This window comes from Rhamphochromis sp. 'chilingali' (genome assembly GCF_963969265.1).
Source record: "Rhamphochromis sp. 'chilingali' genome assembly, chromosome: 21".
In the NCBI taxonomy this organism is placed as follows: Eukaryota; Metazoa; Chordata; class Actinopteri; order Cichliformes; family Cichlidae; genus Rhamphochromis; species Rhamphochromis sp. 'chilingali'.
Window position 1 is genome coordinate 15,473,264 of NC_137949.1, and position 202,863 is coordinate 15,676,126.

The following is a 202,863-nucleotide window of genomic DNA, read 5'->3' on the forward strand; positions in this document are numbered from 1 at the left end:
AGATTATTTTCATTTAACACTTTTGTCTCACAAATTTGCTATTTTTTATGGTAAGTTTGTCATGGTTTTTCCTCCTAAATTTAATACTTTTATTTTATATAAGCATGCAGAGGTGAGCTATTATTATTATTTTTATTATTATTATTGTTATTGTTGTTATTGTTGTTGTTATAGTGTAATTAATAAGCTAATCTTTTTTGGTCACTTGTTAAAAATTGCACTGCTGTCAGCACCAGCTTTTTAAGAGAAAATGTTTTATAATCCAGGATCAGAAAAGCAGGTGAGTAAACCAGTAAATACAGACCTTCAGAGTGTTGGTAGGAATCAAACTGGAATGTATGCTGGCGCCAGTGAAACTGACCGACGTAAATGAATATGTTATTTAGTGTCTTTCCACAAGTCTGAATGAAGACACTGAAGCAGAATGGAGTAAAATATAAATACTGACCAAATAAGGAAAAAAATGTGTTTTTGATTTAATCAAAACTAAACTTTAACACCTAAACTAAACATCTATCGTCACTCTCCACAATGATAGCTCAATATTTTGTGGGCTGTTTAACCATAAAAGCCTCCACACACATCAATGACAACAGCACTCACCAACAGCAACAGCCTCTCAGAGCAAGACTGCAAAACATGCTCATTAATGGCTTGATGAACATATCAAAGACCACGTGGTGTTGACCCATCCACCAGATCTCCCCAGATCACATCAAACAGATGGATTTTTCTATTTGGAGGAAATCAAGCTAGTACAACCATTCCTGTTTATCTCTGGATTTTTGAAATGAAAATCCAGAGGTTACAAATGACTTAATTAGTTGAGCCTGAAACAATGTAAGATAATCTACTAATATATAGAAACAATTATTTTAAAACAAGCAAAACTGTAAACTGTCAAAATGTTAAGTTATCATTAACATGTGTTATCCAGAAGTGAGCAAAGATCAAGAAAGGTCTCTGCATAGCAGAAAGAGCAGTGTCTGTGGTCTGCTAATGTGAGGGCCCATCTGCTTTCCATTTGAGTTGGATGTTATTACATACACATTTGTAAAGCTGCTGAATGAGGGCAGCACTGCTCTGTGATTTAATGTGTTTTATATGTAATGTGTGATCATTAGAGAACATCAGTTCTCCTCAGTTTTGTAAAAAAGCAGCCCTCTTTCTTTCTTTCTTTCTTTCTTTCTTTCTTTCTTTCTTTCTTTCTTTCTTTCTTTCTAACTGACAGTGACATTATTTTGCTCCTGCTTCAAACAGCTGTGAGTTTCATATTCAGTCAGATTACAGCAACTTAAAGACATACTTCCTGAGATTTTAGGCCACTATGCACTCACTTTTGGTTAAATTGTGGTTTAGGCCTTCCCTAACTTATTATGTGTTTGTATTCAGGCAAATGTCAGATAAGAAAACCATGAATTTTAATGTCATGTCACATACTTCAGCTAAGGAAAACCCCTTGAAAATATCAACTGATTTCAAACTGTAATAATGAAAAGTGAGCGTCCTCATGTTGCAGTTCATGTAACCCAATCTTTGTGACTATATAACCGTTCCACAGTGTGATAAGGTAATGCCCTCACAGCCTCAGTGGTTTAACAAAGCTTTCATTGAATCCTCCTCCATCTGCTTATAACAGGACTGCAGAGAAGTCTGTCAAGGACAGCTTACACAACATAGAGCTGCATCCTCTTTTACTGTAGCCACTTACAAAACACACACAGATACAACGTTCTTGTGTTTAGGCAGTAGGAAAACTGCACTTTGTAACTGAGCCATGTATTCCTTTTGGTGATTTTGAGCAAAGAAGGTTAGGATCAAATTTAGTTTTAGCAAATTTGTACCAGAATTCTACTGATTCATGTAAGATTGCACACTCTGAGAAAATAAAGTACATTATTGTATCTTTAGAGATGCATTTGGGCTGTACCCTCTAAGGTACTTCTCTTTTACCCTAGACAGGACTTTAAAGGACCTTGAAAAATCTGGATAAGATACTTTATCTAAATAAAAGTCTAAATGAACTAAAAGAATATGATTTAAAAAGCTGAATCTAAGACACTATGAAGTCAGTAAGTCAGTGAGCTCAGATATGAGTGGACGGTTCAGACTGATAAAGAATTAAACTTGTCAGTTGTATTAAATGTTTTTATGCATCTTAAATAAAGGTATAATTTTAAAATCCAAGACTAGAAGTTTTACAGAATTTTGGTTTACATTAGGCCAAACACAGACCAGATGTTGAAAGACCTTAAAATTATACACATGTACCCTTAAGTCCAGTAATTTGCTTTAGGGTGTACACAGGTGTGGATTTTACATGTACGATCAAAAATTCACTTCGACTGTAGCCCTTTTTCAAAGTGTTAGATTTAAATTACACTAAACCAGACTGCTGTAAACCTGGGGGAGCACATTAAAGAAAGGGCTCCTGTCATGTAGCTGAGCTGCCACTTTGCAAGGCATGGCAAGAGCATGTAACACACAAGTCATCTCACCCTGACCCCACATCACGGTTCACAGCTCCTGTTCCTGCTGATTTTCCGGCTCAAATGGGTGTCACTATGCCACAAGCAGCCTCAGCAGCAGCAGCACTCTCAGCAGCTTCCCTTATTGTAATTCCACTTTAAGGCAGAGGGATGCATGAACCTCACGGCCTTGTATTCAAAGAAATATCACAGAGTAAAGGGCAGCTGGATCAGTTTTGTATGACACAAAGAAAATGATGCATTTTAGACATGAGGAAAAAACACAATTTGTAAACATTCAGTCACATTGTCTTGTTTAAAGAGCTTTGCAAGACCAGCATGTACCGGCATGAATGTACAGTATATGCGATAATGTGTATACTGAGCTGATACATGTTTTCCTCCGGAACAATCAGACTCAATCAATATGGCCTACCGTGATTTATTAGGACAGATTTTTTTTTTACTGTAGAATATTGGATGGTAATGGAACAACTGCAGTAAACAGGATTGATCAGTATAGTGGAAACCACATTGTATAGATCAGCTCTGGAATTGATTTACATTTAAACTGTTGGACTCGTGCTCACAGTTGTATTGGAAAGAGAAATGTCCTGTAGGACTTCTGTAGTATCACTCTCATGAATCTTTCAAGTCTCTGCAAACAGGTGTAATCAGAATAAACCTCAAACTAAGTAAAACTCTGTGCTCATCTTGTCTTTGAGTTGCAGCACATTTCCACACTTCCCCGAGCTGGCTTCTGGCTATACCACCACTATCGCCAAGCTCTGCTTGTAGACCATCTGACCATTGGGGGGGATAACTGCTGCTTTGCTTTGCTATATCCATGCATCTATCTATCTAATTTGAATTTGAATTTGAATATTCTGGAGCATATCCCAGCTGTCAGTTAATGAGGCAATTCAAGGATATCAAAGATATATTTTAAGAATTTCCCATAAGTGCAATGGGCATTGAACACTTCTTCAGCTACCGTGCAGCTCACAGTTTGGGTTCAGGAGACAGACACTCTTTCTTCTTTTAAGATTAGGCTCCAGTCTTTCCTTTTTGATAAAGCTTAATTAGGATTGGATTTGTTTACCCTGAACCAGCTCTAATTTATGCTGCTTAGGGTTCAAGTTGCTGGCATACTTCCCATGATGCACTGAAGATTTCTCGAGCTCTCCCCATCTTTTCTTTCTTTAAGTTTGTGTTTGTGTTTTGTCCTGTTTGTTGTTTGTGGCCTCTCTCTCTTTCTCCTCACACCCCAACCAGTCGTGGCATGTGACTTCCTCCTTTGTGAGCTTGGTTCTGTTAAAGAGGAAGGGAGATCTTAATATTATAGAGTCACATTATAAGGCCTCTTGAGATGGCCACTTTTGTGAACTGTTGCTATATAAATAAAAGTAAATGGAAATGACACAGTTCGTGGCCTCAGTTGGTCCTTTGCATGTTGAGAAATTAGTGAGAAAAAGCAACACTGTGAGGGCCAGATGGAAACTTAATTTCAGGCACGCTGTACTTCCCTTCTGTCTGCACACACACACACACACACACACACACACACACACACACACACACACACACACACACACACACACACACACACTTTATTTATGCACCTGCTCCACACTTTTCACTAAAATTCTCTTTGCAGGGAAAATCAAAAAGACATAGTTTTACTGAACCCCTGCAACACTGGCCGACCTACTGAAGCGCCACAGAGCTCTCCACCCACTGTACTTGCTCACTTCTTCCTACGCACTGAAACTTTGATTTCGTGGTGTTAAATGATTGAAGGAGAAGGGTTGGGAACTAACAGCATGATTAAATGTTGCTATGACCAACAGCAGGCTCCCCTGAAAAGGCTGGAGGACTGTGTGGGGGCACCTGTTTGCTGGTTACAGACTGTCACCATGAGGAAGCACCGCTAAGTGGATGTGACTGCTCTGATTGCACTCCATGGGAAAGCGAGAAGAAATAGCCTACCTCTGATCATCAACGCGTCATATAATGTTTCAGCGGACGCCCCTCCCCCTGTCTCGTTTTTTCCCCTCACTCAACCTCTCCTTTGACTCACAGAGGCGGCTCACCACTGGCGCACGGACCGTGGAGGATACGGGCAGAAGATGGCTGACTTAGCCGGGCACCGCAAGCCCTCGGCGGCATCACCAGCGTCACACGGGCCGCTGAAAAGCTGCAAGACACCCGCCGTCTGGCGACTGTAAACAGCTGCCTCTCTCAACCCCTCCTCTCCCCTCCTCACCGCAAATATTGACAGAAGTATCACAGAGAAAACATGGCAGAGATGGAAAAAGAGGGCAGACCTCCGGAAAATAAAAGAAGCCGAAAACCAGCTCACCCAGTGAAAAGGGAAATAAATGAAGAGATGAAGGTAAAGGGGGATCTGTGCCCAGCTGCATGTGATTACGCGTGGAGTGGCTGTGAGGAGCGTGCATGTGTGTTGAAGCACTAGCCAGGCAGTGAAAGAAAATACGATGCACTGAAGTGCAATTGGCTGCGTGATAGTGAAACTTTAATTTATGATGTTTTGATTTATCCAAGTTCTATTGTCACATCCACGCTGAACGCCAGGCTCTAAGCGCAGCCTGCCAATACCGCCTTGCACAATGGATGCGGCACCCATTCACAGCTACTCCTCTACTATTAAGTTTTGAGTCAGTGGAGGAATACTGTCGCTTCAATTCATGGCATAATCTATCCGTTTGTGTGCCCTGCCTTTCATGGCTCACCCAGAGTTAATGGAAAATCCAGTGCGTCAGTGAAGGCGTCAACAGAGCTTCTACTATTACTATTAATACTGCTACACTACAGCGCAGGGGAGAGCGGCCAATGTGCATAATTAGTGTAAATCAATGGGGGAACACTGGTTTCCCCGCGATGCTTTTGTGGGTTTGTCTCTGACTGGAGATGTTTTTGTATGCCTGCGTTTGTGTGTGTGCTTTTGCTAGTGTGTTGACCAGCTGCCCAGAGGCGTGTGATCCAGATGTGCGTCTGTGAGCTTTACGCACCCGACAAGAGCACATTGTCTCCCGGGATCGACCTGCACGATTCTCCCCCGTCGACATTCAAACACACGTTGTTTCTATTCCTGTGTTTTCTATTTTTTTCTTCGCTCGGTACACATTGTGATATTTGAGCCGCGAGCTCCGTGTGGTTCATTATGGAGCAAAAAAAAAGAAAAGAAAAGAAAGTGCTCGTGGCGTCTGTGTGTGTGACAGAGGCAGGCTGCGTGTCCGCTTTGTCTACATCTCCTCATTGTTTGTACACATCTGGCCGGAGACGCAGAAGCACTCGGTGTTTTCACGGTTATGGGATGAATGTGCAGGTGATCACACCGAGAATAACTGCGGCAATTGTAAAATTTTTTTCTTAGGTTGTCAGAGGAGATGCGAGGGTGCTGGCGTTGAGCGAGTCCTGAAACAACCCTGGAATAAAAATAAATAAATAAAAAAGAGCTTTTTTGTATGTAGACCCCTCCAAAATACCCCCGCGTTCACGTGTCACTGCTTCACTTATTTATTTGTTATTATTTTTAACTGTACAAAGAGGGTAATGTGCACTTTACTGATAACAAAGCAGCTGTCAAAGATGCATAAGAATGGAGCAGTAAACTGTAATAATTTTGCACAACTTCAAACCAGTGCAATCTACTATTATTGCCAGCATTTGCTTGAACAGATGCATGCCTTCACTTTTAATTCTCAGAGTCCTTGTTTGTCAGATAAAATTCATTGTAAGCCTAGAGGAAGGAGAGTCCACGCTGTAACAGAATTTTAATTGAATGCACATTTTTTTGTGATGAAATGAGACCCATTTTCTCAGGAAGAATAAAGTTAACCCATCTTTCTCACTCTCTCTCTCTCTCTCTCTCTCTCTCTCTCTCTTCTCTCTCTCTCTCTTTCTTTCTCTCTGTCTGGTCCTGATGGCAGAAGGGAGGGATGCAGGGTTGTGGTGGTGGTGGTGGAGGTGGGTGGGTGGGTGGGGTGTGTGTCAGGCAGGGTTTTCTCCATGGAGAAATTTCCCTAGTTCTAGTACTAAAGGTGTTCTCAGAGGAGCTTTTAAAATGTGCCCAATGTTTCCCAGCTGCCTTTTAGGCAGAAGGAGGTGTCTTCCTGTCAAATTCTGTAGCACAAGTCTAGGTTTGATTTTTGTCAGTTCTGTCATTATTTCAGACGTCAGCTATCAGGCTAAAAATCTATTCGCAAAAGACACAAATTAAAAAAAAAAAATCACACTGAATGTCTCATCTGATAATTTATCACTTTGACCAAGTAATTATATGATGCCAGTCATCAGTCAGAAATGATGTTTTATTTGCAGGTCTGTGTTTTGCTGTTAGATGACAGATTTTGTGACACGGGTCATCATTCAGGATTCAGCAGAATTGACATCTCTTGTATGTTTTGGAGAGGTGTCATGCCCGTTAAACATCTCATTTGAATGGCAGCAGCTTAATTTGTCATCACTTTTATTTTTTAAATTTTGAATATGTGAGCAAATAAAGCTGTCAGCAGCTTGTGGATTTTAAGATATGACAATAAATGCGTACGGCAGTGCAGTGGATACACTGTAGAGCTGTGCCGATGGTGTGGAGGGAAAAGTGATGCCGCCTCGTGACAACTCCAATATCTCCATCAATACCAGGGGAAGCTACTAAAGGGAGTAGCAGATGTGGTTAAGGTGTCAAAACACCTTTAAAAGGCTAAACAAGTTCGATTGCAGCTCCTTACACAACCTTGGATTTCAACTCTCATTACATCACACAAGCTGTTGTCTATACACAATTAATTTAAGACACTGATCCAGTGGTAGAAAGTTCCACCTGCGTGCAGCCTTCACTTTAAATACCATGATTAATAAGTGTAATTTGGCATATGCAAAACCTGGATTCAGCTTTCTGATGCTCCCTGCAGAGCTGCAGTTAATTAATATTATGCTGCAGAGTTGCATGATGGTTGCCTCCTTCAGAACACCAAGTCCTGAGTTTAAAAGTATTGATTTTCTGCAGAAAACTTTTAGGTTCTTCTGTTCAGAACAAAAACAGACCTGATTTGTTCCCGTCTCCTCTTAAGATTCCCTCATCTTCAATAATACAAACCAAAGCTGGAGGAAAACACAGAAGGAGAGAGTGAGGCACACAATGTGCCCTTTTGAGGGATCATACTCCTCTGAAAAACTAAACAGTCTGACAGTGTTTCCTTCATCTGGCTGCTTAATGTGCGCCATGGTAAAATAAGCCTCGGTGAGTAATCTAGGAGAAGGAGGAGTGGGCTTGGAGGGGATATGAAACGCTGGAGAGTGGGGTAAGAAACAGGGGAGAAAGGAATGTATACAGCACTGGGCTGGCTGAGCTGTAAAAACTGTAACCCGAGCGTCTCCGCTGTATCACATATCAAGGAAAGTAAAGGGAAATGAAAGCAGAGGAGAGGGAGCATGGGAGTGGAAAAGTGGAGAGGAAGGAGGAGGCAAAGAGGAAACTTGGCGCGTGGATTCAGGAATTTTATCATGGTGTATTGTGTCCTGCTCTGGTTTCCACCCGCAAGGTATCCAGTTTCCACCATCATCATTACCACAAGCCCTACTGGCCATGTTTGGGTCTTACTGGAGGGGAAACAAGGGGGAAGACAGGCAGAAGCAGGGTCAGCTGCTGAACTTGTGACAGAGAAGTGTCAGCTTGTGAGGCGAAAGTATCAGGAGTAGGTCATCAATAAGCTGCTAATTATCCTGCAGATTTAAGTGAAAGCTTGTAAGAGTCCCTGTGAAAAGGGTATTTTACTGCAGATGGTTTCCAATTATTGACTGTATCGATCTGGGGTAGGCAATTAATTTTCCCAAGGGGCCACATGAGAAACAATAGGCCACACCAGTAGGCTTCTAGAGAACTAAAATTAATATTGAGCAGAACTAAGTTCCGCTTATTGGTGGCCTTTGGAAAATGAATTGCCCACCTCTGGTATAGATAAATACACTTAAACATCATAAACATACTGTGTGACCCATAACCTGTAGAGCACAAAGAGGACATCAGAAATGGCAAGGATTTACAAAAACATTTGGAACTGCAACTCAGACAGTGAAGCCATAAAAATCCATGACTATAGACTGTATATAAAAGATAGAAATAGCCGCCGTGTCACCAGTTTGTCACCATGTTATTCTTTAGTAACTATATTTGAACGAGAGGGTCGACTATTTGCTAATGCTGGCAAGCTTGGCGAGCAAGGTACCACCCGTATGCAATGCACACTTGCTAATAAGCACTACAATTTAACTTACTAAAAGCAGTTGCACTGACTCATTAGAGTGCCCATTGATACGTTTAATTGCACCTCTCTCAAATTAGCCTAGCATTTACCTGTTGGTCTTATCATCTGCATCAATTAAATTTTTAAACTGGGATTAAATGTTTGCTGTCCGTGAGTCCTCTTGGGTCTAAGTCAGCGGTTCCCAGCCTTTTTTGTACCACGGACCATTTTATGTCCAACAATATTTTCACGGACCGGCCTTTAGGGTGTCGCGGATAAATAAAACCAGTACCGGTACCAAACAGAAGAAGATTTATCCATAACACATGGGAAAAGACCCAAGGAAACCGAGTTAACGATAAAAACAATGAAAAATAACAATATAAACTGAGAAAAACCCTGAAAACCATAAATTTCGCACCCAAGCCTCAACTCTCACGGCCCGGTACCAACGACTCACGGACCAGAACTGGTCTATGGCCCGGGGGTTAGGGACCGCTGGTCTAAGTGACATAAAAGAGTAAGCATGAGGGTTGGTGCACGTGTCTGCATGACTTCTCAGACTCATCCGTGGAGAATTTACATTACAATGCACCAGCTAAGCATGAGCCCTAGGCAGTCCAGCGGTCCGTGTCTTGTCAGGAATTGAGTATAATCTAAGCCTCAATAAAATAAAATATTCAAGTCTAAGGGTGAGTCAACCTCAAGTGGGCATTTGAGGAACTTGAATTTTTCACACGTTTTTTTTGGCTTCATTTTTTAAGCCCTCTATGTTGCAACTTGACGGGCATATAAGAAATAACCTTTAAAAACGCTCAAATCCACATCTACAGGGTCACAGTGACCCTGTAGATGCTTCAACACCTCTTTGATGGATTGTCAACTGCATATGATAAGCTTCATAAATACAGTCCTGAAGTATTAGATTGCACTGGATGAAGGTGTCTGCAGTAATGTAGTGGCCTCTCAGTGTTAGAGATGGCAAACAGTAGCGTCTGCTCTGACAGCTCAGTAGAGGTGCTGTCGCTGTAAGTCACTGCGTTTACAAACAGTCTATGTTTATGTACTATTGTGCCTATTTGTGAGTTTTCATAATTTATCTTTAATGTTTCCTTAATACACTATATGGCTTTGTCTTTGTTTTATCACTCTCATGCTTCCTGCTCTCATCTGTGCTCAGAGGGTTTTGCATCTTCAGTTTTCTTTAATTGTCTATAAATGCCATCTACCTGCCTGTGACTGTAGGTGAAAATTGTCCTATATTTGCATAACCCGACTTCACTGCTCACATTAATTAACACGCACAGTACCTTTGAAATAAAATAAATGTAGACCATAAATAAACCATTTTAGGAGAAAAGTAAAGGCGAAGAGCTTGAATTAGAGAGGCAGTCAGCAAACACAAGCAATACTTACTTCTTAGAGTACTTAGTACTTGGAGTACTTAGTTCTCCACCCATCACATGTTAGCAGAGAAGGATAAAAAAAGCAAGCGTGCTTCATAGGTGTTGTATTTATACTGTATATACAAAGACATTTAGTGTTATAATCCCCCCAATGAATCATGGAAGGCTGGCTGTATCCGTTTAAATCTATGTTTTTGTTACATTTCTCATTTCTTTGTTTACTTGAAAGCGACAGAGCTCATAGATTAACAGAAAAATACCTGTAAATGAGCCAGCTTTAGACTTATGGGGTAATTTTCATTTACTGCCCTTGGTCTGTTCCTACAAGAGCAACAAGAATATCAGTGATCATTCCAAACTGGATTTATCAGGTTTTCCAGTGACTTAGCTTCTAGAGGTTGCAAGTAGCCTAGAATGGCTGTTTCTGGATTATAAGGAGATAAAGTCCATAATAGTGGAGATACATTTTACATACATACATCATTTTTTCCGCAGCATTGCAGGCATTTTAAATCAGGATAATGATAAATGCTTAAATCTGAAAGCCTGCAAGTCAACAAACCGATTCAGTAAGTCAGCTTTAGCGTCTGTTCCTGTCCACAGTGGGCTGACATTAGCCACTCGTGTACTGGTCGTAGCAGACCAACTCAACTTTTTTTGGTATGAATTCAAGCCTCACTGTAAAAGAAGGGTTATTCTATTTCTTCTTTTGTTTTTAAATACAGCGTATAATTATCTTTGGTCATTTCATGGCTTTTTGAAACCGCAGTTCTAGAGCCAGCAGTCAGTCCCTGCTGTCGTTCTTTCTCTTTACTGCTTCACTGACAAAAGAGCACATGGGTAACAGCAAGTAAAGTTGTAGCTTTCACTTCACCTCTTCACCATTGCATGGAGAAACCAACACAGTGATGAATGTTCTGTCTTACCATCAGTCAGCATGAAAAAAAAACATATTTCAAGGTCGATGTCGTGTGAAGGTCCCGAGACTCTGAGACATCCACAGGGCTTGTTAAGTCGGGCTGAAAGGGTGTGCTGAGGAAATTTAAAGGTACTTTTTGTCATTTCCATCACCAAATTTTGAGGAAAACTTTAACTACCAGAAGGTTAAAGGGAATAGATAATGCTACTTTCAGCTGCTCCATCATTCACGGAGGGTCGCCACAGTGGGTCACTCCACATCTTTGATTCGGCATAGTTGTTTTAATGCCACACGCCCTTAGTGAAGGCAAGACCAAACAGGGTTTGTGTCTCCTCCCGGGATCAAACCAGATGTGTTTTTCTTATTATGTGAATTTTCTCACTGCATCTTCTGCTTGTACAAATCGATATTACTTGAAAGTACCTGCTGGTCCTTGTTCAGCTTCGATTGATAGGTCTTCCGCACAATGTAAAAATAAAGTAATAGTGGTTGTTTTAGTATTGCTATAGTTTATTTAAACATTGGAATTTTAACAATAAGTTCCTTTAAACAGATAATCCACCTTATTCTTTTGCGTTTTCCCACTCAGTCAGAGGTAGTGTTCTAACTGATCAGAGGTAGTCTTCTAACTGGCTTTTACCTTCAGTTCTGCATTCATTATGTCGGGTTGCTGTGTTTGCTCTGTGGAGCTAGCCCAGTTTCACAGCACTGTTGCAGAACCTCCTGCTGCTTTCGTGTTTGATGATCCCATTGGAAAGATGCACGAAGTCCAGAAAACTTGTTCTTGACCAGGCTTTCCAGGGAGGCACCGTCCCCTCTGAATAACTCAAAACATGAGGCAAAACACATGCAGTTAGTCATTTTTTCCAGTGAAGAGCTTCTTTAAAATGAATCCATTGTTTTACTTCACCAGTGAGTAGTTTATAGTAATATCCCTCAGCAGGTTGTCTGCAAGGCATTATAAGTTATAAGGTTTTTTTAAAGGCTGTAAAAGAGAATCCACCTTAGAGAAACACCAATTTCCTCTGATTATGAGCAAAGACTTCAGCAATTGGTAACATCACAGGCATTCACAAAAGCTTTGGGAAAAAGATTTTGCAGGGACTTTAGGCTGAAGGTAGAATCGCCTTTATTTCTCTGTCTGCACTGCAAAAACTGGAGACCATCATGGTTCTTAGAGCCTCCTTTAAAAGTTCATTTTTTTACCTTTATCGTTTTACAGCATTGGCAACCACCATCAAAACCAAGTCCAAATGCTGGGTAAAGATAAGCCGTGTAAACAACATCTGTTGATGCAAAACTAGAGAAAATGAACTGACAGGGAAGTCCAAGATTTATGCAAGGGAGGGAGTAATGTGCAAGTTTGACTCCTCAGAATGAGATATGAACTTTCTTGAGATCAGCCAAAATCAGGAAATCAGCAGGAAACACACTTTGACCTCAGTTTTGTCCAAGGCTCTCGGAAGCCTTTGTGCTTATTACAGCAGATAAACAGAGATTTTGTCCATTATGAACCAGATAAAAAGGCTATACATCCAGTGTAACATACAGATACCTGCAGCTGCCCTTCTGCCTCTTGCTCTCCGGCACATGCGGAGCCAAAGTTGGTGCCGCTGCTTTGATGAGCCGCCAACAGGGATTAGGTTCCCCTCTTAATAACGCTCCCCCTTTCTCGAAGTAGTGGGGTGACTTAGAGGACAGGATGGTAGGAAGGAAAGGGAGACACAGAGAGATGCTGTGTTTTTGTCTTGGTGATGTGGTTATTTTACAGCTACATCCGTTTACTCAGGAGTACATTCAGCTTGGGTTATGCTCCATCTCGTTTGTTCAAAAGGAGGATTTTCTCCTGGGTGATTTTGTTCCTCCCGAGGTTTCATCCTTGCAGTTGGGCTAATTGCTGCACTTGTGCCTGCCAATTTGTGCGCTTCGAGTCTGTCAGCACTCTTCCTCTTTTCAGGTTATTGTTATGTAAGTTGCCCATAAATCTTCCTCTCCATTAAGGTTTTATTAATTATTCCCATAATTTTAAAGAGGCCATAGTGGGCTGGTTTACAGCTTTTTAATTTTATTTTTAGAATTTTACTGGAATATTATAGACTTCTTAATGTTCAAAAAAACAGACATTATTTTAAAAATAATACTCTGTCGTAGGCATGTTGTAGCACAGCTTTGAGTTTGTGTAGCTAATTTTTAAAAATTGTAATATTTAAAAAAAATATCACCCTTTTAAATTCTGTAAAGGTTTATTAAGACTTCACACTAGTAGGAGAATAGCTACTTTGACAGGTGGCTTGTATTTTATTTGTATTTTCTGTGTCTTAAAATTAACATTAGATTATTTTTATACGTATCTGAGGCATGCATCCATACATAGAATAGGTACATCTTGCTAGCCATGGTTGCTAGTGTTTGTCCCAAGTCACTCAGGACTGCTCAGCAACCCCCTGACAAACACCAGTTGCTTTAGAGAAATGTGTATTCCCCTATTAGTATGCAAGTGGTTGCTGGGAGTCACTAGGTGAAACTGGTCACTAAGAAGTATACGTTGGTATATGGTGTATATGTGTGTATAGGTGTATGGTCCTAAACTGAAACTGAAATCCTTGCGATTGCTTTGGTTGCTAGTAGGGCTGGGTATCATCACTGATTTCTAGAATCGATTCAATTCCGATTCACAAGGTCCCGAATCGATTCGATCCACGATTCGATTTAATTCGATTTAATTCGATTCGATTCGATTTAAATCTGGGAAATTTTGACAGTCAGAAATATTATAATTCAGATCAGTACATTTACATATTTTTGTATCAATAAAAAGGAAGCTGACACACGCAAGACTTTATCACAGGTGTGAGCGTCACAGCAGATGCCTTTGTGTCAAAGTAGCTGAAGATAAAACACAGAAAAACATGAAGGTGATTTTCCTGGCCTGGGATTTTATAAAATATTCTGCAGTACATCAAAAACGAAAGAAAACCATTAATCAACATATGAACATTACCTCTGAAGTTACAGCGGTTTTATTAGAGACACAGCGTTTTGCATTTTGAATAATTTTAAAAAGTTTAAATTTGTTCAGTATTGAACAGCAGAAATGAGGTTTTCTTTTCGGAAGAATGTAAAAGGGAAAAAAACAGCGGCTGACAGCGCTGTAAGCAACAGTAGACTTGTGCGTAACAAGCAAGCGAATAATGAAGAAAGGGAAACTGTTCTTGAAGTACAGAGAGAGAGAGAGAGAGCTGTGCATCGCGGTGGAAGCAAAACAGTAAAAGTCAGAGTGAATACATGACGATGTTTATGTGAAGCGTTTGGATCTTCTTTTGCTGCTGGTTCGGTCAATATTGTTTGGAGAGAGATCAAACTAACAGCTTTAGAATCGGCTCATAAAGGGCGTGAACACAAAGCGTGGACCCGCCGACAGATCAGAATCAGCGAGCTGTCGGCTTTCAGCCCCGACCGTGAGAAAGGCGACATCTAACTGATTCTGATCCGCAGGTCGCGCTGTGTGTTTAAGTCTATGTGCAGAATCCGTGTACCTGCTCTCATTTACTGTTTTAACTGTTTGGTGGTTCTTGAAATTTTGTGAGATGTCACCAGAGATTCTGGCATTTCGGGCAAAATAAATTTATATTAAAAAAATCGATTCAGGATTTTAATGAATCGATTTTACGTTATCCAAGCCAGAATCGATTTTAATCGATGAATCGATTATAAAAACCCACCCCTAGTTGCTAGCAGATTACATGGAAGACAGATTTTTCTGCAAATATCTTCCAACTACTCACTAAGTGATAGTGAAACCGAAACGTATCACATGAAAATGCTTGCTTAAAGGAGCTGCTCCTTTTAAAATGTCTGTTGCAGCAGTAAGGTGAATATTCTGTGTTTCAGGATTGCGCCATACTCTTTCAGATTTCTTTCATCCAAACATGTGACCAATTTCACCTAGCTACAGCCAGCAACTTCTCACCAGCTGGTTGGGGAATACAAATTAAGAAATTAATAAAACATGTTTAGTTAAAACTTCAGGAGGCGAAATTGTGACTATTTAACGGATGTGGAATGTGTTCACAGCGTGTCTTAGTGGGTGACAACAAGGTTATGTATTTAGCTGTCAGCACCTAACTTTAGCTCTGCTCAGGACGCAGTACTAAATCTGACTCCCAGGAACCTTCAGGCAGAAAAAGCACTGCTGTCACTCATCATTGTTCAAGCATTAGCGTCGTTACATCTGCACACATGAGCTGTCCTCATTAACAGCCTTCACTGCTTTAACCACCATTTTTAAAAAGCTCTGTGGCAAAAAAAAAAAAAAAAAAAAAAAAATGCAGGCTGCGATTATGAATGTTTGGATTAGACTTTAATTACTGTAAATAATCACTGCAAATCCTTTCATTGTTGATGGTGATGCTGTCTAACCTTGACGCACACAGAGCTCCAGATGTGCGCTCACATGTGCTTGCATGCTAGGCCTGCAGGTATGGCATGCACATGGATGTTGTGCTTTGACTTCACCTGTTATTGATTTAAACTGTGCCCTGCACCTTTGTGCCACGCACTACCCACTGACCACCCCACCACAGCGGTATTTAATAACAGACAGATCGATAAATACTGTCATTCTTCATTAATAAAGCCATCCCTACATTTTGGCTTCTTTTAACTGCCACACAGGTCTTCTTGCACAGCACTGCAGAAAAACTATAGGCTCTGTGTGAACACAGCCAAACTGAGGTAAAACTGAGCCAAGAGTGGTGCTACTACTCTGTGGTACAAATACAACACATTATGAATTTCTCCATAAAATGCTTAGAAATGGCCCAAATGTGCTGATGAAGCAGGAGAAAATCTGCCTCTGTCACTCCTGTGTGTGCCACAGTGTCTCAAATATGCATGCTACAGTGAATGTTGTGTGTGTGAGAGCTCATTCCCACTTGTTTTTTCCCATGATATAATACATATAACACCACTGTAAGCAGTATTCAAACTGCAGTTATCATTGGTGATTGAGTTTGTATTAAGTAATTAAGCCGATGCATCTACCTGTTTTCTGCAGCTCCATGCACACCAGGCCACACTGTGTCAGAAGCCATCAAAGCAGACTCTTTCTTTTCTTTTCAAGAGCTGTACAGGGTATTTTATTGTGAAAGTACACCACCCTACCTCCACCGAGATCCTCCAGATTCATTTTCTTTCCCAAATTAAATTCTACCCTTGGATACGGTCACTTTATCACCCACAAAAAAACACAAATTGATGCTGCAGAGCTGCCTCCATGCTACTCTCTCCGGATAAATCTGGACTTGCCTAACTTTCTCTGTCTGATTACTTTGGTGTGAAACAACACAGGTCAGCATAGGCTGGTCAACACGAACCAATGAGCTGCAATGAGCTGATACCTCATCTTTCTACACCACCACAGGCTGTTGGAAGTCAGATGTTATTCAAGTGCATTTTTATTCCACGTGAGCCTTTCATGTACAGCTTTGTATCGAGTCTGAATGTGTTTTCCAGATCTGTGTGCGCCAAATCTTCCATATCAAAGCATTTCTTTTCTTGGTTTTGCACAGGTGGTTTAAAAAGCAACATAGTGACCTTAAAAAGGTCATTAAAATGAACTCAAGACAGACAAGTTTTATTACAAGTCACATGAACTTCAATAGTAGATGCCAACACTGCAGTATTGTTTGGCCTGTTGATATGATGCTTTTAAACCACAGCTGCATAAATGCAAAAGATTCAAGGCAGCACGATGATGCTAATTGGTAGCTGAGCTCCTGATCATGGAGGAGGACAAATAAACAAACTCACAAGACATTTCATGCATTATACTAAGATATATAATGTAGAAAAGACAGTTATTCATTTTAATATGAATGTATACGTGGACAAAAACAGAGCTCAGGCTGTGACCCATACACCGCACAGTTAGTAGCCTAATTTTCCCATAAACTACATTCCCATCCAACAAACATCTAAACAAATGAACTAAAATAATGATTGCAACACTCCTTAGTTTAGACTTAAACTTTATCATTAATATTCTCATTACTCGAGAAGAAAACAAAGTACTGATTATTAAATCCTTAGCAGTGACCCTTATGACCTTTCCAAATCTAAAGGTGACCTTTCGCCATCACGCCCCTCAGCTTTTTGAACCACCTGCCTGAGGAGATAAAGCTCCATGACTTCCTTTATATCACTTATCAAAAAATTTTTTAAAGCTTTGTTTGACTTGTCTTTTATCAGCTCTTATTTTTAAATTATTTGAGCATTTTTCTGCTATAATTACTGTATTGCTTTTATTCTTTTAATGGTATTTATTAATTATTCTGGCATTATTCCACTTTTGCTTATCTGTCAGCCTCCCTATTTACACGTGCTTCTTAAATAATATTGTTATTATTAAAAGTAGAGTTACCTCATAAGAAAGTAATGTTAAGTTAAATGCACTAATCGCACTAGCTGCTGCATTTTTTTTCATCCATGTTGGTAACAATTGTGCATAATGTGAATTAAGGCTGGCTGTGAATGTCAGATGTGCTGGGTGGCACTGATTCACCCTGACATGATCGCCCTTGCTGTGTCGTATCGATAGGAGCTGTTTGTAATTGACATTTAACTGCTTGTTGTAGTGATTAATGAGTGACGCCTGCTGCCATGATGAAATCATATACAGAAAAATTGCAACTGACCATTAAATAATGAACCAGCACCTCTGATTGAGCATGTGGCAGTGCACCTCACAGTACTTTAAACTTTGAACTTAAAGTTTTTATTGTTATGAGAACATATGAATGCATTACCCTCACTATTTGGAAATAATCCCTTCAAAGTGCCAGCGTTCCCTCTATGCTGATAGTTTAGTGACCTGTGACTAATATCTTATCGCCAAGTCCAAAGAATTATGGCGGCTTTATTCTCGGTCACTGCTGAAGTCTGTTTCTAAAGGAAGAACATTTTCATCCATGTTTAGAGTCAATTGAAAGCTGAACCATTTACAATAGTTTACGGTTCAGTGATCAGACGCTTCTGGGACCGTTCCAGCTGAGAGGTGCATGGTGATAATGGGCTGTATGCATTAGCGGGGTTATGATTTTGTTTTGAGTATAGTGCTTATTGACTGTGTTGTGAGAGGATGTTATGGAGGAAATACTTTTTAATGTTTCACCTGCATTGAGTTTTATATATTCATATTCACACTCTCCCTGAATTACATCACAATTTGCTATGTCTGCGGTGACTGTTAGAACTTTATTGCTATGCTCAAATCAAGTTGGGTGACACTATGTCACAAGATGCAACTTATATCATTTACTGGACTGGACATTAACTGTGAAGTGTTATTTTCTGCTGTATTAATTGACTTAGTTTGTGTTTGTCCAGCACTTGGGAATGCACAGAGAATCTCCTTTGTCTATGTTGTTTGTTGTTGTTCTTTGTCTATTGTTTCAGTCTTGGATTAGCCAAAGTTTCGAATACTGAAGTCAGTGCATTTTAAAGGAATCCATTTGCTCGTTTAACACAGCGTTTAACACAATAGTGCCCTGCAGACTGTTCACAAAGCTGAGGGATCTGGGACTTAACAGCCGTCTGTGTGCATGGGTGTTGGACTTCCTCACTGGCAGAACTCAGGTGGTGAGGGTGGGCAGGTGCTTCTCCAACAGCATCACCATCAACACAGGAGCACCTCAGGGATGTGTCCTCTCGCCACTGCTCTACTCCCTCTACACTTCAGACTGTGTGGCCACCCATGGCTCCAACACCATTGTGAAGTTTGCTGACGACACAGTGGTGTTGGGTGCCATCTCCAACAATGATGAGATGGCCTACATGGATGAAGTGAAGAATCTGGCATCGTGGTGCCAGGACAACCACCTCAAGCTGAACGTCGGCAAGACCAAGGAGCTGGTGGTGGACTTCAGAAGGGGTCAGCACAGAGACTACAAGCCCATTATCATCAATGGAGCTCCAGTGGAGAGGGTGCAGTCCTTCAAGTATCTTGGTGTCCACATCTCCTCAGACCTGACATGGGCTGCCCACATTCAGGTCCAGACCAAAAAGGCTAGGCAGCGCCTGTATCACCTACGACAACTGAGGAAGTTCAGGGTCTCTCCAAAGATCCTCAGGATTTTCTATACAGGCGCTGTGGAGAGCATCCTCACACAGAACATGACATCGTGGTTTGGGAACAGCTGTGTGAAGGACCAAAAAGCTCTCCAGAGAGTGATCCGTACAGCAGAACGCTGCTGCAGGACTGCTCTCCCCCCGCTTCAGGACACCTACACCAGGAGATGCCGGACTAGAGCAGCGCAGATACTGAAGGACCCGTCCCATCCTGGCAACAAACTGTTCCAACTTCTGCAATCTGGTAGAAGGTTCCGCATCTTCCGGGCAAGGACAGAGAGACTCAAGAGGAGCTTCTATCCCCAAGCCATCCGTGCCCTAAACACACACACCCGCCCTCTCACATCATCTATAATTGACTGAGACAGGACTCTTCCAGACACTAAACCAAGGCACAATGTACATTTCAATTCCTTTAATTTTAAATATGTTTATATTGTCTATCCTGTAAAATAGTCAGATGACTATTCATATTAATGTACAGAATTCACCTGCTTGCTGCTACTACTGCACATTCACCCAGTGTATATACCACATATATATATATATATATATATATATATATATATATATATATATATATATAATGTTTTTCCTCTACACCCCCCCCCCCCCCCCCCCCCCCCCCCAAATTTTTTTGCACATGTCGAGGAGCGTGTCAGGCTACATTTCACTGTGTGTTATACTTGTATAACTATGCATGTGACAAATAAAGAACCTTGACCTTGACCTTGCTCCAGTCTGCTTTATGTACCTGATTCGTCCTTTTCTCTGATATTGGTTTAAAATTAACTCCTTGCTATGGTCATGAGGGCTTATAAACACTAGGTTCTTTCTAGGGAAAGTGAGCTTTCAGCAGCTGGAGTTAAAATGGCTTGTTTCAGATAAAGCATTTACTAACTGGATGCCTAAAAGGTCAGCATAAGACGAGTCCATAATTAAACACATAAGAGGTGGAAATGAACATAATGGTTCTCCTTTAGCATGTAAAACAGGACTTAAAAGCTAGCCTGAAATGACAAACTCTAGCCTTTGGATTTGTAGGAAGCCCCCTGGCACTGCAACCAGCCTAGAAACATTTTTATGTATAATGTTAATAAAAACAAACCTTGTGATTTTCTGTTTTTATTGTGGAGGGGATTACTCAGAATAAATATACTGCAGGCATATATTAAGTTAGGCAAATGAACAGAATTTTTCCTAATATGTTCCTAATAGGAATTGAAAGCTGGATCACTCCTACTAGTTGCATTTCCAGATTGGGAGGTCAGAATACCTCCATCAAACTTGACTTAAAAAAAATCCAAAGTGGGTGCTTTGAGCACCAACTGTTTGAAAGATGAGTGATTTTTTTGTTTTTGTTTTAGACCTTCTTGTTCATTGAAGACTCTCTGTGAAAATGTTACTACAGCACATCAGTACTCTGTAATGTGTTGTTATCAGCTGGTATTTCTAACAATGATAACCTGGCAGCTTGGATATAACGTCATTGCCACCTCTGTTTTCAAAGTAAATGGATCACAGATTTATATTAAAACAAGCCAGTATTGATCTTCTCATCTATCTCTTGACAGGAAAGAGGATGTTAAATGTGTCCTTTATCAGTCTTTATACTCTCATGCTAAGGACCAAAACAGTGTTCAAGGGCTATAAACTATCCATCCAGTCAATTTTGAGATATGGAGCCAGCTGTCATGGGTGAGGCAGGATACACTGTGGACAGGTCGTTAGCTTGTCGCAGGGCTAATACACAGAAACTGACCATTCAGTCTCACATTCACACATCCGGTCAGTTTAGAACAACCAATTAATAATCCAATGCATGTCTTTGGGCCGTGGGAGGAAGCCAGATTACCCAGAGAGAGCCCACACAAGCATTGGGAGAACATGCAACATGCACAAAAAAAAGGCCTAAGCCTGGATTTGGACCAGGGACCTTCTTTTTACAATAAGAAGATCCACTCGGCCACTGGCTGCCAATTCTAAAAGGCGGCCTTTTCCCTAAACCAATCAAAGAGCAAGTAAAACTGTGTCTGATAACAAAAACAAGGTGAAAAAATTTAATGAAAAGGGTACTACAGAGGGCACAAACCCCAGCTTCCTGGGTTAAAGTGTTGTGACTTTAACATTCATGCCATGGATGAATGCACAGAGGTAGGCCTCTGCTGCCTCAGTCTGGGTGATAGGTTAAAACTTTCCATCTGGCTACTGTCACTCCAAAAACCAATGAGTAAGAGTGCATTTGCATTCATATGTTTCTGCAGAGCCAAAAAGAAGGAGACACAGTGTTTTGGTACTTTTTGATTTGCAAATTAATTTACCGGGTTGAAAAGGGTCGACTAAATCACCACTGCAGATATGTTTGTTGAACCCAATCAGCCTCGTAGTGCAGCACCAACAGTGATCCAGGTAAATAGGTTAAAATAAGAGACCAAGAAAGAGCAAGGGAGGTTAACATTTTGATGTGAGACTGGGTTGTTTGAGTGTAAGTGAGGTTCCTATCTCCAAGGAAGACTTATTTTTGGGTTTCTTAGCATTGAATGACATAACTGAGGGAATCAAGAGCCATTTAAGTGATGCGGGGAAGCTGTTTTAGCTGATCAGAAAATCTCAAAGACCAGCAACAGCATAAAAAAACATTAGTCTGTCCCTTATCTGCACTGTTACTGTGTCTTTACTGTACTGTACTGTTCCAGTTACTGTAAATTGATACATTTTCTATGCTGGTTACCATTCTGTGATAGGGTTCCCATTCTCTTTATTACACTCTGATAAGATCCTCCTCTTTTATTGTGCAGTGATAGGGGCTATTAGTTCAGCTGGCTGCACACTGCAGCGTTTGGACAGGAGTTTGCCCCAATTAGGTTGACCTGTACTTATGAAGAGGACATGCAGTGAAAACTCCACATTGTGGTTTTCTCTTGACACAGAGTTAAAATTTTGAGTGGGATCACAATGTCTCTCCTTAATTAGCTGAAGAAATGTGGACAAATCTAAAGAGCGAGTCAAGGTCTCAAGAGAGGCGCAAAAAAATGCAACAAAATACCAGATTGCTGCATTAGCATTTGTAACAAATGACCTCAAACCTCATTTATCTTCTTCTTGTTCCAGCTTGGGTAACATTAATATTTCATGTGAAAATTTACTTTTTTTAAAAAAAGAAAAAAAAGAAGTTTCTGACCTTTAACTTGCTATTATTTGACTTTTACTATATCGCTGCTCATTAGTATTGTATCACCGTGTATAATTAAAGCGGGCTGACAATTATTTTTTAAGCCCGACTGTCCCTATATAAAGAGCTTTGTTCCTTCTCTTTGTGTTGCAGAGTTTTGCAGAGAACACCATGAATGAGCTGCTGGGCTGGTACGGTTATGACAAGGTGGAGCTGAGAGACTCTGACAGCCTGGAAATAGGGGAGACACCACAGCACATCTCTGTCCTCAAAGGTATACAGCTTTAGTGGAAAATATGATCAGATCATGTTTCATGATCTGATCATACAGGCATGTTGTTTCTGTGTTAACAGGCAAGCCTTATTATGGAGCCATCAGCAGATTTCTGTACTTACTTTTGTCCTTACTGGATTTTGGTGCCATATAAATAAAACTGAATTGAATTCAACTGAAATCTAGTCAATATAACCAATATAGCCTGAATATAAATGATGGGTGTAATCTCTGGTTTCTGTGATCCCTTTCTAAATACCTAACTTTACTTTATTTCCTGATTTTCTGGAGAGGTCCAGTTCAGTGAGCAAACAGCTGGTGAGCAAATCACCTTACACTCAAAGTGTCTTTGCCCCTAATTCAATTCAATTTAATTCAATTCAATTCAATTCAATTCAATTCAATTCACTGCCAAATTACAACAACAGTCGCCTCAAGGTGTTTTATATTTTAAGGTAGAGACTCTACAGTAATCCAGAGAAAACCCCCAACAATCCGCTCACTCTCTACGAGCAAGCATATGGCAACAGTGGGGAGGAAAAACTCCCTTTCTATAGGAAGACACCTCTAGCAGAACCAGGCTCAGGGAGGCGTGGCCATCTGCCACAACCAATTGGGGATGAGGGGAGGGAGACAGGACAAAATACTCTTCCCTGTGGAAGAGAGCCAGAGATTAATAATAAGTAATGATTCGAATTCTGTATAAGTGAGTGAAATAGTTGAGTGAAGAAGAAACACACAGTGCATTATGGGAAGTCTCCATTAACCTAGGGCTATAGCAGCATAACTAAAAGACGATTCACCCGTGATTTGATCCAGCATTAATTATATGCTTTATAAAAAAGGAAAGTTTTAAGCCTATATAGAGTTTTACAAGGCTGTAAACAGGTTTATTTTAGCTTTCAAATCATACTTTTAAGGATTTCATCCTATTGGAACTGAGTCGCCTTTGGAGCCAGCCTCAATTGGCCACTAGAGGAACTGCAGTTTTTGGCACTTCCACTTTGGCTGCTTTTTAATGGGTTGTCATATTTACAAGATGTTTAAACTCTTTTAATGTCTTCTGAATATCTACTTGCCAAATCTTTTGTGCAGCATAATCTTTTAATCTGCTACATGTGCTCAGAGCTGAATAACTTTGTAAACTTTTAACTGCTGTTTGGTGCTGTGCAGGTTGTGCACTTTAGGTTTAATGCAGCTTGTTCAACCTGCTGCAGCCTGAAAAGAGAAATCACACTAAAACAAACATTAAAGTTGTACATTTACAACCAAAACAATGAGCTGAGTGATGCTACGTCAGTTGATTTCAGAGAGGTCTGGATTTAACTTAAAATCCAGTCATTTTTGAGTATTTTTGCTTCTACATTGGTGGAAAATATTGAGTCATAATTTAGGTGAATCCTGGGCATTTACACTCAGAGTATTTGCAGCAAATGCTGCTCATTAGTTGGTCAGTAAATGCTTTATTTTACTTAACTTTTCCCATCTAGAAAACTCGTTGCCAAAAATCCCAGCTTCAACAGAGAACAGTGAAGGCTCTCCGGATCGAGCCAACAGCTTTCATTCGTTGCCAGCCTCCAGGAACGGACTCACAGAGACCTCCACCACGCCGTCCACCTCCACGCCCAGCACCAAGGAGCATGGCAACCTGCCCATCATGGTCCCCATGATCCCTCCGCCACTGATCAAGCCCCCTGCAGGTACAGAGCACTAATGCCATTTTGGAGAGATTAATGCAGCAGATTAATTGATAAAGTAGTTTAGACTTGCATGTAAGTATGCATGCATGCATGTCCTTGATTTTTCAAGAGCAGTAAAACGTGATGCCTTCTAGAAATAGGAAAAAACAGTTTAAAAGTTGGCACACCAGCCACATCACAGCTTGTGTAGAAAGTTACAACTGTTTTCTGCTTTTATGTTATGAGGAAGGTTACTTATTAAATTTGCAAAAAGATCAAGGTCATTTTCAACCCATCGCTGATTGCTAATATATTCACTCAAATGCCTGAAAGCAAGCAAACACACACACACACACACACACACACACACACACACACACACACACACACACACACACACACACACACACACACACACACACACACACACACACACACACACACAGAGAACAGTTGTGTCTCCAGTCTGAAAGAAGAAATGTCATAGACTTAAACCACACCTGCTTTCCAGACAGACCGGGTTGCAATGAAGATACCTAAATGCTGATTCTCCAGCACTTAGCATGGAAACTCAGGATTTATGCAGTTATGAAGGTTTCGGTTTGTGCAATGGTCTGAAAGCCTTCGTATCAGAGCAGAGGCAGGCGACTAATGAGCTAGCTACCTGCTGTACACCTTGTTTTTCTCCACCTGCCCAAGTGTCAATATTACCCCATCAAGTCTCTGAGGAAATGTCCACGTTACTCGGCCAGACAGAGGGCTTCATTATCCCTTGCGTCTGCTGTGGACAGGAGGCTGGTACGCCCCGGCGAAGGGAGCAAGCCTCCTTGGCATCGCCCAAGAGGAGTCCCCGCTGGCCCTGCCTAGGCGGGGAAACAGATGGTGCGGTCCCACTTAAAGCCCACCAGCACCAACTAACTACCCGGCCAACACCTCCCTCAACTCCCCCACCCTCCACCTCCACACATACACTGAATTATTCATGTGCCCCCGCAAAATCCGACAAAGGACCTTTTGAGGTGCAGGTACGGCGAATGACGGTGGCATTTAGTACGGAGGCTGCATAATTACTGGCATGTTTTTTTTCCCTGCTCATGCAGATGTGAGTGTTTTCAGATGAGCTTGTAGGATGTGCCAGGATGTGGGAAGGCGAAAACAACTCCACCTCAAGATGTCTCTTTGTGTGAAAATGTTGAGATACTGTGAAAGATGTTGTGATTTCATATTGGCCTTCGATCCTGATCATTATGCTGCGGTGCATGCATTTTTTCGAGCAACGTACAAACCCTGATCCACCCACTCAGTCAGCTTAGAATTAAGATATTTTGTCTTTTTTCTCTAATCGCTGCAGTGGGCAGCTATTCAGATAGACACAAAAAGGCAGAGAGAGTATAGGAATGAGAGCAGAGGGGAAGCTAAGCCATAAAATATGCATGTTGGGTCTGCTATGCTGTCTTTAGTGCCCCAGGGAGTTATTCCTTTAATTGTGAGTTAGTCTTTACTTAAAATCTGATGGCCCTGTAGATCCATTAAGCTCCACAAGAGGTGAAAAGCCTGGCCAGCGTGCGATAGGGAGGTGAACAGAGGTGAAAGACTAATGGGCCTGCGTTTTTTCGCCCTCACACCCGCGTATAGTCATAATGTGATAATTGAGAGATACTGGAGGGAATCTCGGAGGATCTCTCTCATTTCAGCAGCAGCGGCACTAAAAGCCCGCAGCTCATCATCAGCAGTCACAGTTTACCGCAGAAGAGGCATTTCGCTGTCACTGAGGGTCTGTTAAAATAATTTGTTGACCACACAGCAACGCGGCAGCTGCATGCAATACAATTACATTCACGGTTAAACAAGGGAATACATTTGTTGTTGTCATAAACATGATTTCGAGAATTAAAAGGGGAATGTGAGGGGGTCAGCTGCAGCTGTACTGTTTCATTTTCCTTATTTTCTGTCATATATACTGTAACAATGCTTGGTGCTCATATTAAACACGCCAAACAGCATATATCCTGGAGTCCTATGAGCCAAAAGCTCAGGCTTCAGAATATTCTTAACCCTCCTTTTTGTTCTCTATGCTTGCATCTAAATGATGTCATAGAGATGTGATTTTTCTAATATGATTGACTGATTATGATTGATTTCTAATGATAACTGTGAATGCAGTAGCTCTACTCACCAGCAGTTCAAGTCATCAGTTTGCGAGAGGCAGCCAATCAGTAGAAAGTTAGCCTTAATGGGAAAGGAGCTAAATCAGCTTCAGCCAGAGAATGAACTAATGTGCTGCTCCGAGGCTCTGTATGAGATAAACGAGAACTATTTTGAACTATGAATTATGCAAAGCTACTCTACTAGAGTCCAAGAATAACAATACCTAGAAATTACCATAACGGGTCCCCTTTACCAGACAGATGAGCCCTGGATACCTTTTAAAAATCCTTTTTTAAAAATCTTTTTTATCCCAGAATAAGCAGAAGTCAAGATCACTATATCTCACTGTAAACTGTGGTAGGCCGTTAAATGTGGCCTAAATCCACACACTTAAAATAATACTTTATTTTTATTTATGAGTCAGTCCCAGAACAGAAATTTTCATTATGTGCTAATATAATGTAAAAATGCTGCATACTACTGTAATTATCACTATGTAGCACCTTAATTCTGCCTGTTATTTTTTATCCCCATGTGGCCTACATGTCCCTGCCTCTACTATTTGTTTTTTAGCCCCAATGGGGCTCAAACAAAACATCCTGAAACAGTCTACACTGCAAATAATAACAAAGTCAGAAAGTGAATTTCACTTGTAGCACTCAGGACAACTTACACAACTGCTATTTCAACATGAAAACTACCACTAACTAGATAAAAGGCAAATTCAATTCAGTCTCATTTATATGGCACCAAACCAGAAAAATGATCACCTCAGTGTGCTTTTTATTGTATGCTAAAGACCCTACAATATTAAAAAGGAAACCCCAACAATCAGATGACCACTTATGAGCAAGAACTTGTAACTAACGTCAGGCTCAGCTGGGGGAAGTCATCTGCCACAAACCGGTTGGGGGTGAGGAGAAAGTGAAGTGTCAAACACATGCCTGATCAAACTTCTCTACAAAGGTCAGATCTGCAGTTTATTATTTCAGCTTGTTGAATTGCAGTTATGCATCATATCTGCTGTCTGTGCAGTTAGAAAGCCTCGTCTCTAAATGAATTCTTACATGCAGTTTGTTTGCAATTGATATTGCAGTTGCTGTGATGGACGGATAGAGAAGATCCAGCCACACTCATATATGAAAAGATAAGCTCTAATCTGACCATGATTCACTGCATCGCTCACAGTTAGATCATGCGGCCTGTGGTGCAGTAAAGCATTATACAAAGCTGATTTATTTTTACATGTTTATTGACTCTTATAAAAGTCTGCTGCTGATCTCAGTAAATGGAAATGGATGTCCCCTTCCCAGTGTGGATACAAGAGGGCGACACACTGCAGACAGTGCTCTGCAGGAAATGCAGAAAAAAAGTAACATCAAACAGATTGTTTTCTTCTACTAATCTACTGTGGTGTCATTTTCATTCATTCGTCCTTTAAACTGACAGTATTTTTGTGCTGTTGCATACTAGGAATATAGCGCATATTAATGTCATTTAAAAAAAAAAAATATTACAATGTTATTGTAAACACTGTGGTTATATTTTTAAGGGCTGAACTCCATTAGTTAAAGTGTATAAATGTTACAATGAGAGCAGTAATAAATTCTAAGTATTCCATAAGGCTTCAGAGTATGTAGGATTTTTCTGGCTCCTGAATTATTTTTCTGAGGGGGGAGAAAAAATATCCCACACACCATCCAAATGTGAACGGTGAAAGGGTTCAAAGAAGCCAAACTAGTCTTTGTTACCAGGCTGTAAGCATGTTTATTTCTCTTGTAAGGTTCAAGATTGACTCACTTCTGTGAGACATTAGAGGAACTGCACTTCCATGTTGGCTTTGTTTCTTGCGTGTCCGCTTGGAGAGAGTGTAGTCGGCAACACGCATAACCCAGAAGTGGTACCTTGAATAGCGCTTTTCTACTATAAGTGAGCACTCAAAGCAAACCTTATGCATCGAGTGACACACATTCACTTTTTTCCTGTACATAAGACCAACAACCTTCTGAATGGTACCGTACTGTACAAAGTCCCAGAAGTTCCGATTTCTTCCTGTCTAGATTTCAAATGCTACACATTTCAAAATGAAGACATATCAGTGTAGATACAGCCCAAAGTGTGCCTGTTTATTTAGCAGTTAACAGACATCCTATAGCTCCAGTCTTTGCTGAAACACCATAACCTTAATCTTGTTGTGAACCTGTAATGTGAATATATGTTTATCACAGCGACTGTCCTTGTGGGCTAAATTTGTATATGTATTCAGTTTTTCCCCTCATGTTTTTTAATTTTGTTCTTTTTCTTCCTTTCCTCTGCCCTAAAAGTGCTCTCGTCATGAATAATTTGGGAATTACAAAAATAAAAATAAAGTGTGGTTTCACATTAGGTTTTACTGTTTATATGGAGACGGTGGAAATCAGGCTTGTGTAACACGGAAAACTTTTAACTCATGTGTTCCATTTGTGTGAAACACGCCTCACCAAACTTACACCTTTGATGGCACAAACTATCAAGAGGACGCTACACCTCACAGAGACTCCTGCGTCATCTTCAGCAGCAGCAGAATACATGCTTTTGTCCCTTCAAGTTCTCTAATACCCACAGAGCACAGCCATAAACAAGCATTTTCCCATATCCCAGGCTCATCCGTTGTGGCTACATTTATCCATGGCAGGGCTTCATTATAAATCCTGCAGTGGTTTTGTGGCTTGAGTCTTGAAAAGTTTTATCCAGTTGAGCAGCTGGGCTTCATCAGTGGAATTAATGCCTTTATGGTTTGTGTGTTTAATACGTGTAGTTGCATACTTTGTCCCTGCTGTGCACTTTTTACCTTCCATACAGGATAGGTTGTAATCAGTATCAGGCTCACTTTGATTACAGAATTTGAGAATTGTACCACAAGGTTATTTTATTGGACATCGTATTAGAATATAGTAAAAGCCCTTGGTGTAAAGAGCACATCATAATGCTCATTTCATTACCTCTCCTTTTCTCTGTAGACGAGGATGCGTCCAATGTGCAGATCATGTGCGCCTGGTGCCAGAAGGTCGGCATCAAGCGCTATTCTCTGAGCATGGGGAGTGAGCTGAAGAGCTTCTGCAGTGAGAAATGCTTCGCTGCCTGCCGCAGAGCCTATTTTAAGAGAAACAAGGTAACATCCCTTCCTTGTCAACAGCTTGACTCTTTAATATGATGTATTTTAGACACTTTTCAGAGACTTTGTGTTACAAATCTACTGGTGAGACCCAGAGAAGAAAGTGAAATCCCCTCCCCCCAACAAATATCGCGATAGGTCTGCAATTGTTAGTATGATAGGAATGGTTACTGGGTATAGTGTGAATTGGTTTAATAGTGGTCATCATCTCAGAATGTGTACATGTTCCACTCTGAACAATACTGATGCTTGGTCAGGGTACCAACCCCCCCCCCCTTTAGCCTCATTTTCTCACAGTATCATTTCTCCTTAAAGTGAACTAAAATTTGAAGAAAATGTGTATTTCCTGGCCAAGTGGTTGCTAGAGGTTGCTAGCAGTCACCATGAAATCTTAGACTTACCCCTATTCCTGCAGGCTTAGAGTGACATCCTTAATAACTGTTAGTCGTTAGGAAAAACAGTGTTTTTCACAGCCATTTGGCAAGTGGTTGCTGGAGGTTGTTGGTGGTCACAAAGAGATTTACTGTGCTGCACTGAAAACCTCTTCAGTAGTTTTTGCAGGTTGCATGGTAAAAGATGCCAACTTGTTTGCAAGCACTAAACTACTTGCAAGCATTAATGAAACTGCAAACTTCTTCAAAGTAAAAGTTACCCTTTTAAATTAAAACATTTTACTTTGATAGAAAATCTTCTCCATTTCAGTTTTGGTGCAGCAGTTTTTGTTACTAATTTCCCCCAGCGACTGCCAGCAACATTTTGCCAACAGGCTGAGGAATAAACACTTTTCCCTAGCAACTGGAGGTTGCCAGAAGTTTACCAACCAGTCTCCTGGCCTGTATGACTTGCAACCTAACATCTTGATTCTATTCACACATTATGTATCTGTTTTACTGTTAGAAGCAGAGTATCAGCAATTAATATGGTTCCCAAAAACTAGAATATCACCCATCAAGCCTTTCATCTTATTAACACACCATATTCTGCCGTATGTGAAAAGCTTCATCTTATCAACCTAAATTGTGACTTGGTGCAACAAAAGGTTAAATCTTGTTTAAAAATGGCACATTTTTGGCTACAAACCACATTAGCAATTATCAAAGTTGTTATTGTGTTGCCATCCCTCCCCCTCCAGTTACTGTAGTTAAATACTCTCCTTTCTCTCTTGTACCAAAGCTTGGATTTATAAGGAATTATACCGTGAGTATGATGTTTTACTCTCCTGCTTGTCTGTCCTAAAATCATTCAAACATAATCACTCTTCAAGCACTGCACTGAAGCAGGAACCATAGGGGAGCACTTAGACTACGTCTCTTCATTTCAGTTAGTGAGATTCAATTTTTTTTTTTTATGACACTTTTTCCCCAAAGCATGACAATCAAATTGAGCCTTGCATCTACTGTACTGTTGTATGTTTTTAATTTTTTACCTTTGACACTTCAGCTCATTTGCTTTCATAGCGAGTTTGTAGTTTTCATTGTACTGAATGTTGATTCTGTTGATGTCAAGGAGTCTGACGTGGTGAATCCTCGCAGGGGAATATGTGACAGTTACAAAAAGCTATGAGTCTTTATATCAGATCAAAACGCTTCTTTTGAACTGGTTTTATTTTGATGTCTGAGCTCCAGAGGAGGTCAGAAAAAAAGCACGTACAGGTATGTGTCACGCGGTATGCAGCAAAGTAGGCGAGGCAGCTTCATATCAATCAGAGCTCAATCAGAGAGGCTGTAAACAGGACATCAAATACAAGATTCATCGCTGTGAGGGAAGCCCCCTGCTATGAATCAGTGGGAGGGGGCCTTGTGTGAAATTATCCAGAAATGAAAGGCAGTTTATGTAAAGTGTACATATACATCAAAGAAACAGAGTTAATAGAAAATATAGTTTGCACACGCCCCATATAATACATTTTGGAGGCCTCGGTAGGTTTTGTAATTCCGGAATATCTCCTCTGTCAGACTGCTCAAAAGAAAATGTCCAAAATACAAATTTAAATCTTACTTTACACTTTGGAGGTTTATGCAAATTAGTGCATGTTTAATGAGATTAGACCACATTTGCAAATGTAACCTTCAAGTGACCAAGTGGAGTCATTTATGATCCCGGTTGTATAGTTATATGTGCTGTTGTGAAACGATTCCTGACGTGACTTTGTCAGTCTATTGTCAGCTCACTGGTGTGGCAAAGATACCGGAAAGTCGTGTGAGGTCATTTATAGCCCAGGAAATACATGCACTAAAAAAAAACTATTGTAATACTCCACTTCTGATCACTACACTGTAATCTTTTGCAGTGAACTCTGGATAACAGACTGTGAGTAGAAATATCTACAGCTGCAGGAGGAGCAGTAGATCTCCCTTGAGGTAGATAATTAATAACCAAAGCGATGTTAAAAACTGCTTAATTTTATAAAGCCTTTGCATAAAAAAGGCTGAAAATCAAAATCATTGCATTAGAACATTTTAGAGCATGAGTCATGGATAAAGTAAACAAAGGCGTGAATGAAATATAATGAGACTGTAAAATCACTCACTAATACACACTCACTGGCTACTTTGTTAGGTTGAATTGATCGTTATTGCAAATCTCTAATCAACCAATCACATGCAAGTAATTCAGTTCATTTAGGTAAGCAGACATAATCAAGACGACCTTCTGAAGTTCAGGCTAAGCATCAGAATGGGGAAGAAAGGTGATTTAAGTTACTTTAAATGTGTTAAAGCCAGGTGGGCTGGTATGATCATTTCTCATATTGGTGACTTACTGGGATTTTCCCACATGAGCATCTCTATTGTTTACAGAGGATGGACCGACGGTTTTCTGATTAATGGAGTAATGAGAAGGGAAAGGTCTCAATTCAATTCTGTTAAAACCTTTAACTCTAGTATGTTTACAAAATTAAACAATTTGGACTTCATCCAAAATGTCGATATATGTTCTGGAAAAGTACACACATCAGGTAAATGTTGGCTGTTTACGTTTCCAATATACAATATACAAGACTAATGAGCTCTGCATTACATTCTGACCTTATCAATGACATTTTTGAACAAAGCGGAGCTGAAATGTATTGTGATGTGTGTTGAGAACAAATACAAAGAAGCAGCAGTAGTCTTTCCACTTCTCTGCCAGCTCTCCCCATTAACCTGCTCCAGACTTCTGACAGAAATTTTCAAAGCATGTCGTACGAGTGCGGTGACAGCTCCTCGTGCAAGTAATAGTTTTAGAAAAGTTCAGACTTTAAAACTCAAAGTGAGGGGAGGGATAATATTAGTCTTGGAAAAAATCTTTTACATTACGAGTTCTCACAGTCAGCCTGTTGTTCTGCTGATGCTTCAACATGCCCTTGATTATAATAACAATACTATTATACACTAATATTGTACATTTCTACCCCTCAGCTGCAAAATGATTCATCAGTGCAATCAGTCGGCTGCTTCTTCAAAAACACTTCATGAACTCGACCGCTTGATGCGATAACATTTAATTAAGTATTCCACTTTAGCCTAACAAAGCACACAAGCCTCTTCTGATATTTGGCCTGTTAAAAATTAAAGGCATGTTTTGTATGGAAGTCAATTTCTGCCAAATGAATAACAAAAGAGGCAATATCTCAACGTCCAACTTTAAGCTTAAAGTTTAAGTTCTGCATGACTTTTAAACCCAGACTCTGCGTTATTTATTGGTTTATTTTATATGATGTAACTCATATAATCAGGAACATTTAAAGCTCCCAATAATATGAAAAAACAAAATAAAAACCCCAAACAAAACAAATTTCCAAGATATTTCTCAAGAAATACCTCTGAAAGACCACAGCTTGGCCTCCTAGTTTACTACTTACAGTCCTACTTACAAGGCTATGAACTGATATTAAAGTAAAGGACAAACCAACATAAAGTGCTTTAGTAAGGTGCTGCAGCATTAAATGCTTGCAGAACAGCATCAATGCACATTGGCAATTATTATGCAAGTTTTGGGAACTCTACTACTGGAGTGCCAACCCAATATCTTTCACAGGTATTCATTTAGATTGAGATCTTGTCTCTTTAAACTGTCCATTGAATCCTCGTGCTCTAAAGATGGGTGGCTTTGTAAGTTTGTAAGTGATGACTCAAATTGGGATAAAAATATATCATCGTAGGACAAAAGCAATGACTCAACACTACTTTATGACCTTTTCCTTTAACACGTACTCACCACCAACGCATGGAGAGTCAGTTCACTAGCGATGCCTTTTAAGGATGCTCAAATATCATTACAGACTGCATCTAAAGAGTGCTCCTCAATTTTTTATGGTAGCCAGTTCCATAGACACCAATGCTAGTGGTTCTAACTTTGGGGTGAGCGTTTCTGTGATGGAGATCCAAGTGTGGCACTAGGTCCAATAATATTCAGCTTTTTTGTTCAGTGGAAATGTATTGTATGTTGGAGGTTATAAGTGGACCCATCCAAAACAAAATCCACTACAAGATTAAGTTGTTTCCATGAGTACTTGAGTACTAATTAGCAAAACTGAAAGTACGTGCGATGCCTGGTTAGCCAGCCTGTTTCTATAGTTTTCCAGGTAGATAAACAATAAATGTGTAGCTGTCGTCTTTTGTTTGGCAGTTAAGTAGCCAAATCTAGAAAATAAATCTTGCAGATGTCATAGTAAAATCCAACCTAATGTAGCACGCATTATTACTTTATAAATGCTGATTTATGGATATTTTTAAATCTTAAGCTGTGCATGTCACAGTTAAGGGTTTTTGCTGAGCACTTTTCTCTTATCTTTGCAGCAGCAGAGAAAAAAATATACAAACATAGTCAGTTATGTCATGTGTAGTTTAGTGCACATCATGCGTAGTTTATGGTAATATGTTCATTTATATACATACAGCGTGTTCTCAGCCAGTCAGACATGTTGGGAAAAGGCCTGCTCTACCACAGCAGCTCAGATTCTATATTTTGTCTGGCTCTTGCACATTCATGCAGGTCATTTGTGTAAATGATACCCATGTGTTTCTTTTCTCATGCACCCACAAGGTTGGCCACAACAACACAGCCTCCAGGCTTTTTTTTCCTGCTTAAAAAAAATGTCATGGCTTGAAAAAAAAGAGTATCTTATGTCTACGTGTGCTTTGGCTGGAGGAGCGGAGACATGGGGGAAGGAGAGGGGGGATGCAGGGGGTGGGCAGCGGCTCTGGCATTATGTTGCATGAAATATCTTCAGCTGCCTCATCCATGAAACCCAATCCCCTCCTAGGGTGACTATGGCTGCTGCTTTCTCACATCTCTACATAACTCCACATTCTGTAGTGCCTATTTGAGTGTGGCGAAAGATGATTGATAGTTTAACTCGGGCTAATCACTTATGTGCCTGTTTACTGTGCGCCTTAAGCTCCTGGATTAGTTTGTATGGAAGGTACAGCTTCCTCCCCGCTCGCAGCACTCAATTATTCTGTCTGTCACCTCACACTGTCTGCTCACTTTCATTCTCTTTTTGACCATTCGCTATTGATTCAGAGGCACCACTTGGCTCTTTTTCTTGTTTGGTAATTCGCTGCAACCTAGTCCCTTCCCCGTGCGCACATTATGGCGGTTTGCGTGGTGTACGCTGCACAAACCAAATCTGAGTGGAAAGATGCCAACCAACGGAAAAGTTCACCGAGTTTTCAGCTCCAATCTTGGACAGTTTGGAGGATTAAACTAGAATTAAGGGTGGAGTTTCAGCTGGAGGTAAAAGCTGCTTAACTGTCACACTTTTACACGCAGCTGTATGTTTTCCTACTTTATCTGACACCCACACATACGCCGATAAACAAGCTTTCTCATTGGACACAGTGCCAAGATTAAGTTAGGCAATTAGCAGTGATGGATTACGCTCCGTGAGTGTGAAAAAAGGTGGAATGAGAGCAGGCTCTGCTTTGCATGTACGCGAAACACATTGTCTACAAATCATTTAGGGCTGGATTTTGAATGCAGGAAGCTGTAACAAATGCTTTGCTGTGGCATCAACTGTGATGAAATGTTGCTTGTTGCTGTTGCAATAGCTCCAACAATCTTTTTTTTTTCTTCCATCCTCAGCTGGCTTTGAGTTTCTCAGCTTGAGCTCCTCAAAACACAGTTGGGCTTTAGTTTGTAATTTTGCATCTACTTCTTATCTTTTAATTTTGCATTTGTACAAAATAAAGAAATATTGCTCGCATGCTTGAAAGAAAGCAGGATTTTTGCTTATATGCAGGTTTATTTAAAAAGTTTAACCTATTTTAAAGCAATGAAATCATTTGATTAAACCTTAAACTGCAATATTTGCAATTTCTGTGACATTATTGTACATTTTTGAGATAATTACACCAAATTTCTAAAATAGCTGGAATTATTTGATGGATTTGCTTTTACTGTACTTATTTCTTTTGTTTTCTCTATCTCAAAGCATCAAAGTAAAATCATCAGTGTTAGGTTTCCACTTTACTGTAATCATATTACACTTTACTGTTTGACTAATGTCATACATTACTAAGTTAAATTCAGTAAATTTCATTACACTTACTAATCACACTTATAGTTCTTGTTCTTGATTGCCATTAGAAAAAAATAACATCAAATGTGCACACATCCTGTCAAGAGCTGAATTTTCAAAGGTAACAAAAGCAAGTGACTCCATTTCTGCCCATTAATGTTATTGCAGTAGAATCACTGTGGTCACAGGCCACAGCATGTTTCTGTTACGTGCTGGTTTTCTTCATCTCGGCATTTGGCTTTGTGTTGATACCCAAACACTGAGACAAAGATCTTGTGCATTTCCTTGTTAGAATTGTTAGATTTGTGCCAGTGTGTGGGACTGTAGCATAAGGTTTGTATTGTTAGCTGGCAGTTATGTGACAGTGTGACTCAGGCTACCCTGCTGAGTATTGCAAAAGTAATGTAGTGAGTGCTGTAATGAATTACTTTAATCAGAGAGAAACAAGAAGCGAGTTACGGCCCAACGCTGGCAGTCAAGTTTTAGGCATGATGAGGACATTTTTTATGCGAAATTCTTGGAAAACACTTTGCTACCTGTGAAGTAATCATTCTTAGTGTTTGCAAAGGTTGTAGGGTATTAGGGTAAATGCCTAAGATCGGATATTAATTGTGTATGTCTTTTTTAAGCCATCATATGCACAATACTCCATCTAATTATCAAAATCTGCCAAACCTACAGGTTTAAGTCATGAGATATATAAAACATTTATGCAAAGCAGTTATAAAAATTTGTGAATCTGTAAGAGACAGAATGCAGGAAGTCCAGTGCTTCCCAGCACTGTTTTGTTACTGAACTACTGTACTTAATAGGTCAATTTTTTGGTTTGTGTGAGGTATTTTAGTACAAATAGTCTACGTGTTTTGTTCTTGACAGTGCTTTGCGCATTCTTTCCTTTTTGTTTCTTCTGTCTAGTGCAGTTTACTGTGATGCATGAACATATTTCCCCCTCAATATACATATGAATGTTCTCTCTTCTTTAAAAAGTAGAATTTTCCTTCCAGGCTAGAAGTCAGCATCTAAAGAGTGTTCACTTTGGTACAGAACAGCAGTCAGGCATGCTTCCACAAATAATAATCTGGTAAATAGACACTGAAAACAAGACATTGTGGAAATTAGAAGATGAGGATCAGTGTTATCCATCCATTTTCTTAACTGTTAGGGCTGTGGGAGAGCTGCAGTCTATTCCAGTGTACGCCCTGGGTAGGTGACCATTCCCTCTTACAACCATTCACTCTAGAACGATCGGTTAACCCAACAAGCATGTCTTTGGACTGTGGGAGCCCCATGCAAACACCAGGAAAACATGCAAACCGGCATGTTGCTCAGTGATCATTGCACCACCATGCTGCTGGAGTGGACCATTATTCTGGCAAAATACTATATCTAAACACTTTCACCCCTCTGGTTTGCAGAAAATGAACTTTTCACTTTGGTGTCACTGACATATTCAGGTTTGAAGGTGAATTATAGCCTTTTTCAGCTTATCTATATCGCTTTTTTGAACTTATGAACTGCTTTGCGAGTTTTATCTTTAGACGTGAGAACTACAAAACTATGCATGCTACACATGCTGCACATGTCTCAACTTCTAGCAAAAAGATCCTCAGCAGAACCAAATGCAGAACATTAGGAGTATGTGGTGTATATTTTAAGGATTTATGGAAACGTGACAAAAATGCACTGCAGGTAGTTTGAAGAGCTTTCTAAATTGAGACAATTAGAAAAATAACAAATTTCTGCCAAACAAATTGAACAGGAAAAGGTTTATGAGGTTTATGGCACAGAAAACCAGAACAGCACCACAAGCAGAGAAAAGTGCATGAAAAATAAATAATCAAATAAAGAAAAAACAATGAGTGAAAGCAGTCGATTACAAGGAGCATAACCTGACACAGGTGGGGAAAAAAAGAAGGAGAAAAAGGGAAAAACGGGACGTTGGGTACTGGAGATATGCAAAGAAAGGTAATTACCAAAATAAAACCGGAGTGGATGTAAGGGAGGAAGGATAGGATAGAGGAAGGCAAAGAGACGGAAGAGCTGGAGACACATGAACATAGAAATATCAAAAAGAATAGCAGTAAAATTAAACAGGGACCAAACTCAACTGATGCGTACACTGAAGACCACGACAGCATGACACATTGCATTGAAATGTATGTTACATTATCTTTGCGTTTCTGCTGGTTTGGTTGTTTTTATGAAGGCTTCAAGCATAGGAGTGTGCAGGGTGATGGTCTGTAGAACCTGTTACTGTGTGAGATTGCTTGTGAGGAATAGATCAACTAAAACTTATATTAGAAATATAAATATAAAATACAAGTTAACTTCTTTGGGTTTGCAGTGAATATTTCTTCAAGCAAAATTGAAATCATGCAGTCTTTCTTGTATATATAATTTCATTTTTTCTTTATAAGTCTTTATGAAGAAAACAGCAAAACTGCATGCACGTGAGCCACATAATTCGTAAAAGCATGAAGCGGCTAGGGAGGAAGCCTCCAGTTTGTGTCACACGGGTCGTTTCTGTTGCAGTGCGAGGCTTTTTGTTCACACCATGAAATGCCCCCCCTGGAGACCCCAGACCTCCATCAGTGTCTTTCCCTGGGAGCTCCCTCCAGGCGCGAGGGGGCAGAGTGCCGCTTCATGTCAGCCCAGAAATGTCACATCACCTCAAACACGCACACGTCTGCTTCCACACAGCCCCGTGGTTGCCTCCCCGCTCCGGCAATTTGCTTTTGCATCTCCACCGCCTGCCGAGGAGGGCACGCGCCCAGGAGAGACGCGTAGGGGGGGCGAGGGTGTGTGAGCATGCACGTGTGTGTATGTAACTGCTCCTTCTGCGTGTACGAATGCAGCTCCTTGTGGAAATTTTGAGTGCGCGATGAAGTGTGTAAAGTGTCTAGCAGTTACGAAGCCTTGAGGCCTGCCTGACACAGCTGCAGGGCACAAAGAGGAAGGTGATTATCTCATAGCTGCCAGCTATTCAGCTCAAATAAAGACAAAAGTAACTCCGACTAACTAGGAGACTAAAAGTGAAGCCACGTACATGAACTTAGAATGTGTTGGTGTCATTTCTAAAACTTGCACTCAACTCACATGAAAAGTGCAATAAAATGTACTTTGTGTTTTATTTGCAGGTACAGTGGCGATGTGCAATTTAGCATTGCACAGCTCACAGCAGATATATTAAGATGAGCATTTGCTGCATTAAAAAATAGAGATTTAGTAGAAGGAAACTGGCCTGCAACATTATATATGCAAAAGTTACATTTAGAGCCACATAAATGTTCAAGAGAGGAACATTGATGCATATGTTGCTGTAAAGAAAGTGACTGGAGGGTTTTTCTTGTTGTTGTTTTTTTAACCACTTCCCACTTGCACACCCTTGTAAAAATTTAAGTGTAAAGATCAGAGCCTCATGCATGCATAAATCTCCAGTGATGCTTTGCAAACAAAATCGAATGGTTTGTCTTTCCAAGGTGCAGAGAGTAGAGGCAAACTTGTCTTTTGATTTGGGGGGGGGGGGGGGGGGGGGGTGCGCCCGTTCACTTCCTTGCCTGACATTTGCATAGTGCCAGGATTGCACCTTCATTTCAGGATTTGGGATGAGCTCTAGTGCGCGCGGCTGTGTTTGTGTTTGGATTTGGAAAAGCCTGCCTACGAGCGCCTTTCTTTGCACACACACCTGGACGTGTATGCATGCCCAGATGGAGGCTTGCGTGGTGGCAGCTGGTGTGACGTCCCGTCAGGACGGTGGAGCCGGCAGAGAGGAAATCAACGTGCGATGTCCTGCACTAACTAACTAACTATCAATCTATTTATTCGTCTATCTATCTGTCTGTCCATCTAGCCATCTATCCATGTCTATCTGTCTGTCTAGCTATCTATCTCAGTCCCATCCCCTTTATCTGTGTGGCTCCCTGTGTGTGCCTCACGCCTCGTTCGCAGTGCCAACACCTCATTAGTACAATATGCAAATGAACTGGCGCTGGGCCAGAGGGTCAGAGCACAAACTGGAGGCAGAATAATAGCACAATGGTGCATCCTTTTGTGTATCAGAGAGAGAGAGAAAGAGTGTGTGTGTGTGTGTGTGTGTGTGTGTGTGTGTGTGTGTGTGTGTGTGTGTGTGTGTGTGTGTGTGTGTGTGTGTGTGTGTGTGTGTGTGTGTCCAAATGCCTGCCTAAAATTATGTGATTGTTTATGTGTGGTTACCTGACTTTGAGTCAGTGCGATGTGTCCGTACCCAAACTCTGGAGCCATATGTAGGTCAGCCTACACCTCACAGCTTCTAAATAACCATGACCTCATAAACCCTGTCATGAAAGGTTGGAGAAAACAAAATCAAAGTAAAAATACCCCCCCAAAAAATGTGCCTGTTATTTTGTAAATTCTCACAAAACAAGGTTTTCTGTCAAATCTGTACACTGTGTCGTTTCTGGTACAAACAACAGCATGCTTCGTGACTCAAGACAGCAGTATCTTTGCACCAGGCTTGGAATGGGAAACCCTACCTGGAGGTGATGAAAGCAGATGGGAGTGGAGGCAAACTCAATCAGTCTCTGGACTAAAAATGTAAAATATACGCCAGAGTTGCCCTTTGGTATCATCGAGAGATGAAGAGAGCTGGAGGCCAAATTACCCATGACAAATCAAAGGTTGCAGGGAGCAATTTAAAGGGAACATAATATGAAAGAGCGCTACTCAAACCAGCGGTTCTTCTGTCAGTGCACGGGCTCAATTTGAAATGTCAGCTTCGGGGCTGCAAACGGCATGATGTACATGTCTAATCGAGGTTAAATCTCAATTTCTGATAACAGTGTCTCAGCACCCCTTGGCTGTAAAATATGAACTAATTTGATCACACTGGGGTCTACATTATATAAAAGTGCATTTCATTTAATGAAACACAATGGAGCCATTGGGCACCGTGCCAGACAAAGCTTCTCCAATAACCTCTTTGTAACAGAATTGCTCACACCTGGCACAGCAGCACTGACTGCCTCAGTTTTCACACTGCACATAATGAATGACTCACAGGGTGCAGGAGAAGGTGGCTCCTTTTCCAGCTGGCGCAAACATGTAAAGGAAGTTTGTATTTTAAAAGCATTGCCATGGAAAGTAAAAGCACAATAGCTATTCGGGCAAATTAATCACATTATCGTTATTTGAGGTTGTATAACTAATAGATAGGTTACTGTAAATCCTACAGTTTAAGCCCCAGTATCTTTCTAATCAGCTTTAGCATATTTGGAGTCTGCAGCATGTTCAGATGCATTTAACCTGAGCTAATCTGATTCATGAAGAATGTGTGCCCATAAATATGGAGTAATTTGTGTATGCACTGAATGTTTAATGCACAAATCCCAGATTCATCATATTTTATTTACGTTTATAGCATCCTCAGCTCACACACGCTCACACACAAATGAATAGCTTAAGAAAATAAGCTAAACCGCCATCATTCCCGAGGGAAAACATTAGAGGTTTGCCTTTTCTGGCGTCACATCTTTCCCCCACCGTATCCTTCAAGGTAAACGTGTTTCCTTATATAGCAAAATGTAGCCGTGACAGTATTAAAATTACACATGGAGGTTATGCTCCTGATTCTGATGGTAAGAACAGACTTGGCAGGGACACCAGTTTTTCTAAATGTTTTTTATGCCTGTTGGGAACATCTCTTTGGTTTTGTTGTCCGGTTAGAGCGTTAGCTCGTTTTTGTCGAGGTATGTTTCCGCCTATTGAAACCCGAAGATCAACAAATTATATATTTTTTATGAACTCCTGTGTGAGTCTCTGTGTCATTTTCTTCCATTCTGAGATGATTACACTTAGCTAGATTAGGAATGCTGACACCATGAGTGAAGTGAGTAGGTGGATCGTCTGCTCGGTGAAAACAAAAATAAAACTTGTAAAGTTATTTTCCATCTTTCTCGTTAGACAATTTGCAAGATGGAGGTTATGCAGATCTTTTCGCAGTTTGACACTACTTATGTTATAATTAAATCAACAATGGTAGGACTAATAAATGCTAAGTTTAGCAAACATAAATACACACAAATCACATTTTCTCAGGTCAAGTTAGTTTCATTCAGTAAAACATCTTTTTGCCTTCTTTGTTGAGTTCTGTTAACTTTTTCTGGCTTAAGGTTTATAAAAAACTAACGAGCTTGCTTTCCGCCATTAAGATTATCAGCAGAAGAGGAAAGATTGATTTCAGCCACTTGCGGGAAAAAAAGCAAAAACATATGTTCATTGAAATGCATGAACTGATATCATTAGCTAGCATAATGGCTGTGTGGGTGTGAGCAGATTGTACTTGCACGACATCTCCCTCGCTCTTTGGTTTAGTTAGCTCGTGGCACCTGTTAAGGTGGACCACCCTCCACCTTCCAGTACAGTTACGCCAACCTCATGTTATGTCATTCAGTCATTACAGCAAGCAGAGTGGAGGGAGCTCTTTGAGGTTGTCTTTGTTATCATTCCAAGCCAAATATATCAGAAACTTTAGCAAACGGCCACACCGAAATTTAACTCCCTAATGACTCAAATTATTGACACTTATTGTTCTTGCTGCCTTGGAGCAAATGTGACCACGTAGTTTTCCTTGGAGTAATAAAGTATTCTGATTCTAATAGCTGGTTTTGATTTTAAGCTAAAACACTGTATATGTGCCCTAAAACCAGTGACCACAACAAGGTCACAGACCACACCTTTACTATATTAAAGTCTGGACATTACAGCTAAATTTAAAAATGTTGGATAGAAGAGTAAACCTGGGAGGAGGCAAAGGATTATTCCAGGAAAATCCAAGTAGCTGACCTGCAAGGTGAAAACAATATCAGCCTCAGTGCTGCAGTTGGCAGTATATTCAAAGGGACAAGCTATTAAGCAAGTAATGGAAGCAAGTTATTCATGTAGAAAAAGTATTGGCTGAAATGTCTTTCAGACATTTTTGGTGTTGTTGTTTTTTTTTCTTAAATTAAAAATTGGGTTAAAATGAGGTGAAATGTATGGAAGCCCGTTTCCACCACTTAGGGACAAAAAAAGGATCCATAACTCGAAATTTTGAGAAAAGTAACTCGAAATTTTGAGTTAGCACTGCCAATCAGTAATCTACGTGAATGACCTCATTTCCTTGTTACCCAGAAGCTGAAGCCCTCAGCTACAAATGCTACAGCTAAGCTACCAGTATTACATCCAGTCATGAATGCACAGATTGCTGAGTATTTTCAGCGTGGCTTCAAAAATGATGAAATCCTTGTGTTATTAGCTGAATCACATGGCGTTACTATCAGCCAACATACTCGCGAAAGAGCCAATTTGTTGCGATCCTGTTTTTAGTGCGCGTTACTCTGCGCCATATGCTTCCGGGTAACAAGAAAGTGACCTCATTCTCGTAGATTACTGATTGGCAGAGCTAACTCGAAATTTCGAGTTAATAACTCGAAATTTCAAGAAAATAACTTGAAATTTTGAGTTATGGATACATTTTTTTTGTTTTGTTGCTTTTTTAGTGGCGGAAACGGGCTTCCATAGAAATGAGACAACGCTTCAACCTTCAACAAGTCTCTGAATCTCCTGAATCATCCTTCAAGGTAGGATCAAAAGATTCTGAGAACTGAGCTCCATAAAATTTTAAAAGCTTGCCTGTTTTAAATTTGACTGATTTCCCATTCAAGGTCATCTTCTCGGGTATGTCCTGGCAGTTTTCAGCATGAGTGCTATTTCAGCATTTCTCAGTGTAAGTCCAATTTGGGCCCCTTGCAGGCTGAACAGTGTGAACATGAACTTGGGAATTTCATTTGGAAGATCATTGACAGAGCTGAAGAGTGCATAGTTTCAGATTCTAAAGGCAGAGCGTCAGGTGAGGAGCAAGACTGACGGCATGCACCCTGAATTCAAGTCCCCGGATTGAGACATCAACATGGGGTTTAGCTGTAATGTCCTGAGGTCTCAGGAAGACCAGGGAGTGAGTCCTTTTTGGCCACATGAGCACAATCCTTGCTCTCCACCTGGACATGTCACTATGATATTTGTTCACTGAAAATCAAGTTGAAGGATTACACACCAACTGGAACGGTACAGGTGTGAGGGGACACAATGGGAATAGCACTCACTGAGAGATCTAAACATAAAAGCTGAGGTGCACAAGAAGATGTTGTTGGAGGGGGGATCACCCAAAATTCAAATCAGATAAACCTTTTGATTTTCATTGACCTGTTCTCAGAACTTTTTGATCACACCTTGTATCTTAGATTGATGGGTGTTAAATAGGCACAATTGTTTGCAGCATTTTAACTGCCTAAACTAAATGTCTTGCACACGCGAACTGCACATACACACCTGCACACTCACTCGCTGTTTTGTTTCAGAGGATCCTTAACCCCTCACCCCTCGCCCGCCCATTGGTTTGATCACAAACCAATGGCTTTTCACCCATTTTACAGTCACCATTTCTGTTCATCTTTCTCATTGTTTTTTTTTCCCATTTCTGTTTCCTTGTTGCCTCTGTTCACGTGTTTATTTTGTCCATTCGTAAAAAGAAGCCATTATTTCTCCCCCCCAGGCAAGAGACGACGATGGCCTCGGTGGGAAATTACCCCTGCACAGCTTTGCTCAGGACACGCCCAGGCTTGTCTTCAAGACAAACAGCGATGTGCTTGTAAGGACCATACCCATTTAATGCCAGACAAGAGTTAAGCTTAATGGCTTCTGCACAAATATGTTTTGATGTTGTTCTTTGTTTAAAAATATGTAATTTTCAAGTCATGTCTGAAATGTGCCTGGGCTGGTTTGTGTTTGAGAATTACTGTAAAAGTAAAGCAGGCTCTTCCTCAAACCTCTCCAAACAAGATGCTGCACAAGATGCTTCACTTAAACGTTTCCATTTGTTATGTTCTGAACTTTTTTCATGCTTTACCATTTATTTTGCCCATTTTCATTTTTCATGTAGTGAGCTGTGTCAGTCTTTTTAGGAGCTGTCAGACACATGCAGTCTCACAGTTAAAGCAGGTGTATAATATTGCAATAATAGCAGTGAAGCTAAGTTGGCTTTACTGAATAATATTTATTGGAAATGTTGATATATCTGTACATTTTACAAGTACATGCCCATATCCTGCTCTGCCATAAAAGTGCCATTTCAGTCCATTGTTAGGTAATTGCCAGGCAATGTGATGGTGCCAAATATATCTTAGAGGAAGGATCATGGTCAGCAAGAACACTTAAGTTAGTTGTGACATTTAAACAATGCACAGCTAATGCTATAGAGACTCATGGGACCAGGCAACAGTTTTCCAGTCTTTTGTTGTGCCGTTGTGCTGAACCCATATGAATTGTAACTTCAGTTTCCTATTCTTGACTGACAGAAGTGGCATCAGGTGTGGTCTTCTGCTGCTGTAGCTCATCTGCTTCCTAGTTGGATGTCTTGTGCATTCAGAAATGCTATTCCTCATCCTTACCTAGATTGTAAACAGTGGTTTTTTGAGTTACTGTCACTTTCTTATCAGTTCAGGGCAACCATTCTTCCCTGACCTGGCTGGATCAGGTGACCCTGAATCCTCCCTTAGTTATGCTGCAGTAGTAGTTATGCTTCCCATGATGCACTGAGTGTTTCTTATTCACTCACAATCTGTTTATACACCTCTTTGCATTTAAACATGACTTGTTATCAATGTTCCCTCTAATTTTTCACGTGTCTGAGCGAACACACAAACTCCCTGAGAGGCCCCTTGGACCACTGTGAGCAACAGCAGACGTGTGCACTGTGGTCACGCCAGCATTGAATCCATCCACGGTTTATTAAAATAATCAAATTACAGCATTTACATTTATGTTGGACTACTTTTAATTAACTTCTTTAGCCCCACTTACAATGAAAATTTTAAAAAATCTTGCTCATGACCTGTGTAGTATTTTAACACTATTGGAAGTTAAAATAAGAGAGTCCTGTAACTCTCTTTCTCTGCAAAATACAGTATATAATGACCAATGTTGGGCAATTAATTCTTCAAAAAAAGTATGTTATGCAAAGTAGTTATGCAAACAACAAAGTTTTTTGCAGCTATTTACGTAAAAATGCAGCCAAGGCGTTTTTTAAAATAAACATTTCAAACTATTTACAGAACAATCAGCTGTTCTGCATCAAATCTGATGCCACACAAATGATTTGTGCCACTCCAAAAAATAATTTCTGTCCACTATGAGATAAAGGAGAACAACAGCCTGATACCTGCAGGCCTGACAACAGGAGATGTAACACCTGTAACATTCAGCAGTCATCTCATTGTTCTGACACACACAACAAAACTACTGACTACACTACACACTAACTACACAAGATTTGCGCTAAAAGTCTCAAATCTCTCATATCTCAAAACACCTCCGTCACTCCTGAAACTTCCTCCCTTCCTAAACAACTAAATGCGATGTTACCATATCATTTTTAATTGGTCGACATGGTACATTTTTCCACCAATAGGAAAGGGTGGGGTTTTTTGGTTTTGTTTTTGCTCACAGGCTTTCGAGTGTTTTCCTTATAAAATGCCGCTTTTACCGTTCCTTCCCACAGTAAATATAAACAACGACAGTATTCAGGAAGAAAACCAAACATTGCACATATTTTTATCATAACTCTGGTTTTATGTGGCCTATCAACACAATTTAAAAACTGGTATAAAGTCCACACTTTTTCTGTCAATTGTTCCGTCTGTCCTTCATTACCGTGGCTTCACTCCACATCAGCCACGCCGCTTTGCTTGCTAAAACACCGGTGTCGGCACATAAGGACGCTGTCATAGCCTGTCAACGACATTGATTAGCTGCGTGTATACGAATGTGAATCACATCATTGGCTGGACTATGGGATAAGGTGGCATCGTTCTAATCCCATACGGAAGCAGCCAGTCACTTACTGACTAACACTGCAAAACAGAATTGTTAAAGTATTAATTTTAATTTCAATTCAGGTTAGATTTTTTTTTTTTTGTGCGCAACGCAGATTTTCTGTGCACAGAGACCGTGCCAGCAGTGCGCAATTGCGCACGCGCGCAGCTTAGAGGGAACATTGCTTGTCATTAGTCTTTGTCCCTCTTCAGCAGTGCATTTTTGTCCCCTCTTCCTCCCCTCACCTCCCAACCACAACAGCTGGCTGCCCCTTCCTGAGCCTGTATCTGCCGGAGGTTTCGTCCTGTTAAAAGGGAGTTTTTCCTTCCCACTGTCACCAAGTGCTCGCTCAAAGGGCATCATTTGATTGTTAGAGTTTGCTTTCTGTTATTGTAGGGTCTTTACCTTACAATACAAAGTGCCTTGAGACGACTACTGTTGTGATTTGGCGAAATAGCAGTAAAATTGAATTGAACTGATGTCTGACATCAACTTTGTTGATGACGCCCATACAATATATTTTTCTCTTTTTCGGACCATTCTCTGTAAACCCAAGAGATTGTTGCGCGGGAAAATCATAGTAGATCAGCTGTTTCTGAAATACACAAGTGTACCTAACAAAGTGGCTGGTGAGCATATGTTGCAATATTCAAGTTTTGTGGATATAAATGAGATGTTATTATCAAAAAAAAAAAGTAAACAAAAACTGTATGTTGTCTTCTAAAATCTTCTAAAAAATTCTGCTAAATATAAATAAAAACTATTTGTAAACTTAGTGGGCTTTCAAATTTATCACAGCTTCTGTCACAGCTTCTATATATATCTATATGTCTGTTGATAACAGTAATGTTATGTTTCTAGGCAGCTAGAGTGTACCGAGTTTGAACCTATGTGTAGAACACTGGGAGCTCCAGCTTCTTCCACAATTGAAAAGTGTGTTAGGTTAATGCCCAGGACATTGTTGCAAAGGAGATTCTTTAATCTCGAGAATTTCACGTGTTTGTAATGCGAAACAGGTGTACTCATTCATAATATTTTATTGGACAATCTTCCAGTCTCCCATTCCAGACACGTGGAATCATTTTTTAACTTTTGTATGTTCAGGTTTTGTTTCCTAACGAATTTATTTTATGTTGACCAACTAAAGGCTATAACATTTACTTTAATACAACATGCTTTTGCCTACACGACATCAGCTACTCAGTACCAAAGTCTTTGCATAGTTTATAATCAACTAAAACCAAAGGATCCAGTTACATCAGAGCAAAGTGTCCATCTGCAAGATTCAGTCTAGCGCTGATCATACAGGACTTGGTCTTCAAGACACCAAATTTTCTCTTTAAACTCTTGTTTTATAGAAGCGCCAACTGTTTATGTATCTACCAGATACAATGCTGTCTGACAGACTGTCTGGAAAATGCAATATTAAATATTACTGCATCTCCACTCTCCCTCTCTGTGACAGCTGGCTTTTCCCTCCATCCCTCAGTCATTCAAAACAACCATAAGAACTTCTGACTTCAGACATGGCCAGACGTATACCTCTGAAATTGGCTTTTTGATAGGCTGATCAGCACTACTTACGCTTGCTTACCTGACGAAGAAGCTATCCTGAGTAGCTTGTTAGTTAGGCTTGAAAATGGAGGTAACAGGCAAAATAAAAGTAACTTCTCCTCACTGAGAAGCAGTCTGATGCCAGTTCTTCAGATTAGGAAGATGTTGATGTTTAGCTGTTAGATTTCGAGATGTATGCAGGGTCACCTTAAATATTTCCACTGATTAGCATTCAGTGACTACAGTACATATGACTGGTGTATAAGTGTGTAATTTTCTCATGACTGAGAGGCATTCACACACTCACCATGTCGCTTACTTGGATCTCACTGTCCATAGCTGACAAGGGAAGGACTTTGAAGACATGTTTGACAAAAAAGGAGATGAATGAATCTGTGCTTGTCCAGATCCAAATGAATTTATGTATTTAAGGGTGTGGAAATGTATCCCCTGTCGGTAAACGCCTCAAAGTTAAACCTTTCCCCTGAAGAGACTCTAGTGAACTGTTCACCAACAGCTTTTTCTCCAGTTTGTTGTCTCAGTTTGCTATGTGCAGGCTCTAGCCTCAAATTCATCACACAGATATTACAGCAGTATTGATTTTTCCCAAACCCTGCAAAAAAAAAAAAAGAAGCATATAACTGTGCTTTCTATGGAAAAGCACCGAGTAGATATCTCATCTCATAGATCTCCCGTCTGCTGCATTGACATTCAAACACAATCCGCCAGGTCTGCCTCGTCTCTCTTGCAGCTGAAGTTATTTTACTCGCCGTGCGTGCGTGAGCGTGCGCTGTGAAATATAGCACAATTGAGCTTCACCTGGCCAAGTGAGAATGGCCTTTGTGTGTCACATCTATAATGACTGATGGGATGGCTGGCTGTGAAAAGAGCCACCTCACAGAGAGTGCGGTTCTCCTGCGTCTTGGCTTTTAGCTGCAGTTTAAAACTTTTCATCCATTCAGGTTTTGATGGAGAAGTCAGGTACACTATGTAGTCAGTATAAAACACTGGGAGAGGATCTGTACCAGATATGTTTCCTCTTTTGTAAGCCAAGTAATTATAATCATTGCAACAATGAATGAGGCAACTGGAAACTGATAGTTTGGTTAATCATAGTAATAAGTCCACATGTTGCAGATGGTCTTTAAAGCCTTGCCAAAGTTTAATTTTCTTGTGTAAACATCAGTGTAAGCTTTACACTGTTTTCTTCTTCCAGTGGACCAGGTGCTTTAAGATGGCAGTCTGTTGCAACATGATCTAGTTTTTGGACTAAATCCACAGTACAGCCAGCTCAGTGTTTCTGTCCGCCTCTTCTCAGAATCTCTGATGAACCCAAGCCGTCACGGGTGGATACTTTGCTGCAGATTGTTTGGAGTGTAAAATAACAAAAAAACCAAGCCTTGCTTCAAGCACCTGGTTCATTTTCATGTGTTTAATCTTTGTGTTTTGCACTTTGTGATTGTGGAAGCAATGTGAGAAGTGTCAAAAGAATCGCATATCGACCTTAACAGGGCGGGATACCCAAGCCTGTCCCTTGATGCACTTTTCTTGCTTAAACCTCCTCATTTTCAGCGAACCTCTTCATCATACATATAAAACCACTTCAGGCACCACAACCTCTTATGAAACCTTACAATCTCTGCACCGTCTGAAACTCTCCAGCCTCTTAACCCGCTGCCACCTCCTCCTTCGCCTTCCTCTTCATCTCCTAAATCCTACGTATCCTTAGAAATCTGAAGCCCCTGCCTTATATGGAGAATCCAAACTGCCAAAATCAATAATAATTTTTTTAAAGCCCTGGCAAAATGAAAAATTTCACAAATTATCTTTAAAAAATGTGACGTAAGTGGATATTTTTTTATTTAATTTGCCTCTGTATGTGTTTTTCTTTGTATTTATTCCTTTCGTTTTAAATTTTATACATATTTCTGTTTGATGAAAGGAAAACAAAGTCAAAACAAAACCGAAACATATACAGCAATAGAAAAATGTTAAAGAGTAAATGTTAATAGAGATTAATAAGTAAATAAGTCAATAAATAACATGGTAAACTAAACGAGGAAGCAAGTAAATATGAAGATTCTTACGTTAAAGATGATAATTCAATTATAAATATGTCACAGTTTATAAATTTGTGGATTTCTACATTTATTTCTAATATTTTGGTGCATTGCATAATTGCAATATATTTCTATATTTTTAATATTTCGGCAGTTTTTGTCCTCCACAGAATTAACCTTTTCTATTGGGTCATTCTCTTTGAATGCAGCAAACTAAATGCTGTTTATTTATTGCTCTAACCTCTGAGAATGTCTCAAATCCCCTCACAAATCACCTCACCTTATGTGTTCATTTTTTTCTTATGCACTAAAACATGTCGCTGACTAATGTGGGAATTCCTAAAATTCCTAAAATTCCCTAGCGAGAAAGAGAAAGAGAAAGAAAAACAAACCTCCAGGTTCATTATGACATCTATAAAGAGAAACTTCACAATTATAATTTACAACTGAGGAGTGCAAGGAGGTCCTACTTCTCTGACATCATCACTAAAAACAGCCATAGTGCTCGGGTCTTATTTTCTACAGTTGACAGGCTAACAAACCCTCCTGTGTCAGTGGCAGCTGAACTTCATTCGACCATGGCCTGCAATGACTTTGCCAAATTCTTCACTGAAAAAATCCAAAAAATTAGACAAGCAATTGGTACATCAACAGCAGATCCAGGATATGTACTGTGTCCACCAAAAAACTGTTTAAACACCATGAAACAGTTTCAACCTATTAACAGCAAAGACCTGGAGGACATCTTAGGTCAACTGAACTCCTCCTCCTGCTGTTTAGATGTCCTGCCAACAAGTTTTTTCAAAAAGGTCTCAAAGAGTTTAGAGTCAGACCTGTTACAGATCGTCAACTTTTCTTTATTATCAGGTGTGTTTCCAGAATCACTAAAAACTGCTGTAATCAAACCTATACTGAAAAAGGACAATCTTGACAAGACACAAATGAACAACTACAGGCCGATCTCAAATCTCCCGTTTTTAAGTAAGATCATTGAAAAAGCAGTTTCTCAACAGCTCAGTTACTTCTTAAAACAGAATAATTGCTACGATGCCTTCCAGTCAGGTTTTAGACAGAACCACAGCACTGAAACTGCTCTGACCAAAGTGTTTAATGACATATGTCTGAATACAGACAGTGGAAAAATGTCAGTCCTAGTTTTACTGGATCTCAGTGCAGCATTTGATACAGTTGACCACAACATATTACTCAAATGACTGGAGAACTGGACAGGTCTTTCAGGAACTGTACTAAACTGGTTCAAAACATACGTAGAAAACAGGAAATACTTTGTATCAATAGGTAACTTCACATCTGAGCAGACAAGTATCACATGTGGAGTTCCCCAAGGTTCCATCTTGGGACCCCTTCTGTTTAACATCTACATGCTCCCACTGGCACAGATTATAAACAACAACAAAATAAACTATCACAGCTATGCAGATGACACACAAATATATATCACAATGTCACCAGGAGACCGAGGCCCTGTACAGGCTCTTGGTAAATGCATTGAGGAAATCAATGACTGGTTGTGCCACAATTTTCTCCAGCTAAACAAAAACAAAACTGAGGTAATAGTCTTTGGCGCCAAAGAAAAACGATTACAGGTCACCAGAGAACTTCAATCTATACATCTAAAAACCACAAACCAGGCGAGAAATTTGGGTGTAGTGATGGATGCAGACCTAAACTTAGAAAAACACATTAAGACAATAACAAAGTCAGCTTACTATCACCTCAAGAATATATCAAGGATAAAAGATCTGATGTCTCAACAGGACCTGGAAAAACTAGTCCATGCATTCATCTTTAGTAGGCTTGATTACTGTAACAGCATCTTTACAGGTCTACCTAAAAAATCAGTCAGACAACTACAGCTCATTCAGAACTCTGCTGCTCGAGTCCTCACTAAGACCAAAAAAGTGGACCACATCAGTCCAGCTCTGAGGTCCTTACACTGGCTGCCTGTCCGTCAGAGGATAGACTTTAAAGTTCTGATGCTGGCCTATAAAGCTCTGAATGGTTTAGGACCAAAATACATCAATGACCTCCTGACCCAGTATGAACCTTCCAGATCCCTCAGGTCATCTGGATCCGGTCTTTTATCAGTTCCCAGAGTCAGAACCAGACACGGAGAAGCTGCATTCAGCTTTTATGCTCCTTATATCTGGAACAAACTCCCAGAAAGCCTCAGATCAGCTGAAACACTCAGTTTATTTAAATCCAGGTTGAAGACTCACCTGTTCTCAGCTGCATTTGAATAAAGCACCAAATCCACACTTTAAGCTTAAATTTCAAAACTTACATTTAACTACTGATTTTATCTACTGTTCTGATTTTATCTGTTTTGATTTTATATACTGTTGTTTGTTTGTTTGTTAATTAGTTAGTTAGTTTATTTGCTTGTTTTAATCAATTTTAAATCATGCTTTTTATTTGTTCTTGTTTCTAATGTCTCTGTAAAGCACTTTGAATCACCTTGTTGTTGAATTGTGCTATACAAATAAACTTGCCTTGCCTTGCCTTGCCTAGACTCTGGATTGGGTCAGAGAGTCAGAGGAGGGAGAACATGTCGACCACTGGGGTGCTTGTTTAGAAGCCGGATAATTGTTGTAATGCAAACGGTTAAACTACACCGCCGATGCTGGTTCGTTGGCCACGATGGAAATAAATGACCATAATTACATTCAACTGCAAACATCTGTGTGCAGGAGCCGGGAGAGAGCGAGAAAGAGAAAGCACAACTCCATTAGCGTAATGCGCAGTGAAATTTCACTCACGGTGCAGAAAGTCGTTAAGTGCTCTCCATCTGTCTTTCTGAGTCGAGGAAATTTTCAGCACATTTATTATTTAAAATATCCTGGGCATACCATTATCAAACTCAACTTGTGAGAGCACCTTTTTGACTTTTACTCAGTCGTTAAAGCATGTAGATTTCAAGGGACTGACATCCGAGCGCTTCCAGCGCCGTGTAGTTCAGTCTCTGATCTGTTTTTGCTGCTCTCCGGCTGCTTCTCTCAAACTCGGTTCAGTTTTTAAGTTAGAGTGACACTCTCTAATGACTGTCAAATGCAGACTTTTGCCCTTTTCGTGAATGCCTCTGCTTCAACCAGTTCACCTCTGATGTAAAGCACATAATCGAGGCAAGCAACCTGATGTTTTACACATGTTGCAGTTGAAGGACAGCACACTGTGTTTTCTTTTTGAAATCCTGGCCAGTGCTGCAGTGCATCTGCCCAAAAGCCCATGTGAGTCCACTGTCTTTCAGCTGCTGCCAGACACTTTCCTGCCAAATAATCCAATGTTGCTATGCAGCTTGCAAAAGGAGTTTATCCACCTTCCGGTTGCATCCCTCGACTTATTAACATTCAGCAGGGGGGCTTAAGGGTCTGTGTGATGGATGGATGTCGTTGAAGGGTCTGACAACTGATTAATGCCTTAATTATCTCCAGCGAGGACCTGCCACTCCTCCCAGAGCTGACAGAGTGAGCTGTGTGTGGCCTGACGAGTAACTCCGTGTTCAGGGCTCGCCCACTGCTATCTGCTCTACCAGGGTCACATTCATTTTCCTCCCCTCAAAAAATCTGCACGTTTTGCACTAAAAAAGGTGTATAACGTTGATGAAACAGTGCAGCAGTGCGTTTTGGGATCTTTGCCATTGCGGTGACTAAGAAAGACAACTTTTCAATTGAGCCTCCACATGTTTGGATCCAGCCCAGGTTTGCATTCTGCATACAGAAGCAATCTCTGAAGTCGAGTCCATTTTTTGAATGTAAAATGTTACTGTTGACTTACAAGGCTTTATGCAACCAATCCACCTACTATATCAAGGAACTATTAACCCCTTTATAGCCATGTTGCCATGTTACATCAGCTCTGCTTTAATAGGTAGAAATCTCAAGTAGAGCCATTTTGGCATCTGATGCTGCTTTGTGTGAGTAAGAAAGGAGTCAAGAGAAAAGAACAAAGAGGGGAAACAAACAATACAACATAAAACACCTGACAGGAACTGGTGGCAGAAATCACAGATCAGTTACATGCAGCTCTGGAGGTACAGCAGAAGGGTCCAGGGAGAGAGGAGGATGCAAAATTATGCAGTATATAAATATAAAAAAGGCATATGAATGCATGGGTCCCAAAAGAAATACACACTTTTCACGTGTAGCCGGCTTTACTTGATTAACTGATTTTAACTGCAATCTTACTAATATTGCAGTCACTTTAAGTAAATAGTTTTCAGCAAACAACTGTGGCTTTTAGCCAAAAACCTCAGAGCTCGACTGAGAAAAATAATGTTAGAAAATGTGAACGTTTTGCACCAAGCTTCAGCCATCACCTGCAACCTATAAAGATATTTAAAGTAAAACATTTCACCACCCAAAGAACAGCACAAAATTCTGTTATTCACCCATTTACCCATTACACCAATATACAGTGGTCCTTCTACCGTTTAACCTAATTTGACTTGTTGACCCACAATTCAATACCAGTGTGAGGGAAATCGTCTTTTTGTGTTGTGCTTCAGGCGCTGGTCTTTATAGCCAACAGAAGGTGTAAATGGGCATTTCTTGTTAAGACAGAAGGTTAAAGGCAAAGTCACTTCAGCAGCTGAACGCCATTATGCGAGCATAAGATAGAACACATAAATATGTCGAAAGCAGAACTTCAATGTTAAATGTTTCTTTTTTTTCAGCAGATCTGTAAAAGTATTTACAATCTACATCAGCTTCCTTAAAAATAATCTTTCTCTAATGAGCTTCTCTACAGATGGTGTGGAGACTAAGCGTCTTCCCCACATTTTTCAGAGAATATTTTGTAGTGGATCATCAAAAACAGATCAGGAGTCCTTTGTATGCAGGCTGACAGGTGCTTATATATGTGTGTTCCTTTTTGCAGGTGTGTGACTGGTGCAAACATATTCGCCATACTAAGGAGTACCTGGACTTTGGTGCTGGTGAGCGGAGGCTGCAGTTCTGCAGTGCCAAATGCCTGAACCAATATAAGATGGACATTTTCTATAAAGAGACCCAGGCTGCCCTTCCTGGAGCACTGTGTAACCCAGGACACGGAGCTGGAGGGGAGGGTAAGCCGGAGTGCAGTTCAGGAGTGCAGCTGCTCACTCCTGAATCCTGGGGAACGCCGCTAACGGACCTTCGACGTAAAGCTCCCTCACCTGGAGGGCCTTCCGCCACCTCAGTTTTGGCCCCTTCCACATCTTCAGCTGCCTCACCCTCAGACACTGCAGCTGTCTGCTCCCCATCCTCCTCCTCTTCAGTCAAAATCCCCACACCCAGACCCCATGAGAGCCCCTCACTTCCCCCACCACCTGTTCCTGCTCTTCACCCACCAGTCGGGGTCCCCTCTGGCAGCCCTCCCATGGTGATGACACCCCGGGGACCCATGCCCCTGCCTCTGTTCATGGAGCATCAAATGATGCAGCACATCCGCCCCCCATTTCTTCGCACCTCTGCCCACCCAGGAGGACCCAACAGCCCGCTGTCAAACCCAATCATTCCTGGTATTGGTCCACCACCACCTCCTAGGACCCTTGGTCCTGCATCAAGCCCCATGCACAGGCCTCTGCTATCTCCACATGTCCACCCTTCATCTAATCCCAACCCTGGCATGATTCCCCCACACCCTGGAATCCCCATGCCGGGCCTACCGCCTTTTCCCCCAGTCAACATGATGCCCAATGGACACATCCCCCTGCCCCCAATGATGAACTTTGGCATGCCGTCCTTGGCTCCATTGGTACCTCCCCCAACTCTCTTGGTCCCTTATCCTGTCATTGTACCCCTCCCGGTCCCAATTCCTATTCCAATCCCTATCCCCTTCAACCCCAAATCCTCCAGGGACCGACCTGAGAGTACTGGTTCTGTCCGAAGTGCTCCAGAGTCCTCAGAAGCTTCAGCTTCTAGGCCCCACTCTCCAGGCTCCTCTGGAGGTGATAGAGGGAGCCAGAAGATAGAGCCAGCTGGAGGGCGTGTCTCTCCTGTGCGGTCAGAGAGAGGAAGGACAGTGGAATTGACCGTGAAGGCAGAGGACAACTCAGGCAACCTTTGTCTCAGCAGTGGCCCTGGATTGATGGATGGGGTTATTGATCTAACAGTGGGCCAAAGATCATGCCAGCAGCAGGTAATTCACAGGATTCTACCTGGTGTCCAGGTCAAAGTAGAGCCAGAGGCAGATTCAAGATCTCCACCAGCTGCTGAGCTGGGCAGGGAAGGGAAGAGCCATCGTGATGAAGGGGAAGGGGCTCTGCTCTCACAGGAACTCCTCAGTGCTGCGGAGCCAGAAGGGGCCACACACCCTAACACACTGGAATCATCAGCCCTACCTTCCAGTGCTCCCAGCAAAGCTTCAGTGAGCCAGAAGAGTCCCCACTATTCTAACCGTACAACACCACCCTCACCAAGTACAGTACGGACCCAGCCCCCATCTTTACCCCAGCACCAGACTAGCCCTGCTGCCCCATGTAATGTGATAGTCAATGGTACAGGATGGCATCCACTTCTCACGCCTGCGTTCGAATCTGACCGAAGGGGAGAGGCAGGAGAAGGAGAGGCAGAGAAGCACCCAGCTAACGGTGAGCTTGAGCGTGAGGCGCTGAAAGAGAACAATTGTTCCGTAGGTGAATGGGAGCCAGGGAAGCGGGTCTCAGCACAAGATGAGATGGGTAACACGGTGGAGGGTAAGCCAGATCCTGACTCCAACTTGGAGGAGGGTGAGCATGCCTACGCCCTACCGCTGCTGTCGACCGGAGGCTGTGTTGTCATACAGCCTGTGCCAAAGCCCGCCGCCGACAAGACAGCCATCCTCTCCTGCTCCATCAGCGCACCGCTATCAGCCGCTGGGAGTCCTGAGCTCGAGCCGCCGCTGAAGAGGAGGTGTCTGCGAATTCGCAATCAAAACAAATGAGGTGAGTGTTTTCCCACAACCGACTTGAAATATAAATTCAAACATATTTATTCAGTGACATTTCATAATTCACAGTCGGGGGTTTATCAAATTAAGAGTTGGTTTTAAAAGTCTCTTACTCCCGAGGGTGCATCTTTAAACTATTCAAAATGACTCCCTTCAGTTGAAAATGTTCTTTAACAAGCTGTTTCATATTTATAATCTTCACATCTGGAAATCTCTGGCAACCGGATTATTTTGTATTTTGTCATTTTGAAAAGACATAATAGGGTTGATCACTTAATCAGAATTTCAACAATGTGATGCTTGATTCAAGGGCAGACTCGGTGTGCCCTCGTGCAGTCACAGTGGAAAGGGTCAAACAAGCATTAGTTGAATTATTACCTCCAAAATAATGCCAGAGTGCAGGTTCCCTGGCATTAAATCCACTGTGACAGACGGACTGCAGGTGATGTATGAGATTGTCACCCGGAGGGGCACTCGCAGGGACTGGCACTGAAAAGACTCTAAAAGGGTTAGTGAAGCAGGAGGGAACCTGACACAAAGCCCATTTGTGAAAAGATGAAATGAACCAGCACACCTACAAGGTGGTGTTAGTACAAGCAGGCTGTGCACAAGGAGGGCCTTGTCCTCTTAATATACAGCCAAACCATTCTGAAATAAAACCTTAAGACTCAGCAACATCACATAAACAAATACATTTATCCTAGATGTTAGGAGCATTTGGAGTCATGTGATTAGCCAACACTCATTTACCAAACATACATTTCCACATGAGCTTGCGCCTTGATGTCATTTTACAAGAGGAATACCCGTCTTTGCTTTACTGTGACTGGCAGTATATGAGCTTCGGAGTTTGAATGAGGAGCCTTTTATGCCATTAATGCCAAATTTAATGATGCAATCCTCGAGTTATTAATTAAATGAAATTGTATTCAAGAGCAATTGAAGACCAATTCAGGTTGTGGTAACATGAGGCGAGTGCTCTGAATAAGATTAATTGGTAACGACAAAAGATGGAAATCAAGCCCCCTGCACACTCAGCGCTGCTAAACGCCAACCAGCAGCTGAAATAAACAGAAGTGATGCGCTGCAATCTGCAAGTACTGATACAGTAGCAAAAATATGGAGGATCAACAGTGCCTCCCTCGCTTGCTTTCTGGTAAATGGTTGCGCAAAATAATAACCAACAAAAAAATCATTTAAGTTTTTTTTTTTTTGTTTGTTTTTTTTTTTTTTTTAAAGTTAGAAATTGATTTGTATTTAATCCCCGAGCAAAACATGACTTAGTACTTGGTGGAAAAACTCTTGTTGCTAAGTACAGTAGTAAGATGTTTATTGTAGTAGCTGATCACCAAGTTTGCACGTGTCTCAGTAAGGATTTTGTCTCACTCCCCAATTAAGGAAACTCTAAATCCTTTAGGTTTCTTGACTGCTGCTTGGCAACTTAAAGCTTCAGCCCCCTCCATAGATTTTCTGTAGGATAGTGGTCTGGAGACTGGAGACAAGTTCTCTTTCCTTTGCTGGAAGAACCATGACCCATCTTTAGTGTTCTGGATGAAGGAAGGGAGTTTTTGTCCAATATTTTATGGTACATGGCCCCATCCAGTGTGTTGGGGACCCTGTACCCTTAACAGAAAAAATAGCCCCAAAGTCCCAAACACAGCAGGCACATTTAATGCCTAAGAGATCGATTTTAGTTTCATCCGACCACAACACTTTCTCCCAAGCCTTGTCTAAATCACTCATTTAAGTTCTGAAGAAAAAATGCAATCAGGTAAATCCATTATGCCTACATTTATTTTAATACTCCTTTTTTTTTGTTTTTAAAAAGAATAACAAAGTACCACAAAATCTATTTATTTTACTCAATATTTATTTTCCCATTTGGTTTATTATTTATATTACTTTGATTTTGATTATTTTGTCCGTTTAATTTATTGATTCTTTTTTGGGGGAATTTAATTTCACTTATTTTTAAAGTTCCATATTTATTTCTGCATTATTTTCCCTTAGAATTTATTCTCCTCTTGTTTCTCCCAACCTAAATAAATGACTCCGTAATTAAACAGAGAAATTCCAGCAAATAAAAAATAGAAGCTAATTAAATTCTAAATATTAATTCATATATTTCTCGAATTGATTTATGCCTACAATAGTTTTTTTTATATTATTTTAGTGCACCTGATTGCATATTATTTTTAATAAAGTCATGTATTTATTTTTTATATATATTTATTATTTATCTAGAGGGTTTTGGTCCTCCATAGTGTGCAAAATGTGGAATACCATATCTCACCTTGCCTGCAACATCACAAGGCATTCATTATGAAATATTTAACACATTATGTAAAATTTATTCCAATAGAGACGCAGAAGCTGAATGTTTTATTCTTTATTTGCCCAAAAGTGTCCTCAAGCTGATTCTGATTGCTGGGAGAATAAACCACAAATTAGGAAGTGCTGTTAAAAATCTGCATGTTCCTTAATTTGGCCCTCAGTGGTTTTAACACCAAAACTGTCTTTGCTCTGAGCATCCTCCACTCTCCCACTTACCTTCAAATTAAAATACCTTGAATTCATGCATCAGCTTTGCCCGAAAACAGCTCTGACTCCGTCTAATTCTCCTCCCACTCTGCTTCACAGATGGATGCTCTGAGGACCGCAGTGCCATCAACGACACTCACTTGTCCACCCCCCACCTCCAAATCACACGCACACACACACACACTGTCCTCATCCTTACCCATCGTCCAGTCTACCAGCACCACAAATCGCCTTTGATGACCGATGAGTCCAAACAAACATGATGATGTGTATCATAGCCAAGTGGACTACTGTTGTCTGTGCGACAGACACTCTGATGGCCACCAGGACCGTTTGATCCCTGAACTGAAGTCAGTATATTCCTGCAACAGGAGGAATTTACCCCACTGCTCCTCTCCTCATTTAGAGACTCTCAGCCACACTGCCCCTTTAGACTTCAACCCACCCTCCCCTATCGAACAAGTACTCTCTGTATTGTCTTTTTACTATGGAACGCACTGTAGTGTCCGATATTCAAATCTGCTGCTTGAAAATTACTGAAGGAGCCCCTAAAACTGAAACGCTTCAATCCAACTTTGTGCCACACCACAGGTATAAAATCTCTGCTCCTGTAAGTCTTATTTTTATCACTTGTCACTGAGCTGTAGAGGCATTAAAAATCAACTTGGCATTTGCTTGTTCACCAGAAATGTTTGCACATAGATGCCACACCGGTTGCTTCAGTTCATGGAATGATGAGTCAAAGCAGGCGCCATATTGCTGAGGAGGAGCCAGACTTTTTAATGCACGTATGTCTATGGAAGCAGTAGATACACAATTAAATACCAGGATGATTTAATGAAATTTCAAACTGATTTTCAAGCTATTTGATTTGTCATTTCCCCAGATTTTCTGTTGATAGTTCCAAAGTATCAGATATTAAGATTACAAATCTGCAGCTGCTTTTCTGTGATGTTCTGACTCTGAAATGTAAAAACTGATGGGATTATATCATTTTCAAGAGTTTACTGTCACCTTGAAATATGAGCTGGAGACGAGTCATTTGGCTCAAGTGCTGCTGTTCGTGAATGCCTTTTATCTTTTGGGAAGGCACACACACACAAAAAGTCATTCTGAATGCTCTGAATGCTTCTGGAATGACAATTCATGCACACTGTAAGTCAGTTTAAAAGAGAGTTGCACAAAGCAGCACAAAAGTTTTCACGTTACACAGGAATGGCTAAGAACACATAGTGAGTTCCCCCGAGCATGATGGTGTCTGCAGAGATGCATCTCTCAAGCCCAGATTTGGTATCTGTGTGTTAATGCACGTGCTTGTTCACAGCCAGCAAAAATGTCCTTTCCAACCTTGTCACAAAGTTCTGGGTGAATCCAATGGGATTAAGAAATCTGGGAAATCTTTTTTTTTTTTTTTATGGATGGGGGCATAAAACCACCTTCACATATGTTGAGAAATATTCTGGAGATAACCTTCACCAGCAAGTAAGTGTGTGGGTGGAATCGTGCATCTCTGCCATTTTCCGTTGGCATCTGTCTGTTTGCTCTCCACTGAATTCAGTTTTAGTGTTACACAAGGATAAGATGGAGCTGTCCTGATAATCATTCCTATTATTGACATTTTCTCTACCCTCTGGAATGCTGCCCGTGTGCGTAAACAGTAATCTTTGCTAGTAAGAGTAATAACAGAGAGCATTTCAAGGCTTACTTGCACCACCAAAAGAACTGAGATGGCATGGCAATGTGGAAGCATCCTCCAGCCTGCAGTGGGTACTCGCTTCCGCAGGCTAGTACTTAATCTTTTCTATAATACATTACCAGTGATGTTTCTGTCATGGGTTAGTTTGAGACTGACTGCACTGAATTTTGAGGGGGGTGCAGGGGGAAGCCAGCTCTTTCATAAATTATTCTTGTGGGACTGAAGGGAAAACTGCTGAAGTAACACAACAGAAACATTTGAACAGTAAACACACAGAGGACAAATTCTTTATGGCAATATTTTGTCCACTAACTCTGCCAAGTTGGTTCTTTTTTTGCCAATTCTTTTTTGTTTTAAGAAAGTATTTTCAGCATTTGTAGATCCTACCGGGAAGATTGAGTAAATGCAACACAACTATCACCCATCCAGTTTGATCTGATCCAGTTACACATCGGCTGTGAGCTGGGATGCCATCAGACAAAGCCAGCATTTAGTTTACACTCCTATGGAGGAGGTGCACTGTACCAGTGTGAGACAAGGTATTATCACATGCCAAAGGCCTCTGGTGTGTTGAAACAAAACATGTCACCTAGTTTTTAGTGGAAATGGGATTTTAAACTGAAGATTTGACTGGATAATTTATAGCTGCCAAAATAACAAGCACTTATTTTGAAAAAAGAAAAGAAAAGAAGACCCAAGAGAAGAGAAGTGGATGTCAAAAGCATCATTACTATTATACTCTTTTCGGTTTAGACCTGTGATATGTCACAGTAAGCGTGACATAGAATCTGTCTTAAAATGACAAAGTGATCTTCAATTATCGTTTGTCTTGCACCCTGATTTTCTTTAAACTATTAGTATAAAAGTAAAAAATTATTTTCTACACTGTAAAGACCAGACCGAGCTTTTCCTTACGCCCGTATTCACAAGCATACATACTCATGTGGCACAATGCACATAGTAAATTTAACTTTGTGTTTGTGTGTGTGGGGCAGGTGCAAGCAGAGAGCCCAGCTGAGATTACAGAGTGTTGACTCAGAATAAGCAGTGTGCAACTCTATCTGTCGCCTCTTAGTCAGGCATTTAGGCTTAGCTCGCCTCTTGCCAAGGCCCAGCTTTGGTGTCACTTTAAGCTTTTCCTCGTCTCTGCTTCAATTCTCTGCAAGCGGAGCCAGTCTTATGAAGCTCTTGTCTGCCTTTTGCTGTATTGCACTTAAAGAGACAGACTAAAATACGCATCTAGTGCTGTTATTTTTGGTGTGAGCTGCTGTAGTTTTGAATATAGTGATATAATGGAATTAAATCACATTGAGCTGCAGGAAATATAAAGGAATGCAGTTCCCGGATTGGCCACTTGAGGCTTTTTCCAAAAACAAAGAAGTTCAGTTAGCTTCCTTTGTCAAAATACATTAAAAAGAGCATACAACCATGTTTTACAGCCTGGCACAAAAACAGTTTTTGGAGTTTCCCCTTTCATAAGAACAACACTTGGTTTAGGTGTTGGTGTCTTTTACAACATTTTTAATTATATTTTCAGACAATTAATATGCCATCTATCAGCCCACTCAAGAGGTTTGTGCTTTAATTTTGGTGAATGAATTATAATATTTTATTAGTCTGTTACTTAAAGCTCATTAGCAGGCATGTATGTGTGGTGCTTGCTAACCAAACTCACAAGTGTTAGCACCCTTTCATCCAGATATAGTCACTTATGGCTCCAGCATGGAAACCAACGTTGCGCAAATGGCCCAAACAGCCCAAGCACAAATGGTCAGTGGGTGACGGCACAGTGGCTTAGTCCATCTTAAATACACAGTCTGTGAGTGACATTTGCATGTGTGTTTAAAGTGCTAAAACAGATTTGAAAAACTCAACAGTAATGCCCATTTCCAAAATCATGATCCATTTACTCTTCCTACAGAACTACACCCGTGACTGTGCAGAAGAAACCTTTCATTTTCCCATGACAAGAGCAGACATTATTTGGAAAATAGTACATTAGAGGTTTCTGAATTAAGTGGGCCCTGCTCTGCCGAGTTTTTCAAATCCTAACCCTAACCTGTTGCACACAAATATTTAAGAGACGTTTAGTTCCATTATACCGAAGAGACGAGAAGGCAAAAATCTTTACAGCCAATACACAAGATAGGAATGGAGTGAAAGCATGGCAGGCCACAGGGAAGATGTGCAAATGTGATTTTAGGGTGACTTATTCCTTTAAGTAGAGCTACTTCTTTCTGTAATACTTTCCCAAAAAATACAGTTTACATCAGAAGAATATAAATTGAAACTGATTTAATTTCTTCCCCAGAGAATAACTCTGTTTGTTTTATTGACCTTTCCCTGACCTTTCTTGTGGCGCCTTCAGGAAAATTTAACAAATTTATTCCTAGGATGGAAAACCCCAGATATCTTAACCAGTACTTTCATACTGATTTAAAATGTTGAGAGGGCTTGATTTGATGAGGAACTTACTGCAATCCGTTGTTATGTCTGTTTTCACTCCTGCTTACATAGAGACGCTTACATACAGAGACTACAGCAACATGCCCAATTGTGTCTGTTTCTAATCTGCACCATGCTGTGTTGGCGTCACAAGCGGTATACTATCTGTGCCTGAGACAGACACCGAACATGCGAAAGCCTGACTCTCGTGGGGAAAACCTGGACCACCGAGTCAGTCTTTGTGATGGCAACCCGACTCGTGACAAATATCCAGCATTCCTTTTTTGGCGATGGACTACAGGCCTGGTCAGCAGCCTTAATTATGCAATGACAACCAACTCCAAAACTGCTAAAAACAAGTGGTCCACAGGCAAAATAAAACATGATTCAACTTCATGTTACTTTTCAGAAACAACGGAGAAGTTGCCTTAACTCTTGCTTGTATAATCTCTCCAGTTAAGACAATGATGCTCGCTTGTAAAGAAGACTCTCCCTTCTTTGTACAAAATGAAATATACCAGAAACAACAACTTTGTTATCTTGCTAGTGTCAATGTATAGATGATCAGCTTTTTCTGTAGCTTGTATGGACCGTCACATTTTTGCTAAGAAGAGAACCCCCTCACCCCACCCCTTCCAGACTTTCTCGTTCCTAATCATCCAAACTGTTTTAACTCGTGGTGGACTGTCAATCTTTTTTGTGTACATTTTATAGTATTATTTATTGTTGACAAGTTTTGCATTTGCAAATAAAAAAGTAAAGGTGGTTTGACCTGAGCATTTGATTCCAATGTAAATGCTTGGTGAACAGTGACATGCTTTTTCTTTTCTTTTTTTTAATCATTAAAAAGGAGGACACAGTGATATGAGGAGGCCTTTTTATTATGTAGTAACATGTACATAACATGTGGCCAAAATTGTTTTTGGAGAATGGTCATTTTTTTGTGTTGTAACAGTATTTGTTTTATTCAGTGAATTGCCCATGAAGACAAATAAATAAGAGGCACACACAACTCTGTTTCACATGTGTTATATTTGTTCTTACACACATACAATGAACAAAAAAGTGACTCAACTAAAATGAGACAAATAAACAAATTACTAATAATGCTTATCATAAATTAAATAACAAAAACTGTGGCAAGAATTGACATTTCTAAAACAAAATTAATAAAATGAATCCGGAAATTAACAATGAACACATTAAAAAGCTACAGAAATAATTAGAAGGATGTATAAATGAATGAAAAAATTTACAAATAAATAAGGAAAGATGTAAATAAATTCATGCAAAGTCAAATGAATATTAATTCCTCCTGAGGTCTATGTGCAATGGTATAAAATAGTTAATCCCTACATTATTTTGAATAGCATTTTGGTGCATTCACAGGCATATACATTTATTGATTTTGGTAGTTTGTGTACTCTGTAGAACATTAACACTCAGAGAACTCACAACTGTGTTAATTCTTCATGACATGGATTCAACAAGGTGCTGAAAACTTGCACAGAGATTTTTGGTCCATGTCAGCTTGATAGCATCACACAGCTTTTGCAAATTTGCCAGCTGCACATCCTTGATAGTCATCGTGGAGATTGTCCGAGTACAGTGAAGCCATTGCCATGTCCAATAAACCAGTTTGAGATTATTTAAGCTTTGTGACATGGTGTGATGTCCCGCTGGAAGCAGCCATCAGGAGATGGGTGCACTGTGGTCATAAAGGGATGAACACGGTCAGCAGCAATGCTCGTGTAAGCTGTGATATTCGAACGATGCGCAGTTGATACTAAGGGACCCCAAATCTGGCAATCACACCAACTTGAACAACTTATATATATAGCAGGACAAATCAATGTTTTCATGTTGTTTACACCAAATTCTGACCCTACAATCCAAATGTTGCATCAGAAATTAAGAATCATCAAACCAGATTTTTCCAATCTTCTATTGTTCAATTTTGGTGAACCTGTGTAATCTGTAGCCTCAGTTTCCTGTTTTTCTTTGTTGACAGCTGTGGCACCTGGTGTGGTCTTCTGCTGCTGTAGCTCATCAGCATCCAGTTTTGACAAGCGGACATTCAAAAGTTCTCTCCTGTTTGGTTGTATCGAGTTGTGGTTGCCTTCCTATCAGCCTGCAGCAGAAACAGTAAGCGACAGTTCTCACAGAGACCTGCCACTCACTGGATATTTTGTCTTTTTTTGATTACTCTCTATAAAGGATATGTGGGATCAGTATTAGTAGACTAACGGTTTCTGAAATACACAGACCAGTACGTCTGGCACAAGCGACCATGCCACATTCAAAGTCACTTAAATCACCTTTCTTTCCCATTCTGATCCTCAGTTTGAACTTCAGCAGGTCGTGTTGACAAAGTTTACGTATCTAAAAGCACTGGGTGGTTGTCACATGATTGGCTGATTAGATATTCACTTTGATGAGTTGCAACTTGTTTTTGTGTATATATATATATATATATATATATATATATATATATATATATATATATATATATATATATATATTTTAATAGCCAATATTAAACCATAAAATCTGCATGAGTGGAACATTAATTAGCAGAAAATCCACTATACAGTGGGGCAAAAAAGTATTTAGTCAGCCACCGATTGTGCAAGTTCCCCCACCTAAAATGATGACAGAGGTCAGTAATTTGCACCAGAGGTACACTTCAACTGTGAGAGACAGAATGTGAAAAAAAAATCCATGAATCCACATGGTAGGATTTGTAAAGAATTTATTCGTAAATCAGGGTGGAAAATAAGTATTTGGTCAATAACAAAAATACAACTCAATACTTTGTAACATAACCTTTGTTGGCAATAACAGAGGTCAAACGTTTACTATAGGTCTTTACCAGGTTTGCACACACAGTAGCTGGTATTTTGGCCCATTCCTCCATGCAGATCTTCTCGAGAGCAGTGATGTTTTGGGGCTGTCGCCGAGCAACACGGACTTTCAACTCCCGCCACAGATTTTCTATGGGGTTGAGGTCTGGAGACTGGCTAGGCCACTCCAGGACTTTCAAATGCTTCTTACGGAGCCACTCCTTTGTTGCCCGGGCGGTGTGTTTTGGATCATTGTCATGTTGGAAGACCCAGCCTCGTTTCATCTTCAAAGTTCTCACTGATGGAAGGAGGTTTTGGCTCAAAATCTCACGATACATGGCCCCATTCATTCTGTCCTTAACACGGATCAGTCGTCCTGTCCCCTTGGCAGAAAAACAGCCCCATAGCATGATGTTTCCACCCCCATGCTTCACAGTAGGTATGGTGTTCTTGGGATGCAACTCAGTATTCTTCTTCCTCCAAACACGACGAGTTGAGTTTATACCAAAAAGTTCTACTTTGGTTTCATCTGACCACATGACATTCTCCCAATCCTCTGCTGTATCATCCATGTGCTCTCTGGCAAACTTCAGACGGGCCTGGACATGCACTGGCTTCAGCAGCGGAACACGTCTGGCACCGCGGGATTTGATTCCCTGCCGTTGTAGTGTGTTACTGACGGTGACCTTTGTTACTTTGGTCCCAGCTCTCTGCAGGTCATTCACCAGGTCCCCCCGTGTGGTTCTGGGATCTTTGCTCACCGTTCTCATGATCATTTTGACCCCACGGGATGAGATCTTGCGTGGAGCCCCAGATCGAGGGAGATTATCAGTGGTCTTGTATGTCTTCCATTTTCTGATGATTGCTCCCACAGTTGATTTTTTCACACCAAGCTGCTTGCCTATTGTAGATTCACTCTTCCCAGTCTGGTGCAGGTCTACAATACTTTTCCTGGTGTCCTTCGAAAGCTCTTTGGTCTTGGCCATGGCGGAGTTTGGAGTCTGACTGTTTGAGGCTGTGGACAGGTGTCTTTTATACAGATGATGAGTTCAAACAGGTGCCATTCATACAGGTAACGAGTGGGGGACAGAAAAGCTTCTTACAGAAGACGTTACAGGTCTGTGAGAGCCAGAGATTTTCCTTGTTTGAGGTGACCAAATACTTATTTTCCACCCTAATTTACAAATAAATTCTTTACAAATCCTACCATGTGGATTCATGGATTTTTTTTTCACATTCTGTCTCTCACAGTTGAAGTGTACCTCTGGTGCAAATTACTGACCTCTGTCATCATTTTAAGTGGGGGAACTTGCACAATCGGTGGCTGACTAAATACTTTTTTGCCCCACTGTATGACTTTTCTTATAGAATGTCCCAAACCACATCTGAAACATATGAATTTAGCTATTATTCATAAACATAGCAACATGAACTGAGTTGCAGGTGAATTTTAAAGATTTCATATTTTTCATTGAAAGCTTTTTTTAATCAATACAACCTGAAGATAAACATTGGTGGGGAAAAAAGGTTTAAAACCCAAAAGAAATGAATGTTGTGCAAATTTAATGACGAATTCGTCTTCTTTGTTTTTATGGCCTTCAATTATACATAAAGAAAGATTAGTATTACTTTGAGTAATTGTTATTGCTCTTTATGGACATGATGTAGGCTCTGTCTCTCTCTCTTCTTTTTGCCCCCATTAAAAAACAGGAATGTCATAGGTCATACCAGTCAGATATATTTATACTGACAGTCATGCTAAACTGTTTTGAATAATTAATGCAAAAGCAATAAAGAGTTTAACCACATTTTAGAACACTGAATCATTCATAAATAGCTAGGCCTTGGTTATAGTATTTCAATATTCATGAGCAGTATATGGTTGATTTTAAAAAAGGAGAGTGCAACAAGAATTAGTTCAGTAAAGAGAACTTACAGGCAATTATCTAACAGATGATGCTTTAGTAATGATAATTATGACATCTATTCATAAAAGATAAAGTGTTGCTTCCTAAACTCTGCACATGTGATATTATATGTTAAAGAAATATACAGATTTTCTAAATACTCCAACTGTTTTTAAGTGGTTTCTTTATGTCTTTTAAATCAGTCTGGCTTCCTGATGCTCGCTGATGCGCGTGTGAATTGTAGATTCAGTGGTCTCTAGCGCCATCTTATGGTTTCTGTAAGTAATGACTGACTCACTAGGCCCGGAGGTACAATAAAATTGAATAAAATAAATAGAAAAATAAAAAGTTTGATTTTCCCATAGAAGTAAAAGTAAGCAAGCAGTGACAAGAATTTTAAAATGTATCATAATATTAACAATTGTAGTTTTTCTGTTTTTTGCTTAGTGATTGGGCATTGTTTATCATCCCCTGGACAAAATAACATGAACACCCCATATAAAATGATATTTTTGTTATAGACAATACATTGTTATACCTATATTATTCTCATCACTTATGTAATGGTTACAGCTAAAATATTATTTATATAACTGTCTATATTCATTTAATAACTGGGGGCACAGATAAAGTGTGTCGTCCCCAAAATTTTGCTTTTGGGTGAAATTTTAAGCACCCATTTTGTTTTTTTCTACATTTCATGGTGGAAATATCTTAATTTATGGTAATGAAGACACAAATCTTAGCCACCCGGTGACTTTAATATCTAATCATAATCAGAGAAACTTCAAGAATCCCAGAGGGAAGTTAAGTTGTCATAGCAGCAAATATACAACAAACAACAAGCACTCGTATAAAATGAGTGTAGAAACAGAGTTATGATATCAATATAATATAAATATTATGTCACTGTGTAGGAGTTTTGGGATACTGAATTGTATATTTAAGATGTTCTCTGTTTGATTCTTTGTTCATTATTTACAGAAATGTTGAGCCTTTAATTCATAGTTCTAGTTTATGTTAGTTTATTTTGTATCTTTAGTGTTTTCTATCTCATCCTCCTCTGTCTTTTCTCCCCGATGTCGTGTTTATTCATGTTCCTGTTTTACTTTGTTAGCCTTTGTAGTCATCTTCTGTGTTTTGTGTGTCATTTTTGCTGTCTCATTGTCCTTGATTCTTATCATCTGTGTCTTGTTACCCTCCTGTGTGCTGTTCCTTGATTACCCTTTCATATATAAATAGTGGTATCTTCCACTCCGTCTTCCTCTCAGGGTCTGTTCAGCCTCCCAGTGTGTTCCCTCCCTGCTTTGGATTCAGTTTGCCTTTTGCCTGTGGATTTTTGTGTTCTGACTTTGAATCAGCCAAAATAAAGGCTTGCTTTTTTTATTTTTCCTTCTGTCTTTGAGTCTGCATTTTGGTCCTAGTTCTGCAATTTTTATGACATCTGTCCTATTCTGTGTTTGCTTGGCTGCATATGGCGGAGTTTGTGTAACAAGTAAACAGCTATGCTGATACTAGGCCACTTTTGTGTCTTTGACTTTGAGAAGTAAACTCTTTAAGTGTGATTAAAGCACCTGTTCACATCAATGACTAAGTGAACTGTTTCTTTAAAACAAGTGACCTGTGTTGTGTGATCATTTGTATGTACTGTGTACTTCTTATCCAGTTGGAAATTGCATTGTCACTGAAGTCTACACCCACTTCAGTGGAAAGGGGAATATTTTTGTCATAGTCCAAATAATGCAATTGAGGATAATTTGAGAGTCATAACTCCACTCCAAGTTATCTTATGTGTGTAATAATAAATATACTAACCGCTGTCCCGTATCAATAGACCTTCATGCTTTAGTAGACTTTTTTGACCTGTGACAACAAGAAATAAATGTGTGTAAATAAAAAAATAAAAACATATAGCTGCTTCATTCTCGGGCAGCACACTGCCAATAACACAACACAAACCAATAGTGCCTAGTTCCTAGGAATTTAAAGCTCTTTATTAAGATGATGCAGCTGCAAAACAAAGAGGTAATCCTAGCAACCACAGGTAAAGTCTGGCCATCCCACACAGCTGATAACAAAGCTCATTTGATAGCTTTTTCCATATGTACACATTCATGTAACAACTACACATATATGTAGTGAAATTAGCCTCAGGATGTTTGCAGATGAGCATCATATGACATGTTACGTGATCTGTGCATTTAAGGGAATTTATGTATGCATTAAAAATTCTTGATTTGCCTTTTGAAAGCAAAGATGATTAGATATGTGAAGCTAAATGTGAAAATGTGTGCTTAAATTATCACTTTTCATTCCAGTTTTGATATGCATTTTTGTAAAATCTGTGTTCAAATTGCTTTGGATTTGTGTGTGGTTTTGTGTGAAATTTACTGAGAATCTTCTCAGAGATGAGTACAGCCAGCTTGAATGCAGCTTACGTCTGATTGCTGCTTTGGGAATATTTCAGTTTAGTGTGCATCATGTCTCTCACATCCTATCATCAAAATAACAGTAAGTGGTAATTCTTATTCAATTTATAACATTACTTGAAATATCCTTAAATAGTCTCCACCTTTACACATAAACACCACCTATATCAACTAAAAACTGCCCATGTGTTTATGACTGTCATATTCAGGTGAGTGTGAGCCTCTTAAAATGTGGTCAAAATAACTGAGATCTATGTTTAGTACAAGTGAAACGGCATGGAGTTATGATTCAATAACATTTACAAAGAAGCACAAGGGTCTCAGGATGGCACATCTTAGCCTAGTGCTTTACTGTGAGTGATGAGACAAGCTTATTAAAACAAGAAGTAGATCATTTTGAGCCTGTATCGTCGCTGTTATTTTGGACTGCATTTCCCAGACATCCCCTGTCAAACAGACAATAAATCTGCTGGTATGAGTGCTGTTTCCAAGAAACATTCCTGTTTCTGCAGGTGGCGCTTGTGTGTTTATCTGCTCGCCTGTCTGTGACACTCTCATGCAAACTGACTGTTCCAAATAAAGAAAATCTAAAAAGCATCACTTCCTGCTACTGTTACTGTATGGGAAATTGCACACATACACATGCAAGAGAGAGTGGAAAAAACTTTATTGTGACATTTAGTTTGAGCAAAGTGAAGGTACATCGATGGTTCGATTGCCTCTTTATTTCTTTAAATATAATAACGCAAACACTGAGACTTATTATAATAACTGATATTGAAAAACTGATCATCAAATTAATTCTGCTATAAATAATATATTCAAGTGCTTGTTAAAGTTAAACTCTAATTAGAAGTGCTATTGTAATTTTAAGACCTGGTAAGGAGTACGTTTTTTATGTCCCGTTGAATTTTAAGGGTATACTTTCTTTCTTTTTTTTTTTTTACCAATATTTATTATTTATCTGTGTTTTTATATTATATTATACAGCATCTTTATTTAAGTAAAGCTCTGCCAAATTGCATAAGCAGTGTGTGACTAAACTAAGTACACCCCATGATTCAATAGCTCGTAGAAGCATGTTTAGGTAGGGCTGCTCGATTATGGCAAAAATGATAATCACGATTATTTTCACTGAAATTGAGATCACGATTATTTGACGATATTTATTTAACCCTTTAAGACCTACCATAGAACCAAGTCCACCAGAGCTTATATTATTTTTTTTTTACATGTTGTAGTGCCATTTGTGGGAGCATTTCAAGTTGCTATACATCAATACAACTGTTATAGCCCATATTTTAATAATATGTAGGGGAGACCGGGGATAGTTGTAACGTGGGTCAGTTGTAACACTTCCAATTTCTCCAATCAGGGCTAAGTTTCAAATGATGTGACTCATCCTGTGCATGCCCAATTCAGTTCTGCTATCACATGTGAAAAATCAGCACATTTTGTCAAACACAGACAATTTAACATGAAAAAAAGTAATTTGTATGCCAAAAAGTAAGTTTTTCTACTTTATTTCAATTTGTAATAGTATTATCTGCTTTGCAGTTAAACTCATCAAACTTAGATTATGTTATTTGTATGTCTATGGGGATATATTCTGTGTAGGTCTTTAGTGCTAATGTTTTAGCCGTTGCCTGTAATGTTAGCTAGTTCATGGCTATAGGAGTTCTGGGTCAGTTGTAACAGCAACAGTCTGGGTTAGTTGTAACAATAATGCAGATGTTACAACTTACCACACTATTACTTTAACTTATATTAAACAAGTTGGGGCAACGGCATCAGCAGAGAGAGGTTCACTGGTCGCATTTGTATATGCGGTAATGCCATTGGCAACACAATTCCTCCACTGTTTGTGTTCCCACACATACATTATGCAGATCACTGTGTCAGAGATGGACCAGTAGGAAGTACTGGTAGTGGAAATAAGTCAGGATGGGTGCAAGAAACAGATTTCCTCATCTTTCTGAAGCACTCTGCAAACCACACCAAGGTAAGCCATGATAAAAAGTAATGGAATTGCGATGCTGGTGAACAACTACATTTTTTCAGCTTCATTGTTATGTTCAAAATTGGTGCAAGAGTTGTAGGTTATAATGCCCACTGAGCCAATGAGGCCAAACTCAAGGAAGACCAACCAAAATTAATGAAATATTCAGTTTCAGAAAATTCCATAATTTGTCTTTTTTGGGGGGTTGGAATATGTTCAAAAGCTAGATTTCTGCATTCTGTCACACACACACAGAGCTACATAAATGGATGTAAGTGCATTCATGTGTTGAATAAACAAAGATTACATGTTAATGTTTTGTTAGTACCCTTATTTCATTGTGTTACATTTCACCCCAGGATATGTTACAACTAACCCAGACTATGGGGTTAATTGTAACATTTCACTCTTCGTGTTTGAGACCATACCATGCAATGGGTAATTGTGCTGCAGAGAAAATAACTGCACTATTTAATAGCAGAGACATGTAAATACTTTGCATTACATTTTGAATCCACTACCTTAAAAGAGCTTCAATTTACAGACAGAAATGTCAAAAATGTTACAACTATCCCCGGTCTCCCCTATGCATTAAGTCCATAGTAATTACATAAATTGCAAAAAAGTGCAATAAACTACAAAAAAATTGAAAATCGCTTTTGTTTTGTTTACATATATTTCTACTTGGAGAAATTTAAGAGGTTTATCCCTCAAAACTTTAAATACAATAAAGTTGCAAAAAAATAGTTTCCCACCACAGGAAATTTATTTTGAGTGTCTTCATAGTTTTATTTTGGAGATACAGCAATTTTTATATACTGCAGGAAAAACAAAAAACAATCCTATGATGCAAATTTGCAAAGAAAACAGCATGTGCATCATTTCACTGTGGGAAGTGTTACGAACAGCTGATAGGAACGGCAAAGCGTGTTTCTGGAATATTATGTTTTTGTTCCTGCAAGCGCTTTTTATGCAATTTTTGCAAAGCTATATGTGGAACGAAACCGTGACCGAGGACAAGCTGATGGCATAAGATGTAAGTACAAATGTGCAATAACAAAGTAACAAATTATTGCGCTAGCTTACACGGTTCAGGTTCTACAGGGATTTAAAAATAGTTACGCAAAACGGAGCGTGCTGCTCTGACCGGCTTTAAAGGGTTAACAATAACTTTAAAAAAAATAATATAAAATAGTGTGCAACACCACTGAAGTTTTTTTTTTTTTTTTAACTCTCTTTTCTACGGAGCCCCTATGGAGCCCCCCAGGGGACATGGGAGAAAAAAAAATTAGGGAGGAAAAAAAAAAAATTAGGGAGAAAAAAAAAAAATTAAGACGGACTTTTGCGAGATCTCGCAAAAGTATTGCGAGAGCTCGCAAAAGTTTTAGCCGCATTCTTCGGAGGCCGCCAGCTCGAAGCCGACCGGGAGGTCGAGGCACGATGTGCCGGGAAAGCTGTGTTCCTCCCGCCTGTAGTAGGTCTCGATCTCCCATTAGCTTCGAGCTAGTGGCCGCCAGCTCGAGGCCGACCGGGAGGTCGAGGCACGATGTGCCGGGAAAGCGGTGTTCCTCCCGGCTGTAGTAGGTCTCGACCTCCCGTTAGCTTCGAGCTAGTGGGTGTCAGATCTCCAAAAACGTCGGAGCACTTTTGCAAATATGTGATGTCTTGTAAACCGAGCAGGTATCTGACGTTTACACAACTACATTCACGCCTCAAAATATCTTAAATGTGTATTTTGTGACCCAGAAAGAGCAATATTACAACTAAGTAGCTGCCGCCATTGTTGGAATTCTACTTTCGCGAGAAAGTTTTGCGAGCGCTCGCAATACTTTTGCGAGATCTCGCAATACTTTTGCGAGCGCTCGCAATACTTTTGCGAGATCTCGCAAAAGTCCGTCTTAATTTTTTTTTTCTCCCTAATTTTTTTTTTCTCCCATGTCCCCTGGGGGGCTCCGTACTTTTCAACCAACGGCAGTCACTCTCCAAATAACTTCTGCTTAGCTTTCCGAGCTTCCCTCGGGTCCTCTTAATCAGCGGTCTCCACCCTTTTTTGCGCCACGGACCGGTTTATGCCCGACAATATTTTCACAGACGGCCTTTAAGGTGTCGCGGATAAATGAGGGAGGGGCTAATAATCGGCTCAGTCATTTTTAATGATCGTTGAAAGCCCAGATCGTAATCGTGATTAAAATTCGATTAATTGAGCAGCCCTATGTTTAGGGTCAATCTCACATCATTGTGGAGAAATTTTGGTCACTCTTTACATTTTTGTTTCAGTTCACTGAGCTTTGTTTAGTCACAGCTCTCTTAAGGCTCCACTTCAGCATTTCAGTCAGGCTGTGGTCTGGACTTTGACTGGCCCATTGCAACACCTTCATTCTTTTTGTGGTCAGTCACTCTCTTCTAGATTTGCTCGTGTGCTTGGGATCATTGACACAGTTTAAGCTAAAATTTAGCTGTCAGGCCTCACATTTGACTCTATCCGGTTGTTCAGTGATGACGCGACGAATCCTACTTCCGGGTCTAAAGTAGTCTGCGTTTAATATGGCTTTTGTGTTGTTAACATGTTTAATGTTATGTATTTTCTTCTATTTGATCTCAAAAAGCTCCTAAAACAGTCAGTGATCACTGTTGACCTCCCTCGTCTTTTATTACCACTAATCATTTATTTAAGCTCAGTTTTTAAAACCTTAGGATGTAACTACAGCCCAGCCCATGCAGCAGTATATGAATGACTAACCTCGTATTGTGGATGGATTATCTCAGTTGTTCTCCTGGCTGAAGTTTGGTCCTTTTACAGCATCCTGCCATGCGATTACATTTGTTCCTGACCACCGAGAACACTCACGTTAACTTTTATCGAGTGGAAAAAAAGTTAGCTTGTTTATATTATGCTAACATAGCTGTGTCGCTAGCTGTCACGTAGCACATCATTATATACCAGCTAGCCCAACTTCAGTAACCCTACAAACGTCACTGCTGTTTAGTTTTCTGTCTTCATTTATGTTGGAAGTGATAACAGAGCTGTACGTTTTAATTTGTTTCCAAAACCCCGCAGTCAGGACATGCTATATTGTATTTAGATAGAAGCTAGCGAGCTAACTCCCTGCTAACTTCTAACTCCGTTAAATGTCATAAATTCCGTTTTCATGGATGCCTGGATGTTAAACTCAATTGTTACACCTGGTAGAGCAGAACGCTGATCATTTTATTAAAGATGAAAGACTTTAGACAGTTTTTCAACTCTCAGTAATGCCATAGTGATCGTTTGATATATGGACCTGCAGCGGAGTTTAGACCCAGACACGGCTAGTGACGTCAGACTGAACAACCGGATACAGAGGAGATCATGGTTGACTCATGGCAAAGTGCCCAGATTCTGTGGCTGCAAAACAAGCCCAAATCACAAGCTCTCCACCACCATGCTGACAGTTGGTATGAGGTGTTTGTGCATTATGGCCAAACATCTCCACTTTGGTCTTGTCTGTCCAAAGGACATTGTTCCAGAGGTCTTGTGATTTGTTCATGAGCAACTCTGCAAACAAGGTACATTTGTTCAGTGTTTTTCTAATCGTGTTGTGAACTTTAACATTTAACATGGTAACTGAGTCCTGCAGAGTCCAAGATGTAGCTCTTGGGTAATTTCTTTGAGATGTGCATGCTCTGACCTTGGGGTGAATTTGCTGGGACATCCACTCCTGGGAAGACTGTCTCTATCACTGTAGAATGATGGACTTTAAATTTCTGGGAAATAGCCAGATAACCGTGCCCAGAATGATGAGCAGCAGCAACTGCTTTTCTAAGATCTGTGCAGATGTTGTATCTCTTTGATATTGTGTTTGCACACACCTGAATGGTGCAGACAAGGAAACTGCTAAAACTTCTGCTTTTATAGAGGTACTCAAAATAATCAAGTGGATTTGATTATCGGCATCAGGCATCGAATTATTTTTAATTTTTTTTTGTTATGCCAACTAACCGTGTTCGGTGCTTTCCAGAAAACAATGTATTGGAGTGCATCACGAAGTATGACATATCTGCGCGGCATGTCAATCTTTCTGTCCTGGCAAAATTAAAGTAAACTGAGGACCTCTCCATCCAATTCATTTATGAGAAACCTGTATCCTGCCAAACTTGTTACATATCCTCCATCTTGAGTGTGGACTGTCACCTTCAGATAGAAGATATAAAGTCCTAAAATGCAGACTGGATTACTTTAAAAAGGAATTTGTCATCTTATCTTATTCACTCTTTGCAAAGACAGCTTCTGTGACAGCACTAGGAATTCCCCTAAGTAGTATATTGTATTGTGTTTCAGCTTATTTTGTGCGAAATAAATAAAGACATGGTGTAATATGTCATGTTTCCCAGTTCATCTGAAGCTGTATTGCCAAATTCTAAAATCTCAGACGAGCTAGTTATTTTTATTATATAAAACCTTAGAATTTGAAAAGAGTGTACTTTCTTTTGATCATCTTTGTGGTTGTCTTGCTCGTACTTATTGTTAAAAATATAAACTTATTACAGTTATGAACTACACAAAGAATGGATACTTTTGACCTACTAAAGAGAAGAGTTAAAGTTTTTGATATTAAAAGATTACACGAGAAATTTATCTCAAGCTATATCCAGGTTGGAGGGCAGGACTGATGGATTATGGGTAATTGAGTCCTCGGTGTGTGTGTGTTGATGTCAGGGGGCGGAGAGTGCGAGAGTACAGCCTCCGTGTGTGTTGGTGTGTAGATGTGAGTGTACGGTGAGGAATTCAGCTGCTGGATAAGTTTTTTCTGCGAGAGAAACTTATTTTTTTTGGCGTCCACGTCTTGAAGCGAGGAGGACAAATGCGAAAATGCGAGAAGAAATCCAGGAAGAGGCGAGCGAGTGCTTATTAAAAATTCAGCGCGGGAGAGCAGACGTTATTACCCGTTCGGAGGACTTGTGGCAGCACCGAGGATAAACTCCACTTCTAACGGGCTAAAGCGTTGTTGAATGGGGTGAAACGAAGCGGATTTTTTCCCTCCTAAAGAGAGCAAGTCCAGGAAGAAAAAAAAATCCAAGCGGTCGAAACCCAGAAGGAAAGGGGAGTAAAAAGGGGGCAAAGAAAACGCCCTGCTTTGCTGCCTGTTGCTGGTAAATTCAAACTTTATCGCCAAGTTTAAAAAATGCATCTTCCACTTAACGAGAGGTGATAGTTCAAGTCGTCATTCCTAGCTTAAAGCCGGGCGGGTTTGCTAACTGACGGCCCCCTCTCACTTGGCAAGTTTTATGTTTTTGGAAGCATTGGGAATATTTTCTCCTCGTTGTGCACACCATTCCTGTTGGAAGCGATTTGGGTGGGCTGGGAGCCCAAAGGCTGCTCCGCCAGGCCTGCGGCCATTAGCCAGGAACAAAGAGGGTTCACATGTAAACTCAAACAGTTTGGAAAAGCCTCTTCATTAGTTTTTAAAACCCAACTTTTAACCACCAACGACGGCGCAGTCATGTCGCTGGGCGCCGAGAGGAGGATGGAAACCCGGCTGAAGAAGCTGGAGGACATGATCAGAGACCCCAGATCTGCCATAAACCTGGAAAGTTTACTGGTGAGTCAAGTGGGATCCACTTCATAGGTTATTAATGATGTTGTCTGATCGCTGAATGGCTAGGCACGCATGCACGCCCTCAGGTGAGCTAATTGCATTTAAACACCTTTTCATGTTAAAACGGTGCCGTTTATGATTTAAGTGTTATCGCCTGGTGGAGACACTGTAGACAAGCCTGATTAATAGTTAAATCTGGGTGCAGACAGAGCAGTTTGGGGCTCTTTGAGGCCTGTCTACAGATTAGGATTAACTACTTGAGATAGCTCCCCTGGGTGTTTTCATGGAGACTAATATTTTTAGATAACATATGGGCCCACCAAGCCACTGTAGTCCTATCAGTCCCAGATGTAACCACAGAACCATTGCAGTCTTCCTACACTGGTATGCAAATAGGATGTTGGCTATGGAGGACCCAGTCTGCCAAAAATCCAATAAACCATATTGGCAGCAATTAATATCAGAAAATATATATAATAACAGTGTTTAGAATTAAATTAAAAATTAAAGTAGAAGAAAATATGAAAATTTGTCTCATACTCCTGTACCACCTAACATTTATCTATTTTAATGAGAAGAAAACAATTAGTATGAAGTTGTAAAACTGCGTATCTCCTACTGTTTCAACCACTCAGGTAAATGTGTAGATTTTTATCTGAAGTTCCACTTAATTATTATTTAAATTATATTCATCTTCCATTTGTTTTTCCCCTTTGACCTCCCGAATATAAATAAGTGACAAGATAATAAACGAGCAATAGTATTAAGGAAAACAAATATATAAGTTATTGGAAGTGTTAGGTTATATCATGTCAGTGTCATGAACAATGTGAGAATGGCTTACTTTTTTGTTTCTGGATATTGCCTAAATCGGTTCTCTATATTTGCCCACCAGCTTAATTCATTAATTTAATTAATTAATTTTACAGTTAATTAATATAGTCTTCTGGAAACTGGAATTTTGTCCCTTAGTAGTAGTAGTAGTGGTAGTAGTAGTAGTAGTAGTAGTAATGATGAAAATCATTGAAGATTAGTTTCATGATATCTTTGTAGCTGAAGGAGAAAAACTAACTTTAAAGAGGTAAAACAGTGAGTATGTGTTTAGTCTATTGTACTCTCAGCAGCTGCTATTAGATTCTGACTGGAGATCATTTTGATTTGAATATTTCTGTTTTGTAGGGTGGGATTTTAGTACGCTCTGGTGCTTACATATAGCATTGCATTTGATTAGAATTGAGAGGCATGTAAAATCTATCATGTTTGTCTTTCTCTGACAGCTATCTTACCCCCCCCATTTGAATATTGGCCTCAAATTTAAGATAGCCTCTGTGTGTGTGTTTATACATACATGAATGTAGCATGGGAAGAGTCATGTCTGGTCATTGTCCAAAAGAGCTTTTTCTCAGATGTAGCAAACAATGGGAGATTGTCCAAGCCAGATGTGTTCTTACTGCTGGAAATAATCTATGTAGTTTGACCATGACAACCACTCGCTTGCTGTTTTCTCTTTGGGATAATCAGACTTTTCTCGGACTTTGACCACTTGGGAGCTGACAGGGTAACCATCATTTGATGCCAACTGATTTGGGTATTTGTGGTTTAATATCTCCCTCGGGTGATATCTGCAAAAGTCTCCCTGTTCATTTCTAATAATGTGTCATTTGTCTGATCCCCTTTTCCCCCTTGCAAGCTTTTTTCTTTTTCTTCAAGTTGGGTGACTACTTCTTTATTTGCTTTAGCTTTGTTCTTTTAATAAGTGCCAAAGTGGCACCACAAGAGGAAGTGGCTGAGTAAGACCACATAAGTTGTTTTTGGATTTCAATGCCATCACAGCAAACACAGTTGCTTCGTGGTGGTCATATTGGTGCAAGTTTATGGAGATTTTTCCATTTGAAGAAAAGAAAAATGTAAATATCATAAACTTTCAATTTGCCACAGAGCTTATTTTCTGTGATAATCCAAAACCCTTGTGGTATAAATGTCAGTGCCTTTTTGTTGAGCGATCTGGGACGATGTTCCAGTTTGGCCATTGGTTCTCGAAGTTTTCCCAGCACACCCCACTTCAGAAGCCAGAAGAAGTTCACACCGCAGATTCCACATAACTAACAATAAAAAAAGGAAATTTGAACATGCTGTGTAATATCAGCACAGTAGCATCTGCATACTCTTGTTTATCTTCCCTTAAAAAAAAAATCATACCAGTAATCTTTGTTTAATCTGGTTGTCCGTGTGCTGTTACATCAACACGCTGGTTCTTATTCACCTACAGCCTGGCAACCATTTCTATTTTGCTTTCCTCGGGAGAGGGGAGTGAGACGGTGCATTCCCTGAATTTTTTTCCTCAGAGGTAAAGTGGTCAGAAGTTATGAGATTGTGAACGATGTCTCAGGTCCCTGTGTTTACCCTGTGCGGGGATGAGTCAGACCTGTTTGTACAGCCGCTTATGTGACGTACAATTGAAAGATTTTTTGATTTTTTTTTTTTTTTGGGCCAACAGACGATGGACTTGCCTGATTGCAGACCTTTCATTAACCACCCACATCTGGTGATTTCTTTAGCAGCTCAGTGATTGTCAGGGTATGGACGATGGCCCAGAAGTAATGGATGTTGAGCCAAATAAGGATAGCGTTTGCAATTATTGCCATTGATACAATCAAATAACTCTTGCTTTCTAAGTTGGCGAAGGACTGATGTATTAGAATTGAAACTGTTTAAATGTGTCTGTCTTTAAGTTTTGTGATGACCTAACGTTGCATAAGGCAGTGGAAAAATTCTTCCATTACACCAGTGTATATCACGACTTTGGGCTTAAATGGGAAAAGAGGTCTTCCGACAATTTAGATCAGCTCTGTTCTCCCAAAATAAATTTAGATCTCGGTTATTTTCTGGACCCTAGGAAAGCTGGAATCCCAAGCTATTTTCAGACCTATTAACTGTAACTTTTAGCCAACATTGTGTGATGTTGCCTACTTTAGCTTTAAAGTTAGAGGGTGGTGTTTGAATTTCTGGGGCCCCTAACTGGATGTGACAGAGTGCAAACACACTGTCAGCTCTATCTTAAAAAGCATCACCTCACCCCTTTTAATGGGCCCCTTCTGACTCAGCCCACCCCCCCTTTCCCATACATCCCTTCCCCTGGGGTTCTCCCGCCCCCCTCCATACAACTTGAGGCAATCCTGGTCAAGTCCTGAGGAAGAATTCGGCATAACTTGACCACCGGTGGTGTTTACTTCCTGCACATGAGCTGGGGAGAGAGAGGTGTTGAGTGTTTGAGACAAAAGTTGAGTGGGAAGCATGCGTAGGAGAGAACAGGCTGCGGTTTTCCATTTTTAGCAGCCTCGGTGCTGTCGCTGGGATCAAGAAGTTTTGCTGCTCGGTGTGTTCAGACACACGCATGCACACAAACAATAAATGCTAAGATATGTCTTGTTTTTGTTTGGGTTTTGGGGGTGGGGGTGGGGGGGGGGTTGCAGGTGAAGGAAAAACATGCATACTTAAAGTGCCTAGATAATTGCTCACAGGCTCATATTTGGTAAATAATGAATCACAAATCCCCTGTTATTGTGGCATGGCAACGGTACCAGAGGGAGCCACATTGTGTGGACCCTTTATTTATTCTTCTCACTAACAGCTTAGTGAAGGAAACTCGGTAATTAATTTCAGGTTTGTGCTTTTTTTCCCCTTTCCTTTTCTTTTTTAAGTGATCATGAAGGTAATGCATTTAAGGAGCAGTGGGCAGGCTTCCCTTAGGATAAGGAAAACTGACGTGGAGGAATGTGCAGCATCTGTCAGGGAAACTCGGTCACCTTCCTTAGTCAATCTTCAACTCTTGTGATGAGATGGGGCAGAGCTGCTGCTATCTGTAAATCCAGCCACAGAACAGCCTGGGGAAAAAATAATACTTAAATGATGCGTTAATGCCGCCCCACTCTCTGGTTATATAAACTGTAGATCACTATATTGCCTCTATCAGCACTCGATCAAGCGTAACCTCAAGTCTCAGCAACCTTCCCCTTGTGCAAACGGTAGGGATCGTTATTTGGCAGGACACCACTGCTGACTGAAGTGCAGGACTTAACTTGGCAGCTCCAAGTACAGGCAGTGATTGTTAAGGAGCAAGCACAAGATGGGGCCTTTCCCGGAATTAAAGAAAAAGACAAAACTAAAATATGGACAGGTTATTTGCAAATCACTCAAGTTTCTGCTGTCCTAAAGGAAATGACCTCACTGAGTAAATAGTTGGCAGCCATACATGGGGCTCAAAGTTCCATAGACTTCTGTCCTGCCTGCACTTTCCCCGTTCGCTTTCTAGCCTTATCTCTTTTCCCTGGCCCTACTTTTCTCTCAGCCCCTCCCCTCAGGCTTGTTAAACACACTGCAGGTATGTTAACTGTGTTTTCATACTTTTGCAGGCCCAGGGCGTGCAGATAACTTAATGCACAGCACTTATGTGTGAATGATATGGGAAATAGAGCTAAAAGCTTGTATGATGCCTTCCAGTTTATCTCTGGGGGGCAATCCCTGTCCATTTCTTTTAAGATCATTTGGAGTGATGCTCTTTTTATTCAGCATTAGTTGGGAAAGCCTTTTAATACATATGCTGTCTCTTTTGCTTAGTACTGGTTATTCACGCCCTTTTTTTCTCTCCCTATTCCTACTCGTATATGCTTCATTTTGTTTTGTTTTTTTCCATTAATTTTTTTGTCTTCTCATCTCCCATTTTCTTCAGCTTTTTTCTTTCTTCCCCTCCCCTTTAACTTATTGTCACTCCACTTCTCACCTACACTAGACTTTCTTCCTCTGTAGCTATTGGGATAAATGATATCCCCTCTTTGTCAACCTGAGTTTTGGCTTCTTCTCTGGAGTGTAGTTGAGTTGCTCTCAGGCAAACAGCAGCAGCAGACCAGACCCGGCTTCAGTGTGCTAGCTGGATAGAAACACTGCCTTATAAGGCACTGGGGATGGTGGCCCCAGCCAATTTTTTTTTTCCTTCAAAACAAGCCGGTCTCTCGGCTCCACACCACCTCTGGTGAGTCGGCCGGGCCTCTCCATGGTCTTTTTTTGGTTTTTCGCTCCACTCCAGTGAAGAAGACCCGGCGTCTTCTGGGTGTGCAAACCCTCAGCAGTCTCAAAATGTCAACCTTCACTTCAGTTATGCAGCTCCTGGTCTCCTTTAGTGGTCAGAGCTAGGAAACATGATAAGGGTTTTCCTTGTTTATTAAAGCCATACATGGCCCACCAGAGGCTTTTTTGGAAATAAAAAAACACTTAAGGCCTGTAAGAAAGAAAAAGAGTAGGGGAAATTTAAAAATGTATTTATTTAGGTCAGTATTTTAATTCTGATTATTTATTCATTGGCTTAGCAAACATCATCTAGTTGCTGAACTTAAAAGCATATGCCTTTACAGGGGATTTCCATAAACTTAAAAAATAACCCAGGAGTAGGACAAATATTGATGTAGGGAACTGGGTCGTCTGGTAGTTGAGTTCTGATTGTTAGGCGTGGTGTTTAACCGCAAAGCTCATCTTGCAAGGACACACTCTGGTCTCTGCTGGCTTTCTGCCACCGTGGGATGTCTGCAGGCGCAAATCGGGGAGTAGAGGGGTCCTCTACTTAATTATAATGTGTATGTCTTGCATTACAACACGGATGTTTGGCTGGTTGTCAATGTTGCATGTTTACCTGCAGAGATCATTAATACCATAGATCGTAGCTTAGCACAAAAGCAAAATAAGGGCAAAAACCAACACCTGCCTTTTTTACACTAATAAAGCTAACTAATTGACATGTTGCATCTCATTAATTTTGGTGATTAAAGTAATATGATGCTGGTTGTTAAAGATTTACGTGTCAGACAGGTGGTTTCCTGTCAGCTACACTCTGAGAACCCCAGGAAGTTACCCAACCTGGCCAAGAATGAACTTTTGTCCAAAATGAACCTCCTTGTTTCCTCATTTGCTGTTTCCTATACATTGGACACTCAATGGGTTGCTCTACATTTGGGAGCAAGTTTAGATTTTGGAAAAATTATTATTGTTTTGTGTTGCACAGCATGTATTTTGAATACAACTTTATACATCTGTGTGTTGATGTTCACTTCTCAGTGTTGCCCTATCACAGGTAAATTGTTTTTTGCTTATATAGTGTCCCATATACAATTTCAAACTGTTATTTTTTTTTTCACTTGCAGTTCAGATATGATATGCCCAGTGTGACCATTTTGAAACCACTGTAAACAGCGGTTCATCAAAGCAGGCAGTGGGTTGAGTCAGACTGTGTTTTTAAGCTAAATTGCAACATTAGTGCAAGAAATACAACAGAGTTGATAAAAAGTGACACAGTCATTTCCCTTAACATCATAAGTCTATAACTATATATAATATGTTCTTTGCAGTTGATGCCAGATCATATTTGAAGATGGATCTTTGCCCTCAGTACTGTAGCTAATTAATGATCACATTTGTACCCCTGCTCTTGTTTTTCTCGTGTTACAGTTTGTTGGACACATTTTTGAGAAAATCTCTAGTGAAGCGGCTGCTCTCAAGTCGAAAAGATTAGAGCTAATCTTGGACAGCAATCACCTGTTTTTCTGTAACTACTTGCAGGCAGTTCATGCAAACACTTATACTTTGTATTCCATTACTTAAATAAATTCTGATAAATCTTGAATGTTCATTTTGCTTTTCCTTAGCCAGCTGTAAAAAATTAATTACTAACTGAACAAAAATCAAAGTCCACACCTTAAAATACCCACACATTAATAAACACCTAATTCTCAGCACCTTGATTTCATGTTATATAATGCCTCAGACAAATGGAACAAGATATGAGTCAGGAGCTGTCCAACAGGGATGTGAGAAGAAAGTTTAGAATGAGGAAGAATGCAAGCACAAGAATTGACTTTCTCAAAATTTACATGGAGATTTTCCAATTGTGGCATTGGAATGACCCCCCTCTATGCATCAAACATGAGGGCAGGAAACAGTACTAGTTTCCTGAGTTGTGTTGTGTTACAGGAACTTTGTGTTATTTTCCTGCGTTTCTGTCTTCCCTGTGTCATCATCCATGTGATTTGGCTCTTCTTCTGTGGACTTTGAGCCTACTCTAAACCAGAATTGGAAGGACTTTGACACTATGGCCACACTCAGTCAGCCTCACACACACACATAACAAAAGACGCTGGTAGTGATTGGGCCAGCATGCCAGTTTTGTCATATTTTTTGAGTCCACATTTCCCTCAGTCACCACAACAGAGAATATAAAGTTAACATGACTCTTCCAGACACAATATTTAGAAGTCTGCCAGGTTGAAATAAACCAGACTTCTCCTTAATATGACATTTGGACTAGAAGCAAAGCTGAAATCTGAGATATTGATGTGTTTACGGTGGTGTAGGGTTCTCATGTATGCACACAGAGATTTCACCTTAATCTCTTTGCTGTTTTTGTCTAGACATAAAGACTGTGGTTGATATTTTAACTTAAAGTAGGATTTGGTTATAATGCAGCACTCAGGTTCTGTGACCTTCCTGCATAGTTTTTGAATCTTACTGCTCTGCAGGAAGACTTAACTTTTGAAGAACTTTCAGTTCCCACACCGATCAAAACTGTAAAGGTCATGAACTCAGTTATGCAAATGGCTTTGTGGTTAACAGTGACGGCAAAAATCCTGTTGTTGACTTTGTTGTCATGCTGTGCAAAATCTTCCCCCGGTGGCGCGAGTATTGAGGAGTTTAATACCTGAGTCTTGGTATATTTTTAGTTTCAACTGAGGGTGTGAGTGAGAAGAGCAGAGAAGAGAACAGGAGGCTCCCACGCATAACGCACAATCCATCTGGCCTCAGCCTTATCATTCCATCACAACCTGCTGGTGAAACACAGCCTCCTACACGCATACACAAACTTTCTGTCATGCACACATGCTTATGCACAGGCTCGGGCACTCATAGATACGCATTAGTGTCCATTTTCACAAGCAAACAACATTTATTCAGTTGATCTTAGCAACACACAGCCTGCATTGTGTGTAGCCAGCAGCAACAATAGAGCTATACAGCTCATTACCAAACAGCTACAGATTGTCAGTGAGTTCACTGCCTTTAGTAAACACAAACAAGGACATTCGTATGTTCGCACTCGAGTTTAGACCGGGAGTGTTTGTGTTGAAGCTGGCAGTTATAATTGAAATGGTTTGTGTCTATACTAAAAATATTTATATACAAATGTACTCATAGACATGCCAAAGGATCGAAACAAAATCTAAGCCTAATGATGTCATCTTAGTGCTATGTTTTTGTTTTGTTTGTGTGTGTGTGTGTGTGTTGTAATTTAAATTTGCCTCATATTGGGTGGTATGGTTGTGCAGTGGTTAGCACAGGCAACTCGCCTCATTTGAACCCTGCTTCCTTCTGCAGTCCAAACACATGTATGGTTTGGCTGTGGGTGTGTAGTAGATTAAGTACTTGAAATGTATAGAATAACACACTTTATGCACAGCTAGAATGTAACTTGTAGCCTAAAGAGGTTAGAAAAGGCCAGAAAAGCATTTTATAAATGTGAGAACATATGGAAATAGCCACCACGTTGTCACCGGTTAGCTTCTGAAGAGCATTTTTTTCACTGTTGCCATCCTGCTGTTTCCTGCTCAAACCAGATGTGCTGAATGCGTGGTGGCTTTGACTGTCGAAAGCTGTTAGCCAGAGAACATTTTACTCAGTATGACACAAAACATTTACTACTTATAGATTTTTGTAAGTAATTTTTGCAACTGCAGGCATCACATCCTGCTGGCATTAAAAGGAATGCAGGTTAAGGAAACTTCTAAGTTGGCTTCACTTCTTAAACTAAGAAACTATGTCTGTCTTTTATACAGTCTGTGGCAATAGACTTAAAATAAAGGAATTTCTGAATTCTAAGGAAAGGGTTCGGTTTCCCTCTTGGATTGCTTAATTAGAGGAATTTTTTTCAGAGACTTGAGGCCCAACAGTTTGCTGGAAAATGGTAGCCATTAACCAGGGCAGGCTTGATGTAATCCTTGGGTTAATTGTCAGTAAAAACAACATTTTAGTATGAATTGTGACAGGTTGCCGCCAAAATGAAGTGTGCCTTGCACAAATGCAGTCTTTGTGCTCAATGGATAGAACATGACTTTAAATGTCAAACAGCAGAATGGCTGGTTGACAGAACATCGTTATTATAAGATTTGAGATTAAGTTTTTATGTGCAAGCAGTCTTCCCTTGCCCCTTTTTTCCTGGCACATTCCTCAGTGTACTTAATAATAAAGCGTGGGGAGGGCGCAGGAGCATGAGACAAAAATATGTCAAATTCAGGAGCAAGAAGTAATTGTTATTCCCAGTGGAGACATTAGCTGCGCTATTTGTGAACCCAGGATTCCTGCTGTTGTCTTTCTCGAAGAGTTTATGGGCTCTGCCTGGCAAGGTCCCCTCGCTCTGCCCGGCTGGCCAGCCCACCATTTATCCACACAACTATTTTTAAAACTGCTGGAATTCTATCAAAACATCAACTTTCTGCTCAATCCTTTTAAAGCTCAGAGCAGTGCTGCTTGTTTTCTGTTCCACATGCCTAGTGATGAGACGGTTATGAGGAGAGGAAGAGTGGTGGGGGGGAGTGGACTAAAAGTGGAGCAGAGGGAGGTTGTGACTTTTAATAGTTAGGGCTATTCCTTTTCTGCTTTTAGCTTCTTTCAGGTTAACATCATTGCATTCTTGACTGGTGGATCCACGTGGCTTTTTATAGGGTGATAAAGAATGGAAGCAGGCGAGGGGAGAACAACCGCTCTGTCAGCGGCAGGTTGGGTAAATAAAAAGGGAGAAGAATAGAATGTGCTGAAACGGCGCTCTTATAAAATGCCTGCCTCCTGCGACTTCAACCAGTCTCAGCTCTTTGTATTTTGCAGGAGTTGCTATGCGACGAGCCATAACCCACGGGCTGGATTACAGTATAGCAGAGATAAAGAGCCATCTAATAGATACATAGCAATTCATACTGATAAGCCTGACTGGGAAGATACTCCTATCAGCTCAAGGAGACTGTAAGGATGTTAATAACTCTACAAGGAAGTGTAGCCCACTATATATCAAAGTGTGCTAAAGAAACTGACTGGATAATCTGTAATTATTCACATTCATTATTACAGAAATAAACATTCCCTTTAATTTAAGCGAAGCCAACACTACATTAGTTATCCGAAAGGGCTATATATACAGAGGACCAAAACGTCCAAAATCATGAATGTAAAAAATAAACATGTATGATTTTAAATGCAGTAAATTTCCACAGCATGTCTTTTATCCTGTCTTCCTTCTCTCACCCCAACCGGTCGCAGCAGATGGCCGCCCCTCCCTGAGCCGGAGGTTTCTTCCTGTTAAAAGGGAGTTTTTCCTTCCCACTGTTGCCAAAGTGCTTGCTCATAGGGGGTCATATGATTGTTGGGTTTTTCTCTGTATCTATGAAGTGCCTTGAGGCGACTTATGTTGTGATTTGGCGCTATATAAATAAAATTGAATTGAATTAAATTAAATATTAAAAATAACTTAGTGACTGCAAGGCATCAGTCACATAGCCCTAGAGGCCAGTCAATAACCCCATTGGCTACTAGATGTTGCTAGGAGAAATTGCTGGCAAAGAGGGTGCTGCACCAAAAACCTCTTTGTGATTACAATTGTTGCTAACAATTGTAATCACAACAACAAAAAAGACGTAACATAAACCAAATGGAGACTGTTCACCTTTACAGTAAAAGTTATGCTTTATTTCTATAACCGGGGGCTACTGTGGCAATCTCCTAGTGACCAAAGGAGTTGCAAGGATGTTTTTGGTGCATCACCCTCTTTGTGACCTTTTTTCTCAAGCAACCACTTGCCAGTCAGTCAGGATATACACATTGTGTTTTCAGGTGACCCTCCTGTGTGTGACTGAACCGTCTTCAGGACCCTTATCGGAGCTTTAGCAAATGATATTGCAGAGACAGTAACCATTTGCCAAAAAGTTGGGGAACAAACAAATTGCCTTTGTTATTGGTGGCTGGTAGGAGGTTGCTGACTGGTTTCTAGGCCTGTGTACTGGACTTAAAACACATTCCTGTTTTAAGGGGGGGGAGACGACTAAATGAAGACCAGAAATGGCAGTTTATGTCACATTTTAAAGGAATGAGGAACGAGTATTGTCAGTATTTTGTGGTTTTAGTGACTGTCATTATTAGTAAGGTTATATATTTACCTGTTTATTGTCTCAAATTCATTGAAGTTAAAACTATTGATGCAGCTTCGTTCCCCCAGAGACTTAACCACTTATTTAATATTCAAGAAATGCTGCTTCCACAGACTTCCAGTCGCCTTTGCATTTACATTTATTTTATTTTATTTTATTTTTTTTATAGTAATGGAAGTTAATTGAAAGAGCTATTTGCAGTCATTTCCCTTGTGTAACTCCAATGCCTTATTATGCATGACCTTTGAGGTTACTGCTAATCCTGCAGTGTAAGAATTACTATAAATGTGGTTCAGGAAAGCATTTTGAAGTGGACTGGTGCAATTAGCAAACAAAATAAAATAAACCAAATGCGTGTCTACCAACATAATATCACTCTCGCTGTGGAGCCTCTCATCATCACCATGGTAACATTTATTTGTACCTCCCCCACACTTGATTCATCTTATTTAAAGGAGGGATACAGAAAGGACAAGGATAAGAAAAATATATCACCATGAGGTCCAGCTTGTAAATGGGGAATGTTTGCTACGTGCCTGCAGCCAGTCCAAGCGTTACCAGTGTTTACTTTGCATTTCTCGTGGCAACTGTCAGCAAACAGCTTTTGTCAACTTTTTCATGTCCAAAGTTGGAAATCTGCAAAACTGAATTCCTTCTCCATTCGATCTTTTACGGTGTGCTGGCTTGGGTGTAGAGCTTTCTCTCTCCAGTCTTCTGTTTGAGCCGTTTCACTTTGACAATATGTGACAGGTTACTGGCAGTTAATTTCTGAACTTGTGAATGACACTTACATTCTGCTTACTTTGAAGATGTATTGTGCATGTTTGCTTTCATTGCATGGACAGGAAAAAGGATGCATCTCACGTACATTTGCTGCATGTGTGGCCTTTTCAGGCGTGTGTCCATCTCTGGTGGAAAATGCTGAGCAGTGCTGCTTGTTTTATCATAGATAGCCGGCAGGACTGATTGTAAGTCACTTCACGGAGCCTGTCGTGGTTTTGTGGGCTGTTCTTTCGCCTTTGAAAATGACTTAAGCTATGCACACAGTACCCTAAACGAATACACTTGATTTGTTAACAGACACTAACATATTCCAGCCTGCATGCTCAGGCAACTGCCGTTATCATAAAAGTATCGTATGCAAGAAAATTATGCTTTCTGACAGTTTTGTTGAAGAATTTAAATTTGTGACAAATCTATAATCGAACAATAGGCTCATCTCAAGTGAGGCTCTTGGGGTTTGACGCTGCAGACTAGTATTACTAATGTTTATCCGGTTAACAATGGTGTGAGCTTGTCGCATGTCTCCAGCAGTTTCAGATTCTGGTTAGAGTGGCCTGACAGAGAGAATCTATCGCCAGCTGCAGTCCAGAATACAGAGTCAGTCTGTACAGTGATCGAGAGAGACTGTGCAAAGCATCAACAGTGAAAGGTGAACAAGCTGGTAGGGAATATCTGCTATCTGCAATGGCAGCCATGACTTTTAAAATAAAATCAATGGGATTGTCTTCCTGTACATCAGCCACATATGGTGTCATATTTTGTTTTGTATTTAAAAATGGTAAAAGAATTCTACAAAGCCGAATTAAAATGGCCTCAGTGAACACTTACATCATGGGAATGAATCAGTGGCCGATGGTGCATTCCAGTTGAAGTTGGAAGTTGGAATTTCCGAGATGAAGTCGGAATTTTCAACTCGGAAAGTTGGAGCCGCTCCACAAACCCCAACTTAATGGGGGCTGTGCGGCTGTGAACACAAGCGGTAGTAAAAGTGCAAAATCCGTGCCACCACTGCAGTGTGTTTGTGACTCTAAATAAATAAGCCATTTGCAAAGCATTGACTGGGTTCTATCTGTGAACGTTGTGTAGCTGTGCAATAAACAAGCACTATGCTGTTGTGTTGTTAATAATGCATCAGTGGCTCCACCTTGCTAAGGGGCAAAATAAATCCTGCTTCTTTTATTTTTGTTTGTTTGTTTGCTACATCATGTTACTATTTAAACACACTCATCTCGATGGTAATGTCACTCCGACATCCGACTTCCAAGACAAATGGAACACATCAAAAGTGCCAAGAAATTATGTTTGGTTACTCTGAAAGTGTTTTTTCAAACAAATCAGGAGTGTAATGCACAAAACTCACTCTCTCTCTCTCTCACACACACACACACACACACACACACACACACACACACACACACACACACACACCAGTACCTGCCAGGCACGATCCCTAATAAACCCCCACTAAACGGCAAAGACTAATCTGAGAGATTTACTTTAAAAACATCAATCAGCAGAATTTCGTGATCAAGACATGTACTCGGGCAGTGTCTGATTAACTTCTGATAAATATGTGTTATATTTAAAATACTTTTTGTTTCAAAATTTGTAGTCATCTTTTTTATTATACATACAATATGGACTAAATCAAATTTACAATGTGACACAAAGACGATTTATTATATGAAAATATGCTTGGTTGTTGGATTTTTGCTGTTGATTTATTGAGCTAATTTTGGACACTGCTACTATGCATCCATTATGTGTTTTTCATTGTCTCTCACCGCCTGACGAATATAGAGCTGCAGTAGCAGCAGTAACGGTGCCTCAGAGGAAATGACTTGCACACAGGGACTGGCTTCATGACACAGTGAAATTATCTGCCAGCCCTGGGGTGGGGTGGATCATTTCCTGTATTGCCATGCTCGCGCATGTGTGCATGTAGGTATATGTACACGCACGTGCACGCACACAAACACGCACCCGACAAACCCTCTCCACCCCCACACATGTGTGTATTTTTTTCCCTTAAATAGTAGTTTTGTGAGAGGTCGGTCCTTTAATGGGGAAGTTGAGTTGATGAAACAGAGTGCTCTGCTCGCTCGACGTAAGCCGATTTCATCCGAGCGGAGAACGATGGAGAGAGGAGGACGGGCAGATAAGTCTGAGAGGCTACAGAACAAAAAAGTGGAGAAGCCTAGAAAGGAAGTGATGAAACTGATTGTATCACAACGCCTAACAGCGCAATAATGAAAGAAAAAGAAAAGAAAAAGGAAAGTGACAAGTATGCAGCGTATGCACTGCGTCGTGTTCTCATGTTCTCATTTGGCTCGGTCCAGTGTTACGAACTGCTCCTTATTGACCGTTGAGGAATGCATAGCTGACAAAAGTTGATAGATGACTTTCTTACTGTTACACGCTGTAACGATTAGAGGTTAGCAACAGTCCGTCCTTTGCTTATTTAATGGTTTCCCTGCATTGCCCTGGGTCATACTTATGAAATGTCTGCGATACTGCAGTACAGTGCCCAGCTTTTCTTCCTGTCGGGGAAAAATAAGAATATAACAGGACAACACGCATCACAGAATTTTTTTTTGTTTTGTTTTGTTTGAGGTAATCAGATGTCACAAGAATAACTGAAATACATCTGTGAGTAATAATGTACTGGCCACTGTTTAGTTTGGGGTAAATACTCATCAGCTGCTTTGTTTGTTGCCTGCCACACATTTTTCAGGAATGTCCATGAATCAGACTGTGTGTGTCAGAGGAAGAACAAGAATGAGTGTGTCTAATGTTGGGTTTGTTTTATTCAGCTGTTCACACACTTTCTCAAATACCTGTAAGTGGTAGAGCTGCTACACAAGATAGGCGTGTAGTGCCAGCATGGGGTGACTCCTCTTGTTCCTATTTCCTCAGAAATTTGGTTGTATAGAAGCCTATTGGAGGGGGGGACAAACCCATGCCCCCCTTACTTTATGACATTGGTAAATACTTTCCTAATGGCCTCAGTCACTGAATATACCTCTCTTTAAATTAGTCTCTCTAATTTTCTCGAAGCAACTACTCTGAGATTCTCACAGCCTTTGTCCCAACCAGTATGAACAAGAGAATATGCATATACGAACATGCAGTTAGGAGGAAAGGAACCACTTGAGAACAGAAGCATGCCACATCAGCTCTCAGATACGGTGGAAGCAAAGTTACTAGTGTTTGTGACAATGTATATACCAAAGTATATTGCAAAAACAACCAAAGAATTTCTCATTGCAAAACAATCTTCATTGGCCAAGTCAGTCATCTGTTCTCAGCCAGGAGCACATGCTTTTCAGTTACTGAACATAAAACCGAAGGCAAAGATACCCATAAACGAACACCAACTGAAGATAGCCTGACTGAACATCCAAACACTTATGTCCATGGAGTCTAGACTTAAGGAAGTCATCGGCCGCTAAGGACTTTTATCCAACTATTGGAAACGGTCCCCATATTTAAAATTGTAGTCAATTTTTTAATCACAGCTGAGACTCTGTAAACAGGTATGAATTTATATACTGTAGGTTGGGATGTGTCTTTGTGTGAATTTTCAAAAAGTTGTGAAGCACTTTGTATGCTATTTACATGCTGTATGTCTGTGAGGCGATTAGAGGATCATCAGGGGGTCCTTTTGTCCCTCTGTGGGGGGTTACTCCCACTAGGTTTATATCTGGGACTCTCCACCATTTGACCTTAGAACTGAAGAAGCTTCTCGGATGAAAGGTGAAACGTCTTCAAGCAACTTAAAGAAGTCCAGACGCTTTTCTTTGCAAGCTCCTTTGACTTTACATGCTGTAATAATAATAATAATAATAATAATCACATGCCTATAAATACTATGAGGGTGTTCAGCACTATGAGTGTGGTAAATGCAGGTCTGAGCTAGAGCTGGGCGATATGAGATTTTTTCATATCACGATATGTTTTTTTCATTTCAGGCGATAACGATATCTATCACGATATAAGCCAAATAACTATATTTGTAAGATTTAAATGTGCCGTTGCTCACAAGTAAAATGTGAAATAATCAGCAGCTTGTTTTTATTTAAATATTTATTTCCCATAATAAGTTCAACAGGGTAGATGTACTTAAGGAACATGAGACTTTTTCAGATAAATAAAGGCAAATATTGCAAACTACACAAAAGGCAGCCGCTAAAGCGTTTAAGTTTCAAAATAGAACAAACGAAACAGACTAAATTGTCAATTCCACTTAGAAACAAAATATTAATTCTAAAAATAAATCTTAGTTTGTTTTACAGAAGAACAGACAAAACTGACTAACTTTTGTCAATATCAAATAAACTGAGAACTAAAAGGAAATTCTCAATCTCTCCTTGTTGTATAGCTGAGCTTTTCAAACAGTTTTAACAGTTACTTTGGTCTGACAAAAGCCGAATGACGAATTAGCGCTTCCAGTCAGAGACTGAGGCTACGTCCACACGTACACGGGTATTTTTGAAAACGGAGATTTTCCGTTTTCGTTTTAAAAAATAATCCCGTCCACACATAAAGGCAGAAATGAAGGAAAACGCTGCTATGAACATGCCAAAGCAGCAGGTGGCGCTAGATTCCTAACCGTGCCGAAATGTTGGCCAATCAGAAGTCTAGAAGCCTCGGTGGGAAAAAGTAAACAAAGCTGGGGCATAGAAGCAGAACCGAGTCGTATGTGTGGAGGGACAGTAACTGTGTGTATATGTAAGCATTTAAACACTGCAGAGAGTAGAATTAACAGTATTGTAGAAATTCATTTCACCGAAACAATAACGTGGCGCACAGTGTGACGCATGCACCAGTTTATTGTATTTCCAGACTTGCTTTCGGCACAATTTACAGTGCACGCTACTCTGTTTTTTGTCAGACTTGAAATAGCCGAAATACCTTCACCCTACGGAACTTCTATGGCTCTTCCGTTCGACAATCTCTCCGGCATTGGAACCATCATCTGTTTTCTCTTCGGTCACGCTCGGTTGATTTTTCTAGTCGGCACACTCATTTCCTCCATTACGCGCTGGCTCCATTACCCGCTGGCTGCTTCCCAAACAAACACACGTGCGGCTTGGCACTTGTGCTGTACGTAACAAGTCACGCGACGTGACGCTGCGGCTGTGATTGGTTCGGCTCTGCGCTACTTAATTTGGATTGGCTGACCTTTTTTTTTTTTTTTTTTTTTTTTTTTGAGGACAAGAGCAGCGAGGTCTATCGGGATAGCTTAATTTCTCTATCGCGTAAAAGTTATATCGCGATACATATCGTTATCGTTCTATCGCCCAGCTCTAGTCTGAGCCTATGACTGTGTGGCGTGTATGTGGAGGTGACTTTATCTCTGGGACCGCCTCTTTTCCAAGGGTTATAGAAACAGCGTGTTCATCATTTATCAGAAGAATATCAGAGAATCAAGAAGGCAGCTGCTGATGGAAAAATGAGTCACTGCTCCACAGTCTGTCTCTCTCGAGGAACACAGCTTTCAGTTAAAACAATTTTCTTCTGTATGTAGTTGCTGTTTGTGTATCCAGTCAGTCAAGTTGAGCACTGTTGTGTTGAATGAAATGCTGAGGGGAAGTTGGCCCTTTTCATTCAGACTCGCTGGGTTGCATTGATGTGGAACTGTTTTCGTTCTGTGCAGTGGTGAGAAAATAGACAGAACATAAACTGTCCTTAGAAAGGCGGTCAGTGGTCTGTAATGTTGAATTTGGATTTGCTTTAAGTTAGCATGTTGCCTTTATTGGAATGGAAGATGCTTGAAAAAAATTTTTTTTTATTTATTTATTTTTAGAAGCTTTCCAAATAGGATGGATGCTCATTAGCTGCTTATTTAGGTCATGTGAGGTCCCTCTGAGGTCCCATCTCAGCCTAGCCTTTTGGTTTTGCTCCCTTAGGTTTAGTAAATGCTGTACAAATGATTTTCAGATTAATGTGCTGCTGGGAAACAAAACCATGGCTTTAAAGGGCTTACTGGACGGCCTGAAAGATACTAATATGGATCTCCTTAAAACCCTTTCCGAAGAACCTGGGAGTTATCTTTTAACACTTTTGAAGGCGAAGGAGTTTCTTTTCAGAAATTTAAAAAGTTGTTAATTAGTAGTCATCAGAGAACATGTGAACTATCCTGCAGTCAAGTTCTGTTATTATCTGTGCCGGTTAAACAAACAAATAAAAAGCCCATTGACCAAGAAAATTGTTGTTTTTGGATATTCTTTAAGTCTTTGAAAGGTCAAAAATAATTCACGAAATATGTGAAGTGGAACAAATACCCTCCTCTCTGAGAATTTCAAACAATAAAAACCAGAAAACATTGGGGAAATGGACATCCAACTTTGAGACTGTGGACTTTCACTTATTTTTATTATCTTATTTTTATTCATTTGTTTGTTGAACTCTGCTCACTATATTTACATATGCTTTTTTCTTTTTCTTTTTTTTATGGAACAAATCTCTGGAGTAATCTGCCCACAGATGTGACTCATAAGGTCCTTTTTTTTTTTTTTTTTTAAGTATAATGGACAATGGATGAAAGAACTGCTGACCTTTATGCTGTAATGTAATATATTCCTTTTAGTTTTTTCTACCTTTATTTTTATTTATTTATTTATTTTTACATTACTCATTCTTATTTTGGTTGTTTTATGCTCCTATTGTTTAAATGTTTGTTATTTACACACAAACTCAGATGCATTGTAGCATCTCTCTGTCACAAATTTAGATTCAAAATCCAAAACAATCAAAAATACAGTTGGCTTTTGGCTTGCAGGGGAAAAAAAACATTTTTAAAGCGATTGCTGATGAATATTTTCTATTTACTATCAGTGTGGGTTACTTTTAATTTGATACATGTGTGCAAAAGCAGTTAGGCAATACTAACAATGTATCATTTCATAATGCACCCAAAACAGCATATTATTGCTAAGGAAGTAAAAAATTTAAAGCACCAAATAAAGAAAACAAAAGATACTCCATACAGGTTTTTTGTTTGTTTGTTTGTTTAAATTGCTCAGGTCCAGATTCCCTCATGAATTTATGGTCTCCCCTACATTAGATACATTTTTATTTTTTAATTTTGAAACTAGATTTCATATTTTTAATTTTGTTTTATGGTTCATCTTTCGGATTAATTCATTACCAGTGGCTGTGTCGTGATGATAAGGGGATAAAAATAAGCTGGTATTGACTGATTATGACACATTTCTTTTATAGTTCATACTTCCTTAAAATAAGTGCAGCCAAATGACTTGTATCTCAGTGAGAAAAAGAAAAAAAAAAACTGGTAAATGGCAAATTATGGAAATTTTGAATGCACTTTTTGTTTTGACACCTAATCTGTGAGTGCTCACACGTCACATCATCTGCATCATGTGTGAAAAATCAGTGCTGATGCAAACAACAGACTTCCTGGCAGCTCATGACTACTTGTCTCATTTCATGCAAAAACACAGTGATTTGCTGTGTGACGCAGCCTTTTACCATCCATGCGCCGTTTATGATGGCTTGATTTGTTTTGCAACAGCACTGTGACTAATGTTTCCATAGAGGTGACAAGTTTGAAAATGCTGTTGCTGAGGGGAGGAAGGACAGACAGCATGCCACCATATCCTGAATCCTAGAGCTGGGCGATAGAACGATAACGATATGTATCGCGATATAACTTTTACTCGATAGAGAAATTAAGCTATCGCGATAGACTTCGCCGCTCTTGTCCTCAAAAAAAAAAAAAAAAAAAGGTCAGCCAATCCAAATTAAGTAGCGCAGAGCCGAACCAATCACAGCTGCAGCGTCACGTCCGCGTGACTTGTTACGTACAGCACAAGTGCCAAGCCGCACGTGTGTTTGTTTGGGAAGCAGCCAGCTGGTAATGGAGCCAGCGGGTAATGGAGGAAATGAGTGTGCCGACTAGAAAAATCAACCGAGCGTGACCGAAGAGAAAACAGATGATGGTTCCAATGCCGGAGAGATTGTCGAACGGAAGAGCCATAGAAGTTCCGTAGTGTGAAGGTATTTCGGCTATTTCAAGTCTGACAAAAAACAGAGTAGCGTGCACTGTAAATGTGCCGAAAGCAAGTCTGGAAATACAATAAACTGGTGCATGCGTCACACTGTGCGCCACGTTATTGTTTCGGTGAAATGAATTTCTACAATACTGTTACTGTTAATTCTACTCTCTGCAGTGTTTAAATGCTTACATATACACACAGTTACTGTCCGTCCACACATACGACTCGGTTCTGCTTCTATGCCCCAGCTTTGTTTACTTTTTCCCACCGAGGCTTCTAGACTTCTGATTGGCCAACATTTCTGCACGGTTAGGAATCTAGCGCCACCTGCTGCTTTGGCATGTTCATAGCAGCGTTTTCCTTCATTTCTGCCTTTATGTGTGGACGGGATTATTTTTTAAAACGAAAACGGAAAATCTCAGTTTTCAAAAATACCCGTGTACGTGTGGACGTAGCCTCAGTCTCTGACTGGAAGCGCTAATTCGTCATTCGGCTTTTGTCAGACTAAAGTAACTGTTAAAAGTGTTTGAAAAGCTCAGCTATACAACAAGGAGAGATTGAGAATTTCCTTTTAGTTCTCAGTTTATTTGATATTGACAAAAGTTAGTCAGTTTTGTCTGTTCTTCTGTAAAACTAAGATTTATTTTTAGAATTAATATTTTGTTTCTAAGTGGAATTGACAATTTAGTCTGTTTTGTTTGTTCTATTTTGAAACTTAAACGCTTTAGTGGCTGCCTTTTGTGTAGTTTGCAATATTTGCCTTTATTTATCTGAAAAAGTCTCATGTTCCTTAAGTACATCTACCCTGTTGAACTTATTATGGGAAATAAATATTTAAATAAAAACAAGCTGCTGATTATTTCACATTTTACTTGTGAGCAACGGCACATTTAAATCTTACAAATATAGTTATTTGGCTTATATCGTGATAGATATCGTTATCGCCTGAAATGAAAAAAACATATCGTGATATGAAAAAAATCTCATATCGCCCAGCTCTACTGAATCCCATCCGGTTGTTCAGTCTGACGTCACTAGCCGTGTCTGGGCCTAAACTCCGCTGCAGGTCCATATATCAAACGATCACTATGGCATTACTGAGAGTTGAAAAACTGTCTAAAGTCTTTCATCTTTAATAAAATGATCAGCGTTCTGCTCTACCAGGTGTAACAATTGAGTTTAACATCCAGGCATCCATGAAAACGGAATTTATGACATTCAATGGAGTTAGAAGTTAGCAGGGAGTTAGCTCGCTAGCTTCTATCTAAATACAATATAGCATGTCCTGACTGCGGGGTTTTGGAAACAAATTAAAACGTACAGCTCTGTTATCACTTCCAGCATAAATGAAGACAGAAAACTAAACAGCAGTGACGTTTGTAGGGTTACTGAAGTTTGGCTAGCTGGTATATAATGATGTGCTACGTGACCGCTAGCGACACAGCTATGTTAGCATAATATAAACAAGCGAACTTTTTTCCCACTCGATAAAAGTTAACGTGAGTGTTCTCGGTGGTCAGGAACAAATGTAATCGCATGGCAGGATGCTGTAAAAGGACCAAACTTCAGCCAGGAGAACAACTGAGATAATCCATCCACAATAGAGATTGACAGACCACGTGACTTTCGTGCATTGCATGCCGGGAACTCGTGGCAAAACAATCCAAGTACCGCATCAAATGCAAGCATTTGCAGCACCGCAAAACGTTCATTCTTCGGTTCCAATAAATTCTTGCTTTTTCTTTGCCCCCCAAAAAGGTATGTACAAAATGAAGGAGAACAATGCCGGTCCGTACAAAGACAGACTTGATGAAAAGCCAAAGAAAAGATACGAGGGAAAAAATCAAACCAGTGAGGTTAGTCATTCATATACTGCTGCATGGGCTGGGCTGTAGTTACATCCTAAGGTTTTAAAAACTGAGCTTAAACAAATGATTAGCGGTCATAAAAGCTGAGGGAGGTCAACAGGGATCACTGACTGTTTTAGGAGCTTTTTGAGATCAAATAGAAGAAAATACAAAACATTAAACATGTTAACAACACAAAAGCCATATTAAACGCAGACAACTTTAGGCCCGGAAGTAGGATTCGTCGCATCATCACTGAACAACCGAATTGTTAATCCTCTAGATAATCATGTGACCCCCTCGAACTGCTTCAAAGCACATTAGTGCCTTTGCTGTACATTTGTTGATTTTGATTTATTTAACAGTGCAGTGTCATTGTGGTTTCATAACACCTTCCTGCAAAGCATTTCCACTGTGTTGTGGAGGGTTTTTTTTATAGATCTCTTAGAGCTTATTATTAATGTTTTGGGGTTTTTTTCTCTTTTTTTGCAGGACTCCATGAATGCGCTGGTCTTAGACTTGGGCTACCCTGCACTACGAAAGAACAAAAACATTGAGACCTTCTTAAACAGATGTGAGTAGCTTAATGAGAGATGATTATCTAGAAGGTGAACAGCTCAATTATTCAGAAAAGGCTGATTATCAAAACCAGTCAAATCATCACTTTATGTAAAAGGTTCGGTATAAAATACTGCCTCTTTGCTGTATTAATCAATAAATGCCTTCCTAATGAGTTTGTTCTTGATTGCTACTTTCAAAGGTTATTTAACATAAGATTATGTTCATTTTGTAAATTCTAGTAGTCATTAGAGTACTATTGTCTATGAAACTCGTTAGACAGAGAATAGTAAAACTGGATATACTTCACAGGGTCTATCATTTTATGGATCAGTCATTATCATGTGAATCAATGGGTGATAAAACCGTGGCTATATCTATCTTTATATATGTCTTCTGGGAAGTCTGAGCATCTCAGCTTAAATTGTTGGAACATTACCTGGATAAGTAGTAGAAAATGGATGGATAAATATATAGAGGATGTTCACTTAAATAATTGCGTTGTATTTACAACACTAATGAACGTTCATTTCCTCTGTCCTGTCAATAAACTTTTGCTTCAGATGAGAAAGTCATTGGCCAGATTCGAGATCTGCAGATGAAGTCTGAAGACTTTGACAGAGTTAAAGTGATTGGCCGAGGAGCATTTGGTGAAGTGCAACTGGTAAGTACTGATCATATGAACAGGTAACACTGTTTTTGTTTTTATATATATATATAAAAAAATATAAAAAAAACAAGTGGTATAGTCGTCCATCAAGGATCCATCATACCATCAAAACGATTCTAACTTTGGAGAAGTGCATGTCAAAAGTATCTACTGCTTGTATTGCCACAGTCATGGTTAGCACTGTTACCTCATAGCATGAATGTTCATGGTTTGAATCTCCTGCATAGTTGAATAGTTCTGTGTGGAGTTTGAATGTTCTCCCTTAGCCTATTACCTCAAGTACCCTGGCTTCCTCCCACAGTCCAAAGAAGTACATGTTATGTTTATTTGTGATTCTACATTGGCTGTGGATGTGAGGCAGATACAAGTGCTCGAAGTGCATGAATGTGCGGTTAATTGTGGCTTGTATTCTAAAAGACTTTGAGTGGTTAGTAAGATCAGAAAAGAGCTTTTTAAATGCCTGTTCACTTCCATAATCCTTTTCTCTGCATGACGAGGTTTGCTGTGCAAACTGACACCGTAAACCAGTCATCTACCTCAGCTGCTTATGCTGAAGGGAGAGTGGACGGTGAAAAGATGAACACTTAGAACCAACAACCAAAAACACAAATTATGTTCTGTAGTGGTGTCATATGAATACACGGAGAGGCAATGGGTTCCCTCTACAGATTGAGCCTATATCAGCATAACCAAAGGATGCAACCCTACACATAAGCTTTATCAAAAAGGAAAGCTGAGTCTTTAAAGTAGAGGGCATGCCTGTATCCTGAACTCACATACTGAGCCGGTTCCACAAGAGAAACCTGATACTTGAGGCCTCTGCCCCCATTTTACTTTTGAAAACTCTACAAACCACAACTAAGCATGCACTCTGGGAATAAAAAAAAAATAAAAAAAAAAGAGTCTACATTAATTGTATTGTAATCTGAAAGTGGCACATGTACTCATGAATTATCTGTTGTGATTGTAATTGTATCTTTTCTTGTACATTTCATCAAACTTTTCTCATAGAGTAAGATTAGACTTTGGAGAATCTCTAAACTTTATCTTCCTGTTGTTCAGGTCAGACATAAAGCCTCACAGAAGGTCTACGCAATGAAGCTGCTCAGCAAATTTGAGATGATAAAACGCTCAGACTCAGCATTCTTCTGGGAAGAGAGAGATATCATGGCTTTTTCCAACAGTCCCTGGGTTGTGCAGGTACAGCATTTAAGTTGCTGATCAGCTTTTAAAAAGCTTTCGTGTGCATTAATTGGAATATTCACTGGGAACGTGTTGCCAGTTGGATTACTTTGGATCCTTTGTTTTACTTTGAACAAAGAAATACATTTTCTGCAAAATATGTGTTTTATATGTTAATTTATTAAACCTCAAAATTGTTTTTAGTTGTGCTCTGCCTTCCAAGATGACCACTACCTCTACATGGTGATGGAGTACATGCCAGGAGGCGACCTGGTTAACCTCACCAGCACCTATGATGTACCGGAGAAGTGGGCCAAGTTCTACACAGCGGAGGTGGTGATGGCCCTGGACGCCATTCACTCCATGGGCTTCATTCACCGCGATGTGAAGCCAGACAACATGCTGCTGGACAGACTCGGACACCTGAAGCTGGCTGACTTTGGCACTTGCATGAAAATGGACTCGGTGAGTAAAAGTGTAAAACCTGAGTCTCTGCTGCCAGCAGAGTTTCCTACCAGGTTACAAACACAACAAATGCCAAACTAGAAATGCTTCAGTTTAGACAAGTAACCTGTAGATATGGCGTGAGGCTTATTGCATATGATGGAAACAAGTAACGATTCAGTAGTGTAACTACAAGGGTACCTGGATGGGGCGTGCGTCAGACAGCACAAATGAAGCTCACTTTCTGCTCCATCATACTATCACCTGCCCTTTTCTTAAGTGGAGACATTACAGCAGCTTTGCTCAGAGAGCTGGCAGGTTAAAGTCCGCTGCGACTGCATTGAACATTTTTGTTCTCACATGTGGCTCCGTGGGTGAAGCCGTGAAAGGCCCAGGGCTGCATTTGGTGCAGCTTTTTAATGATTCTGAGATGCTTATAATGATGTAGTGAAGCCCAGTTAATAAATGTTTTTTTGTGTGCATAAACCAGTATATTAGAGCAGACTATTTTGGCAAAGATAAGAGTTGGATTTATTTTGTTTTGGTTTGGTTTGGTTTTTTAGGCCCATACTTTATTTCAAAGAGGAGCTGTTGATGACTTCTCTTTTTAATGTGGTGTTGCAGTGGTAGATTATCATCATTAAAATGCTTGAAAATACTGATGTCAGTGTATGAGATGGATAGATGCTGTGCTGACACTTGGAGTAGGATAATGAATAATAATAATACAGTTTATAATAAAAAGACAGTCAAAGTGCTATAGACGCATAGTTGAGGGCTTTGTATTGTGAGAGTGCAAAAGCGTTATATATAAAACACTAATAAAAAATCCAAAGAGAAGAAATAAAGCTAAACCTCAGACTTTGGATTGCTATAAATGTTTAGCTTCAGCAGTTTTCTTTTCTTCTTCTCTCTACTCTCTATGATGTCTGTGAAAAACAATATTTTTATGTGATCATCTCAGGGACCCCCTGCTGTCCAAACTGTTTCTTTGGCTGAAGAAAGTTGGCTTAAAGAGAGAGGGGAAGGGGTTAAAATGGCTTGATTTAGCTACTCTAGTGTAGTCCAAGAATAAAAATATAACAAGTCCACTTTAATAACTAAGCTGTTACAGTGAGCTCTGCTTCTGCCTTCACCTGGAAGGATTAGTTTTTAGTAGTCTCTTAAATTTGGATCAACACTCTGCTTTAGCTTATGCCCATATAAATCAAACCATACCTGTAGGGTACTAAACATATAATGATCTCTGGATTTATGTTGCAGACCGGCATGGTGCACTGTGACACAGCTGTTGGGACTCCAGACTACATCTCGCCAGAAGTGCTAAAATCCCAGGGAGGAGATGGCTATTATGGGAGAGAATGCGACTGGTGGTCCGTAGGGGTCTTCATTTACGAGTTGCTCGTCGGTCGGTGAACATTTCATAAAATAATTTAACTCGTATGTGTTGATGTTTATGTCTCTCAATTTATTTCAGTGTTGCTTGCTCACTTTTAGGTGACACGCCGTTCTACGCAGACTCTTTGGTGGGAACATACAGTAAAATCATGGACCACAAGAACTCCCTCAATTTTCCAGATGATGTGGAGATCTCCAACAATGCCAAGAATATCATCTGTGCCTTCCTGACTGACAGGTATGATCTTACAAGAAGAAGATGTCAGGGGGTTTGACATTTTGGAAAATGCACCTGTGTATTTTCTTGGAGAGAGTAACAGGGGGAACCTCAATAGCAGTCTTATGTTATCTCTCAAACTCTTCCTCTTATACACAACTGTCCATCTCCATCTGTCTGTCAACCCACAAACCACTTTGTCTTTCATGGGGATGTTTTTATATATATATATATATATATATATATATATATATATATATATATATATATATCTAAGCTGTAGTTTCTTCATGCTGGTCCCAGACGTAAGCACAAGGTTTCTTTTTTTGTGTGGCAATACTTAGAGATTACATAATATGTTGATACAACAGCACACTTACGCTTATCTGTGTGTTTGTCTCTTAATATTTAAGGTTATAAAGGTTTGTATGACTTAGTTGATTTATTCCCAGTCACCTCTAACTAAGGACAAAGGTCCAATTCAATCAACTCATTGTCTGCTTTTGTTTTGAGGGAGGTGCGATTAGGCAGAAACGGCGTGGAGGAAATCAAGCGACATCCTTTCTTCAAAAATGACCAGTGGACCTTTGACACCATCAGAGACAGTTAGTATACAACCTTTGTTCTGCTACCTATGATCATTCATTATGATACATGTTTTAGTTTTTTCTCAATATGAAGTGTATTTCGTTTAGCACCATGTGTTTGGTGGTTGGGTAAGTGCATGCGCAGATCACATGGGTATTTTTATTTGCAAAGTACTTGTACAGAGCAGAACTAGACCTCCACCTCCTGCAGGTTCTGGCTTGCTGCAGATGTCCAGAGCAGGAGGACTGCTGTCACCAGCAGCAAGTCCAAGACTGTTGAGTTTGAGTCTGTCTGTCTGCAAGAAAAAGCAGCTTAATTGCATCAAAGGCTGCCATGACAATGAACTGCCCAGCGTGCCGGCCGTTGGGAAGTGAGAGGCTAGATGGTTAACAGCGACTGAACTTTTAAAATAAGAGCAAGTGGATTTTCCACTACTAAATTGAAGAACAGTAGAAATGAACGTAGAATATACTGTAGATGAGTGCTCAGCTTCCAGCAAAGCCCATTGTGCACTTTCCAAAACAATTTCAAAAACCATTACATTTAAATTCTGCACAATACTTTATTTTGTTCTCCTACATCTAAAATCAAATTTCACCTTTCCTTCCACTTTACTCTGTGTGCAGAGTAACACCTCTGAGTTGTTTACCTTGTGGATATCTCTTTTGGGCACAGCAGATTTTGTCTTTCTTTGGCCATATCTGCCAGAAATGCATCAAGCATACAAAATTATCATTCCTAAGTGTAATTCAGGAGAAAGTCAGAATTTGTGACCAAATATAGAACGCAGCTCCCGCAGATGAGTAATTTTTTTTGTTGTTGTTGTTGTTGTCCTGTGAGAGCTCTTAAATTTTATCAGATGTACTCCAATTTTTTTCTGGCATGCTCTACTTCAGAAGCCAAAAACGGTCACACCCTCAACTCACAGTTTTTATCAATCAAACAACATTAAAAAATATCAAAATTAGATTTAAATGAAATATAATTCAGCATAACAGCACCTGCAAACCTTTTCTTTAATCTTGATCGTCTTTAATCTAAAACTTTAGCAGGAATTCCTTCAGAACAGCAGCTGGATCAGAGAGCACATTAAAATGATTTATTAGACTGACATATTTTTACACAGTGCTTCCTTTTTCCACCGATTCACTCTCACCTTTTTCCTGTCTCTCTCTTTATCTCTCTCTCGCCTCAGCGGTTGCCCCTGTGGTCCCAGAGCTGAGCAGTGACATAGACACCAGCAACTTTGATGAGATAGAAGACGACAAAGGCGATGTAGAAACCTTCCCCACACCTAAGGCATTTGTCGGCAATCAGTTACCCTTTGTTGGCTTCACCTACTTCAAAGAAGACCAGTAAATCATCCCATTCTCTTCATTTCCCATGATTTTAGGGACCTCCGTGGTTCCACGAAGACAATTTATAGATTTATTTTTGGCTCTAGTGTCCTTGACCTTGGGCTGATTTTATTCATTTCCTCCTTCAGGTTATTAAATGCTTCCAACAACTCAGTGGCTCATGAGAATTCAAAAGGGGAGGTAAGTACTTTGACTCCCACACGCAGTAACTGCCAGGTGCACCTTTAGCGACTGCATTAATACCGGACCGAGCTCCTCAGGAAATAAATAAGTCTGGTATCAGTTTACATGACCACACAGAAAAGGCCTGTTGACATTGTGATCAACTTCACATTGTAAGACATCAAGGATTATGATGGAAATGACTCACAGGGGGATTTCTTCCCTGATCCCATGATTTATTTGTACTTTGTTAGAATTTCAGTGTTCTCAGCCGCACACAGAGACTTAAGCAGCTTTCAGTATAAGTGGCTGAGCCGAACGCTAATCTGAAGAACTTTTATTGACTTCAGTCCTAAAAGACTGCCCCCATTACGAGGAACAAAACAAACCCTATGTTTTACTTTCGCTTTGTTTCTAATCAGTTGCCTAAATATAGGCGATTAAAGGTATAGTAAGCTGTATTTCAATACTGACCTTTAAGTGACTAATGTGGTGGTTTAAGGTTGTTGTGATACTTCTAATTGTAAGAATGTTTATAGTCCTAAAAGACTGCCCCTAAAAACTGTACACCATTAACCATGAAAATAGTTTCTGTGCTATTTTGACCAAGGACAACAACATTCAAAACATGGTTGAAGGGTGTTTCTGTCGTCTTTTCTTGACTTTTAAATTTATTTTAATTATCGGCCTTATAAAGGCCGATAGTTCCTATAAAGGAGCATCAGGCGTTCTGCCAGTGCTCAGACAGTGTGCGTGTCACTGCAAAGTCTAGCTAGCTATTGATGTTACATGTCTTCTTACCCTGTGTGTGTTAAATTCTGACTTTAGTGTATAGTCTAGTGTATAGATCGAGTCTTTCTTTCTTTCTCTCCTTAGTCAGCAGCACTGCAGAAGAAACTTCGCCACCTAGAGATGCAGATGAATAATGACAAGCAAGTCAAAGATGATCTAGAGCAAAAATACAGGTGGGTGATCTGTAGGGAACATTGTGTATGAGGAATAAGAGCCACATCATGTTGCTCCACTTATTTGCTTATGCGCGGTGGCCAAATTATTATTTTTAAGCATTTGTATTTTTCTGCAGGGCCACCACCACTCGTCTGGAAAAGCTCTCCAAAGAACTTGAGGAAGAGGTCAGTTAATCACAGGGAACATCCAATTACCTGAATATTTCTGTGTCTGTCTGGCGTCAATATCTGCTGGTTCACGACCCCTCTGGGATTTTAGAAGTTCTTTCTTCCTCACACATTTTAATGGGCGTTTCCCAAAAACTCTATTATTTGAGCCAGAATAATGATTCTTATTATCCACACTTGTCCACTTTCCGGTTGAATACCAGCGTCTCGTATCCAGGGAGGTTCAGCTGGAGCGCCTGCTGAATTCTAACGGCCACATTAAAATGTCTATTGTGATTGAATTTGTGTTGAAGCCCATTTGGATTCTGGGGATAATTTCTCATAAAGTGAATTATGGAATCACAGTAGCATGAAACCATCCCCGCAGGAGATGTTAAACAAAGGCGTTTATGATTGATTTTTAGGTGAGCAGCAGAAAGAACCTGGAGTCGAGTCTGAGGCAGCTGGAGAGGGAGAAGGCTCTGCTGCAGCACAAAAGCCTGGAGAGCCACCGCAAGGCTGAGAGCGAGGCCGACAGGAAGCGCTGTCTGGAGAACGAAGGTGACACGAGACACACTGGATTCTGCAGCAGAGCTGAAAAGATTTACTTCTTTTGTACAGGAAGTTAAACACCAGTTATCAACTGGAAATGATTACATTTCACAGAAAAATATATTTTCTAGTAAGAGACGTTTCTCTTAAGAGACAACTTTTAAAGCTTTTTAACTAGCTTTTAAGTAAAAAAAAATACAGCGGCACACATTCTCGGTTTATTTGTGTAACATCCTTCATGCAGGTTAGCTTTGTTTAAGGTGATCGATTACATGAACTGAAAAGACAAAACATAATAATACTTCTATCATGAGTGAGAAAAATGAGGCTGATTAAATGCATTTGTTTTAAGAAACAGATTCAAACTCGACAGCAGTGATGCATTAAAGCAAGAGAATAAAATGAACACAGGAATCCAGTAAAAATCAACCCCCCTCTTCTTGTGTAAAGTCAGAAACTTCTTACGTTTTCTTTTGGCTTTGCAATGATATAAATTCATGGTGACTTTACTGAGATAAAGTGGGTAATACTGCCATCACCTGGACAAAGACACTGATACAAACACATCAGGTCTACTCTCTTCTGTGCTCTGGCTTTTTTTGTAATATTCATATTGTATAACTTTTGGTTCCAGCGTCTTTATTAAACCAAACTAAAGCTCTGTTTCCATATTTCATTTGCACAGTTTGTATATGAAGAACTTGGTGCATTTAAATAAACTTTATCAGTTTTAAATTGTGATTTCACTTCTTGAAACACACTTCATCATAATAATTGTTGTCTTGGTTCTTGGGATCTGTGCAGTCAACAGCCTCAGAGACCAGCTGGATGACATGAAGAAGCGAAACCAAAACTCTCACATTTCCAATGAGAAGAACATTCACCTCCAGAAACAGGTCGGTTACCTACCTTGATGTATGTTTGGTGAGGTTGGGGGGGTGGTCAGCATGGACGATGAGCTCTGTGACATCAGATTACAAGCATATAACATAAAAAGCCTTGAATAGACGTAAAACCAAATACATTAACAGTCACAACAGCTGAAAGTAAAAGCTAATATTTGATGTCCAGCCAGACTGAAAAGATCACTGTGATCTTGTCAAGTCACCTTGTTGGACTCGGAGTCCTTTAAAGGGAAAATATTGGTGTGATTTGTGTACGTGTTCTTCTCTTAGCTGGAAGAAGCCAACACGTTGTTGCGGGCCGAGACGGAGGCGGCGACGAGGCTCCGCAAAGCCCAAACTGAGAGCAGCAAGCAGCTGCAGCAGCTGGAGGCCAACGTGCGCGAGCTGCAGGACAAATGCTGCCTGCTGGAGCGCAGCAAGCTGAGTCTGGAGAAGGAATGCATCAGCCTGCAGGCTGCGCTAGAGACGGAGAGGAGGGAGCACAGCCAGGGCTCGGAAACCATCACTGACCTGATGGGTGGGTGAAACAGCACACGAAGATTTCTTTGTCAAGTCTGCAAACAGTTGTCATTTATGTGCGTTATTTGACTTAATAAAAGTGATACCAGGAATATTACATGTTGTATTCATCGGTGTATCTAAACAGATCTTACAGAATGGTGTTTGTAAAAAGTGAAACCTACTTCTTTACAAACCTATAAAATACTAAACCAATGAATAGGGAGTTGGAGCATCCTCAGTTTAGCAGTTTTACATGGAGCACCAAAATGTCTTGTATTAGTTTTTCGCTCATGCTCCACCAAATTTGACAAAATTCGTCTCGCAATCAGAAAAAGAAACTGCACCTCTGTTCTTGGTTCTCACCTTAGCATAAAGAAAACCAAAAGAATAGATTTGTGCAGAATTTCAGGTTGGATGTCAGTATAAGTCATAATTCTAGGCACATCTGTAGCTGCTGATATGTTTACCTGTATTTTTATGAGGTGGAAATGTAATTACATTCCTCTGAAAGAAGTTCAGTTTCTGTTTTCCTCCTGCTTGCCTTGGAGCTTATATGGCAGGTTTAATAAAGGGGCAGCTAGATGAGGAACAGCAATGTGCCACCCAAATGCTGAGGGCAGTCAAGAGGCTTTTCAGGACTAAATAACTCTGTGCTGTTTGCTGAATGGATTCTGACTCCAGTTCAGTCACACTGTGTGTGTTTGAGAAAGGCTGATGTGAATTAGTAAAAATAAGTTTGTCCAGAGGTGTCAGATAAAACCTTGAACAAATATAGCTGATGTTTTGAAGACAGAAGGGTCAAAGCGGCCTGTTTGCTCCAGTGCGCCTGGACAGTTTGTAATATTTGTGTAACTGTAGGGAGTGTGCTTACATAAAGGCTAACAATTCACCCATAATCTGATTAAAAGCAGCTCTCGGGCTACTTAAGCTGTCACATAAAACCTCTTATCTGACTGCGTTAATTAGGACGTGGGCATCACAAACCATGAGTTCTGCCTTATGAATGTTTGTAGGTCTTCGGATGCAGTGACTTGAGTGTTGCATTTACAAATAAAACACAGCACAGTATAATGAGCTACTTCCTCTAGTTGGTCCAAGAGCTGAAATTCATTTGAACTATGTAAATATTTGTATTAATATAAATATTGCCCTCCGTTGCTTACTACAAGTAACTGGGGGATGTATATGTGTGTATAAATAACCCATTGTGGCACTGTTGGAACAACTAAACATACACTCTTGGTAGTTGCCCTGAACTGCCCCGAGCTTGCTGACCAGAGTCATTATATGAACAACAGGCAAGTAACTTGTATGTGTAAAGTACATTTAAATCAGAGGGAGTGCTTTTTAGTTGAGGTCAGGGGATTAACAATGCTAGTTTACAAGTAAACCTGGAATAAACAAACCAGACCTAAATTAGAAACTCAAAACATGAAAATAAATACACAAATTAAAGGACAAATAATAAAATAATAGTAACTAAAATTGAAATTACAATAGAAACAGCAGACGGACCTCAGACTGAGCTTTAATGAGGGGATAAAATTGACGTTAAGAAAGATTAAAGGACTTACGTATACAAGTTGAGACAGGAATAATGTATTGAAAATGGAAATAAAGATTCTTGACGACTGTGTACGTTTATAGGCTTTAGGGTCCTTAGGGACCAAGTAAATCGCTATACAAATACAGGCCATTTACCGTTTGCCATAGTTTGCTGTTGGGTTAAGCTTTATGTGATCTGTACGTGAAATGTAACTCTGAGGATTCTCGCGGGCTTATCTTGCAGGACGCATTTCTGGCCTGGAAGAGGAGGCCCGTCAGCAGAAACAGGCTTTATCCAAAGCTGAGACTGAGAAGAGGCAGCTTCAAGAGAAACTCACTGATCTGGAGAAGGTAAATCACAAAATCCTGACTGGAAACATTTTTTGCTTTGAGATGCAGTTCCTGGAAATTTGACTTGAGCCTCACGTGTGATCCAAATTAAGTAAAAGTTATGTTAAAAGTAGTATCATAGTGTTTCTTGGAAACATCTGCATCTGGATTTGAGGACAGCATGATTGGACTGTTTGTTCCAGGTCATTTGACATCAGTGAGAAATTATTATTTTATTAAAGCAATCGGGAAAGTCTTTTGTTTTGATTAAAGTGACAAATAATTGATTTACAGCAGCTATTTTCAAACTCAAGCCCACTGTAGGCCAAATAATTATTTTAAAAGACTGCCAAACCTTTAATCACAACTCCAGTCGACACGGGAAGATTAATACAAAGTATTTGCTTTGTTTTGTTTTCATAGATTAATATTAAAAATTGCATAACTGCCTGCTTTTTGACTTTAAAATATCTTAGAGAAATTGAGAAGAAAGGCCTAATTTATTGCAGCACTGTAACTGACCTGTTTCAGAAACTGTGTACTTATTGATTTACTGAGTATTTCTAACTGCACTTCCTTAGAATATACATATAAATGTGAACCACCATGTAGTGACACGACTTTCTGGGCTTGGTCTCAAAGCGTTTGGTGTGAAATTTTCTGACTAGATTTTACTCTGGATGTGACATCTCTGTGTGTGTGTGTGTGTTTTCTACAGGAGAAGAGCAACAAGGAGATCGATTTGACCTACAAGCTGAAGGTGCTGCAGCAGGAGCTGGAACAGGAGGAGGCCTCTCATAAGGCCACCAGAGCAATGCAGGCAGACAAGAGCAAGATCAAGGTCACCATCGAGGGCGCCAAGTCAGAGTCCATGAAGGGTAAGGGCTCTGATCTTTTGTTTCCACAAGGTTGTTCTTTCACAGTTTGTACCGAGTTCAGGGTTCGAGCTATATAATTTGGGGCTGATCGACAGCTCTGAGTTCACAGATTGCGACAAGATGTACAGAATGAGAAATTTTATTGATTTAACTTTTCAGAAGGGAAATTAAATAATATAAGTGAATAACTCTCATTCAGAGTTGGAGCAGAAGCTGGCAGAGGAGCGAGCTGCCAAACTGCGGCTGGAGAACAGAATACTAGAGCTGGAGAAGCAGAGCAGCATGATGGACTGTGACAACAAACAGGCCCTGCAGAAGCTAGACGAGCTGCGCAGACACAAGGATCACCTTACTGAGGAGGTGAGCGTTTCTGTTCTGCACAGGAGACCAGTGAAGTTTGGGTTTAGCTGTCAAATGTCACCAACAGGAGCTACTTCAGCAGCTAATGTAAAGAGTGTCATATCTGAAATTGGATAGAAGGATAATGAAAAAAGAGCTGATGCGAGTAAAAAACTTTTATTAAATTCATTTTGTTCTTTCAGGTGAAGAACCTGACACTGAAGATCGAGCAGGAGACCCAGAAGCGTAACCTGACTCAGAACGACCTGAAGGCTCAAAACCAGCAGCTCAGTGCTCTGAAAACCTCCGAGAAGCAGCTCAAGCAGGAAACTAATCACCTGCTGGATATTAAGCGCAGCTTGGAGAAGCAGAACCAGGAGCTGCGCAAGTAAGTTTCATTTTGTTGTAACACTTTCCCAGCAGGCACACTGCAGGCTCCTTATGCGGTCAAATTATGAATCATCGACTCATTTTTCTTTTCACAGAGAAAGACAGGACACAGATGGACAAATGAAGGAGTTACAAGACCAGTTAGAGGCTGAGCAGTATTTCTCAGTAAGTCTGATATCTGATCACAGATGTGGATGGGAAAATGAAGACACTTTCATTTGGCATTTTAGGCTTTTTATAGTTTCATTCATCTGACTGAGCGGCCAAAAACTGCTGATTGATTTGCTACTGAATAGTCCCCTCTCTCCTTCTGGCTAAACAGCTTTTCCCTGCCGTGTCCACATTGTGTTTCACTCCTTTCAGCCTGATCAGGGCGCTGCTGTGGCAGTTTTTAAAATATTCAGCTGCCTGTGAGTCAGAGACTCATTCCAACTCTGCTGCCTATAACTGCAGGTGCTCTGAATTGTTTAGCGCTACAGTTGAAGTCCAAGCTGGAGCTTAACTCATTGTAAAGGCAACTCACTAAATGTTTCAGTTGTGTGTAGGGGTCTAGCAATTCTTACGTCCACAATATAGAGGTGCTTTGATATTTATAGAGTAGAGCTACAGGGGCTGCTCCAGACTATACTGTCAAATAACAGTCAGCTATATTACACTGGAGTGACATCTTCCCATATTGTAATGCATTGCTGTTATTTCCTAGTTCAAGCGTAATAATCCAGTAATGTTTAAAGATGATATAGGATAACAAGTAATGTATTTTCCATAATGCACTTAGAAAATAAAGTAAATAAACCGTAGCACAGTCTTATTCTATGGGAACGTAGGCTGTTAAAATCAGAGGGTTCCTTTTATTTCTGTAGCCAATGTATGTTATGCATTTCCAAGAGCTGAATGATGGTGAAGACTTCAATGGGCATCCATTAGCTAATGTTTTTGTACAATGTCAACAGTATGTATCAAAGTGTGTATGCAACATGAAGCCTGAGTGATTCTTTCCTTTACCATGTTCATTATCAGTCAGGAGGAGCAGCTTGTTGTTAGGAAACTTTCTCACCTCTCTGGCCCTCCCATTGGAGATTTCGGCATTAAAGAGTTATCTAGAGTTTTGTTGTTGATGTATTAAGTATGGGGCGTATTTGACCTGTTACCTTTTCTCCAGACTCTCTATAAGACCCAGGTTCGTGAGCTGAAGGAGGAATGTGAGGAGAGGAACAAACTCTACAAAGAAGTGCAGCAGTCTCTGCAGGAGCTGCAGGAGGAGAGGTGAGAGGTTTTTCAGTTTGAAGATACAATTTGAAATAAATTCATCCACTTTAATCTTCGAAAAATGATTAGCAGAAAAACGGTGATGATGAATGTAAGGCTCGGTTCATTTATCTCCAATAAGAGACTCGGGTGGTTTGTGTGGTGGGTTGCTCAGGCTTGCGTTTCTTTTTATTCCTCTCAGGGACTCTTTGGCAGCACAGCTGGAGATCACTCTGACAAAGGCTGACTCGGAGCAGCTGGCGCGCTCCATCGCTGAGGAGCAGTACTCCGACCTCGAGAAGGAGAAGATAATGAAGGAGCTGGAGCTGAAGGAGATGATGGCTCGCCATCGCCAGGAGCTCTCTGAGAAGGACATCACCATCAGCTCTGTGAGATTTTGAGTTTGCGTGAAATAAAGATGATCGAGTTGAGGTGAAAGTCTTTGTATCGTTAGACGTTTAAAGGCTGTTAAATAGAATAACTCGCCACAGTCCTGGAAGTATCACGACGTGTAAATGCAGTGCATCTCAAGCCCAATAAATATGCTCTGAAAATAGTGTGAGATTAGGTTGAGTTTATAGTTCCACAAAAGAGCAGATATGAAAGTATTTGCTGTCCATTGCAGCTGGAAGAAGCTAATAGGACCCTGACGAGTGATGTCGCCAATCTGGCCAATGAGAAGGAGGAACTGAACAACAAACTGAAGGAGGCAATAGAGGGTAATTAGAACATTTAAATGTTTATTACAAGAATTATATATTTTGGTGTGGGTACATAATTTATTTTTTTTTGTTCTCTTCAGAAACTGAGAAGTCGAAGGACTGGGAGCAGCAGATAAGCCAGATGAAGCAGGCATTTGAGAAGCAGCTGCAGTGCGAGAGGACGCTAAAAACCCAGGTCGGTGTTTTTAAAGCAATAACTCACAAGATGAAGAGACAGACTTTCAAGACTAATCCTCCCCTTCATTTACAAATTTTTTTTTACATTTTTTCCCATCATTTTTCTTAAGTTAAGATTGAATCTTATCCCCATCCGCAGGCCGTCAATAAGCTGGCAGAGATCATGAACAGGAAGGAAGTGCGTGGCGGAGGCAGCCGCCGTGGTAACGACACAGACATGCGGCGAAAGGAGAAGGAGAACAGGAAGCTGCAGCTTGAGCTCAGGTCAGAGAAGGAAAAGCTGAACAGCACCATCATCAAATATCAGAAGGAGATCAACGAAATGCAAGCAGTAAGTGAACAGCTGAGTTTTCTTTCCCTTGCAGTGAAACGACACTCTGCTGCTGTATCTCTGACTACGACACTTACAATATGTTATTTCTTCTCATTTTAATCTATAGCAACTGGCAGATGAGAGCCAGATGCGCATTGAGATGCAGATGGCTCTGGACAGTAAGGACAGTGACATTGAGCAGCTGAGAAATCTCCTGCAGACGCTCAGTGTTCAGTCGATGGACTCCGCCAGCGTCAGCAGCGGGCCCGAGTTTGATGCTGATGATGCGTACACAGGTAAGAGCTCAGCCACTAAACAAAGAAAGTATTTCTGACAGTTTGTCTTCACCACAGCTTTAAGGTTTAAGGTCACTTACAAACATCTTCTTGTACAATGTTTACGTTCACTGGCTACGTTACAAAGTGCACCTGCTAAACTATGCCTTTAATCAGACAATCACAAGGCAACAGCTAAGTGCACTGAGGTATGTAGACACGGTTAAGACAACCTGCTGAAGTTCAAATGGAGCATCGGAAGAAAGGTCATTTGAGTGACGTGGCGTGGTTGTTGGTTCCAGGTCTGCGTATTTCAGAAACTGTTGTTCTACTGGACTTTTCCCACACAAACATCTGGAAAAGAGAAAACATGCATTGTTTGTCCCTGTGTGAAAATGCCAGGTCAGAGTAATGGAATAACCCTAATTTCTGAAAGTTTCAGAAGAAAGACGCTATAATTCAGCTCAAATTAAGTACTTTCAATCCCAATACAGTCATTTTATCATTAGTGTGTTATGCACAGATTAATGACGATTGGTGATTTGATCCCTGGCTGCTCCAGCGCACATGCCAAAGCATCCTTTGGCAAGATTCTGAACCCTGAGTTGTTCTCGAATACTTTCATCAGAGTGTGAATGTGTGTGGAGGTTGGATGCAAATCACTTAGATGTAGAATAAAGAGAATGGGGGAATGAGGCGTGTTATATAAAGTGCTTAAATGCTCAAGTAGAGCATTTTTATAAAGGTGCATAATGTCTGACTAGAATATTTCACTTTAATGTGATGTGATTTTGTTGATTTCTTCAAACCAAACCATAATGATCTAAATTCTCTTTCTGCCCTCAGAAATGAGGCTCGAGGGCTGGCTGTCTCTCCCCGTCAGAAACAATACCAAGAAGTTTGGATGGGAGCGAAAGGTAGGACTAAACCATTGAGACTGCTTTGACCCTGCAAAACAGCGTGTGACCTTTTTTCTTACCACCTCTGTCCTGTCAATGCAGTACGTTGTAGTAAGCAGCAAGAAGATTCTTTTCTACAACAGCGAGCAAGACAAAGAGCAGTCCATCCCCAACATGGTGCTCGATATAGAGTGAGTATGACACCTGAAGGCACCTCTGCAAAGAAAACAGCTCAGTTTGTATTAACACGTTCTATGCTTTAAACAGAAAATAACACTCCTTTCTGTCACACAGTAAACTCTTCCATGTGAGACCTGTTACTCAGACAGATGTGTATCGAGCTGACTCCAAAGAAATTCCCAGGATATTCCAGGTCTGCCCTAGCTCTACTGAAAATGTTCTATTTCTTTGAGCATGTTGATTGTTTAAAGAGTTGTTGAAGGCTGAAAAAGTTAGATATGTCCTCTTTCCGCTCTCCAGATTCTTTATGCCAATGAAGGTGAAAGCAAAAAGGAGCCAGAGTTTCCCGTGGAGCCGCATCCCATTGGAGAAAAGTCCAATTACGTCTGCCACAAAGGCCACGAGTTCATTCCCACCCTCTACCACTTCCCCACCAACTGTGAGGCCTGCACAAAGCCACTGTGGAACATGTTCAAGCCGCCCCCTGCTCTGGAGTGCCGGCGTTGCCACATCAAGTGCCACAAGGACCACATGGACAAGAAGGAGGAGATCATCGCCCCCTGTAAAGGTAGGACGCTCCTGTTGTTTCTATGAAAGCTGTGTTTCGATCTTACTTACAATTGGTGGGTTTTTAAATGTTTGTGAATTGGAGTGTTACTGAACATTTCTCTTCTCTTCTACCACCAGTGAACTACGACATTTCTACAGCCAAGAACCTGCTCCTGCTCGCCGTGTCCCAGGAGGAGCAGCAGAAGTGGGTGAGCCGGTTGGTCAAGAAGATTCCCAAAAAGCCTCCACACCCAGAACAGTTCGCACGCTCCTCACCGCGGACCTCCATGAAGGTTCAGCCCAGCCAGTCCATGAGGAGGCCCAGTCGACAGCTCCCCACCAGCAAGAGCAGGTAGACTAAAAAGCTGATTTTATGTAATAGACACCTATAGGTGTGATTTTGGATTCATCTATGTTAGCTACGACAGTTAAAGTGGTGTGCAGGAGATAAACAAATAACAGTTTATGGATCTCCAGGCTAGATTTCTAATGATTTGAGGTACATACAGTGTGAGTGGAGTGACCTATATAATGCAGGCTGACTAAAAAGCCTCAAAACTGAAATTTTTGTGTATTTGATTAACATACTACATCCAGAAAGTTTAATATTTATTTATAGTATTTAGTATATATTCTGCATTTTGAGTGTTGTGTGTAGGGCTGCTCGATTATGGCAAAAATGATAATCACGATTATTTTCACTGAAATTGAGATCTCGATTATTTGACGATATTTATTTAACCCTTTAAGACCTACCATAGAACCAAGCCCGTCAGAGCTTATATTATTTTTTTTTTACATGCTGTAGTGCCATTTTTGGGAGCATTTCAAGTTGCTATACATCAATACAACTGTTATAGCCCATATTTTAATAATATGTATGCATTAAGTCCATAGTAACTACATTAATTGCAAAAAAGTGCAATAAACTACAAAAAAATTGAAAATCATTTTTGTTTTTTTTACATATATTTCTACTTGGGGAAATTTAAGAGGCTTATCCCTCAAAACCTTAAATACAAAAAAGTTGCAAAAAATAGTTTCCCACCACAGGAAATTTATTTTGAGTGTCTTCATAGTTTTGTTTTGGAGATACACCAATTTTTATATACTGCAGGAAAAACAAAAACAATCCTATGATGCAAATTTGCAAAGAAAACAGCATCAAAATAAACTATTTCCAGCTGTGCAGTTCGAGTTCTAAGCATCCCAGAAACTATTCAGAAAATTCAAACATGACTTATAAAAACACCAGTATAGGCTTTTAAGGCCTACAAGTAAAAAAAAAAACAAAACTAAATTTTCCGTGAAAATGACGTCACTTCCTGTTTCGGGCAGGAAATGGCGGACATGCGATAGTTCGCGCTGACGTCTGTTTCAATGTGGGAAGTGTTACGAACAGCTGATCGGATCGGCAAAGCGTGTTTCTGGAATATTATGTTTTTGTTCCTGCAAGCGCTTTTTATGCAATTTTTGCAGAGCTTTATGTGGAAGGAAACCGTGACCGAGGACAAGCTGAATGGCATAAGATGTAAGTTTCATATGCAAAAAAAATTATTGCGCTAGCTTACATGGTTCAGGTTCTACAGGGATTTAAAAATAGTTACACAAAACAGAGCGTGCTGCTCTGACTGGCTTTAAAGGGTTAACAATAACAATGTATTGAATAATGACTTTAAAAAAATAATATAAAATAGTGTGCAAATACTGATAACCGTGCAAATGTTTGCAATATAAAAAATAAATAAAAAATGTAAACATTAGGGGTGCAACGATATTCGTATCGATATTGAACCGTTCGATACAGTGCTTTCGGTTCGGTACGCATATGTATCGAACAATACAACATTTGTAATTTATTTTATCAATTTTCCTTCTGACGATGCTGTCTGTGTTGAGCGCTCAGTGAATCTGTGTTCGACTACTCCGCCTAGGCTGCACTGTCGAGCGCAGATCCACTGAGCGCTCAACACAGACAGCATCGTCAGAAGGAAGAGCGCAGGGCAAGCTAGCGAGACAGAAGTTAAGCTCTCCTTGCAACAGGCAAATTGAACGTCATTCAGATCTGGCGTTTGGAATTATTTTGGTTTTCATGTGACGTATGACCCTGAAGGTAAGCGAGTCATGGACTAAAGTAAAACAGTATGTTGGATGTGCCATGCAGTGTGTTAGCGCAGTTAGCTCGTTAACGTGTTGGCCGTCTAGCCCCATGCACGGAGCGATCGGCGGTAGCTCGTTAACGGAGATTTGCCGTGTTGTGGCGTTAAGGTCATTTCAACGAGATTAACCTGAAAGCACTAGTGGGAACACAACGAATATGACTGCACATTTATGCCGACATCATCCTAGTGCAAAGACAAGTGGAAGCAGACAAAAAAAAGCAAGCATGCTACTAACTTTAGCCGAGTCATTTAGACAGCTGTTAGCACATGATTCTCCTTATGCTGCTGAGAATATAGCCCAGAAGAAGCGGATAGTATAGCTTTTATTTTGGAAAGAGACATTTCTCTGTAATAAACTCTCTTTTCCAAAGATGAGTGATTCCTCAATCAGATACAGGGCTTGCAATATCGCTAGCCCGACGTCCCGGAGCTAGCGATTTTTTCAGTCGGGCTACCAAAATCTATCTCTGCCCTGCCCGTCGGGCTATTGTAGGAAAAATATGTCAATGCTTTTGCATTCTTTCGGAAATGTAGCTGGGTAATTATGTCATTGGCATCGGTGAGCCACTGTCAATATGTGACATATTGAAGTCGCGTTTGAATTTGCGCTTGTTTTTTTGCTTTCACTTTGCAATCGTGCGAACTGTGTATAGAGAGCGACAGCACTGATCTGTGAGTGATGATAATTTGTGCACCAATTCCTCTGACATCGTCTTATTAATCGTTAGCTTACTATGCAAACATGACAAGTGAAATCTCCCGCAGCAAGCTTAAACATGTGAGAGGTTGATCGCGCAGAGAATCGCTGAGCTTATGTGAGTGCGTGTGTAAAAGCATTTCAGTTCTGCTGAGCCAAATAAGACAGGTCAGGGTGAAGAAGTGACAGCCAAAGAAAAGCTTACCACAAAACGGAGAAGTTATGACAAATCAGACTATAAGGCAAAAAGAAAGTGCAGCTTTATGGTTTCATGGACAAAAGAATTTCTGTGGCTGCGATATGACGAGCTATATAACCAGGGCTGCACATAAGTGGTCCGCAGGTGCGCGTTCGCTGTCAAAATAAAAAACACGCACAAGGGTTAGGGTTAAATTCAAAAACTGTACTTTTGAGTTAAAATATATATTTATAATTTTAATAAATGACAAATTAAAAATGCATGAACATTTTTTGTATCGAAAAAATATCGAACCGTGACACCAAAGTATCGAACCGAACCGTGAATTTTGTGTATCGTTGCACCCCTAGTAAACATCTATGTTTAGTGAACTTTGCAGTGTTGCTCTGTGGTGCAGCTATGACACCGTAGCAAAGTTTACACATTATGTCTACTTGATCCACGTCTGACTCCGCGAACCCATAATGTTTCCACACCACTGAAGTTTTTTTTACCTCTCTTTTCAACCAACAGCAGTCACTCTCCTCTCCAAATAACTTCTGCTTAGCTTTCCGAGCTTCCCTCGGGTCCTCTTAATTGTTGTGACGCGTGTTCGAAATGCAGAGAGGTGCACTCGATTTGCCACACGGAGCAGCGCGAGAGTAAAGCACGAGGGAGGGGCTAATAATCGGCTCAGTCATTTTTAATGATCGTTGAAAGCCCAGATCGTAATCGTGATTAAAATTCGATTAATTGAGCAGCTCTAGTTGTGTGTCACAATTAATATGACTGTTTCTCCATAATGGCCTGCTGACTGACCACAAAAAAAACCTTTAGGCAACTCTTGCTTTAAAATCACTGACTGAAAGTCCCGTTCTGACCACTTATAATAAAGTGCCTTCAGTGCACTCTACATCTCATCCACTCTTGTCAAAACAGCACATCATGTGCACAGGCTACAAATGCAACTTCAACAAGCAATCTTAAAAAAGCGACTGATGATCTTGAAGGAGAAAAATTAGCGTATTGATTATTCAGCTTTGGTAAGAACTCTTTTTAAGGTGTATTGAGGTGTTAACCTGTGAGGCTTTGTTCTTTATGTACAATGCGTGTCCTGCAGAAGTTGAGGAACTGTTGTCATTGTCTGTCCTGGTCCAGTCCAGTTCTATGTCTCAGGATTTGCCCTCATACAACCCCACAGAACAGACTTGAGTTGTGTGCAGTAACGATTACACGGCCATGAAAACTAATCTCCCCTTTCAGATTGGAGGACTCCAGTCTCCAGGACTGGCACTGGGCGTTGGATGATATAGATGATGACTGTTCCTCTATACATTTCTGATCACCACATTTGGTAACACTGTGTGCAATGTGTGCTGTGCAGTGCCTGCCATTTAAAAAAACCTTAAAAATGTCTGACCTCAGCCCTCGCAGGTCAAATGGCTTCAAAATAAAGCGAGAAGATTCCAGCAGTACCTGGTACAAATGACAGCTCCTTCCTTCTCCTCCTCCTCCTTGTTCTTCTTTTGACCAGATGTTTCCCTGTAAACATCTCAACTTCTCAGTGTGTGTATGTTTGTTTGTTTTGGGTGTCACTGAGGTGGTGCAGGTGGTGAATATACTCTGTATTATGGACCTTGAGCCACGTAGTTTGGGTGGATTTGCTCTTTTAAGAGTTGGGATCACTTGGGCACTGGGTGTTTTGAACTGGACAAAAATAAATTGACACATAAACTCAGGAGAATAAGTTCTCAGGTTTGTCTGAAGTTGCCCTTTCTCACACAACAAGAGATAAGACAGGACTTTTTCTCACGGCTGAAAAAATTCAAGTTTTAGCGAGGCAGCACTCTGCTGCGACTCGCTTGAACAATTCGCTGCTGTATTCCCGCGCAGACTTTCGATTATTTAATGTTGATCTGTCCTCAGACTGTGAATAAAATATGATGACCTGAGAAGCGAAGCCAATCTTGGAACCACATCAGCTAGTCTGCCGATTTGGCCTCTTGGAATTTTGGACAATTTGTTGGGATGTCTGGTTTAGTTAGAAGAAATCCAAGCCAAGATTTTTCATTTCTCATGTTCCAGGCAGTGTCTACAAATGCAGATAAACTGGAATGAACTGAAATTAATTTGGAGCAAACCTCTTTTGCTCTCCACACAGGCTGTGCAGTGGACGACAGTAAGAAACCAAAAGGTTTTCAGGACCAAAATCATGCAGATGCTCTTCATAGAAATTAATTCAGAATTGACTTGCCGTCTGTCTCATGGCCAGCAGAGAAAATTACTAAGGCTCACGCGAACACCTCAATCAGCACTTTTTTTTTGGTGAACTTATGGATCAAATCAGTGGTTTCATTTATTACAGCATGTTCTCAATTTAGTTAAATATACTGGTTTAGGGTAAGACCATCTTGTGACTGACAGTTCGTCACAGGATGAGTGTGGAGTGTCGTCACCCTTAAATCATAAAATGTATAAGGAAAATAATAATTGAAAAAAACAAGATGGCAATGGCTGAAATGTTCTGCTCGGTGGCTATTTCCATCTTTTATATACAGTCTGTGGACATAGGACTTGCTTAAAATCCAAATTAGGATCATTGTATATCTTGGTAGGACTAATGCATGCTTAGCCAGTTTGTTTACTACAAAGACTTTTAAATCATTTGAGTTTTTTGCTGAGATAAAATAAATGTAGGGTAACGATTAAAAATGCAGCTTCTTACATTCGGTCTGAAAATCAGCCAGGTCCTTGATTTGGTAATTGTATGAAATGATGCCTTCGCTGTTCCATTCAAATCACAGCCCAATCTTTTAATCTTCCTGACATCTCGCTGCATATTTGCTGAGATTAACTTGCATCTGTTTCTCTCTCTCCCTCCAGTTAACCTTGCCCGGGAGTGTGGTGCATCGACGAGGTGGTGGGAAGAGTTTCTTCCTAAATCAAAGACTCTATACAAAGCTCCGTTTGCAGATCAGCACACTGGACTGGTTTCTCCACTGCCCACTCCACCCTGTCCCGTTTCAGCCTGCGAGAGTTACCAAGTCTGGCATTTTCCATTTTTATTCAGCTTGTTTCCAAGCCACTTAGCAAGCTCACCTCAGCATCTGCCGTCTTTACAGCAAGCTGGGCGTCTCATAAACATATAACCCAAGTCCTCTCCTGGGTCCTTGGCGAGAGCACTTGTGCAGCTCTTGGATGCTGGAGTAGCTTGTTCGGCTCCCACACAATGGAGGATAGCTCTTATGAGCCTGACCAAGGCTGACAAGAACAGGGGAACACTTACCTTAACAGTTCTCTCCAGGACAGACAGTTCTGTCTGATTGAAGCAGCCAGCAGGAAACCACCTCCACACCACCTTTGAGGATTCTCATGGCCAAAAGAAAAAAAAGACAATCTTGTGTTTAATGATTGTGAACAATATGAAGGGTTTAATGGGGGAACACTACACTCAGAAGAGTCTGTATTTTTGTTGGCTTATGGTGTCTGTACTTTCAAACTCTTTAACATGATTGTAGCTTCTTGCTTTTCACAGCTCTGCTTTCAGGTGCGTGTCCATGGGGAATCTTGAATAAGGTACTTAGGAACCAAATGAGCTGTGACTTCATGGAAAGTCATTAAGGCAGCAAATGAAGCCCAGCTTCCTCTCGGATATGAGCAAATAATTCTCAGAGTGCCTCTTATTCAGATTTCTGACTCATGCACACGCTGAATCATGGATTTGACGTCAAACGACTACAAAGGGAACAGAATCCTGCTTGAAATGGCATTAGATTAAGACATGAAGTCCTCACGATCCCATAATCTCTGCAAACCTGCACTGTCAGTTCTGAGGGTTAATGTTTACTGAATTCAAAGGGGTGCACCGTTAATGCTTTCTGATCCGAGCTCGGCTCCTTCTGTTGTTTTTGAATGTACATCTGGGCTTCACCAGAGACGACACACAGGCATTGTATTATCCAAGTATACTTGACTGAAGCCGCGCCTTTCATCACAAACTACTCTGAGTGAACTTGCATGCGTTTGCTTTTTCACCCACATGCCTAGTCATTTTTAGTCAGTACCAAAAGTGAAAATGAGGGAAGTTAACCAATAAGAAGCCGAAATAATGAAGGTATCCAATCATATCCTGAAACCATGAGTGGAAATACTGAGCAGCACTATTCCATTGAAGTTTTTTCTAAAAGTGTTTGTCCTTATTTTTGTATTAAAGGAAACCAAACTCTGAGTTTGGGCACATTGTCGTATGTATGTGACTTAGTTAGCAGGTGGAGAGTAAACTGAGTGAGTGTGTGTGTGTGTGTGTGTGTGTGTGTGTGTGTGTGTGTGTGTGTGTGTGTGCGCACTCTCCTTTAACCAAGAAGCATGTTTTATACATATAAATATACACAGTATATATTTTACATGCCATACAGTGCACATTATATTATTTATACAGCCTTGTCAACTTTGTATTTAAGGGTTCTACATCCAGATTGCATGTTTGCTATCAAACAGCTCTATGATAATAACCACTTCAACAATAAAGACATGGATGTGCCTTCTGGTTTTGGATCGTTTTTCTGTTTTAAAAATGTTAGACGTTGTCATTCTGCAGAGGTGTACAACTATGGTGAACCAAAAGTGCCAAAATAAAAATGTGCCACAAAAAATATTAAATAGTAAGCAGTTTTGTATAATAAATATAAATTGTGACAAATTGATATTTTTGATTTTATTCCACTGTTTTTTGTTTTTGTTTTGTTTTTTTAGGCATATGGAATCCTCCGTATTCTGATATTGAGTCCAACACAAGCTGTCAGTCATACTCAAACTACTGAAACACGAAAGAGAAACACATTAAATAATACCGAAATCTAAAAAAGAAAATTCTTGGCCTTCAGACAATAATTCTGAGTGCTACAGTGACGGACTGGACAGGCAAAAAGAAAATTCTTTGTGGCCGAGCTGTCATTCCCAATCGCTTCTGCTTTGTCATGACGCCACTAACTGGAAATTTAGTAACAAGGAAATTTCACATCTGGACTTGTTCCACAGGTGGCATCCTGTCAAGGTACCACACCTAGGTACTTGATTTTATACACATGTAGAAGTGATAGGAACACCTGGATTCAATGATTTGGATGGCTGAGTGAATACTTTTGGCAGTAAGAAACAATTTTAAATGGCTCTACAAAGTATTATCACTTTAACCTTCCGATTACACTATTTTTCTTGAAGGATATGTCAGAGGTCAAATTTGATACTTTAAATCTTTACACAGTACTTTCTATATGTTGCAAAAATGACCACGGTAATAAGAATCATAAGTTCTAAGGGTTGTTTTTTTTTTTTTTAAATCAGTTTTCTAACAATGAAGCACTGAGTTGACCTCGGTGAGTATAGGCCAAATTTCAATGGATTAACATGACACCAGTGACCTGGTTCCTTACATTCTCGTACCATGACAGCTCATCTGTTCTTTCTCTTTTAAATGAGACATTGAGTCTCAATGTCTACCTGACTACCTGCATAAATGAAGGTTAAATCAAATCTGTCCAAATATTTTTTTCAGAACTCTGCAGGTTCTTGTAGATGTTATCCCTTAATGTTTACGCTGGCCTTTTGATTAAGTGTCGCTGAGCTGGCAAGTTTGTTCATTTTCCTTGTGTCTCTGGTTTAATTTGGCGTATCTGGGAAATGATGGCGTCCACTCATCTTTTACTGGCGCGCAATATAAATATTATATATACATATATATCCCCTGCAAGTTTAACAGTTGCAATCAACTCCAGGTGTTTTATCCTCTTAATCTGTCATGGAATAATGAGGGAACAAGTCTCACCTGGGCATGGAACTGCTCGTTAGCTAGCTGTCCAATTAATTTTGAGCCTCTGAGAGGACCTTGAATACAAATGGCCTGAATACCAAACAGTCTCTGCAATACTTTTGTTAAACCATATTGATTAAAACTGAAAGTCTGCACTTCAGTCAAATCCTGTTTGATTTGAAATCCACCGTGGTGGTGTCGCAATCATAAGAACTGTGTCTTTGTCCAGAAACATGGTGAGTTACAATAAAGCAAATTAAATCACATCAATCTGAGATTGAATTTGTGGCATATTTCATGCAATGTTTTGTTTTGAATTTTGGCAGTGTTGAGCTCCCATACTCAACTTTCTATTTTAAATTAAATGACCTCACTGTAAAAGGTAGAATTTGGTTTATTGAAACAGTTCAGAAAATAACTTTACATATACAAAAGCTTTTCCAAAACAATTTACCCGGAATAGGATCGTTTCACATATACGTGGGGTCGTGTCTAACAATAGATTTTTTTTTTTTTCACAGACTGTATGGCAAAGCATTGGTCTCTCTTCCTATCAACAGATTTTTACAAACTGGAATGTTATTCAAACAAATGTGTGGCTTTAACAGGGAAGACAGACTATATAAAAAATCATCTCTCTGCTGATAGACCTCTTGTTACCCGTCAGTTTCATTTTACAGTACTGGTTGTGCCTAAAGTGACCCAGTCGTCTTTGATCTGCAGAATCCAGTGTTAAACACTTAGTCTTTCTTCTTGGAGCTGCTGCCGCGTCTCTGATAGTGGAGCACAGTGAGCAACACCCACAGGTTCAGCAGGGTCATCGCTATGAACCGCACCAGAACTGTTGCAAAGAGAAAAGATGATCAGAAACACGGAAGCTGACAGCGACGTCTCTGAATCACACAAGGACAGCAGAGCTGGAGTTACAAATGGTGACTACTCGGAGATACTCCAGGTAAAAGATGCCTGAAATCCTTTGGTCTTATAAGAAACTGCAGGTTTCCGGTGATGTGTAAATTTGTATGACAGTCCTGTTACTGACGTTCATTATTGTAAAGAAGCAGCCCTTTAGACCTGCCAGTTTAATTAATTATGACTGAAAGTTAGCCATTAATACTAACCAGACTCCGGTTCTCCTCCTCCTATCCTTAGCATCCTCCTTGTGTCCTCCACTACATCCCCAAACCTTCTGTGTGGTCTTCCTTTTTCCCTCCTGCCTGGCAGCTCCACATTCAAAATCCTTTGTATAGTACATCCACAATCTCTGCTCTGCACACGTCCAAACCATCTCTCCCTGATATTCTCATTTCTAATCCTGTCCATTCTGGTCTCTGCCAATGAAAATCTTACCATCTCCAGCTTCACCTCCTGTCTTTTTGTCAGTGCCACCATCTTCAAACCATACATCATAGGAGGTCTCACTAATGCTTTGTAAACCCCACTTTTACTCTTGCTGAAATATAGAAGTATGATGCATTACTGATAGATTACTGAACGGGCCCGGGTGGCCTCATCCGCACTAACGTCCCTTTTTGTTTTAAAGCAGTCTAATCTAAACGAATTCGACCGCTAAGTATAAAACAAAGTCACTATTCACTTCCTTGTGGTTTTTATTTATTTAGGATATTTCCCAGAGAAGAGCACAAAAAATGCTCGTTTTAAATCTACGATGGTTATTTAGAAAACAAATCATTTTCCCTTGAAGTGTTCATTAAAAATTCTGGGATGCAACACCTCCCACAGTCATTAGTAATTCAGACAGACTTACCCTGCACGTCTCCAGTTGTCACTGTGGTGGTGTAAATCCGAGCTGAAACAAAGAGGAAGCAGAGTTAATGACATCCCTGTTACCCGACAGAGCGTCTGATCATTCATTAATGAAGCGTTGGATTGCTCATTTATTAAATTGGGGGCTGAATAAACACTACCGTGCATATTCATGAAATGAAAGAGTAGACTTGTTACTTTAGGGAGGGGGATTTATGTGAACTGATAAAAGTGCTTAACAGGATTCAGTTTGACAGCGATAGGACTGCAGTATGAAAAGTAGCAACAGTATCCTTGGCACGTTTTCATGCTGCAGTTTGTTACAATTTCTGATAATCACACCGTATTTGCTTTTTCTTTTCTTTTTTTAAGCTGAGTACAGAAACAAGTTTAAGTGATCTACTGAATATAGACTCAGGGCTCAGCTTTAATTTGAGGAGTTAAATTTAAAGTGATTCCAGTTGTTGTTTCTACCTTTAATTTTAAAATGCAACTCACTGGGTTTTGAATAGGTGATCGACTCGCCTACTATAGAATATTCCACTTAACTTTCAGATCCCCTTGAGGTGATTTTGCAGTAAGTCTTTGCTGCATTTGTATGAATCTGAGCAGTTTATCCCCACGAACAGCGGTTATGTAACATTTTTACAGAGTTGGATTATGAAACCTCCACATTTCTTTTCACAAGTTGATCTTTATCTATCAAAAGTCTTCTCTTGATGATGACCTTTGTGAATGGTTTCTTCTTAATCATGGAAAGGATCCTGGGATCATACACCAATATAAACTGTGTACATCCAGGTTGTAGGGCTCACTAGCTCAATTTTCCTCTCAAATCAGCATTAATGTGTTCTTGCTATCTTTTGCTTGTATTTGGCTTTCAAATAAAATTAGCAGTAGATCTTTTAATTCCTAAAGTTATTATAATTTTTGAAGAAATTGCTGAGACTTCTCCACAAAGACTACTGAATTACTTTTTAACGTATTATGAATGAATGGTAAAATCCTCAAACTTAACCTCAAAGTTTTTATTTTAAACTAAGTTATAATACTACAACTTCAATGTCGTTTGGTACACAGCTAAAAAAGAGAAATTTTTTTCAAAACTGTGCCAGTGACAGCTACGAACTTAAATGTATATCTAATCATACAGTGGGGAATGCAACAACAACAAAAAAAAAAAAACACAGCGAACACTGTTGGCTGGTTAAACTCACCCATACACGTGTAGGTAGCTAGAGCCCAGGAGAGGGCACTAACCTGCCTGCCGTCCTTTGACCTCCACAGGCATTGCAGCTGGGCAAACTTACTGGCTGCACTAATAAATGTGCACAGGCTCTGAGAGGAGAAGGAGGTCAGATTTCATGTGATAACAAGCTGAACATGGAGCTGAATTTCCAAAAGTTTCAAACACCTTCTGCTGCTTCGGTCAAACTTTAAGAGGAAAGGATGTGGAGGGTTCGCTGCTCTCACCTATTTAAGTGCAAAACGCCCTGAGACATGTTCATCTCATTAACCAACCGGGCCATTTGGCATTTATAAGGTCTGGGTGAGAAACACTGGGTGAAATGAGGTCTGTATAAGTTTCTTCTCAAAGCTCCACCTCATTGCCCCTGACTGATGACATGCCATCTCTTTGCTGACTCTGTCTCTCACGCACACACTGACTTATGATTGATTTTAAACAGGTTTATTACCATAGCCAAATCTATGATCCACTTCTCCAGAGTCAGGAGCCTCCAGCCTCCCACAAACCTGAGCACAAGTACGTTAAGGCAGGGACACAAAAGTCTAATGGGTCATTGATTTCTGCACAAATTGAACGAGCACTTTCACATCAATTGGTGCGATAAGTGAAAGGATACACCACGGCGTAGATGAGGCTCTGCCGCAGGCTGCCGTTGTAGTGAAGAATCAGGAGGAGGAGGATGACGTCTGAGGACACACGGCGGGTTATAACTTGCACCATTTACAGCTCTGTTTGATTTCCATTTCAAGGGCTGCTGATATTTGCAGATGCTTCAGAGTGTATTCAGACTCCTTCTGTTTTTTCCAACTTTATTTTGCCCATCTCTCTACCCTTAATTACACTTAATGAAAAGTCTTAATTTCCTCCACCACTGCCACGGGCATGAAGTTGCCAATCATATGTGCAGCTTTACTAAACAAGATACGTTAATATGACTGAGCTCCTTTTGAATGATCTCAATAGACAGAGACTACAGAGAGCAACACGAGGCATTTAAGACTGAATGATAAACTAATTAAGGAATCTGGATCTAAGGCAAGGTTGAAAAAAAGACACTTGCGGAGATAATTATAAGCAGAGGAAATTTATGTAACAGCATAACTTACCTTGAGCAATGAGGATGGGATATTCCAAGTAGGTTGGCGGTGGGTAGTCGTAGTACATCTGATATGTTACAAAAACAATGAACCTGTAAAGCATATGGTGTCAGGTTATTAAACTGGAGGTGTTTTGTTATATTCAGTACTGATTAAAATGAGAAACAATGCTCAGGGGCAAACGAGCCAAAGAATCAGTGGCTGCTTAAAACTTGATGTTGTGGGAAGGGATTCACACGGGGAGTCAACAAGCAGTTTCTGAGCCAAGCGGCGGCATGATGATCAGTTCATTCACTCTTTTATGAGAGCAGCTCGACTCGGTGTGCTCAGCAAACACGATGAATCAACAGTGGTAGCCTTCAGCAGGAGAAGGTCTCCTCTATAGAGGGCTGAACTGACTGCAATCAAACCGTAAAGAAATCAAGATGCCATTAAATGTGCCAATAGTTGTTTTTTTTGTTTGTTTTTTAAAATCAAATGAACTAATATACACTCAACAAAAATATAAACGCAACACCTTTGTTACTGCTCCCATTCCCCATGGGATGGATGTAGAGACCTAAAATTCATTCCAGATACACAATATAACCATCCCTCCCAAACAGTGGTCACAAATCAGTCCAAATGTGTGGTAGTGGGCACATCTGCTATATTGAGATAATCCATCCCACCTCACAGGTGTGCCACATCAGGATGCTGATCTGACATCATGAGTAGTGCACAGGTGTACCTCAGACTGCCCACAACAAAAGGCCACCCTGGAATGTGCAGTTTTGTCTCACAGCAAAATGCCACAGATACCACAAGCAATGAGGGAGCGTGCAATTGGCATGCTGACAGCAGGAATGTCAACCAGATCTGTCGCCCGTGCATTGAATGTTCATTTCTCAACCATAAGCCGTCTCCACAGGCGTTTCAGAGAATATGGCAGCACATCCAACCGGCCTCACAACCGCAGACCTCGTGTAACCACACCAGCCCAGGACCTCCACATCCAGCAGGTTCACCTCCAAGATCGTCTGAGACCAGCCACCCAGACAGCTGCTGGAACAATTGGTTTGCACAACCAAACAATTTCTGCACAAACTGTCAGAAACCGTCTCAGGGACGCTCAACTGCATGCCCGTCGTCCTCATCGGGGTCTTGACCTGACTCCAGCTCGTCGCCGTAACAGACTTGTGTGGGCAAATGCTCACATTCGATGGCGTCTGGCACGTTGGAGAGGTGTGCGCTTCACGGATGAATCATGGTTCACATTGTTCAGGGCAGATGGCAGCTGAGAATGTCCCAGTTCTTGCATGGCCAGCATACTCACCGGACATGTCACCCATTGAGCATGTTCGGGATGTGCTTGACCGGCGTATACGACACCGTGTACCAGTTCCCACGAATATCCAACAACCTCGCACAGCCATTGAAGTGGAGTGGACCAACATTCCACAGGCCACAATTGACAATCTGATAGACTCCATGCGACGATGTGTTGCACTGCATGAGGCAAATGGTGGTCACACCAGATACTGACCGGTTCTGGGTCCCCAGACCCCCAATAGCGCAAAAAACTGCACATTCCAGGGTGGCCTTTTGTTGTGGGCAGTCTGAGGTACACCTGTGCACTACTCATGATGTCAGATCAGCATCCTGATGTGGCACACCTGTGAGGTGGGATGGATTATCTCAATATAGCAGATGTGCCCACTACCACACATTTGGACTGATTTGTGACCACTGTTTGGGAGGGATGGTTATATTGTGTATCTGGAATGAATTTTAGGTCTCTACGTCCATCCCATGGGGAATGGGAGCAGTAACAAAGGTGTTGCGTTTATATTTTTGTTGAGTGTATAATTTTTTTATAATTTGCTTCTATATTTAGCTACCTTTATATCGATTAATTTTCCATTTTGTTTATCAGTGTATTATTTTTCCCATTCAAGTATTTTCCTTTGCTTTTCCCCCTAAACATCTATTATTCCATTTTCCTTTTTTTATTTTTCATCTCTGCTAAATTATGCAAGTGTGCTTGCAGATTGCAGTGGTTAGAAATGCATAAAGGAACGTAAAAAGACAAACAGAAATGTTTGCAGAGATAAATGAAGGGAAAATGAAATGGAAATAAATACAATGTCAGCGCTCATGAATGCAAAGATAGAGTGAGGAGCAAGTTAAGGCACTTTAGGAGTCTGACTTGGAAGACTTGGATTTTATAGGTAAAGAAAGAGAGCTCTGTGTAGACCCAGGAACCAGGAGAGAGATTACAGCTGTCAATTGGCTGAGGACCACACTGGCATCACCTCCTAACTAGGGAGAGGGAGGTTTGAACTCCTCTGCTTAGACTGTTGCTCTTACAGCCCAGACAGGCAGCACAAAAGCGGATGGATGGATGGATGGATGTACTGAATACATCAAAAATTTAAAAAGAAAGCAAATGAACTGAGATATTCATGCAAAGACAAGTAAATAAAAAAAGCAAGTAAAAGCATCTCAATTCATGTCCCATTTTATAAAATACATTTATACATACAGTTTACATTTGGGGCATTTGATGACATAATCCATTTTTACTTCTGCACTAATGAGTTTGTTTTGATTCTGGCAGGTTTGAGCCTCCCAGCCCTGTTATGCAAGCCACCGTACAGATGCATACATGTGCACACAGAGAGATTCCCACAGTGTTAAATAAACAGTATAACACAATAACATCATATGGTGAAATCAATAGCAGATTAACCTATCCACTCTCAGATAGGCTTTATTGTGTTGGGACTTTTTTTTTTTGTTCCTAGGAAGAGGTAGTGATCAATAAAGCCAACTGCCAGTTAATATAATCTAGAATAGAGCTATTTAATATTGGCGTGTGTGGAAATGATTTTCCACTAGTGACAAAACCGTTCATGCCGAATGACAAGAGTGCTTTTCTTTGCTGCTTTGTAGCCATGCTGTGTAGATTACTACTAACTACATAAACGTCTTCACTGTTTCAGCGTGGCATGCACAGTGACAGCAAGCTAACGCTTACCAAAACAGTGGGGACATTTCAGACAGTGCAGCCACTGCCAGGCACCAAGGAGAGAGAGAAATTACGCAGACTTACAGACACGGTCTTTATCCGTCCTGCTCCAACAGTGAAGGTAACCACAACACTTCCTGTTCAATGCATAAGAAGCACTTCAAGCTCTAATCTGCTGCACTGATTCAACAGCAGACTGCACAAAGCTTCACACAGAGCCAGCCGAGGCTGACTCTTACCCCGTTTTTAATCATTTAACCAAAATCTTCAGCTGTGCAAACAAAGCACAATTGTTCAGTGTTGAGCCTTCGCAGTAGGATTATATTTTTCATTTTAAGGTACTGTAGTTTTTCAGCTGTTAGGAACACAATCTCTTTGTGTCCTATTTAAGTTTTAATCTGTAAGAAATACTCATTTCTTTTATCAAAGTGAAAGTGGTATTTATGCCAAAATGTATTGCTATACATCAGCGATTCTGTAGGAGTTTTAGGATGGGGGTGTCAAACCTGTTCTCCATGAGCTGCCCAACGGATCCAGTCTGACCCCCTGGATGGCTTTAGTCACTCAACTTTTATAATGAAATGCACTGCTAATCCTGCAATCTGGATACTATACAGGAGTAATACATCTATATAAATGGAAATACAGAGTACTATTATATTGGAGTATAACTTGTGTGTTTGGTTCCAAAAGCTTATCATCTGAAGGCAGTTTTGGTCTTTAGCAGACTTACTGTGAACAGTACAGTTGATTTCACACAAAACAGAAATATTGTTAAAATGCTAAAATATGTCTTAAAAGCTCTCAGTCCGTCTCTCCATAGATAAAACATGGACAAAAGTACATAAAGCTTAACTATGGCAAAATGTGTTGACTGCAATGCTGAGGATGTTACATGATAACCATTTTCAGGATGCTACTGAGGCCTAATGTGACCGAATTTTTTATACTGTAATGTTAGCTAATGGAGAGCACTTTGTCTGCAACAGTTTGAGGGTGTGTTGGAGTAAGAAAAGAAATTTCTTTAGGGATGAAGTTTGCACTTTTTCTCTGTACCTGCATGGGTTCCTTCCACAGTCCAAAGAAATGCAAGTAAGATAGCACTGTGTTATACTGAAAATGCAGGATAGGTATTGCCGATACTGATACTTATGACGTATAAAGGCAGCTTGTGTTGGGGAGACCAGTGTCATGATTTATGATCAATCATCAATTTGAAAATTATGTACACATCTCAATGAGCAATAAAATCAAACGTTTCGGGTTTTCATGTATTTTGAAGCTGATTTTTTTTTCGGGGGAGGACACCTGAAACTTGCCTCTCTCTAAAGCACTTAGTCAACTTCTGTTGTATCAATATGCTGTAGAACTAAGTATCGGTCCTATCACGCTAGTATCGAGTCAATACCAATACCAGCGATTCTATCACCTGTACTGTAGGGTTACGCGGTGATTGTAACATTCTGACTTACTGGTAACATTCAACGTTGTTAGAATGTTACCAGTAAGGTGGTAACTTTTAAACATCGTTTATCCAGCCTTTAAGGAGAAAGAATTTTGGTAACAAAGACAACACCAGAGCTTTTAGTGTTGAGCGTCTCGCAGCGTTTTCAGAAGAAGCATTTGTAGCTGCTCTCTGACAGGATGAGTCCGCCTTTACTGCTGAACACCAACCACAAGTGAGGAAGAGGAAGACGTCCCATCATCACAGCAGCTTGAAGTTACTAAATTACATGGATACTCGCACACGTGAACAGATTATGTAACAAAATTTAAGAGCAAGAAACAACAAAAAAAAAAAACATCCCAGAAGCGGGACAGCAGCCTACCCGATCAGCTCCAGCAGAAGGCTGTTGAGGCTCACTCCGGTCGTAGATTTCGCTCGCATCAGTACAAAGATCTGCGGGAACTTGAGCACCATGCACACAAACAGTGTGCTGAAATTCGCGATGTGCAACAACGTGTCGACCTGCTGCATGTTGTAAAGAGAGGGATTACAAAATGTAAACTTTAGATTGACAGATCTATGCTAATTTCTATCAAAAAACGACCCGCGGACCCTACTGCTCTGCCTCCACAATCAGACTGCTCGAATTTACAAAATACTTCCGCTTTGAACTTTCAAAATAAAGGTGACTGTGACTATGTGGAAAGCGTTAGAACTTTTAGGCTATAGTCTGAAACTTAAAGAAAATAAACAATTATATGAATGTGTGTAAAAAGTAAAAAAAAAAAACAAACGTCTAACACAAATCTATTCATAGAATGATAGAGACTTTCTTTTAGTTTGAAAGTGCACCTGTTTCACCTCCTCTTCTTAGCCGTTAGCTTGGCAGGTTCTCGTCAGACGGCATCTTTTCTCACTTCCGTACATCCACTGAACGCTGATTGGACGGCACACAGCTTCGCCCGGAGTATTTGAAATCTGTACTTTCTGAGCACGAAAAATCATTTCCTCTCATGAGTCTGGGCCTGCGCTGTAGTTTTTGTTTTGTTTTTAATATTTTCATACTTTGCTTTTCTAAAAACATCACAGAAAGCACCAACGTAGGAACTGTTACCATGTTACAGGCAAACTCCTCAATTGTTGCCTTGAAATATTGAAGTTGGTGCCAAAGATTCACACCTGCACCTTGAAGCATCTTGATTCTTCAGACATTGGGGCCCCAAACAGAACAGGACGACATTAAAGAAAAGTTGAAACAGAACGTTTCCGTGCCCTTTAGGTGGGAAATCACTGTGAATCAGCTTGTCTCTGATAGCAAAAGGCATACATTTAAGATGTTTTCAAAGGTTTACAACAGGGATGTATACAGGGTGCTTTGTTTTTAAGTGGGTGACTACAGTGATTGCATACATGATTACATTATTATAAAGATATAAATTTTTTGTCACGGTCTGTATGGTAGACCGTGGGGATGGGGGGAAGTAGGACCCAAAATGCAGGATTCCTCACAGCAAACAGCGCGTTTATTTACAGTGCAATAAATGACAATAAATCCCCGTGCTCTCCCTTGACTGCCGCATCATGTCTTCCCCAAAAAGTAAGTGTCCGTGTGCTCTCCGCACACATCCACCAGGCCTGATGATGCCTGAAACTCAGTGATTTGCCACACCCACACACACAGCCACTGATACACACAAACAAGGAACAACAGCAACACATGTCCATGAATTATTCAAGAACCCTTTTTCCCCAGACCTTTAATTCAAAAGAGAATTTTTTTTTTCTGTGAAAAAAAAATATTTCTTACGTAATTACTTTGGTGTAGTATTAATAAGGGGGATTTGTTATCAATAAGAAAAGCTGTAAAATCAATGTAAATACAGCTAAAAGTTAAAAATCTATCTGAGATTTTATGCTTGACACCCCTGGTTTAGAAAAATCTGGAGACGGTACAAAAGCAGTCAAATAGCAATCACAGGAGGATTATTGTTCATAAGATCTTAGCCAACAATTACAGAGGAATGCATTTCAGCTGTTTGGGGCTTTTGAAAGAGGCCTGCTAAACAGAAAAGACAAGTAAGTAAAAAGATAAAGAAAAAACTAACCAGTGTTTATTTAAACTAAGGGCAATGACTGATTTCTGTGAATGATATATTACCAAATGAATGCTTCAGTTGCGTGAATGTGTGCACTCACATATCCAATTTAAATTCATAATATTGTAGCGGGCTAGGGGGAAGGGCCACTGGCCCAAGGTCTTATGGGACTGTATACCTGATGTTAACGTGTTGTAAGTTGTAGGGTTATAACGGCAGTTACAGTTATCAGGTGTTGATTTGCCATTTTTGTGTTAGTGTGTAACATTAGTCCTGCTGTGTGTTCTGTGTTTGGTGTGGCTGGTGGAGCACAGTGAGTTAGACGGCTGTGTCCATTTACCACCTCTCACTGCTGTGTGTGTGTGAAGGGGTGTTCCTAATAAAAGATTGTGCTCCCTGTAGCTTAGTATAACAGCTAAGGCAGAAATAGCAAGTTAAAACAGAAGTTTCTGTCTCCTACTTGTCTGAGCTTGCCACAATGTTAAGATTCATCCAGAGAAAAAGAAGAGAAATCTTCTGTTCAAAACACAAAGCTTCTTTTTCAGGTGTAAGACTCTCAGTTATGCTTTCATGTTGCTTTTGTTTTTTGGCCATCAGGTTTGTACAGTAACCTGGATTTAAGACAGGAGACATTTGTTTATTTGTTCAACTTTAATAACTCTGTAAGGCTTCAGTTTATTAACATAATGAGTAAAGTGTGGACATCTCGCTTCTTTAGTCAAGAAAAATCTCACCAACTGATTCACAGTATCAGCTGTTTACAAGCAGATAATCACCAGTGATCAAAGAGGTTGTAATAATGATAATGTAAGTCTAGGTTCTTTGTCTGTACATTTATTTGAACAACTTCTGATCTATTAAAACAGAACCTAAAAAAACAAAAACAAAACTGACCCAAAAGGACAAAAGATTAAGTCAGGATAAAAAAAAGTTGTAGCAAAGACCATTAAAAAAGTATGCCTTAACATATTTCTTGAAAATATCATTAATCAAGACACTATTATAAGTCAGCATAGATAAATGCAGCACAAACATAGCAGTAAAATAGTTCTGAAATATACCCATACATGAAAACTGACTTCAAAATTAATTCTCTACTCAATAGAAAGTCTGCATTGGCATTCTGCGAACATGCATTTTAACTAACTGTCCCTTACATGACCTCTCTCTATTTGAGTTTCCTGAACTCAGCAGTATCTCCATAATCTGAAAGCCGAAATCCAGCATGAAGCGGGTGAGTGAACGTGGTCTGGACTCTGTGGAGGAGAGTCATGGTTTCAGAGACGTTATAAAAACACAGAATACCGGCACTGTGATCCAGGTACACTCCTACTCTCCCAAACTGAGGACCTGAGACAGCCTTGTGAGAATTGTTGTGCACAAATTTAAAACCATTTCGGTCACAACATAATGCCCACGATGTCCTATTGAATCCTAATCCGCATTCATCTGAGAGCAATGATCTGCTGGTACTCTTGTATGCGACTGCTATATAAACCTGTTTCCCGCTCCACTCCACCTCCCAGTAACAACGTCCAGTCAGACTCTCTCTACTCATGACTTGACACCATCCAGTGAATCTGTCTGGATGACTAGAATATGACTGCTGTTCTTTCACAGCTGTGGTTTTTCTACCCCCCTCACATAATAACACTGATGTGTTAGCTGTGTTCAGATCCATTCTGATTTCACGTGAATATCTTAGGAATCCAACTCTGGTCTTTGGCACTGGTTCTGACAGCAAAACATCCACCTCAGTGACTGTCAGTGAGATGTTTGTCCATTTCTCTTTCAGAACATCCTGCAGTTTATCACTGACCTCTTTCACAGCTGCTGTCAAATCCTCAAAGTACCTCAGAGGACGGATCTCGATGCTGGATGAGTCTGTAGACTCATTAAGTGCTGACAGTAAGGAGTAGCTGTGTAGAAATTGGTTGTGATCCTCTGTGCATGACAGCTGCTCCAGCTTGGCGTCATTTCTTCTCAGCTCAGCGATCTCCTGCTCCACCTTCTCCTGAAGCTCTTTGACTCGACCCACTTCAGTTTCCTGCTGGGATCTGATCTGCTGCTTCAGATCTGAGCTTCTATTCTGCATGAGACAGATGAGCTCAGCAAAGATCTTTTCATTTTCTTCCACTGCTTTATCAGCAGACTGATTGATGGACTCCACCTCCTGTTGAAGAATCGTCACGTCTTTCTCTCGGTCACGGAGTCTCTGCTTGAGTTTTTGTCGACTCATTTCCAGCTCCTTCTGCTTCTTGGTCCTTTCTGCTTCAACTGGGACTGTTTCGTGGTATTTATGGCCAATCAGTTTGCAGTGACTGCAGATATGCTGCTGATCAGTACGACAGAAAATCTTCATCGGCTCATCATGACTAGAGCAGATGTTTTCCTGGAGCTTCTTGCAGGGCTCGACAAGCTTGTGTTTCTTCAATGGAGCCGCATTATAATGATCCTGAAGGTGTTTCTCACAGTATGATGCCACACAGACTAAACAGGACTTGAAGGCTTTCAGTTTTCTCCCGGTGCATACATCACAGGGTACATCTTCAGGTCTAGCATAGCAGTGATCAGCAGGAGCAGCTTGGAGTCCAGTCTTCTTTATCTCCTTCACTAAATTTGCCAACATGGTGTTTTTCACCAGGGCAGGTCTCAGTGTGAAAGTCTTCCTACACTGTGGGCAGCTGTGCATTCTCCTCCCCTTTTCATCCCAGTGGGTTTTAATACAGTTAATGCAGTAATTGTGTCCACAGGGAATGGTCACTGGGTCCTCGAGATGATCCAGACAGATTGAACAAGAGAAGATTTCCCTGTTCAGCTGAGCTCCTTTTTGTGCCATTTCTCCTCTCACTGTCAGCCGCTGTGTGAGTTTTCACTTCTATAGAAATGAAACACGTCCAAGATCTAAACAGAAACTTAGGAACAGGTTAGAGCTTGTTGCATTTCATAGCTGGAGGAAGAGGGAGGGAGGAAGAGCTGGGCTTGAATTTCATTAATAGCAGGGAAAAGGACAGTTTGAAGCACGCAGTATTTGTTCATCACCCCGTTGTTGTTGTTGTTGTTGTTGTTGTTGTTGTTGTTGTTGTTGTTTTGACAAAATTTAAGTAGTTGGTCATTTTCAGTTTCGTCTTGGAATCTGAGAATTTGAATGACTGCACAAACTCAAACAGTATGGAAGATCATGATCACCAAAATCAGAACTGAAATCAAATCACAATTGTCTAATAAATATACAAAACTGAAGAGAAACAAATGAAGGCTAAAATAAATGAATTAAACATGACCTCAATTAATATTTGCTTTACTATGTTTTAAACACATTCATTTTCATCATATTTAGTTTCTTGTTTCTGCAGGGTTTTGATCCTTTTCTGTGCCTCCTGTGTTACCACATCTCCATTTGTTCCTCTTTTATTTTATAGGTCAGTTCCTCATATGGCTCACCAGTTTCCCCTCATCCATTCTTTTCCCCAACCTCATTATTATCTTTATTGACTTCACCTTTCTGTTCATGTTCTCCTCTAGTTTCCTCTTGTTGGCTGTTTACTTGAATTTCAATTTTGGGGGGGATTTTGTCAGTGCTCTCCTGTTACTCTGTATAATGCCCCAGTTATCAGTTAATAAAACTTTTTGTTTAATCCACCTATCTTCTAGATCCTATTGCATCTTTGTACTGGGTGTAAACACATTTGGGTTTAATAGCTGATGATGTGTCCCAGCACATCCGTGAGATATACCCGTCATCTTTATGAATTTTTGCCTAGTGGTAATGAGAACCGTATCGGTACCAAAACAGAACCCTGTGGAACTCAATGAATAATTTTTATGTGTGAGGAGGATTCCTTACATTACACTTACATGAAAAAACGCGGAATCTATAGGAAAATTACAAGTGAACCTTATCAGTGAGTTTGATTAAAATATCAGGACTTTATAACAATACTGTTTCCAGAATCGTATTTTCTTTCAACAATGGCAATAGAAAAATATGAGTTAAAGTTGTATGACATCTGAAAACATGAAAATATAAAACAGACATTTAGGGGAAAAATACACAAAAAAAGCACAAAATTCTCAGCTCTTAAATTCTTTAAAAAATCCCTTTAAACATGTGCTACATTTTTTGGTTTAAGTAGCTTTATTCCTGCTTTGAAGTTGATTTGTGCTTGATTCTTCAACTCCGAGTGTCCAGAGTAGCCTAGAAAGGCAGCAGCTCTGGGTCTGGCTTTTGTTTGCGTTGGCCTGCTGGCCAGAGTGTCAGCCTTTCCTGTCTAAGCAGTTCATCTCCCAGTGGAGTGTTCAATCTGCTACCATACACTTGGTTGGTAGTGTTGGGAATGCAATCAGAGAAAACTGAAAGGTTGTTCGGAAAAGGTCCCTACAAACAAATGGGGGAGTAATGTAACAGAAGGTCACGATTCAAGCTGCTTTTTTCATAATACTGCAAAATCTTTCATACCTAGTTAATGTACCATTGTAAATGTTTCACATTTTAGTTTATCTCCGAAATTTCACAATGGTTTCGATACACTTTCTAGTTTGTTGCAGAAACATCTTTAAAATAAAAAAAAAAGCAAAAATCTTTTATCAAAGTTAAATCTAACAACTTCATCTTCCATAAATCACAATCAGTGGTAGTTTTTATTTGACGACCTATTAGTCCTTGTGTTCATCACTTATAACTGGTTGTGTTCAAAGCGTAAAGGGGAGTACATCTGCACTTTTTTTATACAATGTTGCATTACATGCATTTTTCTTACCATGTGATGAATATCCTTGATATCCAAGGTTTCCTCCCTGTGGAACAGATTAAGTTTGTTTCACTGATTTTTGAATGAACATGATCTGCCACTACTTGTTACTGAACCAGTGGTGCAATGTAACTTAGTACTGCATATTTGTACTTTAAAAAAAATTACTTGTTATGCTACATTTTTGAAGATTCTGTGAGAACGTGTTGTGGAATATTACATAAAAGCTATGAAGCATGAATAAACGAATATGATCCAATGATACAATATACATGTGACTGTATTTCTGACGTATCATTTCGAGTTTTTCTTATTTAATGCCTCTAAATACTTGTTTCAACACTTACAGAAATGATTTAACACAGTAAACTCCAGTGCAGTGCTGATTTTCATATCATGCTTTCTGTATGAAAGTCATCCTTAATGTTTTTCCGTACACTTTTATCAATTTATTATCAAATATTCTAATCAATTTCCTGTGCCATCCCCGCCTGCTTCTTCGTGGTTCTTATTAGAAAAATCCTGGCAAACTCGCCTGATAATTTAGACTACTTTTCAAACCATGCTCACCATTCCATTGCTGATTTCCTCTCTTTCCGTACCCTCTCTTTCCACAACTGGTCCTGTTTATCGGGATGGACCCGTGTCGTGTCGGCCAGTCGCTCAGCCCCAGCAGAGGACGCAGGCCTATTGGGATTCAAGCCCATCGTGGTAGCTAGATTAAATATAAATACTGTTTTGTTGCATAAAACTGCACACAGGCCACAAGCTAATGAGAGTTAAAGCACCAGTCAGCAGAGCTTGTGAAAGAACTGCCCGGATCTAAGCGATTGTTTTCATTTCCATGGAAACAGTCCTCAATACCGGCAGAATATGTCTGAACGAAATGAAATTATGTCAGTACCCCCCCCCCCCCCCCCCCCCCCCCCGAAAAACAAACAAACAAACAAAAATAACCTAACTGACTTACAATGACCAGTTCAAACTGCAGCTGATCAGTGTCTGGACCTTCTCTTCATATTTTAAATAGACAGCTACTCACCTTCTTAACAAAAACAAAACAAAAACAAAAATCTCCTACTATGCGCTCTGAAATAGCTCCTCTCATTTCCAATGACATCTCATTGGTTAGGTTGCCCATAGATGTGGATATGAATGCTAGCTGTGTTAGCGCTGAGCCATACTGGCGATCTGCCCAGGGTGTACCCCACCCCAAGGTAGCTGAGATGAGCTCCTGGTGGTACCTCGGTCCAGGTTGAGGACCAAAGGAGAATTTGCTTTTGAGGCTGTTGTTCAACTGGCTTTTATTGGACTTAAGATTTGTGGACACTTTTGGTACCTTATCTTATTTGTAAAAACACGGTGTGAATGTTGTTCTCGATAAGCTCTATAAATAAGCTTACCTTATAGAAATTTATTGTTATAGATGTAGACAAACCTACACCTACACCTAAACCTTTCACCTGATTCACATGATACTTTGTGGTTTTCCAAGTAAGGTCAGACCTATGATTTGGTCACTCGCTCGCTGTTAGTCAGTCAGTCAGTCAGTCAATCTGCTGGATGTTTTCCCCAACATTTTTGGTTTCCTGTAGCTTTGTGGGAGCTGTTTAGGGAGAGCTGATTCCTGTCCTCATCATTTGAAGGAGGAAAAGCTTAATATTTTTCTGCAGCCAATCTTCCCTGCTTCCTATTGAGAACCAGTAGTTTAAAGTAAATAAAATCAAGACTAGCCTGTTTAAAAAATCTGCAGTAATGTTGCCTCACTATGCATTCATATTGTGCTTATAGTCGGTTTTTCCCATAATTCTATACTTTAAAGAGTTGGTATGACCATCAACGCAGAAAAAACATAAACACAAATTAAAAACCATTGTGTTCTAGTGCTTATACACACCATCTCATCAGCCTGTAGTTTAAGTCTCTTTTTAGTGTTACTTCCAAGTGAGTTCAGCTGTGTCTTGTTACCTTTACGTTTCCACTCTCCCTGATTGAAACCTGTGTGTATTTGAAGCCTCAGGTTGCTCATCATACTGTGTTCCAGCCTTGGTTTCTCCTGGCATGTTTCCCCTGCAGTGGTCTCTTTTGTTTTTGCCCTTCTCTATTTTATGCTCTGGATCTACAACAGCGACGATAAAGGCTTGCTTTTTTTTATTCCAAGTCTGTCTCAGCAGTCTGCAATTTGGTCCTCTTCTCCTTTATTTCATGACAGAGGCAGAAACACATGCAGAGTGCTCTTCAGGTTCAATAAACACCAGCACCCATCTCTGAGTCTTCACTAAAAGTGGCTTGTCAGTCTGAATGGACATTGGAGGAAAAGTGTCACCCTGAGAAATTACCTTCTCCTGAAAAGAAAGATGTTCAGACACAACTTCCCACACTGTGACTGCCAATGATAAGAGAGGCATTAGACTCAAAAGTGACCTCTTGCACCATCCATCTTTGTGGCAGCTTACTTTTTCTGTTTAAAAGTAAGAGGTTTGTTGTATTCGGAGGTTGGGTGCTTCAGAATAAAGCAGTGCATCAACAAAATGGGTATCCTTTTCCTATATAGCAGAATAGAGCATTTATTTTAGATGAGCAATTATGAATTCTGTAATGAAAACATGAAATGGACTTAACAGTCATGAAAGTGCTTCCGTAAGAAACTAAAGCACTGGGTTTAAACATTGCTATTTTAATTACATAAAGTAATCATAAGGTAATATAAAGTTGTTTCTCTTTTGTCGACTCTTCTACAGTTTTTTGCCCAACAAAAACAGAAAAACAAGACTCCAAATTTCTGCAACCAAAATAGTACAGTGCAATTTAGCTATTTCGAGGTATTTTCCTTCAGCAGGTTCTGGTATTCAGTTGTTGATTATTTTCATTAGTATGTGGCAAACAATCCCAGAATTGAAGGAACTTTCAGGGCAGCTAAAATAATGCCTTTTTGTAGGTTTGCCACTTTATATTATGTAACTGGATGGCAAAAACCCTCCTAACTTTATTAGTGAATTGTTGCTCAAACCCGAAAAGAATAAATGGAACATTTATTCATTCAATATATAAATGAATAATAAATACATAAAATGAACATGTGTCTTTAATGTCATGTTTATGTTGTCAAGATATTGCAGGTTAGTTTCTTTTATTTAAAAAAAAAGTGTCTTTGTTTTTTTTTGTTTTTTTTTAATTTTCAAAAACAATTCAAAAGTTATTTAGTTGTATTTATTTCTTATTTTATTTTTACGGGTCGTTGTAAGACTTTTATTTTAAAATCCGGAAGTGTACATTAACCGCCTTTATTCTGAAGCCTAGATGTTGAAACAGGAAGTATTTCAGCTGTGTAACATCCAATTAGAATGGACGGAAATTAAATCCGCTATCTGACATTTTCCCCATGGGCGGATCAAAACAAGGAGGGAGGTGAAGGTAACGCTAATATTAAGCAGCCTAACATGATGCTTGTTTCTCTCTCTGCTTGCTAAGTGCATTGTAAGTAGCGCAGATGTTTTTGGCCCAGTGTTCTTGTTGGGGAACATTAACGTCAGGGAGCTAAGGTGACTGAGAGGAGGGCTCTGAGTAACTTTCACGTCTGCACGGTGAAAGCAGGGACGGCTAGCTGCTTATAGGGACTGAGCAATGTCTGCAGTGTTAGTTATATAAGGTGTGCTTCATCTGTCGCTAAGCCCGAGCCGGTTTTTGAACATATGCTAGCGAGCTAACTGTTACTGTCAGCTTGTAGCTCGATTTAAAAACACTTTTAGCTGGCAAAGTTATTTGGAAATTAATTAAATCCACGTGTGGACGTTTGAAAAGATGACATGCTATATTTACCTCTGCTAAAGGGCTACAAAAGTATGAGATGAGGAGAGAGTGTCTACTGCTAACCTCTTCGACTGTGAAGTGAGCTAACGATTTGGGGGATATAAATGAATCGGCCACACTTAAGTCACACAAACTGGTATAAACAACCACAAATAAGCCATCTCTCCAATAATTGGATGTTAGATAATAAGTTGCATAACTTTTCTCAAGCTGATTAAAGCTCGAGCGACCGAGTGTGGTCATTTAGGACTTATATTTTAGACAGGAATACTTTAACCTTTAATGGCTTTACTGTTGTTTGAGTGCATACCTGCGTCCGATTAGAGTAACAGGAACCTCTGTCTTCCATAATCAAGCTAATCCACACACCCCACCTCACATCAAACAAATGCAGGGGGTAATAGTTCATGATTTGGCCTGGTGCATGAGGCGCATAGGATGGATGGAGGTCAAGGATGCTGCCTGTGAACAAACGTTTTGGATATGTTGTTACCACTAAACATTTCATTACCACTAGACATTTAATCTTTATGGAAAAATCCAATTAAAGTTATTTATGCCACTTTTTTGTGTGTGTGAAATATCTAAATAAAAATACACATATAACACATATAATGTTTATTTCAATTTCAGCATCATAGCTGTAAAATTATTCTTTCTGCTTATGGCCTTCAAATATGCTAGTGCACGAAATGCTATCAACTTTCAAGAAAAATCAGGGTGTTTTTTGAAGCTCCATGCTCCTGAAGTTAAAGTTATTATGAGCTTAATGATGTAATTCAGATAGTTCTCTAGATATAGCATGGAACTTAAAAAGATCCACATACATTACAGTCAGCCAGAATGGGTAGCTTGCCAATGGGTGCTTAAATGGCCACAGTCATCAAAAATATGTGAGTGCTGTCTCTTCAGTAGCTGTGGGGATGGTGACATCATGTAGGTCAGGCAAACAAGAAGAGGCTTATTGCAGAAGTAGGCCATTGTCTCAAGTCATACTGCAAAGACCTAATCTCTACACAGCCAGTCAGTGACCTCAGAGAGGTTGGTAGTAGTTTTTCATCTCACTCTTTAGCAGCATGAACTATGGAAATCACAATCACTGCTAAAGCATACATCTATATACAAATGTTCTGTTTGCAACAATGAAATTACAGAATTACAAAAAATGGCGAAGAAATGATCAACAGTTACATGTTAAGACACACTCTCTTCCTCTTCAAGCATGCACGTGCACTCTTCTGTGGGGTGTGCTGTTGAGAAAGTTCAGCATAGTCATTGCTTTCTTTGCATCAGCTTGGCAAATCCTAAATTCTTTGTCAGAGATAATTTCAGTTTTTTTCTGTAACCCAGACTTTCTGACTCAGTTGAATGCTCACAAAAATAGAGTAATTAATAAGCCATTTCACTCTTCTTTTGGACAAAATGGGCCATTTAAGTGCTACCCACTTGAGTCGGAGCAATTATATGTAATAAAAAAGATTAAAGAAATGATCATCAAAAAAATTAAATGATAAAAAGCAACATTGTTTTTGCAAATATGGCAAGAGAGTAATGCTGCAGAAAATAATTTATTCTTTTGAGTTAATACATGAATGTTAGCACTCACTACAGGCTTTTATTTATTATTTCTCAAGTTTTCCTAAACATTAAATACCCCATAGACACAGTTAAACATTTTCTGCATCGCCTGCTGACTGTTTGAAACACACAGTTTGTCGCTATAATTTCACAGCTTCCTTTAATGGTAAAGTTAAAATGCAAATCAACAGGTTGTATGTATAAAACGCATTCCTTTCTTTTTAAAATTTTCTGCAAGTGCCACAATTTCATTGATTGTTTGAGTTTTCACTTTAATAGGAATACAGATTCTGTTCTGTTTGAAGAAAAATGTATTATACATTAAACCTGTTGAATCTTCTGGCACTGCCAAGTCTGCTTCACACTGCTGGAACTGCTGTGAATAAATTACTACAAAATTCAGTCAGTAAAATTAATTTTACTTAGCTCTGACTGCGCTAATGTGCACGTTAGAGAATTTTTAGACGTTATATTTTTTCTTTTTTTACTGACTTCTATCCTCTGTTCCTCTGACACTTTTTGACTGAAGTAGGTAGCACTTGATCTGTCAACTTTGTGCAGAAGATGTGTGAAATGACACATCAAACGCCCTCTTTTATAAATGTTGAGCACTCTGAGGCTGAAGCAGAAGTCTGGGATAACAGAGAATGTTGGTGACTCCTGTCTTGATGTGAGTTATCTGAATTTGCTTGTTAGTACATTGTTTCAGTTATGTGTAATTCATCCAGGTTAAAAGAAAACATCTTTGTGACTCGGAAAGTTGAGGCCAAAGTTTTCAAACTTCCTGAAAAATAATTAGTCTCTTGTCAGACCGTCACCTGAGCATGCTGTTGGAAAATCAGACTGTGAAGTGAAGTTCCACAAGCTAATCAAAAAAGTTGGCTCAGTTTCAGGACTCTAGAGTGGTTAATATTGTTAAGCCCCTTTTCTTATGAAATATGAGTTTTTTCTTAAAATATTTCTACAAATATCTTGCAAATTTGCTCAAATACTTTTTTTTTTTTTTTTTTTTTTTTTTAAAGAAATTGCTTTTATTTGATAATACAACCCTATTGTGACAGTGAGTGTTTTTTTTCTTCTTCTCCTTTACACCAAATGGATGGAGGTCATGGTGTAAAGTCACCTACCCTCTCCCTGGGGCTGATAGGTATTCAGTGTCTGTCCTATGGTTGCTTCAGTAGGGCTGATGTTTGCTGTCAGGGGGAACTGGATACTGGCCTTTATGGTGAACGACAGGCCTTCTAATCAAAGCCACCACTTTCCTACCGTTTGTTTGCAGCCTACAGGCCACATTCCCTCCACTAGGGGTTACGCTCGGCTACTCTATGTCATTGAGGTCAGAGGTACACAGGACTGGAAAGTGAGAGTGACATTCCAGCCGGGAGAGTCAGACATACAAGCTCCTTGGCTTGAAAGTGTACAGGCTGTAAATAGCTGCTGGACCTGGGAGTCAGGGGATCAACAGGGTATAATCAGAGAGAGTGGGGATGTTATTGGAGATTGAGGAGGGGGGCAGTCAATGAGCTTTGGAGTTATTTTGGGAAGGATTTTGGTTAGATGTTCTACTGGACCCAGTCTGTGTCTTTTGATTTTAGCTTAGCACGACTGCTCGTATGGAGATCAACAAGAAAGAGGATAAAGGAGAAGATGACAGTGAGTGAGGGTTGGTTGGGAAGATTTTAGGCTCAATGTTGCTTTCCCAGGCTTACACCTATGTGTGTGTGTGTATGCTTCTAGTTCAGCCTCCAAGGTTCCTCTGTGAAAGCTTCCTGTGTCCCCATTACAGTGTCACTTTTTTGAGATTAGGCTCGTAGTTTGGTGTGTTCACCTTTGTTTTCTAATCTGCAGGCAAAGTAATCTCTCAGAGGTGCTATGAGTCAAATGCTGACATTCTTTGAAAATCCCTGTCTTGTTGGGGTGATAGCTTGAATGCGCCTTTGCCCCATATTCTTCAGGCGACACCACAGATTAAAATACCATGTTTTTTAATATTATGTTAGTTCTGTGCTTACAAGTTGCATTTCCCTGTATTGCACTGCCAGATCAAATGAAGACATCGCTGTAGCCTGTGTGCTTTTATTGAGAGATTAGACCTACTTGTGTTCTCAGAATAGGCTTTCTAATATTGTTCCAGCCGCAGGCCCTGAGGGGGAGATGACAAAGGAGGATGTTTCAGAGCCCGTTGAAGGCGACACGGTCCTGGGCTGCCGCGCTAGACTCTCTTCTCATCAGCGGCCAGTGATCCACCAGGTGGCCTCTGCACCCATGCCCAGTGACTGTGGTGAGTATTCACGCTTTCTCTTTGCAGCTATGTGACATTTCAAGCTAGTTAACGCGTTCTCTTTGCAGCATCAACAGGCTGTGAAATGCCACAAGATATGAGACTGAAGAAAGGTTGATGGCTTAAATTGACACAGAGAGATGATAGTGATACAGAGTCTCCGGGTTCTAATAATGTAGCTGGATATGTTAGTTACAAATTGAGGTTGTTCTTTTGTAGTGATTAATTCTTAAACAAGAACATGGTGACTGTTATCGTCTATATCTTGATTTACCTAATTAATCAGTAAAGCCATTTCAGCAGGTTTGATGCTAATTTGCTCTAATGTCCTTAAATACTTGGATGTTTCATTTCTTTAAGAAACTAATGTGTTGATTTTGTGTAAGTTTTTTGAGGTGAATAGAAGTCAAGTAACACTTGACTGTTCAATTACTTCTGAGGTGAGTGATGTATTTTAAAGTCTAATTTTCATGTTTAATGCCTTTTTTCTCCAAAACCCTCTGAAAGTTGAATCTTTAATCAAAGTATTTCATTTCAGATTTGCTGTAGTTGCGTACAGAGACAAAATTATGAAAAAATGTCATGCCGACTACAGTTAGTGTTAACTTTTGGCCTTTCACAGTGCAATCCATTTGCCTTCAGCCTCAGCCGGGTCATCTAATGCCTCATTTGGTTCACGGCAGGCCATCTACTGTCACATCTGTTTTCATTTGCCTCTGCAAGGGCAGCAAGGGCATTTCCCAAGATTAGTAATTTGCTGAATCGATTGAACAGTCAGTTGCAGAAACGTAGTAAACGTCTGTGCTGCAGAGTTTCACACATGCTCTCTTCGTGTCTGTACACGGGAGAGAAATATTTCCAGTCCCACTCCTCATTATACTTAACACGTGTTACTTTTGTTCCTCTTCATTGCTTCCAGAGTTCTCCTTCTTTGACCCCAGTGAGCCGCAATGCAGGGAGGTTCTGTTGGATCCCAGCACCACCATACCAGAGCTGTTTGCTGTCCTCAGGCAGTGGGTGCCCCAGGTTCAGAAGGACATTGACCTTATCGGCAATGAGGTGACATAAAAAAATGTCCAACTGCTGCGGAATCTCACAGCGGTCCCTTCTGTAGCTGTAACGCTTTTATTTTTGTCGTAATATAATCAACTGAAGCTTCAGAGGACTTCAGATTAATATAAGTTCTGATTTATTTTTTTTCATTGTTATGGACTCTGTTCAGATACACACCAAATCCCTTCTGCCTGTGTTACACAAAGTAGCTGCATTGCAGTAAACTGTGCAGAGAAGCACTCATCTCAAGGGTAAAAGAAGGCGATCATTTTCTCTGAGTAACTATCACCCTTGAGAAATAAATACCTTGTTTCAATGTCAGTTTACGTAATACCTGTTGTCCAGATTTAAGTAGAGTAGAGTTATGAAAGCCTTGAATTACTTGTCATTCATCACACAATTTCCCTCTAATTTCACTTTAACCTGTTATGGAAGATTTCTGCACGCCAACACCAAGTCCTTAGTGGCACATACTGCATATCTTCTCTTTGCACAGATACTAAAGAGAGGCTGTGGTGTGAATGATCGAGACGGTCTGACAGATATGAGCCTCCTGCACTACTGCTGCAAGGCCGGAGCCCCAGGCATTGGTAAGTATTGACAGAGATGTTGAATAAGCACTCTCAGCTGCAGGGTAGAACTAAACAGACATCTACTCTGACGTATGTGTGTGTGAATTTATGTGACCACTCTACTGCTGAACATTATTCTGTATACCTCAGTAAGTGCAGCTGTTCATCAACCACTTCTTAAATACACTCTCTAGAGCTGACTTACTGTCTGTTACTACAACTCCTCTCAACTCTAACACCTGTGTTTGTGACCTGTTCTTCAGGCGATGCAGACACGGCAGCGAGCTTTGCTCAGCAGCTCCTCGCCCTGGGCGCAGATCCAAACCTTCGTTCGCGGTGGACTAACATGAGGGCTTTGCACTACGCTGCGTACTTCGATGTGCCCCAGCTTATCCGTGTGGTGCTGCAGGCATCCCAGCCTGGAGGTGAGAGCAGAGCTGCAGCTGGAGCAGAGAGATGAAAGGTCACCCTAGCTGTAAGGACAGGCAGAGACTGTATTTTCTCAAATAAACAGCCTGTCTCAGGGATTTTCTTGGCTCAGAATGGACCTATGGGGGTGACAACTCTTGGTGTGTAAAGTGAAGGCACTGAATGTGTTGATTTCTTACAGTAAACCTGGTGGAAGATCTAAGGCAGGGTAACGGCAACCTCTTTTAAATCTCTTAAAATCTTGCTTTTTAAAACACTAATGCCTCGTTGAGACTCTTACCTGTCTCTCATTGGGCAGGATTTTTTTTTGTAATTTATTTTTTCTGTTGTTTCTGTTAAATATGAAATTCCCCTGAATTCTGTCTAATTTCTTTTTATTTTAAGTTTATTTTTTAGCACTTTGTAACTACATAAATACAAATGAAGCTGGGAAAAATAAATACTACCATCCTGCTGTTCCAGGTATCAGAATAAAGAGCCTCCAGCCTTTGAAAAAGTAGGGTCTTGAATATGAAATGGTTTCATGAAGTGTTGTTAGATGTTAATTTGGTTCTAAAAAGTTTACTAGGATGTTTCAAAATTTTATTTCTGTAAAAGAATCGAAGTTCTTTTGAAATGGAAACTGTACAGGAGCCCTGTCATTAGCTTTTCATACTGGCGGCTCATTGTCTGCTTGTACACTGGCAGCACGAGGATTGATCATCGCTCTTTTCGTACGGCTGTGATGTCCAATTTATGAAAATCGTTACTCAGCAGATAAAACCTTGTTGACTGCGTTGGATCAAATGATAACGAGAGAAGTGTCGTTCACGGCAGTGTGTCTTGAAGAAGGTGCTCGATGAAACACTTGCCTCAGTAAATGACACAGACAGAAGTGTGGTTTTCTCATCATTACACACAAATACAAACTAATCAGTAAATGGTAAAACCAGCTAGCTTACCAACTTACCCTAGCCTCAGTTTCCTGTTTTTATTTAATAGGAGTGGGACCCCAGTGTGGTCTTCTGCTGCTGTGGCCCATCTGCTTCAATGCTGGACGTATTGTGTGTTCAAAAATGCTCTTGAGTTACTGTGGTCTTGCTTTCACCTAATAACAGTCTTGCCATTCTCCTCTCACCCCTCACTGCACTCTTTCCAGACATTTTTGTAAACTTTAGAGGTGGTTGTGTGGGAAAATTCCAGCAGATCAGCTCTGTTATGCTCTATTCAGACGAGTGTGTCTGGCACTAACAACCATGCCACATTCAATGTTACTCAAGTCACCTTTCTTTCCTACTCTAATGCTCAGTTCAAATGTCATGTCTAACCCTAACTGCACTAATGTGCAGTAGACATCTGCATTAACAAGAAGTTAGCAGCAGTTGAATCTAGTTGAAAGTGTTAACAATCAGCTATAATTTGTTAATTCACTAGCAAAAATAATCTATATTCTGCTGTGGCACGTTGCACAATGTAAAAATATTCCACAAATACTTTGAGCAAAAACTGACATTCGATTATTTGACTTGTCAATGAGACACAAGGATCATATGGTCTTTGTGTGCAGTAAGCACAGTTTCCTCCTTCCTGTAAATGGTGCAGTATGTCTGACTGTTGCTGTCTGCTTTTTTTCCACCCTTAAAATACTTTATCTATTTGTTAGTCCAGAAAGATTTCTTTCTGCATACCTTACTCTTTTGGTGTAGGATGTCGGTGTAGCTGGGACCTAGATTTACCTAGATTCTCTATGAATATTAATTTTACGGCAGTTCAGAATCTCGTGTACTATGAGAATCAACTAAGTCTTGATAGTGCTGTGCAGTTAATGAAATCAATTTTAGCTCCACATTTAGTTCCATATTTGGTTTCCACCTATTAATAAATCAAAATAATTGACAATTTCTTTTACTTTTTTCGTTCGGTAAAAAAGCCCACTGCCATGTGGTGGCAGTTTTGATTCAGTTTGAATGTTTTTAAGTTTTATTTTCAGTTGAATTGTAAATAAACTAAATGTAACAACTTCTGCTTTTTCCCAAAGACTGTAAGCAATCATGTTAAATAATCATGAGTCCTGAGAGCAGCTGCCAAACGCTTCAGAATCATGGATGTAGGCTCCGTTTCCAGATGTGGATTTCCGGAGTTATCTGGAGTTCTGAGGTTGATACAGCAAGTCTGATGACTCAGTAAACCACATTCTCAATTCCCCTTTGTTGTCCAAACTTCTTTCATGTTAACTTATTAAAGTTTCTGGAGTTCTGGTGCATTCATTATACATACTTTGAGATTTCTGCCTTCAAAAAGCTCAACAACTCTGCTGTGAAAGTGGTGCTTAATTTATTCAGACAAACCATTCAGCAGTTCTGCTCTCAGCAGTCTGCTCAAATACAAACGGTGAGGGCAATAGAACTGGTTTTACAAGAGCAGGTTAATTAGGAAATGACTTCAACAAAGGCAGGGTGTGTGTGTATGGGGCAGGTTTTCAGTTTGTCTTTTACACTTAGTTGCTTAAACAATGTTTAAACCCAGTGTTTGCATTTGAGACACCAGGTAGAAAATGATGCAAGTTAATAAAGTGTCAATTAATTCTTAACACACCCACACAAGCCATATAACTGTGTATTCCTAACCTCCCAATGGTCTTTTTATGTTGTAGATGTTGATGCCACCTGCAGTGACTTTGATTTTGGCACAGCTCTGCACATCGCCGCATCCAACCTGTGCACATCAGCTGTCAAGTGTCTCTTGGAACTGGGAGCCAATCCTGCGTTCAGAGTAAGTGCCATAGTTGTTCTGCGTATACGCACACAGCAGCAGACTCACAAGTCATCCTGTGAATTTGACAGATTGAATTCCTTCATCAAACCGACCAAAGAATTATTACATTTAATTAGGATTGCATATCGGTATTGATCTCCCTTTTCGATTTTAAGTCACAGAGACGAGAATCGATGCTTGATGAGTGAGTTGCGTTATATAAATGTTAAAAAATGAAGATCTCCTCAGAATATAGCTTGTATTATTTATTTATATATTTGTTGCTTCTACAGTCAGCAAATGATCCGCACTGTGCTTTTGTGGTTATAAATAATGATGCACTGATGGAAAATTAAAATTTCCAGTTGACTCATAGTGTTAAATTGATTTTTCTTTGCTATTGTTTTAATTATTTCCTCTTTTTACAAGTAAACAAAGAAGTCTTGTAGCTCTTGAGTGTGGGCCCGTGAACTTCTAGCTCGGGCCAAACTGATGTGACACACAGTAGTAAACGCCATCTTTGTTTTTTCTGTTTTTCTTTTTTTTTTGCCAGTATGCTGATATTGGTCAACATAAGGGGGAAAAAATGGAAACACGATAGGATTAGTAACCAAATTTGGTATTAACCATGTGTTCAGTGATTGCACTGATGTAATCTGACCATAAGCCCAACTAGTACTGGGTTATATAATAGTCATAATTTTATGCATGATATGAATTTTTAAAATATTGCTTTAACCTAGGATGAAACATCCACTTGGGCGTTCCCAGCGGTTTAAATGTATTAAATTATTGGCCACCTGATGTGCTGATGATTGTAGTGAGAGGTGACATGTAAGGGCTCTGCAGGCTTCTAATTTACAGCTGTAGTCATGTGACTGGCTTACATTTGTAAAATAGTTAACCCTAAAAAAGCAAAAAAATTAGTTTACATTATAATCCATGATGGTGGAACAACATCATGGATAGAAAGATTAGCTCTATGCAAGTTTTTCAGTTTTCAAAAATTAGGCTATCCTGCTCCTGGACTTCCTGAGCTCCTCCACAAAAAGTAATGGAGGCACAGTTTACATGCTCAAGGTTAAGAGGTGTTTTATTTGATGACAGAATCATTTGTTGTAGAAACATTAATGCTAACGAGCCACATGACTAAAAATAGCAGCCATTTAAAAAAAACGAAACAAACAAACAAAAACATTTAGCATCTAAGCTAAAAGTATAACAGCCAGTCTGTTAAGTACTGACCTTATAGTCTAGTATTGAAGTTTTGTTAGCAGACGGTAGGTTACTTATTGTATTGGTTGGTTTTCTGTTATGTTAGAGTGTTATCTTTAATGCTCCTGACAGAAGAATGACCCAAATATTAATAAGTCTTAATATGCTGAGCCCATCCTTGTAGCTGCCAAATTAACTGAACTATACATGGATACTTATGATTTGCTGGGGTTTTTTTTGTTTGTTTTTTGTTTGTTTGTTTTCCTATTCCATACTTATCCTTACTTTAAAATTTCAATGTTTTATGATGACCTCAGTGAAGGCCACAGGCTATAATCTGTCAGTCCAGCAAAGTTCTTTGAGATTCAAGTGTTGTTGGAGATTTGAGCTCTTCAGACTTTATCTGCCGTAAGGAGGTGAAAAATATGCCACATAACATGTGTAAAGCAGTTGTGCAGAATGGTTTAAATAATCTGCAGCACTTGCAAAGGTAACAATATTTAAGAGTCCTTTGCGGCTTGACTGTCAGTACCGGATGCGTCAGGTAATTGCATGGTTTTAAGATCAGTAAGACGGCTTTGTCATAGCTGAAAAAGCATATAAGTGGGTATGATGGTCATATTTCACTTAGTGCAGTCTTTTGTGCCTGTTGGCTCACTGACATACCTTAACTGCACTTAATGCAACTGACTCATCAGTAATGTTATTGATTTTTAGGTTATTTGCGCCACTTCTCCTGCTGTGACAAGTGAAAAGGTTTATTCATGTACATTCAGGTGAACATGGTGGGTTGTGGATGCATTTTTCGGGTAGCGCTTCCTGTGGATTTGGCTGACAAGGAGCGAGAGGACACATGGTCCAGATGTTTTTAATTTGAAATGTTTTTTTTTCTCATTTCTTTTGACATGTTATTTTGACATAACATATTTAATTAGCCTTTTTTCCCTCACTGGTAGAGGGAGGTGCCTTAGTCCCTTTGATTTAACCACCTAGCATCAGCTACCTAGCAGGAACAAATGTAATTTCTGTCAGTATTCTGACTTCTACATCTTCCTGTTTCATAGTCAGAACTAACATTGTCAAGAAAATCCCAACTTGGCTTAAACTTTTTTTTTTTTTTTTAGTTTGTCCCCACCTCTAAATTGAAGATGACCACAGAGGTCAGCACGCCCACCCCTCCACATCTTGGTGACTTGGGGCTCCAACAGGGTTCTGCAGTAGTCTTATGCACAGCCTACAGATCGCTGTTTACTGTCACCAGGGGGCAGCGTCACAAACAACCAGTCCGAGGGTTCCTCTTGCTTGTGCTGGTCTTGGTTCTTGTGAGCCACTGAGAGGAGCAAAGCTATATTTTATAAAGAGCTGATGTGAAACGAGTATTTAAAAAACATTCTCACTGTAGCCGCTATTTAAGGCTTCTCATTCTGTGGTTTTTGACCTTTGCACTTCTGGTGTTTGAGGTGAATGCCACTATGCCCTGTTTCGATTTATGTATAGCGTCATCCTTATGGACCGTGCTATTGGGTTCCACGTGAGCTGTATGCACAACTCTTTGTGCAGACAAATCCTTATTCAAACAGACACAAACTCATTAGCACAAAACAAGCTCTGACTTGTGGTATGAACCTTGTGATGATATAAATTCACAACCTGGAAGCTTTTTGTTTGCACACATTACCTGTTAGTGCCTTTATCTTAACTTCCACCAAAAATCCATTTACTATTTACAATATACATCAGATTCACAAAAGGAAAAAATGGGACAATATCTTAATGTTCAAAAAAACTTACATCTTTCTGGAACCTGGTGCCTGGTAAGTTTTCAAAAAAATATAAACACATTTAATATTTTTCACATCAGGTATAAAAAATTCTATAAGAAAATGGATCAAATCAGAAACAGCTGTTAATGATGCTAATGATAGATAATGGAAGTCATATTCCATATATAGAAATGAACCTTTGTTTTCAGACTTAAACGAGAGATATAGAATTTAGATGAGATTTAATTTAATGTCACTGGACGACATTAGCACATTAGTTTCCTTTAGTTGGTAAAGTAAAATAAACAAGCAGTTTATTCACCCGTTTTCAATCTTTTCTTAACAGACTAATTATTTTAGCGCACCACATTGACTTAAAGCAGCCCAGTGCACCACCACCACTGTGAACTGCTCTAAAAACAGCATGCGAGTGACCCTGCTATTCACTAATGTAATCTCAACAGACCGATTGTTGTTTCGTAGCTCTTGTATTGGATTTCATTAGATTGTAGGTGGTCATGACACTGTTTTTGCCCCATGCATTTTCTCAGATGTCAGCATTCATAACTCCCGTTGAGATAGAAAATTGATTCCCACAATTTTCCCACTTTCACCTTTACAAACCTTCCTGATGCGATTCAATCTTTGCTCTTTTTGTTTACTGCTAGACCGAATTACTGCGATTTGATGGAGATCTTTGCAGAGGAAATCTGCCTGCTCAGTTTTAAAAAAAATAAATAAATAAATGAATAAAAAAAAAGGGACAGATCGCAATCTTTTTGGTATGAAAGTCCAGGTAATCTATCAGGTTCCCCCCCCCCCCCCCCAATTTTAGATATTCAGTGGGGGTTTTTTGTTTGTGCACATTGACATCTTCTGACTCAGCTGTCAGCTAACACCTGAGAAGGCAGCTGCTTAGACTACAGATTTCACAGACATTTTTGAATAGATTCACTACTTCGATGTCTTGTGCTTGCTCTGTTTGCTTTCGTGCCTCTCGGTTGCATCTCAGTTTCATTTAAATCTTGATTGAGGGCTTTGCTGAACAGCCCTGATCAGCTGTTATCTTGAGCGAAAGTATATACACAGCAGGGTCCCAGTAGATAATGTTTTTGGCATGAATATATGGGCTGTCATAGCTTATGGGTTTTATTCAGAATGTTATATCTGTATTGGAACTTGCAGTGTGATTATCTTTAATATTGCACATTTTGGCTGCAGAAGTATTGAAGCTGTTTGTAAACAGGTCTAGTTCCTGGTCTTTGTAAGCACTAATTTTCCCACTGGAGGTCACCAAAGCACTGCACACCATAATTCAGTAATTTCCATTCTCAAATATGAGAGCAGAGGCTCTATATCTTACTGAGTGAATGCAATGCTTGCAAGATATATGGACTATGTGGTTAGAAATTACAAGGCTGGCTTTTTGAAACCCAAGAGGCTTTCTTGGTTTCTGTTTAGTCGTTATCTTGCCAAGCAAAAGTTAAAACGCCACAGAGGGAAGATTATTTTCTGTCTGCTTTATTATTTAAGGTTCATCACTGCTGCTGGCAGTTGGCTCTAGAGATATGCTGCATCGGCTTTTATAAGCTCCGATATTGCAATATTTTTTTCTTCTTGTAATCTTTATCACTATTTGAAAGGACCCGTGTGTTTGCCGTGACCCTGACGATGACAGTCCTTTTATTACGGAGGATTGAAATGAGATAAATAGATTCTATTAATAGTTTGTTTTTCATTTATTTTGTTGGGTTTTTATTTATTATTAGTTCTTTAGCTAGAACAGCTCAATTTACTAGCAGTGTGGTTCCAGTCACGGGGGTAGCAATCCAAGCAGAAATGCTCAGAACTACCTCTCACCAGTTCTTTGTGGGGTTCACCTAAGGATTCCCTACCCAACTGAGAGACGTAATGTCTCCAGCATCTCCTGGGTCTCGCCCGGGGCATCCTTCTGGTGAGAGATGCCTGGAACACTTCACCTAGGAGCCGTCCAGGAGGCATCCTACTCCAAACTAGGGTAGCAGCATGTTCCCGTCCTGGAATGGGCATTCCACCCTGTGTGACTGAGAAACATGGCCTCAGATTGCGAGCTGCCAGTTCTCATCCCCGCCACTTCACACTCTGCTTTAAACCACCTCAGTGGGTGAGGTTATTGCTCGATGAAGCCAACAAGAACACACCATCCACAGAAAGCAGAAACGAGATCTCGAGACCACCAAATCTGATACCCTCTCGTCCTCAGCTGCATCTAGAAATCTGTCCTAAAAAATTATGAACAGGATCAGTGACAAAGGGCAGCCCTGGTGGAGTCCAGTACCTACTGGGAGGGGATCCAGCTTTTTGCTGGCAATGTAGACCAAGCTCACAACAGGTATACAGAGACCACTGACTTATTTTAAAATAAAGAAATCAAAAATATAATGGAGAAATAAATAAGAATTTGAAATGGAGAGATTCAAAAATAAGCATCAGTTTATTAGTCATGTATTTTTTCCCCCCATTTTTGATTTATGCAGCTTTGATCTTCTGTAAGGCGGTGCATTCGCTGTAATGTCGTCATGTTATCATTACTCAAAATTAAAGCACAACCTGGAAAAAACACACAGAGAAGGTAACATTAATTTATTACTCCCTTTAAAATGAAAAGTTGTAATAATGAGTAATTCATCACAATCAGCCACATCCTTCAGTACTATTCTTTTTTTTTTTCCTGCATTGACTTTTCATGTGTTTGACAAATTGTGAAATTCGCATTTGAAAAATGATGGTGTTGGCTGGCAGTGTGTTCGTGATATCAGAGCCAAGAAATTCAGTTTCTTTCTGAGTAAAGGTCAGGCATGGAAGTGGTTTAATTTGATATTTCTCTTCACTGGCACTGCAGAGATTAATCACAACAAACTGAGTATTGGAGCAATGGAAAGATTTTTTAAAAAGGATGGAAAAATAAAAATGTTGCTGGCCTTTCGTGCTTCCCTTGCTACATACCTTATGGATTGAGAGCTGTGGCAACTCATCATTTCTTGCATTAGTAAAAAAAAAAGGTTTCTGTGGTGAACTGCTCACTTATTTCTCTTTCAGTTTCAGATTAAATGTGAGCTGCTGTTGCAGATCTGTTTGGTATGTGGAGGATTTTGGGTGGGTGGATTGACATGTTTCCCTGCACATTCTGAATTTCAGCATACAGCTCATGGGAAGTTCAGCTGTTAACAATAACAGAAGGTGTTTACTTACTCAGCTTTATTTTACTTTCTCAGTAAATCTTGTTTTTGTGTTGGTTCCAGGATAAACTTTGCACAAAAATTAAAGAAATTTGTGTTTAGTCAATTATTTCTTTGTTGTAAATAGAGATGGACCGATCCGATATTACGTATCGGTATCGGTCCGATACTGACCTAAATTACTGGATCGGATATCGGAGAAAAATAAAAAATGTAATCCGATCCATTAAATATCACGAAAGCACCTCACAAAACTTGCAACACGCCGTAACTCACCTCAGAACGTTAGCACGTCGGAGCAGTATGCATCACGTGATAGAGCGGCTGTGGCATGCGGGACCTGTGGTCTGGATAGCATGTGGAGCTTCGCTAGCAACCCGGCATTTCATCTCCGACAAAGTTATCCCCGAGAGAAGTAAAGCAAGTGTGTAAGTCCATCTCTGAATGTTTGTAAAGCATTCCTGCGTTAAGCTTAACAAGCGACTGCCTCTCGCTCTCCGGCTGCTACTTCAATCATGAAACTGCTTAATGATCAGCTGATCGGCTTTTCTGTCGCGAGTCCGTGTCTCTGGTTTGTTTTTGGCCCACTTTGCACCAGAAAGAGGAAACCAGCGGCTGAACAACAGCAGCACGTTTAAGCTTGATCAGCTGTTGTTAGAATGTATTTAATATTACTTTCTACTCGAGGATCTTTTTCTACGTAGCTGACGGCTGGTAACTGTGCAGGGGCGGATCTAGCAAAGTTTAGCCAGGGGGGCCGATAGGGCATTAACAGGGAAAAGGGGGCACAAAGACATACTTTTCTTTCTTATTCTCATTTAAAATGTCGAGCTTTTAATAAATAATTATCCGAATCTTACACCCAAAGTTTTAATTTGATGTAAAATGAATAGAAGTCAATTACTGTATATAGTGACTATTAAGTCTAATATATATACCCTAGTAAGCTATAGTACTTTTTCCTTTGAGAAGGTACCATCTGTGCAGTCTGCAATTTTGTTGAAGAAAGATGTTGAATCTATTTAATATTTCTTGAAAAATAATTGATTTCTGTGCATTTTTTTTTCACACTGCATCAAATTAAGGTTGATTACGTTGATTAAGCATCATGAGGTGGAGCGTGAGGGGTGGTTCCCTATTTTTTATTTATTTTTGTTGTTGCTGGGAGTTGGAACCCTATTAGTTAGGTTGCTTAATATTTATGCTAAGTACTCTTTAAAATACCAGAATAGGGAGGATGGTGTAGGTTTAAGTTTATTAGATTGATCAGTATTGCTGAACTATGAAATTATTTTTTTTTTGCATATAGGTATAACAGAATAGCTTTAGTGTAGTTGTTGTTTTAAACTTGAGTATGAACTTATACAAAATGCAGCAAGATATTTTTAAAAAAACAGTTTTGTTGATTAAAAAACACTATATCGGATTCATATCGGTATCGGCAGATATCCAAATTTATGATATCGGTATCGGTATCGGACATAAAAAAGTGGTATCGTGCCATCTCTAGTTGTAAAGATGCTTCTTGGCAATAAATCTCATACTGTTGAACAGCCTGTTCAACAGTTCCATAAAATGGGGATGTTAGAGACGGGCTACAATGTTTACATCCCAAGAAGATGACGCCACAAGGATTCGTTTCCTCACTCGGTCACACTGCATGGGGCTGCTGGGAGGTCAGGCCTAAGTGCGCTGGTGTCGGCAACATGCACACTGGAACCTGAACATACGGCAGTTGAATCACAGGGTCAAAGTGTGGAAAAGATGTGGAGAACGCTATGCTGATTCCTGCAACAGCGGTGGAATTGCAGTTATTAGCACTTTCATGTTCCTATCCCAGGATTGCAACAAAGAAAAAAGTCACTTAAATGCAATGATTCACAAATCATTTGCGAGAGTGTCAAATATGTTTCAGGTATTCTGCCTGTTGTGCATAAGCATTAAAAGCATCTTTCAAAGCTCTCATAATTTAACCGTAACAAATGAAGTATGGCGGCTGTGTAGTTGTGAAAGGCATTTGTCACATGTCAGTGGGTGAGTGTGTGACAGTGCTTAAAAAATGGTTCACCGTGGGAGCTTGGCATGGTATTACATTATGGTACTTAAGTGAAATACACTGGACTTGTCTAGAGGTGATTATTGTTCTGTTTATTACCCCATCAATCTAAAGTATACATGGGGAGTTGATTAGGGTTGCCCAGCTGTTTTTAAAAAAAAAGAAAAAAGAGAGAGATTGCATGCTTTAAATGCACTCCTTTAAATATAGATATCGCCACTGAGCTAAGCATTTCTTTCCTGGAGCTAGTCCTGTGGCATGCTGCCTTCACTCTAGGCACATGAAGACAGATTGATTGTTTGGTACTTTAGCTCAGTGTTACAACATGAGAGCGACAGGCCTCAGCAATAAAAGGCAAGCTGGGTTTTGATATTTATCAAAGACCACTTGTATTGTTGCTGGAGGGGCTGGCAAATGCAAGTGTGCCCCAATTAATCCTGCGCCGTAGTGCTGGATGAGCTCCTCTCGTCTGTCACGCCTCCACAGCCGTATCCTCCTACCTCCGCTGACACTTAAGCTTGCTTAGTCTCTCTAAGCTCTCCCTGACTGTAGTTTCTTTACGTGACTAAATGCTCATGTTGTGCGCCTCTTGCCCTGACAACATGAATAAGATGCGATTAGGTGCAGCATACAGAAATGATGGTGACCATTTTGGAGATGGACATAAAAAAAAAAAAATGTTTTAAATAGTTTGTCTTTTGAAAGCAGTCTGTCATCAGTGATGCTTATGCTGCATTTGATTTAATTAGTATTGATCGATATTGCGAGAGCTGGCAAGCTGTCTCACTGTTGTTCTCAGCTAGTGGTATTTTTTTTTTCTGCTTTATTTCACAGTTTTTACTTTTCAACGCACAAGCCTCCTCTTTCCTCCTCCAAATGTAAACATCTAACCCGCAGGGATTAGAGTTCCAGATATAAGCCTCAGTTTGTAGGTCGAGCACTGTTGGTTCTCATTCACTGCTATAAAAACGACTGGCTAAATTCTTTCTTTACTGAGCCGTACTTCAGCATGCAATACATCCTCATTCTCAGGTACTCTTGGCCCAACTGATATTGTTGAAATAAAAAAGCACCAGTTCAAGTTCAACCAATTATTTTCTGCTCAAGTGGACTGCAAGAATTCTGTGTTTTGTCAGAAGGTTCAGCGCTTCAGTGCTCCTACCACCATGAAATCCAGTCTTGTGCTTGCAGTTGGGCAGTTTCTAATATCATATCAGTGTTCTGGTAAGTGGGATCGGTTTATTGCACACATCTCCCAGCATTAATGAGACTGTCTGGGTCACACTGTTTGCACTTAATGGATTCATAACGCATTAGTAAGTTTACACTTTTCATTTGGGATAGAAGCTTTCACACTCGTGCGTTAAAGAAACTGGCTCTTTTATTTCCTCAGTGATATTAACTGAGGGTCCATTTCTGGGGCAGATGTAATTGGTGGTTTAGTTATTGCAGTTGCAGTGATTGGTTTAATTGCAGGTGTGTGATGTTGAGCTAAGAGGTTTGCAGGTGTTGCCTTGACGAATTTTGCTACAGTGTTGCTGTAGATGTCATTGTTGCTGTAATTATTATGTTTGCCATATTTAGTTAAGATGCAGTGTATTTTTACTTAAAAAAATGAAAGGGTCTGTAGCAACAAAAAAGTACAGTATGAAAAAAAACAAAACAATCAAGTAAGACTGATTTTACCTTGGCTCATTTAAATAGAAAGTAGAAAAAAAGGACATAAAATAACAGCTCAGTGAATAAATGCCTCATATATAAAAAGAGAATGTGCTGTGAGGTGGTAAGGGTTTTCTGTATCTGTCCTTGTGCCAGTGGAGCTGAAACAGATGTCAGAGAAAGTGTTCTGCTGTGTGTTCAGTTAGTGGAGCCGAGGGTGGTCCGGATTAACACCCCCTTCTTCTTCTTTTTTTTTTTTTCTTCCCTTTTTTAATTTAAAACCAATCGTTTGGATGACCTCTGCAATGCAGGTGTCTTTAGTGCTCTGCTTAGTTGCAGATATAATGATTTAAATGACTGTCCTTTTTCAAAATCTCTGCTTAAAACATTCTCTTACCTGATTGGTAAAACATTCCTCTTATCTGTGTTGTTTTTTTGTTTTGTTTTTTCTCCTTGTGTCCGGTTAAAGAATGAAAAAGGGCAGTGTCCAGCAGACGTGGTGCCTGATCCCCTCGACATGCCTCTGGACATGGCTGATGCAGCAGCCATGGCCAAAGAGCTCCGGACTTTGCTGAGACAAGCGTTACCCAGACCCAGCTCCCCTCTGCCCCTCACCCTGAAAGCCCAGTCCCTCCCTGCTCTCTCTGATAAGGCCAGGCTACAGCTCGCCTCCATGGGAATCCGTCTAGGTGACCGTGTGATTATAGCTGCACAGAAGGTGAGTTGTGGCTCTGAGCAGTGATCTTCACTTTTATACAGCAGTACTTTCAGTCTTACTTAAAGCTTTTTCATATCTCAGAATGGTACAATAGAGGGAAGTTTCACAGCCCTCTAATTATGACTCAGTGATTAGCTGAATTCAAATAAGTCCACACTTCTCCATTTATGGGGAGAAAGTTTAAAATGAGCTGTCTCTTAGCAGCAGCGAGTCAGTATATTTAAACAAAGCTCACTAATGCAGGGCTCTGTCTTTGCTTTTTCAGTTTTGTGCTGGAATATGATACTAACTTTGGTTTAGGGGCTTCAGTCAGCCTTTTTTCTACTGAAATCGAGCGTCTCTTTAACACTTACTGTAATTTTTTCCCCCCTTTATCACTTTGTGAAATTTGCAGGTCACGTCTTGCCAGTATTTCATATGCTTTCACAAACTGAAGCGAAGTTGTAGCAGAAGTAATAGCTAGCTAGATTTGGTTGTATCCATCTAAGTTTGCCTGAAAATGAATACCACCAGGAAACAATTTGGAGGCCACTTGCAAGTCCACTTGGTACAATGGAAATTAAAGCCCTTGATAAGGCTTGACAGTGGGATGCTGTTTAAAACGATACGGTGCCAGTGGAGCCTTTTGTGTGTGCTGCTATTAAATTATCAGCTCCTGCTGGTCCACAGACTGGAAACGCTGGAGTATCGATGATGCCGTGTGCTGTTTTCGTCTTAATGTTGCAATAGATTTTTCACCTGCTGTTACATTGAAGTCCAAGCTTTCTGCACATACCACAACGACACTCAAGACACTTTTTATCCTGATGGTTGTAAACACGGGACCTCTGGAGACACTTTAAGCAGAGATTAAACCGTCTGCATGGTTGTGCGTGAATCCTGTATACCGAGTGAGTTTCCTGTTCCACTGGAAAAGTCTGTGCTGGATGGAGTAGTATGAAGAAACTTTGAATGATATTTTGTTTAGAGTTGGGTTATGTCATAGTCTTAAAACCAGGCAAAGCAGAAGGATGGTATTTGTGTTTGTCATGTTGATTTTTAAATGAGAGTTTGATGTAACTGTATGCTTGAGAGATGCTTGTTTTCTTTCCTCTTTGCATCCTTTTTGTTTCACTTGGTTTTACTGTGTGTGGGGAGAGCGTCCTGAAGAGTGGAGGAGAGACAGGTGAGCTATTTCATGTGGAAATAGACTGAAGGAGCTGGTAAAACTATCGGCCTAAAAAAAGAAAAAGAGTAAATTTTGAGGAACTAACAGTCACTAATTGTTCATCAATGCTCTCCTGCTGATAAAGCTTCCGTCTTTCTTTTCATGCTAGAAGCGAACAGAGTTATTATCGTTTTATATTTTAAAAGTACTTTTTATCATCTTTGTGTTGTTTTTTTATGTTTTAAATTAAATTAAATTTAAATTAATTAGTTTTTTGAAAATTGTTAGAAAATGTTTTTGGGGTTTTTTTCTTCTTTTTTTTTTTTTTAAATATTTTGAGTGGTAGTGTTAGTCCTTTTTGTTTATCATTATATGTAGGGTATTTGTTTGTTTAGGAATTTAATACAGCGCTTTTTGAAGGAAGTGATATGCGGCATTCCAAGTCTGAAACGGGTGCACGAAAGCCTAATCGAGCAGGTTTTGCTGACAGATTTTATCATATTGACAAAGACTAAAACTGAAAAGAATATTTGCTTTATGTTTTTATTTCCTTTTAGTTTTGTGGGTTTACAATATCATTTCAGTTAGTTCTGTATTTTTCCTCCAAAATTATAGTTTGTATTATTACTTTTTCCCCACATCTAGTTTTAGTTAGTGATGGCTATAGGGATTATGGTAAGGTTGGGCGATTTGCTCCGTAGTGCTCCATCATTTATCCAGCCCTCATAAGGTACCGTGTGTGGGTGAATGCTGAACAGCTGACGTCGTATTAAGACAAAATACTTGCTGCGTCTCTGCTTATTTACCTTTAATATATGATTCAACTATGTGATCCAGTTTTTTTCTTCCTCTGTAAAATCTCTCACTTTTCTCTCCTGCTCTCTCCACCTGTCAGTCCCACCCACAGTATTTCATGTCAAACACCTGGTAGAAAGAGGAGTTAAGGAGACCGTAACTGAGGCTACGCCAATTATCAGCGCCCGAGAAGACATCGTGAACGCTTTCTGCCCATCCCGTGTAGATGTTAGTGAAAATGTTGGGAAGACAATGTTGGAGAAACGTGAACATTTTATTTGTACTGTATAATCTGCAGATTCTGACAGAAATCTGCAAACATCCTTTGAAGCACCGCTCCTCTAAAACAGCAATACGGATAATTATTAGGCTATTTGTAAATAACAAAATTGGGAAACGTAAAGTCAGAAACAAGTCTTTATATTAACGGCCATCAGTCAAACAATAGTGTTTGGTCTGGGTAGAAACAGAGCGCGTCGTGTGTGACGTCTTCTTTTGCGCACGCGGGCCGCTTTGAGGGTTCACACTAGAGCGCGTTTACTGTCACATTTTATTTGTAGTGTGAACAAGCAGACAAAAAAATCAGATTTGATCAAAAAATCGGAATTGAGCATCAAGACCTGCAGTGTGAACGTAGCCTGAGTGTCTCTGCAAATGCACAGTTACATTAAGCCTTAGCTTTAAAAAATCAGTCCAGCAGTCAGAAATATCCTGCTATTTTATGATGGGTTGCTGTAGCCTCTCTACACACGCATTCATTTCAGAGCAGCACAGAAGTCGGGGTGTGAACCTGTGTGCGTACCCAGGCACACCTGTGTTGCTCGTGTGGTTTTGCAATATGTAATTATAATGAGGCAGATTCAATTTATTATAATACTCATATTAATTTAAAGCACAACTGGAGAAATTAAATTTTTAAAAATAGCCTTGACTGGCGTGCTATCGCCGCTCATTTTGAAATAAACGTCTGTCAGCAGAACCCAATTGGATGGTGCTGCTTAAGTGGATACACATTAACACAATACTACCACCACCACCCCAGTTAGTAATGGTATTGGTTATTGGAGATTTCTATGCCAATCAGAGAATAGAACAGATTGGCCAGGCCAAGGTTATTAATATCTGTGTACCAGTAATAAATGCACATATAGAATCTGTATTGCATTTACTAAGCAACATCTCCATCAATCCAACAGTCCAGGTCTTTATAGCATGGATCCTGCATCACATTAGTGCCATGCACCGGTGCCGTAGTCCATTGTAGCCAAAGTTAAGAAGCTTTGGTTACATTTTCAACCAAGACAAAATAATTTCCAGTTGCTAAGCAACACCATTTGGGAATCCATCAAGCACTCTCGGTTATGGCTATCAGATCACTCTGGCACATCATCAACATTCATCTGAGCATGTTCATCTCCGGTGCCTGGTATCAGTATTAGAAGTTTTACAAATGCATGTGCTCATGTTCTTTGTCTGTGAGTCATTCTTTTCTAATCACCGACTCTTACCCAGTCCAAGTTGACAGGCGGCAGTGTGAGCCGCACTGGCTGTTTCTTTGTAGAAGTGAGAATGTCTAATGAGTTCAACTGTAAACGTAGCAGCGCTGTAATTAAAAGCATTTATACAAAATCTGTTGACTAGTCACAGTGTAATTATACTTAGCATTTAAAAAATGCCCTGTCCTCTTTAGTTATTTTTTTGGTCATAATTCTAACACATACAGTGTAACTATAACGCAGCTATACAGCACACTGCATTAAGATAGAAAAGTATGGATGTTGAAGTGTGGGTGTGAGGAATGACAGATATATTGTGGGAAGGCATTAATTGGCAACAAATTGTCAAAGTACAGAAAAGAAAAGAAAAAAACCCATTGTCTTCATGATAATCAGAATCAGAATACTTTATTGATCCCTGGGGGAAATTATTTTTTGTTACAGTGCTCCATTTTAAACCAACATTAAGACAAGACAGACAATACACTAACTAAGAATAGTACAATATATACATATATATATACATACATACATACATAAGTCACTTATAAATAAATATTTGGAAAAGAAACATGTGTAGCTGTAGCAGCAAACAGTGTGTTAAGTGGATGCGTTGTACAGGGAGATGGCCACAGGCAGGAATGATTTCCTGTGTCGTTCAGTGGTGCTTTTCGGTAATCTCAGTCTCTCACTGAACGAGCTCCTGTGACTGACCAACATGTCATGGAGTGGGTGGGAGGTGTTATCCAACATTGTCTTTATCTTGGACAGCATCCGCCTCTCCGACACCACCTTGAGGGAGTCCAGCTCCATCCCCACAACATTGCTGGCCTTACGGATCAGTTTATTAAGTCTGTTGGCATCTGCGACCCTCAGCCTGCTCCCCCAGCATGCAACAGCATAGAGGATCGCACTGGCCACCACAGACTCATAGAAAATCCTCAGCATTTTCTGGCAGATGTTGAAGGACCTCAGTCGCCTCAAAAAATAGAGACGACTCTGGCCCTTCCTGTAAAGTGCTGTGGTGTTTTTAGCCCAGTCCAGTTTATTGTCAATGTGTACTCCAAGGTATTTATAGTCCTCCACAATGTCAACACTGACCCCCTGGATTGAAACAGGGGTCAAGTGTTTCCTGGTCTTCCTGAAGTCCACGATCAGTTCCTTGGTCTTTGCCACGTTGAGCTGCAGATGATTCTGCTCACACCACGTGACAAAGGAGTCGACCACAGCCCGGTACTCTGTCTCATCATCCCTGCTGATGCATCCAACCACCGCAGAGTCATCAGAAAACTTCTGAAGATGGCAGGTCTCTGTGCAGTGGCTGAAGTCTGTGGTGTAGAGGGTGAAGAGGAAGGGGGAGAGGACAGTCCCCTGTGGTGCCCCTGTGTTGCTAATCACCTTGTCAGACACACACTGTGGGAGACGTACATATTGTGGTCTTCCTGTCAGGTAATCAACAATCCAGGACACCAGAGAAGCATCCACCTGCATCGCTGCATCGATATAAAGAATATGTGGTGAAGAGTACTGTACAAGTAATGTCTAAAGGAAGAGGGGAAAAAGTGCAACAAACCACCAGTTTAGGTGATTAATAATGGCAAAGCTGTAACAGTATGACACATAACATCACTGTATAATAAGTAAAAATAAATATACGGATGCAATTAATTCTTAACCAGTTAAGTAAGGCAGTATGGCAAAGATGCATGTACAGATTTTGGTCCTAAGGGAGAGGGCAAGAGAGTAATGGCATAAAAGCTCTGAATTTCTGTATTGTTGCCATTAGCTCTGCAGTGTTACTCATTAGCCTAATCAGTAACCTTGCAGTTTTGTAAAATAGGATTCATGGTACTGTGTTGGTTTCAGTTCTCATAGCTCTTTGGTTCCTCACAGGGAGAGTCCATGGGAATTCAACATCCAAAAAGCCAGTAGCACAGCCTGACAGTGATGATGCTGTGCATAGTTGAATGTTGATTGGTTAAAAAGATGGCTTGGCTTGACCAGGTAATGCTGAAATAAAGACATATGAAACATCAAAGACCGAAAAAAGCACTGATGGTTAAAAAGGACAGTTACAGCAGTTTCAAATTGCTACAAAGAAGTCGTTTTTTCTTTTTTTGTGTGTACGCGTTTTCATACTTTGGCTCGGTCGCGAGAACAAAGTACTAAAAAAAATCCACATTTCTTTTAACATTGTACAGTCTCCCAGTGACAGCATGTGAATACGTGTGCACAGCACCTACAGACTACCAATGCAGGACCATGCTGGGACCTTAAGCCATGTGCAATCCTTTTGAAATGAATCACACTTTTATAAGAAGGGTATTTAGCCCCATAGGTTAAATACAATTCATTTTTCTAATTGAGTTCATTGCACTGTTCAGCTCTGACAATTTGCTACATGGTGTCTCTGCTCTAAAATTAAATGAGGACCCCAGAAATCTTTCTCTTTGTGCTTTGTGTTTTAATTTGAAATCATCGGGCTGACAGCATGGGCCCAGTCCACCTTATGTGACCTAACAAAGCAGGTGAAAGACACTGAGTGCAGTGCCATGGGCACAAATTACCTTACTTTATGGCAGTCATAGGTAATTCAACATCACTAATACTTAATAGCTTTTCCATTTTTCTTCCCCGAAGACAATTTTTTTTGACAGTTATGGGGTCTGCTCTGTACTTCTGGAACTGCATCCATTTCTCACACAGAGTATTTACTAAGTTTCTTTGTCCTCATGCTGAAAGAGTGTCGCGTGAAGACGACCGGAGTAATGAAAAATGGCAAACAGTGATATATCTAATAGAAGGAATTAAATTGAGCTTTGTTAAATGGAATATCCTTTTTACTGCACTAAATCTCAGGAGATCTGTTTCACAAACCATCCGTGTAAGCCATGACATTATAGCTGATGTGAGTTGCACGATTTGTAAGTTAAAACTCTTCAATTACCTCTTGCTACCTATTACTCCTTTCAGTATTACCTCTCTGCAGACACCTAACATCCAACATGATTGAAAGTAATGAAATTTAAACAGTAATGAAATTTTTGCAGTGACACCTAGAGCTGGGCGATATATCGAGTTTTTAAAAAATATCGATATATTTTTATACGAGATATAAGATCTGACAATATCCTTTATATCGATATAGTCTATGTTACGTTATAATTATACTTGCGGAGCCGCAAGTTTGCCTCTCTTTCGTCCACTTCCGTCTCTACGCAACGTTACTCGGCCTCGCCTCTCCTTCACTGAACACAACTCCCCCTCCTCCCCCATCGCTTCACCTGCAGGAAGCGACAAGATGGACACGGCAAATCTCCGTTAACGAGTTACTGCGCATCGCCCGTGCGTGGGGCTGGACGGCGTCAATGTGTTAGCTAGCTAACCACGCTAACGAGCTAACCACGCTAACGCCATGCAGCCCAGAGGTGCTGCACGGACTAAAATCCTTTCATTTTCTCAAAAGTTGACAGCGCGCCTAATGTATGAATTCTGGTTGTGCTTGATGGCCGCGCACCGATTTTATGTGGAACACGGCGCTCAGCAATCTGTCAAAAATGTTTTAGTACGACTTTGGTAAGCTACGGAGCTGCACCGCTTGATGGATTGTCGGAGGATTACGGCTGAGCCTCGCGGAGTGATACGTACTGTGCTTCAACGTAATATTACCCTACTGTGTATAAGGACCATAAATGGCACCTGTTAAGAGACGTGGTTGCGAAGCGGATTTCAAACTCCAGGCTGTCAGTCACGCAGTACAAGTTGGGAACAGAGCAGCTGTGAAATCTGTCTTTGTTATTGTGCTCAGCGTCTTTTAGTTTACATTTTGACTGCACAATTGTGAGCTTTTTGTTATGCACAAAAACAACATTGTTTTCTTTTATTTATGGAGCATTATTATTTAATAAATGCTCATAATTTATTTTTGAGTAAATTTTATGTACATCTGCTCTATGTTAATAAAAGTGCCTGTGTGACATCTGGGACACAGCTTTGACTAAGAACTCTCTTCTTGTTCTTACTTTATGGCTTTAAAAAAATATATCGAGATATATATCTTATATCGCCATCCAGCTAAAAAATATCGAGATATGAATTTTGGGTCATATCGCCCAGCCCTAGTGACACCTTTGCCCTTGCACAAATAATCTTAGACTTCATAAGTAAAGTCAGTTTTATTTAAATACCCCTATACTGAATAAATGTGCCCAGTCTGTAAGGCACACGATACCCTTTATGGCCCCTTCTCATAACCCTTCCTCATTGAAGAGGGAGTAATGAGTGTGCTCAGACCTCAAACTCACTGAAAAACAAACTTGGTATTTAAAGTGGTGCTGTTGAACTTTTTAAAAAAAATAAATAAAAAAATGATGTAGGCCCCATTACATCAAAAAGATTTGTAGTCATTCTTTAAATAACTCCACTTTTATGAAAGATATCTTAAAAATTGACTCTTATTAGATTAGGGAGCACCTTTTCCACTCTAAGGGCTCATGAGTTAAAATTGTACAGTTTTATTAGGCCACAGGAGAGATCATGCTGAAAGAGTCGGTGTTACTGAAGTCCTAATACTTTTATGGAAGTGTGAATTTGTGAAAATAACCTGCAAACAGCCACTTGAGTCAAAGATGTCTGAATTTCTTGCATTTGTCTATGCAAGTAAACCCAAGCTTTAAGGTTTCTGACATTTACCATTTGATGAGTTAAAGTCGGTGAGTGTGGGAAGACCGTTAACATAAGTGATGTTGGCTGGCTTTAGTGCCCAGTGGTATTGATGGCAGTAGTTTATTGTGTAGTGGAGAAACATTAGAACAACGACCTCCAGCTCTTCAAACTCATGTCTCATATTTGCAAACTGTAAGTAACTCTACCATCCGGGATTTTACAATGTGCTTCAAAATGCATAATTTCATTTCAGTTTACTGCTGATTTTCTGTCATGACCAGCTTCTCTGTGAACACCAGATTTATGGTTCTTCGGTCTATGATAATGCAGTGGATCTGGCAGTATACTTAATCACCTGTGGGAGCTTACTGTTTTAGGACTCAGAAGTCAAAGCATTTGATTAATCGCCTCTTCTGATATTCTTAATGTGTACACACTGATGTACACAACTAGCCACCTTCTATTGCCCCTGTTCTTCTTTTTGAAGGCTCCTACCACTATAGTGTGTGTGTTGTATGCTTTTCTCTAAGGCCGTACCAGGAAATACTTTGTGCCAAGTTGTGTGGTTTGCTAATCAAAACTCGTATCTTATCTTTAAGCCAGTGCTCAGAGCTGGTTCCAGTTCTTTTAGTGAATGTTTTGTTTCTTATTGATGTTTTCCATATTTTCTATTTGACCTCCTGTGGTACATACATTTATTAACACAGGTTGGAACTCTGCGGTTCTGCGGCAGCACCGAGTTCTCCGGTGGCCTGTGGGCCGGAGTGGAACTGGACAAACCAGAGGGAAAGAACGATGGCTCGGTAGCAGGTGTTCAGTATTTCAACTGTCGAAACAAACATGGTAGGTCGCGCCCGGTGCTTGAAAGCAAAAACAATGACACACAACTGCTCCCTTATTTAGATTAGAAACTTGGATTACCAACTGTTTAGGCTCTAAAAGTGTAGCTTTTATGTTTTGAGCCCATATTAAATAGTGTAATAGTACAAAGCAAACTTGAATGATCAAACAAGACTTTTTTATGTGTTCTCCTGCATTCAGACATGAGCAGCAACACACTGACTGCAGTTCACATAATAGCATAATCGTTTCCTGGACCTTTTAAATTGTCTGGTCAGTTTTTCAGTGGCGTCTGATCTAACCATAGGAAATAAGATTTGACCTTTTGGCCAAATGTCAGTAAATTCATTCTGTTTTCAGCACTTAAAATGTGTCCTGGCACAGAAAATCTCTTTCATGCTGCCCTTTTATGTATTTAAATTATCCTCATTCTGTGTCTCGTCAGTGATGATATTCTTACTTGGTTATGCTTAGAGCCTTTTCTACTTTTATAGGAATTTTTGCTCCACTGTCCAAGATAAGCAAACCTTTGGAAAGACATAAAACCAGCACTACAAAGAAGTCTACACCCGTGCGCCCCCCTCGTCGCATCGACCTGTCTCGGATTACTTCCAAGATTAACACAGGTGAGAAACAAGCGATAAAGTGTTACTGCTAAATTCAGATAATCAATGTTGGGTCTGCAGTGCGCTTGATCTTGTTTATACAACCTTCTAATTTGTAGATAGAAGTCACAGGAGTTGAATGACGTGTCTGTTGAGCGAGCTTTGGTTTGTTTGTATGTCGTTCTATGGTTATATGGTTTTGTTCCTACGACTGAAGTTGTGCTCAGGTCCTGACAGACCTCCTTAAACACTGCGACAAAGACAGTGATGGTAGCGTTGTTTTTGAAATTAAGTCTTACCTCAGGATTTCTGCCATAAAATACTCTAATAAAAAAGGCTTAAATTGATCAAAACCTGAACTACAAAGATGGGGAGTCTGACTAGCTGGGTGAGCCCTGGGGCAGGTGTGTGTGTGTGTGTGTGTGTGTGTGTGTGTGTGTGTGTGTGTGTGTGTGTGTGTGTGTGTGTGTGTGTGTGTGTGTGTGTGTGTGTGAGAGAATGTTTATTAGAGCAGGTGAAAAAGGTTTTACAAGGGCAGGCATTTCCTCATGCCACAGGTACTAATCTACAGTCCCCTGGATACTTTATTTCATATTAAAAAAATCAACAGAACAGTGCTAACTTCATAGAAAACAAATATTTTCAAATGACAGCATTAGTCATTTACACAGTTCCAAATACATTATTACTGAAGCCACTGACATTTCGGAACCCTCTTACTTTAGGGGGTTTAGGACAGTTGAAACTGACTTCATTGCTACTCCATTGTTTCACTAAATGAAATGCACAATGTGTGATTTTGGTGATTATAATCCTTCTCTGTTATATGACTAATATCATAAACATTTAAAAGTAAAATATATTTGCAAATGGGAGTTTAATTTTTCGAAACGTAGAGGTAATAACATTCAGCAGCAGCATAATATTGCTGCTGCATTGACACTAAGCATTTATTTATTGGCAGATTTTGATCTATTAAAGACTGAAGGCAAAAACTAAATTGAATTCAATAAAGGTGAAAGACTGAGGGTAGTCAAAAAAAAAACTGCAATCAAGTCCAACAGCTCAGAGTGAAGTTTGGTTATTATAGTGTAGTTTCAGATGATGGTGCCCCTTTGTTGTGGGACCAGATGATTGCTGGTTCGTAGATGGAGCCCCTGGTTTAAATGATCCAAAAATCGAAGAAGTGGCGTTTCTGTAAAGAGAAAAAAACAGGTGAGCTTTAATGTTAGTTGTATTCATGGGTTGATTAGTCAGTTAAAGTATTTGAACATTATAGTTTTCATCACTTAAGAAAAGTCAGAGCAGAGTAGTAATAAAGAGGCACTGTCAAGTTGTCATAGTTGCCTCCATTAATATTTTCTTGCCAAAAAAGAAAAGCAATCCATATGTTTATTGGCTTTGCTTCTGTTTAGTCAAATATTTACTTGTTGTTTTGTAGATTTTGTAGTGACACACTCATTCAACATCCAAAATTGATGCCCCTACTGACGTGAGCACCTTTTAGCCTACTGTGGGAGAACTAACTCACCCCACAGTGTTCAGATGATGCCATCAGCTGCAGATATCACTTCAGCCTCTCTTTTGTGCTAAAAAATAGTCCTCCTCAACGTTCCTACCTGGTATGAGCCATGCCACTACATGGATGGATTTATTGCATCTGTGCTTTCATAGTAATCTTATTAATCTTAATCTGAATAGCTTGAAAAATGGATTCGGAACCAGTGCCAAAGGATAAGGCAAAAATTGCTGACTGCTGACATAACTTGGTGCTCTCAGTCTTCGGATGGTTCCTTACCGTTGACATTTGCAGTAAATGCGCTACACCATTGTAAAAGCTGTGTCTTGGTATGGTTTTTGGGTTTTGCTACTCATGCGGCTTATAGCTGTATTGTTGTGGGTGGTGTAATACTCAGAGGTTTTGAAGGCCACTTGAACTGGACGTGATTGGAATTGCAGACCTGAGAGGCCTTTAGAATTCGGTGATTGATAGTCCAATTAAGCAGGATTTAATAACTATGGCATAGACAGGCTGGATAGGCTGGCAGCCATTCATCACAAAGTGCATGTGAGTGTTTTGTGTACCATGCAAGGCATGTGAGGCCATGTGTGTCTACAGCTTCATACAGCCCAGAGAACTAGACTAATTTATGACCACACACTTAGTTTTCAGGGCTTTGTCGAGCCACCTGTGTTACTGTCCCATTGGATCTGCAGTGCAGGCTGCTGGCTCGTGTTTATCTATAGATTGAACGGGTCTTTGTGGAACTGCCTTGTCTCGCTAACCTGGGGAGACAGACACGGCAGAATGCCAGGCTGGCCCCTCTTGGAGTGTGTCAACTGTAACTCAGGCCTCAAAGGGTGGTGAGAACATAGACAACTGCACAAAGCCACCTCCGCTTAATTCATAAAGCCTCAGTCTGTGCTGCAGTCTGCTACTTGAAGTGAATGCCACTATGTGTATGTGGAAGGGATAGATAGCTCTATCTACCAGGAGGTCCCTGCAAGCTAAAGGTCAAGTGACAAGAAATGTTTGGTATTCTGAGTTGGAATGTAGGCTCTTCTCTGCAGTTCAGAGGAAAGACACAAACTCTGTCTCTGAAGGGAGCATTTCCCAGCTCCCCCTAAATGTTAACTGAAATGGCAATCAATAAATACCAGGTTGATTTGAGATTTTTCTAATGACTTTTCAAAGAGCAATGTAAAACTTAAACACGGGCGTCCTGTTGGTGACTAGAAAGAAAAATGAGACAGTTTTATGTACCTGTTGAATCCTCATTAGAAATTAAATGTGTTTATGCACAGATGTTGGTTGATATTGTCTATTATAAACAAAGTCCCTCATGTTGGTAATATCCATACAGTCAGTTTTTAGTTTTAAAAGCCTGGAATTAGACTGTCAAGCCCCTGCCTTCGATTACTCCCTCATCCACAGTACACTGGATCCCTACTGTATGGCTCCTTATGCTCACAGGGGGGGTCGTCCCAAGTGGCTCATTTGAGCTGGGTTTGGCTGGGCTCAGGGGGGAAGGCCTGACCACCAGCCGGTCACCAACAAGCGCACCCTCCAGGTCTGACTCCCTGCTGGGGCTGGGGTGTGTTTCCCCTGCCCAAAGTGTCTAGTTGCCTTTTTTTTCTCCTGCATGCATGTTTATTCCTTCTGGAATCCCTAGACGAGGTTTTTCAGGTGTATCCAACTGGAAAGAGACCCCTGGACACACACAAGGACACACTAGAGGGATCATGTCTCTCAGCTGACTTAGGAATATGTTTGCATTCCCCTATCAGAGCTGAGGGTCTGGATGGGGAGGTCTGGAAATCTCTCCTTAGGCTGCCACTGTGACCCAGGCCTTGATAAGCAATAGAAAATGGATATGTGGACGGAGAGCGGTGTATTCATTATGATGATATTTTCTCAGACGGATACCACACCATAAAAATAACAAAGTGTTGAATAAAGAGCAGATATATTTAAAGTCAGCAAACGATATAAGAGGCTTAAAATTACAGTTTGTTGCTAAAAGGTTGTTAAAACACAATTACACGTACTTCTGCAGGAAATGCTGTTTTTCTGTGTTGAATCGGTCTAAGATTCCTTTTGAAGTTCTTTGGTGTTCACTGTCATTTAGGCCTTTGTGTGCACACAAGTGCTTGTCTCAGCATGTTTGTCTGTTTTTTGTTTGTTTTAAAAAAAATAATTTGATTGTGTGTTGCAGTAAATGAAAAGTCAGCTTCAGTATTCATGTATCATTTATACTCTGCAATGTCATGCTGTCCCGTATTTGCATTTCTTCACTTCCCTCCGCGCGCCTTATCTTTTCAGTGTAGCATTTTTGGCTCTGCCTTTAACGCAGTGCTGCACTGTGTGTCTTCATAGACTCCTCATTTAAAATTCTCCTCATTTAAAATGCTCCTTATTTCCTGTAATTTGTTAGACTTCATAAACTGCCCTTCTAGGGCTCAAATCAACAAAACCAAATCTTGGTCGACTGAAATCTTACCTACTCTTCAACCACTTGATTTACCATCGGTGAGGGTGGGTGAGGAAAAGTTCACGCTTGACTTTTTGGTTATTTGTTTGAACAAAGTGCAGTCACACTAGCAACCAGCAAACTAATTGACAGCTGGTGTCAGTTTGTTTGGAGCGGACTCAGAGTACACGTTCAGTTCATTTAAACACTAATTAAGCAAGTTTTGGCAAGTTCACAGTTTCAACATCGCTGCCTTTTTCTTTTTTTTTTTCTTCTCCCTTTTGCGACGGTAGATTATTCGCCCTGCTGCCAGAAGTAATGTGGGCTATTGATGCACCACTTTTCTCCACATGGAAGTAACACTGGCAGCCAAAAATGAGAATTTGGTTGGATAAGAGCATATCAACCGGTCGATCTTGAGACTACAACCCCGTGTGTTTTGCACAGGGTTTGCACAAATTGACCCGACATTTGTCCATTTGGAGGGCTGCTTTACATGCAAAGAGCTCCGACTTTGTTGACAAAGTTCCACCTATGTTGTTTTCAGTATAAGTGCTTTTTTTGGCAATCAGGTTGCTGAGGCACGCCCTTAAACGGATACAGTGTGACACCAGTGCAGATTATTCAGTCAGATTGATGGGTTCCTTAGTTCAGCCAATTTAACCTGTCTGACTAGACAATCTTACTACAATTTCCAGCTGTCAATATGGCTTTTATTTACCAACCTTGCTATCTGATGAATAATGCTCTTGTGTCTCTTTTGTGTGTGTGTGGGTTGAAAGGTTTGTCTCCTTCTGTTAAAAACACACCTGATAATCAAAAAAGTGCATCTGGTCCTCATCAAGACACAGAGGGCGACACCTCAATCGTAAAGACAGGTACTGGAGTTATAGCTGAGCTGGCTTTAATGCACTTCCTATCTGAGAATGTAGTGTGGGGATGTATTTGAGCTTTAGCAGAAGCTGGGGGAATTGTTCAAATCCCGCTTCCTCATCTGTGTCTGTACACCTTAATACTTGAATCCAGCATCCTAATCCATCTGTGTCAGTGTCTCTTTAAACAAAGTACTGCCCATGTGAATTAAAGCGATGCTTTTAATAAACAATTGTGTATAATGCATAAGCAAGTGCTGCATAAATTCCTCCATACAGTGTTCTCTGTGCATGAAGCATGCACACAGAAATGACAGAAACAACAACTGTCTTTTCTTTTTCTTTTCTTTTTCTCTTTTTAAAATCAGTGCTGAGACAAACTACCCAAGGCTGACAATTGAAAACAAGTTTTGGGAAAAGCTGACAAGTTTCTCTCACATTTCTTTCCAGGTTTCAATTACTTTGTAGCTGAATCTTCCCTTCTTAAAGCATTCTGGCACTGATTTAATCAATTAGCTTCCAAGAGTCGGGCACTTAATGAACTAATGGCCTGTGAAGGTCTGTGAAAGTTAAAAGCTTAATGAGGTCCAGCGTCCAAATAGCTTCTTAAGAGCGAAATCCGGCATCCTCGTCTTCCATGTCATTCCCCAGTGTTGGGCGGGGATTAGCATGTTGCCCTTTAGTTGGAGCTTGGTAATGGTACATGCAACTGCAGAAGACTGAGCTCATTTGATGTGTGCTACCTTAGATTGATGTGACGCTGCTGCTTAGTTTTTAGGCAAAAAAAAATAAAAAAATAAAGTGGTAATTGCCAAGATCCTGCTGCTGTAGGCACTGTCACACTTGAAAGAATAAAATGGAAAATGAATAATAGACTGAGCTTCATTATCTCAGTGGCATTAGAGTTACTGATATAGGTCCAAATGGAGGGATGGTGGATTCATTATTAAGAGGAGAAGCAGGCATTTGGTGCCGTGTGATTTTTAGATAAAGTGGATAATAATGTAGACAGCTAATGTCCCAGCTAAGCCTAGATGCAACAGTTGATAAGCCATTTTGATATATGAGTAGCGTGTGTGTGGCAGTATGGCTGTCTTGGTGTGAATTAATTATTAATGTGAGCTATTGAGTTTGCTTTGGCCATTTCATTAGATTTTTTTTGAGGGGTTCCTTCTCTTATTTTCTTGTTTCTGCATTGCACCCACAGGCATCCTCTCCCGCTCTCTCTCCTCTTCGTCGTCTTCCCTGGACTCTAGACAGGGACCGGGCGCTCGACCCCGTCCGCTGCCCAGGCAACGGCTTCCTGCCAGGCAACGAAGGGAGCGTGTTTCCCCGAGTCCCAGAATAACACCTTCACCAGCCCTCCGCTCTTCTGCTGGCACCACTGCAGGTCTAATAATCTCATAGTACTGTATTTCATGATTTCCCATCATTAAGCAGAATCAGCCGCGTGAAATTGAGAGAAATGATGATCAAAGCTAACAAATGGTTTTCCTCTTCCTCGCAGGTTTTCGAAGCCGAACCCCCTCAGGTAGCAGCTCCCTGTGTGATGGCTCTGAGGTGCGCCTCGGGGAGAGGGTGCTGGTGGTCGGTCAGAGAACTGGTGTGGTCCAGTTCTACGGAAAAACCAACTTTGCTCCAGGTCGAACACATTTTCTCAAACACATGTGCTCTACATAAAAGATGGGTTTAGTTTGTATTTTGTGAGATCGCAGTTCAGCAAAATTATTAAAGGTAGATATCATTTAATACAACATTCATTGTTCGTCTTCTAAATTATAAACCTGTTAGCGTCATAATAAATGATAAAGCAGAGCATGATTTACAATGTGGCTAATTTGTAAGTGACAAGTCGCTGAGCATACAGTGTCCTTAGTTTCTCAGTCCAACCCATCCCTGGATGGAGGCTTCAAAGCAGGACTAACCAGTGGATGATGTTATGATGAGGCTATTATTCAGCGTTTGATGCTGGCATTTATCACATCAGCTGCAAAGCACATTAATCACATTCTGATATTATTAAGAAAAATGTCTTTCTCAGCTTATTAACTCATCAGCTTTATTCACAAATTGTAAGATGTAAATTAGTGTGAACAATGATCAATATTCTCAATCACTGTTCCTGTGGTGCGAAATACCTTCGCTGTGTCAAAGGTGACTGGCATGGCCAGGATGCGCGCAAGATGTTGTGTGGTGACACTGCCACGACGCATTAGCTGACGCATTTTATAGAAGCCAAGTCCGCCTGTTTAGGTGGAGAGGTTGAGATGCTCGCTTTGGATTTTGGATTTAAATATAATGTCAAGGTTTTTATTTATTTATTTATTTGTTTTTTTTAAACAATTGGCTTTATTTGACATGGGTCAAATGCAAAACATCACTGCAGTGACTCCAAAGGATGCCTTATTGAAAATAAAAGCTAATTAGAAAATGCAAAACTACAATAACTTGGGTGTATTGGATATAGACAGGACAGTTGATAAAAGTCTCATTATTGTGGAATTTCCTTAAAAAAGTACCTTAAGTCAGTGGCAGTGGTATTGTGCTTTATGTTGTGCAGCTTTTCTTTTCTTTCAGGCGACAACAGTAAACATTGCTACACTGGAATCCATGTATATGAATGAATTATAGCATACTGAGGAAAACGTGTGCTTGGAATTAAATAATGGAATTAAGTAGAAAAAACTTTTTGGGTACATGACACCTTGAATTTGGAAAGAACTTTAACAAAGAAATCTTAAAAGCTTTAAATATTAATGATCCTTTTAATAAATCATGTTTGTCCTTACTTTGCTGTTTTCAGGGCAGTCATAAAGAATTAAAGTTACCACAGTTTTCTTTTGTTTAATGTGCCTGTCCTGTATAGAAGTGATATTCTGGTATTTTTAGTGAGTAGTTTGGGATAAACTCATTGAAACGCAACCAAAGAAAGGACAAGAGTTGAGTGTAAACCTAACACCTGTTCAAAAATTAAAACCAGAGTTTTGGGGTTTCACAGTGAAATAACATGAATAAATGAACCCAATCAAGATGGAGCAGTTTTGCCTTGAATTGCTGAACTTTTGGGGAAGCTCTGTTATGCTCTTGTCTTTCACCTTGGATGAACTCAGCTGCATTCTCATTCCCAACTTATTGCAGAGGGAATCCTTGAGTGCAACTGAAGATACTTGGCGGACAAAAAAAATTAGATTTGAAGAAGCTGTTGCTGAGCAAAAAGCCATTGAAACCCAAACAGAAAACAGCTCACAGTATTCATTAATATTTAGGTAGTAGTTCTGGCCCAGCACTAGTCATGTATGAATAAATAGTGACGTATCTCACAGCACCGAGGATCACGTTTGAAGGGGTTTCAGTCTTAAGTTTCCTTTGATACTCTTAAATCAGTGTTAGCGATGCGTTGTTATCTCACTGCACTGAGCGCTGCGCTTCCATACTAAAAACAACAGCAGCTGCTGGATACTTCACAGCAGGTTGACTTATTTTTAGAATTCTGGCTATACCTTCATCTGGCACTTGCGAGGTGTCTTAAGGCCCTCGTAAAGAGAAAGGAGAAACACTGTCTGAACTTTCTGGCTCACATTGAGGAGTTGCATCATTTTACAGGACAGTGATTGAATGTTTAAGAGCTAAAAAGTTATTTATTTAGGAGCTGCCTGAGATGGAAGTGAAATATCGCCTCTGCCGAATGTCCTAATTTAGGGCAAACTCTCCTATTTAGAGTTTTCCAATATATTGTTCCCAAATGGTGTACTGTGAGCTAGGTGTAGTGATTTTGTCAGTTAAATATTATTATCATTATAGCTATTAAAATGAAATAACAAAATCTTATTTTATCACATTTGTACAAGTCGGACATCCTCAGGAAGATGGATTTGTGTGGAGATAAAATCACACAAAACCAGGAGGACTTACTGTAAAGCTCCCTGTTTTATGGCGTCAGCTGAGCCAAGAATGCCACTGGGCAGTAGACTGATGTTGGGTTGAGTTAAATAATGCTAAAAGCAAATTAAAGAAACACTTGGAAACCAAATATCCTTCTTGGAGAAACCTTGGCTACTGTAAATAATTGTATTTGAACCACAGGAAGCAAGAACATTTGATTTTTAGGAAAGCGTCTGTAACAGGAGCCGAGTAACCAACTCCAGCAGAAGCAGCCTCAGGGGCAGCCAGAGAGAGAAGCTTATATCTGGTAAAAGGTCATTCAGTCATTTTTTAAGAAGTCATTTGGTGTCGCCAGTCTAAAATTGTGTTTTTATTGTAAGGTGTGTTGCTCATTTATTAATATGCCTCTTGACACTGTTGATTTCCGGTCTCTGTGCAGGACTCTGGTTGGGCATCGAACTGGACAAGCCGAGCGGTAAAAATGACGGGTCAGTGGGAGGAGTGAGGTACTTCACCTGCCCACCAAAACATGGAGTCTTTGCTCCTCCGTCTCGCGTTCAGAGGTGAGTCTGGAATCTTTAAGGTAGCTTTTCTTCTCAAGATTAACGGTCCCTTTTTGGTTTTTGCCAGTGGTCATTCGAGGACTAAAAACAGATTTGTCAAAGAAGAATGTTTTTCTAAATGATTAAAAACTTGAGAGCAGATTTGATGGTATGAATTTGGCAATAGACCCCAGAAACCCAGAGGTTGCATTTCATTTCTTTCATCAATACATTTGAGTGCACTAATGAGCTCCTTTGACAGTATCATTTGTGTAAGTACTGACATATTTGATTTTGCCCTCTGTGCAGCTAACAGGGCTTCTCTGAACTGGTGATTAACTCGAGTCTGAGTCGTCAAACGCGAAGCCCAAGGCCCTCTCCCTGCATGACTTCTCTGTTTAATGTTTCACCTAGTAATGAGCCAGATGCCATCATCGCTGCTTTTAAATATTGATTATGGATAATGGATATATAAAGGTGGTTATATTTACCCACCAGTTTGTTGAATGTACAAACGAGACATCGCTTTAAAATGCTGCATTTATTTAAATGCGAGGCAGGTTTTATTAGTGATGCGTTCTGACGCTAAATCCATATTTTACAGCTGAGTGGAACAAACAGAGATCACGAGTTATTTCTAAGTCATATTTAAGAATGCTGCTAAAGTGCAAATGGCCATATTGTCTGAATGTAGTTGTGGTGGAGTACATTGCATTGTTTTTACTGTCGGATAAGCAGCGTGACATGTTTAATCTTCACTTCAAAGTCAGTTGTTTTGTGACTACATGGTTTTATCCTAATGTTTGATGAGCTTTTGGAGTTGTTTGTTCTCGTACCCCTGATTGTCTTTAAAGTTATGGAACAAAGTGTGGGATTGCTGTTCAAATGATCTCACCCATCAGCTACCTCTCTGCACTGTGGGGATGGAAAAGAAAAGTTTTATGTTTTAATATTTGGCAGAGACGGAGAGCGTAAACGATAGAACTCAGTTTGACAGATGGGAGTCAAAACTGCTGCAAACTGTTTTCATTTAGATTCTCAGTTTATCTTTATTCATAAAAAATATTTTTTACAAATAACTTTTACACACAGAAAACAGGATAAAGGTCGATTATGAAAAAAAAGGTTGATGTTGAAATGATGAATTAGACGTGTATTGAGTGAGTTTGGGCTTCAGGGAGGGAGCGGCAAAGACTGCAGAATCTATCACTGTGTTGATATTTCCTATGATGTGATAATGAATGGCTTTTTGTCAGCAAGGCCACTATAACTCCAACTGTGTTGTTTTTTCTCTCTTTTTTCATATGAAAGTAAGTCTGCTGTGTCTAAAAATATTGATTCTCTGGTTACTTTTTGTTTTACGAGGATCACAAACCACAGTCTCATTAGTTGAAGTCCTCTGCTTTTTGTTGCTGAGCTGTGTTTTAATTCTATATTATAATCTCCTCCCAGACCTGGATTAGGGTATCAGTGAGCTCCTGGACATTCTGTTATACTATTTATTGATTTATTGATACATGATGTTCCAGAGATTCTCATTGGGATTCAGGACTAGGGAATGTGAGGGCTGCTCAGTAGCTTGAGTCCCTTTATATTCCAGAAACTGCCTACAAGCTCTGAGGATTTCATCGTTAACAGCAGTCGGGGAGCTGTTGGCTAATGTGGAAGTCTGTGTGACCATTGATGCCTCCCCGGACCATCACTGACCCAGTGTCAAATGATGATCTTACCATATAGTCTCTTTCATGTGTGTGAAACATGTGCACAGTGTGAAGCTGCTCTCATCTATGAAAAGAGCGGGGTATTAGTGTTGGATCTGCCAGTTGTGCTGTCTCATAAGTGCTGTTTGAGCTGCAAGACGTGGGGCACAGTTCCCACTTAAGGAAATTGGTTTCTCATGCCGTGCTCACGGAGTCTGAGTGTGACAGTTTGGTCAGAAAACATGCAGGAGTCAACTGCAGGAGGTCAACTTCTCGGGCTTCCTCTGTTCCTCTTCGCACAGTGAGACTGTGCAGCGAGACACAGCAAACTGCCCGGAGCTGCACTATCTGTGCAACCTGAATGAGCTGCAGGTACTGTCTCACACCTGTAATAACAAGGACACTAGGAAAAATCAATCAGGAAAGATGAGAAGAGGACAATGGTCTGTAGTCACCACCTGCACAGCCATTCCTTTTTGGGCTATTGTCCTGTTGTTGCCTCCGCAGTCGCTTCTGTTTGCACCAAAGTAGGTGAAATTGATTCATTATGGGTTACGCTAACTGGACAGACTGATTTCCCTGAAGTGTAACTGACTCTGTGTTGTATTGTGATGATCAAGTGTTCCCTTAGTTTGTTTTGAGCAGTGATATATCTGGATCAACACATGCTCTAAAGAAAGGGAGTGCCCTGAGTTTATGATACGAGACAAAATAAGAGCATCCTTGTAAAAACAGAATATCGCACAATAATTGTTTCCTGAATCATCTTGGAAATCGTTAGGGAAAAAGTTTAATTACTCCCTCCTGAGAGCGTAAGTGTGTGTAAGGGAAAAATGTACAGCCCTTTGTGGAGCTGCTGTTGTTAAAAAGCAGCATATAAGTACAGTGGAGTGCAGAACAAAGGCAAATTCCACTGGAGGCCTAATTATTATACAGAAGATATGCTCCCTGGCATACATACACACAAACCACTGAGTTATTTACTGCATGCATTGTTTTGTGTTTACTTCTTTTTCTTTCTTTTTTTGCAAATTGAATAAAAGCTGTTGACCTTTTTATTGGATGGCTCATTATTAGCACAGTGTGTCAAGTGTATTATGTGTGTCACAACTTGATAAAAGCCATTACACCCTAAAAAGCAGCTGGCATTGGAAATACTAAACATGTTTATTGTAAAGGAGCGGTGAGAACTCATGGACTGGTGATTAAATTAACACATTTAACCTTTCTTTCTGGGAGTAAATGCCACTTATGCTTCATCTCTATGCAGATCTACCATTCAGGATTTGATGGTTTTTTTTGCTTATTTCTTCCATTTAAAAGCTGTTTTTTGTTTTGTTTTTTTGGGAGGGATTCCAGCTGCTGTTTTTTTTCCTTGTCATCTTTTATTAATTTTCTTTTACTTTACTTTTTTCCTCCCTAATTAACTCCAGGGTACAAAGTGTGCTCAGCTAAGCACATGCTTTCCTGCTGTCAAATCAAGAATATCACTTTGTCTCCATCCAGGAAGTTGCTTCTCCTCCTCCTTTCTTTTTCCTGTCAGCAGCTATCACAATCCATTAGGAAGACACCCCCCCCATCCCTCCTCACACACTTTTCCATTTTCCTGTTTTGCTCATGTGCTGTTTGGCACACTGATGTTTAATAGCTTCCAATATTTGAATGCCTTTATAAGTGTTATTATGGCTGTTATTATATAGTTGCTTAAGACAATCTTAATAAGCAAGGTAGTTTATCGTGTCAGGCAGCCAAAGCCTGTTTTTATTTTTATTTTCTTTCCCCATTCAACTCGTTTTGACAGAGGTGGCCATCAAAAGCACACCCACTAAACTGAATGTGTGCTTACATCTGAATATAACCAGTTAGATCCTGATATTTTTTTTTCGAATTTGATGTAATTTATACACTGTTACAGTCGTGTATGCCCACAATAAACATTGCCAAGTTTCAAATAATGAGGTCAGCATGTACAAGTAAACCCCAATTAGCCAAGTGTCTTGATCTGTCTGATGGCAACGAGAGCGAATATCCTTTTATACTAATTTCAGACACAAAAAGCCCCACCAAAGTCCTTCAAGAAGCAATTTTTACCACTTTTCTCTGTGTAGTTATATTGAAATCAGTATCTAAATGAATGTGGAGGAAGCCTCATCATTTTTCTTTGGCCACAGGGATATAGAAAACACATTTATGGAAATCAAACCTGATTTAGAAACACTTCAGAAGTTTGGTGACTTTCTCCCCAAAAAAGGTTAAAAAGCCATTTTGCCACCTGTAAGTTATACTTCTTCTACACACAAACAGTGTCAGCCAAGTGAGTTTTACACTTGACTATAGATTTACACGGAGCAGCAGTAGAGTACAACATATGGGCAGGTGTTTAAAATGAAGCACCTAGCCATACAGCTAGGAAAGAAAAGGTCGCCCTAAAGAGATCGCTGAATTTTTTAGCAACAATTCAGGTTGGGAAATTTCTTCCCTACTAGGTGTTCCAAAAAAATAGTAACACTGCAAAATGGAAGTTAAGGAACCACAACAACTGAGCCCTGAAGTGTTGGAAAACACAACATTACAGTTGGGTTGCAGAGTGTGGAGGCGCATATTAGCTGCAGAGCTCCAAACATCCTCTGGCATTAACATCAGCACCAGAGCTGGGAGCTTCATGCCGTGGCTTTCCATGTAGCTGTAATGTATCAGTACTCAGTACTTTTGTCCACGTAGTGTATAAATGCTTACCACCACACAGCTGAAACTCTACCATCTGTGTCAGTGCAACAACATGGTTGCTAATTTGTTTCTGTTTCCGGATCTAGATTGGCTCTTTGTATGCTTTAGTGTTCCTGAATGATCACATCATTTAGTTTTCTGTCACTGGCTCCACCAGCCTGCTGTTTTTCTGTTTATGAGGGACAAAGTGGGCTTTAAAAGGATAGTGCCCTCAAAGGGAGAAGGGCTAAAACAGCTCTGGGGGAAGGGGGCTACATCAAGCATCACTGCAAGATAAATAAGGAATGTTTTTAAATTGTGAATCACGCAATGCCACCCTAGTAGGGTCCAAGAATAAAATTAAGGAGCTGGAAACAAGCAAATTGGGGCCCATTTAATGAAAATTGTTTTTATAAACTCCAAAGGTTGTCTCATTCTGGGAAAAATCAGTTGCCTGCTTCTTTTTGCAGAATCCATGGATCTGTTGATTGCCTTTCAGAGCTCACTTCCTCGCGCCTCAGTCATCCTCTAAGTGGTAAGAATTCTGCCTTCATTACAACCTTTGAACTACACTAAATGTGACTTTGCATTTATTATTCTGTGTGTTTGTGTTGAAGCAATTGACTCCTGTTTTTGCCGTGCAGGGACAATTCGTCGCAGTTTCAGCACATCATCGGCCATCGCCACTCCGAAGGAGACGAACAGAAGAAGCCCCGTTACCAGGTGTGTCTGCCTTTCCTGCATATTCCTCGTATTATTTCCTCCCCAAGCTTTCCAGCTTTATCCGAATCCCCTGCAGCAATGACTGAATCAATACTGATAAGAAGCAGTGGTATTAGTCAGCAAAAGGTTCTTTTAAATGGCCAGTGCATGATTGTGGTTATAATGAGCAAGAGCAGGAAACTGAGAATCAATCCCTCAAACACAAAGCTCCCATGAATCTCCTGTTTGCTTATGATTTATTCTGTCACACTGCCTGCCTTTTCTCATAAATCTTTCTTACTGTATTTTTTTTGCTGTTTCCACAAACAAAACAAAAATAAAATAAAATAGGAGTCGTTCCAATCCTCACCGCCGGCGTTGGAGCACCCTCAGTGGGGGCAGTGGAAGTATTCCTGGAAGCACCGCAGGCTCAAGTCCCTCTCCAAGCTCTGATGGGCAGGTCCACCTCCACGTGGGCATGCAGGTCCTGCTGAGCAGCGCCAATGAGATGGCAATCATCCGTTACCTGGGCACAGCAGACTTTGCCCCAGGCCTTTGGCTGGGTCTGGAGCTCCGAAGCCCCAAGGGCAAGAATGACGGCTCAGTGGGCGGCCGTCGCTACTTCAGCTGTCGACCCGGCCACGGTGTGCTGGTCCGCCCCAGCCGTGTCACTTATCGTGGCATCAATGGTTCACGCTTGGTGAATGAAACCAGCTGAGGTCTGTAGGACGCTTTCTGTTTATGATCCGCTCAAAGCAAAAAAATTTGGGTGTAAACTTCTCCCTCATTGCATTGTGCTCAATAATGTTTTCAGTCATGTGCTGTTGTAACAGGAATAAAACCAGTTAGTAAGTACTTATTTTTTAGGAATTAAAGGGGCCTTGAAAGCACTTTAAAAAGTTAACACTAAATTCTAAATAGAATTTGTTTTGCAAAATGGGTAGGTGGGTGAGGGGGTCTTAATAAGACATTAAACACTGCACTACTTTAAATGTAATTGCACTGACAAACATTACTAAGATAGATTAGAATAGGATAAAGTGGATGTTCCGCATGTCCGCGAGTAAAAAGGTTTTCTATACCCAAAGCTAATTTTGATCACATCAAATGAGATTTTTATCAGATAATTTAAGAGTCCACTATCTAACCAAAAGAGTGCATGCGTTTGTGTGTGTATGTGCGCATGTTAATTAAGAGCACTTTGAAACAAGAGAGAATGATTGATTTTTACCACGGTCGCTATATGGCTTACAGATAATTGGCGGATACCGAATCTAAACTGAATATTCGCTTTATGAATCAATGAGAATTAAAAAAGAGATTTAATTAAGCTCAGACCTCCATCAACCTCTGTTAAAATACAGCTGCATCAACAGGAAGTGTTTCCTCCTGTGTGCATCAGTGTCCCCCTCAGACTGTCTGTTAATTTGACGCAGACAAATGACGGTTGTATTGTGCTATGGCACAGCAAAAATCTATACCCATCTGACTGTGATTCCATTATGGTTGGCATCATACTGATAACACTTTTAAAGAAGTGATGGTATTTGGATAGAATATGACATGGAATCAGAAGCTGTTCTTTTAAAAAGTGCATTAACTGCAGATGGGAACACACGAGATGAGTGAAAAGCAGATTTTAAAGAGACCTTTCACAATGAAGTTTTATGTATGGTTGCTCTGGACTGTAGTGCTATTTATTCATCTTCGACGTGTCTTTAATGCTTGTTGGCCAGTTTCACAGATAATGGCTGTAAAAGTGTCTCTTAAATAGGATGGAAGTAGATGGCACTTGCCCTGTGATGCTTAAAATGTCAAATAATGTACATCTGAAAAATGCTCTTTCCAGAAATCATTCCAGAAACTGTATAGTAAGAGTCATTCATTCACCTGTTACTAAAGGCTCTTATCTGTGACAGGATGTAAACATTAATGGTGCCCTCATCAGTTAAGCCTGTAATGTTGGCTATCTGCATGCTTTCAGTGACTGGCAAATGTAGAGAAAACATAAAGTACAGCATGAGATGACGGCGAGGGTAACGTCTGTCTGTATATCTATTCCTCCACATCGATATACTGCGAGTGCTTAAAATTATTGATGATTATTTGTAAGATGTAAGACCGCGCAGTGATACATGCATACTAAATATTATCCCAACCTTTTCTTTGTTCGGGGATGTAGATCTGTACTGCAAAGACACTGAGGTTTGAGTTGGAAACGCATAATTAAAAATGGTCTCGGATGCTGCTCAACTAATGGAAGAGAATAAGAGTTAATAATATTCATGAAACTGACCAGGTGTTTGCTCATAATTATTACCGAGTGTCCGTATTTTCTTCTTTATTGATGCAGAAAAATACTGTCACGAACAGTGTGCCTCGAGTCCATAATTATACATAATGTGGTATGCTTCCTCATTGACCTGTGCAGCGAAGCACATCCGACACTCGGTAAGATTTAGGCTAATTTAAAAGTTGGCTCATTTTTGTTTAAAGTGGATTGTTTATTTAAATACACTTAATAATAACCTCCAAAACAAAATGACTTGTTTTCTAAAGCAGGTTGCTTTTGCTGCGAAATAACCTAATATTAAAAAAATCTGCCATGCAAACAAATTCGAGTAGCTTAATATGATCCAGCACCAATGTGCGGACGAGTACCTGCTTTTTGTTTTTGTTTGACTGCGTGGCTCTTCAGGAGAAAATGTTCAGTAGGAGAAAAACTAAATCCTTCATGAAACGACTCGCAACAAGATTTGTGAATGTTTTTGACCTAAAAGGATATGCTTTCTGGAAAATGGTGCTGCAGATGCTTTTAGTATTAATTCCGTTGTGTTTAAGAGAACGTGGACATTTCCAAAAGAGACGCGTGCAAAAATGGCAAAAATATCACTACAGGCCACAGGAAAATGTACCTTTCTGTTCTCTCCTTCTCCTCAGCATTGTCTAGACTGGTTTTAGCTGCGCTGTGACAGATTCACATCTTTTATCCGTTGGAGGGAGCATTAAATCTGTCAGAGCTGTCACACTTTCAATTTGCATTATAACCCGAATGTGAAAAAGCTCATTGTGATTCTATACTTTGAGCTGACTCCTATCATTTTTGAACCGTGTAATCTGTTAATGCCAGGTGTTAAATGTGTGAGATTTAAAGAGTGTTAGCAAGTGATCTAAAAGCCCTCTTGAATGTTCCCACCTTTGGTATCTAAGATAAGATAGAACTTTATTAATCCCTCGGGTGGGTTCCTCTGGGAAATTCGACTAACAGTAAAATATGATATCATTGCATTTGTAGAGTGATGAATGGAGCGTAATTGTATTTGATGCTTAATTAAAGCAGTGTGACACAGGAAATATGCAATCATCCAGAAGCTTCAAGCGCAGAGTTTACTATCTGATTAGAGCTGTGTGAGCAGAGGAGTCAGCGGAGAACAAGCCATTGATTGTGCATGTTGAAAAACAGGCCCAGTATTCAGTAAAACACTCGTGTACCATCCAATTAGGGCGTGTATGCCACAGCAGCAGTTGTTGAATCACCAGTGCCCTTCTCTCATTGATCTGTCTGGTCAGGCCCCATCGTGATTGAGGAGCAGTGGTGGGTAGACACAAGGTTGTCTGAAATACCCACCACGGTGGAAAATATTCCCACTGAAACATTTTCAGCGCTTACAAAAAGCTTCTCATTTATATTAAGACCACCGCTGTGGTGGTTCCTGCAACATTTCAGATCTCATCTTCAGACTGTGGGTGTTTTCTTTAACTCACTTCCCTCTACAAATGTATTTGAAGTGTGTGGCTGTGTGACACGGGGCTTTGTTCTGATGCATTTACATGTTGTGGGTTAAAAAAAACAAACAAAACAAAAGTATTTGTAAAAATAAATAAAAGTTTCCAATTTGACCTCTTATCTCTTTCCTCTTCTGCTCTTTGCTTTTATTGAGTGTGTTTGCCTGACATTCTCAGATTGTTCACAAAGAGCTGCCTTTAGGGACCCAAAAAATGAAACTGCACAAGCACTTTGAAATGGTTACACGTCTGTTCACTTACCATCCGATTCCACCGGGGCTCATCTCCGTCAAAGCTGAAAAGCCTGGTGTGGAGTGGCATTGTTTGCCAGCCTGGGCACACAAATTCAGGTTTGAATGGGAGTGACGTGCGCTATTATACTGTGATTGTGGAACAAATAGATGTTTGAATGGTTGCATGAAATTGTTTTCAGTGCTTATTGTTGCTTATTTTTATAGTCCGCACACAACGGGGGGGAAAAGAGGGCAAGGGAGAGGATCCAGTGAAGCAGCGTCTGCCTGTCCAAACCACTGACCGAGTGATGGTTTCAAAGGTGAGAATGAAACGAGACGCGCAGCCATTGTAACTAAATAAATCAATAAATATAGCCAAGTGGTATTGTCAGACATTTAAAAAAAAAATACAAACTGAGTGCCAGGAAGCCACTTTAGTAAAAAATGTCACGTTTCAAATTCAGTCGTTTGTATTTATTTGGACAAGCGTCTTCTATTGTGGAACTCCCATCGTGAAAAACAATCCCCTGATGACTTAATCTAATATTTATCTCACGCTAATTTAAAATAATCATCGTTGTGTCTGATTTGAGGTAAATGGAGAAGTTGTCAGGTGGGGAATGAACAGTGTGCTTGTGCTTAAGACTTCAGTGGGAGAATAAGGGCATTTTTATCTTATTTAATGTCCATGAAAATGAATTGGTGGATGCAATTTTAACACATTGAATAGTTATTTTTGTCTGAAACATTGTGATGCTTTTGAATCAAAACAATGTTTGTTTTTTAATGTCGGTAAGGTTAATGGAAAGTTGCTTTTTTTGTTTGTTTTTTTGCATTGAACCACGAATGACAGAACTTGAGTTGCAAGATGCAGAATCTGCAGAGGTAAATGGATCAGCTGACAGAGAGAAGCCTGGTTATATCTGGTCTGGTGTTTAATTGCATTAGAACAATTGTTGTTCATCTGTTACCAGACCAATATTTGTAATAGATAAAAGAAACTGTGTAGTAGAATAAACACAAATAGAGCCAAAGTAAATAGAACTCATGAAAAGAGCCTCCTTCGTCACCTTAGGTCTATGGAGGGTTAACACCTGGAGGCGTCTTAAAAATGCATCCACCTTTGTGCTTAACGACAATAAATGTCCATTCCTCAAAAAGTGCTATAAAAACTTTATATATTCATATTTTTTTTCACTTTAAATTGGTCAGTCTTTTAAAACTACTTCTCCCTGAAATATTCATATAAAGTTTTAATAATATTTTCGTTGTTTTAACCCTTTAAATCCCAGTTTCATTACATGAACGCCCTGTTTTTTTAGCCCCAAAAAACAAAAAAACTAAATATTTTCCAAAAAAAACATTTGAAGTAATATTTGATTGTTATTATAATTAGGCCTTTAGATGGACTAAAGATTGGCACCAAGAGTCATTTCGATCGCCTTTTATTTTTTTTCCAGGAGCGCATTTCATAAAATGCACACTATCGACCACGCCCAAAAAGTGCAATAAAAATATTAAATATTAATTTTTTTTTTAACTTTAAATTGGTCAGTCTTTTAAAACTACTTCTCCCTGAAATATTCATATAAAGTTTTAATTATATTTTCGTTGTTTTAACCCTTTAAATCACAAAAAAACTAAAAAAAAAAACTAAAAAACTAAATATTTTCCCAAAAAAACATTTGAAGTAATATTTGATTGTTATTATAATTAGGCCTTTAGATGGACTAAAGATTGGCACAAACAGTCATTTCGATCGCCTTTTATTTTTTTTTTCAGGACCAGAAAATGGTCTCCAGGCGGCAAATGCTCCTCCTCTAGGCCGAAATAAGTGCATGTTGCCGGGGTAAGTCGCGACGATCACCGGGGCACGATCACCGGGGACTGCTTTTTCCAGCCCACACGTCCGATACCACGTGACAACAAATACGTCATTTCCTGTTGACTAAAAAAAAAAAAAAATGCACCCTCTCATGGTCCTAGGGACCAAAAAATGGTCCGCACGATCAGCGGGCGAAGCCGCTGCTGCACGCCGGAAAAGAGGCGTCATTTCCGGCAGGTCTGTCCAAGCAGCCCGCTGTTTTCCAGCAGAGGTCAAATGTGAAGCAAGGGCGCCACCCGGTGGACAAATAAAAAAATTACAACTCTAAGGCCTGTAGTCCAAAACGAAACCCAAGCTGGAAACCTGACGACCCCTTTGACCGTATTTTTTCTGGCGTGAAAAATAGCGTTTATAATGGGTTTCAATGGGACAATTTTTGTCCAAAGGCATAAAGGTGGATGCATTGCTGTAGCTTAGCCATTTTAGGCTAATTTAATGAATTTACACCACAATTAAACAAAAAAAGTAAAAAAGAAAATCTTTGACAAATTTGGCTTTAATCCACTCAACACAGTGAAAATGGTTTAAACTAAAAATTCAAAAGACAATAAATGTCCTTGGTCTGACTGCACTGTATTAATTACTTCTGATCTTAAGGTTATAACTTATAACTGGTTATAGCAAACACATAACCAAATAAAGGGAACCTTAAATGGAGATAGTGCCGTATTGCTGAACCTCAACTTTATATGCATCCTGAAGGTAGACTGCGTGACAGGAGTCCTTACACCGAGGATGTCACTTTTACTAAATTCTTTATGGATTCTCTTCTGTTTTGAAAAAGGGGAACAAAGTGCACATACTGTGCTACATTATTGTTGCTATTAGTGCAAGTGCTTATGTAAATGACTTGTAAATGGAGGCACTGGAGGCAGCTTGCAGAGAGCTTCAGTTGATGGGCAAAGTTTTGAGAAATGCAGTGATGCTTCTGTTTCTAGCCTCTCTGCATGGTGATGTCTTTGTCGCCTAAAAACATTGCAGCACAAATGCTTTTCATCTTGAATATAGCCTTTTGAAATGATGAAAGGGCCTCCCTGGAGCACACAATGGCGCTGTTTAACTCATGCCCCACTGTGTGAAATACTTGGGCATTAAAGGTGCATGCTTATTTTCAGATAATGGAAAAGCATCAGAAGAATTTGATTTGACTCAGGTTATGTTTATGGAAAGGTTTACCGTTTTGGAGGGTTGTGTAAACCAGTGTAGGATGCTTTTGTTTTTTAGGATTTTGGCTGTTGTCATTTTATGTTAAGTGACATGAGAATGCAGGTTGCACAGATGCATGAGAGATTAAACTGCAGCACAAACTTCTGTGATTGGCTATTACCACAACTAATCATGCAACGAGTCATATTATTTCCCAGATAATTGCATTAAAATGCTCCACAAGACTCCAACACCACAAACACGCTTGATAGGTTGGGTTCAGAGAGTCAGATTAAGTGAGGTAGATCCCAGCAGGTAATAAATTCACTCACTTTACAGCAGTGCCAAAGGAGGAAATTACCTCCTGAGACTAAACTGTTTGCACCAGGGGGGAGGCTGGCTGCTGTAAAGTCATGCATCTTACCAATGTACACAAAAGATGGCCGGAACTACCATGATGTACCATGACATCATCCTATGTCCTTTGGGTCCTACATTTTAAGGGCTTAACATTAAGGGTTGCTTTTTTGTTTGTTTGTTTTTGTTTTGTTTTTAAACCCGTATCTGTTAATTAGTGCTTAGTAAAATTAAAATACTAGAATTTTCGTGAGACTATGAAGCGATACTTTCAAACATGATGGATCACACAACTGGCACAGCTGGCATGTAAGGAATATGATTTGCTATTACGAGCTAATGTACACTGTCAGCTGCACAGGCCTCTACAGTTGTAGGCATGTTTACACTGCAGGGATAATCCTGCTGCGGCCTCCGTGCACCCCGTCGGCTGGCTTACGTACAATAATGACCAGCTCTCTGTACATAATCCATGTTATTACACAGCTACTTTACCAATGAGTGGTAATGATTTGACACAATTTATTTTTATTATTATTTTATATTAATCACCCAACCATTAATGTAGTCGTAGAAACACTTAGAATTAAGCAGAAAGTGCATAGTGCTAGCCTCAAATCCATGGATCTTAGTCTCATATCTCTCCTGTCTACTGACCTCATTATATCCTGGTGTTTCCTCTTTTTCATGCATGCCACGCTGCTTTTCATGCTGATTACTGCAATGCTTGAGGCTTTTTGGAGAACAGCAGCTCTGTCCTTGTGTCAAACATGGAGAACGTTTCAAACAGCGAGGTCAACATTCTCCCAAGTAATCCCTGAGAGCAAAAGCTCAGTCTTCACACTGCTCTCAACACTCAGTTTCAGAAAAGTGTTTTCTACCCTTGGCTCTGTATGATATCAATAAGTGTGCATATTCCTTGTGTTATTATTGCAGACGCATAAACCCCACCCACCTGCAGCCAGTCAGACAAGCGATTGGTTAAAATGCAAGGAATGAAGCTGAAAGGGTAGCTTCAAGATAACAACAGATTACTACAGGAGCTTTAAAGGATTTACAGTTTAGTGTTCAAGAATTCAAATATGATGCTAAAAATTAGATTAACACCTCTCTGTGTGCAGGAAATCATAACGGCAGGCACAAATCACATGGCTGCCTAGTTGAATCACAGATTAGGAGCTTTGTTCACGCTTTATCTCATGTTTTGTCTCTCTCTACATCTGTCTACTGTCACATAAAGGAAAATAAAGGCTGCGCTCCAGATTGGCTGAGCTGTGGTAAATCAGAGTGCTGTTGGTCTTTGCCAGCTGTCTTTTTGTGCAACTTCTTGAAGTAAATGCTCAGCTAATTTCTTTTTCCGGAAAACCAACCACACAGGGTGCCAGGCCTGTCAGCTCGGACAAGGAAACTGAGGCTATACAGTTCACACAGTTTCACCAAAATTGGACAAACGGAGTCTTTACTTCTACAACATCGGGATGAGGGGGTCAGAATTTGTTGTAAATGCAAGCATGAAAGCATGGATCCATCATGATTTGTGTCAATGCTTCAAGGTCTGACTCACTATTAGCAAGATGTATCTAATGAAGTGGCCCATCGCTGTGTTTCCAGCATGTAAGAGATGCAGATTGGCCCTAGCCTCTTTGGCACGTTACTTCTGGCAATGCCTTAATTTCTAGTACTTGAGTTCAGTCTGACGTTTTTTTTTTAAACGACTATTCACACAGGTCCAATTTTATTTTGCTATAGTGGGCGAGAATAGCAGGATCTAGAGATTTCAGACCTACCATTTATTAGCTCAAACATCAAAAGACATGTATGCTTTAAAAGTATCAACATCAGCTTTTCTCTAACAGCATGGTGGGAGTTTCTAAAAATAATCCCATGCAAACGTACACCTATCTGGAATAACCCTGACATATTACAAAACAATAATATGATTAATTTCCCAGAATGGAGTTGTAAAGGAATTAAATGCTTAGAACATATATTAGAGGGAACAGAATTTATTCCATTTGACAGACTAGTTGAACAATATGGGATCAACAAGACAAGGTTTTTAGAATATCAACAAATTAAATCCATAGTAAAAAAGAAATTTAACCTCAGTCAAGTTGAATTACAAACACCACTAAGTGCGGCACATTTTCTTACTCTTAAATCCCCCAAATTATTATCTAAAATATACAGAACACTTTCTAAATTAGATGAATCAATATCCCTTCCTACTGCAAAGTGGGAAGCAGATTTATCAGTCAACCTAGACCAAAACTTCTGGTCTCAGATTTGCTTAAAAACTTTTAAATTAATTAAAAATCCCAGTCTGCAATTAATACAATACAAAATACTTCATAGAGTGCACTATACAGGTCATCGGATGTTCAAGATGGGCTTTACATCTTCCAACAACTGCTCACACTGTCAAGGCAATACACCAGACAATTACATCCACGCTCTTTGGTTCTGTCCACCAGTGCAGAAGTTTTGGCGCGAGATATGTGAAGACTTATCAAAGTGTCTGAAATGTAACATTCCAACCTCCCCCTTAGTGTGTTTGTTGGGCAGCTTAGATAATGTCACTTCAGAAAAGAATATAGCCCATATGGTTTTCACTGCCCTATGCATAGCCAAGAAAACAGTCCTCATGAACTGGAAAAATAAAAATAATCTTAATTCTAACCAATATAGAAATTATCTATTAGATTACATTAGTCTTGATACAGCCTCTGCCACCACATCAGATCAATTGCTCTGGACTCCTTTTATCAGCTCCATCACCTAGTGGGGGTGGGGGGTCATAGTTTGGTCCCGCCTTCACTGTTGTGATTGGTGTGGGGGTAGGGACAGGCTTAGGGCGTCGGGGGGTTCCCCGGAGGCATCTTCCTTGGGGGGCTCAACCCGGGGTAGCGGTCATGTCCGGTTGGGGGCTCTGTTGGCTCTCAGGTGACTGTTTCCTCGCGGCTGCGTGCAGCGGGGCTAGGGGAGGGTCTGTGCTGACGGACGTGGGTTACTGACCTGGCAACCTGGCTGCCCCTGGGTGGGTCCGGGATGGGCGTGAGGTTCTGGGGGCGCTCCGTCTCTGGGCTGGGGCCCGGGCCGGGCCTCGGGGGCTTGGGTCCTGGTTGGTGTGTTGCCGGGGTTGTGGGTGGGTGGGTGCATGGGGGCCCGGCCCTGGAGCAGGGTGCCGCCGGTGCGTCGAGCCGCCTGGAGGGCTCTTCAACTGGTGGGGGGGGGATGGTCACATCTTGCAGGAGCTTTCTTCTCTTCAGGAACTCTCTGCAGGAGGGGGAGATACAGGAGAGGTGGAGGAAGATCTCAGCCTGGGCGTTTACCGTCTTATGTAGTCTGGAAGATGTGTGGATGGTGGGGTGGGTGCAGTTTTCTCTGTGGTGGGGTTGGGTGGACTGTCCAGGGCTCTGTGGAGCCGGAGGGCGCTACTGCACTGGGCCCCGGTCTGATGGGCCTGGGCCCCCCTTCCCTGGCGGGTCGCGAAGGGTGGGAGTGCCTACTGGGGTCAGCGGGGGAGCTGGCCCCTCCCTTCCTTCCCTCCCCATCTCCAGCTGCCTCCCTCTTCCCGCTCCTCCACAACCACCCACACATGCAGGGCCTTGGAGTGGGGGTATGTCACCAGGGTGCAGAGGAGGCTACCCCCCCCCCCCCCCCCCCCCCCCCCCCCCCGTCCCCTTCTGGCTGCCTCTGCCTCAATTTTATCCCACAACTTAGACATTCACATTATTCACACTCTCATTACACATACATATAGGATCTTGGGGGTGGGCACAATCACGGAGTCTAAATTACCATCAGGGTGTATACCTCACCCCTGACGTCGTTGCCCACCTCTCAATTTTAAATACACTTAGTCATTGAGGGCTAGCAGGAGGGACTATGCGCTTACCTGCTGCTCCTTGGCAGGTAGCTCCATGCCCTCCTGGGTTTTAATTGCACCTTAGAACACATATGCATCAACACTACAATGAGCGGGTGGAGGGAGGTTTGGAGTCTTCTCCCACCCCCATTCTCTGCGGCCTGCTGGAGCGGGAGGGCTAGTAGGAGGAGTTGGCCGTCCGACTGCGGTCTGGGGTGTGGGGCCTCCCTGCTGCTGCGGAGTCGGGGTGGTCTGCCTCTCCCCACCGCAGGGAAAAGGGTAACACCACCTGGGTCTGGGTGCAATTCCCCCCTCCAGGGGCAAGGGTACCTAGACCCGGTTTGTAGAGTACGCTTGGGGAGTGTGATTGTGTGTACAGCGTCTCTTTATGTCTGTCTCCACGTTGGTTGAGTGTGGAGTGAGTGCATATGAGAGCATGAGGGTGGGAATGGATGTTTGTGTCTGTGTGTGCCTGTATGTCTGTGTCTATATGTCAGGTTGGGTATCAGACGCCACCTCTCTGGGGACACCTCAGGCCCTCCAAGATTTGGAGGCCTATCTCCACCCACCACCACTTCCCCTGCCGGTGGCGGACTCCCTCAGGTGTTGGTGTGTTGGTGGTTCTTTGTGTCTGGGGGTGGGCGTCCGGGTACACACCGGCTCACTCCTTGGCGGCCGCTTGTCAGGGCCTGGGGCCTGGGGCTCGCTCGGGCCCCTTTGGAGGTGGGGTGCCCCCGGCCTCTCGGCCTGGGGCTCGGTCACTCAGGCACAGCTGGGGGCCGGCGGAGCTCACGGGCGCGTCACTGCAACTCCCCCTGACTTCTGCTCCGCGGCTGCTGGGCGAGCCCTCATCTGGGACTCTCCTCAGCTCTTACTGGAACAGTGGCGCGGCTGCCCCTCTGTTGGTCTTCCATGGTCTCTTGTGTTCTGGGGGCCTCTGGATGTCTGGAGTTTTGATCTCCTCCATACCCGCTTCACACCCTGGAGGACGGGGCTGTGGCCCCCCCACACTCCCTAGCAGATCATTACATGGAGAAACCTTTGGAATGCAAGCATGCTGATCCACACAGGTATGCACACAGGTGTACACACGGGTATTCACAGACACGGACTAAAGCTTTCTTGGCTGCTGCCTCAAAGCACACTGTGCGCTGTCTATCTTGCGTGCTGCACAATATCGTTTATTATTTAGTAAATATTGATATCTATGACTAGCTAGTTTATTGTGATGGTGCTTTGTTTTCTCTATTATTATGTTGCTCTTTGTTGTTTGCTGTCTCCTCTGTTTGTTTGTTTTTTTTTTGTTTTTTTTTCTCCATACAGGTGACCCAGGAGTTCTTTTTTTTTTCTCTCTCTTCCCCCCCCTTCTCACCGTCTCTTCTCCCCTTTGGTTTTCTTTCTTTCTCTCCCCCTCTTTCTCTCATTCATTCCCCCTGTCCTATTTATTTAAAAAAAAAAAAAAAAAAAAAAATGACAAAGGATGAACTGAAGCTCTGCCATCACGTAATGTCGCATACTGCTGTTTCTGATGTCATTTAGAGAAAAAAAAAAAAAAAAAGAGAATAGCAGGAATCTGTTTTACAGGACACGTTTTACTTTTTATTTTCTTGTTCAGAATTTAAACCAAACCCGTTTCTGACACTTGTGTATGTAATTAAGATGTGTGTGATGTACTGGATAGAAATGTCACGTGTCATCTTGCAGCCATCTGTGGAGTTTGTTTCCAGGACATGTTGTTGACCTTTTTGCTTTGTGATAATATTAATTGCGACTTTGAGATATTAACATATTATTGAAAGAAAATTCAGAACAGAGAGTCCAAACTGTCTGTGCCGTTTGGCGTCTTTGTCTGCCTGATGTAAGAGCTCATGGCAGCTTGTAAAAGAGTCTGTTATCTCGAAGCAAAATTCTTAAGTTACAGCATTTGTTGGAACTAAGGTCAGACTGAATGTCAGTGAAAA

At 40.3% G+C, this 202,863-nt stretch overlaps 6 protein-coding genes across 9 annotated transcripts; 3 read left to right on the forward strand and 3 right to left on the reverse strand.

Moving 5' to 3' along the window:
• Nucleotides 1-4,555: 4,555 nt before the first annotated feature.
• On the forward strand, nt 4,556-65,216 carry sobpa (sine oculis binding protein homolog a). Of its 2 annotated transcripts, XM_080871722.1 has the most exons (8): nt 4,556-4,863; nt 22,515-22,635; nt 24,126-24,335; nt 29,462-29,613; nt 43,633-43,713; nt 44,685-44,780; nt 55,513-57,538; nt 60,184-65,216. In XM_080871722.1, exons 1-7 carry the CDS (start codon nt 4,768-4,770, stop codon nt 57,535-57,537), a joined length of 2,781 nt encoding a protein of 926 aa, XP_080727848.1. In that variant the 5' UTR covers nt 4,556-4,767; the 3' UTR covers nt 57,538; nt 60,184-65,216. The 2 variants fall into 2 exon arrangements, with proteins under 2 accessions (XP_080727848.1, XP_080727849.1); XM_080871723.1 differs by lacking the exon at nt 43,633-43,713.
• Nucleotides 65,217-78,111: 12,895 nt separating this feature from the next.
• rock2a (rho-associated, coiled-coil containing protein kinase 2a) lies at nt 78,112-126,074 on the forward strand. Of its 2 annotated transcripts, none has more exons than XM_080870848.1 (32): nt 78,112-78,982; nt 101,354-101,435; nt 101,983-102,083; nt 103,152-103,289; nt 103,476-103,736; nt 104,979-105,123; nt 105,213-105,351; nt 105,844-105,935; nt 107,114-107,273; nt 107,405-107,456; nt 108,315-108,403; nt 108,523-108,571; nt 108,979-109,114; nt 109,910-110,001; nt 110,281-110,527; nt 112,301-112,407; nt 113,105-113,264; nt 113,464-113,624; nt 113,807-113,991; nt 114,089-114,158; nt 115,156-115,259; nt 115,444-115,630; nt 115,867-115,960; nt 116,044-116,138; nt 116,280-116,471; nt 116,581-116,749; nt 117,575-117,645; nt 117,730-117,818; nt 117,922-118,000; nt 118,108-118,375; nt 118,495-118,708; nt 124,277-126,074. In XM_080870848.1, exons 1-32 carry the CDS (start codon nt 78,884-78,886, stop codon nt 124,278-124,280), a joined length of 4,131 nt encoding a protein of 1,376 aa, XP_080726974.1. In that variant the 5' UTR covers nt 78,112-78,883; the 3' UTR covers nt 124,281-126,074. The 2 variants fall into 2 exon arrangements, with proteins under 2 accessions (XP_080726974.1, XP_080726975.1); XM_080870849.1 differs by lacking the exon at nt 124,277-126,074 and adding an exon at nt 122,657-122,912.
• A 1,504-nt stretch (nt 126,075-127,578) lies between these two features.
• On the reverse strand, nt 127,579-136,403 carry slc66a3 (solute carrier family 66 member 3). The gene is made up of 7 exons (XM_080871202.1): nt 136,155-136,403; nt 131,325-131,407; nt 130,835-130,904; nt 130,667-130,724; nt 130,187-130,307; nt 128,971-129,012; nt 127,579-128,043 (listed from the first exon to the last, which is right to left on the reverse strand). The coding sequence occupies exons 1-7, from the start codon at nt 136,301-136,303 to the stop codon at nt 127,943-127,945; spliced, it is 624 nt and encodes a 207-aa protein (XP_080727328.1). The 5' UTR covers nt 136,304-136,403; the 3' UTR covers nt 127,579-127,942.
• Nucleotides 136,404-138,829: 2,426 nt separating this feature from the next.
• On the reverse strand, nt 138,830-140,584 carry LOC308389497 (tripartite motif-containing protein 16-like). Its single transcript, XM_080870947.1, has one exon. The coding sequence runs from the start codon at nt 140,558-140,560 to the stop codon at nt 139,037-139,039; it is 1,524 nt and encodes a 507-aa protein (XP_080727073.1). The 5' UTR covers nt 140,561-140,584; the 3' UTR covers nt 138,830-139,036.
• A 1,394-nt stretch (nt 140,585-141,978) lies between these two features.
• Nucleotides 141,979-143,326, reverse strand: cimip5 (ciliary microtubule inner protein 5; the record flags this gene model as incomplete). Its single annotated transcript, XM_080870948.1, has 3 exons — nt 141,979-142,246; nt 142,629-142,665; nt 143,190-143,326. The coding sequence occupies 3 exons, from the start codon at nt 143,324-143,326 to the stop codon at nt 142,067-142,069; spliced, it is 354 nt and encodes a 117-aa protein (XP_080727074.1). The 3' UTR covers nt 141,979-142,066.
• A 2,583-nt stretch (nt 143,327-145,909) lies between these two features.
• LOC308390139 (CAP-Gly domain-containing linker protein 4) lies at nt 145,910-193,522 on the forward strand. 2 transcript variants are annotated; one of them, XM_080871841.1, is made up of 15 exons: nt 145,910-146,033; nt 150,142-150,288; nt 151,208-151,347; nt 151,838-151,931; nt 152,177-152,338; nt 154,975-155,093; nt 165,456-165,704; nt 174,515-174,650; nt 175,142-175,273; nt 181,303-181,485; nt 181,603-181,737; nt 184,417-184,540; nt 189,396-189,460; nt 189,570-189,648; nt 189,979-193,522. In XM_080871841.1, the coding sequence occupies exons 2-15, from the start codon at nt 150,162-150,164 to the stop codon at nt 190,343-190,345; spliced, it is 2,112 nt and encodes a 703-aa protein (XP_080727967.1). In that variant the 5' UTR covers nt 145,910-146,033; nt 150,142-150,161; the 3' UTR covers nt 190,346-193,522. The 2 variants fall into 2 exon arrangements, with proteins under 2 accessions (XP_080727967.1, XP_080727966.1); XM_080871840.1 differs by lacking the exon at nt 145,910-146,033 and adding an exon at nt 149,431-149,660.
• Nucleotides 193,523-202,863: the final 9,341 nt, after the last annotated feature.

Excerpts from the sequence above, each read along its gene's own strand:
- sobpa (XM_080871722.1), top strand. The coding sequence starts at position 4,768 with ATGGCAGAGATGGAAAAAGAGGGCAGACCTCCGGAAAATAAAAGAAGC. Across the intron at positions 4,864-22,514 it reads AAATAAATGAAGAGATGAAG|AGTTTTGCAGAGAACACCAT; the intron begins GTAAAGGGGGAT and ends TTTGTGTTGCAG. Across the intron at positions 24,336-29,461 it reads ACTGATCAAGCCCCCTGCAG|ACGAGGATGCGTCCAATGTG; the intron begins GTACAGAGCACT and ends TTTTCTCTGTAG.
- rock2a (XM_080870849.1), top strand. The coding sequence starts at position 78,884 with ATGTCGCTGGGCGCCGAGAGGAGGATGGAAACCCGGCTGAAGAAGCTG. Across the intron at positions 108,404-108,522 it reads GATCTAGAGCAAAAATACAG|GGCCACCACCACTCGTCTGG; the intron begins GTGGGTGATCTG and ends ATTTTTCTGCAG. Across the intron at positions 110,528-112,300 it reads AACCATCACTGACCTGATGG|GACGCATTTCTGGCCTGGAA; the intron begins GTGGGTGAAACA and ends CTTATCTTGCAG.
- slc66a3 (XM_080871202.1), bottom strand. The coding sequence starts at position 136,303 with ATGCAGCAGGTCGACACGTTGTTGCACATCGCGAATTTCAGCACACTG. Across the intron at positions 130,308-130,666 it reads GGATCATAGATTTGGCTATG|AGCCTGTGCACATTTATTAG; the intron begins GTAATAAACCTG and ends TTCTCCTCTCAG. Across the intron at positions 129,013-130,186 it reads AGCTACCTACACGTGTATGG|CTCGGATTTACACCACCACA; the intron begins GTGAGTTTAACC and ends TCTTTGTTTCAG.
- LOC308389497 (XM_080870947.1), bottom strand. The coding sequence starts at position 140,560 with ATGCACAGCTGCCCACAGTGTAGGAAGACTTTCACACTGAGACCTGCC.
- LOC308390139 (XM_080871840.1), top strand. The coding sequence starts at position 149,621 with ATGGAGATCAACAAGAAAGAGGATAAAGGAGAAGATGACA. Across the intron at positions 150,289-151,207 it reads ACCCATGCCCAGTGACTGTG|AGTTCTCCTTCTTTGACCCC; the intron begins GTGAGTATTCAC and ends CATTGCTTCCAG. Across the intron at positions 175,274-181,302 it reads TACTTCCAAGATTAACACAG|GCATCCTCTCCCGCTCTCTC; the intron begins GTGAGAAACAAG and ends TTGCACCCACAG.